We start from the raw sequence: 288,358 nt of genomic DNA, 5'->3' as shown, positions 1-288,358 counted from the left end.
AGCCACAACAGACTGAAAATAAAAATCATGAAGTGATAAATTCCTCAGGATGCTGCTCTAATCAGTGGGGTTTACATAAGCGTGTCCTACCTGCGAACTGCACTCAAACATGGAATTATTTAATCAAAAGGAAATTTAAGTGCTTGAAAGGAAATAAAGGTTTTATTATCTGCAGGCAATTGTTCAGTTGTAGTGTTCTTGTTCATTGTCTGGGGGAACTGAGGGGATGCATTAATATATTCTGCTGTTCCTTCCACTACAGATACAAGCTAACCACTGAAATATCAGAACAATTTTTATTTTGGTCTTGCTTAACTGCAACATCTTCTGTCAATGTAAAACATGAAATGCCCAAGGACAATCAATCAAAAACTAAATTAAAATCAGACATCAAGATTTCCATGTCACATCCTCATTTTCCTCCTGTTAAAGGTGATGGAAGTTCATTGAAGCCCAATAGTAAGGTGAGGAAAATTAGGCCCGGCAAAAACGGTGAACAAAAAAGTTTAAGAAATATGTGGGATTTAGTTGGTGCTGCAGCACAAGCAGCCCAAGAATCAGCTGAATGCATTCTATAACAATAGCCAAAAAACCAACCAATCAACAACAACAAAAAAAGGAAGTCTATTGAAAAATAAATAAAAGGTATTAGTGCAGGATTTAATAGAGGATTATTTTAAACATCATTTGGGCAGAAGTTTGGTGGAGTTTTTCTTAATTTGCTTTTTATTGTAATTGTAAATTCACCTTTGTTGCCAAGCTCTTGCTTCAGAGTGGGAAAGACCATGGTGTACCTGTTGCTCAAGGCTGACAAAATGACAATTTATGATCTTTTGCTGAGCATATCCAATTACAGTACAGAGCAGGAAGAGTAAAGAAATTCTCACATATTCCACATCCTTTAGCTGAAAAAAAAAAAAAAAAGAATAGAACACCATTCTTCAAAGCCTTATCTTATTGAGTTAATATTGACTCAAAGGTAAATTCAATGTACTCCATAATTTACTTCTGTATAGATTATATTTATGCCATACTTTCATCATCCTGATTTTTGTCAAGTCATTGTTTGCTGACATACTTGATTTAGGTGTGATTTTGACTCTCAAATGGTTACATAATCATTGACCTCCTTTCACAGTCCATTATGTTAACCCAAATCTGCAAAAACACAATTATTTCAGTCTTAGTGCAGTTCATAGACATTAAATATTCAAAAGTTTCCCTTTTAGCTGCTGAGTGACTCCTGAATAACCATTAAAAAAAAAAAAAAACCCACCACCATCTAATAGATGCAATTGTAAAAAAATCACTGGCATATGCAGACATTGGGTAATTTCACACTCAGTTGTTACCCTCTTTTGGCAGCAACAAAGTGACAAAATGAAGGGAAAATGAAGCACCTGAACTCTGCTATCATAGCACAGATGTTGGACCCAGTGAACGGTGCAGATCAGGTCAAGTGTACCCTGTCTGTGCTGCCCCCAGAGAGTGCCTGGCAGATCTGCAGCTGCAGGGGCAGAGGTTGCTGTGTGTAGCAGCCTGACCTACATTTAAGGTGCACATACCCTTTTCATTTTCAGTAAACCAGTAACCTGCAATTAACATTTCAAATGCAAAATGTACTGCAGAAGGGCGGTGCTGTTCAACCTACTCTGTCACAAGCAATCATCTTTTCCCAGTCCTTACAGCACCAAGGCACATGCATAAAATATATTTCTTTATCTCTTAGCATCCTCAGATTTCTGGCACCTTGCTATGTCTGGCATCACACTGACAAACTGAGACTCCTTTGACCACATGAGCATAAACAAACATAACAAAAAAAAAAAAAAACAGCTGTATGAACACAAGGGCCTTGTGGAGAGAAAAGAAAATATACAGGTATAAACAACAGAAAATGTACAGAGTGTGCATGGAGAGGCAAGGCTGAATTCTTCAGACCACTGGGAGCACTCCCCTTATTCCACCTGCAGCACTGAAAGAGCAGACCCTGGACAGATAATTGCCCTGTGTTATGTAAGGTAGGGGTTTTGGAGCAGAGCTGGCAGAATTGCTTTACCTAATTCATGGGTCAGCTCCTCAGCTGTGACTTCTGGCACAACCAGAAGAGGAGGAAAATCAGAGACACCTCAAAATAAAGTGAGAAAATAGCCTGTTCTTATCTCCCCCTGGTATCAGAGAGCTTAACCTGCTTGGGCAGCATTCTGTTTATTGGCTATGGATGGAGCAATGGTTACCTGACTGCCTGTAGAACTGAAAAGAGAGAATCAGAGAATCTGACTTCCAGGCAAGGTTTGCCACCTCCTTGTCATACACCTGCTTCCCACTCACTGACTGCTGAGTGCTCCCAGGGACTCAAGCAGTTCCCCAGATATTTGGAGATATGGCAAGTGCCAGCTGCTCCCCCTGTCTCAGGCTGACAGCCTGTGACCAGTCCTGAGACACCTCAGCTAGGAAGGAAACAGGGGTGGCAGCACAAGCTGAAAAGTACTAATGTAACACATAAGGAAAAACAAATACAACCATGAAGACAAACTAATTGAAAAGCGTTAAACCCCTTAAAATGCATTTAAAGAGTTATTTAAAGGAGCCAAAGGTAAAGACAATTTGAAAGCAGTCACCAGGGCTGGCAATATAAGAAAATAATATCACCATTTGTTGTATTGAAGACTTCTGGAAGTAATTTTACTGTGATAGCACCATTGAATGCTCTGTAGAAGTGTGTTAAAACTGGGCTGGTAAATGTTTGGATGTTCACATTTATAGAACATTCTGTGAAGATCCTAAAAAGGCTGAAGAAATTATACACTTTAGAGACAACATGTAAAAAAATTTATATCCATGAAGTTCAGCAGTGGCTTGGCAGCTAAGAACACAAAACAATCACCAAAAAGTAACCAGATAAGTGAAAGTAGGCCTAGCTCAAATATCACCCAGAGGATCTGTGCCATTTTTTAATTTTATTTCTCTGACGCACCACAAGTGACCAGATGCTCCAGAATAAAACAGGACACTGGGTCAGATCCTGATTTTAGTGAGGAACACTGACTGCAGCCCCAAAAGTAAGACACTGAGGTGAAATACTTGGTGTTTCCCACATATTTTAGCTTGGAGAATCAGTGAGTTGCTAACCAGGAGACAGAGATACAGCAGTTTTCAGCCTCCCTAGGATCTTCATCAAGATCCTAGGATCTTGCATCAAAACCAAACATTGACCATCTGTCACATGCAAACACAAAATTTAGAAATCATCATGAAAATTGTAAGCACAGTGTATGATCCAGGAAACCAGGCAGGCATAAAACTAAAATATGGAGAAAAGCTTATTTTATTTTAATGGTCTGCTCACATGCCTAAAATAATATTTTACTGAAACTAGGTCAGAAAGCTCAGAATCTTGCAGGATCAAATGCAGGCAAAAAAAAAAAAAAACCACCAATATTAGGACAAAAGAGAACTGGTGAAAAAATCAGGTCCTGTTTTTGAAGTGTTCACAACATGTTTCCAACATATCCAGTCTCTAGGCTGCTCAACTAATTCTACAGACATCTCACACTTTTTAAAAGAAACTTACATATATGTCGTTTTCTCTTGGGGCATATACATATAATTCCATCAGATTGACCAGGCATGAAGTTCTGGTGTTTGGAAAGCAAAAGCTGAGCTGGAGTTGAGACTTAATTATCAAGAGCAGAGGGAGATTCTACAGCCACACTGGAGGCAAAATATTCACCTCAGAGTTCTCTCCACTCTCAGCTGAAGTTCCTTCCAATCTAAATCATGTTACTACTTTTAATACTGACTATTTTATTAAGTTATATTAGCATTTAGTAACTAAGTAATTTCTATTAGTTGGAAGTTCATAGAAAAAACCAAAAAATTAATTAAATAAAGCAAAAAATATATGCATTACTCAAAAATAAGTTGTGTGAGAATAAAAGTTTAAAATTTGCTTTTTATAAGTGTTCTCTATTTTGTTAAGCTTCATATCTACAAATTTTGCAGTCATTTGTACTCCATGATTACCCTAATGACCAATTCATCCAAAATTAATCTGTACTTTTTGCATGTATTCATGCAATAGTCATTACAAGCCCATTGGACCACTGAGGTCCTTTAGAAACCCATAAAGTGGTGTAAATTTCTACCATATTCCTGATGTTTCAAAGTTTCTGCTCACTCTCCAAGAGGACACAACAAAAGACATTTTGATGTACAGGGTAAAACTTTTGGCCTATTTTAATTTGCGGAAAAAATTCTGTTAGCATCCATGTACCTGGATATTATTGCATATCATTCATTCCAAGTCAGGGGGCAGACAGATACAGAGAGCACCACTCTCCTGCAAAGCAGCCAACTTCAGCTGTGGGGAAAGGTAGGGGGAATATATTCGAAAAAGAAATTAAAATTGTTTGCAATTTTAGTCCCTCACTACAGACTAGTCCTTGTTTGCAAAAGCTGATGATTCTTTGACTGCCATATAAACACTGAGCTAAACTGAGCCAGAAGTTGACTGAACCAAGAGCAGTATGAAACAATCTCACCAGATGGGAACTCTAAACATTACATTTTTGACCCTGATACAATAAACAGTGTGCAAACAGATAGACACCTTATTTAGACACACATTAACACATTTTTCGGAGAAAATGTGTGTTTTCTGACAGTTCTATTCAGCTCTCTTCAAATGAATGATGAATTGTTTGTGCTTTTAAACACAGTGAACTGGGAAGCTAAACGAAATAGAGATGTGTGCCCTCCCATACCTTCTGAAGCATAGTTTTGTGTCATTTAAAAGGAAAACATTGGAAGGAACGCAGCAATATGTAAACAGCATTTTCATTGCTAGAACTGCCTGTTTCCTGCAGGCTCCTCTCTGCTAACAGCAGCCTCATAAGCAGCAAGGTCCTCAGAAAAGAGAAAAAGGGGTTGAAATCCAAAAACACTATTTGAAATTTCAGCAAGATGTAGAAAGGTAGAAAAACCTGAGCTCTGGAGTGAGACAGACCCACACAAACCAGATCAGCTCCGAATTCTCTTGATCCAGCCAAGAGAAAACTGAAATCACACGACAATATCCAGGTAGAAGCAATAAGATCTTGGCCCTCTAGCCCAAGAACTTAAAAGTCTTTGATTGCCACTCACAAGAGAGTGATTTCAACTTCTTCCTATGCTTCCTGCAGCTCTTCAGACAATTATTTCAACATCTATCACCCATGGCAAATCTTCAGGGACTGTAAGATCACAAACACTCCATAACAAAACTGTGTTAAATCTATTGAAACTCCAGTGCACATGTTAATATTTGCCCTTCAAGAGAGTTATGGAAACTTCTGTGCTTGACCCTGATAATAAGCCAATTCACAAATACCACACTTTGTGGGATGGGTTTGCTTTTCCTTGGAAGCAAAATTTCAGGCTATTTACTTCATTTAAATGCATATATTTATTCCTTGAGTCAAAACAGCAGTTCTGGGATCCAAATTTAAGGTACTATTTCCCTGCCAGAAGTATACCAAGTGAAAGTAGAATTATATAAATATTCAATTCCTATGTTACATTATTCTTCATTCTAAGCTCATGGCTTCCTGACACTGAGACCTCTAAGAATAGTCACATTTTTGGAGTCCTCTGGGTCACACAAAAGAAACCTGCACTAAGGAGATGTCAAACATTAAAAAGTTTGGGTTTTCTCTAACATATCTCTCTGCAATCAGGAGTGGAAATTATTTTGCATGACACAATGGCTCAGGCACAAAACCTCAGCCTGGGAATTTGTAGGTAACACCTCAGGATTCCAGGTACCTGAGCCCTCATGCTTCACACATCCCTGTGCTGGGACTTCACACCAGGACAGCAGTGTACATTATGGATTTCCTGAAGAAATCAGGACAAGGAAGGACCATCATTTCATCCAGCTCATGTTCTCCAGAACAATAATGTTTTCTTTTCAGTACTTCTGGTCAATGATGGTGACCCCACAGGGTGGAAAGAATTCAAAAAGCTTAAAAGCAGGAACAGAAACAAAGATGAGACCAAACACTTAACAAGACAAGGACTGAAGGCCTGGAGAGCAGTACAGCAAGGACAGCCACGACAGCAGATTAAACAGAGGCACAAGCCCCAGTTTAATCACAGGTTTCACAGGTTTATATACTATGACTGTCTCTATCCAACCAGTAGAATTTTAATCATCAGTTTCCTGTTTTTCTTCCCTGTTATTTTGATCTCAACATGGTTCCAACCTGTCAGGTATTAGGGATTTAAAGCTTAATTAGTTATGAACCAGAATAAATTTGATTTCACTCTACAGATTTTCACACTTGCTGATTATAATCATAGAAAAATAAAATGGAAATCTAAAGTACAATCCTAGAGTGACAATACTGGAAATTATTCTAATCACTTTTCCAAAGTCTAACTGTAAACTTGTTGGAAACTGTCATTTCCAAACTACTGGTAGTAGTAGGCATCAGACTAAACCCAGGAAACCTGGATTCAATTCCCAATCTCATGTTCATTAAAGAGTCATTTTCCTAAACTGATAAAGAGGGACTGCTTCTCTAACAATTCCTTATTTCCCAGTTTTGCCTGCACAATCCTGCTTTGATTTTTTCTAAGCCTGGGAAAGAGCACAGGCTTGAGAACTCTCCAGCAGCAGGTGTTCGACACTTGAAGAACACAGCAAGCAGCTGCTGTTTCCTCTTTCTCAGCAAGGATTCTACAGTTACCCAGGGCAGCACACAGAAACACTCACTAGAGAGAAGTGGGACAGAAAACCTTACAGAAGTAAAGCATTTGGGAAATACAATTTTTAACACTGATTAAGAAAACTTTACAGGAAATACCAGCTAGGAAAAAACCTTAGATCAAATTAGCTGGGGTGTACTGATTCTGTTCACCTTCTCTTTTTGTTCCTCTCCTGGTAGCCCTTCACATTTCTGTTTCAAATTGTCAAGTTTCTATTGCTTTGCATATACAAAATATCCTTAAAGAATGGAAAGAAAATCCTGCAGTACACTCTCCTTCCCCAAGCTATTTGCTATCCAAATCTCCAGCTAATAAGATGCTCTTCACCAAGAGGCTGCTAAATCACATCTGCCTCCAAAAGTGACATGCAACTGAGTGAGTGCTGCAAGCTCTCAGCTTGAGACAGAAACTGTGGACAGGAGAAGGGTAAGCAGTATATTTAGTTAGCCATTAATCTGGGCTAAGAACACAGACTATCAGGAAAATTGCCTTCCACTACCACTTACTAGAGAGATAAGCACTTACTGCAGTTACAGCTACATTTTATGAATGTAACCATTAGCATGTTTCACTCCAGGCTAAGGGAGATAACCATAACCAGAACACAAACACTGGTGTGTGTAACATTTCAACAGAAAATGCTTTATTTTTAAGGGAAACAAAAGGTGAAATTCATTTGACTAATGCACACTGATGCTGACTCTTCCTTCAGTGAGTTATATGCAGCATCCATCAAAGCCAAGTGTGAGGAAGAAAACGAATTTATGGATGCATGAGCAATGAACATTTCTTATGTTTTATAGATCTGTGGCCACTATGGGAGGAATTTAAGCAGGAGGGAACATGCTAGTTACTGCACAGTAGAGACACAACTTAATGATGGTTTGCAAAGCAGAGGCTTTTCACTTTGTGGAAAAAAAGACTAGTAGTGGATAAAGAGAGAAGACTGTTTTCAAAAAGAGACAAAGGTCTTAAACTATTGTTTGCCTGTGCATAGGGAGGCAAAAACTGGATTTCCAGTACCCTCTCATTCCCAAACTGGCCTTAAGAGTAATTTAAAAGTCCACTAAAAGAATTAAGATCTCCTAAACTGTGTCACTGTCTGCACAGCTGCAGCATCTTAGGGAAATATTTGGCTTCATGCGCACTAAACTCATGTTTAGTTTCCCTGTCATAACTGTTACACTTGCATAGCCGAAGTTTAGACTTCTGTTTCACTGCAATATGTCTGCATGTTATTTTTTGTCTTCAGTTTGTTTAGTACCGAAGGCAAATCTGGGGGAAGATGACAAACCACAGCTGCATTTGCTTGTGCAACAGCCAGGGCTGGCTCACAGAAAATCTCTTGGAGTTTGCAACCCACCATGGAAACTTGGGCTCGGGGACTTTCTCCTGCCAAGTTTCCATAGTCAGGTTTGCAGCTGATATTGCTGAGCCTCCTGTCAATGAACTTCCAGAAAGGGGGAGGACGGAAAGAGGAGTCACAGCTGTAAGGAGCCCTCTCTGCTCAGCCCCAGCCCAAGCCAGAGGTGTCAGTGTGGGTGGAGCAGAGAGCTGACTGCTGCACGCTCGAGTCCACACCGTGGTCACAGCTGCTCCACTGGTGTGGGAGGCAAACTGCAACCTGCCCAAGCTGGCTTCACTGTTACTCATCAGCACCTCTCTGGAGAAACTGGAGTCATCCTTGAAGAATTAGAAACAAGCTGCTACATGCATGATAATGTGCTCATCAGGAGTAAAGGGAATAAATTACTTCATTTTGTTAGCTAGCAAGTTACTGAAACCAGTTCTTATGGTTAAGTCCTACAATTTTTATTACAACTAAATTAATGATAAAATTAATTTATAACTCCCTAAATGCAAAGCTCTGTGCTTGACACAAAGGGATTTCTTCTTCCCAAACAATCTGTACACAGGACTATTGAAATTTCTTTATGTATTCCTTTTTCACTACCCCATCCACCAGCCAGTGTTACACCCGTGGGTGTAAAGAAAAAAAAAAGGCAAAATTTTCCATACTGTGCAACAGCACTGTCAAACAGGCCATGGAGCTCATAGCCAAGAAAAATAGAGCCAAACAGACTAAAGGTATTCACAGAACTGCAAGTTACTTTGCTAGTGAATTTCATAGGTCACTCAGTGTCAGCTAGGAGATAATGATAACTGTGATTTCCACCACAACACACACCTGCTCACTGTGCACAGAATTCCTGGTTTTGATGGACTGATGACTTTAGCAGCTCTATCCAAAGACTAAGTCTGGCCCTACACGTTTAGGACACAGCAATACCAACAGAAGGCACTGCTCTTCACACATTTAGCTGAACAAAAGCAGGCAGCCTGTTCAGCTGCTTCTAATGCTCACACAGGGAAATGTTTATGTCCAGAGCCCTGCCTCCTTTACTGGCAGTGAGAAAAGATGACTGAAAGGGACAGGACAGGAATGATATTTGAAGGCAGCCTTGCAAGGGAGGGACAGGAAGCGCCAATCACATCAATAACAGCAGAACACACTGACAGTGTGGGATATTACATGCAAATAGCCCTAGAAATCCTCATTTCCAGTTCTCTTAATAGAGACTGAAGCTTCCCAAAGTAGAGAAACATTTATGCCTAAGTGCTGAGAGACCTGTTGTGGGCACAAGACAAGCCTGCTTCTGACAGGTGCTCAGAACACAGCAGCCCCTTAGCAGACATGGCTGAGGCAGTGACACAAGTACAGGAGGCTTGTCCCAAAGAGGTGGCACCATCTGACAGCTACCTGGGGTCTCTGGAGTGACCACATGGCGTCAAACCACCTTCTGGAAGAAAAACCCCTATGTGCAATGAGCAATCCCAGTCATCCCCCTTCCCCCATTCTCCCTTGAGTTTCATGATTGCCAAGGTTATAATTAACCCAGGAAGCTGATTAGAACATTGCTATTCCCTGCTACACAGTTGACTATTGTAGTACAGATGGAATTATTTCCTGTGTATAGTAAAACACTTAAATAAACTGTAACCAGCTCAGGTGACAGCTGTGTGTTTGACTGGGTTCAATTTACAATGTCAACAGATAACACACCCCAGTGAGGAAGACAAGCCTAAATTCTGAGGATTATGGATATGGCTCACTTTGAAAAGGTCTCAAAAGTCAAGGTCAGCCACTTTGGGGAAGAAAGATCTAAGCAGCAAACACACAAACTTATCCCACACCTCACCAAAGAATGCCTGTGTTGTCTCATTTAAAGTTTTTATGGAGAATAAGGATGAGTAACTTTTAATAATTACATGAATATCGACATTTCAGTTGATAAGAGTCCTTTTAATGATTGTATATTTAAAATTAACTATATTTAGGTTCTAATAAAAAGTTGCTGCAATTTAAATGTTCTTTTGCCTATATGCTCAGCAGTACAGTCCCATGAAGATCCTGCACACAGTACTACACACAGTGCAGCTCTCTGAGACAGGAAAATTATCTAATACTATGCTGATTTGGATTTGGCTACACAAACAGGACTATTTAGGTTCTGGATACATAGCTATCACTGAAAACAAAGGATGTTTATAAAACGCCTGGACAGCATTTTTAGCCACCAGAGAGGGAAAAAACAAAGTGAAAATAACTTTTTCCTCTTTTTCTGAACAAATTGTATCACACTCTGACAATGAGATGCAGACTATTTAAAGAGGCAAGCAGCTCCATACATTGTATCTATATGTCTAAGCTTTTTTTTATTTTGTCTAACAGGATAGCATGCTATTTATGCTTCCTAAAACAGAAGGAGCAGCATGGCAATATTAACAAAGCCCAACCTTAATCCAAGTATGTTAACAGACATAGTTTTTTAATGTATTCGGTGGATAAAGAGACAAGTTCCTCCTGTTAAGATTCAGATTATACTTTCCTGAAGTAGTGTCTGCCATCATCATCCTCATGCACAGAGGAGTGTAAGGAAACTGGATCCCCTGGTCTAAAACCAGTAAAAAAACCCACATAAAATCTTCTCCTTCCCTGCACCACTCCCTTCCAACTCACCCTACCTATATTTGTTTTCATCCAACATAAAAAATAGTTTGTCTCATGGGTGTGGGGGTATTGTGTGTGCTCCTGCCAGCTCTTTACATACACAGCAAAGTGTAAATACAACATGGTTACCCAGGCTAATCAGCTGCAGGGAGTTATTGGCATAGTCAGTCATGGACAGGGCTTGGAGAGATGTACTGCACCAAGTCCTTCAAGGTTAATGCGAAAAAACAGCAACACAATAAAGGGAAATAATTCTCTTTTTGGATGTACTTATCTCTTTGCAACTTCTGAGAAAATACTTCAGCACTTTTCAGATCAACTGCAATTTTTACCAGGTCAGAAAAGAGGCCAAGCAAAATTCAGAACAATCTCAAGTTCTGAAAGCTAAATTACCTCCACTCTCAAAGAAAATTGTGCAAAATTATGCCTTTAAATTCAGGGAGCAGCAAATATAGAGCTCTTGGTAACCTTAAACACCAGAAGGTATTTATTTATACTTGAGAAGTTCCACACCCTTCTGGAATAAAAAAATTTCCACGCTGGTTCAAGCTGACGTGCTAATTTTGCCTCCAATTATCCTGTACATTGCAGTGAATGGATAAATACCCCAAGCTGTGACAGCCCTGTCAGGCACCTCCAGAGGAGCAGAGCTCTTCCAGACGGTGCAAAGCACTATTCCATGATACCTGGAGGGGTGTGTGCTGCCAACAGATCCTCCAATGGCCTTCAAATACTTCCCATGTCAAGCCCACCTCAGCTGCAGTTACAGTGTGCTGCTATTTGAGGAACACACCAAAGCCCCTGCTAAAATAAATATCTTCTGCAGGTACAGAACTACCACAGCAAAGCAGCTAGATGTTGTTCAGTTGTGTGAAGGTGTTTTGCCACCAGGTAGAATAAATTAGTAGACAGAATAAACTAATCATGCTTTAACAGAAGAGCAGAGACAGGAGAGCTGTATTTTTCATGCATTATTTCAAAATTTTCCAGTTTATACAAGTGCTGACTCCTTTGTCACTTTTTTCTCATCACATGAACAAAATAAATACATTTTTAAAGTGTGGTTTATAGGAAATTTGAAGCCAAGAGAGGAAATAATTCATAAAGTAAACATTTTCTAGACTCCAAAAACATCAAAAAATTTTCAATCTATTAAAAAATAAATTACATACACTTCTGAAAAATGCTAGCTTAATCCCATGACCATAAAACAACTAGGCTCCTCAGAACAAGTGAGGCCTAAATTATACATATATGAATACATGTATTTTAAAGTGAAAAAATATAAAAGGTCAGTGTGCTATAGAGTAAGAAAGAGCCCTAAATCTTAACAAACTAAGTTAAGGTCTCATTTTTGATGAAAAGGTCAATTTTGATTGATTGGTTTCATTTACATTTGAAAATGCATCTTTAAAAAAAATATTTTTCCTACTGCTGCTCTTAGTGTGTCCTCTCCCCTTACACAATTTCTGAAAGCAGTTTCAAGAGAAAAGTGAGTAATTTTCTATCGGCCTCAAGAGAGTAAAAGGGGTTGTGCTAGTTCTCACTAGCATGGAGCAGGGAGGAGGTCTCCCCTAAGTAACTGGAAAACCTGCTGAGTAGGATGATCATCTTTTTAAACTGCATAACGTTCTGGGCATGGGCCAGCTTTTCCAGAGACAGCTAACCATCTGCTTAACTGGAGTGCATTGAAATTCCCTGCTCCCCTATCATCAATTTCCTCGCTCTCACACCTCCATTCTGACCAAACAGCATCACAAAATCAGGTAAAGAAGTAATTGCTTCAAGTGCTTCTTGGTGGTTTGGAAGAGACCTGTACTTTTTCCAAGCAGCAACAAATCAGCCAGGTAATATTATGCCAATAACTAAAAGCAAGCAGAATAGAAAATTTCAGAATTAAAAGTGTTTGAGTGCATTTTAAAAGCAAAGAAAACACTCCCTTCCCTTCTGCAGCTGCTCAGGGAAGCATGTACCATGTCCTTCTCGAAAGCCTCAGAAAAGGAATTTAGCAATAAATCTAACACTCTCCAGAAGTCTCCTTCTCTCCCAGAATTAAGCAGAATCACCAGAAGCACAGAGATTCTTTCTGTGTAAAAGCCTCCATACATTATTTCTACATTTAAGGCTTGGTCACTTCTTTGTTCCTCAGTCTTTTCCATACAGCTGCAGGACCTTAGGAAAGTGCAGACTGACTCAGCCAAAATACTTTGGAGCTGGTTCTCAGTGCCAGCAGAGATACCAGGGGATGTGTGTGTGAGCACATGCCTTAGTTCCAGTTGTTGGGACCGATAATCCTATAATAACCACCAAAGTTTTATCTTATATGTTTCCCTTCTTATTGACACATTTCCCAGAATATTGAAGTTGCTTTTCCTAATTTGGAGAAATCAGAGTACAAGGCCACATATGTTTTTTCTTTTCCTCTGACACATCTAGATGTAGGAGAACTCCTGTGGATGATGACCTTATTATAAATAACTGTACAGTGATGATAACAGGTATCATCTGTAACTAGGATTTGTTAAAATTCACTGAGCATAAATCTTTCAAGGTGGCTGCAGGAGATGCCTGCTGAATACAGGGTTCTTTGTACACTTAAACAGATGTTCATCCTGCTTATTCATTTTAATCTGCTAAAAGTATCTTAGCTAGAAACATCTTAAGAACAATTTTATCAGCTTAACTGTACAGTAAGGAATAGAACCTGGGACATGATTAGAGCACAAAGAATTATAAAAGGCTTGAATATGTGCCACATATAAGTTGGCATTAAGCCGACCCAAAAAAATAACCATTTTTCTTTTCAGAAGGATGCATCTTCATAGAATTGCAACATGTAAGTTAATGGCTCTTATAAATCTTCAGTAAGAACATACAAAACATAATGAAACTTAATGAGACTTAACTATGATGTAAATCTTAATTCATCTAACTCCAACCAGTGATTTTCAGGGATTTTTATGGCAGTATTTTTAAAGCTGTTTTCTAATGAACAAGAGATTTTCTCTCACAGTCTCTTTAGGTTGCCTTATAAAATAAGTTGCCCAGCGGTGAAACACCCCTTGCAGTCTAGAATTCCATATATCCCAAATGGAAGCAGACAGCTGCTTTGATTTACCTCCTTATATTCAGCTATCTTGCCCCCATTTAATGCAGAAACTATTAAGAAGATGAAGTAAATAGATTCGATTTGCTATGTGCCAATCAATATTACAGAGCCAGTGTGTTTTTTGTGCTCATAAACAGAAAACAGCACAAGTTAATTGCAAAACCACATATCACAAATGGCTACAAATCTGCTTTAACTATCTCCATTTTTCTTTATTTCACAATGGCTTTAGCAACCTCAACCCTGAACCATAAACTCTGATTAGGGGCACTAAATAACTGGAATGTTCTTAGGAGCTGATTACATGCAGTTTGCTTATGGCTTATCAAGTCTTATCTATTGATAAGGTCTTCCCCATCTCCCTTCTTCAGAGTACCAGCAGTGGGATTCAGGAAATATTCCACTGGCTTTATCAAAGACATGAATGAATTGAATCCTCACTGCTATAATTCTCTGTGGTCTAAGGAAACAACAGCTCTTTGCCAGTTTATCCACCCTGACACTGTGTTCACAAAGCAGACACTGTAGATTCCACTCATGCATACTTTATTTGGGTTTAAACATGACAGGACATATTTGTTTCATGATCTTTTATAGAAATATTTTTCATGGTTTAAAATAAGTCATTTGGAACTGGATTTTTTCACAGGGGTATCATCACCAAAGCCAACAAACAACCTCCAAACAAAACAAAAGCCCAACAAAGACATCCCTGCCTCCCCAAGACACCCTCCCCCTGCCCAAAAAAAAAAAAAAAAAAAAAAAAAAAAAAAAAAAAAAAAAAAAAAAAAAAAAAAAACCCAGTGAAATTAAACCAAGCCAAAAAAGCACTTGAGTCTTTAAGCTAAACAATTCAACTCTCTGCAGCACAAAGACATAGAAATTAAATAATTGGCAAGAAAGATTGATCCTCCCAGCTGTACATTTTTCCATGAAAAAGCTGTCATAGAGCAACAACTTTTTCCCACAAAGGCAGAGAGAACAGAAAGGGTACAACAGGTGCCCTTTATAGCTGTAAATTTCTTGCACAGCTGATGGAACTGACTCTCCACTGCATCAGTGTTTGGGCAGGAATTCCAAATAGATCAGATCAGAATAAAAGCTGGCAAGGCCTTATTCCTTGTTCTTTGTTTTGGGGATTTCTTATATGAATTCAGTGACAAATGGAAGCAAACCAAGGGTTTCCCAATTCTGTGTCACATTACACTAGGAAAGAGCCTAAAGCTAAGGGTGGGAAAAGATTCTTTACAATGAAATCTGGCCATGCCCAGCTCTAAAAAACAGTTACAGAACTAACTTGCAAAAATGTATGGATGTCTCAAGTATGACATTTGCCCTTCCAGATCCTCTATCTACATCACTTTTGGAAATAATAATATACAGAAATAAAATACTTTTTTTCATATAATTATTTGTAAATAAGATTTCTATATGTAAATTTATTGAGAATTTTTTTAAGAGTTTCTAATAATCACAATGCCTCTCAACACATCAAAATCCAATTTAAATAATCTGGCTTCATTTTGCCCCTGCTAACATAAAGGTTAAGCAGATGATTATTCATGTCTGATTTAAGTAATGATGCTAACAACCACAAACGACCTGGCTCTGCTCATACTATAGGCCAAAGATTTCCTGCATTATATTGACTACTCCCATCACTTGGAGATAAACATTTAAAAGCCTGCATGATTAGAGGTTCAAGGCCTGCTTTGAATACTATAATCCCATGAATGCTATATTTTTCTGAATTAGTTGTATAAACACTGAGAACTGACAAACCAAACCAATCAGAGAATCAATTATTTTGTTGGTGCTTGCATAGTGATTATCAAGTATCTCGTAGCCAGATAATTGAGACCTTTTTTGCTATATGTTATCTATTGCTCCCTCATATAATTTGTCCTGAAATATATTTTGTGTACTTTAATGTAATAAGCGTAATACAGATAGCAAAGCACTTTAGGATTATAGGTACTTAATTCTTAATCATTCCGTATTAGTTAATTCTTCATTACAATTCTAATTTTAAAGAAATTAACCAAATTAAAAGAAAAATAATTACATTTTCCACCTGCACTGTACTTTTGAAACTACAAACCTTTTCTTTGATATTTTCATACAGCTAATTTTTTACCAAGAAAAGTCGCTGGAACAGTATGGCAATGCCAGGAGGGAGGAGGAGAGAGCAGATGGATCAGTATTAGTGTGAAACCCTGGGATATCACAATGACACCTATAGAAAATAGAGGGGTATTGAGAGGAACTCTGTTTACCAAGCTGGCCAAGCACAAAACAAAGCCACTCAGACACACCAGCTCCAGTGAGATGGGTGACTTTGAAGGCTTTTAACAATGTTTTTCAGTAGTCTTCAGCCACAAATGCTCAGGCAGTGAACTGACCTTGAACCATCTTTTTATTAATATAATCTTCCTCTCATCTTTCAATACAGAAACACTTTGGTGTTCTAAAATGACTGTCCAAACACCACAATCAGAACAATTCCTCTCAGGATGAAGGGAGTCTTACTGCATTTCCCTGTGAAATACAGCTTACTGCAGGGTGCTCCCTGGCAGGGAGAATGGATCTGTACTGGAAGCACCAAACCCAGCAAGTCAGAATGGCAGTAAGGGAACCAACAAACTGGTGTTAGCCCTCCTGGGGAAGATATTCCAGCACTGCTTGTGCTAATAGGAGGAAAGGAGAGATAAAATCATTTGTTCTGTGAGCTTTAATTAAATATATTTTAGATTCATTTTTTAGACCTTAAAGAATGAGTCCTAAAGTTATTCTTGGTAGGGCAGTGGCTACAGTCTGGAAAGCAACACAGTCAAAGCCTTGCTTTACGAGTAGAGAAAGATGTCTAGCAGAGAGAAAACTTATCTTCAATTGCCAACTGCTATGAATGTTTACTGTAATTACAACGATGATTTCTGGCCATTCTTTCAACAGCCACAGAAGAATCCCAAGTTTCTGTGGTTCCCCATGATAACAGTCATGCTTCCTTTCACCACTGCCTCCAGAGGCAGCTCAAGCCAGGCTTTTGTGGGTAGGAACTCAGAAAAATGCAGAGGCACACTGTAAGTCAAGATGACAGGAAGATGAAGGGGTGAGAAGAACATAGGATTGAGAGAAATTAAAAAAAAAAAAAAAAAAAAAGAAGTTGAAGCTGAAATTTTTAAAACGTACGCCAAGGAAAGCACAGTAGAAGTGATTTTGGTTTTTTTTAGGCTTATATTGTTTGAATGCTTATGACTTACAGGCCTTCAACAGTGCAGGAGCTCATAAGGCACAAGATTTTCTGGACTTGGATGGGATAAAAATTATTCCAGGATTCTCATAGTAACATTTAGAAGAAGAATTTAAGTTATTGCATCATATGCTACTATAGACTTAAGAAGATTTAAAGTCCGTATATTTTTTAACTGTTTATTGCAGTGTTCATTAACATCTCTGCTAAAAATTCTGCTACTTAGCATTCATGGAACCAGTGTGCATTAAGCAAAATCTGATGAATAAAAATAATATTAATGTTAAGCAATCCCTCCTTTTTCAGCAATTAAATTACAAGCACCTGCATGCTTTGGTATCTAATTACATTTCCCAAAATATCTTTCCTACTGATGTAATTTAGATGTTTCCTAGAACTTTTAAAAGCTGCAGGAATTGTTTAGGTGAACATGCTATTCAACAATGAATGACACATGAATCAGGGAAAGCACTCTGCTTACTTCACACAGATTCCAACATTAGTGATAATTAATAGCTTATATGATTTGTAGCTTGTAAAAATCACACAAATGTATGATTTTCTGAGCACATTGCAATAAGCAGTGTATTCTTGCAGTACATAAGGGAAAGCTTTATCTGAGGTCCCTGTACCTACCAGCAGATTTACTGAAATTCATTTGCATTTATTTGTCCTGGTTTCTGTGGCCACAAGTGAAATATTGATATACTCCTACACAAACATACTCATTGAAAAACCTGGCTTTGTAAGTGTGTTTACATTATTAAGATGGGCATGTTAAAACCTACTGCTTTCTTCCTCACTCCACTCCCACCCATCCCACATCATCCCCACCCATCCCACATCATCCCCACTGGTTAAAGCTGAACTACTTCAATCCTGCCTACCCAACACACATCATTAGGGGCAGCAGCCACACAACCCTCAAGCAGGTCTTGACATATTTTAATTTCTTGCAAACTCCTAAACCGCAACTCTGTGGGACAGGGACAGGTATTCACCACACTTTCCTCAGACCTAGCTGAGGCTTTTTGACACCATGGCAATATTTGACCACAAACTGCATCAATCAGCAGCACAGTCCTCTTGACTCCTCAGTCAAAGCTGGGGATTCCAAGCCTGCAATTAATATGCTTCCAAAAGCAAAAAATGGCACATCTTACACTCCTTCATCTGTTTCCCACATCATCAGCAGCAGTAATGTAGGGCTTATCTTTTGCCTGCTTCTTTTTATTTCCCTTTCCTCAATCCCTTGTAGAATAACAGAAATTAAAATCTAGAATTTCACTTGCTTATGAGATTCTTTATTCTTTTATTTGTCTTGTCAGACTTACTGCATCTATACAATTCCCCTAGTAGATTAAGAAGCCTCAGAGGCTATTGCTCAGATTAAGCACTAGTTCTTACTGTAATCTTCTTATTCTCAATGTTTCCATCTTCTGCTCTATCCACATGATTAAACAATAAGTATATTATATCTTTCAGTACATCTGTCAGTTCAGGTCCCATCACTCAGCCTCTTTCTGACATAGTCCATTGCAATGAAACTTGCTGTCCTTCATAGACAGTGCATTTAGTCCAATTTTCAAGCATTCTAGAAAATTGTCTTATTCAGCTATGCCTAGGTTATTTCATATGCTGCCATTTTCTGCAATCTTTCAGTATAAAAGGTCTTTAATGAGGTACCAGGCAGACCCATTACTTAAATTACAAGTAATGCTATGTGGGTCTAAACAAAATATCCTACCTTAAAAAAAAAGTATCAATCTTCTTCTGAAGTATAATGTGACCATTAATTTTAACCCAATTTGCTACCTTAGGAAATAGGCACGATCCCACTCACAAGCTTTCAATAGTTTCCAAAAAAGGCTGGACTGATGAAACTTTATTACAAATTCTACTGAAAGAGAGTTCAGCACCTTAGATAATGAAGAAAACATAATACTCTAAATGTGATGCATTTCTGTTTTCCCCCTTTCTGGCTGGATCCTCAGCAGATCAGACAGTTAAATACAGAGAAAGAAAAGAGACATACTGAGGAAATATTTTATTATCAAATGTCTCAGTAGGCTAGGAAGAATATTTGTGTTTCTCTTGGAACATATTTATCTAACAAAAAAGATTTCTTTTCTTTTACTAGCAATTAGTTGAGAGTATTTTATATTGTTTGGGTTGATTAAAACATTAAAACAAACATGAGATATTAAGATGGGCCAGAATCTAAAAAGTTGCTGCAACTTAAGTAACATTCTTCTGGGGAAAATGTACCAAGTTCATGCTCGGTCTCCAGAATATAGAAAGTTCTTTTGGCCTGGTAAGCAGAATTAGGTTGCCAATAAATAAAAGCCTGACCTTTTGATGAGGGCAACCAAATATCTTTGTTACAGCAAATAAAGCTCCAGTAAGAAGTATTTGCCTACTGGCTCTGGAAAGGATTCACCATTCCACTGCTGCCAGTGACTGAGTACAGCCAGGAGCTGGGCAGCACTTCCCCAGAGAGGAAATGGAAGGGAGCAGGACAGTGGGAGAAAAACCCAAAACAGGACAAAACCCACAAAATCAGACCTTAATGCTTGGGTTTGATCTGTTGGACGTTATTAGTTAAGCACTTGTGTAAATCAGCTGAATATTACCCAAAGCAGAAACAGAACTTCCGTTATCAAGTGTGGTGCCAGGACAGTCTATAAACATTCCTGTGCAGAAAAGAGCCAGAGCAATGAACCCTAACCAGAAAATACTAGAGCTACAACCAGAGTTCCTGTTTTGGGAAGAGGGGAAGGAAGGTATTATTTACATGTGAAACATTTGGAGGTGAGCAGGAGGGGATGTGGCATCTGTGCTTTTGCTTCATGGTTATTAATACTTATGAAGTAGAATCCTAGGTTATGTTTAGATCTCCTAAACAAATTGTAACAATGAAGCTTCACCTCTTGTCAACTCTACAGGGACTAGAAGATCTAAAAAACAATCTCATTAGAAAAGCCAAGAAAATAAGGCTTAAGCAGCTGTTCATTATCTCACAGAAAACATTAACATTCCAGACTTCCTTGACACAATATACAAAAATAAATAGACAAACAAAAAAAAAATTAAAACACTCTTCTGCAGCACACCAGCCAAACAATACAAGTATTCATGTCAGTCATTCCTTTTATTTTGCATATCAATTTTTTGAGTCACACATTTCTTCCTGTGTCAGATAAGGTATGAAGAAACATCCTTTATTTTCATCTAAACTTATAATTTAAACCAAAGGCCTGAATGTGCTTTTCCTTTCCAGCTCCTCTTCCTGCTTGCTTTTCTAGAAGCAGGGTAGCAGCCACTGCCTGGCTTTTTATCTCAGGCATTTTGAAACAGCATAAAAGTGCAATAAAAGTATTGAATTAATCAGGACAATGCTATTCCAGTATTCCAGACATTTTTTAACTCTGCACATAGTCTTTTCTGAGTCTTGCAGTCTGTGGTACATTCATCTTCCATTCAGCATCTCTTAAAGCTACTGGAGCAGAAGCTGGGCTTCACTTTTCAAGAAAAACCCAGACTAAAGACTGCAGCCAAACACCAACAGTTGGGAAGAACAAACATTAGGAGCCCTGGGAAACCAGTACCTATGGAGATTAGACCAAAGCTGAGTTTCTTTAGTTACAATGGATTGTGAAAAGTGAGGAAATTCTACTGTGACAAATAAAAGCAAGGACAGTGTTTTGGGAAAAGGACATAATGCAAAAATAAAGAGAGGCACAGCCACTTCTGCAGCATTCCCAAACATGAATCCCACACACAAGTCTACAAGCCTACTGTGGGACTGTGTCTCCCAGTTGCTCCAGACACAGGGCTCCTCACAGCACACAGTCTCCCTGTTCCCACTGTCCCTCATCCCATCCCATCCTGTCCCTGGCAGTCCCTGAATCCTGCTCTCAGCCCTGCTCCTGCCAAGCCCAGCACAGCCTGTGCACACAGACCTCTGAAGGCTTGTGGAACCGGGGATGGATGGACCAGGGGAATTGCCCCCACGTTAGAGGAAGCACCCTGACAGCATCCCGTCCCAAAGGCAGCTAAACAAGAGCCTTTCTAGAAATCTGCTGAACAAAGTTATTGGTCTGACTTGCTCCAGGATTTGAACTACAGAAAAGGCAAAAGGACATCCAGCTACAAAAGAGCATTGACCTATATGTAGGAGTGCTAACCTACTAAACTATCTCCAAATATTACCTCTGTGGGAAGGGAGTCATTCCAAGAAGTTACAAACAGCTTTTACAGCCTGAAAGGTTCAGGGTCACTTTCTTCCAGTTACTCACAGTACAGAGATTTTATCTAATTCTAGTGCATTGGCTTCCAGCATTTGTAAGATTAAAGCACAGTCATTTGGCTTCTTGCTGAGGAAAGATGTGTTAGGCTAAGACCTCATGTTAGAGATCATGTCATGTATGCAAATGATGGTGCATATTAATTAATATGCAAATTAGAACACAAAATCAGATTAATCCCAATGCCTAAAATCTCCAGCTCTCATGACCTACAGGCTTGAATTGTGCATGTACAATTGCTTCTTCATCAGTGTGATTTTGGCTTGCTTCATGATTAAATACAAATCAGCCACATAGACCTAATTTTTCCTTGTAACTAGATGCTATCTAGGTTAAAACTGAAATATTTATTGTAAAGGCTTGTGCTTCCAAATACCTTTCAATGACTGCTCAAACATCTTCAGGTTCACGTGTTTATTCCAGCTACTTCAGGCAGATGTTCAGAGCACCAGCTTTCCTTTTTAATCCCTCATTAAATGGAGTGAGTTGCCAATGCAACAAGCCCATTTATTTAGGTTTTGATTGATTTTCTAAGAGTTACACAGCAAAAAACTCTCCCGAGGTCTGGTCAGCTGCATGGGGACAGCAAGTATACAAAAACCTTTGGCAACCAAGTATAAATCAAAAATATCAAAAACTGTCTGAAAATCTTCACCACACTGCACTGGATACTCTTATACAGCTACTGGATAACTGAGTTATGACAGTCGGCATTAATTAAGCAACTTCAAACTCGTGAACTTTTATAGTTAATTCCAGAAACTGCCTTCTACACTGATGAATCCTTTGAAAAAAGGAACACAGAGATAAAGTCACTCTCATCAAAAGCAATCAGTTACACTTTCCTCCAAACTACATCAAACTATCATCTTCATAATTTTAGGGTTAGGCAAAATTAATTTTGTTTTGACTGGATTAACAAAATCTAAATTCTTATATGACAACTGAATACTGCAGAGCACAAATAGTTCAAATAATTTGGATTTACCATACCTGTTTTCAACAGCTACATAAGGCTTGATTGTGCACGATTGAAAGACTCTAATTTAATCATGGATTTATTAGTCCTTTCATAGATGTTGATTTAAGTATGAAGCAGTCACCATGCCATTTATTTTAGTAAGGAGCTTTCTGTGTTCTAAGGTGCCATATATTGCTGACACGTCTGCAAGTAAGGCAACTACATTTATACCCTCTTCAGATCTGTCTTAAATGAACAGCCAGTCATGGAGTAATACTTCACATTCCTTAGATTAAACACTTTAAGAAAATTATCGTCAGAGGTTTGAAAGACAGCATTGCATTCAGAAATTTGTAAATATAAGCCTAGGAAAAAATATAAGCCTGACATTTTTCATCTCTGAAGAATTCTTTGCTTGTTTGAGCTCTGCAATTCAGTTTTTTGCTGTATTTTAGATGCTTAAACATCTGCTGTAGCCAGATATTGGTCACTGGATCATAGACTGGTCATAGTTTCCCCCAACAGGGGCATCACTGGAAAAACTGTAATGGCAAACTAGATATTATTCATTCACAACCTATGAAAATTTGGGAATGAGTTTGATTAAAAATATTGATATTAACTTTTCACACTTATACATGCTTCTTAGCAACTTCTGACAACACATTCACAGTTACAGACAGATACTCTGAAATCTGAGGTAACTACTGAAAACCAAAAATTGGGAGAAAGCTAACACTAACTCAGTATAAAAGCTTTATTTTCCCATTCCTATGTTAGCCCAGAGTAAAGGTCTGAAGAGAAAATACGTTCAAGTATTCCCCCAGAAAGCAACATTCAGTTTAGGTTTTCCGCCTGAATATTTTACATTTCCAGAATGAAATATGTTATATTTTACATTTCCAGAATGAAATATGTTACAGGGGTCTGAAAGGTGGGTGGTGGCACACCACAGACAGACAGGCAAGACTGACACAGGCATAATTATAATGAAGCCAAGGGGCCCATCCTTTCCAATACCACAGAGAATAATCAATAGCCAACACAAGTTACCTTCAAGCATTCTAACAATCCTATTTGTTTGGATGTTTTGCTTGAGGGACTTTGTAAAATTCAATAAGAGAGGATCTGGGCTAAATCCTTCCCTAATATTAATTTATAGAGCTGGATTTTATCTGAAGGGATGCAGACTGCATTAGAGAGCTCTAGATCCAGATGATTGCATCAAAACCCTCTTGCCACAGGGCTGGCTGCCAGATAAGAGACAATTACAGGCTCGTAGTCTAAAAACTGGAGAGTCCAAGCCAACTATTAGACACCCCCAGAACTTTAGAGGTTGTTTGAGAACTATTTTGATAGTATCCTTCTCAAAGTCATTTCCCCTTTTTCAAGAACTATCACATCACACTGTCAATTTCTGCTCCCTCCCTAGATTTCTCCCCACTTAAAAGGCCAAAGCTCTTGACCTCAGCTACAGCAGAACTCCTCTCCTTGCAATAAAACTCCCTGATCTCTAAATATGCCAATACAAGCAGATAAACATGTCAAAACAGCCACAATCTTCCCCATAAAAAGGATGGACAAAAGCCTGCTGGCTGGATGCACACCACAATAATCATCCAGATTTGTCTAGGAACAATACAGGATTGACTTCCTGTAACCTATGGTTTCAGCAGGGCCTTATTAAACATGTTTAGCCCACACCAGTGAATATTTGAAACTGATGCAAGTTGCTGCAGCCCCAACAAAAGAACAGATGGCTGTGAAAGCTGCTGTTCATACACCAGAGATCTCATATGTATGCAAATTTGCATTGCAGTATATACTGAGTCTGTTCCCTCCATCTTCCCCTCCACCTTCTTACTTCAGTGTACAATTAAAACATCAAAAAGTCCTGCTCTCTTCCTCTTGCCAGCAGCAGGAATGAGCACAGAACATGTGACCCTTCCAGTCACCTCATCCCTAACATCCTCTCCAAAAGTGAAACCTAGACCCTAAGCTAGAATTGAAATATGCCTCAAGAGTTTTCCTTTCATTGCACCCCAGCAGGTATTTTAATTAGGCTTTTAATGCAAAAATAAAGAGAAAACAATTTTAAAAAGGAATATGAAAAATAAAATATTCTGGCCATATTTATTAAACTAGAATAGTAAGTTTAGTTCTTGAATTAACACACAGGCATATTTGAATTATTTCTTTTTTTAACTCTTTAAACCCTTGAGACTTCCCTTGCATTAACTATTAAAGTGAAAATAATGTAAGTTCACCTCTAGTTCAGTGTCATGTTACAGAAGAAAGTGAGTAAGGAGGGTATTACCATTTCAACCCAGTGAACACTGCCTTAGTTACTATTGTGCTCCACATAAAGATGGCTTCATAGCATTGACTGACACTGCTTTAAGCTCCCACACAAACATAACCACAACTTGAAGCACAAGCAAATATTGACCTCATCTGCAGCCCAATGGCTGTTCTGGTGATTACTCATGCATTCTGGCAGGGCTTCCAACCACCAATAAAGGCAACAGAAACTTTTACAAGCATGACATAAGTCAACTATTTGTCACATTAGCAACACTAAATATGTTATCATACTTCAGAAATGTTAAAAGATTAAAAAAAAAAATTTGATGCAGAGCCTTAACTTGTCTGGGCTTTCCAAATAATAAAGAAAAATATTGTTCTTATTTTTGTGAGAGAGGGAGGAGAACAGAGAAGACAGAGAAGGCATTTCTGTTATTCTTGGCTCAGGGTCAGACGGGTCTGGTTTATTCTGCTGATTGAATAGAAGAGTGGAAAACTACTTAAAACTGAACAAAATAACATTAACATAGATTTTGACTACTTTTTATCTGGTTCTCTGGCAAAAAAAAATAAAAAGGCACACATTCACATGCCACTATTTTGGTCTCAGGGAAAATATGATGAAAAACAATTGCTTGCATGAAACAGTGTGCAGCCATTTCCTTTTGAAATGAGCCCAGTTGAAAAGAAGTAGCAACTAAAAGGTTAAATTCTTCATTAAAATAAGAAAAGAATGCTAAGAACAGTACAGCCAAAAGCAGATGCTTAAAACTAGACTGCTGAATCCATACTCAGCCACATAAATTAGATCCTAGGGGTTTATGTGATTAGCCATATGAAGAAACATTTCTAATGCTCATCTCAGAGTCACAAGCAAAAGAAACAATGATATGTCAAATAATATTCACATACATTTGTCTGTGATGATTTGGAATTAAGTATTCATGTTTTGTGTAATATATTATTAAGTGTAATATATATCAATACACAAAATGGCAAAATCAGAAATCAAAATGTGCTGGAAGACTTTGCCCTCTGTTAGCCATATGCATAAGTCATCACCTTTTCAAACAAATTTAATAAAGTTCCTAAAACCTCTGGTGAAAATACATTGATCTACTAAAGGTGTATCATGACAAAGACATTATTTCAGACAAAAATCATATACATGATGGCCATGGATAAAATAAACAAGGGCTTAAGAATTTGAAAGCAAGAAGAGGAAATATTTAGGTTTCTAAATTTCCCTCCAGAACTAAATGTTTGGTTTTCTGCATAACTAGACTTCGCATTAGAGAATTAAAAGGGGGGGAGCTCAGCACTCTCTCACTCCCATCACAGAACAGAAAATCCAAATAAAGATTTGTAGCTTTGCATCTTCAGACAAGCAGATATTGTATTCAATCGCTGCTCATCCAGAAAGTCAGAAAGAAGAGCTACCATTCAAAGCTTCTAAGAAACAGCTCCTTTTTATGTCTTCCAAGTGCTCTGCCACAATGTAATTAGTCTCAGTGCAGTATAATCAAACACACTGATGACTTGGTGACCCAGTCATATTGACAGGGCCCAGGTAACGAGGGTAAATACCAATGTAATCTTGTTAAGCAATATGGTTTTTAACTTCAATCCCACCCATACGGTAGGGATTTAAAGAGATTGAAATAAACTTGCTGAGGCCAGCACTTGGAATGAGAAGAGTAGACATGAGGTTTTTTTCACTTCTTTCATACCAAAACTGTTATTTGCTCTCTTTTGTCTCATTCTAATTGACATCATTGCAGTGCTTTATAGGAAGACACAGCACCACAGAACAAACCCTCAAGTACACTGGCTGCCTATGTTACTTGTACCTTTCTTGGAGGTGACAATTCCCATTAATTTCCTTCAAATTTTCCACAGCTGCTGTCAAGGAGGAGTGCTTTTCATCAGCCCTCATCAGGACAGCCCTTACAAGCCTCTAAACCAAGCAAAGACTCAAAAAACCTGTTGCCGTTCTTAGGCACACACCAGAGCATTGCCTGGAGCTGCCCAAGCCAGGGTGATTATTCAGGAGAGGAACAGCAGAGACTCAGCCTCATAACATGGACTTAGCCCTACTCCCAAACAGTGTGTTTAGAACAGTAAAACTAGATCAACTCCAACAGAAAGTCAAACTTCACCAGTCAAAAGTAATCAATTTTGTTATTTTATGTTAAGCATTCTATGGAGCTATTCATGGAAAACAACTGGAAAACAACTGCTGGGGAGGCCAAGTATGCCAAGCAAGAAACACCTACAAGTGTAGTTCTAAGAGCACCTCATCCAGGGGCAGTGCCAATTTGAGTAGTGCCTTTCTGCCTTCTCATTATCCCCTTAACTGTGCCATGCACTAAAGAAATTAACCTGCACGTGTTCACTGTGCTACCACATGAACAAGGCATCATCAAGGGCCATGATGACTCCCCAGTGCCATCAGCACAGAGAGGGGATGCTTAAATCAGCAGTGGCACTGATGGAAAGCCAGGTGAGTCTATGGCATAACTGCCATCAGGTTAATGTACAATTCCATGGGGATATTTAAGGCACTTCCACTCAGACTAGAATGCGGTAGAAGAAAGTGAAGAAACTTCTGAAAGCTCTGTAAAGTAAGATTTGGTTCTTCTGGTTTGATTTTGGGGGGGAAGGGGAATTGCCTATTTGAAGGTTAGTTGATGAAGAGGAGCAGAGTGTTTAGCATTTAACCATCTGAAAAAATAGGAAAAAGCACCAAGCTCTTGGATGCCTCCCTTCAGAAGTTTGGAGAAAACAGGGCTTCAGGACTCCTCTCCTTTAGCAGCAGGGGTAGCTCAGGTCCTTCCTCTCCCCATTCCCCTAGCCTTGAGCTCCTGCCCACCCACGCCCTTGCTGCTGCCTTCCAGTTGTGCCAAATTAACCATTTCTGCAGCTGATCTGTGAAGCAGAACAGTGAATTAATTGCTTGGTGTTTTAAAAAAGACAGCAGAGATTCTGACTTGCATGAATCTGGTTACAATGTGCTACATCAGGGAACACAAGTGGTGGGAAGCAGGAAGAACAAGCACAGGAACTGCTCAAGAGAAAAAGAACTGCCAAGAAAAGGTTCCTCAATATCACTGCCTCCGAGACCATGATTTAACCTAATTAAGTTAATTAACTGGAAAATTTGAGAGAAAGACTAGTTGGCATTTGAGAAAGGGAAGACAAGACCATAGAACAGAGAAGGCTGTTAGCAGGAATGTGGATTAACAGATCATTGGCATCTGCAGAACAGAGAATGGCACTGTAAACAGAGAGATCTGAAAATTTTTCAGGGACTGATTGACAAGCAAATATGTTCACCCAACAGAATTAGACATTAAATATGCAGAAAGCCATAGCTTCTAACTTGTGGTTTCAAGTCATTTCAAATCTGCTGAGCTCCAGAGCGCACAGGCCAAACCTGAGCTTTAAATTCACACATCAACCTCTGCACCAGTCATGTGAAGTTTGAGTATCAGAGTAAATCTAGTATGTACATGTACAATTTTAACTGTTATAAGGGTGATGATCTTAGGGAGGGATAGAGTTTTTTTGAATATTTTTTTCAATGCACAAGTTTTCAGAGTCATTATATCCCAGAGTGCATAAAGACTTTGATAACAATTTTTTTCAATCTCATTTTGTGAAACACAAGTAATACAAGTTTCAGGACAAATAAGTAATTAATAAAATCAGGACCATCTCAGAAAAAGACTTTGAAACTTTATCACCCTAATTACAGTAGAATAACAATTTAATCATCTCCACACCCATATGCAATTGCAATGCTATAATCACAAACCTAGAATCAAAACACATGAAATTAGTCAGAAAATTCCTCAGAGACAGCACATAACACAAAAAAAAAAGCAGGATTAATGCCTTAAGAGCAATGGCAAGCAGTATCAAAGATATCTACCCAATGATGACCTATTCCCCTAGGTTTCATTGCTTGTCACTAGATAAGGCAAGATATTTTAGTAAGCTTTTTCTCACCTCTCTCTCCACCAATGGAGTAGTTTTATATTTTAGGTTAGATGGATTGGAAAAAATAAGTTGGATCATAAAACCTCACAGAGAAAGGCAAAATGGCAAATATAGACATGACCAAGTCCAGTTACAAAGGTTAGGAAAGATGCATCATCCTGAAGCAGGAAAATGGAACTAGTGTGTTTGGGCATGAGCCCAGCTTTTCCTGTAAACAGACCCAAATCCACTACCTTGGGAATGCCACAAGATGAAGAGTTTGAGATCTGTAGATACCTAGGCACTACAGGATTGTGTGTTTCTCCCACCAACCTCAGCAGTGTTATACACACCTGCACTCTGACAGCTGCAATGCAGACATAATACATTAAATACTGAACGTGCCATTCCTTCAGGATCACTTATGAGATATCCTAAGAGAGCAAATTGGGACTTGATATAAAGCAACCAAAATTAACAGGCCCATTCAGGAGATTTTCACAACTTAAAATAGCAGCATTTTTCCTGGATTATTATAAATATTGCAGGAAAGGGTCTATTGTCACTACTGTTTAACAGTGTTTATAGATTCCTTTTGGCCTGAGTTGAGCACATAGAATCTGACTCCTGGAAAAACAAAAAATTCCTTGATTTACTCTCTTATTTCCTTTCAGCCATAGTTTTAAGTCACAACAAATATAGAGACAGGGAAAAAAGGTGGCCAAGTAAAATATGGCCTCAAATATCACTCCATTTAATTTCTCTTTTCTCTACAGAAGCAGTGCTCAGAGGTAGAGTAAAACTGCCTCTGTTTGGGGACAGAACAGGAAAATTCCTCCTCCACTGGGTTTCCAAAACAGTAAGACATGTTCTAAGGGCCATTCCAGTTTGAGCTGTATAAAGCTGGGATTCACACTCACTGAAGATCATTAAAAACACTTTTGATTGCTTTTATAATGTATGGTGACAAGCCTAACTCCATTAACCTACTGAGGCTTAAAATTATTATTGTGCTCACTGTCCTCATCACTAAAGGATAATAAAGATGTCACAGCATATTATTTAAAGAAAGTTACCATTAAATAGACAACGAAAGAAGTAATTGATACTGGTACAAGGTTTCAAATGTACTTTATCTATGCTTATGAAAGCTTTCAAGGGATGCTCGTGTTTTAAAGCAGAAAACTTCATGGATTTGTGCTACACATTTGCAAAGATTAAATAAGAAGTGCAGCCTTAAGCTTTTCTACAGAGAAACATCAGCCACCTGGGGCAGAGCCTGAACACAAGGCAAGCAGAACAGAGAAGCTGCTTGCAGAAAAAGAAAAAAAAATCACAAAACATATAAGGAGTGGATGGGAACCAATTTGCCAGCAGTGGAGAGGGAAACCCCAATATCACCCAGCTTCTCCTACTGCAAAGGCAAGTCAGGACTCTGAGGCGCCCTTAGAGCCTCACAACTTTCTTGCAGGTGGGCATTAAGTCCTGTTATACAGCAGGATATGTGTTGCTGTTGTTATACAGCATCTCCTGTTATACAACTGCTTCATTTTGGTAATTCCCTCTTTTATACTAACACTGAAATCCTTTTGGCATTATTTTCTAATGTCAGCATTGTGCCCTGCTGTCCACTCAGATGAAGGAAAACTAAAACAGCTCCAGCACAGCCTTTTCCTTTCTCTCTACTACATATGACCTTAAAAGACATCTGAAGACTCAGAGAAACATGCAGCACTCAAATCAGACTACAAACAACATATGCACCAGCAAGTACTTCATTTCTACAGAGCTGTTGTTTTGTTTGCTTTTTAGAGTTTTTTTTTTTCTGCAGAGAGTGTGCACAGTAAGAAGGAAAGCCAATTAAAAACAAAACAAAAAAAAAAAAAGGCGGGGGGAGGGGGGAGGAAGCAACCAAAGCCTAAATAAACCAAACAAAAATCAAAACTAAAGTGTTCTTCATGTATTTGTAGATCCCCCAGGAGACAGAGGGGCCCACCTCACTGCCTATCTGAAGGCAAAAAAAAAATTTGTGGACAGGGTGGAAAACAGGTGAACATATATCTCTAATAAAAATAAATAAGCTGCATATTTAAACATGGAGGGCAGCAGGACTGTTAAACTAGCAATAGTTTTGAGCAGTTTAATAAGGAGCATTTTAAATAGCATCTAGACATGCCATATCTGGTATGTGCAATTTTAGCTGAGTGAGTCACTTCTATATGCTTGGATGGGATGAACTTGAATTTGGCCATGCCAATTAAAGCTCAACATTCTAAGCTACTGAACTAAAAATGTATTTTGAAATCTCTCCTTCTAAATATTCTTCATTTCCTGGAGGTGGGGGGAGTATGAGCACCAAATGCAGTCTTTGGAAATCAGCTGAGTCATGAGCTAGAATAAGAAAAAGGATATCTCCAAAAGAATACAGCTACTTATAAAACTCAATTTAACCAAAAGCCAGGAGAAATTAAGAAAAAAATGCAGAAAAAAAAATCAATTCTTTTATCTGTCATTTGCATAGAAAGCAGCAAAGCTACAGATAACTTACTAGGAAAAGAAATTTAAATAATTGTGGAACTTAATTGTGTTATGATGTCCAAGTATAACTTAGTACCTCTAGTTATTAAATCTAAATAATAAGCACGGAATTCTGGTGGACTTTAAACAGAAAGGTCAAACAAATGCCTCCAACAGCAAATCTATGCCAATAATAGAAACCACAGATTTGTATAAAGATATTGCAAAACTGGAGTAATTTGACCAGATCTAGACAGAAAAGCAAAACTTCTGCCCTTTTCCTTTTTTTTTTTTTTCTTTTTAATGGCTAAGCTTCTGCTGCAGCTAGACATAAACAGGAACCAGAAGATTGGCTTTAAAGTGAATCATTGTATTATTCTGAACCATTTCTCTAAATTTTGCCATACACACATTTGTAACAAACACAGAAGCAAAAGAAAGGAAAGCTTATACAAATCATGCCATGTGACCATCATGAATCCTGTCATTTCAAGACCAGAGGAGATAAATAAACATTTTCTTTACAAAAGAAACCAGAGCCAGTGCCTGGCGGCCCAGCACAGCTGCAGTACAGCACAGAACAGCTGGTTTCACAAGCCACAGCCCTGGCCTGTCACATGTGTTCAGCTGAAATTAGAAACAGCAGAGTTCAGAGGTTAAGAGAGAAGTTTACATGACACACCAACTACCCAGAGCATGACTGGAATTTGCTGGTGAACTCTCACTCAGGGGAAGAATTTGTCAGGGAGGTTTCAGCAGAGGAACAGTGAATGGGAGCTCTCAACCCCTCAATTTTTAACGCACTGTCCTGGCAGTAAGCGGGCTGGAGAACAAGAGACAATGTGTAATCAAGCAGAAGTTTCACAGTACATTTCTATGGTTTCTGGTTTTAATTTGATCAGTGCAGCCCACACTAACATAGTCTAAATTGAAATGCAGTGTTGTGTGCTTAACCGCTATGAGAGCGGTGAGACATTCACTATTTCCTTCCTCTACATTTCACGTTCAAGCTTCTCTCAAACTGCTCATCCCACATGGAAAAACAATTTCTACTCTGATTTCTTTTCCCAATCATCTACCTCTTTCTGCAGTCAGGGGCTTTATACTTCCCTCTCAGCAAGCAGGAGACTACAAAAAAGTCTATAATCTCGTGTGGAACACAAGTTACATTTTTAGTTTAAAGTCACTATTTTAATGCAATGGAGCTTCACTAGTTTCTGCAGCCAAAACTTTTGTGCCATTTAGCAGAGCTTTTCTACACATCAGGAGTCTCAACATTGTCACAGCACATGTCACAGCTGACACAGCCATGATACGCAGAGTGTCACTACACAATCTCACAAAGTTTCAACCCATACACAGTAACACCTTACCACTTCAGAAGGCTTCAGGTGTCTGCCCATGCAGAGTAAAATCAGGGCACTTCAGAGGGCTGCAAGCATCTGCCCTTCTTGTTCTCTACCCAGCCTTTTATCCCCTCCTGTCCATGCACTGCACCTGTGTGCCTTCTGTTCCCTTGGGTGGCTGCTCAGTGCCCCTGGGCACTCCATGGCTCATTGCTGTCAGTGTTGCTCACAGCTGTGCCCATGGGGATGAGGCTCCCACAGCTCCACTCCCATTACCACAACCTCTATACTACACATGATCTGCTAATTATTTATTTAATTATTCTAATAATTATTATTAGAATAATTTATTCTTGGAAAGACATTGCACTCCCCTATTTAGTGTTTTATCTATCTGCTCTACCAAAGGACAGTTGCAGGAAGGTAAGTTACTCACTTTAGAGGCGTTACCAGCAATACTAACACTGCAGCCTTTGAAGAGCTCAGGCCAAAACAATTCCTCCAGTCTAGACCCTCTTGGTCACCTGGGGGAGAACAAACTCCTCCCCACTGCTGGGAACTTCCAGCACTGTCCTGCTGCTAAGTGTCAGCGCCAACATCACAGACCAGTGCTTATTCCTGAGAACATCCTCACTGCCAGTACTGTCTCATGTCATTTGTCACAGCACTGAAGTGAATACTCACCATTGATGGATTCCCTCTCCCCACAATGGATACGCTATCTGACCTTCTAATGCTGTCATTTCAAGGATAGAATAAAGGGAATTGAGAGGCACTGTTTAAAAATCAGCCCTATAATGTGGATCTTACTGAAAGTTATTGGAACATCATTCATGCAGTCACATCATCCTCAGAAAAAGAGCCCTGCATTCCAGCCTTCCTCATTCATTGTCATAAATGGGTAATTGGCATCATTAACATTCTTCCCAGCTGGAAAGAATGCCCTTCTACACTGCAGCTAAAATAATATGTTGTTCAGAGATGCCTGTTCTTCTACAGACATTCAATGGCAACTTCAATTTTCTATTTATTCCTTTTATGTAGTAGTATTTTATGACATAAGGTATTCCTTGTAGTCTTTAAGGAAGGTAAAATATATCATTCAAAGAACAAATCCTGAAGCAATTATAAACCAACAATGACTATTTTGGTATTTCAGCTTGACTATATCACATCCATTCCTATGACTGGGAAAACAGAACTATAACTGCTAAAAGAATCTCACTGTATGAAACCAAAACCACAAATCTCTTATACAGAGAGCATACAGTGGAAATTAACACCAAGTGACAGAAACTTAGTTTTTTGTTATGGAAGTTTATGCAGGCTGTGATTTGTATGTCTATTTATATGAAAAGCCAGTTCTCTTTACATAATTAGAACAGCTCTCGAGGCAGGAAGAATATAATAGGCAGTAATGACTTCAGAGGGAGAAAGCCTCTCTGGAGTCAGCACTACATCACAGCCAAAGCACATTGCATAAGGAGAGTTCTCAAAACAAGAGACAAAAGCAATCTGGGGGAGGAGCAGCATTTAGCTGCAGACATTTTTCCTACTCCTTGGCTGTGAACATGAATGGCTGGAAAACTGACAAGTTTTCACAGGCATGACTGAGCGCAGTCTTGACTCAGAATTAACTGGGACATAAGGCTTTGGCTGCCTAAAATTACTAGGATGGACAAAAATTAAAACTAAAATTACCTTCATTATTTGTATCAGTGTAGGAAAAAGAAAAAAAAGCCTAAAAGCAATTGGGAATGGCACTGTTTATTGCTTGGCAGGATCCATCATTACTGTGGGCTAATGAGAACTGAAAAGAAAGAAAATTAACCTGAGTGTTGTTCTAACCTGGACAATAAAAGTAGTAAATTCTTTTTTGCCCAAATTGAAAAAAAAGTTAATTTTTTTTACACCCATGATTGCCATAGATTATGGCTTAATTTTTGCAAGCTAACATGATCACACTTTGGGCATTTCATACTTCATCTGCACTTTTATTTCCAGCTCTTGCAAGTGCCCTTCTGGGGTGCACAGAGACTCTACAAATCTTCACTGGGCTGCTGAATCAATCAGCAGGAGGGGTCCATGGTAAAGCTAAACCAAGTTTCCCTGTTAATGACGCTGCCCCACAGCAATATTGATGTGAGGCAATTATTGATGTGAGTTCTACCTTCAAGACAGTGAAGGCCAGCATCACCAGAGTCCCCACGGCAGTTCTGGCAGCTCCCACTCACAGCCCCAGCAGGCAAGCACTCAAAGCAGGGTGGCAGAGCTAACTAAGCACTACCTGCATGTCCCATCTAGAAATGTGCAGGTCAGAGCTGTTGCCTTCTCACTGAGTGACTTCATATAGCTATGGGTTACAGACTAAACTGAACTTTTCCATTTGCTCATGATAAAAAATAAAAGGCTCTGCAGTACTTTGTACTTCTTAGAAATGAGACTGAGCTGACGGGCTTACTGGCACTCATGACACTTGAAACCATGCTGACTGGACAAAAAAACCTGACGAGCAAGTTCCATGGCAGAGTCTGGCAAGCAGCTTCCAAACATGGTTATCTCTTTACAATCAAACAGAAAAACTGTCCTGTAGCCACACTTAAAAAATACTAGCAGGAAGAAAAATTAAAAATTATGGATGAAGTTCTCAATTTCTCTTAAAAAAACTCTAAAAATCTGTGTCCATTTATATCACTTGGCTTACAAAATTATCCCTTACCGTCCCTATTCCAGCCAATATAAGTGAGTTAATTATTCACCTCAAAAACAACTTCAGCCTACTCAACATTAACTGACACAAAACCAAAAGCTTAAAATATGTGCTGCTATCTTATCTCAAGGTTTCAATCTCACAAAAATTCAAGCGGATGAATAATTCTGCATCCAAGATTATTCCCATTGACTTCAATATATGCAGAGTCAGCTTTAATATCAAATTCCACCTATTTGTAAATTCCATATATCTGAGGAGATTCTACAAACAATGAGTAACAAACACTGGTTTAGAGGGATATAAACTGCACAAAAAACAGACACAGGACAAAAATACTATCTAAATGTGCAGTTCTAAAAGTTATAATGTCTACACAGAACCACAGTCCTAGAACCAGTATGAGGAAAGCATGGTTAGGAAATGGGGAATCATAATTCATTGAAAATCACATGCTAGTAAAACTGTAGAATTATGAGCAACTTCTTGGTTTCATTTGGGCCAATGATGAAAGATGGGAAAGGTTGTGGAAACCTGCAAGTTTAAAACCAAATTGCAGATAAAAACAGGGTTGAATAACAGGGAAGTCATGGTGGAGAGCAAACATGTAAAACCTGACAGTAATACTGATTAGCTTTCATCAAATATCAGCATTCTTTTTCTGAAGACTGCTCATAAGATATATAACTTCTTTTCCCTGTTTGGCTTCATACTCTTAACTAACTTCTTTTCCCTGTTTGGCTTCATACTCTTAACTATACATATGCTGCTGTGCATCAAAAACAACTCACAAAACATTCAAAAAGAAGGTTCAGTACCACTTTGATCTTACCATCTTTGATAGCACCAGGTTTTTGTAAAGCTGTTTAAAAGTTTTAGGTTTATAGAAACAGAAGTGTTACTAGCAGAGCTGCTGTCCTATGAGATCATGGCAGTCATGGCAGGCAGTGGCAAGGCCACTGGAAATGCTTGCTGTTATATAAAAAGTACAGCAGATCATGATGATGTCACAGTACCCTGCGAGGCCATGGCTTGGAGAGGTGATCAGAAGAGTGCTCAAGATGAAAGGAATGTTTCAGCTGTTGCTGGTCCGTGCTTGCACAGCATCAAGGCCTCTTCCATTTGCCATGCTCCCTGCAAGCAAGGAGCCTGGGGGTGCAGGAAAAGCTGGGAGGGGGCACAGCCAGGACAGCTGACCACAGGGATGTTCCATACCATCCTGCACCATGCTCAGCATATGCAGGTGGTAGAAGAAGAGGGTGAAATTTGGCAGTACAGTCCTAGGATTCCCAAACAACCATTACCTATGGTGAAGCTCAGCTTCACTGAAAATGGCTTTCCACAGGAAGCAGAGAAGGAATTCCTTATTTTACTTGGTTTGTGCATTTTGCTTTACCTAATGAACAGCTTTTTTCCAACCTCTGGAGTGTTCTCATGTGTATGACACAGTTCAAACAGTTCTGCAGTCATTGTAGAGCTTCTAGCTCAGGTATCCAATCAGGGAAATCAGAGGTGGATAATGCCAGTGAACTGCTATCACACAGCTCACTTCTGTTCTCAGTGCCAATGTAGGGCATCTTTTTTGATGTAGATGACAGTATCCCTTCCCAGCCCATTTATACTCTTTCTACTGCTCCCATTCCCCTCAGGAATCTCTTGTGCAATAGTCTAATCTCACTGAGCTAAACTGAAATGTAGACTATCCTCCCTTCCTAGGGAATAAGAACAAGGTACAATTTCCTTTTCATTTGGTGCTGGACTCAGACCTCAAGTTGTAACACACAAAATTCAGCAGGATACCTAGCAAAGTACTAAAAGAGCCAGGTGAGCACTAGAGAGAGGTTTGGCTCCAGTCTTGCTTCTCAAGAAGGGCAGCTGAAACAGCACAGAAGTTAAATATCACTGGCATGTAAATCACTATAGCCTGAATCAAGCATAGAAAAGACACTCAGGACTGTTTCTGAGCTAGTGCTTCCTGAATTTTTCCTGAAGTACTTGAAACTTGCTCAATGTTTTCCTCCAACAAAACCAAAAATTATGAAAAATATCCACCCCAGCAAAAAAATACATTTCTTTGCACTACTGAGAAATCAAAGTTATTAGAAACACAAATTAAATTAGCTGTAGTATATAGACACTCAATCATTTTAGGTCCTTGTATGACAAGTCTGTTAGTCTTAACATTTTAAGCTCCCTTCATGAGTTTTAGGTCCAAAATTTCCATCCACCTCCACAGGCTCTTAACCTGAATCCAGGTCTGTGAGATCCTATTAGCTATGCAGCTTCTACATGTCCCTTTATTCTAACCACAAGAAGAATAAAACCATGAAAAATTTTCAGAGACCTTTTCTAGAGGCAATTAAGCATTTCTTAGGACATTTTGGCAAGGTAGCAAATCCATCAGCCTCTATTCACAGGTGAGCCTTTGCCTCTGAGTAACTGGTAAATGCTCTTCGCTTCTGAGCCAGCATATCCAGACTGACACCCTGTGTCCCCTTGCTCTGATAACAGCTGGGTTCATGACAGGGAGGTCAGTGCATGGGGCAAATCCTAATAAATAATAGAGGATAGTTAAATCTCATTGCTTCAACATTATTCTTTACATTTCAGCTCAACACTGAATCCAAGAGAGAATCCCAGTCTTGGATAATGGCTAATGTTATGGCATTTTTGTTTAAGCTTTTTGATTCATAAGAGAAATTTCACTTCCTTCTCCCTCCCTATTAAGAAAACTGAGTTTACATAGATCCAACTGTTTACCCAATAATTTACCCCCTTTCTCAATATTTTCAACAGTATCTTTTACCCGATCAGAGCCAAGGCTTATATCCAGACATACAATCCATTCTCCAATACAGCAAAAGGCCAAAATGACATTTCACAAACAGCAAGTTTTTTTAAGTAGGCATCCATCAAAAATGCATTTCTCCTCAGTACCTTGGCCCTGAAAACACTGCATTTTCCAATTTCCTACACGCTGCTTAATGTATGCAGTGTCAGTCACACCACATTGTGCCATTTTATATAGCAGGTCAGCAGCAGCCACCATGTTCAGAGGTATCTGATATTTTGCCAAATCATTTGGTACATCTCACATTCTCATCAGTTTGAATTACTTGTAGATCATTTCAAAAGAGGGACATAATTATTGGCAATCATTCAGAAAATGGCAGACAGTCTGAGTGCTTTGCTGGACTTTTCCTCCATCTAGAAACTGCAAGATAGACAGATTTCCCTGAAACAATGTAACTGCATGTCAGATTAATACCTGTGCAATTCTTGCTTACGTTTACTGTTTTGGGGAAATGTTTTACAATTCTTCCTTACAGTGAATAGTACTTCACTCTACAGCTTCCCTAAGGCAGCTCATAACCAGTGTTATTAGGAATACTAAATTCTGACCCTGAGGCAGAGATTAAATAATACTGGATTCAAGTATTAATTCACTACCATACACTTTCTAAACTAAGCATATGTCTTTCATTCTTTAAAACTTTTAATTTTTACAGTAAATCTACACCAACTAGGATAATTAAAGCATTCTTTACATCAAACTCGAGGTGATAAACCCCCTTGATACAATTATGCACATCTGGTTTTGTGTCACTTAACACACTGCACATAGGAGCACAAGAGGTAAATAGTGCCACATTGAGAGTTAAATTCTGCTTACACAAACAGGAACATTCTTGAAAAGGCCACAGGTAGTGAGAGGAAAACCAATCTCAGACTGTATGTATCATAACAGTGAGATATTTTTCCACAGATGGCTGCAAAACAGAGCTTCTTTCTGTGTAGAAGAACTTTGCTGTTGGAAACTACAGGAAACTGCACTCCAACCACCACTGACTGCAGGTCAGCATCAAGAGAGCATAGGGGATGAAGCTGGAAAAGCATCCATTTAAAGTGAAACAATGCAAGCTCTTCACCCAGTTGCAAAACAGGCTCCCATACATAGAGAAAAGACTACAGAGCAGCAAATAAACCAAAGGCTAAAGCTCTATAGTAAGTTTGCACTGATGCAAACACAGACCAAGAAGACTGACCAGCAACACAAGTCTCATGGATCTGATGATGTGTTTGGGGATGTGCCAAGAGCCTGCAGCCTCACCCAAGGGCAATCAGTGAGATCCTAGACTGAAATGTCAACACACTAGAGCCCATTTAGGAACTACAAACCCCCAAGCAGAGAGGACTTGACATTTCCATAGGTTCTTTAGCATCCCCACTTTCTCAAGTATAGATTTCTAATTTAAAAGCTTTGATTTTAAAATGGGCATAAAAGTTGATTTATATAGCTAGAAAACCAAATTTACAGAATATACCCCAAATCAAAGCCAAATTCAAAGGCCCCCTGACTTGAATTATAAGAGTATCTGCATCCAGCCGCAGATAAAAAGAAAAATTTGTGGGGTTTGATCATGACAACAAAAGCTGGCCATTGAGTGCGTGTTTGTAGAGATAACAAGGAAGATGGAGACTGTAAGACTCATTCCACCTTGAAAAAGGTGTGGCAAGCGTCTCCTCACAGCCAGAGAATGAGAGCAGCTCAAAACTGAACAAGCAGCTTTCATTGTGATCTGCCAAACAGTGACAATTATTTCAAGTGAGAAAATTTTATCTTGTGCAGGGGATAAAATAATTTTTAATCATTTCAAGGCAGTTAAAGGTTATTCAAAACTATATCTAATTTTCACCTACAGTTTCACTAAACACAGGGATTCCAACATAATGAGTTTGAAAGCTCTGTGACCTCATGGACCCCTGAGAAGGGGTTTTGTTGTCAGATACAGCCATCACCTGTTTAAGAAGGAGTCATCCACAAAGTGGAAGGAAAAGGGAGGAGGAGATCTGAGAATCAGGAGAGAAAAGGAACAGTTGTGTCTAGCAGACATGACACATTATAATACAAACCTTACATGAAACTGGTTTCATTTTTTCTAGTTAAATGAAATCCATTGTCAAAAGAATTTAATTTTGCAAATTCTCAGTACAAAAGGCTTGCTTAAGATGTGATGAAAGTGAGGAGAAATTTTTTTTATATATATTCCATTCTATATTGAACAATAGCACTTGTCTAAAAATGGGCGTAGACTCATATTACTTGTAATTGCATTTTCCTTTCTATCACCTTCTTTTCCCCAGTGAAGTTCCCTCTAAGTGAATGGTCTCTTTTCTCCACTGTCTATAAAAGCAGCTGTGCAGCAAATCTAAATAAGGGTAGGTACAGGAATATACCACCAACATTTCTTTACTAACTTCTCCTGTTCTATAGGCACTTCAGCTAGGCTACTACCATAATATTAGTAATTTGAAGCCTATCCCAAAAAAAAACCAGTACAGTAAGTTTTCTAATCAGAGAGGACACAAAACAGAAGTTTCATCACAGAAGAACATGTGTGCTTTCAAATTTTGCTTCCAGAAATGAATTCATTCTTTTAAAAAATCAAGTGATTGCTTTCAGTCAAGAAAAATACTTTCTTTTCTCCCAAAAAATAATTTTTTTTCTTCTTTCCTAGCATTTAAAGAACAGCAGCAAAATATTTGGACATAAGTAGTCAGCATGAGATACAACCACATACAGTGCTTGTGTCCAGATGTTCATTTGTTCACAAGCTTGAGCATTAAAAGTTCCAAAGAGCAGCAATGTGAAAAGAAGAAGTACACAGTGAGAAAGATAAATCCTTTTAGACCCCATCTAGTACCTACAAACTACATTGGGTAGATAAGGAAATATCAGTATACGTCCTTCTAATTCCCCTGAAATTACTGCAATTTCTGGTTTCATTTAAAAGAAGGTACATATTTCTCTTCATCAAAAACGAATTTCAGTACAGACATAAGTTTTAAAAACAGGGTAGGACAGGGGTTACAGTCTTCCAAAAGACTGTAGGTATTTACTTCAGGGAAACAAGGAGTTATTTACTTCATTTCAAATTGATGCCTTCTTCAACATTATGGTTCAGCTTTAAAAGCCTTAGAATCTGACTTTGACTTATATCTTTCATTATTTATAACAACTCCCACAAACAAATTCATCTGTTTCCTTGTTTTCTACCCAGATTTAGAAAAGTTTTGGAACACAGAGCTCCAGTCAGCCATTAGCACTGTCAGAGCCCATAAGAACCCAGCCAAGGTCTGCTCTGGAACAACAGCGCGCTTTGCAAGGGGCCTTTGGCCCAAGGAGCTTAAACTTCTGAACTAACACTAAAAGCTGTTCTGCACAGCTTGAGCCAGGCTTAACTGCACTGCAAACATAAGTGTCAGGCTTCACAAGTGTAGGATTTTAACAGATAATTATGGAAAAATAAAGGATCAAGCTGAAAATAAGATCACTTAATTATACAGCTGGGTATTATATAAGTACAGTACAGGCTGATGGCACCTGAAGGTACTAATTATCATTACTATTTCAAGAAATATCTTCTAAGCAGATGTAAGCCATCAACTTGTTCATGCATTTTGCCAGTTACAGGTATCTCAGGGGAATTTTTTTTTTCTTTTTTTATTTTGAAATAACAATAAAAGTTTAATTTAGTTATCATTTTTGTTCCATCCTAGTACTTACTTCACTAGCAACACTTTTTGTGCTTGAAATTGGAAACATATTGTAGCACTTTTCAGAACTAAGCAAGAACATATAATCCATAGGCAGTCCTATGAGACAGGGTCCCACAGACACAGGCAGCATCCCTGCAGTTCATTGAAAGAGGCTCAATAAGAATCTCTAGGGAATCTCTAACAATAAATCTCTAACAATAAAGCTCTTCTCAAATAATGGCCACACCGAGGACTTGGCAGCACTATGGCAAAGAAGTCCAGACAAAAAGGTTGTTTCCAAGATGCTGTGAACAGATCCCACATTCTATCAAATGAGCTGCTTGCACAGGACTGATAACACGGTTCTGAACGGGATGCTGTGCTGGGGAGTTAATAAGACAACACTGCAATGCCCCCTGCATGGGGAGAGGCAGATGGACTCAGCATGTTTTCATGCTTGGTCAGGTGTTATTAATCTATGACCAAGAGAGCAGGTGGCTGTCAGAAATTGCAAGAATTTTTCAAAAATCATTTGGCTCAGCAAAGCCCGAATATGCTTTTTAAAAAAGAGAAAGAATGAAAAAAAAGAGGAAGAGATTGTAACCAAGTGTTGTTTCAGTAATTGCTAAGTTTAGAAAATGGTGCATAGTGAACATAGTGTGGCAATTTTTCCCCTCTAAAACTTAGCCTAGAATAGGGCTTACTCAGCAAAAACAAACATTTCCAAATGCTCAGTTTTTTGAAAAAACCTTAAACAACATATCCTCCTGAGAGTACGTTCCTTTGAATAATTACTATGGTATACTGTAACCCAAACCCCAATTGCAAAGTTCCCTGAAAGAACATATACAAAAACTCATGTAGAGACAACACACAGAGGTTAGGTTATTGTCTCATAAGGGCACCTGATACACAGTAAGCAGGACAGTTTTTTTACTGGAATGGTATAGGAAAGAACTTATCGAGTGGGGATTTTATGGACTAGTTTATTATGAAAGTAAAAGCTGGTGACTTTTAAATACAAGCAAAATTGTAAAATATTTTTCCTCTTTTCATAAATTAATGCATCTGGTTACACTTTTACCTTGCTCAGCCTCAACAACAAAAATAATTTTGAATAAGCATAGAAAGTCAATGTTTCATGGGCAAAAGAGTCTCAGAAACCCTCTTATCAATACTGACTACAGTATCCCCATTCAATATAAACATTTACACGTTTTAAAAAACCCGTCAAATTATGTACAGAGTACATAATGAAAAGTTTAGAAAGGACAATTTCATTCAAGCACAATGAAAAACAGATGTCTCCTCAAAAACTTCTAATACTCCCACTCTTCTATTTAACTTGGATCCTGTGAACTAAACAAAACACTGCAATACTGACATCTGAAATAATTCTATAAATATTTTTCTATAATGCACACTATCAATATTTCTTGGAATACTGTTTCTCACTTCCACTGTGTTTGGGGGATTGGATGGTTCAATTAGAAGAACAAATAAAAAAGGAGCTAAATCTATCTTGTATTTCAATCTAGGCAATGTCACTGGACATAATGACTCCATTTCCCATCTGTAGGAAGATAATGCAAAATTATCTACTGCAATACATGCATATTTAAGGAAAAGTATCCTTTCATTGTAGAACCTTTGGACTAACACAACTCCTAGCAAGGAAGTGGCTGTTTTTTGCTCAAAGGAGTTCTTCACCCTTGTGACAAAGCTGACCGCTCAAAAAATGGGAACTGAGAAGGCAGGGCAGAGAATAGAACTGACTACGCCTAAACCACAATTGAAATATAACTCCTGGATGTGTATCTTCAGTGTCAGTGCCCCCAAGACAGAATGTGTTAGAAAATGGACTCTAGATTTGCTGACTAAGTACTGGCTAAAAATCCTTTTCAGAACAGCAGCAAATGCATATTGTCTGCTAATAAACACAAACCAGCAGTGATGTTTGAAAGCAAAGGAGATGCACTATTTCATTTACAATTCAGTTACGATCCGATTAGTATTTCCTTCCTAAAACCAAAGGCACTTTTCTTTGAAGAAGGAAGGGTTTAAAAAAACAAACAGAAGAATAACCTTGCTATGTTTAATGGTAATGATTGTTTCTGTCAGCAGGGTCATTCATTAACTGCAGCACTGTGATAATTGCCACACTTTATTGCAGGGGTTGCCCAAGACTTGATATTCTGTTACAGCATTGTTGCATAGCAGAAATTGAACACAGGTTCAGGAAAACAATGTGGTCATTTATACACCACAAATATGAATTGCTGCCTCTTCCCTACTTGCAATAACTGATTATCTCAGTAGGCATTTTCTATATGGATACTAGTGGCTTTCATTTTACATATAATCATTAAAATCTAATTGGTGTGATCCTTCCTTAGAGCAGACAAGGTATCTAATGTAGTAGTAATTACCGCTTAAAACTTACATTATCCCAGGCTATTTTAAATGCAAAGGAAGGAGTATTGTTATGACAGTCAGAATCTTCAAAGACAGAAAGTTACAAAATATGACCATTGGAGAGAAGCAGAATTCCCCTGAAATACATACTGAATAGTCAGTGCTGAGGCACTGGAGAGGGTTCTTTCTGCAAGGCTTGAGAATATTAACCTCAACATGTGAGGCAGTCATGTAACAATGACATAGTGCTGCCTGCAATCAAATACCCCTGACAGACCCTATCCAGCACCATCCATGACACAGTCAATCTGTAAATAAATGCAAGCTGCCTACCTTCCTTCTCAAACAAGCCAGTCTGGAATACTGCTTGCCAAAGTATTTAAGTCGTACTGATGTATTGAGGCAGATATTTCAAAAAATATGAGTTTCTTCAACTGTTTAACTACAGAAATTAGGTTACACTTTCAAAAAAAAATACATGTCTTTGGAATTGAAGAATTTAACATTAAAAAGCCTACTTAAATATTAAAAGTATTTAAGTTTTTACATTATTATCTAGAAGTGGTGAAGAGTTCATATAAATTCTTTACATAAATGTCTTTAGCAGATGCGAGCCATAAGACAACCACCAACATCAGAACACATCAGAAATAGTTTGAGGGAATATGCATAAATTGCAGAATAAGGCCCCTTTACTAAAAGGCATGATTCTCAGACAGATCACTTTTCCTGGGAATAGCTTAAGTGAGACTCCAGGTGGATGCAAGGATCCAAAATTGCAAGAAGATATGAGTTTCCTATTTCCAAGCATTTAATTCTAAAGAAAAATGAATAGTCTTTCTATAAAAACAGTGGTTGGGAATTTATTTTTCTCTAGCTTTCATTTCTCATTGCTGCTGTAGGCCTAGATTAGTATTTGCAACAATCAAAATCTGTATGCAAAAATATCACACTATTTCTCTTTGCAAATTACTTTGGCTGCCTTGTTCTCTGAATAGTGTCATTTTTAGCATGCTTTTAACACATACTTTTCCTCTTAAAGCTGTTAAAAGGCCTCAGCTCTGTTAATGCAGGCATCCCTTTATCTGACACCAATGATTTTTACCAGGTCACTGGTTTAATGCCTTTAAGCCCTTTATAAATTAATCATCAGTGCGGCCAAATGATTTTGTCAACCTCCTAACAGTATCTGCAGTTCTGAATAACTGGCTTCCAGGGGAAGATCTGCAATGAAAACCACTTAGCAATTTTTAATATCTCCTTCTGTCCACAGGAACTAAGGACTGCAAGGAGCACACTGCCATCATTCCAATGCCACATCCCACCCTTGCTGATGGCAAGGCTTGACAAAGGTGGGAGGGGATGGAATTACACCAGGGCAACCAAGGCATTTTATTTCTTAGGAATTAAATGCCCACCCCTGTCTGGCCCCCTGGAGCAAATCCAGGAAACCATTTCAGCTGGAGATAGTCCTTGCTGATCGAAATTGGCCATGTGCATTTTTAACATTAGACATTGTTGCAATGCTTGGATCAAGCTACAGCACTACTTCCTGGATGAAAATGTAAAGCACAGTACAGAAATCTTTTACACATGTAAATGCACTTATAACTCAACATTATACATCTTTGAAATTCTGTTACGTTATAACAACTCTTTTTTTTTTTTTTGAAGGGGTGTTAAATAGACCATCTCCCAGAAATCACATTCCTTCCTAAAAAAATTAGAACTCTTAATCCTGTACAAAAGTCATTCATGTGGGCCTAAAATCACTGATAAAACAGTGCTTAAAGGAAGAAAATTTATATTATTGACGGTTCTCGTGACCTATGAAGAACTTCTGGGGAGAAGGACAATTCCAATTACTAAACCATTCCGCACTCTCATAGGATCTGCTTTCCTTCTTAGAGTATTATAGGATTTTGGGAGTCAGCCTTAAACAATGTCTGCAAGATGTATCTGTGTGGGAGACACAGTAGAGAACGTACTGATCTGAAAGCACATCTGTGTGGGTCAGGAATCACCACCAAAGAGAGTGGCAGATTTCCAGTCCCTGGCAGTGCTGCCTCTCCCAAGGCGGACAGAGCGTGGGCAGGGCAGCTGAGCGACCTTGATGCACCGAGCAGGTCACAGCCACGCTCCAGGGAAGCTGTGATGTTATCAAAGCAAGACCAGGGGAGAAATATTGCCAGAGGCACTGCTACTGCAATAAGAATTTGTGAGAAGGGGGAAATGAAAGAAACAGAAGTTGTTTGAAATAAGGATCATGACCGGGGATGAGTAAGCAGCAGTCCAAAGAGAAAGAACTGTGTGATTTGTGTATAAATCTACTTCATAAAAATAGCAATCTGTTCTGTATTTTCACAACATTCTTGAATGTCAGGCATGATGCTGTTAAGATACCAAGGAGCTGTGCACAGATAAAAATGTGTTCTGTGTGTTAGAGTTGCACTGAATAAATAATGAATTTACTTTTTCCTCACAGCAACTAGAAATCACTGGAGGTAGAACTGTCTGTAAAACAGATTTTGACCAGAGAGACACTGTATTTATTTCTCAAGATGTAATGTCTGAAGTTATATACAAGTGTCCAAAGCAATTTTTATGATATTCTTTTCTTCACACTCCCTCACTCATTGCTAGTTTTCTATTAGTTTGAAAAACTGGTAGAGTTACAACATGAACTCTCATTTCAAACACCTGAGCATATTTAAAATTGCCGCTTCCCATTCCCATACCAACACAACTCCAAATTAAACAGGAAACTAAAGGCATTCATAATTAGATCAGCAAGTAAATAAGTTTCTATTCTGGACACTTATGCTGAAACCTCAAAATAGGACAGGAGAAAAGGAGAGAGGAAGAGGCAGGGTCAAGTCTCATTGCTTTGACTTGCTTTAAGAGTAGTTGTTGTCCTCATACTTTGCTGGAAACACGAACCCCACGGTACTCAGCAGCAGGCCAAACAGAAAATGTTTGGTTCACAGTGTTGTAACTTCAGCATTAAAATTGCTTGCTGGCAATTTCTAGCAATTTGTAGCTGTTGTTGCCAGCAAGTGCTAACAATCACCAGGAGCCAGATTCCAGCTAACCCTGTCAGCACTTCAGTTTTTGGCAAACATTTCACAGATAATGTTTTGACGCCTCTGTGCTCACTTGCAGTCCAGTCAGATTAGAGATCACAGGTTGAAGTACACTGCACTATTGTACTCTTTACAACAATTATCCTCTGTTAATCTTTGCAATAAAGGAAACCAGCACTGGCTCCTTAACAGAAGTTTCAAAAGTGACATGCACTCTGTCTAACCTTGTAGGTGAATTGCACCCTCCTCCATGATAGCTTCCACAAAACACTCACACACAGGGGTTGAACTAGATGACCTTTGACTTCCATTCCAACTCAAATTGTATTATGATATGCAGGAACATAGGAAAATTTTAATACACCACCTTAAGATTCAGAAAACTTCCGCATCAAAAATGCAACAGCACAAGTGACACCTTTGCATTGTCAGGGCACCTTACAGTTGTATGCTCATACTTAGCTGAAAGTTCAAAATGCCATGAACCTCAGTAGAGACCCAGTGAGGCAGCTGCAGGTATGCACAAGAGAAATCCAAATCAAATTAAAATGGAGATATATCCTAAAAAGGGGTCATCCTAAATTTAGCATCTTACTCTCCCTCCTTACCTCCAGTCTGAGTCTCTCAGCTTCTTGCGGCCTTCCATGTCAGACAGATATTACCTATTGCAAGTCTTTCACATATTTCTTGCCTGACTTCACCTTAGAGGAAAGGCATTAATATATCAAACTCTGGCCCCATAAATGTTCCCTCTGGAACACATTTTGTACAGGAATATGCCCCATTGTGATAGCAGCTGGAAATTTCAGACCAGAAAATGAAACAGATTTTCAAGAAAGTAAAATAATGTGTAATTAACCTTTATAACAGCTTATCAAGGTACGTGGCAGGCTTCCAATACTCACCATGTCTCAAATCAAAAACTGAAGATTAAAGATCAGCAGTCATTTTAGCTAGTGGGCATGATGCTGGAGCTATCTGTGAAATATTCACACATATTATTTAAGGTCAGGCAGTAGGATCCCTCTTAAACATACAGACAAGAATATCAGCCTGTAATAAAAGAGAGAGCTTTTATTACAGCACCATGTCTTTACAGATTTCCACAAGAAAGACTACCATGTGTGTTATGGCTGCTCAGGCCTCTATGATCATTTTCAATAAAGGACAGAGTTTTGCTGCTTCATCAATAGTCTGGACAAATTCTGTCCAAAACTGCCTTAGGAAAAAGCAACAAAAATCCTAGAGTCTAGATAGATTACTGACAAGACACTCACAGGATATAAAGTATGAAAGGCATCTTGTTTGCAAACCAGCAACCACAATCAGAATAGAAGGACAATAAGGCAGATGGAGTTAATACAAAGCAATAAAATTCATTGTCTCATTAGTGATCCCAGCAGTATCATCCAGGTAGGAAATAACTGTCTCTTATTTTACCTAGTTAAACTTGATAGGAGTCCTAACATTTTAGGTCATGCAGTTACATCCAAATAAAATGTCTTAAAGATTTGCCTGGTACAAATAGTAATTTCATATAACCTCATTCAACATATAATATGTTCTGATATTGAAAAGAAACCAGCTAGACAAGCTTACAAATAAAACTCACACTAGAAACATTATAGGGAATAAAACACCCAGATACACTGACGTATTGACACAATATCAGAACAAACTACTGCTGCACTTGAAACTAATAACAAAAGTCATCTTGCCTTTGGCATCACTCCAAAAGGTTCATTTGTATTGTGATAGTATGCAGAAAACTGAATCTTATTAAAGCATTGAAGGGTTAATCTTAAATTAAAGAATTGAAGGGTTAATCTTAAATTATCTACATAATCTAAAATGATGCCTGAAGAGTGTATTACTCTCCAGAGTACTTTTGTTTTCTGACAGCTGCTTAGGCAGCCGAGCTGTGCACTGATGATGAAGCATTTATGAGCTTAAACTGAAGCACCACTTCACCATATACTTGTGGATCACTTTCACTGTGTGCTTTTGGGATGATTTTTTTTTTTTAGAAAGTTCTTCGACAAAAAAGTTAAAGATTGGAAGGAGCAGCCCCCCGAATGAGGTACTTGGGTGGTTTGTGCCTCTCCCCAGGACCCCATGGCTGGGCCTCGGGCCAGCGCGGAGGGGTTCTCAGTGTCTGTGTGCACACTGAGACACAAACCCAAAGCACAACCACAGACAGCTCCGGAGGAGAGCAGGATAAAGCCGCACCAGCAGCGCTCTCAGAGGAGCCAGCCTGTCGCCCTCCTCGGCCCTGGCTGTCACAGGGTGACAAGGAGGCCCTGGAGCAGGAGACATGCCCTCCATCAAAGCTGCCAGCACCTGTCCCCCCGGAGCTGTGCTGCCAGATCGGGCTCTGCTCGCCCTCACAAATGTCACGGGCACCGTGGAATGCACAGACAGTTTCCACAGCAACAGCGCCTCACACAGCCCCCAGGGGAGGGCCGAGCACGGCCCCTCCTGGGGCACGGCTCTGCCGATGAGACAAGTGCGAAAGGGCTGCCAAGAGCCGGCAGGACTCTCGTGTTCATTCTCCTCTCCCTTCCTTCTCCCAGCCATGCCAGCCCTTGGACTGCTGGCTCTGGGTGCCTGTGCTCTCCTGTGATGCTCTCCCCATGCTATCTATCCCTGTGTGCCCAGACCTGGGCTCTCCTGGGCAGGGGAAACACGGCCCCACCACGGCCCGGGGCCTGGCCCAGCCCGCAAGGTGCCACAGCAGGATTCCCAGGAGGAACACACAACAACAAAAACAAAACAAACCCAGAAACACAAATAAGAAGAGAAGGGTCTGAAAAGCGAGGCTTTAACTGCCAGAATGGTCAGTAAGTGCTGACCATCAGCACAGTGCGAGTGATGGTACAGAGAAAACCAGCGGTACCCTTCAGGGACAGGCCAAGCTCTACAAACAGCCACCTTGCTTTAAAAATAACTGTTCCTAGAGGGGACTGACAATCAAATGGATGCATGAACCAAAAGCTTTTACACAAACATATGCTTAACCAAGAATTTACTGCAATATTCATTTCTCCCACTCAGCCAGTGAGTTATCAAATTCTGAGAAGTCAAAATTAGTACTGGAAAACTCATCAGCCATCTCCAGAATCTCACTGCCAGTACTTTTTTTTTTTCTTAATTGGAATGATGTCAAGGAGCATCCCTTGCTGGTACAGAGCCATACCAGTGCAACACAGACATGGAGCTGGGACACGATACCTGGCTCCACAACACATCTATACTAAGAGGTGTGACAGAGGAAAAAGCATGGCAAAAGGGGCTGATCCATTTGGACAAATAAATCATTCTGATAAAATCATGATGCTTCTTCAAAGTTGGTTTATGTTGATGAAAATATGCTGAATTGTTGACTTTTCTTTTCAAGCAAGACAGCTGCTGACTCAACTCTTACTGCAAATTTTAAGTGATGTGTCTTCAGGGTATTTTGCCAAACTAGAAACTATTGAAGTCATTGCACAAATAGCTTGTGAGATTAAGCTGTCACAGGTTAGAAAGAGGGTCAATCATCAAAGTATTTAAATACAGATTTACTCTGTTATACTTTAAGTTAGTTTGATATGCAGGAGGGCCATTTCCTTATTCCCTCCTTCATTTCTGTGTTACCTGAAATAAACCAGAAACTTGGTACCTGATACAAAACAAACAGTCTGAAAAAAAAATGGAGTATTGTGTTCTCCAATAATACATCTCATGGGATTCCTGTAAGCTTTATTAGGCATAGTTCTGAAGAGACGATGGATTAATAGGAAATTGTGAAATATTCTGTAAGATCAATAGGCAAGGCAAAACAGTTCTCTCTTTTTTCATGTTAATAATAAAAATATTTCAGTCAAATTGTCATTCTGAATTTGTTTCTTTTTCTTTTAAAAGTTCTATACTCATATGGCAGTATGGTTTGACCTCAGTCTCATACAATAGTACACAATCCTGGCAAGGAAGAAAATATCTTAACATGGACCAATTTTTCTTCATATTTCGTACTTTAACTTAAAACTAGTTCCACACCCAATGTGTCCATCCAGTTCAACAATCAACATACAGGCAGCACAGTAACCAGCTGAGATCAGCTCTCAGGAAGGAGAATTAGACAGGAAAAGCAAAAAGGAACATTGCCTTTTGGAGTTACTGATCCATGTTCTTCTGCACAGCCCATCAAATGTGCTCGCTGGTAGACCTTTTAAACTGGTGGAATGAGATCAATCTTCTTTAATGTAAAACAGGACTGCATCTATTGTGTATTTTAAATAGTAATTGACTTCGAGATCATTTGAAGAAATGAGCTAAATTTCATTAAACATGATAGTATCTTTAACCAAGAGGCCCCAGAAATGACAGGCTGACGTGGGCAGTAAGTATGCACCCCAGAGATAACAGCTACCCTTGCAGGAGGCAAATTGATTTTCTGCTTCTGTGAAGCCTAACAAATGCTACCAAATGCTTTGTTCCCAAATCACTCTCAAACCAACCACCATGTTTATCAGATTTACTCATTCCCTTAAAAAAAAAAAAACTTCAAATATATTTTAAGTTAGTTATTTATCTTTCAGATCTAGTATCATCTTATTACACCTCTAAAAGCACAGAAGCTGGTAACTGTGCTGGAAGTTTCCCTTCATCCCCATCATAATAGAAGCAGTTTCTAAAGATATTGTCAAGCATAATGAGATGATTAGAAATTATTGACTTGCTTTCTGCCTTCATACAATTCACTTGCTCCTGATTTATTATTTACACAACCTTACACATAGAATAATGGTAGACGGATCCAGTACAGGATTGACAAAAGATCGTTTCTTTCCTATTTGCTGAGCTAGCTTTTTGGTTAGAACTATCCCACTAATATATAGCTGAAGCATGCTGGCATAAGTTCCTGCTTGTGTTTTCATGTGCTGTGTGGGTACTTGCTATATTTAAAGCAGATTACTGTCCATAGGAAAAATAATTCATTTGGATCCAGTAGAAACGCACTGAGGTGTACAGCGCACTTGTCAGAGAGATTAATGTAGACCTCAGTAATAAGATTCACCTCAGCTCTTGGGTTAAGCTCTATCTCAGCCTGCCTGCAGACAGACCAAGAAAGCCACAGCAGCAGAACACACCCACAGCACTTCCCCACACCGAGGCCAGCAAATGCCAAAAGCCACACACAGCCCCAGCAAAACCAGTCAGTCCCTTGGGTGACCGCAGCAGCTGTCTCTGCCAGCTTTTAGGCAACACCTCTGAGTTGCTATCAGAACTGTTCAGCCAGGTAAAACCCAGAAGAAGCCAGTGTCCAACATTCTTTCCTACCCTTGGGCTGAACCTCAAATGAGTGGGAGTGGGGCCCAGGCAGACTCAAGCTGGGAGCTGGGGAGGCCCAGACCAACATGCTTCCAGCACTTTCTGCCAGTTGTTCATTGCTCCAGGGATTCCACCCCAAAATGTTAAATGTGCACACATATGAATCATCTCTCACAACTGGAAAGACAAAAACCTTCCTGGTCTTACCTGCAGCTCCATGTTCCAATTTATCTGATGGATTGTTCTTAAATAACAAACAAGAAGTAGAGCTAGGACATGCCTAAATGGACTCCTTGCAGGCAGCCACCTAGAAGACCTCCTCAGTTAAGCAGGCACAGCTTAAACCTTCTTGATGACAAGAAAAATACCCACCTAAGAGGCATCAGCTACACAGCTGCCACAGTTACAAAGGTGTTAACCCCTCCTCCAGCGCAGCTGATTCTGCAAGCACAAATGACCACTATCCTCCTCTCCCATCAAAACCTGCAGCCCTCAAATAGTTACTGTGTTTGAAACAGCTTTTATGCTTTTATTTCCCAGGTATGAATTCAGTTTCCCACAGCATAATTGCCTCACTTGGGGTAACTCTGAAATGCCCCAAGATGTCTGATTAGGCAGTCCCAAAAGCCACTCTTGAATCAAAAGCCAGTTTCTAGCGAGATGTGCTATAAGTGAATAAGCTAAATGGGGTTATAGCAAATTAAACACAAATACATTTTGTAGGTGTTCCATACCTCTTAAAGAAGTTTGATTCCAGTGAGCACCCAGGAACTGCTGGGCTTTAACAGTAATTGAAGATGAGAACAGAGAATGAACTTTCTTTAGTTCATTACTCCCTGTGACAAGAAGAGATTTTGTTAATGTAAAGTTAAAAAACAGGGAAGCTGCAAATTTCCCCTAATAGGAGCTAATAAAATGAAATAGTCTTTAAAAAGCATCAGTGGATCTCCTGTTGCTTGAAGAATTTAAAACGGCACTAGCCAAAACACCAAAGCTGGTACATAGCAATTTTCTTCAGACAGGAAACTGATCTAGAAGAGGAAGAGAATCTCTTTGGTTACAGTGAATTGATATTTATCCCACTTGGGTTAAAACAATGCAATTTTACTGAAGCAGTAACAAGTGTTTCATTTTGCAAGACTCAAAAGGCACGGTAAAAGACAGAGATGTTCAGGTCATGTGTTGGTTATGTGTGTTGTCATGTGCTGTCACCTGCCGAGCACAAACTGCTGCAGGCCAGGCTGTCCTCAGTTACACCTCTGCAAATCCTGCTGAAAGCTAATAGGTTTGGACAAGTTTATTCAAAGTTGTCTCTTAAGAGAGAAATAAATGGGGGCAAAAAAAAATTTAGTGATGGCCTCATTTAGCCTGTGGTGCTCCTGCAAACAGCAGAGTTGGAAAGGAAGTATCGACCATGGCTTTCAGATTTAGGTGAGGTTTACAAAGCTAACAGGGATCATAGAAAATCTTTTATGTATACAGAGAGGACAGCTGATAAAATTTCATGACAAAAGAAAAAGTCTCCTTGAGTCATTGCCACCAGGTTTGATTTTGGCATGAAAGATTTTTTTTTTTCAAGAGACCTACCTCTAGAAGGCAAAAGTATATTCTCATCCTATCATCCCCTGTCCACAATGGCACACCACATTCTCTTTCTAGAAACTACATTTACTGAGATAATGAATATTAAAAAACTGGCAATTTTTCATTCCACAGAAGTACTAACTACAGGTATCTACATAAAAAGTTTTACAAATAAATTAACCTTAATAATGATGCTACCAAATCCAAAGTAAAGCAATAAGGATAAGACATGACTTGCATGGAGAAACAGCTCAAATGAACAATGAAAAGAATGTAATGAAGATTATTATTATGTCATCTATCATCAAGTAAGCCATGGCATTCCTGAGGGATTACTTTTACTAGGGAGGAACATGACTCTTAGATTAAGGTCAATCAATATAGAGCTAATCAGAAAACCATTGGCTCCTATTGATCTCATGCAGCAGAGCTGAGGTTAAGAACACCCCAGTGCTTGATCTATTGGCACTTGAAGATGAACTGAGTAACATTAACATTTCCATAAGAATAAATTCTTTAAAGCAAACCAGTAGTAAGCCGGCCTCTGCACCACAGTATAGTATCTGTGCCACTGTCCTTCCAGAAAAAGAACAAACTTTCTACAGCTTTTTGGTGGATATTTTCCTTTTGCCTTCCTATTTGATGTAAGAGTCAGCCCTCTCATCTAACCAAGCACTTTTACTGCAACTGGCAAATCAACAAAGACTGTGAATGCCAAAGGGGGTGGTGATGACCAGCTGGAGACAGTAATCTCTGGGATCTGTAAGAAGGATACAAACCACAGTCTCACCCTAACAATTTTGCTTATTGCTCTGAGAGAAAGGGGCTACAGAGCCAGTTTTTCAATCCTGTCCTGGCTTGTGGAGCAGCATTTACTCCACTTTCTGTTTGGAAACATGCCCAGATACAGTGTATGTGAACTGCCTCAGGAGATGAGCAGGTCTTTGCCAAAGTACCTCTAAAGAAAGCCAGGATTTCTGTTCTGTCTCTTATATGTGGAGCTGACAGTACCTCTTACAGTCAGCACATTCAAAGCTTTCCATGATAAAACCTATTTTTAGTTGTTTAGAACTTTGCCAGTGTTGACCATTCTGAGGAATTTCCTGTTGGGTGCTTGCCGCAAGCTGAAAGATTTTGGAAAGTGTCAGCTTAAACAAATGAGCCAATTTCAAGAAAGATGCAAGTGAATAATGATCTACAATTCAAAAAAAAAAAAAGAAAAAAAAGAAAAAACAATTTCATTTTTTGATACCTTCAAGCTTGAGAGTAAGAAATTGAAATGTGGCAGAAGGAAAATATCACTGCAGTATCATGGTGTGAAAATCCTCCCAAATTTGTTTAAAATATAAGCTCCCAAAATTCCAGTTCCCACATGAACAGTTGAGACTTTTGGTACAGCCTGACAGTAAAATGCTTTGAATATGCAATTTCTGGCCTGAGTTAAATAAAGGGGTTTTTTTTTTTTGCAATTGCACAATTGCCGCGGTTAATTTAACACCACACTTGAGAAACAAGAAAAGAGAAACTCCTCCTATGTTTTTGTAGTTTTGGCTCTGAGGACAAGAGTGAGCTGTGTAATTCAGCAGAAAAAAGCTGGGACAATTTGGAAAGAAAAGACGTTAGAAAGATGTGACAGTGACAGGGAGAGAAAAAAAAAGTTTAGTAAGAATGACTGAAGAAAATAGAAATAATACAGTTGAGAATAGAAGGCATGAAAACAAGTGGGAAATGGTGTAGGGACAGGATAGGTACAAACACAGTACCAGGACAGGGCAGGGAAGGTGCTGCCAAGGTCCCTGTGGACACCCCAGGCAGTTGCCCCAGAACAGGTGACATCCCAGACAGATGCTAACACGTGCAAACTTTTGGACCTTTGTTACTTATGTGAGCATCTGTGATGCTTCACATCCTTTTTCCTTTGGCACAGCTTCCAGGATTTGGGTCCAGTCTGGTTTGTCTGAAGTCATCCACTGTGCCCAGTCTCACCTGAAAGGAAGTGATCCGCTGAAGAGATCAATAGTTCATCAGCATCTCCTTTTACCTAACTCACAGTCATAAAAGGTGGAGTATTTTGTGGGCTTTTTAAGGATTTTAAAAGCAAGCAACCCCTTGGCAGGTACTTAGTCCCAGTAAGGGCATTAAATTGCATAACAGCACTCCTCTGTTCTCTTTTTCTCAGCAGGGTACAGTTTCTCCCTTCTCATGCCAATGTAACCCTTTGTTGAGGAATATGGCCATGACCTGCTAGACTTGAGCACAGCTGTTAGTTATTAAATAAAACAACAATACATTCTCTAGTTTGCAGGCTTCAGAAATTGGAAATGGTTGACCCAGGCATATACCTCCTCAGAAGGGCTATTTTCCTCTCCTGTTTTCTGCTAGAATGTGTAGGACTGAAGGCTCTCCAACAGTATTCTGAAACCCTTGATCTTCTAATCAGAAATTAGAGGCATTCCATGAAGGAGATCATTTATTACCTCATGAGTTTTATGTGGAGTGATTATTTTGTATAGGATGATGGAGGAATAGAAGGGTAAAACTTCCAAGCTGCAGCTATCAAGGCAATGCAGACTTCACTAGAACCATAATAAAATTAAGGAGATGTCTCTGATCAAAGAAAGTTGTGCTCTTGCTTTTGAGCTCATTCTGAGGAAAGGCTCAGTCAGCACTTTGCTACTGTAAAACTGAAGCCATAAACCTTTGAAGTTATTAAAGATTTTAGAACATTTTTTACAATGAAAAAGCAAAGTTTAGCTAAATCTCTAAGTACATTATATTTGAAGTAAGCACTTCTTCTAAAATCTTAGCTAAGTGTTTCACTTGCTGTTCTGAAGCATTTTTGTGATGTTACTTCACACAGCTAAGCAATAACTGCATCACATTTTAGCTTTTAGTGGTTTAGTCAACATTGTCCAATTTACATAGAGAAGAACATTTTGGAAGGTACAAATTTACTCCCTCCAGCTGCCTGCAGAATTAGATAATAGGCATGATTATTTTATTTCAGAGACATCCAGTTCTATCCTACCCCTAAGGAAAGGATGTCTGGGATATTAGGTAGGTCATTTCTGCAACAAAGTCTAGACATAACTGCAGTGCAGGCACAAACTGAAATGCTGCCAGCCACTGCTAAAGACAAATATTGTGTTTGTTCTTGTGCCCTAGATAGGAAAGTGGTGCATTAGAGGAGCTGTATCCTCCAGCCTGTGTTGAGTAAGTGACAATGGAGATCATCAAGCTTTAATTACAATTCCATCTCCATAGTCAGATTGGCCCTCCTCAGTTTCCTCATGGATAATGGATACAGAAAGGCAAAGGACATGTGTATTTCTACTGTTTGATTATGGATGAAAATCAGATACATGTCAGATTAAATTACAGATTTGGTGTTTAGATTCTGTGTCAGTAAAACCTTTCCATTTTCACAGGCAAAATGCTTTCAAACTATGGGTAACTTTGCACCACTTTGCCATTCCTCAAGCAGAAAATCCCACAGAGGTTACTGGTACCTTCACGAGGCTCTGGCAACCTCCACAGCTATCTGTGGGCACTCTGAACTGTTTCCTTTCATGTTAATAAAGACTTGGATGCCTGTGTTTCCCCACACCCTGTAATTTTTTAGCCAGTTCTTAACCCAAGCCATTTTTCTGTTCATCACAGAGCTTCCAGCCACTACTCAATGGCTATTCAGCTGCTAAGAAATAAATTATCAAATTTTCAGCAGTATCCTTCAAGATTAATTTATGATTCTGGATGGGAGAAACAGAATGTTTATGTGAGGCTTTAAACCTGTTTTTAATGAACCTGACCAGATAGTTTTTTCTACTGTCAACAATAAAATATCTTGTACACACAGTCAGTGTAAGACTAGGATTGATTGAGTTTTACAGCCAAACAGTCACTGCTTATTTAGTTCCACATTTACTGAATGTGGTCTTCTTTCATTTTCCTTTCCCCAAAGGAAAGAAAAAAGATAAAAGAGAAATGAGTATAAATTAGTTCCACTCCTTACTTTGAGCTCCAAAGACAGGTTTTCTCTAGCAGTGGTGATTTGTCCTCCCTTTCCCAGTCACTCTGCTGTGCTTAGACACAGTTTTTGCTGAGGAATGCTACCAGGTAACATCAGGACTCAGTACAGAACTTGACCTTTTAACTAGCCTTTCAAGCAGACAAGCTGTAGCTTTATGGGCAGCTGGGGGTTTCAGCACTTCCCTGGTGCTGGCTCCTTTTCAGATTATATATTTGGGATAGCAGCAAGGGAGCCTCTGCTTTTTTGATCAGCTTTTTCAGTGAACTGCTGTACTTTCAGTGACATCTCAGAATAATATAATGAGTGTATAACTTCACACCTTCACCATAGGCCTGACATTTTATTAGTGCATCAAGTTTGTGAGCTACATTGCATTAATTATGCTAAATTACTAAGTAGACACAGCTAAATCCAGATACTGGAAAATGAGGCTTCTGCTGTAAAGCAGTTTCTCTTGAGAATAAAGTCATTTCACAAAGTTTAAATACATACCTTTGCTTACTAATAATAGTGTTCTTGATATACAGAATATTTTAATTCTTCAGAGTCTTTCATGTTCCCTGAGTCGTTAATTTGACTAGCATATTCCACGCACTGCCTGGAAGCAAAGATCTTCTTGTTGCATAAGTCCACAATGAAAGATAAAGACAATAGACAATTAGACTGCATCTCAAATTATGGGTTTAAGACAACATCCAAAAGTCTTAGAATATGCCAAAAAAATGCCTATAAAAAAGGGACCTGCATTTTTCTTGGGTAGTTGACAGCTTTTGTTCCTTATTCCACAGTTTTAAACATAAAATTGCTTTTACATTGACTCTCTATTTAACTTTAAATTTTATAGCCAGGAGCCTTTTGGGACTATCTGATAACACACAGAGTTCCCACAAATGGTAGCATTGTATTACAAGCTCTGACTTCACAGATTCCAAATTTTCAGCTCTTGGCTAACAAAGCATTTCTGAAAACCTTCAAATACCACCCCAGAAATATTATAATTTTTGCTTGTTTCTTAATTTAGAATTTCATGATTTAGACTTTTCCCAGGACATTTTCCAAGACAAGTTAAAATTTGAATTTACATATCTTCTAAGCTGCACTTTTTAGATATATTTCCATTACCATCAGCATCATGAGTCAAAACTATTGTAAGGAAAAACAATTTATTCTGCTTCAAGTAGCAAGTTTTCTATTTTCTCGTGGCATTAGCATCTTTTAAATATTTTCTGCAGTCTTTTTCCAAGACCATTTAAAATATTTTTTCTTCTTCTTAAAGCATAATTCAGTTGGGACAATAATTATATTTAACAAAATAGAAGAAATAATTTCTGCTTTGCATTATTTATAAGTCATACTACTTTACATTCATTTATTCCAGAATGATTGCTGACCACTCATAACTGAGACAGGGTCCTGCTCTGACTGAAATTTACATATTGCAGTTACTGATAATCTAAAAATATTCTAGTATGAGACGTTGCTTTCCTTGGTAGCATCTGCAATGGCACCTCAGTATTTTAAGGCCTAAATATCCTTTTTATAATTAAATTGGCATTTATGTAGGAGCCCAGTTATGAAGGTACCCCCAGCATTCAATGCACAGACCTGCTGCGCATTGGATCACACAGGAAAGCATTTGCATTATTTGGGAAAGCCCAGTGTGTTCTTCAGCTGGTCTCTAGGCAGCTAAATATACCCAAAATCTGGCATTGAGACATAACTGACAGTGAGACTCAGTTTATAAACGTCTTTGATTCTTGCCCTGACTCACAAATATTCACCTCCTCTTTGACATGGTAGAAAGAAGCAATCCAGCAGCCTCCATGCAGCACACTCACGGTTCTGTGGGGGATAGGAGACACAGCTTAAATCACTGAAGGACTTTCATTGACTTCAACAGGTTTTGCATCTGCCCACAACTGACAAAAATCTCCTTTGGTTATTTTCAACAATGCCACTTTTCATCTATTTAATTATTCCTCACAAAATGCCTTAAAAGGTTTTATTTTCTATATAACACACATAGCTAAATTATACTGATAAAGCATAACGTGACACCATTGTTTCCCAGAAAAAATGGTCATGGCTTTTGTTTTATTTTCTAGATGTTTCATGCTTAATTATTTTATTTCTTTGAACAGAGAAACCTATGTATATGGTGGTTTCCAGCAAAGATCAAAAAGGAGCTTATTTTCATGGCTTATCGATAAGAAAATCTTTCATTTTCCCAACTAATGTTTTTATTCATGGGTTGGAAACTGAGCTAAACTCCCACAGAAGAATAAAAAGGCATTTACTCTCCTGTGAAGGCTGCACAGTTAGAAGGAAAGCAGTTCCTGCCAGACTGGTAAATCCCTGACTGAATGGAGAGCAGAAAGCAAGGACAGTGTTAGTGCTGCTTCTTTTGCAGCACTGCCCAATCAGCACAGGGGATTCCTCCACCAAGTATAGGGGGAAACAAGGACAAAGTGTGACTTTCTGGCTTGAGACAGCCCTGCTTTTTTTTGCAAATGGCATTGCTGCTGTTCTTCCTTTTGTTCTCCCAAAAGATGAGGAGAAGAATGTTTACCTTATGCAATATGTGAGGATAAAAACACAGAAAGCATTGATATCATAAGCTGCTGAGCAGTTCTCTCAGATAATATGCCATTAGGCCAGCAGCTGACAAGAATCCTAACCTTAAATCTTCAAAGAATTCTGCCATGAATATCAGAACACTAGAGACAATCAGGTATGTTTGATTAGGGTATAGGAACAGTGTGTGATATAATATAAGAATATATATTACCATGTTCTGAACCTGAATTCAGTAACAAATTCACAGCATAATTAATTACTAGCCAAGGTTATGTTTTAACAATAACTATGACTAACAGAACTGCTCTGATTAAACCAATGTCCATCCTAAAAGCAAAGGAGCTATGAGAAATAAGGAACACACAGAATCCCAGGAAGAATGAAGCTCATTCATCTTGTCTGTACTTGCAGAACCATCAGCCTTGAGTAAGAAAATACATATGACTACAGTTTTCTAATAAAAGCCTTTATATGAGAATGAGATTCATTATATTGATAAGGATTTTAAAGTATTCCTTTGGTTACTGGGGAAAAATCAGAAGCAGAATTGTTTAGTATTAATTTTTTAGCGTAAGAGGAAAGTATTGGGATCCTTGACTGGCAACACTGCCAAGGGAGCAAACACTGTTCAATGGAGGTGTGTGCTCAACCCCAAAGCTCTCAGTGAAAGACAGGGGCTGTGCTCACAACTGCACTGCAACTCACAGCTCATCACCCAGACAGCACAGAGCCTCCTGCTGCAAGGACACAAACTTCCAAGAATGTCATTTTGGCTTCAAATCCAATTCCATCCTAGATAAAAAGCCTGAACTGAAAGTACATTTCCTGGGCCTACAGGAGGTGAAATGGCTGTGTTGAGGCCTGCAGCCCTGTGCCATTCCACTACAAGGTTTAGAAGTTTTCCAATAAGGAGCATTAATTCCAAGTTCTCCAAATGACCATGACGAAGTTATGAAAAAATGAAATATATAAATATATATATCTGAACCCACCACAGAGCTTTTTATTGGAAGAAGATGGTTTGGCTGCAGTAGAATCCTGTGCTTAAAATTTAGAAAAGGATTGTGGGTTTTCTTCCCTCTGGGATTTTGTTTTGTTTATTTTACAAGGCTTACATCTCAAAAAGGTGACTTATGTTCCAAAGCCATGTGTAAGTAATTTATGTAATTTGGTATAATTTAGGAAAAAAAAGTAGATCATTGAAACTCTGACCCAGTAAAGTACTGAATATGTGCTTGAATGCCACTATGAATAGTTGGCTTTTCCTAAAACCAAGCTGAGCACTTGAGCAGGCAGTGGCATGAAGAAGTACATGGCATGAAATCCACTCATCATTCAGCAGCCCCACAGTGTGACCCCTGTGCATCCCCTGTGTGCCCCCTGTTGCATCAGCACGTGCCATCAGAGGCAGACAAGTGCAGGATGCTTCAAGACAACCCTTACAGGCAGCACTGCTGATTTTTCTTTCTTGGAAGTGTCCAAGTGTGAAAGAATAGTCAGGAAATGAGAAAAGGAACAGCTACAGAAAACTGGTGCAGTGACCCAGAGGGCAAAGTCGTGGATTAAATTATTAGGTAAGAGATAGACAAAAGTTTCCAGTATGTAATATTTTAACTAAAAGTCTAGAAAAACACCAGAAAAGTTGTGCTGACAACCATTTTCACAAAACGCTTTCCTACATTTCTTATTCTATCCTAATGTGTCAATGTAAAAATATTGCCTATCTTGTCAAGGCTTACAAGGAAAGGCAGAAAAAAAGAAAAAGCTGAAGAGACAACAGGGAAAGAGTAAACATAAGTAAGAGAAATGTGACTTGACAGGAATGTTTCAGGCTTTTTTTTCTCCTTTCTCCTAAATATAACTGCATTTTCCTAGGGTACAGTAGTGTTTAGATTTTGATCCACATCATAGTGTTTATCAGTGTTTATCATGCAGGAGTCAGTGTCATTCAGCCTTCATTCTGATTACCTTAGTCATTACAGCAAGTCCATGTTACAGACTTCTCACCCTTCACTTCAGATTTCTGGTTATTTCTATCAAATCTGGCAGCCTCTCACCACCAGCCAATTCTGATGAACATAAGGGAGCTTAGCAATTAGGAGGAGCTGAAGGCAGGAAGAGCTGAACTTCCCCTGCCCTGCAGAGGCCTCTCACATCACTGTAGCCAAACATGAAGTCTAACAACTTGCTGTGTCTTGTTTTTCAAGATCTCACTTTAGAAAGGCTTACTTTGTTTGCCCAGACTACTTCTCCCTCCAAATGGATGTAACCTGGCCTCTCCTCTTTTCTGCTAGGGAGTCACTACAGTCACAATTTTGGAGGACATTCCCACTTTTACATGAAATAGAAAAAAATAAAAAACAGAAGCCCTAGTACTGCAGCTTGGCTACACAGCTAAATTATACCAGGGAAGAAAATGTGACTACAGCAACTAGAGCAGGACCAGTTCTGCAAAGTGTAAGGTTTATACAAGTCCATTAGTAGTGAGGAAAAAACTCCTCTAGAAATTACCATCTGCCATAAGCATCAGTATTTCACAGTGGTCTAAAGATTTGTGTTAATATCATTTAAAAACCCATGGACATGCAAAGCAAGCCAACTTCCAGCCAGATGCAGCAGTACAATTTTCAGAGGTAAACCATGACCTTATGTGAACACTCCCCCCAACTCCCCTTCTCGTGCTCAGAAAGAGCAACTTTTAAACCAAAGGACACTGGTGATCTTTGCTTTCCCAGCCATTCCTAAATGGCTTCCCCCCCCCCCCCCCCCGCCCCTTTCAATAGAAACAATATTTTTGTGTTTCTGTTTAAAAACACTTTAAACTTAGCTCTGTAATTTCCAATATTACTTGAGCAGAAAACAACAGGGGCTTCTAAAATGATGTCAAAATTTCATTGCAATGATTTTTGCATAAAAACATGTCAGTAATTATTGTCATTTCAGCTTTCAATGTATCCACTGCTCACAGCATTGTTTACAGTCCTTGTCATACATGGTGCTGGAAGTGTTCTCTCACAGTCACTGTCATTGTGCCACATCCTTTGGACCTGAACCTGGATCCATCCAGATGCATTTTCCAAGTTAGCCAAAGCAGCAATTCTGAAATTCAGGCTGCCTTACTCTTTTATGGAACATTACTCTGGCTGCAAAAGACAAATAATACCTGTTCAGCATAAATGAACTGGTACAATGTTAACTTGTCAATAATTTAAAAACTTATCAGAACATGCCCAGGTTTTACACCGAGTCAGCATTTTTGCCATGTGCCCATAGCAATTTTTTCAGTACTAAGAGGAAGTGCTAAATTGGGATTTATTATATCATTAAAACACAGCCCAACTCTGCAAGCTGAGTATCTGGACAGGAATACAGTCTCCTGAGTGGGAAGGCCTTAAGATCCATTGACAAATTTAGGGATTATCATAAAGGGAATGTATAAGGTGATAATGGAGACACTGGAATGGAACAGATTGAAATTTAACACTGTATCTGTCAAGGTTTAGTATGACAAGAATTATAAAAGGCCCAAAATCTCCAATGTATCAAGTGCTCCAAGTTCCATGCTAGGCACTGCAGGGAATTGCAGCAGGCACTGAATCCATGTAGCAACAGAGGGACATTCACAGCTGCAGCTTGGTCAGGCACTGTCCTCCGATACACAAACATCCACATTTCCCTGCACAGCTGGGGGCTGTGTACCTCAACTGCTCACATCCCCAGGCAGACACCAGCACATTCTACCTTCCTTCTGCACATCAAAACCACGTCTGAATCCATGGGAATCCACTGAAGTTACCCACATTTAACACCTCCAGCCTAAAGCCGGCTGCTCCCTTTTAAGATTCGACAAGACTTGGCAGCGTGGCCAAGAGGCATCGACCTCTATGAGCAGCTTTAAATTAAGAGCCTCTAAACTTCATTACATGTGGTACCCTGGAAGGCTCAGCTGAATGAAGAGTTTGCAATAATAGCTCAGCACAATAATTACACCAGCCCCAGATCTGTTGGTTTGAAGCTCATCCATAACCTTCAATTTGGGTTTCACACACACAGTTACCATTGTAGAATTGTCATTTTAGTTCTGGTCTGCATAGATTTTTGTTTAACAGTCTCAGTTTCAGCTACCACTTGTAGTACATCACTTCTTTGTGACAACCTTCTCTCAAGACCTCAGTTCTTGGCAATGCACAGTAGATTAAAATAATTTTTATTAATTTTTTACCATACTGGCTCTTTTCCAGTACAGCTGTGTCATTTCATCTCTTTCTCAGAACTGGTGTGTTTTCCTGAGTTCAAAATCAACCTAAACTGATTATTTTTAAAATTATGTAATTTTTATTGCAGAAGTTTCTATTATGCAGTGTTCTAGTAAAGGCTGTAATGATCAAAGTAGTGTCGTTTCTAGAGTTGTTCTTCTAACATAAAGTTCTTTTATTCCTATTCCAACTAAAACAGGAATTTTTGTTACTTTGAAAAGCCCCTATTTCTGATACCAAATATATACTTAGCATTTTAATGCAACACCTTCTTAGCTGCTAGAGCTGTTTGTCTAGCATTTCAGTATGATTTGCCCTACTGATTTTACACTCTAAGTACTTCAGGCACTTTCTTAAATTTTTTTTTAATCCAGATATATGAGAAATTATTAATCATTTATGGTATACAATACCTTTCATGAAGAAAAATTAAATTTTATGGATTAGTTAGTTGCCTGCAAAGTAATGTTGAATACAGGGACCATTTAATGATAGCAACCTCTGCCAGAAAGCAAATAGTTATTTATCCAGCTGAAGCTGGAAATTCAATAATTTATTGTCAGTGTAGTACCCTAAATCCACACTGGGGCATTGGCTGATATTGGAGTGGAGAATGTCCTGCACATAACCCTTGGGAAGCTCTCCCCTTTAGGCATCCAAAACTGAGCCTGCTGCAGTCTCTGCTCTGTGACAGGTTTGTGCTGCTCTTTGGGGCTGGCTGTCATGGTGATGATGGCTCTGCCACAGTGATGCTGAAAAACAAACTCAGAATCTCAAATGTCATTTTTGTCCAAAAGCCACAGGCATGGATGAGAGCCTTGGCTGTTGCAATGCTAGAATGGGCTTCAGCTGCAGCCTAAATGATTTTGTGATGCCAGTGGCATCTCCATACATTTAAGACAGGATAGAGGCATTTCCTCTGTTGGGGACCCCATATGCTTAGAATGTCATGCATGTTTTTGGTGCACAAAATGACACCTTTCTTCATATGAGTTATTAACTGCTATTGACATTACCTTCTAGAGCGTCTGGTCAGCTTCTACAAGCCTCAAGACAGGGCACATATCCATCTTCAGAATGAAATAGGACAAGACAGCAACTCAGAGGGAATTTCTGTAGCGTGCAAGCGAGCGAGTGACAGGAACACATCCAGTGGGGGTTTCATAGCAAGCAGGAGGGACCTGCAGTTTTCCAAGGTGCAGTTTCTGACCTCAGCCCTGTCAGATCTGCCACCTGCCTTGCTGAGAGGCTCCCTCTGGTCCCCAGAAGCACTGAGGCAGCTGAAAACAGCCAGTGCCCCAAGGCCAGCCCTGCTCTTTAAAAACAAGAAGCTACTTCGACACCCCTACTTTACCTCTGCCTTTCTGATTTGAAATAGCCCATTGTCCGACCAAAGGATGTGCTGGGAGGGATTTGGGTATTGTGTTTTAAAAGTGCTGAAGGACAGCTGTGCCACAGGGACAGGTCATTAGTGTTAATTATTGGCTCTGCACAGTTACTCAGTGATATATTGGTTGATTGCTACTCTACTTGTTTTCTTTCTACACTGGTTGTAGTGTTAATTCATCAGTTTTCTGTGTTTTAATTTGGTTGATTGACATGCCCAGAGAATAGAGTTCTGGTCCTTTTATAAATTCAGAAGAAAAACTAACACAAAATACATTTGCTGTGGGGTTAACCTGCATTCAAAAAAAGTGAACAACTTAGCTGATGCACAGTTTAATTGTGCTTTTCCTCACGCAGGGTAAAATCTTATCCTCAGTGTAAAATCCAGCCCTCAGTGGAAGAAGCCATTCTGGGGACAGGGACAAGTGCCAACCACATGTTCTCAGAGCCCCCCTACCACGGCAGCCCAGCCACTCTGGGCACAGAGCACACGCTGCTGGGTTAGGAATCACTCAAACATTCTCCATCAGAGATAAATTTGAGCTCCCAGCTCACCATCCATGCTCACTCAGGTCAGCTCCCAGAGTGTCCTGTGTCCTACCCCAGCCCCACCCAACCCCTCCTAGTGTTTTTCCCAGCAATGGGAAAAAAAATAGAATGTAAGTGCCAAGTGAACTGGTTCATGGAGCTGATTCAGAAATCCTGGAACTGGAAAGCTTGGTTTTCCTCACGAGCTTTCTGTTCAGCTGCCTGGAGTGGCTGCCCAAACAACTGCAGGCTTGCCAGTGTCCGAGGGAGGACGATGGCAGGACTGCAGAGCTGAGGGTGCCACAGGGGAGAGCTGAACCTGCAGGCTCAGCTGCTTTCTGGAAACTTTCTTTTGTGCTTGGTTGGCTTTTCACAGCTACAAAGGCAGGGAAGGAGCAAAAGGTTCTTCTCCCAGTAGCATATGTGCAGATCAAAGAGGATTCTTTTCCTTACACTTATTTCCTGAACCAGTCTCTTAAATCTTTTCTAAAACATAAACCTGAATTTAATATCAGTAGTATCAGAAGTATTTGAACAGGAATTAAGATCTTTCTCTCTAAAGTCTGATCTCTATCCTACTCATCAACAAATACTGCAACTAGGTTCTGTTTTTCCCTCCCATCTAGTCTAGGCTAACAGCACGTGAATATTTAGTTATTCTAGATTCATATCACAGTATAACTGAAAGCACAATTTTTGTCTCCCTTAACTAACCAAGCAGAGACAAAAAAACCCCAACCTAAACAAATGCTCTCTCCAAGAAAAACAAAATAAAACAAAACTCCATAGCTTCAACCTAACACCATTTACAAAGAACAAGACAAAGCAAAACCTGAAAACTGCAAAATCTAAAATCTCATCTCCCATAACACTGGCAAAGGTTGCCAGGTTTTGCCCCACCCTCTTACTGCTATCAGCTTTCTTCTGCAACCTCTTAAAAATATTTTCCACATTTGGTTGTGCATTGTATAAGTTCAATAGAAAAAGTAACACACATATCTTAAGCCAGCTAATAAGCTTTGATTGTAAAACTTAAGTTGCTCAATAAACTTTCCTGTGCAGTAAAGTCTGCCAACTTCATAGCTTTACAAAGCCCTGAGATCCTGAATTTTTTAACAAGAAAGTAAAAAGTGAAGAAGTTGTTATTATTTTAGATAACTTGGAAAGGTTTCTGAAAGTTAGATACAGTGCCCGAGGCCACTCCACTTGAAATCTTAATCATCGGTGTCTCCAACACTTTGGATATGAAGGCTTTATTAAAACAGAGCTAATAGATATTTTTAAGAGTCTCTAGCCTTTAAAAGTGGTAGGTGCACACATAATGGGCTATCCCCTGAAGAATTATTGGCGCAGATTTGATATGACATACAAAATTAAGCCATGGCTTCACTACTTCAGACTTGAACTCATGAAACCTCTGAATTCATTACATTATTACTCTGTTCTACAGATACAAAATTGAACTTCAAATCAATATATAATCCAATTACTAACCTTGTGAGCAACAGAGAGATCTTTCTCAATATTCTTTCCCCCTACTGTAAATGCATACATGGGCTGAGAGGCTTTTTAATGTTTCATTGTTTATAATTCCTTTCATGATTGCAAAAGGAATGCAATTTTGACCGCTCTCAAGCCAGAAATCTCTCTGATTAGAAAACATTCACCAACCAAAAATGAGCAACATCTAAACAAAACCTCCTGAAAAATCTGAAATGGGGCATCCACAGCAGCACCATTTGAAAATAAAGCTCTGTGTGCATCCTAGAAAGACACATTGCATCAGTTGAAGCCGAGATGGTGAGCACTGCACACGAGCTCTTGGTGGGGAATGATCTGATTCTCTTTGGTTTGCACAGCCTCGAGATTGCCAGGCTGGATTCACCAGCCTGGCCTTCACTGCTGTGCTGTAGATCTCACTTGGGAATTAAGAAGGGCACTTTTTCCTCATTTCTCTTGACAATTCTGCAATCTCCACTGCAGGCATAGCTCACAGTGTGGCTCTAAGCAAAAGCCTCCTGCAGAGGCTCTGCTGGAAATGCCATCAGCACAGCTGATACCAAGGTCACCCTCAAAGCCTCTCAAGAGCAGCTGCACAAGTTCCCACCTTTTTGCTCATCCTTCAGCTCTGAAATTGATTTTATTAACAGATGCACATAATATCTGATTTTACCGAATGAGGTGAAACATTTGTTGCCAAATTATTTAATTGCTTGGGAAGCAGAAGCTCCAGACATCAATGTATCTCCAGCAGAACCATTAATATTCAGCCTCATTTTAAAGTTTGCACAGACACTATATCTTGGTGCCCTGACCTATATAATATTTTGGGCACTTTAGTGAGTTGAAACTGTGACCTTTGTATATTCTCTTACATACTGATAAACTAAAAACTTAAAACAACTCATTACTTCAATTGCTTGCAAGTTTTAGGCAGTTGGCAGTAAATTTCTCTTTATATAAATAAATGTTATCTCATTACCAACAATCTCCATTAGGATCTAGCAGACCATGAAATAGACTTTGCAAGATCAAGCAGTGTGCTAAGGCCCAGAAAACCATTACTTTAGCTCCTAGCTCCAGAAATTATGAGGGAAATGAAGCACTATATTACAGTGTGAAGCACACACACTAAACAAGCCTTTTTAGTCAAGGCATTAGGAAAAGAAGCACAGATTACTCATTACTGTGAAAAGTACAGTTGGGTTATTTGGCACCTGCCTCTTAGCTTAATTTCCTACTGTTATTAACTTCTTACTGAATGTGCTTTTTGCAGAGGAGAGGCTGTAACACTTCCAATACAGGATCATGAAGAACTCATTTTAGACACTAGGGGAGGCAAATCTATTCTAACATACTACCAAAAACTACTTGCCTGTTCAGAGAAAAAAATATTTACAGATCTATGGGGGGAAAAAATCAACGTACCACAACAAAAGCCAAGAATATTGCTCTGAATGCTAACTAAAACATCTGAGCTTCCCTACTGTTTGAATGGAAATAATGTCCAGTTTATAAAACACAATGAGCATTAATCTCCCCAGGAGGATAAAAGGATATATTTTAAGTCAGTTCACTAAAATAACAGAGGATAACATTTGGTTTCCTAGATGCTCCTATCCACACATGGTTGGAGAACAGTGATTTTTATTTTGTAGTGGACCTGTGGCTTCAAAGTTAAATGTACCTCATAAGTTTTCTGGTCAAGTTTGGTTTGTAGCAAAGAGAGACCCAAATTAGTAAATCCTAAGAGGGGAATTAGCAGAATCAAAAACTAAAGATATTTGCCCACCAGCACTATTTGAGAGCCTGCAGCCTTCCCTCCAAACCCCAGCACTGCTCTTCTTGTCCTGTGGTGAGATAGAAAATGGGGGAAGCCAACTTTAGGGTACAACACAGTCCACAGCAAACATGTTTAATTCTCTTAAGACCTTAAGAAACTACTTCTTCCTCTAAGCTAAAAAATATATGATATGGATATATATAAATATATCCATGAATATTTTAAAAAAAAAGGAAAACTAATGTGGCAGGTTGACGGCTGGCCAAACGTCAGTGCATTCATGAGAATCACCTACTCACTCATCTAAGGTAAGATGTTATGATACACAATATGAATGCTTTTGAAATTCTGTATATAGCACTTCTTCCAGCCTTACTCTTCCTGAATCCATATTTGAAACTATCAGAATCAATTTTAAATTTCCATTTAATTTAATATGCTCTTACATGGGCAACAATTGAAACCAAAGTATCACAATAATATTATAATAATCATAATGGCAATACAGTAGCTTCTACAAATGCATTCAAATACAAGTCTACAGAAGCTGTAAAATGTCCATAATTGATAAATTAAATACACTTTTGTGAGAATTTACAGTGCAGTTATCCAGAAATTCCAGCTTTTACTTTTCAAAATATTAACAGGGATCAAAATTCTTTTCAGAATCTGCAGTTATTCTGTGCAATTGTTATAGCTATATCATTATTACAAAATCAGAAGAAAAAAAAAAAGTATTTGTTTGCCCTGATAGTGATACTTACAGTAATAGCAATTCTACAGGTTAAAAGTCAAGGTATTATGAATACTTTATTCTTAAAAAAATAAATGGGGAGACATTTGCAACCAATTTTGCTGTATTCTCTCCTTCAAATGTCTCCAGAATTACAGTCTCATGTGTATTATATTATTTCTCACAGTCACACTCTTGAAATCAGTTGAAAAGCTTCTAAACCAAGAGATCCTGAGAGCTTAAGACTAAGACTGTAATTCCTTTGGGCGATTATAGGTTTTGCAGCTTTAACTGATAAACAATAGAGGCCAGAAGAACCCAGCCACACTTTTACTGAGTCCCTCATGCTCCATTCCTGCAGCTCCTCAGCCGTGTTACACCCTCAGACCTGGCAGCAAAGGAACCCCAGAGCAGCCACTGCTTTTCACTCCTGCCTTGGTCCAGCTGCCAGCTTTGGGGCCATTTGCCACCATTGGTACCACCATGCAGCCAGTAGGAAATGTGAATTATGTGTGGGACCCAGTGGAAGATGACATCCTCCACCACTGATTGCTGGCATATTTCAGGGTGTTTGACATAAGTGCTGAACTGTGCAGCCCCTGGGACCTTGTGTGGAAAACAGAGCACAGTCCCTTGGGGCTGCTGAGGGAATGGGTAATTGTCTATTTCTGTGGAGGGAATTTCAACTGCTACAAACTCAAATCCAGTTGAGAAAAATACTGCAGGCACTAATTTATCTGTCTGTTTTTGAGAGATATGAACTCATTCACTGCAGGGAACTCCAAAGAAACTCAAAATCACGCTGCTGCTCTGAAGGGGATTTAATCCTTCAATGAGTTCAAACACAGCTGAACTGTTCTGTCTGGGTTCCTGTGTAGCACCCATCATCCAAATGCCCAAGTGCCTGAACCAGTGTCTCAGGAGTTAATTTCCATTCAGCCCCTCCTGCCACACCAAGACAGCCTTGGGTAGCTCTTTCCCACAGAGCTTTTCTGAACCTGTCAGAAAATATTTCCCATTTCCCTCAGTATAATTAGGTCCTGTTCGATAAACCCCTCATCATCTGAGCTCATTCATCAGCCCTCCTAACAGGGCAATATCACCCCCAAAATCCAAGAGAATTAAACTAAGCATAAATTGTTGAAATAAACACATTTTCCCTCGTAACAGCCGCCTTTGTGGGTCTGCCCTCCGCGGTTCCAGCCGGATTAATTTAGCATTGCCTTTGGCCAGGCCTGGGTTAACGTTTTACAGCAGCCCATACTGAGCTTTGGGACTGTGACTAAACCAGGCTGGATAATGCACCAGTGTTCCAGCTGCTGCTGAGCACTGCTGCCATCCTGGCAGGGCCTGCTGCAGTCCCCTCCGTGCCCAGGAACAGGGGAGGGCAGGAGGCTGGGAGGGGACAGCTGGGGACACCCCAGAGCCCCAGCCCCACTGTGGCACAGCAAGGAGCTGGGGATGTCCTGCCAAGGCAGCTGCAGCTCCAGGACTGCCTGGTGGGACGTGGTGGGTGAATCCCATTGTGTCACTGAGGTTTTTCCTCTACCTGTTAAAATGCCTTTATGTCAGCCCAGGGATTTTCTTGCTTTTGCTCTCCCTGTTGTCTCCAGCAGCCAGAGCCTATTCATGTGACAAGACTTCACTGCTCAGGTGCCAAAGCCACTGGACATTTAGCACAGATGTTTCTGCATTCAGCTTCCTTCCTCCCTCAGAAATGATTAGCACAATTTATAGAATAAGAGTCATAGGAGCAGAGGGATCCAACTGCTGTTAAATTTCCGCCTCGGAACAATTTGTCTTTGTTCCTTTAAAAATATTTCTGGAAATGCTTCTATGCCCCCAAACCAATGCAGCTTCAGTGCCATGTCATGCAATGACCTACATATGCACAGAGGACACTTGGCAAATAACAAACTCAACAGAAAAGCCACTCTTCCAAAACACTGAAAAAGGTTGGGGATATTCAGGCTAGCACACTTTATGCAGGCATTTTCAAACAAACAGAGAAAATAGATTTCCTCACTGAGTCTCCTCTTTTCTAAACAGTCAGGTTGAAAGATGGACAGTTCCAGATGGCACTTGGGTGAAAACATGCAGCTTCACTGACAATGTTTGCCAAAAATGTTTAAGAAAACCACAAACAAATAAAGACAAAGTTTTACAGCAGCATTGTAAGAAATGGTTTCTTAGCACTTGAAAATTTAACAGAAACAAGGGGAGATTGTATGGAGCTGCTATTTTGAGGACAGATTTTTCTCAGTTTCCTTGGGGGGGAAAAAAATCTGTGTTTACCTGCTAAAAGGCAGAGTGTCTCTGTGGAACAGGCCTGTGGAAACCCCAGTGACCATATATGAATGCTTGGAGAAAATGACAGCTCTGCACAACTCTCATCAAGGATTAGTGTGTTGAATCTGAAATACATTTTGGTTTACTGCAACCACACTTAAAGGTTATGAGCCATATGTAATGGAACTGTGACATTTCAGGAAATATTCATCTTCCAAGTTCAAAATACTGAAGAACCTTTTTCAATTTTAGCCAGCTCTCCTATGCACACACTACCAGAACAATCACTTTTAACTTTTACCTTTTCAATTGCATTTGGGAAATATTAAATGACATTCACGTCCCACATTCATGTGTATCTCTTATGTCAGAGAATCCACAGCATTAAATTTGATATCCATACAGCAGCATTTTTGCTTTGTCTATTCTATTAGCAGAATTTCATGAATATTATTGTTTCATTTTTTAATTTATTTCTTTTTTTAGTTAATATTGAATAATTCATATTTCTAGAAGTAGGTTTTTAATTACTGTCTGAAAGAGCCTCTCCATTATGTATGGAAGGACCAGAGTATAAGAATTTAGGTAAGGGGTGGTATTGAGGTGCACCCTCAATGAAGCCAATATTTTTAAAAATTAATGTAGTTGTGCCAAGCTAAAACAAGTTTTATTTTCACTAAGGTTAAAGTTTTACAATAACTACTCAAAGGACAGTTTCAAAAAATTGAATCAATAAAATTATGTCTCCTTTGTAAACCAAGGAAGAACTGTGCTATACCACCTACTAAGGAGACCTCCTCTCCCTCTGCAAATTTCATAGATACAGGAGCTCTTTGCTGAGAAGGTGCTACAAATATGTGAAAAAGATGATGCATTCTATTTTAAATCAGTCTACTCAATTTTCTGCCCCCTTTCAGTCAAATAGTACTCCAACTGTAAGAGGAAGTTGGAGATCAATCTTTCTTTAAATGGTTCTTTGATTATAGACAAGTTAGCAGAGAAGCCAGTCCAAATGGTACTACCAGCCTCTGGATATTCAACAGCTGAAAATGTAACATACAGACTCTACTACTTACAGAAGATAATCTTCTCACTATTATTAAAGCCTTGTATCTGCATGATTAGCTTGATGTAGTCATAATAATAGTTTCCTAAATATTTTGCTTCTTTTTCATTTTCTATTCTGAACATTAAACCCAAAACCTAATGGACAGCAATAGCAGTGCATGTTAAGGTTACATAAAAACCAGATGTAATCAATTTTCTCTGTTGTCTAATACAGGTTTCCAGAAAGGATGAATATGCTAATGGTCCTCAAATGCATTTTAAACAAACACAAATGTAAACTGCATTCTGTGCAACTTCATTTAAACCTCAATCTAAAATGTCTGTTTAAGCGCTTTGCTGAATCCATTCAGCCCTGTGGTGCAGGGAAGATCACATTGCTCAAATCTTAATCTTTCACAACCAGTTCTAATAGGAGAGAACTCCTCTGATCCTTTCAAGCTGACAGGAAAGCACTGGAGTAAATGGAATTGGGAGCACAAATGTTTATCTTTTTCCCAACACAGAACAAGGAAAAGTTCCTGCTGGAGCTCTTGAGTTACCTTTTTCCACAGAGGTTTGCATTGTGAAACTCTGTACAGGAAAATAGTAATTTATTATGGCACAGCACATAAATGCATTCACAGCATTGTACATCTGGATTTAAAAGCTGAAGAAAAACTATAAAGAAAACTGTGTACACATAACCTGGCAGAAAGGTGGGGAAGAAGCAAAACATTTTCTGAAAATCAGAATCATAGTCCAGATTTTTCGTGTGCTTTACATTTCAGGATTAACCAATTCTTTGCCACCCCTCAGGCTCTCTCCTGCACTTCACCTTTCTTACTGCAATAAACCACAAGCTATTTTCAAGCCCTGTTCTCAGAGGACTCCAGGACTGCTCTGAGCCCACAAATCTGTATTTTCTTTCTGTGAAACCCAGAATGTGCAAAGGAAACCAGATAAGAGATTATCCCTATCCTGCCAGGCTTGGAAACACTTCAGCTTCATTCTTTGAAAATAAAGAAGTATATAAATGTTGTAGCACAAACCTTGACCATTCAGTCCTCTGTGAGAGATTTTCACAGCTGAGCCACACTTTAAAGCCCCGAGTGTGGCACTTTGCTCACCCAAAAGGATTGCTTAGCACCCTTCCACAGCTTCAGCAACTCCCAAGAGTTCCCTTGGGGAAAGACTTGGCCTAGAACAGTCTGCTTAAAATCTCCACGTTGTGCAACAACTGCAGTGGTTTCCTTTGTGTCCCTCACTGCTGGGAGCTCCCCCTTTCCTTGCTGAGTTGGGGTGAGATTCCCTCGTTCCCCACAGCCAGGGTGCCTGTGGCCAGGACAACACAGCAGGAGTTCAGCCAGGGAGCCACAGCAGCAGCTTCCAGAACTCACCAGGTTTGTTTGCTGTCACCTCCTCCCACACCATTTGCTGATCCATCCACGGCCACATCAATACTCAACTCGAGCAGATTCTTTTTTATCTTTTTTCCTTTTTAATTTCTCCGGGCACTGTTTTGTTCCACGTGGTATCAAAGTCCTTTTTTTTACAGAAATCTTACTGCTGTGCATGGGTTAACTGCAATGACAAGATTCTCTATCACACAGTATTGTACAGAGTAGCATAGAGACATTATGCACAGCAAACAGAAGTGAGAGGTTTACCACAGCCTTTTGTACAGTTTAACAAGCAGTTAATGCACATGTTCTTTTATTCTATCTTTTTTCATTAGGAAAACAAGCTGGCAGTTAAGAGACCATGGTCTAGAATTTACACTATCAAAGCAGTTAAATATTACTGGATTTTAGCATATTCAGCAAGTAGGGTAAATGCTACCAGATCCCATTCAGCTTTGAAATGTGATCTGAAAGTATTAAAACATTCCAAACACACCGGTAAGAATACCTGCAGATGCACAACCAGAATGAATATAAAGGGGATCTGTGAACATTTTGACCCCAAAACTGTACTCAACATATAAAATAAATAAATTTGAGAAACGCTGCTTGCCTTTGTAGCCCCTGAATGCATGAAATGCTTTTCTTAAGAGACCAAATTACTTCAAAGCCCTTCTGACACCTCGGACATCTATCCAAATTACAAAAGGCATTGGTGAGCTGTTGTTCTTGTTTTGCCCTGTGGCTTGCTACAGACATCAAGGGCTACTTAGCTGTCTGTAAGTAGGACAACTAGCAAGAATCTAGAGGCCTTGAAGAAGTGTAGAGAAGAATAGCCTTCAATAAATATACCATGAAATAACACAGATATTTGAATTACAAACAAATGCTCTGCATACTCTTAAGTGGTTTGCCTTTAGGGGAATCTGACCATACCTTTCAGCCACTGTGAATGACCTCCCCAATTGGTGGAGAAAAAGTTCCCTGCAAACTGGGCTCTGTCCAGCTACAGGAATTGCAAAAGAACTTTCAAGACACATGGCTATCCCACAGTTAAACACCCTTTTCTTTTGGTACCTGACAAGATGCATTGACAAGCTGCCCCAAAGCTTCCTTTGGTGAGCCACTACTTCTCATCAGCCCAAACTAGGAAATCATTTCCCCCAAGGCCTTTGCAGTCTGGAGGGCTGTGGAGGTTGAAGCCCCTGGCCCTTCCTGCAGAACTGCTCCAAGAGCCACCACCAGCACCCACCAACGCTTGGCCTGAGGCTCCTTTGTCACTAGGAAGGAAAAGCAGAAGTCAAATTTACTCTGGCTCTTGAATGCAAAGCAGAAAACAGCTACCAAAAGGAAATCAATAGAACAAAAAAATCAACATTGATGTGGAACACAGGATGATCATGGGCTGCTGAGCAGATTTCCTTCTGCAGATGTGACAGCTGCCTGGACTGAGGTGCAATTTCAGCAAACATCCTCCCTTCATTGTTTCTGCTTTGGAAGAAAAAACTCTTATCCTGGTTCATGGTCTTCTAATTATACTTCTTTTCTTTTTGCTAAATATTAAGCACAAATAAATCTTAAAAACAGATCCTGACCCCCCCAATACCTGCTTTTCCTGCAATTCATATGCTGATACCATTGTATACCACATGCAAATTACCATGTGGAGCTCATGGGAACAAAAGCTCTTCTCTCTGGATGACTTTCCAATGTGTGGGTTATTGAAACGTGGTTCACTCTGCCTGTATTGCATGGGAAGTGAGAGCTTAACTTCAAACCCATTGCTTTTGTATAGCAGTCATTAATCCACTTTCTCTAACTTCACCAGCTCCTTTCAGTTCACACCAACACACCTCAGACTGTGGCTCATGTATTGGTACCCAAACACCCATAAATAATATGCAAATGAAGCAGCACATTGCTTATTTGTTTGTAGAATAGCTAAGTTCTGGTAATCTACCACTGAAGAGCTGTGCTCCAGGCCAGCAACATACAAACTCCATGTGTAACTGCAATTGTGTCCTTACTACATATCAATTTCAGTGGGCAGCCAACATTCAGTGTACAGAATAAACTGCTAGCCCACATACAGAAAAGAGCACATAGAAATCATAATATAAAAAATCTGGCTACACTTCACAAAAATGTTTGTAATTACTACTTATTTATGGAAATATATCACAGTAAAATTTAAAAATTCTATTTAAAAAGCACTTAAAATGCTAAAAAGTGACTTTTGCAAGATTTTAACATCAAAAAGGCAGCACAATTAGATTCATCTCACAAAATGTAATCAGTTGAACTCCAGAGAAGTATCAAATACTGGGGAAAAAAAAAACCACCTGTAAGAATATATCTTCTCCTTTTCAAAATACTTTTGCCTCAAGGGAGATGGGTTTCTCATGGCTCAAAAATCCAGGCATCAAAAGAAGCAGTCTGCCTCAATTCTACATCTAGCGAACCACAGGAGATGTGGTCCTTGTGGAGCATTTCACAATTCCTACAATGGACTCAGCTGAGGAATTCTGGACATCTAAAAGCCAGAGCTGCAATCCTTTTCTTACAGTAGTAACAAAACATCTGCAAGTCTGAAAGAGCAGTATTCCAAATCAAAACACGTTTGTAACTACCACAACAATCAGAAACCACAGATCCTTTACTACAAAGCACCGAAATGTAAATACAACAGTGCCATGTAAACTCAGTTATTACATTGCAAATCAAAAAATTAAACTTGAAAATAAAGTAAGAACAGGAAGATCCTTAGTTTGTTCCAAATAGCTGGTTACAGATCAGTTTTTAGGTCTATAAGACACCAGATCTGATGAACAAAGTCACTTAGACAAGAAGGCAGGGAAATTAGGCTATCAGACTTTCCACAAGTATGGCAATTGATTAAAGCATCATTAGTTATGAGCCTGAAGTCCAATGTGAATTGTGCAATAGCAGCTTATGCTAAATACACCCATATGTGTAGACTTATATGTACAGAAAAAATTTGAATAAGACATTAGCAAAAACTAATAGATAAATAATACACAAACTTAACTGTAAGGAAGCTCAGTCAAAATGCAGGGTCCTCCTGCTGCCTAGTGAAGAAAACATTCAGCTCTCAGAGTCTGGGTTTACTTTAACCCTGTTCAGGAGGAGTAAAGCAGATCAATATGATTTCCCATAATTTGAGTTTTATTTGATCAGACAAAATAAAAATGCACTACATTTTGAAAAACCCATTCCTTTATTCAGGATATCTATTTGGGAATGTGTTGTTACATCAAGGGCACATTAAATGGATGCACCAAGCCTCCATTAATACCAAAAGATAGAATTTTTAATGAAAGTCAAACTTAAACATAAGGACCATGATCAGAATAGGAAGATGTGTATTATATTGTTTGACTAACACTCCCCCCACCCAAAAAACCTCTTCCTCTCTGGAAAGAAGCTGTTTATGAAACAGCCTGTTTTGCTTTGAAGCATATTCTTTCACTGTGCTGTTCTCAGAACGCTGGAGTTAACTCAAATATAAAATACAGCCTTAGATAGTGTTCCTTTTAAAGTCAGAACTTTCCTGCTGACCTGAACATGCAATGTCCATTACTACTGCCCTTAAAATTTGCCTTGATTTCCAGCTGTACAGAGCAGGTACTTTCTCTTACCTTCAGCAGCACAAGCGGACTCATTTGCTGCCAAAACAGCCCCTGCCCTGTCTGTGCCATCACCTGTCCCTCTGCAGAGACACCCCACAGCCACAGGGCCCTTCTGCATCCAGCCAAGGCTCCTCAGGGCAGGGACAGACGGAGCCAGGCCACCAAAGGCTCTGCCTGCAAGCACTGTGACACCAAGAGTCCTGCCAGACCCTTCATACTCGGGATCAAACTAGAAAGGAGGATGGGAAAAGGTGCCTTTCTGTCACTTCTGATGATGGTGCATTCTGGAACACTACCTAAACTAGTTCCATGTGTATTTTAAAGCATCCTAGACTAAAACAATCCTGAAAGACTTACTGATCTGAAAAGGAATAGCTGAGATGAGGTTCTTAAAGTATTCTTTATTAATATCATTAGAAGTTGCAGAAACAACTTTCTTGTAATATAAAGGCACAGGGAGACAGTTTTGATAAAGTATTCCAAACAAACAGTAACTTACAGTACAAAAGGACAATTTTAATGCACATACAAACCCCAAACATCTCATTCAAAAATATTTCACCATGTTCATCAATAATAATGGGCAATGACTAAAAATATAAATTGTTATTGTACAATAAATATCTGACAGGTGCAAATGGAACAAGATTTATTGCTCTCCACAATGTTTTCCCTGTAGTGTTTTTGTTGTAGTGGGGGGTTCTGGGGTTTATTTTCCTTTCACTTCCAAGTTCCTTTTACAAGTGGCTTTAGTAACTTGTTTCTGGAGGGACTAAACCCCAAACAACATCTAAGAGAACATTCTGACAGTCACAGAACTGACTCAAGTAGTAACCAAAACTGGCAGTGTTTGTTTCTTTCACAACTTGAACAATCACAGTCCACTCTCTCTTTGGGAAATGTGGCAGATGTTTAAAAATCAACTGTAGTGGTAAGTCAAGGCTTTTAAGGTAGGGTGGTAGTGATGCCTTGAGAGGCTACCTAGAACAGAGGCTAGACAGTGTTAAAGGAATAAAGCAGGGATTTATTAAAAGGCCTTCAAAGGATGCACCCTGGGCAGTACAAGTGGCTCCACCCAACATGGACAGCAGGCCAAGAGTTTTCACACTTTTATAAGTTTTGGTCCATTTCCATATTGGGGTTAATTGTCCAATTACAGTTTCAGGTTCTGCAGTCCCATCCTCCCAGACTGCTCTCCTCAGCTCCCTGTTGTTTATACTTTTTGGACCTGAAGCTGCAACAGTGTCCTTGGTTCTTGGGATGGAAAAGGATTGGTTTGTCTAACTAAACTGTGAAGAGAACTTGCAACACTTTATAGGAAATTTAGAGTTATATACTAATGCAGTACAGAATCTGGAAAATATGAAAGCTAAAACTTAAGGCATCAGTAGTACCTAGTCCGGGGGTTAGTCTATTTTCTTCAAATAAGTGGATTTTATGAAGAAAAGTAACATGATTGTTCTCCAACAGCTTGTGCCAGAACAAGCACATAAAACTGTTCAAGTGAGGGGAGAAATTAAAATTAAAAGCTGCACTGGGCATTCTAACTTCAAAACACAAGACAAGGGACTGGGAACAAATTAAGACTACAGAGGCAACGATGACATAAGAGTGAGAATTTCCAATTCCAAAATATCCTTATCATAGAATCTTTTAAAGTTGGAAAAGACCTTTAAGATCAACAAGTCCAACCAGCAACCCAGCACCACCACCATGTTCACCATTAAACCATGTCCTCAAAATACAGTGACCTAAGAAATCAAAGAGCACTCTGCATCTCTGTGTGGCTCCACTCTGAGCTTTGAGAAAAGAGGGGAAGTCACTGAGTTTGCCATTTTCCTCACCTGCAGAACAATTTCCATCCAGGCTCCATGCAGTACAGGAGGCAGAGCAGCTCTGCTCTTGGAAGTAGCACACGATACCTTGCTCAGAATTAAGTTTAACTTGTACAAAATAGTGTTTTATACAGGCATTTAAGAAATATTAGTCTCCTTCATTACTGTTACCAGAAGTAATATGCACACAATTCCTAAGAGCATCTTTGCATGAACAGGAAACAAGATTTCAGGAAAATTAAGCATAGTAGTTAAAAAAAAAAAAAACAAAAAAAAACTGAGGCGGCGCAAGCTTTCAAGTGAGTTCTTGCAGCAGTAACTGAGGCTTTTATAAAAACTGTGATTTATGAGAACAACTCCATATTTACACAAACCTCAACAAGTCAATTTCAACTGTACTGGGAATAGTCAAACTTAGTTCAAGAAAAGGTACCTAGAGTGAGTACAGCTTACTGGTAAACCTGAAGATGAATACTCAGAAAATTCTATTCAACACACTTAGGAAGGATGTAAAACAAACTGCTAACTTGCTTGACATTCTTCAAATTAGGGTTTTCTCTAGCATAAGTACACAGTTTCAGAAGTTCTTCAGAAAGTAACCAAGGACCATCAAAATCTGAATTTTGAAAATTATTAATTTCACTACAGTATAGCATTCTTTGTTTACTGTATGTTCAAAAAACTAGCAAACAAAACCATTTTCTTTGGCTTATACCTAAACTACACCAGATTAGTGATTTTTTATTTTTAGTCAATCTTCTATCCCCAATTTAAATTAACACCGATCTTTTTATTGTAGTGTCTTTCCAATTTTCAAAGATTATCTAAGTTAAGAGTTTGCTCATACCATGATTTCCTGTTAAACAGCCATGTGTATATACTGGCATGAAGGGTAAGTTTTGTACAATAGTTACATTAAGTGATATTTCCAATGGCAGAACCACAGAAGACATTAAATTAATGTTAGTTCAAGTGAGATTTGAGCTTATGATGATCTTAAAAAAACAAACCACAATGTCTAAGCATAGTAAAATACAGTGTAAAACCCCCTAAAATCAGACAGTAAACTCAGGAATTCTGCACTCACAGTAGGAATGTTCTGCACAGCATTAACATGAAAGCCTGTTCAGTTTGAAACAATGCAGACAGCTAGGTTTACCTGGATGTAAATGCCACTTCAAGGTGTTTAAATAAACACAAAAATGAGACAATGATGTCAGGAAAAAGGCCTTTAAAACAGGCCACCAGTCTAACTTGACTTTCCAAGTAAGAACATCAGTTTCACAAAACTGTGACACTAATGCAGTTTTAGGTAAAGTACCCTTTGACACACAAGCTGTCAATTAAGCTATCACAGTCTTTTGTGACCTACTCCCTTTTAAACAGTTAGGGAGGACAGTCAATAGTAGCTCAAGTTTTAATTCAGTAAGTACCTTGTTTGTTTGCAAAGGAACATTATAACACCATAAAATTCTATTTTTACAGTATTTAGAAAACTGATAAACTAGGGTTTTTTATTCTCTCTTTTTAACAGAGGAGTCCAAAACTTTCGTTTTCTACGTGTCTTTGCAATAGTGTTTTAGGCAGCGTTGCCGAAGAACTTCACCGAGGACTACCTCACGTTGTTACTGAGCTGTGCAAGGTATTCCCGCAGCTCCTTGGCAGCCTGGAATCGGCCGTATCTCTTCTTTGGGTTGGCACACTCATCCAGCAGGGCCTCCAGGCGCCCCTCTTTGGCAATCTCAGCTGGGGGGTGGTGCAGGAGCCCCCCCGAGGTGCCCCGCCACGTGGCATGTCTGGACAAAAGGTTCTGACAAATGGCATAATAGTTGTGGTCCACAGTGACCCGAGCACAAAGGATCTCCTTAGAGAAGGACAGACAAGCTTCTTTATCACAGTCGTCAAACTTGCTCTCGTACCACACGTCCCAGTTCTCAGGTTTATCTGTGGAATGCAAGGAGACAGGAAAACCAGTGAGGGAGGGGAGCAAAGAGCATATGTGTGTCTGAATACAATCAGAAGCTCAATGCACAGCAAACTGGTAATATTTAAACTAAAAACCAGTTCTGTTTAGATAAACTCAGAAATGTTGGAGCCTAAGACTGCATCTGACAGTCTGATACATCCTTCTGCTGAAATGGTCCTGGCAAAACAAAACATAAGGGAAAGAAAGAAAGAGGGCAAAATAGATAGCAAAGAGAGGGCAGGAAAAAAAGCAGCACAATAAACAAATGAAATCTACATTCACACATACCCAGGGGAAAAAATGTAGCATGAGCAAGTACAAGAGAACAATCCAGAGCCAAAGCTCAGAGAAAAACAAGCAACATGATTTATTTTAGCAACATAGATGTGGGTTCTCCAGTTGCCCTGGAAACTACTGCTAGCAAGTGGTCTACCAAAGATTAAAACAACATTGCAAAGTAATTGCTATAAACTTCTGAAACTTTATCTTCCATCTTACTTTCGACACAGCAGTAACCAGAAAGAATACAAAAAAGCAGATACATTACTTATAATCTTTGAAAAAAGTAAAATCCACAAGGCAAATGGCATTTATGCACATGTACAAACCTTTCCCCTTCTCACAGCTTTAACTTAAAACCTGATTTACGTAAAATACCTCATGCAGTAATAATACTGAAAAGGTTACTAAGTGTGAGCTCTCCTGAGTTCTTACTACTTTTTGTTAGAAAACTTTCATTTTAAGTTTCCAGACTACTGCCAGCTTTGAGAAGATGTCCTTATCATGGAGTCCCAGAGTTTTGCAGATGTCTCTTAGCAGTGTGAGGTACAAAGAAAAATTAATCTGTGCTTGGCAGTCTCTGAGCTGACTACTGGTCTTCTCATTCACAGCACACTGAGAGATGGTTTAGGAAAAGAAAGAGTACTGAAGGATGACAGCTAAAACTATAAAAACATGATGTAAGATCTGCAGAATTAACAGCAAAGTCAATGTGGAAAAAAAAGCCAGCAAAGGATAATGGGAAAAAAAAAGCTTCAGCAAACTCAAATATGACATCCCACACAGAATACAATTAGGTGTTAATGTACAGTGCAACTGAAATATCTGAACAGGCACATTGATCACTCTGGACAGACCCTGTCTCAGGGAGCCTTCCCAAAGATCCATGAAAACAGTAGTAAATGTCAACCACAACACTTTATACAAAGACTAAGAATTTTTTCATGTCCTCTTTCGTTGTTTGTGTTCTTGATTGTTAGATCACAAATCACACCACAAGCCTGGCTGGGACAACAGATGTGACACCTGCAGCATTCAGGTTCTGCAAGGAGCTACTCACTCCTATTCCACATGCATAGCAACATTTTCAGAGCTCATCTGGACATCCTTCTGCCTGAGCAATTCAGACAGGCTACAAAAATGAAAGTCTACAGTAATATTATTTTAAGAGGGAGGGAGAGGAACAGAAAGAAAGGAAAGGGTTCTACAGTAAATGTACTGGATATTCAATATATTAAAAGGTTTCCTTGGTAGGCTCACACAGTGTTAATCTAAGCTGCTTAAGAGCACATAATAAATCTAATAAAAAAACCCAACCAAACAACCCCAAAACAACACTTCCTTGCAGAAAAGTGTGTGGATAGAAAAACCTAGTCTAAAAGTTAATTCCACAGCACAACATATGAAGCCTATTTGCAAAGCTTAAAATAATCCATTCACCCAAAGCAAACTGGAATAACTTGGCCTGTTGCCATGAATTTCTGCAGAATCCAGAGTTTCATGTTCAATGTCTCCAGCCTTAGGTCTGTAAGTTTTCCTTATAAGCTCAAAAAGAATATAAACCTATGTGATGCCACTTTGCCAAACACCTCTCCTGCAGCCACTGCTTTGAGCTTTTACAGGTGACAGAAAGAAAATTGATTTGGAAAGAGCACTTGAATCACCCATTCCTTTGGTTCCATTATTAGAGAAAACCAACAGGAAGCAAAGTCAGGCTATGGGACTGAGGCAAAGCAGGCACTAATGCTGTTTGTAATTCACAGAGAGTAGAGCTCCAAGGCTTCCATTGTGACACAGGTGCTTGGAAAAGACAAAAAAAGCCTCTCTCTTAGCTAAGGTGGACAAGACAGGCAGGCTGCTTATCTGTCTATCTGTCCATCCATCCATACTCAGCACCAACACCCTCTCTTCCCACCCCTACCCCTTCCTTTATGCACATTTATAGTACTTAGAAGTGTCCAGGTATGCTCAACAGCTCATGAAATTGACAAATTGGTCAAGCTAATTAGTAGTCTAATGGCAGAAGAAAGCTCATTCATTTGTTAATTAGCAGTCTAGTTGTAAAGCAAACAAAATATGCATTTAGCAACACTCATACTTTAAATATTGCAGAGAAAGAAGAGACACACGGGGTGAGGGGAGTGAAAGAAGACACTTACTCTGTCTGATCAACCTTTTGTCTGCCACCAGAACGTTTTCTGCATCTACAATGATAACTTTCCCATCTCTTGGTCCCACTGCAAAGTTGTCAAAACTGACATCAAGGAGGTAGAGTGCAAATTCAAAGTCATTATTTGTCAGCTGCTCAGCTATTTCCATTAACTGCCAGGCCAGATCCACTCGTTTCTCCCACGGTGCATTGAAGTAACTCCACAGCTCTTCTCCCACGTAGTTGACAGCCACCATCCTTCCACATGCTCCCAAGTACTTTGCAAATGGCCAACCCTCATCAGATGGAAAGCTCTGTATATAAAACAATTAAAATTTAAAATTAATACAAAACAACTTAGATTTTAAAAGGCTTTTTAAAAAACTTAGGTGAGAAAGGTGCACATATCCATCAACACGATAATCCATATGTTTCTAAGTTTTGAAGGGAAAGGAAAAACAATACAAAATGTATTTCTGTGATGAAGAGGCCTTGCTGAACCAACACAGGGAAAAGGTTGGATGACCTGAAACAATACAGAGCCCATATCTAGCTTTCCATCTGTACATACACACCATACACACTCACATATTTACACAGACAATTTCACCAACCATCTTCTTCTCTTGGTGTTTTATACACATCTGTTGTAGTAATGCAAGTATATTTCCCATCACAATATATTTACCTTTGATCTTTTAATTAAAACCAGTTCCTTTAACAACCTAAAGAAAAAAAACTCTACAAAGTGGCACCTCCTCCTCTCCACCACCACCCCATCCATTTTCCCAGTGGATGGGATTCCTTTGAGGTTTCTTAATTTTCTAGTATACCTTAAGAGTCTATCTCTTGATTAACTGCTGCATATATACTGTGTGTTTATTACACACAGCCACATAACATTTTTATCAACAATAAAATCTGTCTCCAGCAATACCTTTCTTGGAATTTAACATAAGAGACTGAATAGAAATAACACACTACAAGAAATTACAAAAAAAGCCACAACACACCAGCATGGTTTTCCTAATTCTGTTGTGCTGAATGTGCTCTGGGACTTCAATGTGAACAGACAAGCACTTCAAAGGTACCCCCCAAACTCCAGAGGAATGATGGATAGGAATGCAACAGGAAGAAACCACAAAAACACTGATTTAAGAACTCCCAAATTTAGAGAAATGAGCACTCTAAGAATATGATGTACACCACTTTTAACAGTTAGGAGATACCACCAGGTGCCCATGCTCCTTCCTCCTGCTCTGCCTTGCTATGGGTGTCACCAGACACCACCCATGATCCATTCTGCAGTAATGATGTAGCAAAGGTTTTACCACAGCCCAGGGGACCAGCAGGGTGGAATCCTCAATGGCAGAAAACATTTACTGTCACCTGGGGAAAGAGACTGGAAGGAAACACACCATATAGAACAGGTCTGAACTACAAGACCATGCAGAGAAGAGGTGCCTAACACAACCAACTCGGTATATGAAGAAATTAAAATCATAACTAATATACATAATTGACAAGGTTTGCTATTTTTATGGCAAAAGCCATGAAGCTGCTCTCTAATGTGGCAAACCTTAGAAGACAGTTTCTGGGTAAGTAACCATGTTTACCACTACAGAGAACCCCCTTTTCTGGCTGGGCAAAAGGACATCAGAGCCATATTGATAACAGAATAGGTTCAAAGTTTTTGACATGTCTGCATGTCTGAACTTCAACTATTTTTATCACATGTTCTACTCACAAAAGCAAAACAGGTTGTGATAAATCCTGAGGATAATAGGAACTAATTTGACAGGTTTGAGAGCAGTATGATATGTTCAAACTGTGAAACCACGTAACTCAGCAGAACTAAATCCCTCTCAGTAACTCAATCTACCATGCAATAGAGAAGACATTATCCAGCCTCCAGGCTTATTTGCCTGCAGGATTCAGGGCAATTAATGAAGGTCGAAGTACAGCCAAATAGCCACCAGTTCAGGTCATGTCAAGTGTCACATTCCACAGTTAAGAGAATTTTGGGATTTTTTTTTTCACTTCTTTTGTGGTTAACAAAATAACCTTCCAACAACTGAAGAGTGTGCTAATTCAGTCTTCCTTACTTATTCTGAGCAGACTATATAACAGAAACATGGTTGTGGCATCAGTAAATGCCACCAAAGAGGTATTTCATGTGCATTTATCGTGACTGTATTCAGTCCTGGCCAAAACAAAACAAGAAGCAAACAGCTGATGTCCATCAAATGAAATTATTTGTTTAACCTACATCATACAAACTGCTATTTAAATTGAGGAAAAGTTACCTCATTACATTTCCTGGTAAACACAAACTTCACTAATTTCACCAACTGTGCATGACATTTTCATAATGTTGCATTTTATCGGCACTCAATTCAATGATGCTTAAATATTTTTATTTAAATATTGCTTTGGACCACCCCACTCCATTTCTTTTCCACAGTTCTCCTTTTCTATCTTCCAATCCTGCCCTGCTTATGACTTTGCCTCCCTTTTCAAACACAAATGCAACCACAAACACTTGAACCTGGCAAGGAATGTGCTACCGTTGGAAGCACAGGTGTCCCTCCCTCCCAACCCACCAAGCACACTCATTTCAATCCCCTGCACATCATTAGGAAAGCAAGGCTGGTGCTGGGCCACTTGTGGGCTGGTGCTCCCTTGGATCAGAGCCTGATCCATACCACATCACCACCTCGTGCCAGGATGCACTGCTGAGAGGAAAAGAGAAGGTCTCCCCAGCTGGGTGCAGAAGGGGGAAGGGGCTAAGAGGACGTTTCCTTTCCAGCAGCAGCAGGGATTTATGTAATGGATTAAACTGATTTTCCAAGTACAGCATTAGTCACTGATCTTCCAAACACATCTATTATGCTTCCTGCACTGTGTACACTGAATTTCATTGCAGACAAGAAATTCTAGGAGCAGTCTGGTTTATTCAGAAGTGCACACTTTCGTGTTACCAGTAGAATATCTGCATGCCATGCTGTAACAGATATATTTATAACTCTGTGGCAATAAAAACATCTTTTGACAACAGGAGTGCGGGAATCTTGCCAAGGTCTGCACATGTGCAAACAACATCTCTGCTTTGGCTCCCTTCCAACTGGCATGTAACAGCCACATCTACACTTCATTACCCAAGTCAGTAGCGGAAGAAGGGGATAAAAATATGTACAAGTGCCTCATTCAGTAGTTTCTATATTCACTTGGTGAATTTGACAAGAATATTAATTGAAGTGCAGATCTCTTGTCTTTGCAAGCAGCAGTTTGTAACTTTTTGTACTATTCTATTTTGAAAGCTGTTTTCTAAGAGGAAACTGAAGCTAACTTGACAAGGATTTTTTGGTTCATGTATTAAAATTTTGAAAGCCAGTAAAAAAATGAAAACAAACTTATATGATTAATGAACATGAATTCCATGAAAAAGTTGCATTTAGAAGCAAAAAGCTCCTTACATCACTGTCAAAAATCTTATTTCTGGGGAATAATACGTAACTTTATTTATGCTTTACTTTAGTGGTCTGCATATTTAATTAGATAATTTTGTACTTGAATATGCTATTTTCAGACTTAAAAACCTGCATTTGACAACCAAATCAGAAACTAAGCTCTTGTTCAAATCCAGAAACAGCTGTTTGACAAAAGACTCTGATTCTGATGCACCCCCTCACATTTTATCTGTGAACATACACACAAATGCCAGAGAAACCATAGACAATTAAACTTCATGTGTTTTAAAATAAAGTAATGCATATGAAAATCTAAAAACACGTAGCTTAGTAAGATTCCCCTCATTAATATTGTTATCTTTATGTATTCAGAGAAATATGTTTATTTTCTAACAGAAAGATGGAAAACAGTAAAGATGCCAAAAACTTCTGCTACCGCCATTCCCAGTGACACACCCCCAAAACATATTTTGCTTGCTCTAATTAGTATAGCTCCAAGATATCTCTCTAATGAAGGCTTAGAAACCTAAACAAACTCTGTCAAAGGGACAATGGACATGCTGTTCCTGAAAGAATACTACTGCATTTATACCCTTAAAATATACACTGTAGTCTCAGAGTAAATATTAAGAATTAACAGAGCGAATTTATCACTTCACTGAAGCACAAAACACACTATCAGTGCATTTGTCTTCCTCACTTCCATCTGTCTAAATCTGAGATTATACACAAATGTGCCAGTGCTTTTTGTCAGGGCTGTGAATTAGATCAGGCAGTGAAGACTCACCAGCTTGCAGCTGATAAGGCCTATTGTATTCTGCAGTAACACAAATCCCCCTTGAATTAAACACTTAAAAGAATATTAGCTTATCATAATGAAGCATATAATTCATCCTCATAATCAAGACCAAAAAGCCAAACTTTTTGGTTTGTTTAAATAACAACTGACATTTCTGTTGTTAAAAAATGTGCTTTTCATTTTCAAAACTATTCCAGAAGATGCTCTATTTGTCACCTCCAGTGTTTGCATAAAGTGAGTTCCAGTTCAGAAAAAACACCTCGGACAAAACCTGCCCAAACAAAGAGCTGCATCTTTTATGTGAAGAAATCTTAAAAAACATAGACAGAGCGGGGACTTGTCTCCAAGGACCTTGAGGAACTCCATGACAAAATGACCCGCTCCGTGACACCTTCACTGAATCTTCCTGCTGAACTGCAGGCACCAACAGGCAGGGCAAGGAGAATTCAAATAACACACTCTTCCTCAAAAGGAAAATGAGTTCTCTCGCAGAGAACTGCTGATTCCACAGTGTAAACAAAAGCAGCGCTTGCATTAATCACCAAGGCAAATGAGCAAAGCTCTGGAACCATGAAGAGCTGGAGAGCAGATTTTACCATGATGTTTTTTGGATCAAAGGAGTTACAAAGCACAGTCGAAACACAGATGCCTCCTTTTGTCAGGAGCTGATCTGCATTCTGGAAGATATGTATTCAAATGTTTTTTTGACTGCTAGTGAGTACCATGGAAGCCATGTAATTCCAGCTACACGCCACAGCATTTGATATTTACCCAGAACCCCCACAGGAGGTATACACATATAGCCTATGACACAGCCTGAACAGTGCACACAGCCTATATGTGTATATTTCATTTAATTGAGTGCTGCAGATATGGTGCTCCCACTGAAACCATGTTTTTTTAATTTATTTGACTCTTCTTCAAGTTTGACTACATTTCAACCAGTTACTATATACAGTTCATGCCAACAAGAGGTTCACACCAGGCTTGACACACTATAGGACAAAAAATTGCACAAAATTCTAAATACTCAGTTGTTAAGATGAACACTTCAACTGTAAAAGTTGCATTTCACAACATCAGCAGAGATATGCCTCTTTTCCAAAGAAATTAATGAACAATGATTAAACTTGAGAGCCATAATAAAGCAAATTTAATATCATTATTGGTTGTCACCTGTTCAAATTGGTTTGTAGTTCACAGAACTTTTTTTCAGATTAAATTTGCAACAGATGCAAATAATCACTGTGTATTTACTTCTCATCAGTAATGAGCCTGGAATATGTCACTATCAAGGAGTCCTAGCAGAGATGGCCCTATTTTTAAAGTTACTTTGCAAAATTGGAGTCTAAAACAAAGCTTCAATTATTTAATTCAGAGAAGTAAAACAACTCCCCCTATATATCTGACATACCAGAACAACATTGGTATTGCAAGGTTTCTAATGTGGGGTAACAAACTTTCTTCTGCTACTAAAAACTGCAAGAGTGAGAATTTCTCAAGAAAATTTCTATTTAAGTCTATATAGTGACTTCCCAGCAGCCTTTAAATTCAGACAGCCATTCATCATAATATACACCCCACAATAACTTCAAGAATTTCTAGACAATTTTAAAATATCCCTTATAATTCACCCTACATGCTTTCTACTCTAGGGAACTTTCACTATGAAAGAAGGATGAAAATAGTTTTGATAACTTAGGGAACATAATTAAATATGACAGTTAACATGACAAGTACAAGCCAGTTCTGGTCTAATATGTACAGTCATATGTCACTGTAAAAAAATGATTCTTCAGTTTTCAATAGAACCACATGAGAAGAATATTCTTGTAACATGAGGCCACTAAGTTTTAATTCAACAAAGAACCAATTTTTCGTTCCTTTTAGAAAGGTTCACAATGGAAATTCAGTCTATTAAAATCCTAGCATCTGTAGGAGCCAGGACTTAAATAATACAAGTCCAGCCAAGGACATGTCATAGTGCAGATACCACCTTATATCCACTGCTTGGTTTATGGCATCAGAATTATGGAACAGAAACACCAAATTCAGCAATGAAGATATTTTAAAAGGTACCAAGTATTAAAACTGACTTGCCATTCTACATTCTACCAATTTATTTAGAATAGAACTACAGAAAGTAACTTATGATTAGAAGAGTGTGTATGGAAAAAAATAGGAAAGAGGAATTTGCCCAATTACTTATGTATGGATCAGCAAAAAGATTCTGTGGAACATTTGGCTAAATTGCTACTTTGAGTGAATTCTGTGCAAGAAATTTTTTCAAATTGATCAGTTAAAATTTTAATATATGTTTACCAGATGTCAACTATTGCTCTTCCTGTAACAAAACCAAACAGAAAGCCCAACAATGACATGTAGAGATACCAGAAGAATTTTAGGTTATGTGGTAACAGACTGTTCATGCAGAGTAATTATACCAGGAATAGAGATACAGCTGTTGGGTTTGTTTTGTTTTGCTTTTTCCCCACAAGGAATAAGAATGATCAGAAGTTGTGAGAAAAATGAAGTCATTAAGCTTAAGCATTTAGAAAGCTAAAACCATATCTGAGGGAGGGGCAATGATTTCCACAGTCCATTAAAAATACAGAAATACCACTTTTTGGCACACAGAGACTGCCATTTCTCTTAGAGAAATAAAAGTCCTTGAGACTTGTAATTTACATACAAGACACAAATGTTCACCATCATTCTTTGAAGAATGTTCATTTAAAGAGGTTGTTAAAAGCTACGGCTTGAGATAAAGTTGCATTAATGCACTCCGGATTTAATTGATAGACACCTTCTACAGTTTGAAAAGAATTTCATTACATGCAAGCATTTTATTATAATTGCACAGTATATGTGCAAATTCTGAGTTTACTTTGTGTGCCCATCTAATTTCTTCTACAGCAGCTGGTGTGGGTCTGTGTTTTGGATTTGTGCTGCAAGTGGCATTGGTACCTCAGGGATGTTTCAGTTATTGCTGAGCAGGGATTACACAGAGCCAAGGCGTTTTCTGCTCCACACCCCAGCAGCCAGGGGAATGGGGGAGCACAAGAAGCTGGGAGGGGACACAGCCAGGACAGCTGACCCTAGCTGACCCAAGGGACATTCCATTCCATGTGGCATCATGACCAGCACGTGAGGCTGGGGGAAGGAGAAGAAAGGAGGGGGACACACATGCAGAGGGACAGCATTTGTCTTCCCAAGTCACCATTACATGTGATGGAACCCTGCAATAGCTGAGCACCTGCCTGCCCATGGGGATTGCTGAATGAATCCCTTGTTCAGCTTTGTTCTCCTTACTGAACTGTCTTGGTCACAACCCACAACTTTTCTCACTTCTACTCTCCCCCATCCCAGTGCGAGGGGAGGGAGCTGTGTGGGGCTGAGTTCCCAGCTGGGGTTAAACCACAACAATGAAAACAAAGTAAAGGCAACTGACATTTCCATATGGCATCTGGCAATACTGTAAACCAACAGCACAGCCAACACAAAGGCAAGACTGAAGACTGCAAGACCAGCTCTAGATGCCCTTTTGCCAAAAAAACCTTTAAAATCCTGTATTTCAATTTTGTCAGTACAGATGTAAACTGTCTTTTCAGGTAAGCATAAGATCTTAGGAAAATATAACCACCTTACTGAAAAACAACTTTCTTATCAAGAAACAACTTCTTATTTCAGCAGTTGAGTCCCACTGCACTTTCCCTAACTCCAAGAACAAGAATTTGGGGCACTGTTGTTTTTTTGTGTTGAAGCAGAGAACGTAACACCTCGCCACTGGTGGAAGGTGTGAATCCCAGCATGGCTGCACACCAGGGCTCCCAGCACAGCCACCGTGGCACCACAGCAGCAGCTCAGGAACTGTCATCCAAACTGGCAGGACACTGCCACAGCACCTCCAAAGGGGAAACCTGGAGGCTGACAGGGATCAGTGCAGGAGCTCTATGAAAAATGAGCTAGCACACCTTTCAGGTCTATGAACAGTAAGTTTATGTTCCAACTTGCGAGTGAAGATAAAAATTACCCAAGTTACTTGCAAGCATTTGATGCACACCATCATCATATTCAGTTAGAAATAGGATGTTATGCATAGATCCTATCCTCCAGGTGACTGCCATTTAAAACACTGTTTTTCATTGAATTACTTGAAACAGCAGCAAGTTTTGTTGTTGCTTCTGTCCAAATAAGCTGTTCATGCCTGTATGAAACACTGGTTTAGATGCAGCATTTTGATTACAAATCTGACCTTATTTTACTAAAAAGTATTCATCTTCATCTTTATTGCAGAAAACTATTAAGAGGGGGAGATAAAAAAAACCCAAAACCTATCAGAAATTAAATCTTTAGCATAGAAGTTCTTTGGTTCAAATGGAAATTCAGATGAAAATTATGAGAGGATTTAATTAGTGAGCAGTCTAGCAAGATTCTACAGAAGAAAAATTAGTATTTTAATATCAAAAAAAATATGGAAAGTGTACTTGAACAATACTGCAGCTGTCATTCCATTTGCTTAACAAAATAAAATGGCAAAAGGGGCTGAATTCTTCCCTGAGTACACCTACACAATAAGTAAATGCAAACAAAGAAGGCTAACAAGAAAATAAAAAAAAAATACAAGTAGCAAGTTAGGATTGCAACATGTAATCTGTACTAAATGTGCAGTATTACACTTTTGATACAAATCCCTGAACAGTAATATCATGCTACAGGTTAAAGCCCCACCGGAAAAATTCCCACAGCAGAAGCTGTAAATCAGTTGTGATGATGCAGTTCACGAGCAACACCCCTTCAGGAATAATCCATACTCCCCACAGGCTTCAAGCTAAAATCCCAGTCTCTGATGAAAAACCTCACAATCCACAAATTGCTGGCTCTTGTAGACAACTACAATGAATTTTCTATTTTAAATGAAAGACCAAACTTTGAATTCCTACTAAATTGCCTGTTTACATTTGTCTGTAACAACAGCAACACAGAACTTACATGGACCGTACACCAAGAGTTTAGACATCATCTCCACTGTTATGAACAACAGTGCTCAGCCACTGTGGTGTTCCATGAAAGGCCCGAGGCAAAAACAAGCAGTATTTTCCCTTGTGCCCTCTTGGTGACAGACAGCATGAGTTAAATGCATCAATTTATTGATTGCTTTACTTTAAATTAAAATCTGATTCTTCATACAACATCATGAAGGTTTCTTTTCTTGGAAGCAGGTGATTTTCAAAACAAGCCTACAAGTTTCAGTCCAACAGCACTACTTGCCCTCATCAGTGCTGCAGAAACTACACCATAAAACATCTTACAAATGTTATGTACAAACACAAACCTTCTCAGTAGTCAATTATCAATTCTAGAAAGTAACCACATCTCAGAGTGTCTGGCATGTTGCTGTTGCAAGAACTGCAGAACACAGAATTACCCATCCCATAAATGTTTCTCAGATGGAGACTAAACCTGAAATACTATGGAATGGGAAGAGATCATACAGATTCACATACTTTACATATTTCATTCCTAATTGAGGGAAGGTCTTCAAACCTCGAGTACCCAGTACCAAATTTAATTAACACTCTTCTGGAGAAACCACTAGGAGTGTTTAGGCACACAAAGCTAACCTGAACCTCCCCAAAAACACAGTCTAAGATATGTGAGAACATCAAAATTTACAAGACTCTATGAAACACTTTTGATCTGTTAAAAGGCAACAGACTTGCTTTACTTCTCTCTGAACTGCTAAAGGCTGCCTCACTTCCCACAAATTTGACCTGCTCTGCTCTCAGCTGCACCCTTGTTAAGATAAATGTTGAGCAGAGTGCTCAAGTCCACCCAAGATTTTCTTCTCTTCAACAGATTTGCGCGACAGTCTCAGGACTCATCTACAGTTCATCAAGAAGCTGAGAGGAATCAAGGCTCCTAATCAACCCACTGCCCACCATCCATGATCCAGCCCATTCCAGTAAATGCCACAAGTGTGCCATACCCTTCGCCTGTAAAGAATTATGAAGAAACACAGCTGTTCTCTGGCCATCGAGATCTACACTCAGTATGTTGGAACCACTGTCCAAAACCAAAACAGTAAATTGTATGAAACAGAGCCAAAACAAATCACTTCTCAAAGAATTTCCAAATATACTCAGCACAGCAAAGCAGTTTTGATTTTCTTATTTAAGTGGAGTTTCCTTATTCACTGTGCTCAGGAAGAACTCTACAGCAAATTGGGAAACTTAATGTACCCTCAAGTCTACTGAGGAGCAAACTGGAAACACACTTTGAAAACAAAACTAAAGAGCTGTACATAGAGAGACTGAAGGGCAAAAGGTATACTACTGAAAAATATATTTGTAATTAAGTTCATAAATCTATTTTCTAGAAATTAGTCAGCAGGCAAACTTTCTGGAGGGTAAAGCCTGCAGCACTGCTTTTTGAGCATTTTTTGGCCTCTCACTAGAGAAACAGCAGATGTTAATAGTAATCATGAGGTAATGTTTTCAAAACATATTCGCAAATATTCTTTAATCATACATCGGATAAAGGCAAGGATAGTTCAGTAGTCAGACAAAACATTTCTGATTCCAAACCTACACGCTAAAGGCAGACTTCGGAGTTCCCTTGATAATGTTAAAAACCAAAATGCAAAGCTCCTCCCTCATCTCAACAGATATAGAATAGAAACAACAGAGTGGTGCCACAGAATAGAAGTTTCCTAAGCAATTTTCACCTAAAAATTTATACAACATAGTAAAGCACAAATTTCAGGTGTGTGCACATAACCCATCCCCCTAATTAAAGGCTACAGAATATGTAATCGTTGAAAAAAGAACACTGGCCATTTATCTGTCGGTCTATTTTCAGGCTACAAATACCTATCTCTAATTTCTACCAGCACTAACTATATTTAGTTCACATTAAGAACTGACTAATTTCACATAGCACATGAGTCAGTTTCTGACAAGGAAAGCACAACAGCATCGCAGCACAGTCTCTACGCACACCCTCCTAAACTAGACCCTAAGAAATGAATCACGGGCACGCACTGCTGCCCGGGAATGTGTGAATTGCGGGACACGCTGACACCGAACTGTGCCAAAGGCACAGGTGAGCAGAGAGCATCAGCCTCGGGCACTGACCCGCACGCTCCCGGGGGACCGCGGCTGCCGCTCGGTACAGCGGCACAGCGGGATGGGGATGGAGTTAAAATCCCGAGGAGGACGGCAAATCGGGAAAACACGCAGTCTTCGAGAGGGAGGAAGGAGGAGAGCTGATCAGGCTGAGTGAGCTAAAGAAACGCCGCCTGCCCGGAGGCAGGGACCGGGGACCCTCTGCTCAGCCCGCCCTGCCGGCACCTCCGCAGGAGAGTCAGCCACAGCACAGAGCCAGAGGCGGCCCCCGCGATCCGGCGGGATTTGGGGCCAGCTGCCCGGGAGCTCTCGGCTCCGCTCGCAGACACGGCGAGGGCAGAAAGGGCCATCGCGGCGAGGGTCCCGCCGGGACGGGCAACGCCGGGCGCACCGGCGGGTCCCGCCCGGGCACTGCCGGCCGCGCTTACCTGCAGCACCAGCGGCTCGGGGTTGAAGGCGAGGGTGATGAGCAGCTGCATGCGCTCCGAGTCCTTCAGGTTGCGCAGCAGGAAGCTGCCCGAGTCCTTGGTCTCGGCGTAGCGGCGCACCAGGCGGTCGAGCAGGCGCTGCGAGGGGCAGTGCACCAGGTCGGACCAGCCCTCCACGGCGCCGGGGGTGAGCAGCCGCACGTCGCCGTTCAGGCTGGCGAACTCGGTGGCGGGCAGCGCCTGCAGCAGGTCGCAGCGGCCCCTGCCGGTGGCGCGGCGGCAGATCTTGGTGTCGATGTCGGCGAGCTCCTGCGCCGAGCCCAGGCGCTTCAGCACGACGCGGCGGGAGCCCTCGCGGGGCTCCCCGTACCGCGCGAAGTACACGTTCTTCACGTTGAAGAAGTCCAGCAGGCGCAGGCGGCCCCAGCTCTCCAGCCGCAGCTGCCCGTTGAGGAACTTGCGGCACCAGCTGGTGCCCCAGCAGGCCGGGCACTTATTGAGCTGCAGAAAGCGCCGCTCCGACAGCTCGTTGCGCTGCAGCGAGGCCAGCAGCGAGTGCGTGTTCAGCACCAGCGCCGCCGCCAGGCTGCCCAGCACCGCCAGCTTCACGTAGCGGTACAGCCGCCCCAACTTCAGCGACACCAGCCGCAGCATCGTCCCGGGCCGCGCCGGGCCCCCCGCCCTCCGCCGAGCTCGCTGCCCGCCCCGGCCGCGCCGCGGCTCTGGCTCCAATAAACTCCCCGCCTCGCCGCCCGCCCGATAAAAGGCGGCCAAGTTACTGAGGGGCCGGCGGGGAGGGGGAGGGCAGGGGAGGGGGGGCGGCGCCTGCAGCGCGCGGGCCCGGGCGGACCCGCCCCCGGGGAGGGGCTCGGGCTCCGCCGCCGCCGCCGCTCCCGCCGCCGCCGAGCCCCCCCCGCCCCGGGGGGCTCCTCCCCCGCCCGCCGCTGGACACGCCCTTGAGGGCGGGGCCTAGCGCGAGCGCCGCCGGCCGCCAGCGGTTGGCTGCGCGTGACGCGACGCGGTCGCGTGCGGCCCCGCCCCCTCCCCGCCCCATCTCGGGGGCGGGGCCTCCACGCGCGCGGGGGGCGGGGCGCGGCGCCCTTCCCGCCCCTCAGCCCCCGGCCCTGCCGGACTCTCGAGCTGCCGGGGGAGGGGGCGCGGGGTTGTCGCCGGCTGCCGCCATGTTGCCGGTGTGTGTTCGTGTCCGTCCGCCGTGTCCGCGCCCCGTCCGGGGACAGCAGGGCACCCCGGTGTCCGCGGAAAGTGCCCTGCCCGAGGCCGGCCCGGGACGGCCGCACTGCCCAGCAGTGTCCGCCACCCGCCGGGTCCCTGCCCGCCCCACGCGCCCGCCGCAGCCCCGCAGCGCAGCGGGCGCGCGCCGCCCGCCCTCACGGGTGCCGCCGCGTCCCCGCCTGGCTCGGTGGTGCCGCGGGACAGGGTCTCTGTTCCCCGGAGCTGGCGAGGGGCACTTCGTGCGTCTCGTTTGATCGCTGGAACGCTACACCTGCCCCTCTGAAATGTGTTCAGCCTATCCCCACACCGGGGGGAAGAACCGTTGCTGAGGTCCAGTCCCCGTGGGAGGAATGTTCCGTGCTCTGAGGCTGCCTCCACAGCGTCCCCGGGAGTGCCGACATCGGCACTGCCTCAGTTCTGTAAAACTAACAGACAACAGAGAAACAGTGATAAAGAAAAATGGTGAAAGTCTTAATCTCGTCTGACACTATGCTCTCACAAGTTAAAGACAACCTTCGTATTGTGAGAAGTATGTCACTTTATTACCTGTTCAGTCCCAAAAGTGCAGTAGGGATATGGTCGCTGCAAAAGTGTAGAGGACTGCATAATTTCTTGTTATTTTATATACACTATACACAACTTTGGGTGCTTCGTATCTAGAATATTGGACATAGATTTGTCTTCTCATATTGGCGTGTACTGATATCTCTATGTACTATGTTTTGACACTTCTGTGTCTAGTTTAAAGTATTTCTTTTACTGAGATTTTGTCACTGACCGAATCTGTTTCAATATGCCTTGTTAAATGCTTCTGGTAGGGTCAAAACATTCCATCAGCAAATTCTGATCTGCAAATCAGTGGGTTTCTGACAAATTCAGTATATACATAAATATATATAATTTCCCTTAATTTAAGTCTTCATTAGGGGATGCACTGCTTGATGCCATATTTCAAAAAATCATAATTGATCCTGAAAGATGAGCTGATTTTTTTTCTGCATGGAAACTCCAATCTCACTAGCTAAACATGTTTGGTCTTTACATGTTGATAGTGGTTTTTTTCATCTAACAATATCTAGTCTGTATGTTATTAAATCACTAACAAATCCAAATATAAACAAATGTACTGAATTAATGTTCGTTTTCTGCATTGCTTATTTCTCAAGCTTTCTCATTTGCTCATTTATAGGGAAACAGCTTGATCCTTCTGAATGCAAACAGAATATTTTAATCTTTACTAGATGAAAACATTTTCAAGTACAAAGAATCATTTAAATAGTTTAATACGCTCTTTCAAAACAATAAACTGTTCTTAAAGTATTTGACATTGCAAATCCATAAACAAATAAATCTGCTGTTTCTAAACAGATCAGAAAACTTGTTCTGTAGCTATTTCTGGTTTCACTGGCATTCACTGGAGACCGTGGGGATTGTTTGTGAGGGATAAGGGAAGGTGGAGGCTGCCTTTCAATGTATCTTTAACTTGGTTTCACAGAAAAATTACAAATTTTGGGTAACGAAAAATAGGAGAATGAAGGGAAAATGCAACCATTTGGAAGACTAAAATGTGGGGAAAGAAGAGGTTGAGGCAGAGTTGGAGAGAAAAAGCAAAGGAGGAAGACCAACTGAGTAAAAACTAGTTAATTCTGAAAGAATGGCAGGTATATCTTGTAGTGTTAAAAAGCCTGATTTGTGAATGATCCATTTCAAAGAGCAGGGAAATGCAAAATAAACTAGATAGTGCATTATAATGCATGCATTTCCTGTCTTTCTAGAGTTGCCACCTTCTGACTAGCCTTCAAAATCAACTACAGTGGTTTTCCTGTGAAGACTTCGTTATATATGACAGTGTAAATCACCAAAGCTTGCAGTGACTGGGATGCAAACACAGGCCAGCAGTGGAGTGCCAGTGCCCGACGTTCTCGGAGGTGCAGCAGGTTCTCACAAGGGCTGGCCCGCAGCACAGCAGCAGGGGCTCAGTTTGCTGCGTGGCAGGAAGGGCCGTTCCAACAATTTCCTAATATTGCCGCCTCCATCTGGGGATTTTTTACATCTCCCATAACAGTGGTGGGTTGGAGTTATGCACAGACCTTTTATACAAGTGGACAAAATATATTCCCACTGTTTTCAGAGACATCAAGAGGCCTCATGGTGATCACAGACTCCACAGCTGCGGAGACCTACACAACGTTAAATTATCCAGTATATTGATTTGAAAGAAGACTTGAATAGCTCCAGGCCTCCGTAATGAGAAAGCAAACAACCACTCAGAATTTAAACACTTTAGAAAGAAAAGATAATCCAGCAGCTCTATTGAAAGGTCTGATAACAGACTCTCCCACACTAGGGCACTTCACTCTGAGCTCTTGTTTCAAACTATGAAATAAGCAGCTGTTTGAAATGGCAGCTATCTCAAAATCCTTGCAGATACTGCAAAAGAGTTTGGAGTATCTGTTTTTCTTAATTGCCTAGACACTCATTCCCACACTCAATCACAAAATCCACCTTGCCACTTCCAAAACAGGGATCTTTGTCCCTTTAGCCAGGCAGGTTTGAAAGACGTGCTGGGAAGAACAGTTCCAAGTTCTGCACCTTTACAAGCCAGACTTTCCATATTTATGTTCACATGCATCAGACTGACTGCACACACGTAGTTCAGAAGCCTATGTCCCAAAAAGGGCTGCAGTGGGCATGCCTGAGATTTCTGAATATTTTCCCTTTTTATGTTTGGGGGACAGCCACAGGTTGGGACAAACATTCAATATCCTCAGACATCTTTCAGATTTGATCCTTGAGCAGAAAGTAAAACATATCTGAAGGAATCTGGATATATTGTTGGGCTGTGTAAAGGATCTGTCCAACCAACCATCCATCACACTCAGAGGGACACTGTTAGCAGTTCTCTCAAGATGTGTAGCACAATTTCTGTTCTGCACTCTACCCTTGGCAGTTTGAAAATCTCATCTGTTATGTTGTGCCACTTACTGATGGCAAAATGAAATTAGTATTGTGCTTCTGGAAAAATAACACTTAAAAGGTGGATTAGGTTAGTCTGTTAATCTTACTAGTCGGAGGGTCTTTCTTTAACCAATAAAAAATTGCAGTAAATTGAGGTTTTAATTATCTATGTACAATACTAATTCTTGCTTAGAGTGAAAGCAAAAATGAAAAAAAAAGCAACAATATGACAATTTTATAAATAATCATAAAAAATTTTAATTTTATGATTATTTATATAATCATAATTTTATGATTATTTATATAATGTTGAATTTTATGCACATAACATACTGTATTTGGTGCAGTGTAACAAAAATACTGGTTCTGTAGAATTTTTGCTTTTAGTAATCTGGCATTTTTCCTCAATTTCTACTTCCTTTTAATTGCTGCCTCTTACAGCCTTTGAGCAGCTGAACAACATTACAGATTATTTAGCTGAATAAACATCCTAGCAAATATGCTTTATCATCATGAATCGGACAGTGCCTGGTTACTGCACTGAAATTGAATATCAAAAGCTGCAAAAGTATTTTCAAGTTTTCCTTTCTCTATCCGCACATCTTCAAGAACAGATTAAGGATGATCTTTGTCCTTTAAAGTCAACATCTATTTTTATCCTGATTTCATGCAGTATGTTCTTTATATTGGTGTAAGAACAGGGTGACAGTGCTTATGTCCTTGGGTGAAGTCTAATTATTTTGTTTCTGATGGAAATTTTGAGATTCTCAATAAAATAATTTGTTTTCATTTTTGAACTTCACACAATAATTTTACCATAAACACAAAGTATCTTTAATTTCAATGGAGAATTTTGCTGCTTTTATGTGCAACTCTTTTTGGTCCATTAGCTCTGCATGTATTATATAGCATCTGACATCTGTTCATTTAGAAGTAGCATTGCTTAACATGGATTTTCAGGTTTGTCTGCCGGGAAGGTTTAGGTTGGATTATTTGTTTCTTCCTGTATACCACTCTATGATCAGACTGTTTTATATTATACTAATCAGAATTTTCATGGCATGGAAATTGTGGGCCTCTGAACTTTCTTCTTCTTTTTGTATTATTTTGTATCAGTATGAACCTGGTAAAACTGCACCAAATGTAATATATCATTGTTTGGATATTGGCTTGGACTTCTATGGAGTCATCCTGTGCCTGAAGTAACTGATTCAATTAATAATTTACTTCATCAAGTTCCTTCAGTGGGGACTGTCCATCGATAATGAAGTTATTTTATTGTAAACATCTAAAATCCATAATACAGGAAACCACATGAATGCCATCCGCAACTTTGCATTCTTGTTTACTAAAGGCACTGTTATTATAAATGAGTTTGAAAATGTCTATGGGAATGCATTGCTATGGTAACTGGGATCCACAACAGCAGCTGCTTGCTCTTCATTGCTGTTGCATATATACATTAAAGCTGACAATGCCTCTTCATTCAATTTTAACATGTGTAGCCTGAAAAAAAGACATCAGCATTTCAAAAGCTACACATCTGATGTCAAATGCAGCCAATCTGTGAGTTAGGTTTATTTAGTTTTTTTGTTTCAGTCTTAGAGTTGTTGAAAAATAGATAAACTTTAGCTTTCACATGATTTTGTACCATGAGAAGTTACTCTTCCATCCTGTTTTATCAAATTCAAAACATTAGAAGATATTCCAGTAATTCAGTTTCAGAAAATGCCTTTGCTATCCTTATTTACTGATTGTTATAGCAATTATAGTCAATAGTTATGAAGAAGTTTTTGTCCCTTGCCAGCCTTTCTGGGAGGAATCTATAACTGCGGCTTCTGTTCCATTTTTTAATGTCCCATACTCTAAGAACTAAAATCCAGTTAGTTGGCCTCCAGCTCTGTGCTCTGTTTGGTTTTACATTTCAGAGATGTCTTAAGATCTAAGCTATGCCATTGTGCTGTGCCATTGAGACACCTCCTAAACAGAGTGTCTTTTGGTCCAGTGTGCAGAAGAAATATTAAATATGTTCCTCATGTCAGTAAGAGTAAAATAATCACATTCATCTTCTTAAAAATCTTGTCAGAGAAGTATTTTATGTTATCCTTTCCTTAAAGATGAGGAAAATATAACACAGAGAGATTACAAGTCAGACTGAAATTTCTAGTATTACTTGTAGAAGAACTGAAGGTTGACCAAAAATACAACTTCCTTCCTAGGAGACATGAAGTAAACTAGGACTATTGGGTTTGAGAAAAAGATATCATGGAACGGTATGATAAAGTACTAGATGGAGAGTGTGATGGAAAGGCTGGGTATGTCTCAGAAGTTCTTCAGCTTTTCTACCACCAGAACTACAAGAACCAATAACCCTGCCCCCCCCAAATTAAGCTTGTAGGATCCTGTTTCAGGTAATGAGCTCTGCACTGGGTGACAGAGCTGTGGAACTCCAGGCATTGCAGATGGCCAGAGTTTCTGTTGGTTCCAAGGAAGAATCAAGAGTTCACAAAAGAGAAGCACACTGACGCTAACCAAGTACATGGAAACTGACTTTGGAAGTGCTGAGCTGAAAAGGATTGCTCAGGTGCAAAAAGTCTGCAGAAGGATTAGGTAACAGTACATGTGCACCCTGTTCCTGCTGCTTCCTAGACATCCATTTCCTGGATATGCTTCATGACAGGCTACTGGTCTACAGGGACATCTGCTTTGGCCCAGTAGCTTGTCCCTAAGGGTTCATATCCTGCAAGCAGTATTGCCTTTCAAAGTATAAAACAACCATAAGATATTTAGCTTTACTATATTTGGTTTTCACACATGAAACAAATGCAAATATTTGAACATTGTCAGCAGATCATCTGTTTGACAGTAGGTCCATTATTATTCTGTTTATAAAGCATTGCATCTTCAAACGCTTCAACTTCAGTGTAAACTGAAGGCCTAAAACACTTGCTTTCATGCCCATTTACTGATATATTTTTTTAAACCTAATTGAAAGTTTGCTGCCACTGGGATGAATCTTCTAAAGGATGTAGAAGTTCTCTTAACTGCATTTTGATAACTTCCAAGAATAGGGAACATAATGTGAAATCAGGGAGCTCATTAAAATTAAGTCATACTGGAAGAAACAAAGAAACAGTTGGTGACTCTGAAAGTACTTACCACAGTCATGAAACACAGAACTTGAATTAGAAATAGCTGCCACAAAGGATGCTACTTTTTTAATAGCTGAGGTTTTTTCTATTCCTTTATCACTATCACTTAAGGTACATTCATACCACCCCTGCAGCACACACACACACCACACGAACACCACACAGAAATCGTTGAGAAAATTAAGTATCTGAATATGCTATACTTGCCAAACAATCTTAGAGCTTTACTGAGAACATAAATAGTTACCTAAAGTAAAAGAGAAATTAAATCAATTTTACTGTGGTACAAAGTATGTGCTAGAACAAGTTATGAGAGCTAATGAGAATAATAGTAATGAGAAAGATAAAGCTAAATTTTAAACTACGATAATAGGAGTTAAGTTTTGTAAGGAGGGTTAAATACAAAGAATGAAAACAGAACATACTACATGGTGATAAATATGTTTAAAAATTAACATTTGATGTAGAAAAGATAGCACCCAGGAGCTGGTAGATAAATTCAAGCTTTAGCATTGGGCTGCCAATATAACTGTGTCTTTAGGCTGAGCTTCTGAAAGCTAAAGCTAAAGCTCAGCAAACTATTGATAATAATTATAGTCAAGGGACTGCACCATTTTAAGAATATTTGTTTAGGAAAGGAAGATCTGAAATTAGCTTCTAATTGGAAAATGTTGCAGTCAAGATCAAATTTCCAAAGTAAAGGTTTAAACTGTGAAAGTGTTACCAAGATCCACTAATGGCTTGCATGTCCTTGCTTAACTAAGGCTACTCTTTATTCCCATGAGGACTCTTCCCAAGTTTTCTGCTGTGTAGGTCATAACTGCAGTCACAGACATCTCAGCTGTCAGCACTGCTTCAGTGTTCTGGAGGTACCAGTGCTAATTCCTTCCAGGTTCAAGCGTCACTGATAAATGAACCACTCATTTTAAATACAATTATATCTGATAAGTGAGAGCATCAAGGAAATATGTGTTAAAGCAACAAACAGCAGAGAGTTTTTGAAAAGACGTGGAAGACTGAGTCACTGAAAACAGCACTGCTAAAGGGAATTCAGGTATTTCTGCTTTAATGCTAAATGTTGGATAAAACTCTGATTTCTATGGAATGGAGAAAATCCACAAAAGGTGAAATGAGGTTTTTACATCTTAGAGTAGTGGATAAAACTCAACTAGTTCTGTTACTCTTATATGAAAGAGATCACATAGAGAAGCAACCTGGAGAATTGTAAACCACACCAAGACAGACAGATTTTAAAAAATTGTAAGGGCTACGCTTTCAAAGTCTGACCACATAAGAAATTAGCACACCTCTTCCCCAAAAATACAATTCAAAAATAATTTAAATTTTTTTTCTTAACTGTTAAAAATGTTACTTAGTGCAGAACCGGCACTATTACTATTATAGGAGCTATGAAAAGTTCCACATTGTCTCATGAGAAGAATTAGTTCAGTCTAGGAATAAAATTTTTCCAAAGTGTTTGTCTAATAAAAGAGAAATTTATCTGCAGTGAGGAAATAATTATCTAGAACAATTTTACCTTGGCTTATGCAGGCAGATTTTTCCTTCTTCTTAGTGAAGGTCTAGGAAATATGAAGCTCATGAAAACCCAACTTTATACGTTACAATAGTAGATTTACCGGAAGGAGAAAAATGAATCTGATATATGTAGTCATCTGCTTAACACTCTGCTGAGGCTTTGCTGAGAAATAAATAACAAATTGCTGTCAAGTTGTGTAACTTGAAAGCCAGTTCTAGCTAGTTTTGGCTTCAGCCAACAGTTTCACATATGGAAAAACATATACTGCTTACCCAGCTTTGCAGATGGACATGGTAACAAGGCCTACATGTTTGCAGACCTTGTGAAGGATGACTAGAATAAAGAGATCCTGGTTACTCATGCCTCAGGCTTTCCTGGAAGGGGGTTGCATCCAAACAAGTGGGTTTAGGTAGATCACAACCACAGCAAATTCAGCTCAAAGGTTGGTACCTGCAGGCTATTCCGTGTTACATCACGAGGTATCTTCACACTGAAGTGGTTTATCCAGGGAAGTTGCAGATGAATTACAAAGCAGCCTGATTTTGTGTCTGAAGTTTGACTCAAAGATCACAACATGAAATTACACAATTTCCAGCATGCACTCATGAAAATGAATAGAGCAATACTTTGTAATTTGCAGTCCAAAGAAACTTACTTTTAGGGATCTGAGGTGATAGGATTGAGCAGCAGTATTAAAGAGTGCCATTTTATTAAAATGGCATATCTTTCAAGTTCAAAAATTCACATTTCAGAGCAAGTTCTGCAGCAGTCCTTATCTACTAACTGATACATCTTGTACAAGGGAGAAAAGAAAAAATGAAATGGCCTCACCAAGGAAAAAACATCAAGAGTTTCATCCTCTGATCTGAAAATTCCTACAGAGACAAGGTCAGTTAAATTACATACTTTCTGTACTTTACTCCAGCTGACAATCTGCTGGTTATAATGCAAGAACACAAGGGCTCAAATAGATTTTTCTGCCATGGTGTGCCATCTGGCACAGAGCAGCCTCACAAATGCTGCTTCCCTGCTCTGCTTCTGCAGATCCAGTGACGGCATAATTGTAAGCCCTGTCACTTTTCAGCAGTAAAGTCAGCTTAATGTAATCTATCTGTAGGTATCAAAGTCACTCATGCCAGATGCAAATGTTTCATTGCCCAAACTTAAAGATGTAATTCTATTTCCATGCAGAAAAAAATCTCCAACACTGGAAGTACATTTGAAAGTGCAGGAGGATTAAAACAAAAAGTAGGGGATTATATCTGGGACTGGGTGGTGTGTTGGTGCTTAACAGAATAATGCATTAGACAGCAGATGAGGTATTTCACTGCTATGGTGCCAAATTGTGATCTTGTTTTCCTCTGACACAAGAGACATGTGGATCTGCTTTTATTAAGTGAAGCAGTAACACAATGAACCATCACGCAGTCGCTGCTTAAGTGTTCCCAAGCAGCACTGTCAGTGCCTCTCACTGCTGAGGCAAGGATGTGTGTCCTTGTGACTTGGGTTTCAGAGCATCCAGAATGATGCTGGGATGTGTGGCAGTGCTGGGATGCTGCACAGATGGTGACTGGCATAAAATTACTCTTTCATTTGTGACTCAACTCGGAATCCAACCTTGTGTCTCCAGCAGAGACAGGACAGAAAACCAACTCACTGCAACAGCTTTATCTCTTTCAATTACATTTTTTAAGTATCTGTCCAAATGCTGCTGTTGAAGATGAAAATCTTGCTTCCTAGACATTAATGGTACAAGGAAAAAAGCATTGCAGAGTTTATAGTAAAAGCATCATGTATGAAGACATGCTAAACATCAAGGTCTGCTGTTCTGAAAAACACCTTTAAATACATAGATTCCATGCTAGTTTTTCCCCACACTTATTTATGTATGGCATACATGACTGGTGTCGATTTCATCTTCCTCAGTATATTATTCAGTATTCAAGTGAACAGAAGGTGCTCCTCCAACCCATTTATGATACAATATTGTTCAGTGAAGTTAATATACATTTCACACTTACAGGTACACAAAGAAATTGGGCATGCTCACATTTGACAACCATAATTTTGTACTCCTGCAGGCAAGGTTCCAGCTTTCTGTAATTGTGCAGTTTTAGAAATGCCATTCTCCCATGCAAACCTTTGTACACTGTGGAAGTAACTTAAAAATGGAGGTTTCTGAATTACACTCCATAGTTAAGTGAAGAGAGCAAAGACATCTTAGATTGCTGCAAATGGGACTGAAGCAGAGGGCGGCTGGAGGAAAAGTCCTCTGTACAGCTATTGGCAGCGTTTCTTCAAAATAAAGGGTTGGGCCTGGTGGCATCAAAATATGAAGCCCCTCTATAGCTGGATATGTTACTTTAGAAAAATGTTGAATTTCTTGGCAATTCTTTACACTTCTGAACTCTTGGCCTGTAACTACTCGAGAATCAGAAATATATTATATCCTACAGAAACAGGAAACAGAAATAAATTATATCCTACAAATCATAAATAATAACTACCCTATAGAAAAAAAATGCAGAAGCATCAGGAAAGGAGTTCAGATGTCTCAGCTCTCTCATATCTGGACTTTGGAAGAAGTTGACTTCATTAGTTCTACATTTATTATTAGCAATTTTCACTCTGAATTTGTCTTATCAAAAGCATCAATTTCTGAAAAGAAGTGCCATAGCTCCCAAATAGTCATGCTGGGTTCAAAGCAAAAACAAAACCATTCAGTTATTGGGAAGTGTGGTTTCCTAACACCTGTGTGCTTTTGAGACAGTTTTTCTCCTGGTTTACAGGATCCATATTTTGAGTGATGCTGCCTGCTTCCAGTCCCATCTCAACACTAGTCTCAGTATTGAGGGCTCAGAGTTTTTCCTTGACTCTACATGTTAGCTGAATTTGCCTGTCCTTGCTGTATGAGTTCTTACAAGATGATGTGACTGTCCCACAGAAAATTGTTTCTGCCTCTTCATGAAAGAGATGGAACCAATTCCCACTTTCTTTGTAGATGTACTTCCATTAACTGTAACCTTTGTCCAATGTCTCAAGAAAAGCAAGGTGGAAAAATATGTGGTGATTTCTTGTGAAGGGTAGTTTAATTCCAAAAGCCCTTTTACATTTTCCTTCAAGATTTCATAATCACTGTCTGGTTTTTGTTGTTTGTTGTTTGGTTAGGGTTTTGTAAGAAAATCCATCATGTGAAAAGGAGTAGGAGGAAAAGATCCTATTTATAAAGCCCCAAGTTTTTACTGTTATTTATGAAATGAGTATCTTTTTCCCCACCAACTCACACTGTATTGACTCCTATTTGATTTGCAACAGAAGCTCAAAAAGCAGCTTTTGCTTACAGATATGAATGCTGGAAACAAAATCTATCATTTACAGTACTTTTGAAAATATTACCTCACTTACAGGAAGATGTTTGGACGATTTAAAGTAATTTTACTGCTTCCTTAGGACAAAGAACATACACTATATAACAATGGTATGAGGTATTAAAAAAAAGGGTGGCCTAAAGTGCCTAAATTCAGATGTTAAAATATCAAATGGGATTTATTTTTATAATGAATTCAGGTAGAATGACAGAAGACAAGTAACAAGTAGTGATTGTTTGTTTTCATGGCAATAACACCTCTGTGAACTGCAAAAAAAATGTGTCTGGTTTAGATTTAGATTGCACAGAAAGAAAAAGCCAAGCTGAAAACAACAATAATTTATGGCCGAGCAGATGGCAAATCAAGCTAACTCTAGATTTAGTTCCTGAGCAAAAGTTCTGTTTAAAATACATTGTTTACCTGGCTAGCTGTTCTTATGGTCCCTTCCCATCCACTGCAAATGAGTGATAAATTTGATGATTGTCTCAGGGGGTTCTTGCAATATCAAAAATTGTCTTATTTTCCTTTACAAAATTACAATTTCAATATGAATTCTAAAATTGTTAAGGAAGGACATAAAAATTTGCCAATTGCCATTTGGTATCCAAATATTCCTCTATTTGCCTACCATGACTGCAAATCAATTTAAAAATTACATCTTAACCTACCTTTTAAATGCTGTATATCTGTTGAAATATTACATGAAAACCTGTATGATACGCTTTCTTTTAAAAAAACAATATACTAAGAGGTTTTTCTCAGCATATAATATTTCATTTTGAGGATATGCTGAATGATGTTTTAGTAACTTTAAGTAATATATTAAAACATTTTTGCTAACTTTTTTTCCTGACAAGTCTAGCTTTTATGTGAGAGGGTAATTATTCAATTCCATGGAATTGTTTTCTATGGAGAATTCAGAAGGAGATTTTGAAATCTGAAATTTCATTGGGAAAACGCAACCCATTGTATTATCAGAATACCAAGTTTTTTTCTACTATGGTAACACATGAAAAATAATGTTTTATTGTTATAAAACATTATTATAGCCACATTTCAAGTGTTGTTAGTAATAATACTATATTTTTTAATTCATAATTCCTAGATAGAGGAACAACTGCCATAGCCAGATAATGGTATTTTCAATTTTACTTCTTTTAAAACCCCTAAAATTAAATAAATGTGCAAGATGTAAATGAAACTCAAGGAATTGCTTTCTTTCAAAGGAATTAAGTGACCATTTGCTCACCCATGTTGAAATGGATCTTTCAACAAAAGGCCATATTCAAAACCAGAGAACAGATAAACATAATAGCCTGTGTTTTGCTGGCAGAGTCTTCCAGAGCGACAAAGAGAACCTTTAAGCTTGCACAGGAATGTGGCAAGCTTGCTTTATGATATATCCCATTTAAAACCCCAGAAATACCCTGGTTTTTTGTTTTGTTTTTTTCCTTTGGGAATATTGTGAAATATATGAAGAACCGACTCTTGTAGAAATGTACACACAACATGTGCTGATACAAGGTGTCACTTGAGTTTTTCAGCTGTAATGGCAAGGTTTCTCCACTTCTTGCTTTTCCCTTAGCAAATGAAAATCTCTATGCTGTTCATTCTGGCCGAGCTCTTCCTAAAGAGATCAATGGCACTTATTTCAGGTACTTTTTTTCATCTAGTCATGACTGCTTAAAATGAGCAGATTGTCACACAAAATATGCGTGGTACAAGTCTGTAAGAGGACTTCTTAGGTTTTTAATTTTGCAGCAGCTGTTGAAGTGGACATGTCAGATTTTTTATTCTGGGCATGCTGAAAATTAGACATTTTGTAATCTTGCCTGTAATTTAACCCTTACAGACAGGATCAAGGATAAGAACTGTTCTGAACCAAACTCATAGCAAATTTCCCCATAACTTCATGGAAACAGTGAAGGAGAGAGGAGAAGGGGGAGAAAAATAATGAGTTCCTGAAGAGGCTGCCAGATAAAAGCACAAATGACTACAACAGCCATAGGTGATAATTCAGGTATACCCAAACAAAACAAACATTTGTGGATGGACACATCAAATACAGTGCTTTCCAACCTCAGCTTCTACTTGAATGGGATTCCTGTGACTTTGAAAGTATCTCCAGGATACCTTAAATAGAACAGAAATAGCTCAAGGACAAAGTTGACTTTAAGACATTCTTCAGAGGTCATTCCCATAGTGTCCAAAAAAAATTCAGGGATACTGCCAAGAAATAACATCCTTTGGAAGAACAGCATTATATCTACCTTTTCAGTAGGGATACCTCTTCTGTGAAGTGATGATATCTCCTTAAAAATGTTTACTTTCTTGTCACTATTCCCACAAAGCAACAAAAGGGAAACATTTATCCTAGAAGAAAAAGAAATCGTCTAAGTAAAGATTACATTTTTGTTTCACAGTTCTTCTGTTTAAAAGAATACACATAGGTTCTCACAAGGACTATGATTTATTTGATCTGAGAATTGACTATTTAGTCACAGAGTTTCTATAATATTCAAAAGAAAAAGATTATCATTTAAGTCAGACTTGACTGAAATACAGTCACAGACATCAAAGCTTTGTTCCCAGGTTCAGCTGTTACTGACTGAGTGAAGCCATCCCCTGTTGGCCACAGTGCTGAAAGTGGATTCCTTTTGTTGTTTATGGACAGAGGAGTTTAGGATCAAACTGTGGTCGAAGTTAATGGCAAAACTCCCACTGACTTCAATTAGAACAGAATTTGGCTCACAGTCTCATTACTGAGCATGACAATTAAAAGAAGCTTTTACCAGCTGTATTGCTGTGTAAAAGGGCATGAACCATGTAGCAGATTTCATTGAACCCACAGCCAACAGTCATTGCTATAGCAACTGAGGTTCTAACAAAGGTAGTCACTGTCTCTGTAATCATCAGGTGTCTCTATAGCAACTAGAGTTTCCAGAGAACAAGAGAAAAATATTTGAAAACTGTCAGTTGGAAGAAAAGAGGTTTGTGAATTAGGAGGTTGGAAGCAAGAGCAACGTTAGGGTAAAACATGGCTCGGAGTAAAGAGAAATGATTGTCCCAAACATACACAGGGAATGGCAAAGGAAGAGAGAGCACAGGCCAGGAGCTCAACTGGACATGAGAGAGGGCCTTCCCTTGGGTAAGGAAAGCAATGGGGCACTCCAAAGAGATATTCCCAGGTCTAAATTAGTTATGTTTCAGATATAATCCTTTTAAAGAAAAACTGGTTACTACAAAAGAGTGCAAGACCAAACTTTGCCTGCAATAGGAGTTACATTCCACCAGGATTTTCAAAAGCACCTGCCTGCATTTCTTGTGCCTACATTCCTTTACAAACATAGCCCTGTTTGCCTTCAAAATGGAAGAACACAATCTGTTCTCTTGAAACGTGCCTGCAGATAGCATGGTACAATTATATAGAAGTGACGATAACTGTTCTTAATGTTACTTATTTACAAGTTTTTAAACAGTGTTGAAATGAAAAAAAGGAACAGCTGCTGTTTGGATACCGTTAGGGATGAAAACAGCAGTGTTAATTACAGGTCTATTTCTGTAAAATACGCTTTTAGCCTCTGAGGTAGGTAGCAGGGTTATCTGCACATAAGAAAGGCCAGCATATGTAAACCTAAGTCTCCATAAAAAATAGTTTTATGATATTGGCAGAACGTATGAAATAATAACTTTGGACTAATCTGATTCCTACTGCTCTAATGAAATAAGAGCTGGGCAAGATGTTTCGTTTAATTAGGAATTATTCAAAATGTTCATGTTCACAAACTAAAAGCAATTCAGTGGGATCAGGACGCTTTCTCTGAAAATAAAGTCACAAAAGTAATTATGAATTCCAAATGGGATCCAATCTAGTACACTGATTCACTGCAATGCTTTGTTTAAATAACCAAACCTATCTTTAACCTGGAAAATTGATAAAAGACTGAGTAGTGCTCGAGTCAGATTTCCATTTCACGTGTAACGAGAGCCCTCTAGTGGGATGTGATTTCAGACTGATGCAGAAGAGCAGCCCTTGGCATGCAAGGCAGTTAAATCAGGTGTTTGTTCCTGCATTCCTTACTAGCATTTTGTTACAACACAGTGCAGTGTAATGTAATATAATTTGTATCTGAAACAGAAGTCACCAAATGACACACTGATGAACAATGAACCTGAGTAAAACAAAAATCACTGTACCAAAATATTTTTTCAGGCAGCCTTTGGGGGTTTGGGGGGAGGGGGGGTTGAGTTTGGTGGGGGTTTTGTTGGGGGGTTTTTTAAGCCTTAAATAGAAATGACAGTCAGGATGTTTGCTGCTGTGGTGTGGCCGTCCTGAATTCAGCAGTTTTTCAGTAGTTGCTGTTTACTCAACCCAACTGAGTCAGTGATGTGGTATCACCATCCATATGGAAGCGTGGGGTATTAATATCAGCAGCTCAGGAAAGCTTGATCTCCATGAGAGATGCTTCAAACCACAAGGACCTCCTAACATGCAGAAAGTCAAGCAAACCTGGCAGAAATCCTGGATGAAGGAACACCTGGCTGAGCTCAAACAGAAAAAGGAAGCAGAGAAATAGAAGCAGAAACAGGTAACCCAGGAGGAATACAGAGAGCCTGCCTGAGCACACAGAGAAATGCTGACACAGAGCTGTAAGGCAGCAGGGAAAGAAGGAAAAGGGCAGCAAGAGTGGCTCCTGCAAGTGTACACCCAGGCTCAGTGGGGCAGAGAAACTACTGACAAAGGACACAGAAAAGACAAAGGAATTCAATGACCTTTTTGCCCCAGTTTTTAGCACACACATTCCAGCTTGTAGCATAGTCTGTGACTGATGGATTGACTGCTTTTAGAAGAAACTAAACTTAAACCAGCATATATGCACAGGTCCACAGTTCTGAGTTGAACATGAGTCAGCTCCCCAAAGTAGTCTACCACCAGGAAACTGTAATTTAGACAATTGATAAAATGATACAGACTGTTTTTTAGTTTATTTAAAAATAAAAATAATACCACAGGGCAGCAGATCAAGCTGAAAATGAGCATTAAACTCACAGAAGTAAACTTGGTAATACTTCCTTCATAATCCTGACATTCAATTGTGTGGATTCAATTTAACTGCATAAACAGGTAATATCAGTTTCCCTCAATTTTGTAAGAAGTAATTTAGTTCTGAACCTGTTGGCTGAAACTGTCTAAACTGAAACAGATTAACTCTCTTGTAACTACTCATAGAACCAAAATGCTTCCTGTCTTTTGAAGCTTTTATTTCTTCAGACATGCTGGCATTTGTCTTACTAGTGAGAAAAGCACACATGAGCATTTCAGGTCTGTCTAAACGGAATTTGGTCTCCAAAGGCAGATTCCAGCATGATGTGCTGGTTGTTACATCGCAGAGTACATCAAATTTACTCATGCTCTAAGGGGAGAAAAGATTTTCCTGTGTTGATACAATGCCTCTGGACAGTGACATAGGAGCAAAAGGATCACAAGTCTTGGGAGATTAAAAGTCCAGTTCCACTCAATTCAATATATATTCATCATAATTAGTACAGTATTTTAATAAATCAGTAAAACAGGCTCTGAACCAAGGAGGGAAAAAAAAAAAAACAAACAAGATGTTACCTTCTGGATAGAAGGCTGTATTCCAGAAAGCAGAAATTATTTTAAAAGCTATTTTTCAGCTAAGTGTAATAGCTGTAACATAAAGATACATAGATTATGTGGATTTATTTCTGTCTCTAGAGGCTCCATGACCCATGTAGATTGAATACCAGCAATATCAAATAAGAAAAACCAGAGTCTGACCTCAGAAAAAAAAGAGAGCCCAAGATCACAAGCAACCAGCAAATAAACTGGTTTCATAGGAGGACTATTCTAAGCAGTAGAAGAAGAGCTTTTAAAATGCACAGAGGCCTGGCAGTTATAAATGATGCTTAGCCCACCACTGTGGGCTTAGTGGCCTTAAGTGGCCTTAGCCCACAGGATTTCCTGGGCAGTTGTGCATCAGAGCAGGAGCCAGCAAGGCAGATCTTGGCTGGAATGGATTAGAGAAGGATAACCACTTGTGATCCCACTAATCCTGTTCCAGTCTGTCCAGGGATTTCAGGCAAGCGAGCTGTGACAGAACACTTTTTATCTGTGTACTCACAAAGTGATTGATTTCTCAGTTTCAGAGTTGGTTTGGCTTGGTCTTTTAATTATATATACAGGTGCACTTGTTTTCAATGTTTGCTTTTACTCTTATCTGTATTTTTCCTATGCTGGCAGGATTGCCAGTGGTACTAAAGCACAGTATCTCTGCTTGGAATTCCCACTAACTATAATTTATTACCATTTTTACATTATGCTCTTTTTCTGACTTTATATCTTCCAAGGTGAGAATCCCTCTACTGACTTACAAGACTCCTCTTGCTTTCTATTCCATCTTGATAGTTTCTATTACAGCAGACTTCTGCATCTGCCAAGCTAAGGATTATTGTTCTGTGAAATCCATAAAGTTGAAAAGGTGGACACAGAAAATTAGGCTACTGCCTCTTGTTCATTAAAATTACATGCCAGAGATGAAGCAAATACTATTTGTAGTAAGAACACAGTATCATCATAATTACTTGACATACTGCCTTCCACAAAAATCTTGTCTCTTTCACCTGTTAAGTAATATTGAAAATATCTTCCCCATGAAAACTTTCTTTATTCACCCAGTAGCTTGTTTTAAAGCCAAAATGTTCATTTCTGTTTTATGAAGTTCCCTTCCTTCTTAATTTATCATCTGTTATCAATATTGGAAATATGATGCAGCTGTTGCAACAGACTGTTTTCCTAATTAACCTGCAACCCAACCAGAACTTGGAGAGAAGTTATTCCATTTTTAGGAAAGGAAATTGCTGCAGGGCCTCAAAATCCCTAAAAGTAGGTTTATCTGAAATAATGTGGAAAGACCTGAGCACAAAAAAAAAACATTAACTGGTCACATTGCCAACAGTTTTTCAAATGAGACCTGACTGGAAACCCAGATAAAGGTTTTCTGAGTCCATACTGGTTTTCTGTGTATTTGCCATGGGTAGCTCTCTTTTCTCAATAGAGCTGCTCCTAATCTACTCAGACTCATCATTCTTTACAAAACTGTACAGAGGACGGAACTGATTGATTATCAAGAATAAAATATTTAGATTGATTGAAGGAACTGTGCCTCCTTGGGAACTCTATTATGAGCTACAGCCCCAAAATTACTGAGAGTATGGACAGCTGCATATCCCTGGGTTATTCACCTTTGACACCTATCTGACTTGGAATGTGTTTTGTACAGATTAGTTAGTTCCAAATTGTGTTTCAAAAAAAAAAGTTATGAGAATCTAACATCAAATAAAGAGAAAATTATCTTTTATAATGAGCAGTAGAATTGCTGGTTTTTCTGATGAAGATTAGAGCTGGTTTAAAATTCTCTGTTTATAAATGCATTGCAGCCTTGACCATAGACAGAAAAGTCCAGGAATATTTGCTATACACAGAGGTTTTTTACTGTTTTTCTGGCATAATGGAATAATGAATTTAATAAATCAAAATGTGCAAACAGCAGAAATTATGAAAAGTATATTCCACTGCATTTCATTCAGTTCAATAGGGGGGTTTAAGTACTTCTAATTCCAGGTAATTGGACTCTTGCTTTTAGAGAGATCTGTCTTCTGGTAGGATCAATACAAATGCCTAAATCTTGAAATCCTTATTCATTGATTAGTTTTCTGCTTCTCTCTTTGTACCATAGAAGTGCAACTTTTATGCTATGTCATTTACATTTAAACATGAGGAAGTGGGAAAGAGGAAAGGTGCTTAAACTTCCAAAATGTAGTGAAAGTTTTTATGCCATTTTCCTAACATAATTTTTTCCATCTTAAACTGTGAAGACAAAATAGGACTCTTAGGATTCAGATTGGGCTGTAAACTACAGGAAGAAAACACGATGAACACATGCTGAGTTTTGCAACAGATTTTTAGAAATGGAGATTCTGAGCCTTGGAGGCAATTTGTGCATCCACAGCCAGAGCAAGCGCAGTCCAGCAACACAATCGTACCATTAAAAATGAGACAGGGCAGCTTTAAGAGAGAAACAGGAAGCTGTAACTAGAATCCAGCTGAATTCTGAGCTGGGGCACTTTACCATGAGGCTGCAAATGAAACAGATGTGCTTGCTGTGAATTTCTGTAGTGTCTGGAGTTTTTGTACTAAAGGTGACAAGACTTTCCTTCCTGGGATTTTTTTTCTTTTATTTTTCACAAACTTTCTCTAAAGGGAATGAAATGGAGAAGTTGAAGGAATATGTATCAGTGAAAGATGAAGATCACTTATATCATCAGGGAGCTGTGGAGCTGCTAATCTTTAACTTTCTACTTATTCTTACAATATTAACAATTTGGTTGTTTAAAAACCATCGATTCCGCTTTCTGCATGAAACTGGAGGAGCTATGCTTTATGGTGAGTATAAATTCAAGTGCCAGCATAACACTGGACTAGTTGCATATTTATGATGAGGCACTTGAGATCAAGTGCTGACAAAGCTCAGAAATGTGCTGAATTAAATGTCATCAGCTCCATAAGTGTGGGGTAAAATAATGATGTGACAGCATCTCTCCTAAGTAGCCAGAGGCTGCCTTGGTAGGGGAGCAGCTGTGATGAGCTGGTTATCCCCAGCATGTGCATTCTGCTCCCTGAGCTCAGGCAGCAGAGAGCTGGGGAGTTCACTGTTTACAAAAACAGCCTGCTTGGGTTTGTCCAACATTCAAAGCTGTTAGTCTAGGCAGCCTTGTGGATACAGACATGTTGTCTAATAAAGTTTAAATGATCTTGAGAGCTTTCTTTTGGCTTTGCTCTGTGCCTCTGAAAAGCACACTGAAGAATGTGTCTCAAGTTTGCTCTCAATGCTGTCATTGTAGGGTAACTCTAGCTTGCCTGCCTAGTTCTAATCTTTGATGAACTCTCGCCATGTTGCATTTTGCTCTCACGCAGAACTTTCTGCACTGTCCCCCAAGCACTCTCTGGTTTAGTGGCTCACATGTGTAATGACTTCTCTTGGCACTCTCTTAGTGCTGTTTCACTGAGATTCTACTGCCATAAGATACATACAGGAGAGCAAACTGTCAAAATGGAAGATAGAAATCAGCAGCTCAGTCATTACCTGAGTGTCAGCCTGTTCTGACACATTCTGTGCACACCACATCCTCTAGCAGTGCAACACCCAAAACTGCTTTTGTGAAGATGGCTGGGTGCCTCTAGTGCAGTAGCTTCCTTCTCACTATTGTGCTGTCTGTCATGTACAGCTGATGGCATTTTCTGAAGGTTTAGACAAAAGCAAAAACAGAAATGAAATATGGGAGAATACAGCAAAACAAAAATAAATGAGTATAGAATTAGAGTTTTATTCATCATTTGCTTCTGTTTTGCTGCCTGCCCAGAACAGACTCTACACATCATGAGGATAACCTGCTCATATTCTTTGCATTGGTTAAGAGATGAGTGCTCCAGCAGGACAGAGCTTTTGAATTATTAAAACATTCCTCATGATTGTAAATAAACTATCTCTTTAGTCTTGCATTATTTATGGCAGTCTTCAAACAAGAAAAAAGCTTATCTGTAGGACATAAAAAGCTAATGATGCCCTTCTTATCCTTCAAAATTTTGGATATGGGTGTAGTGATCTTTAACACCATGGAATGGAAATATTGAAAAGAAAGTGAAATTTCAGAGCACATAAGAGAGGTTGTCAGATCAGCTGGCAGTAACATTGGGAGAAAATCTTCATGACACCAAGCACTGACAATGGGACAAGTCCTGCCCTCACTTAATTTCACCTTCACTTTCCCAACAATTCTAATTTCTACCTTTTCTGCACAAGAAGAGGTCCCAGTCCTCCCAATTTGCTTTGCTCCAGCCCATTGAACTATTTATTAGCTATGTGAATAGCAATACAACAAACTGATAAACTGGCTTCCAGTGACAGAACATGGGCACTTACTGCAGAGTGTGTCCAGGGGATGAATGTGGGCCCACATTCCTGACTGTGCCCTCAGGGGAGTAGCAGTGGAGAGGACAGGGAAAGCAAAGTGTGAGGAACACCAGGGGAAAAAAACAAACATAGAAAGACAAAACCAGGAAGTTTTACAGTTACTGCAAAATGCTGAACAGCCACAAACGGAACACAGCCTGATAGAAAGTGCTATTTAAAGTAGAGAACAAATGAGAGGGGGAGTTGGCTTTTTTTTTTTTTAATAGGCTTGGTAGCAAAATTCAGTTTTAGGCTGAATAGATCCACGAAGGAAAAAAAAAAAAAACCAACCATACTATCTATTTAGAAATTTAAATAACTGAGGTCCATTTTTTTTCTACCAAAGCAATGGATCAACAATAACTATAGCTATATTTAATTTTAAAATCTTCCTACAAAGTAAAAAAAAAAATTTTGAATAATGCAGAATTCATTCACAAGAATCAATTCAACATTATTTCACAAAGTGTGTATATATACATATAGCAAGGCATTTAGCTTGAAAGTATTTAAAGATTCAAATTGTCTTGCTTATTTTGAGATCAAACTGAAAAATCACTCACAAGCAACAAGGAAGAATACAGACTTACCTGTGCATTCATTCATTCTTGGTTTTCCTGCATCTCAGTGGCAAACAGAGTGCAAGTATCTAAATTGCTCATTCTCCCCAGGGCTCAGGTGCCAGGCTCACATAGGGTACCACCACAGCTCTGAGTAAGAGGCTAAAACACTCTGGCAAGGAAGCAGCCAGAATTGAACTTCAGCAACAAAAAGCCCAAACCAGCAGCAAGCCAAGCTGTGCCTTTTATATGGGAGATTAATTACCAAATTTAAATGGAAATCGTTCTCAGCTTGAGTAATTGCCACCCCTAGGGAGTGGGTGGTACCCCCTAGGTGACCGTGATTGCAGGTGTGCCAGTCCTCAATGCTGTGCTCCATGGCATAGTTGATGAGACTGGAAGGAAAACACAAAAAGGCTGAATGGCAGAAGAGCCATGGTGGTGCTCACATGCAATGGCTCTGGGTTGCTGTGGTTAGAGATGTTTCACCAGGTTTGGAGGGGACAGTTTTTGACAGGTGCGCAGAGGGAAAGCTGACTCCCAGAAACCCTCTGCAGCCCTTCTGAGGAACCCATTCAGTTTGGAAGTGAGGCACAATCTGTTCTCAATCACAATCAGTTTGGTGGAGGAGTCTAATGATGAACACTGTCATTCTTATACCTTCTAAATCCAGTAAGCCTCTTGGGTGAAATAATTCTGTTTGCCTCCTGATGGTGTGTTCTGAGTATCTCTATACCTCACAGGCAGAAGTGGATGGAACAGCTGCCAGAAAGAGAAATCTCTGAACCTTCATAAAACAGAGTATTTCATTGCCTTCCTGATTACAACATTCACAAGGAAGAAAGGTTGTTGGGACTCAGAAGAGACATAGGAAAATCACAATTAAGGCAGAAATAAAATTTTGTAGTTGTGAGGTGAAGAGGGGAACATCATTCTTGAGACAAAGAAATTTGAAAGAAAACCCTAAATATTTGGAAAAATCAAGTAATTAATAAAACTGCCTCCCTGAGTGTTATTAGTACAGAAAGCATTTAACAGCTGACTAGATGAAATCCTGGGGAAAGAACAGTCCTGTTTAGCTCAGGAGTTTGACACAGTGACTAAAAAATCCCGCCAATGGTCACATCTGTAATTAACCATTTTATCCTGGTTCCACTGAAGAACCTGGAGAACCTACATTGCCTTCCGCTGAAACATGACTGAGCTGTAGTTAGAGTGAGATTTTGCTGCAAGATCCCACTTCAAAGGACAGTTGAGACTTTTTAAAAGAAATCTGTAACACTAGCGACAGCCTTTTCTGTTTCAATGCTGCATTTAAATAAATGTGCTTAAAACACTTTTTGAATGGTCTTTTTCTGCCAGTGTCCTTGCACAGGCCTTGGTGAATGTCTACAAAATATTTCTGTTACCTGAGCAGGTTAAGTAACACCTGGTAATAGAAGCAGTAGTTTAAAACATTGAGTCATAAGGACAAAAATGATAAAGGAAAACCTACACGTTTTCTGCTCCAGAGAATGAAAAATATCAAGTCTATCAAATTAAGCTGAATTTTTTACATATTTGAAATTGAATTTAAAAATTAATTATGTGATTCTTCTGGAGGAAATCTAATAAAAAATAAGCTGAAAACCCTGACAGTTTTAACTAATGAATGGTTTCCTAGTTTCTGACTCATGATTTTGGACATCTGGGCTGAGCACTGTGGAAGTCATATTTCATAGTGGCACAAGCAGTGCTTGCTTCCCTTTACATATACATACCTTCCCCTAACATTTTCAGGAATATTGTCTTTTACTGCAGCTAGATTTATTATCTGATTTATTGCATGAATGCTGTGTAACTTAAGAGAGAGGTCTTGGGATTTTCTGCAGCTTATTGAAATCCTCTATCATTTCCAGAAAGCAACCACACTAAACAATAGATTCTAAACAAACACAAACGCCTGCACACACTGAAACAGACAATACAGCTGTTACTCAGCATCCCTCCAAGAAGCTACAAACCTGACTTAGAGCTATGCCAGGAATCTGCAGTTTCAAGAGTCTCTGTTAGGAGATGTGACAATAACAAGGACTCTCGAGGTCCTTGTGATCAGTTGTATCCTCTTCTGATGATGGGATCAAACTGAAACTGTAACATCATATTTTGCAGATGCTTCTCTGATATTTCATGTAATTTAATTTCTTTCTTGTCTTTTAATAGTAAGTATATCTTTCTAGATGTTCAGGTGTCTTCCATCAATATTTAATCTGTGCATTCTTAACATTTTATGATTGTGTTAATAATTAGTAACTGTAAAGCTGTCCATTCTATACATGGGACTGAAAGCATATATGACATAAAAGAAGTATGGAAATTAAATTTGAAACCAAATCAAAGTCTCTGAGGGTGGAAATAATCTCAGTAATGTTATCTAGCTAAATATTACCTCTCCTAAAGTAAACATGCAGCCTCCCAGTAGAGCCAACAGAAAGAGCCATACTGTCCGGAGGATGGCTGCAGAAATACATTTTCCTTTCTGTTAAATGTAAAGGGAAACAAAATATCTGTAAGAGCCCTAAATTGTAGATAGTCTTATTATTCCTTCCCTTCTTCCTGACTTTATTTTTCTATGTTCATGCAGTCTCAAAAATGCAATCTTCTACAGAAAGCAGAATGTGCCTGAGGATGTGTCAGAGTTTTGTCCCCACAAATGAAGTGTGTAAAATACCCAACAGCACAGCTGATGTTTATATGCTCAGTTCAGCACATGAGTTGTGCAGACATCTCCCTGCTCTAAATAACTATTGAAAATGCAGAGGATGAGAAACTCAGTTAATTATTATGCCAGCAACTGGATCACAAAAATAGGAGTATGACTGTGCATTTGTCAAGCCAACATCTGCATTCTAATGAAATGACCATTTTGGAAGAATATTTTGTGGTCATCCATGAGGTGTTGAGAGAGGTTCTAAAACGTAAAACACTGAGAAGGTATCCTAGTTTTGGCAGAGCTAATTTTTCGCTAAATGTGTGGCATCAAATACTTAAAAGTACTTGAATATCTTTCATTTTTCTTTTTTTTATTTACTCTCCAGGCCTTGTAATGGGATTAATTATACGATATGTGACAAAATCACCAGATGTTGAAAGTGGTACTGTTTATGAATGTGAAAAACTGAAATCTGGGCCATCCACTCTGCTTATTAATATAACTAACCAGGTCTACGAATATCAATACAAAAGAGAGATCAGCCACCACAATGTCAATGGTCACCAGGGCAATACAATGCTTCAAAAGGTAAAAGCTATCTTATTTCTGCTCTAAAGTCTGTAAGATATTTATTTTATTTTCATGCTTGAGAGAGGAAAACAAGCTTCAAGTTAAAATGAGACAGAGAGAGAGTCTGTTCTGAATTTAGGGTGGGGGAAAAGAACAGTAGAGGGAAGGAAGTGTGGTAGAACCCTGACCATCATTTAGCTCCAAGCTGACTGTGCACTCACAGAATGATTGCCTGAGCTGGTTCAAATGACGGTCCCAGCTCCTGCAGACACTGAGTTCATTGCAGACACAGCTGTTAACTTGGATTCATTGCCACTAAACCTTTGCAAACCCCACTGATATCTTTATTTTTCTTCTGTCTTCAAAATGACTTGCTCTGGCAGGATAATGCAAGGGGAGGTTATCTTCTGTGGATAGCACAGGAAACTGCAAACTCTCAACATTTTTCAAAATACAAACTTGTAAATATGTACTTAATGTACACTTAAATTCATCACAGCATTCTCATACATTCTTCCACTCCGGCAGGGGTCCTCAGTAGGGAGACAGCACTGGGGCAATTCAGGCTGGATGCAGAAAGGGAAGTGTAGAAGAAAATCTGCAGTCTTTCACAATGCCATGGCCTTTTCTTTATTCCTGTATATAAAAAAATATTTTACTTTTTTAGTATAGTCTTTTCCTGGCCACATAATATTTGCTTCTTATAATGTTCACATTTTTTTAAATGGCAGCCATTTGAAGAACACATTCTGGAGTGCAGAAGCACTTTTTAAAATCTGGATTTTGTGCTCAAAAACATTGTATATTCACATGAAGCTCCTAAGCCCCTACCAGTGGCTTTCTACAATAGTGCAATGTATTATTTTGCTTTTTTCCAAGTATTACTGTTTGTCCAGCACAATAATGCATGATCCTGTGTATTATACAGTTATCATAGGGAAAACTTTTAAGTTATGCTCAGAATGTACCCTGCAGAGCTCAGCAGAATTAGCATTTAACCATCTGCTCAAATTTCTTGCTGATGCAGCACCATTGTGTGCCTGTCTGCTGTTACTGCCAGACTTGCCCTTCTCAGAAAGAACCAGACTGTCAAGGACCATTAGAGTTGTGGTGGGTGGAGACAGGAAAATACTGTGGCAGTCAGACTCATCAGGTTTTGCTGAATCTCCATTCTTTTTCCTGCTAGTTGGTTGCAGTTGCAGCTTTGTCTTAGCCAAAGCGTGTGTTTCACTTCCAGGGCACGTGTACTAATCCATTACATTTGATCCTGTTCATCTCATCCATTACATTTGATCCTCTTCATCAGACCTGGCTCTGGAGCTCACTTAGGAGAGGAGGAGCAATGACTTGCACAGAAATTCCTCTTGCCCTTGCAGGGAACTGCCCAATCTTGTTTCTATAGCCTCATTTTGCTGGAAGGCTCTTGCAGGTCTCCACTGTGAATTCTAGTTCTTCTAAATTATTGCAGAGACCTCAGTCTGCCTGGATTTTCACTTGTTTTTCCTTTGAAATTACCTGGCAGATGCCCTCTTGAAAAGAAAATAAATAAAAAAGGAAAGGGGGATGAATTCAGCTGTATTTAGGAGACAATAACAATGCCTGGCAGCCTTCCTGACTGGCAAAAGCACTAATGTAGAAAACAGAAAGCATGATCACACCATGCTCTGAGTTTTGTACAACTGTAATTCCCTTTTGACTGCACTAAAAGTGTTTACTTAGTGCCATTTATCAGAGAGAATAGATTGTGCCATGACTTACAAACATGTATTCTTCAGAACATGGTTTTGAATAATAAAACATGCAGTCAGGATTTCTGATGCCCACAGAAAAGATACTTTAACGTATCTGCTGAATTAATTCCAAAATTAACATTTAAGAATGCTAGTTCATAAATGAAGAAAATCCTTTTTTCATCAGGTTTGCAATGATGGTGCCAGCACAGCTAATGTTGCTAGCAGGTTATTTATCTAGATTTTTTAGCTTTATAATTCAAAGTGAGCAGGATGGAAAAAAGTCTCAACTCTCACTTCCTGTTTATTGAATCAAGCTGTCTCTTAGTAAGAAGGACAAAGTAATTTTGTAGGCAGATTTTACTCTTTTGAAGGAAAATAATTTACAATACCACAGCCTTAAAATATCGCTTCATCTGAACAAAGGAGCTGCAAGCCTTTGCACTAATTACCTCCTGTCCCTTAAAAGTATTGGTATAATACAGCCCACTGACAGAACACTAAGCAGTACATAGACTTATTTAAGTTGGTTTTTTGGGGGTTTTTTTCCCTCCAGCAATGCTGTAATTTTAAAGATAATTCTGTTCTATTGTACTGAATTGCAATGGCTGAGCAATGTCCTTGGTCTTTCTCTGTGCCAGAAGTTGAAGGCCAATATGATCAGTGCAATTCCTCATTCTAGCATTACTTTAAAACTTTTAATGGCTATTTTATAAATCATTTCCTTCGAAGGAAATGTTACATTGGTTTTGGCCTTTTATCACCCTTCTGTACACGGGGAATTGAGGCACAACACTGCTGATGTGTGATTCCTGAAAGTGACCAGGAGATCATGTCTGAACCAGGAGTTATGTCATGGGACTGTCAAGTTGGATGTCTGGTAGGGCAGCTGCTGTCACAGGTAATTTTAATGTGTTCCCTGTAATGTTGCACATGACTGTTTTCCTTCTTGAAGGAACACTTTTCAAGTAGTATTCTGCATCTATAAGCTGTAAGGAACTACACATTTATACTTGCAAAAAAACAGCTCAGAATAATCCCACAAACAGTGGAGATGAGCCTGGGATCAGTCCTGATAAGAAGATAAAATTAAAAAACTATCATATCAAATTAAATGCTACTTTATTTGTCTTTACCCTCTCTTTTGTCCTTCCTAGCAGATGACCTTTGATCCTTCCATCTTCTTCAACATTTTGCTGCCACCCATTATATTTCATGCTGGATATAGTTTGAAGAAGGTATGTGTCTTTTCTTTTTGTGACAGAAGGGTCTGAGTGTGGCCGCTGCTCTGTAGACCCAACAGGCCAGTGACAGAGGACAGTCAGCTAACAATTTCATTGCCTGGGAAGGACTTGGCAGGAATGGATTAGAATGAATGATTCATGGCCCTCATTCTGCTCTCTTTCTGTCCCTGTGCAAAGATCTGATTGTGCAGTTTACAGCACTTAGGTCTCCCTGGTTTGAGAAGAGACCACTTTGAGTGCTGTGAACTTCAGGCAGGAACAGCCTGTGTTTCATATCCTGCCTGATCAGGACTTTGTTCAAGAGATGGGGTCATGATACCATTTGTATCAGGTACTTCCAATCTGCCATGATCCTGAAACATTTGGCCAGATACATGAAAAAGAGGGAATTTTGATGGCATTCCACCAAGAGGAAAAATTAAATGCCTCTAAGTTGTAATTTCCAAAATAACTGAGGTAGCCAATATGGCTCCATCTTCTATATGAGAAATGTCTTGTAAGAAATGGCATTTCTAGATGTGTTTCTACTTGGTCTGAATGTTTTTTTTATTTACTATATAACAAAGGTCTTCCCTTCAAACTTTCCTCCCCAGAGACATTTTTTTCGTAACTTGGGATCAATTTTAACCTACGCCTTTTTGGGAACTGCCATCTCCTGCATTGTCATAGGGTAAGTGAGTCTTCAGCTATTATCACATGCTTGGTATTTCTTTCAATTAAAAACTAAACTGTAAAAAGAATTGCAGAGCCTGCATGGTCCATATACTTAGCCACTGGTGTAGCAGATAAAGTAATTTTCCTTCTCAAGGAGTGCTGAGATGGAAAAGGTATAAAGCCCTTACTGGCATTATTATGTGATGGAAGTTTTCCTTTAATGTCATTTTAATAATAGTAAAATACATGAATGACCTATAACTTTGAGTTCAATGATTTTAAAACCATTCTTTTATGGGTATGTCATCATAGCTATCTTGATATCCTAGATTTCTAATCATCAAGCTTAGTAAGCACAGTGCACCAGAGGCATTGTGGTATTAAATGTCCTGTAAGCCATGGTTGCTCCAGGAAAATTTAGACTCTGCAATCAAAGTATGATCACCTTCTGTGCTGTAATACAGAGGAGTGTAAACTCTCAATGTGGCTATCTCCCCTTCATGTAAAGAAAAACCACTGAACATCTTTGGGCTCAGGAAAAAGGATGCCTTCAGTTTCAGACCCAGAGGCATTGTGCCATGTGTCCCATTTATTGGGGAGGAAAAGCTTAATCTCACTTTTCTTTCTGAAATTTTGCTTTCCTCAAGAAATGGCACCTCATCACTTCTTGAAGTTCACAGCTTGGACAGCTACATCACTCATATTTTCCCCCTGCCTTTATTTGCATTATACCTATGACCCTTGTTCTTTTTTCTTTCCATACCCATCTGTGGCAGAGAGCACCCCTAAGACTGAAATCATAAATTCAGTAAAAAATCTACATCCAAACAACACTTTGAGCCAAATGGTAACACATTTCTGAGGTAACAATGGTTCTGGATCTCAGTAGGACTCTTCCTGTGCTTCCACTCTCGTCTCAGCTATTGAACATAAACCAAAGCCAGCAGATCTGTGAGACTGCAGGAAAGTATTAGGGTTGTCCAGCCCAGTAATGCCTTTAAATATGCATTTGGTTTATGACTCTGACATTGCCCCTTGTAAATGGAAAATGCCAGAGCAGCTTTGATAAGTTGAAATAAACATAATATATTGAATTTAGCCTTTATTCCCAATAATTTAATTCCTGTATCCATGCTATTTTATCTAAAACAGAATAAATGCAGATAGAATCTACTACAAAAAGTTCCTACTACGAAAAATTCCTACTAACAATTCAAAGTTCAAGCCCAAAGTCAGGGATAAAGATCCAAAGGAAACCTTAGAGTAGAGAGGGGTAAGCACTGGGCCTTGCACTGTGCTCTTGTACAAACCCACAGCCCCCACTGGAACCGCTGCAGAGAAGGCAGTAATATATTCAGAGCAGGGCTTGTGTGAATGTGAGGCATGTTTGCATAATGTGCATGTCAGGATAAGGAGGAGATAATGACTGCATGAAGAAGATGACATGAAAACTGTACTGAAGGGAATGAAAAGTAAGCCCTAAAAGAAAAAAATATGTCCTAAGAGAGAAAGGGTGAAGAACTAGTTGCTGTTACAAAAAAAGAAGGACAGAACCCTGAGGTACTTCTAGGTTTCATTGCTGTAGACAAATATTTTATGCACAGGTATGATTAAACTTGTGCTTTCTTCTCATTATATGAGCACAGCACAGACATAGGCAGTACCTCGATATCCCCAGGCTCAAGCTCTGCATGTCTGCAGCCTCTCACTGGAGCTGTGCTCGTGCAGCCTGAATTACAGAGCTCTGTGTGAACCCCTCTGGGGCTGCCTGAAGTGGCAGGGCACAGCCTGTAACAAAGAAGGACCAGACCTCTCTTTGTCAACCAGAAACAGCTGGGAAATATCATTAATAAAGAACAGAAACATCATTTGGATTTGCTGCAAACTCTTGGAGTGCTAAAACGTTGCCATGGAACACAAGGATACAATGGTGCCTGTCTGCTCTTTGTGAGTCTTTGCTTTTGTGTGAAAGGCCTCAAGAAAGAGGAGCTGTGTGGAATTTGAGTGAAAAGGCTATAATCAGATATTCCCACTGAGAGTGGGGGAAGGAGGAGTAAGAGAGATTGATTTTTTTTTAGTGAAGATTGTGCCAAAACCTACTTGCTTTCAGCTAAGTACTGCACTAAGGAATGCCTGCCCATATTCACTGTAAGACTGTCCTCAGCCACTTAATACACATGAAACATACAAAGCCTTCCCAGCAAAGTGCACAAATTATGCCCTTCACACCAAATCTCACTAGCAAGGATCCATGCAGAAAGATCCCATGAGGGAAAGGGGAAATTCCCCCTCTCCAAGCCCTATTTTAACTGCAGAATTGCTGAAGTAGTCCCGTTCATGGTGAACAGAGTCTGCTGTCTCTGGGTCTGTGTGACATAAGATCATAGAAGATCCAGTTTTTCAACAGATTTCTTCTCTGTCAGTGGTTCCAGCTTTCCATCTTCTGAAGAGTGGTGTGGAATAACCACTGAGAGAGCTCTTTCTTCCTGAGAAAAACCATCCAGGCCAAGTCTCTCTGAGGTTCAGCCAGACACAGGGCAGGCAGTCTTTTGCTGTAGGAGACTTCTTGAGTTTCATGGACTCAGAGAACAACTTCGGTTGGAAGCAATGTCTGGATGTCTGCAGTCATCCAGAACTCTGAGATATCTGTTCCAGTCTTAACCACCCTCACTACAAAGTGTCTTTAGTTGCAATTCCCCTTGCTTCACCTTGTAGCTTTTGCCTCCCATCCTTTCTCTATGCAGCCTTGAACAGAGCTTCATGTTCTCTGTACCACCTGAAGACAGCACTTAGCTCACTCCCACCGACATGAGGGAGCTCAGCTTCTGTCTCTTCTCACATGCCACAGCCCTCAGATTATCTTGGTGTTTCTGTTCTATCTCTGTCTTCCCTGTGCTGGAGTGCAAACTGGCTCTATTCCACATGTCACCTCCAGGTGCCAACAAAAGGCTTAATGGCTTCTCTTGGTTTGCTCACTGTGCTTCCATGAACACAACGGGGTTTGCAGTCATAGCTGCTCTTGTGAAGTCCCGTTGTGATCTGTGCTCCATTTGATATCCCCCAGGACTCCAGGGGTTTTCTACATGTACTTGTGAAGCCAGCCCTGCTTCTGTGGGGCTGCTGCATGGGTTTGCTCTGCTTTTCCATAGGTACCTCACTATTAGCTGTGTATTATAGCCATGGTAAGCTGAAGCACCACTGAGCTGATGCTACCCAGTCAGGGCATGAACACTGGACTGCTGGAGTATTAAATGAACACCTGGCCCCCTCTTGCCTTTTATTTACTTTTTACATCTTTGGAAGAAGCAGGGAGAAGGACCTAATGCTAACTTCTGCAAGGAATAGTGTTCTCTTCTCTTAGATTCTATTTTTAATAAACTGTGCTGGGGTGCATTTTCCAGAATTGATGTCTGTCATAGATATTTTCTATTTTGATAATGGAAGAGTGCTTAAGTATTTGGAAAAATCTTGACACTGTGATAACAACCTATCAGAGCAACATATTGAGTGGCAGAGGGTGTAGAACCATTTGCATTTTTTCCCCTCTTGAAATCCTTTTGACTTCTTTCTTCAGCATTCTCAGTGGCAGCCAGGGCCAAGATGCCTATGCATGTGAGCACTGAGATCATCAAATTGGTCTTATCTGTGATTTTTTACTTGGTTTCACTTGGCTTCTCTCGAATTGCAATGCCAAAACCCCATTTTCAATATTCAGAATGCAGCATGTTTGCAGTCACTCACTCATATTTTTCCAGCCTGTCTACTACGTTTGGCAAGGCCTGATTTTTCTGGAATTTAAAGCTCTCTGAGTGTGCAACTCAAATGTATTTACAGAAAGCACAGGCTAAGTTTGATCTATCTTTGTGGCTGCAGTGAGAATTTTGCTTGAATAAAGCAAAGAGAGATAAGATAAAATTGAGGTTTGGATCAGAAAAAGTAGAGTAATTGTGGTTTTGAGTGAAGTTACAAAATGGAAATAACTGATAATAGTGGTGTTAGGAAAAATCATTCCAGGATGATCCCTGTTTTAGGAGGAAGGATGCTGGTGTTTTTATTAGCTGCTCAGTTTGCACGACCTTCTCTGGCTGGGGAGACAGGACTTCTTATTTCAGCAGGCACCACAGGTGGTTAGTTTGGCTTCATTCATTCCAGTACGTCTGTAAACACATTTACAGTAACCATGTCAGATCACTTCATGGCAATCAGTGCTCAAAATTCAAGTTCTAATTAAAAAACCCTCATAGAATCAAAGTATTTCTTTTGTATATCTGTGTTTAACTGCAGTGACTAACAGTTTGGACAAAGTCTCTTCTGACATTTAAATTCAAATGTGAGGAATAAGTCATCATACTTGATTCTCACAGGCAATCAAGAATTCTTTCCTTTGCCATTCTTCACCATTTTACAAATGAATATTCAAATGCTGTCCACATATGGTTACTAAATGCTGAGACTATAATAATACAAAATAATATAATTAACATAATAAATATAATACAATTAACATATACTTTCTAAATTCTCTCTTTTAAAATATGAATCTTAGATGGTTTTTACTTGAAAACCAGAGCAATTTTTTTTGTCTCTGTACATAGGCATATACATATATAAGTAAAAATTATTAAAAGAGAGAAGAAAGGAGTATCAAGAATATCAAATATCAATACAGATATTTTTGTTGATCGTGATTAGATTTTCCATCATGACTTCCTATGAAAGTAGACATTTTCCATTGAAATGTCAGTGATATAAAGATTCCCCCCATCACATGAAATTTTTTTTTTCAACACTCTTAACTGTACTGTTACAGCAGTCCCTCTTTGTGCCTTCTAAAGAAGGATGGCTTGGGCTAAATTAACACCATTGTTGCTCAAATGCAGCACTAAAAAGAAATGCTGAACTTTCCACAGTTTCCCTGGGTGCATCCTGACATAACTGTCCAGTCAGAGATTCACTCCTGTCGCTGTTTTACCTGCCCAAACATTATTCTAAAGGTGAGGAGACACGTACCCAAAAGCTCCAGCAGGCAGTAGTTGTGGTTACTGAGCTCTGCAAGACTGGGGATATTTTTTTAATTCCATAAGTACTTTGGGCTAGAGGGGAGTTTAGGGAGGTTATGGGTGTGTTTATTACTTTCTGCTGGAAGCTTAATGGAATATACAAATGGGGTCTGCTGATAGGGAGCAGTACTGGCCCTATAATCTGGCTGTTCTTTCTCACTGGAGGGCTATGGATAGACTTTACAGCTTGGAAATGAAACACTTGTACCTATGTGCTCCAGCAGAGCAAAGCCAAATGCTGTTTGGCTTGAATTTACTGTGTGGTGCTGTGGGATTCTTCTGGATTTTGGAACTGTTTCTGCAAGGAAAAATGGGGCCAAGTTAAGGGTAACAAAAAACAAAATCTCTGTTACAGAGCTCTACATAAACTAAGCAAATACATGTACAAGGATTATCTGCTGCACCAACTAAGCTCTTGCCTCCCAGGTGATAACTTTTGTATTAATTTAGAATTAATTCATGTACAAGTAATTTTTTTTTCCTAATTAAAATACTGTTTTGTACTGCATGTCATCAAATGATACAAAAAACCCCCAGGTCCATCTTTCCTCCACACACCACTTGTAAATAGGAAATGCTTAACCTCCCCACAAGCAAGAATAAAATCTTTCTTTTTGGTACAAACAGAAACTGCTGAGGGAAAGTGTTTAAGTATCTTAATGTTGTAGAAATTAACTGAAGGAGAAAGAGGGAAAAATTATATATAGACCACTTTCCTTCCTCATTGCTAAAAGCCCCTGAACATCAGATGTCTGACTTCAATACTGTCTAACAATATTTTGAGGCCAGATATTCAGCCTATGAGTGGAAATAAAGACAAAACTAGTAAGGAAACATTAATTGAATGTAGTATAATTGTTGTGAGAGTGCAGTGCCTGTGCTGGTACCCCTTTTGGAGGTTATGGCTGCTTCCATGCCCCACCTTGGAGTGAATGCAGGCATTTCCTTTCACTCATGAGACAGTATTGCCCCAGTTTGCATTGACTTGAGGAAACTCAACAGAGATTATTCAGCTGAAAAATCAAGCTAAGTCTCTCCAGATTTCTCCAAAGGCAGATGAACATGTTGCATGCATGCTGCACATGTTAATGTGCAGCTCAGTTGCCCAGAGCAGTAGCTTTGATTCTTTGGTCAGTCCAAATCTGAGGTAATTCAATTGCACTCTGGGGAATTGCCACCTGCAACTCAGAGCTGCAGTTACAAGGGGTAGTTGCTGCTTCTCACTTTTGTTCAAAGGTGTGTGGTAAATCCAAAATGGGTTTGTAAAGTGTAAATTTAGAGAAGCTTGAAAATACACATCCACTGTGGTACTTGGGTTGGGGAATTCTGCACAGGGAGTAGAGAGGGAAGAGGCTTCCTCATAGCCATAACTCAGAGAGTTCTAAAAGTTATAAAGTATTTTACAAAGCACCTCCTATTTGCATGACATGTGAAATTATGGATAAGAAGCTGGATTAAATCAAGACTCTGATATAAAATAGTGTTTCCCAGACCACTGACACCCACACAGAGTGGAAAGTTCTTCCAAGAGTACTTTGATGCCTTCAAGCATGTGTTGCTGCAAGTTCAGCCAGAATTTGTCGCTATTTTGCAATAAGCATCTGACATTGTTTACTGCAGCAAAGCTGATCATGCAAAAACCAGTTTTTCTTCTCATAAACAGATGTGCCAAGCAGCAGGATGTAATTATTTGTATCACCCAGAAGAACCCCTCAGCATACAAAGGAAATAAATGTACGATAGGGAACACCAAAGGTGTGGGGCTGCAGAGACAAACAGAACCTGGAAGAGCAGGAGATTAATCTAAAATTAAAAGTATGTTTAATTTGGTATTTGATAGCCAGCAGGTTCTCCAGGAATCCATCAAAGAATTTAAATCATGTGCTCTTCTGAAAAACATGCAAATTACATTTGTTGCAAAACAGGCTAGACACTCAAGTCCAGATATTTCCCAAGAAACCCTATCCTGGAAGGAAAAGTTTGTTTGTGTGGTTTTTGTTTGGTGTTTTGGAGTTTTTTTTACAAAGTGTCTTCCCAATTGCCTTGCATGTTTGAACTGCAGGAATGAATACTCTTGAATAGAGCTCCTCATGTCTTCTTCCCTGATGTTCATGCATCCTCTAAGAATTAACATGCAGTGTGGTTTCCAAAGATTTCCTGTTTCTCTGGCAGTAGATCATCCATACACCTATGCAGAAAAAGCTTCCTTGGCTGAAGCATCATTTGCAGTCTCGAGTTTGCAAATCTGCTCTTGCAGTCTCCACAATGACTTTCAGGGAAAACATCTTTACAGAGCTGGTGAAATGGAAAATATGCATCCCTTATGGCCCCTTATCCTGAAAGCCACTGCCTTTCTCAGTACATCCTTTCTTTGCAGACCAATTCCAGGCTACAGAGGAGATGAAAGCAGAGGGAGCTGCAATGACTCCGATGTATTAGTTCATTTTCACCTCTTACAGCTATTTTTCCATAGTGCATGAGAAACCTGCACACCAAGCCTGTAACTGGGGAAGGCATCTCCAGCCCAGGCTGTGCACTGCTCCAGGCCATATATACCTGTATGGCTTTGCTAGGTAGTGAGCCAGGCCACGTTTCCTTCTGAGTCAAAACAGGCAACTGCATGCCCTCCATCAGGAGCACATGGACTTGTGAGTTGGTTGCCAAGTGCTTTGAGCTGCCTCATGGTGAAAGGTGCAACAGAAATTTAAAACAGAGGAGGAAAAACCTATTCCACTACAGTAGCATGGAGCTACCTACAACCTGCAGTCTCTTCAAACTGAGAGGTTTGCTTTTTGATCAAATGCTGAGCAACACTGGGAAGTGTACAGGCAGCAAGTAGCTCATTGGAGCAGGCAGAGAGGGGGTGACTGAGATCTCCTGCCTGCTACCTTGAAAAATTCATAATACACCAGCTCAAAGGATGCTTTGTTCTCCCACCCACCACCATTTTACATACCCCCCTTCTGAGCCAGCTGATCAAATGGTGCTTTTGTATCTGACAAGTCTTTTACTGAGCACAACTGGTTCTGGTCTGAAATGTTCTGTAAACACAGCAGTTTTCATGATGGCCCTGGGACAGATGCTGCATTCACTGGAGACAGAACCTACAAAAGCTGTCTGGTCAGGTAGCCAGATCCTACACAGTGAGAGGCAGATGACATTTAAATAGTACACAGAGCTTTTCTTCTGATTATTAAGGTGACAATAAATCATATAAGGTGTGTCCCTAGCCTTGGCTCTCCTTAAAATATTGATTTGCTAAGAACTCCATTACATTTGACTCCAGATTCCATACATTTGACAATGATGATGACTTGCAGCAAGTTCATTGGATGGCCACCAAGATGGACAGGGGCAGGGACATGTGCCCCATAAAGAAGAAACTGAAGAAACTCAGCTAATTTAGCCTAAGTAAGAGGGGCTTTGAGGGGAGATTACCAAGAAAGAAGAGCCAGGTTCTTCACAGGAGTACAAGATGAGAAGGCCAAATTGACAGACATAAACTGTATTTTAAACATGTTTGACTTTATATAAGCTTTTTCTTCATGAGGACACAAGCATCGGAACAGGTTGTCCAGAGATGCTGGATATGTAATCCCCATCTTTGGAGGTTTTCACAACCTAAGTGGCTAAAGCTCCAATTACTCTGGTTTGAGCTCATAGCTGAACCTTGCTTTGAGTAGGAATTTTAACTAGAGACATCCTCTGGTCCCTTCTAACATAAGTTAGTCTAAATTCTATATTGCTGCAAATAACAAACCTTACAGCAGAACATATGCTGCCCCTAGTCCATCTCTTTCAGACTTTTCTGCTTTAAATTTTCTGCCAGTTTTTCTGATTCAATTATCTTGGTCTCCATCCCCCCATACTCAACACTTAGCTTGCAGGATATTCTTCTTTCTCCTCACCTTTTGTGGAGATATGGAATCTGCAATAAAAAGGTCTTTCTGAAGAAAAGTTAGGATTATTTCACTTCCTTCTGAAGCAAGTACTTTATGCATTAAGATGGCTCTTAAAATGCTAATTAACCTTAATTCTTAGTTAGCTCCATACCTTTAAAAAAAATCCCTTTCCTTTCTGTAATACACTGATTGGGCACTTCCTTGCTCTTTGCAACACCGCCTCTCCCCAGCTAACCACTCTCCAGCTGAAGCTTAGCAGCAACCAAAATTGAAATGTGAAAGGACCATAATTGCCTTTTTGACCTCTCCATTATTGAGAGCATGGGTGCTTTTATTTCTGATATGGTTTTTATGTGCACACTGAAAATTTTGAGCAGGATGATGTCACTGGTAAAAAAAAAGAAACAAATAAACACTTGATCTACAAAAAGACAATGACTAACAGCAAAACCTCTGCAACAAGAATTTAAGGTCACATACAGGCACAGCGACTGCACCAGCAATGCCTTTTCATTGCCTTATTGATATATGAAAGGGTTGTTATTCTTCAGACTTCAAATGAAAAAAACTTTTTTTTTTTTAATTGTTCATGATCCTTTCTTCCATCCTTACTACCCACTCATTGAAGAAAACAAGGAAAGAGCTGATTTTCCAATGAATCGGAATAATTTTTGGAGTTCTGTTTGCCTAGTTTATTTAACCCAAGTGGGACTGCAGATGAAAACATTAGGTGTGTTCTCTGTGAATGATCTCCTTTTATTTGACTTTGGGAGGGTTTATGCAACCTCAATGAAAAATAAGTATCATAAAATGAAAGTAAGAAATAAGGGAATGTATCTGAAGTTGTTCTCTCTAGCAGATCATGTCATGTGGTTTCAGCTGGTTTCAATTTCTTGCCCTGTGAATAACATTCAGAGTGAGATTGCTCTTCAACACTCTTTTGTCACACTCAACAAATAATTTAGGATGGAATTTACCTTAGGTCCAATCCCCTGATAAAAACAAGGCTTACTTCAAAAGCTGGAGCAGGTTATGTGGAGCAGGTTATGTGGAGCAGGTTTTGTGTCCATCTCAGAGGAGCAGCATTAGTATCCAAGTGCAGCTGGCTTTCCAACCATGGTCATTACCTTCTGAGCCCGGCAGGAGGGAGGCTGTGCCACCTTCCAAGTCCTCCCGAGGTGGGTGACTTAATCAGCTTTCAGTAATCTTCCTATGAAAGTTGTCTGGCCCGTACAGAAATCCATGGCTTGCGCTAAAGCATAACACAATAGCTGTCTAACCTGCCTGCTACTCATTCAAAGATGTTAAAATACCTTTTAAGCTGGGCTTGATTTCTAGGAAGGAGAATACTGATCTCACTCTCGATGTGGCACAACGCACTGGCTGGCAGGTTACAGGGTGTGACTGATCAGCTGGGAAACAGCTCAGCCCCCTGCCCTGCCCTGCCCGGGCTGTGCTGCAGCCTGTCTGAAAAGCGCCTTTTGCCGTCACATTCACATAGGTACACAATTCGGGTATCGCGGAGGGAGAGCAGCCTCAGAGAGGCTGGCACCGGCCAGCAGCACCAGAGCCAGAAGCCTTATCGCCGTAGGATAAGGCTACGGGCTACTCAGGATCCGCCTTCCTGCCCTAATCCCACTTCGGCATCTTTCCAAAACAGCCGCTGTTGCGGCCAAAGGCTGTTTGTGTCAGGTTCCCCACCAGACCGCTACGAGAGCCTCACTTCTGCCGTCGTTCAGACTCGGAGCGCTCCCGTTCCGCTGCCGGTCGCAGTTTAACGCGCAGCACGCGTGGCTGGGGCTGCACAGTTTGAACTCCTTCCGCCGTCAGACCCGAGCCGTCGGCTTTGCTTCCCACGCGCCAGAGAGGGGAGAAAAAAACTCATCCCGACTACTTTGAAAACACAAACAAACGGCGAGAGCAGGACAGGCCGAGCGCGGCCGAGCGGTGCCGCAGCGCTCGCGGCTGAGCACCGCTGCCGGGGGCCCGCAGTGCCCGCAGCCGCCACTGGGCGGCGCCCGCGCTCCGCCCTCGTGCGGCCGCCCGCAGCCAGGGAGCGGCCGGACCGGGGCGGGTTCGGCCGGACCGGGGCGGGTTCGGCTGGGCCGGGCCGGGGCACTGCGGAACCGCGCTGGGGGAGCGCCCCGAGCTCGTCGCCAGCAAACTGCGTTCCTTTGTTTTGAACGCCGAACTGCCCGGGGCTCCTCTTCGCGGCTTCCCTAGGCTGGTCCTGGGGACACCAGGCCACACGGTGGCCTAGTCTGGGACATCCGGATCCAGCATGCGCTCCGTTACGGATCAGCAGGAGCCAGCGCCAGCTCTCTTGTTTATCTTGTGACAGAGCAGCTTCCAAAAGTCTGCAGCAGCATCACTTGCAGCTCTCACTTCACTTTTCTGGGACTTCGAGCACGGGTTGTACTGGGTGTACTACAAGTTACTAAACAAGCGTCATCCTTTACTTGTCAGTTTTCCAACACTGATCTGCGCAGGGTTCTGGATAATTCAATAAATGAAACAATGCTGATGAACAGTTATTAGAAAACTAAGGATGTCTTGGGGCTACAACAGAGTTTCTTAGCTAAAATTGTTGTTCAGTCTTCAAAATTATCAGAATGTTAATAATCTGTCTGTTTTTCAAAAGTTTTCATGTAGTTTTCTAAGTAGGGGCTTAGTTGCCGAAGTTGTGACACAGCGATTTAAGGACATCACTAACAAAGTTACACAGTTTGTGGGAACACTTGGAAGACTGGAAGTGACTCAGAAGCCTGCAGGAGTTGTTACAATGCCCTCCTGGCAAAAGGAATAGACTGCAAAAGCCATTACAGTTGCAACCTCTCACTGGCAAATTGCAGCCTCATTAGTAATGTTGGCAAGATGACGGGGGTTTTACATTACTGATCCTCTTGTTAGCCCCTCAAGTGTGCCACTGAAGCGCTCTTTCGGGAGCAGTTTGTGGAAGGGAATGTTGTAAATATATTGCCTTTATAGGCAAACAGACACTCTCTGTCTATGGGGCCATCAAACTGGCACATTCACAAACTCACAACTCGCTTAAAAATAAATAGGAAGAGAAGGTAGTAGTTAAACCCGCCAAAAATTAGGATCTAATGATAATTGTAAGCACATAAATTTTGTAGTATTTTCCCAGTGAGCCAGGACACATGCAGTAATGTAAAGTAGCTTCCTTTCCCCACAAAACTCTCTCATTAGATGTTCTAGATAATGTAGAACTCTTCTATATGCAAGGATGAGATACATACGTATATATATATATATACACACATATATACATGTGTGTATATACATGAGATACATACATATATATATGTATACACACTTTTTTTTTTAAATTGAAAAACAGAATTATCTATCAACGACACAGTGCCTGATTTAAATGCACTAACATTACTGTAGGGCAATAGCAGTTGTTCTCAGGAAGGCAGTAGGGGGTCCTGTTCAGGTACTCCACTAAGACAGAAATTTATATCATTAGGAATCCATCTGTCACTGCTGTCCCCAAGCACTCCCTCAGTGTCCCTCACAGCAGTCTGGCTGACAGCATGTGGTGATGCATGTAGTCAAGGAACATCATTATGTCTCCACTGCGCCTCAGTTTTTCTTGTAGATACTTTAAACCTGGCTGTTCTTCCATTAAACTGACCTGGGAGCTGCAGAGCATCCAAAGTCTCCTTCCACTTCAGTAGAGCACTGGTAGCAGTTCAACACATGTCCCAAAAATTGCCCACAAATGCTCCATGAAGGACAAACAGTTCTACAAAGCTTCTCAGATAATATTCTCCCTGATTACAGTCTCAGGAGGGCTTTTATGCCGAGGATAAGAAAATGCCACCCCTTGAGGTTAGCTCCTCCTGAGCCATAAACAAAGGTGTCTGTAGCCACAGTTCAAAACTTTTTCTCCTCTGTGTTCTTTCTCTTCTCATTACTGGCCCTTGTGTGTCTTCTGTTTCGAAAGAATTAATTATTCACACTGCCTACATGTCTTTTTTCAACAACAGCTAGCCCCATTGTGTTACAAGGACAAAAACCTTTGGTAACAGCCAGGACAGATGGCTGAAGCCCGGCAACACATTTCAGAGGAGTGCCACACCTCTGTGTTATCAACCTGGCTTTATTTGCAAACCTCCTTATCTTTGATATTTTAATTATAGTGCTACCCTTGAGGATATTCTTGTTGCACAAAAACACTATATTGAATTATTTTTTAGTGCCTCATGAAGACAAAAAACTGGGAAACATGATCCAGGTGCAAACTAAAAGCTGAACAATCCAAAGAATAAAAGCTATGTAATTTAATAAAAATCTTGTTTAAGCACTTAATATTTATCTTTTGCCGAATTTTTAACATGTCCGGGATGGAAACACTGCAGTATTATTCAGCAAATATCCCTGCTGGAATACTTTTTTCTTGCCATAGTGATACTATGTAAGCTGTGCTATCTCAAGGGAATGTGTAACAGTGCAGTGCCAAGATGCTGTGCTGAGATATCTGTGCCTTCATACTTCCTTTCCTGCAGGGTTTTCTGCCTCTAAAAAGATGTCTGAGTTGCTTTCTCACACTTCTTTGATCTGTTTGATCATTATATACTAACCCATTATTAATTTCCTCTTGCTGGCCCGTTTTGAAAGCCTCATGTATGATTTCCAGTTGATAAAATTGCCGTTGGGATGCCCTTGCTCTCCCTTTAGCATTGACCATCACTCACGAACAGATGCTGGGGAGGCAGATGATCTTTCAAATGTATCGAGGAAGACTGGGAGGAGAACGCCTGGAGGCAGATTCCAGCACTTAGAGGGGTGTAGTCACACACAGCGGTGTTAGCTTGCTTCAGGGAGGGAGGGCAGCAAGAGCTGAACATCAAAGTGCAATGGAAATGTAAAATCCTTAGTTCTGTGATTCCTCCTTTCATCTGTGCTTTTTCTCCTGGCAAGGTGTTGCAGGCAGTTCTGCTTTCTGTGCCACCAAATAGACTCAAGCTTCAGTGAATGTAAATGGAGCCCCTGGACCAGTTTTTTTATCCTTCAGAAGTTCTAACACTCTCTGAAATTAATTTCAGATTGGATATTTTCAATCAGCAAAAGCAGGCACAAACAGTCTTTTTAGAGAAAACAAGGCACAGGTATTCTTCGGACTCGTTGCAGCAAGATGGGGAAGAGCAGGAAAATTGGGAATGATCCATCCTAGGGGATGCCTTAGGCCAGTTCAATACTCTGCATGGTGGTGCCAGACTGGCATCTGGCACCAGCTTTGGTGCAGGATCCTGCCTTCCCATGGACGCTGTGTCTCACCCCAGGCAAATCCAGGCTCGGTGTGCTGGGGCTCCCCAGCCAGGGTTCCATGGCCAGGCCAGGATCCCACAGGCACTGCCCATCCCGGGGCTCCTCAGCCTGCCAGTGGGATCCAGATGTGTCCCCTGACCTCTGGCTGCTGGTGCTACTGCCTGCCTGCAGCCAGCTCTGCTGTGCTCACTCAGGTACAGAGCATTGCCATCGTTGTCCCCTTGCTCAGCCCAAGGGAGTAGTGCCCCCAGTTTGGGGGTGTGAGTAAATCTGTAACATCTCTGTCAGCTCCCACAGACCAGTGATTTTGTACACGAGAGACCACCATGAAAAAAAAGATGCTGCATGTATAAAAAACACCTGAAACCTAATATGAAACATATCGTATAAAGTTAGCAAAGAACTCCAAACTGAAGGAAGTGGACATCTTAAGACCAGCTTTCAAAATTTTGTCAAGAAAATCAGAAATAATTACTAACTTAATTACCTGGAGCTTTACCAATAGGCAAAATAAAACAATGCTTACTGATTTCTGAAGCACTCTTAAGTTTTGTGAGTAGTCCCAAATTCTTTCCATGTGTGAAGGCCTGGCCTGATTTAAGGAGGACATCTCTAATGCGACATGAGCAGTATCTGATGAACTGAGGTTCAACCTATAGAAAAGCTGCTACTGGCAAGCATTTTGTGTAATCAGTTGTTCATTTGAGATTAAAGGAGAAAAAATATTTCTGCAATTTACAGCTTACAGTGAGTTCTAACTAGACCCTCTGTTAAACTGTTCTTGTGCTGGGCTGACCCTGCTGACCCACCAAAGCTGCTCTGTCCCTGCCCTCCTCAGCTGGACAGGGCAGAGAAAATACAATGACAAGCTCTTGGGTCAAGATAAGGGTAGGGAGAGATCACTCACCGGTTACTCACAGCAAAAGACACAACTTGAGGAAATTAGTTTAACTTATTGCAAATCAAATTAGAGTAGGATAATGAGAAAAAAAAAAGTCTTTAAAAAACCCTTCTCTTTTTCCCCAGCTTTAATGGGTCCCACGTTCACTCCCTTCTCCCCATGGCTGCACAGGGAGACAGGGAATGGGGGTGGTGATCACTTCATCACACTGTTCCACCTTGTCTCTGCTGCTCCTTCCCCCTCATGGGGAGGATTCCTCACATTCTTCCCCTGCTCCAGCTTCCCATGGGCTCGCAGCCTCCTACAAGCACATCTACCTGCTCTGCCATGGGTCCTGCAGGAGCTACAGGTGGATCTCTGCTCCTCCATGGACCTCCAGGGGCTGCAGGGGCACAGCTGCCTCTCCATGAGCTTCAGGAAGAAACTCAGCTCCAGTGCCTGAAGCACCTCCTGCCCCTTCCTTGACCCTGCTGTCTGCAGGGCTGTTTCTCTCCATCCCTCACTCCTGTCTTCATCTGTGCAGGTTTTGTGCCCCTTCTGAAACACCTGATCACAGCGGTGCTGCCACCATTGCCAGTGGGCTCAGCCTTGGGCAGCTCTGTCCTGGAGCCTACTGCCATTTGCTCCAGCAGACTCAGGAGAAGCTTCCAGCAGCTTCTCACAGCAACCACCCCTTTTAACCATCCCCTTTAGAACCCCTCACCACCAAAATCCCCCCACAAAATGCCAATACAGTGTTAGACCAATTTGGCTGCAGCTGCTGTGTAAAATCAGTCCCAGAAGTTACTGTAGTTCATGGTGAGCCATGCTCAGTGATGTAGTATCAGTTAATTTGTCTCGGTGTCCTCCCAATGAGGGAATGTACTTCAGTCTTGTTCATTTAAGAATATAATCTTTCTCTGATCTTTGAAGTGATGAAATGAAGGAGTAGATCACGGAGGCATAGAAATTAGACCAGTAAAAGAGCTATTAGACTGTAGAGCTCATTATTCCACCCCTAAAAGGCTACTTTGCAGTTCATTCTTGGCTGCTTTGTCCAGTATACCTAAAACCCTGGGAGAATGAAGGAGCAATTCTAGTGTGCAGAAATGTCAATCCTTTTCTGTCTGCTTTGATCCAACTATAGGATGAAGCAAAGCAGTAACTGCTGCCATTATAGAGAACAAATCTATTTGCATTTCTACAGTGCTTCGGCTCTAGCTGTGAATGCCTAATCAGTCCTATTGCTGGAAAAATATTTTCCAGCCTCTTGTCAAATCTCTGTCTGATTGCAGTGCATTACTGCAAAGCCACTTCACCCGTGCCCTGGCGCACATCACCAGAGGGCTGGGGGAGAATTTTTGGAGGCAGTGCTGGTGTGTAGGAAACAATACAGCAGTGTCTGTCAGTGCTTCAGCAACTGGAGCTCTAACAGAATCCTGCCCAGTGTAACATGCAAAGGTGTTTGTGTTTCTAGAACGGTAAAACCCTAAATAATGGGTGTGGAAAGATCCCCTTACACATCTTTGCAGGAATAGTAAATTTTACCCCAGCATCCATGCTAGCCTTAGCCTTAATAATCACATTGCATTTTCCTCACCCAGACTTGCCCAGCAGGTTTGGCTGTAGGTTGTTTCTCATACCCTGTTCTGCATGCTTTTTATCAGAGTGATAAGCACTATCGAGCCACTGCTACATCCTGATGCTGCACAGTGTGACACATATTTGTAGATTTACCCTGAATCCCAATGAGTTGCACCTGCTTTTCTACTAATCAGTAGTTTTGTTCTGCCTTCACAAACCCTGGAAATTTAAGGACAGTTTAAGCTTAGTATGCAGTTCTCAGGACTGATATAGCTGCTTGGTTTCAATCATCGAGCACAGAAGTGTGCTGTGTAATCTGGCCAAAGCCTATATATTTGTCTTACTCACATTTCTATTTAATTTGATATGTAATGTACATCATTCAGACAAAAATCATTTGTCCCATGATGTTTTTACATACATATTTAAGAATTTTTTCTCCTGTAATCCACTGTCACTCTTAGCCCTGTTCCAAAGTCAAAATCATTTAAACAAATATCTCTATCTTTTCTCATCAAAACAATCCATTTTTCATGTATTTACAAAGTAAATTTTTCCATGAGAAAGCAGCCAGTGCATCACAACTGCATTTCCATTTAATGAATTTAATTATCATTCTGTCGCCTCACCCAGGAAGCATTTAAGGCAATTTTCCATTTAATCATTTCCACTAAAAGCTACAGCAGTAGCTTGGGATTTTAAAGATTATCAAACCTCATCCTGTAGAATGGGAAACTTTGCTCGTTAAATGAGACACAACAATCATGACAGATCCTGTAATGGGAACAGTGTGTCCTGTAACTGGGCATGGGCATTCCTTAGAGAAGCAAACTCCATGAGATGCACCAAATCAATCTGTCCTTCAGATGTTACTGCCACAAACTGTTCAGGAATGCTGTGGTAAAAACTTCCTTTTATACATCCAGCTTGTGCCTGTGTAAGTCTCCTTATCACATCCCAGTGCTAGAAAACTAAAATACTTTTATTTAGAAGGTTGTTCTGCCTTCAGGGGAAAGGAAATGAAAACCTGGACAGGGAGTGAAGTAGATGTTGACACATCTGTAGATTTATGCTAGAGGTTCAATCATATATCCTACAGGATCCTATAGGTTTTTATCCTAAATCTCAGAAGGAATAAGAAATACCTTTCACCTACTGCCTTCTGCTAGCAATAACTAACCAAATGTTTTGGCAATTCCTAAGCTTAAATGGGGTCTGTCCTTGGCTGTTGTCAGTGAGCATGGATACAGGATAGAGCCACAGAGCATACACTTACTGCTGTGTGGGTGGGCTTTGTGCAGTGTCAGCTATTGTAAAAGAGGGGAAAAAAGAACTCTACAAAGAGCTTTTTATGTGGTTAAAGCCTGTGAGGATCCCCCTGGTATGTCCAGGTCTGACAGAAAGCACCTTGCACTCTGAATATCTAGAACCTTCTTGGTAGTGGGAACAGGATGTTTTCATTGGCATTTTCATTTACTACCTTGAGCTTGTCCAGCTGTTCACAGCACTCTTAAAAGCAGAGGATTAGGGAATGACTTCTGTCATCCCACCCCTCACACTCTCCACAAACAGCAATGCCTGACGTTCCACGTGTTTGGTTATTATGAGTCTCTGCCCCAAGGGATTTACCATGAATCTGCTGCACCTCTTGAGGCTGAAGTAACCAATGTGGCAGAGATTTTTGGGACCTTTTAGGCCAGTCACTGGCATAAACCCTGAGGCTGCCTGATGAGCAGGCACTAGAATGGTCAGGGAACTTAGAAATTAACTTGTCTTCCTTTCTTCTTGTTACCCAAATTCACTCTTCCCCCATTCCCAGAGCTGCCCAGGTCTTTGCCATAAACATTTTGAGGCATCAGATGAAAATGTCAAATCATCTGTACATCATTCTCATTATCATAATTAGCCATAATTAAAGAACAGATACATATTTGATGCACTTTGATATAAAAATAACAAAACTATAATGAAGAAACACTGTGTGCTATGGAGAAAAACCAACACCACTGTGTGAAGGATCTGACTGAAATGTTTGTGTTCTACTGGCACTGAATGCATGTGATCCAGGATCCCAGTCTGGTGGGGAAGAGGCAGCTCCCAGAAGACAGCAGACTCCTCTGTAGGGCACTGATGCTTGTCAAACTCATTATTACAGCTTCAGAAGCCACAAACCTATTAGTAAAAGTGTTTAAAATAAAAATACAATAGCACAATAGTAGGCTTCCTGGGGACCCTGCTGCCACACTTGCTGTATTAAAAACCATTTCTATCTAGCACACGGGTTAAGGATAACTGTATAAGCAGGAGATAACCTGCTTGCCACAGGGTAAATGTTTTGAAGCTCATGCTGATTCATTCTGAATCAGATCACCACAAATACTTCCACCCTGAGAAGTTATTTATTGGCTTGGAAGGTTTCTGTTCCTGAAAGTTCATCACAGAATTTCATGGCACTTTAGGCCAACCTGCAAGCCGGCCCATCAGTTAATTTTTCTTTCCCAACCAGAAAAGCCTGTTTGCTCTTGAGCAATGACCATCATTGCACATCAAGACTCTTATATCCCTAGAAACAGGAGCTAGCCTGGGTACAAGAAATTTTATCATTCACCTCCATCTTTGTTCATTAGAGCAAGGATTCTGTTTAAAAATAAACCCAAACTTGAAATGTTTGTTAAAAGTTGGATGTGTTTCTTTTCCTGTCTGTACAGTTACAGAATTTGTCACACTTTCAGAGGTCACAATTTTAGATTTCAATTACTAAGGCACAAGATTCAAATCCCAAGATGTAACCACACCCTAATTTAGAAATGTAGAACTTCAGTGTTTTAAAGTTGGTTGATATTCCAAAGTGTCCCTATTTCTAAGGGAGACAGAACCAAGCCCAGGTAGGCACCTGGAACCTCTCAAGCCTTGGCAATATCCCTTTCTGTCCTAAATACATTGAACTTTTTCATCAAACAATAAATTTTACATTTGAAATCTGCACTAACTTAAATGCCTGTCAAGGGTACCTGGCAATCTTCATTTATAATGCAGGTATGAATTCCTCTTTTCTTTGTTCTTGAGCTACTTGTACCACTATTTGACTGAGCTAATCCAATATAAATCCTAAAACTGTTTCAAACATTTTTCTTTATAGTTCATTTCACGCCCTATTTTACAGCAGGCTATTCTCTAATCTAATTTACATTATTCTGAAATCACAAACTGATCCTCATTACCTTTTAATGATAATACAAGCTAATTTAAAGGAAACATCAGGTGCTGCAGTGAAAACCTATTGTAGAAATTCCTTGCAAATGAGATCATGGGGTTTATGTATTTTGATATGAAATATTAAATGAAAATATTTTCTTGTTTTATGTGTAAAATTCAATACTTATACTGTAGTTTCAAATGCGGGGCAAAAGTGTTGCTGTTTCAGAATCTTTGTAGGAGGTCATTCTGAAATGTAGAGACTAGCTGAATTATTCAATAATTAGTTCAGCATGAATAATAACCAGAAGCAGGAGTTTTCCTTTAACACAGATTGATAGCAGGTTAGGATGCAGCAATGTTTATACTCTTAGAGGGGGAGTTCAAAACATTATTGGCTCTCACTTTCTTGACTCAAAAGAGTTTTCTTGTGAATTTCTGCTGGATCAGACGTGGTTTTTTTCCTTTAATCACTCAGATCTGAAAGGTTTGAGGACTTTCCATAGACAGGTCTTTATATTAGCCTTCTTGACTGTCCTGAAAACTATTTCTGAAAGTAGGATTTTTCTGTCATGTGGAGTTCTGAAGAAAGCTAGATAGAGTTTTCTTCACACACAGTATTCCTGAGATTGAAAAGACAAAATTATCCTCATATATCCCTCTGTCAATATAATAATAAGGTGATACACAGTGATATTATATGTTGGCACATTTGAAGCTTCAAAGGTGAAGAAAACAGATACAAAGTTTTGTTCTGGGTCCCCAGCTAATCTGAGGCACTTAGTGCTATCAGATGTGGTTAAAGCCATGGATTTAGCAGAGTCTTTAATATTAAAGTCAGACATTTATATTGATAATGGGATGGGATTAGGGGTCTTAGCATTTCAGAATACAAAGCACCCCCTCAGCTGAGAACTAGAGAAACTTCTCATATTGGAGGCAATTTTATGAGCTGCAACAAGTTTTCTTGAACTTGTAAAACCCCTGAATATTTAGACCAGACTAAATTCTTCAGAATGTTGACTTCTTGTAGGCCAAGAAAAACCTTGCGTGTTGTGATTGCTAGAATTATGGTAATCATTGGAGTATGTCATTGGTGAAGGGAATTCATTGCTGACTGAATGAGCCAATTAACCAGTGAATTTACCTGGCCCTGAGTGACTTTGTGTGTTAGCTCAGGATGTGACAACAGTTGTGTGATCTGAGAACTCTGAGTTATTGACATTTAATTACATTTAACTCCTGTAGATAATACAATCACTGGCTTTTTTTCTCTCTGTAAACTGGGTATTTTCAGTCCTTCTTTTTCCCTAATGAAAGTCTCTTCATGTCACTAATATTTTTTTAGAATGCCACCACCTTCTGTAAAACAGTGAATTAGGAATTTCTAAAATAATTGACATTAATTGTATCTGGAAAATCTTGTCTGCTTTTTCTAGATTTAATTTTTGTCATGAGGATATCTGTCTCAAAGTATGTATTTAAGGCTGTCAGTAATTCATCCCCTTTTCAAAGGTTCTCTCAATTTATAACACTGAGTAAAGTAAATCTTGAGGTAATGTTTAAATTTGTGTAGTGCAATAAAATATTAAGTGGCACTATGATTGGGACACAGTACAGCTGACAGTGTTTCATGGCTCATTTACCCAAGTAATTATTACATTTTACTCAGCACTCTGAGATCAAGTGCAGGTTTTTCATTGCAGAGGTTCAGGTTGTTCTGCATATAATGCATAATGGCTCTAATTTAAGTGGAGCTCAGGAACACCGGATCCTGAAGCTGTGTTATACTCATTAGAGAAATATTAAAAATACATTAAATTATAGTGTGCAGTCGTGAGTGGTGGTGAATTGGTTTCGATGTCTGTGATGCAGACTGCTGTAAACCTCTAATACAGTAAGGGCTATTTGAAAGTCAGCTGAAACAAGAGATAAAAAATTTTTTAAAAAACTAAACCATGAAATACCACTTATTGACAGTTTCCAGTGAAGATTGGTGACCTCAACTAACTTTCATCTCATGCGTGTTCATGCCTTATCCCCTTTTTTTCACTCCTTACTTCTGCTACACTGTTAGCATTTACCAGCAAAATCTACAATTATATCTTGAAATTTTGAACCTGGGCAAAATGGTTTTTTCCATTTTAAAGGATGCTTCTTTATATTTCAATAATTCAACCCATGGTTGAATGTACTACAGAAGACTAGCCAAAATAAAATTCATACTGACATGTAGCTATTCTTTACTTTCATGAGGACAAATCCTTAGGAGGATATTTTTAGTTAAGCAAAGGCTCAGACACTGAGGCTTTCTGAGCACTCAGGCCTTCTCCATAGTCTTGTTCAAGCCAGTCCTAAAGCCTTGAACACAAATATGGTTGGTCATCCCTGAAGTGAAACAACAGGGCGTGACAGCCCTGCCATTTTGAAGCCTCTTTCGGATCTCTTCACGTTTTCTATTACCAGTGACCCCCAAATTGACTGATACAGAAACCTGGGCTGGATTTTTTTTATTTACATTACAACCTGTTTGCTTGATTGAGTAACTCTGAACAGCCTCACTTTCCCAAAGCTCCAGTAGCACAGGACTGTCTGAGGAGCTTCCTGTGCACCCAAGGTTCCTGGAACACAGCGTTTCTTTCCCTGTCTCTGAGATGTAAAGAGTGTTTCTCTCCATTTAGCCTTCCCATCCCAACTCCTGAGGTAAGAAGCACACAGAAGATGATCTGTGACTGCTTCCAAAATCTCTGTGATAGATCTTTGGCAGTGCCCATTGGGAAAAGCCGAGCCAAGGCTCCCCGAGCACAGCAGGGCTCCCTGGAGCGGTGTCAGCTCTGCTGGTGCTGAAGCTCTGGGAGAGCTGCGGCTCTGTAGTTCTAATGCTCAGCTGTTGGACAGTCACTGTGCCCCAGGTAACTGGGGATGCAGTGATTTGTAACATCAGGCTCTTTTCTGATCTCTGTTATTTCTATAGCCAGAGGGGTTTTCTTCTTGTGTGATTTATACAGAATAACTTTAGGTAATGTTACTATTGCTTTATTGTTACCTGACACACTTCAGTGAGGTTTTCTCCTGCTTTGATTAGTGAGAAAATGATTTTTTGGAGAAAAGCCCATGATACTACCCTTTCTAGTGACAAAACTGATTTAAAAGAGAACTAAAAGAAGGAAGTAGTAGCACATAGAGCAATTTGAAATAGCGGATCACTGCGGCCAGAGCATTTATGTGAAGAATTCTATTATGAAAAAGCTATAGAAATATATTGGTATGTTAGAAACAGAAAGAGCAAAATAAAGAAGCAAGTTTTTAATTTTCATCTCTACTATTTGTGTTTTTCAGCATATATTTTAAATTCTGAAAAATTACTTTTTATTTCTACTACGGTATCAGTAAATCACTATGTTAATTCAGATACAAGTGAGAATAAAATCATCCCCTTTTCCTATTGTTGGTTTATTAATATCACTACTCCTTGTGAAAAAAAAGAATTGTGAAGGAAGAAATATTTTTTCATCTTTTACTTGCATGATTACAATCTGTAGCTATGTTCAACTGGCTTCAAGCTACAAGATAATCATGTCTAGATAGGGCAAGATTCTTTAGGGAGTTAGACTATGAGATAAAAAATTCTCTGCAGGCTAGAAAACATATTTGGCAAGAAAGATGTAAATTACAAGTCTCTTCCATGCTACACAGCATAACTGCACAAACACTTTAAATCTGGAATTATGATTTTAAAACCTTTAACACAATAAAGAGCCATAGTGAGATTCAGCAGTGATAATGCACTGAATAACAAAGCTGAAGAAAATACAACTGCTGATAAAATCATCAGGCAGATGGGGCTATCTGTATTGAGGATACAGGGCATGTGTGTGTGCTGTATATCTTCACTTAGCAGGTTCTGTTACATTCTATTATGTCCCCTAGAGCTTTAAATTAGAAGTAGATTCTTTTAGAACTGGTAGGTTTGCCCATTTTAGTTTGCATGAGAGGATGCTGTTAGTTTTCAAAGAAACAGTAGCCTATAAACTAGCCTGCCAATATGTATTTATTGCCATAATTTTTTCAGTTTGTTCTGTTGCAGAGGAATAGGTGCTGTGATGCCAGGTCCTGCAAGCTGAAGGTGTGGCTGGGATTTTTAGGAGGCACAGCTCAGCACAGATTTCTTGCCTGACTACACCAGTGAGGCATATTCATACCACAAGGGATTTAAAGGATTTTTCTCAATTTGCATCTGTCTCGTCTCACATGTACCTAAGGAACCTTATGCACTGTCATCTTGTCCCCTTTGTGCACTGTTCATAGCTGCTCTCAGCAGTTCTGTTGGACACCCCTGCAGTCTCCCATTGCCAGGAGTGCTGCTCCCAGGCTGGTTTCCCCAGCTGCCTTGGGAGCAGCACAGCCTCTGCTGTCTGACTGCCTCTTGGGTGTGCTGTGCTCACTGCCTGTTACTCTCATGGCCTTTCTTAGCCACCCAGAGGACCAAAACTCTTGCCAGGCTTTCAGCCTCCCTGTCTTGAAGACTCTGGTATCTTTTCCCTTCCCAGTGTGCTCTGATCCTGCTTGTGACTACTTGTAATGCTTCTGTCCTTTGCATCTTTCCTGCAGCCTCCCCATTCTCCCATTCTCCATCAGACATACCCCGCTTCCTCTGCTCCAAAACTACCAATTATCTCTCTTCCACTGGCAGTTTGCTGAAGAGAGGTTTTGCTATAGAGAGCTTTCTGACAAGAGCTTCCCAAAAACCCCAAAGCAATTTTGCTCTCTTTTCAGATCCCTTAAAACCAGATGCTACTAAAGGAAACTCTTGCAAAAAAAAAAAAAAAAAAAACAAAAAAAACCAAAAAAAACAACAACAACAACAACAACCAAAAAAAGGTTCTGTTGAGCTGCATCTAAAGCTCTTCCTGAGCATTTAGAAAGTTTTGTGTGTAGTAATTACTCTTTAAAGGCCTTTGGAGATGGCTCTCTTTTTTCCCCTCTTCATGTAAACTGCAGCTAGTCCAGGGATGTCCCAGTCCCAGAGAAGCCTTCCTGGAGAGCAGCTTTATAAACAAACTCACTGGAACCTTCCAGCAGTAAACAGACAGCCAGTTTGCTTTCCAAACTCCTTTCCTCAGTGCATAGCAGAACTGTGCTAGTAAAAAAAATGAACCCTGCACAAATGGAGATTATTCACCCCCACTTTTTTACACTAACAAGCTTCAAAATTCAGTCTGGCTTCAAAAATCTAAGGACAACCCAATGCTCAGAATAATTAAAGCCTTGAAGAGCTTTTGTTCTAGTTCTTCTGTGTCTGTTATTTACTTCTACTTTTGTTAGTTTTGTCAGTTTAAAGGGGTTTTTTGTGTTGTTGGGCTGAGATTTTGTGTGGTTTGTGTGGTTTACTTGCTGGTTCATACTGGAAATTGTGGTAGTTAAAGTTCAGTTTCCCAGAAGATTCTTACTTCAGCAAGTCAAATATTTATATGTTGTCTTCTCTACTGTGTAATGACAGCATTCTATGTAGCATTCTTTAGTGATGAGGCACTTTGTAAGTGCCAGACTTGTGTAATCTGGAAAGCTCTGAATTCTCATGTGTTTCATTACATTACATTACTGTTTTTCTCTTTTCCTGCTGAAGTGGTAAAATACTTGCTCTTACTTGATGGGCTCCTCCCCAGACTTTAAAAATATGTCTGGGTGGAGAAAATGTCAGAGCCCCTGCAGCAAAGCTAATCTGCATTTTATTCTTCTGTTTCCTTACTTTATGACAGTTCCAAGTCTATGACAAATCAGTTATTCACAAACATTTTCTGAAGAACCAAACCATCACGAAGTCCAACTGAGAAGCTTTCAGCAACTTTTAATTACTGATCAATTTAGCTGCAATTTGTTTCTAAAGTATAATGTTTCTGATCATCTACTTTCTGATCACAAAAATACATTGCTGAATTTGAAGATTTATCCATGACAAAAAGAAGTGATAAGGAGGTAGGACAATTCCAAATCAACTCCCTGCTCTGTATTGAGTCCATGTAGCTTCTACAACAGACATATATACCTAGATGCAAAAAAACAATTGCATTGTTTGGCTTTGTCACCTAGCAGAATTTGAGACACTTGCACAAAGCTAGAGGGACAGAGGGAAAAGAATTTGACTTCAAAGTGTAGGCTTAAGGTCAGACTTCCACCAGCCAGGATAGGACCATGGCACCTGGTACCACATCCCACTGTCACATCCATGCACATTCCAGCTGCCTAATTTAATGAATAATGGCTCCTTGTGAGCAAGGTGGAGCAGCTTGTAGGAGCTGGGAAAAATAAAGGACAGTGGGATGAAGCAAGGTTTAGCTCTGAGGCTCACATGTCCTGCTCTATCAGAGAAGAATGAAAGGGACTGCAAAGTGGATCCAGCTCTTTTTCCTGCAGCTCTGGGCTCTGTGAGAGTCAGGATGTCCCTGCAGTTCTCACTGGCAGACAGGCCATTCATCAGTTTGTGAATCCCAGAGGATCCCTAGACAAGCAGGACGTGCTGGACAACCCCCCCAGAAAACCTCCTGGGAGTTAAGAGGCTTTGTGGATCAAAGTGCAGCAGGGACCTGAGGCAGCAGCTCTGAGGACTCAGATTTTCGACAGAAGTCTCCTCTCCTAAGTCCTTGCCCAGCTCTGTGCCTCATTCTTTTTGTTCCACAGAATCATCCTCACTGCTTCATTTGGGGAGAATGAAGGGACACTATCTCCTGTGGTAGAATGCTCTAAATGATGCACAGTTCACAGTATTAATGCAAAATCCAAGCTTATACAGAAAGTAGCTCTAACTCTATAAAATTATCAGATGAGGATCATTTAGAACACAGATAAAAAGATCCCACATTTTAAGAGGCAACAATTTTACCAAGGGATTTGCAATATAGATTTTAAAAAATGTTTTCAGAAAGTGTATAAAATAAAATTATTTTGCAGTATTATTTTAAAATTAAGATTTTCAAAGCCACATTGAAAATCAGGGTTACACTGATTTGCCACTCAAGTTCTGTTTCCTTTACACTGCCCTGAAGATCTCATTCTGAAATTCTAAAACAATGAAAAATGAAGCTTAGCATCCTCTATCAGTAAAAAAGATGATTTCACAGACGGGAATTGGAAATAGAAGTGCTATCCTACTCAACAGATTCAAAGCTTTTTATCTTAACTCCATTGGTGTCAATAGCCTGCTCTGTGTCAGCAGTGAGCACTGGGTGGGAACATGTTCCCATGGGACAGGAACATTCCACAGGAAATTCAGAGTCACTGATGCTTTGATTTATTTACAGCTTACTAATAAACATTTATTAAATTTTTGGACATAAATTGATATTTGATTAAAAAAGCAATCCGGTTTACTGAAATTTGGTGTAAACTTGCTAAAAATATACTAAATGAATCATATTAAGTGACAGCAGCTCAAAAAATCAATAAGACTATTTTTTTCCAATTCTACTTTATAATAGCAGTAGTACCATCAGTGCAGAACATTTCCTTGGGATTAATGTCCTTCTGTCTTTGGGGTGGCTTTCCTTCTTGGGTTTCCAGCAAGAACAGCTGTGTTGAGTACTACTGGATGATGTGTAATATCACTACCACTGGGAGATCAGGTATCCACTGGGATCCATCTTTTCAATATGTAGAATTATCAGTATTAAATTTGCCAAATAGTTAGAACTTATTTTTATTTACTATTTTAAAATATTTTTAAATGAGGGAGAAGAGTATCTCTGGTCAAACCTGCAAGTAGGTTTAGGCAATTATTTCCAAAAGACCTGGCTGTGCTCACTTCCATTACTGTGGCTTTGGATACAATTGAAAATTAGGAGAGCAGCACCACAGTCAGGTTTTGAAGGACTCATTCCTTAAAGCTGACAAATTTTTCTGGGGATAAGAAGACTAAGTTCACTGCAAGGTCTTGAATCATTATTCTTTGGGAAGGGAGAGAAAGTGAGCTCATCAATCAAGGAGACCCAGGGCTGCATACAGTGGTGTAGGGTGATTGCTGGTGAGCTGTTTGCTAGAGAACTTCTGTAAATATCTACACAAATACTCAGGGCCACTGGGGAAGGCTGTGGTGACCTCTCTGCTTCTCTCCTTGTGCAGCACAGCGAGCTTGGTGAAGTATCTGAAAGCGATTTGTAATTAACTCTCAGGCTGTTTGTTAATTGCACTTTATCTGTCCCTCGGGTCGGTGTTCCTGTGGCTTCAGGAGCTCCTTAGGAGAAAAGCTGAAGGCAAAACCTAGCTCAGGATGAGCATGCATGGGACTTGTCTAAATGATTGGTTTAGAGCCTGAAGTTAGAAGAGCACAGTTGTCAATGTGTGTGTTTATGGAACAGGCATTGAATGAAATGGGGTAATTAAACTAGACTGAACATAAATAACATTGTAAAAATCTGCAACAGGTTCTAACAACAAGTCAATCTCTTTTTTTCTGAGTTATTTCAAGATTCTAATTGGAATGCTCATCTCAGAGAGCACTGTCTAGTTACATAAACCAGAGATAACATTTCCTGTGAAACTAGTGAGGCTGTAGCAGTGCATTTTGAAATGTGACTTTGTTGGCCCACTGTCACTGTGAGTTGTTAAATATGCTCACTTAGAGACCTTATGTGGAACTTTGAGTGCTGCTAACATATAAAAGCTGATAGAATAACACAATTCATTTAGAAATACAGAGCAAGCCACAGAGCTGATAGTAGAACTGCCTTTGTTTAAATGTTCTACATTAGACAAATTTATCTTAATAATGTCTTCTTAAGCTTACCTTATCTTTCCTTTTGAAAAATAAACAGCCCAAACCATTGTTCTCTGCTAGCAGCAGATGAAAATTACCCAGAAAACCTTTGATTTAGAATTGTCTCTGACATTTCAATACAATATTTGACAGTTGAACGGGAAATAGAATTTTTATATGATACCAGTTTATGTTCAGTATTCATGTGATACATTAATTGAAAAGAAGCTAAAGAGAATAAGAACCTATTTAATACTGTAAATTAAACACAAATATGACATACTCTGTCTGAATACCAGTCTTATCCTTGCCCTGACAGGTTGATAATGTATGGCTTTGTGAAAGCCATGGTACACATGGGCCAGTTAAAGCAATGGGAATTCCACTTCACTGACTGCTTATTTTTTGGATCGCTGATGTCTGCCACAGATCCAGGTAACCATTTCAAACAAATTACTTTTTCAAAAGTCAGAAGAGTAAATAAGAACTGTATATGCCATAGAAATGTTTTAAGTCTCTGTTCTTGGGGTTTTTTTCCTTCCCTTAGCTGTTAAATACCTGATATTCTGATAATCATAAGTCAATCAAAGTCCCGGTCAGCTCCCGAGATCCCTTGTGGCTTTTTAGTAGCTGGTTTTCCTAGGTTGAGATCACAAACTTTATAATTAAGGTTGCTGAAAAGATTGGGAAAATGTTCTCTGATCTTCAGGACACCACCTGTTGCTTGCTGATATGAGAATTGCTGGAGCCTCACAGATAATAATCACAACCTCACATCCATGTGTGACCTAACCCCCTTTAAAGATATGGGGAATGGAGTGTTCCAATTTGGCCATATAAATATTGTTTATGTGATACCAATGGGGTGTTCATGATAAATACAACTCCAAAAAACCAGATACCAAAAAATTGACTTGGATTTGCAGATGTAAGATTTAAAGCCCAAAGTTACAGTAAATAGCAAAGTCTGGGAAGCAGACTCAGTCAATTTTGGAATCAAAGAATTACAGAATCATTTCGATTTGGAGGGATGTCTGGAAGTCTTCTAGTCCTGCCTTCTAATTAAAACAGTCTAATCTCAAAGCTAGCCTAGCTTCCATAGATTTGTCCAGGTTTTGTTATGTTGAAAATGTCAATAAGAGTACTCCAATATTAAAAGTATTGCTATTGCAGCTGTGGGAACACAGTAAGGGAGAAACTGAACAGATTTTTTTTAGAGATTATCTGCTAAGACAAAATACAAAATCTGCAAGGGTGTAATGTATTTTTGCAAAATTTTCAGCTGAGCTGTTAAAGGAGACAGAACAGAAAACATTTTGTGATGCGTGTGAAATTCTGCGTTAGAGTTAAAAAACTACCCTTGAGAAGCTTCTCTGAGAGACTTAGGAATAAAGCTTTCAAATTCCTGGCTTTTAAAAGAAATGAGAAAAAGCAATATTGTTCTACACATTTTTTTCAGTCTTTAAATGAAGTCTCAATATTTAACAAAATATTTTGGGCTTGTGATTTATCATTCTGACAGCTTAAAAGTACAGTATAAAACAATTTGTTTCCACAAAACCAGTTGTTGCAAGTTACTGTAAAAGCTGCATGAAATTGCTATTCTCAAATTAATCCACACATCCAATATGCTGCCACTTCTTCAATCACCCAGCTATATTAATAAGATTCAGGACATGATTGAAGCCTAGCCTCAGAGCAAGAGAAAAACACAGAAGTTGGAAGCACAAGGAAAACCTAGGAAAATAAACTGCTTATGGAATAAAAGCATCCTTACAATTTCCAAGTATATTTCTTGATAGTGCTATGAATAGGGTTTTGCAGCTGGCTTAGTTTCTTTTCCCATTTCCCAGTCCAAGACTATTTAGTTTCACAAATGTTGACTTATGATGAGTAATGTATAAGACAAATGCGCTGATTTTGATTATAAGAGTATTAAATCACCACTGATTAATCTAGAACAATCAAGAGGGAAAAAAATCAACAAAACAGAAGCTCCTCTTGCACTGTAAGGAATAAGTTACAAGGATTACTTTTCCCAGAGTTTAAAACAGGCTTAAAAAGCTAAAGTTGCAGTTGAGAAAACTATTTTTAGTGTGACAAACTATCATTGATTAATATTGTTTCTAATTAGTTCTCTGCTTATATAGTCTGTGCACATCCAAGAGTTTTTTAATGTTCAGTCTTGCTCCCTCTGCTATCAATTCACAATATTATAAGTTGTTTCATGTGTTCACTAATCTTATCCATAAATTTCAACCCCTCAAAGACTTAAGAGAATTTTGAATTAAGTTTTTCATTAATTAACTGGTTGACACTGCTGAAAATATTTCATTGTGTTTTAGGATTTGCTAGTGAATCATAATCCCAAGTGTGTAAAGAATTCACTGGCATTCCAAAATCAGTTCAAATATGGTTCCCTGGAGGACTGATACATATTAGGGCATAAAATAATCAGTATAAAGATTTTATCTGTGATAACTAGGGTTCATTTTGGGTTCTTTAAAGAAAACTTTACTAAAATGTTGTTAGTGTTATCAACAATAAATTGGTCTTAAGATGAAATAATAAAATTCCTGTCAGATTTGCTACATGATTTTTCATTTAATTCTTCACTGTGTAGGATTATGAACTCATTTCAAAAAGAGGTTTAATTTCCCTTGGCTATGGAAAGCAATTAAGTCTCAAAAGATGCTAAAAACTGATTTGTTGACTTGACAGAAGTTGGTTGGATTGAGCTCCTTATTCGTGATAGTAAAGATGACTGGTTGGTGTTTACATGTTAAACAAAGATTTTAAACAAAGATTCAAGGTAGTAAACAAACATATGCCAGGTAAAATTTTCTACTATTGTTAAGAAGAAGGAAATAATGTCACAGCACACTGCAGGTTTTAGTTCTGAAGTTTATCTGAAGATTTTAAATCTAGATATTTTGGCATAAAAATAATTCAGGAGAATTGCTCTTATGTGCTGTGTGTTCTCTTACATAGAAAACTAGCACTTGAACTAAGATTAATAAATTAATTTAGGACTGGATATACTTGGAACTGTGTTTTCCATTATAGACTGTGACCCTTAAATATCAACAATACTTTGTGATGCCTCAAAAAACTTTCATGTCTCTAGAAAGGACAGTTAGAAACTTCAGGGACAAAACAAGGTCACTCTCGACAAAATAATTCATCTTACAGAGAACATCTCCTTCCAAGAATTTATCATTTTCAGTAGAGAAAGTTTCTCACTTTAAGACTTCAGGTGAGAGGTTAGATTTTAAGAAATACAATTTCTAAATTCCCAAATTATCCCTTTATTATTCTTGATTTAAAACATGACACCAGTATTTACATTTTTCTTTCTTCTGATCAATAGGCATAATTCATCACATTGTCAAGGAAATCATGTCTTATTGTTTCATCTGCATAAACCAGCACAGATTTCCCTGTTTCACTGTCGAAAGGGTTTCCTTATGTTAGCACTGGGACTTGGTTTCTGGTGTGCCCTGACCCTGGGAGTGTTTCTGGGCTCCCTTCAGAGGTGGCAGGGCAGTTCCTCGCTGAGCTCTGCGCTCACACAGGTGCCCCTGCTCTGGAGCAGCAGAGGGAGTGGGGAAGGTGCTGCTGTGGAGCCCCAGCTCTGGGTGCCTGCCCACCAGGGACCTGCACAGTGACACTGCCCACAGGGCTTGGGGGCCCAGCTGTCCCTATGGCTCTAAGGGAACAGCACAGACCTGGCCCAGGGGGGTAAGGATGGCACCTCTGCCCCAGCACCAAAAATACACACACAGCGCAACTCGGGCAGCCTCCAGGGCTGCTGCTAGTAACACCTTCTGGGCAGCCACCTTCCTATCCACATACCTTTAGCCTTTCCTTTTGTTTTCTTTTCCAATTTTTGAGGTTTCAAGTATAGAAAACTGATTTACCTTCACAGGTTTTCCTGAAGCACAGCTATTTCTGAGCTATATGAACTCGCTTACCTTTGGTCACATTGACAATCACAAGGCTCTTCCCTTTTTGAAGTTACTATGGTTACAGCTGAACTGGAGCTGTGGGTTGCACTGCTCTTGTTATTGATAAAATTGGATATTTATCAGAAAGAGCAGTTTCTGTTTCTCATAAAATTGAAGGATTTTGCATTAAGAAACATAATGTATAAATACAACAAGGTATTGCATTTCAAACACTCTTTATGTAAGACAGTTTATAAATGTGTTTTAAATTAAAATATATGTCTTCTTTCTTCTTATTCACCACTGAACCAGTCTGTGAATGCTGTGACTTATTAATAGGGAAAGGAGTCTATAATTCAAATTGGAATATTTATTTTTAGACAAAGTCAATAGGAAATAAAAGATTTCTCTAATCATATTTTCTTCTCATTTGATACTGCACTCCTAAAAGAATTTAGGCCCATGAGCTATGAAAGATATTAATAGCTCTAGTCACATAATACCAGTACTTTATATAATGGTGTAATTTATTTTTTTGTTTCCTTATTCTTTTAAAAGTAACTGCAAAGTAGCACTGGATACAGTTAGCATAGGGATTGTTGTAGTTTGGTGATATTTCAGTTATATGTTGTAGTAGTCCCACAATATCTGCTTTTTACAGGCATCTATAACAAGCCAATTGGTTTCTACATTTGTCCAAAGATACCTTTCACAAAGCAGCTTCACAGACACTTCTTATGACTGGGGTACAACCGAAATCATGTTGGGCTTAGCATGTGACAGATGTTACCTCAGCCCATGAAGTCAGGGAAGAAGTGAATCAGACTTTTGTCGGCATAAATAAAATCTGTGAAAATCTTAGATGCCTCACTATTTCCTGCTTCCCATCACTGAATTTTTAACTGAAGTTCACAACCCTTTCTGAGTCAGCAGCTCTGGCACATGTTATTTCTGTTGGTGTCAGTTTTCTACTGCCACAAAAGGTGTCGGTGCTCCCCCATGACCTGTCCTTCCAGCCAGTTCCTTACCCACCTCTTTTTCTGTCCTCATTTGCTTACACTGAACAAGAGATGCTGAGTACTTTAAAGAAAAGTAGTTTGGTATCTTTGTAATACATGTTGTATCTAATGAATTATTAGAGTCTTTAAGTAGTTACCACACAGAACCAAGCCCTACTCACTGTTGCTCAGCAGTGCCTTCAGAAAGCCAGGGGCCAAGCTGACTGCAGTGCAGCATCTACACCCTTGACTTAGATATCAAAGTTCTCACAGACTGGACGTGTTACTGATAATTTTTAATTTATTTCACTTGAGTTTTAAAGTCATCTGTTTGACAAAACATGATGTGACTTCCTTGGACATGATGACTATTCCTAGAGCATTATTTTGTCCAGAGGTAACTTAAATTGACTTTCTTCCTTGGCAGAGTAGCACATCCCCTTTGATGCGGCCATTCTGACCTATGCCCAGAGATTCTCATAATTTATGAAGGCAAATGTGGTCATGGGGAAGTGCCTAGACAGTGGAGGTCAAAACAAGGTGAAAAAGTTTCCTGGAGCTCTTAAAAGGGTGGATGTGCTGAAGATCCTGCAGATCTCTGTTTTTGTGCAGACACTATTTATAGTTTTCATTAATGAGTTGGCTAATGCAACAGAGGGTGTTTCTTTATGGTACAATATTCTGCTGAAAGGAGATTGCAAACACTTTGAAAGGCATGGTTAGAATTCAGTATGATTCCTGTAATGATTTAAAATAGACAAGGATAAATGCTACACTTGAAAAAAAGCATCTCCATAGACAGCAGATAAGAAGTGAGCATTCACTTCTGAAAATGATTTCAAGTTTACAACCTATGAAAATGAGTTGTGAGTACCAATACACAGGAAAAAAAAAGGAAAACAGGATTTATTAACATGTTCTACAGCATTTTTTCATTCTATTTCTTGACAGCAAGTGTCAACTACATTACTGGGATGTGGTTTTAGGTATTTCAGGAAAGATATGAGCTGATTAGAGGGCAAGAAAACATTTCTAAAGATGAAGTGAGTCATTTTAGGGAGGAGATGTCTGAAATGAGTCTTTGAATAGACAAATTCTACTGAAAGAAAATCAGAATAAATATGACAAATTTTTGTCTCTCATTAGGCTAGGAATGGAAATTGCAGACTTGAAAAGCAGGAGGGGAGATTTGGGTTAGACATGATTCAGGAATAATTGCATTTATAAATTGTATGAATACTGAAGAGCAAGTTAGACTCCCTTGAGTTTCATGGAACAAGCATCATTTCAGTTCTTTGAAAACAAATCAGATAAATATCTGTCAGCAGAGGTGGGGCTGAGGTTTGCTCTGCTTTGGGCCAGACAAGCAGAGGGACAGAGCAGAGACCAGGACCCTTCAGTCAGGGACAGGTAAAGAAGATCCAATAACCTCCCCTGGAAATGGAAAAACATTTGAAATGGAAGATACTTTCTGGGAACTGGGTAAGCCGGGGAGTTTCTCCCAAAAGAGGCAATTTATGCATTAGTGCGCTGCTTGCTTTATTATTTTGATTTCATTTGAAAGGTTTAAAGTAACATTTTTGGGGTAGAGTTGGGAGAGAAAGCAAGAAAAGAAAGTTGTTTATTTAGGAGGCAGGAGGAAGGAGAGGAATGTGTAGGCATCTGTCTAATTGGCTTGGCCTGCTCCACACACACCCCAGCAGTACACTGACTTTGATTACTGTTTTCTTTTCCTTCTATCATTATCACAGGGACTATTAACGAGAGCTCAAACTAATTAGCTAATAAGCAAAAGCTGAAAGTGGCAAATAGTTTTAGAAAACAAGTCTGTTTTTATGCCAATGACATTAGAGAGCAGGAGACTAAACTGAGTCCACATTTAGTACATTAAGTCAGCATTGCTAATCAGGCAAAAACCTGAATATAGATGTTGGTGAACCAAGAAAATATCTTTTGTCAATAAAGCTTCTGCCTACACCTTTGAGCTATTCTGGGGAAAGAACTCTTTTCCTAGTTTAAATTATAACTGCAGTGGGAGTAGATGGGTGAGGTTACCAGGATGGTTAAATATAACTAGCTAATTTAAATATAGCTATATCAGCAAATGTTCAGCTACACACATCTCCTAAATTGTCTTCTGTAGAATAACACTTCCAAAATGCTTCAGAGATAACACATCAACAGAGATCACTTTAACATAAAATCTCACAGGAGAACTGAGAATCTATTTTGGATTTATAAACTGATTTTGAGATTACATAGATATTTAAGTGCCATTTAGAAAATCTTAGCAGCAATGCTTTTAAAGTTCCAAGAAATGTCATTAAGACAAAGCTGGTCTTGCTCTTGTATGAATTATCAGCAGTCATGTGAATGTAAAAGTATATTATTTTTATTTCTAAAATGTCAGATGTGAACATGGCATCCCAGAGGCACTCCTAATCTTTAGGATTCCTGGGCTATAAGGACTGAGTCAACTGCACAATTATGTACTAGAATGAGCACCAGTGAAGCAGTGAGTTACCATGCAATTTTTAACCAGACAAGTAATTACATTAAATTCTGTTTGAAATGAGAAAGTCCTGCTTTGTCCATGCAAAGAGAAAATTGTAAGAATAATAAGAATTCAAATAAGACATACACAGAACACAGACAGCCTTCTTCAGCTGGAGGTTATGAAGGGCAAAATAGACCATAGGAAGGACTGTGATCCCCTGTCTGCAGGGAAGAGGGAAAAACAGAGAAGGCCTAAGTTAATATCTACAGGATTTAATTGCCTGAATAGGAACCAAATGTCTAAATACTCCTGATGATGTGTGTCCAAATCATTTGCTCACCTTCAATTTAAATTCACCACACTCTATTTTTTTCTATTGCACTGGTGAACTGAAAATCAAATATAGGGTATAACTCGGGGAGAAAGAAGGAACTTTAATTACTGGTATGCTGAAGGAGCCTTAGAATGGGTTGTAGGTGTCAAATATCCTGGTCTGGGTCAGAGGCTTCCTGGCTACCATGAGCCACATCCTTGCTGTGTGAGGCAGGACAGGGTGGGCACTCTGCACATCCCTTAGTGAACATGTGTAACAGATGGATAAGTGTTATTATATCCTTCTTAAACAGGCAGACCCCTGCTCATCACACACAAAATCCACAGCAAACCCAACTCTTTTCAGCACACTTATTCCTCCGTGGTCACAAGATCACAGTGCTTCATGCACATGCTGTGACATTTTCATTTCTGTAGGATTCTCTGTGTGAGAGGGAAAGCTTCTTCCTAACTCAGCTGCAGCAGCAAAACTCATAGACTTTATGAATTTAAGGATCTTATGTTTTCCAGTTGATCCTTCTTAACTCATTGTTATCCACTCAGGCAATGTATAGGACTGATCTTCTCAAACCTGTATTCTAACATAGCTTTATTTCTTGAACTGCCAGAGGAATATGAAAATACCAACTCACTTTGCTTTCTTTCCATACAGTGACAGTCCTTGCTATTTTCCATGAGCTGAATGTGGATACAGATTTGTACACACTCCTGTTTGGAGAGAGTGTCCTAAATGATGCTGTGGCTATCGTGCTGACACAGTAAGTTACACCCACCTCCATACTTTACTTGGTGAGATCATTAAAGATTTTCTCACTGGTGCCATTCTCACTGATATAGTTTGTTCAAGTACACCTATACCATTTGAAGGTTTTGTTACAAAGATGCAGTTTTAGAATTTTTCTTGGTTTGTTAACACTAGAATTCCAGTTCATAGCAACTGTATATCCAGAATGCAATTTTAGTTCACATTCTTTAACCCAAAAAGCAGTATATTCTGTAAAATGGTGGACTTAATTTATTATGATTTCTTTCCTCATCTAAATCAGGTACCTTGAAAAAAAAATGCTAAATGAGCATCTAGGACATAGAGCAACTATAAAATTCAAGACAGGTTCTTTTTATTTTTTGCAATTATTATTTTCTAAGATTAAAACCACAAAGTGGTTCACAGTATCTGTTTATCTACATCTGTCTATGGAAGCTGGCAGAGCTTCAGCTGATAATATTATCTTAAATTTATATGTAGCTTTTTTATTCTCAGGAATCCTCGAACAGATCGCAAATGATGGGCCAAAATCACACAAGTATGTGCTGTCCTAAAAACATAGATACTAAGTACATGATTAACAGGATCTCGAGTTTACTCCACTCTACATGTATTATATGCTTCCCAGAGCTTTGCCAGAAATACAAATAATCCTCTCAGATAATCTTAAAAGTAACACAACTGCAAAGTCAAATTCACTTCTCCACGACATCTGAAGGTGCTTCACAGTAAGCCTCAGTTCAGTGCCAACTTTCTCCTTATAACATGGTTCCTTGAACAAGGATTTATCCTATCTTTTAGAATTAAAGACTTTAAAAGATGAGCTTAATATTTTGTCTGAGAACCCATGGAGCTTCAACTTAAAATATCTGCTGCAAAAAAACCCCAAACTTGTTTCACAGTACAAAGAAGAAATAGCATTCCTATTTAATTTATCACTCTCCAGTTATCAGTCTAGTAACCTTCATCTACACTGAACTCCTCCCAGAGTTTTCAGAGCAAGAGCAATGTTTTAAATGCTGTCAAGTGTCTGAGCCCAGCAGCCCAGGGTTAGATACAGCGTGGCTGTCACATCCCGGGACTGGGGCTGGAATGTGTCACCTGGGAGAGCTCTGGTACACCAGATGATAAAAGGCACAAAAGCAAAAGTAAGCAAAGACCAGGCAACTCTGTAGAGAGAGCCACAGAAAAGCACTGAGGCAGCTATTAGAATTGGGAGGAAGGTGTAGGTGGCAATGTCTGAGATTTTGATCTCCCTCTCTTGGCGTGGTTTAATAACAGCCAAGACATTTTCAGCTCATTTAGACTCCTCATCTGTTAGTGCAAGGTTCCCACAGAGGAACAGTAAGGCTCCAAGCAGCTCAAGGGAACCCAGAGTGTTTTAAATCTCTCTAGTGTTCAGTCACCCTGATGCCAAAGCACACAGGTCTCCCAAAGGAGCAACTCAACTGCAGAACAAATCTAAAAGGAAAAGTCCCATCAGATTCCAGTTCCATCAGTATTCCAGTACATGATTCATGAGTTTCTAAGCTCTGCTCTTCCCAGTACTAGTCTAGGTTATGCACCTCAGCCCATCTACTTCTCATGTTTTCTTTGCTGTGACATGGGAGATTACAAATCTTTAGTTTAGAATCTCTTGTCACTGGAAAATTGTTGTGTTTTTTTTAATATATTCACTGTGACCAATTCTTTGATTTCTATAATCATTTATAGGGACTGAAGAGAATACATGGCATCATCAGTTTCACATTTCATTACTCCCTGGCTTAAATAATCAGCTTCTGCACAAATACAATACTTCTGCAACCCAATATAATCTTCCTGTAGCCTTTTAAATAAAGATATACTGTTAATAGTGCCAGCTTCAGGTCATTAAAACCCTACTAAACCAACCCGAGTTTAAATGAAGAAAATTGTTTTTGTGTCACTGCAAAAGAACAGCTATTTTTTTTCCTGTAACCCATACCATTCTTGTGTGCAAACACAACATGTTCTTAATTACAGCAATAGATGTCTATTTTAAAAGGTGTGAGAATAATGTTTACAAATCTGGAAAAGCAAGAGTAAGTAATTTAGTACCCTACATAATGCTAACCAGAAAAATAGAATATGAAAATACACACTGTCTTTCATTATCTAACAGAATAAGTAAGATAATGTCTGCAGGAGTGACTCACTGCAGGAGAGGCAGGAAGAGAAAAGAGGGGAGGCCCTTATGGCAGGAGGTGGCAATTTGGCAAGGTGAAGGCAGCATGGCTGTCTGCCAACAAGGGCTTAGATTGATCTCTCTCCTTTCTTTGAGCTTCTCCCTCCAGTCTCTATTTTTCCTGTCCTGTTTATCATTTAGTCTAAGAAGGACAGCAGCAGGACCAGCCACCCCTGCATTTTTCTAGGGATTTAGCAGATCACACGAGCTGTGTTGCTGCAAGTGTGTGCACACAGTGACAATACCAACCAGGGACACCAGTTCTCTGGGCCAGTTTAACAACTCTCCTCTGGCCATCCTGCCCCTCCAAACACCTGGGTGTTTGTGGGAGCTGCAAGGTTTCATTTATAGTGTGCTATTTTAAGATAATCCGTGCAGGAGGGATCACTGTGACTCAAATTGACAGCGCTGGCTGCAGGAAGGCTGACAAGCTGTTGTGCATCTGGGAGAGCTCACACACACAAGGGCCTCTCTAAGCAAGGGCATGGGAGATGCAACAAGGATTTCCTCATATCAAAATCATTTCCAGAGTTTCTAACAACTTTTTGTTATTGGGATAAAATTCTCCTTTTAATAAAAACTTGTGAGAATTCTCACAGAAAATAAACATCAAGAATTCCAAGTATTTAAGAAAACTGATAGCAGACCCTTACAAGACAGTACTTATTAGATTATCAAACATGTCTGCTTTTACCCAGAGAAACCCATTTGACTAATTATGCCACAATTACTTCCTATGTACTTTGTTTTCCAGAATACTGACTGAGGAAAATACTGATAAAAGTAGTTTTTTGGTTCCTCTTAAATATTTCTAGGATGAATGTATACCAACTCAGTCCATTGTACCTCTTCTTTGCTCAAAAAATACCTTCATTCTGCTCTAGACATATCTTATACAAGTTAATGTCATGCTCAAACCCCTCTTTCTTGGCAGAAGCTTGTACAGGGCTTTCTAAAATAACATGGCTAAGGTAACTGATTTATTGAAAGGGTAACAAATTTATTGAAAAAACAGTATCAGTTTTCAGAGGAAATAACTCAGAAGCCAGTTCCAGAGGAAATAACTCAGAAGCCAGCCCAAACTGAGTTCAGCTCAGTTTGGGCTGAGCACCCTCTAAGGTTGCCTTTTCTCAGACAGTGATTCCTATACTTATCTTGGACAAGAGAATCCCTTCTGACACACTGGTGATTCTTACACACTGGTAGGCACAGCCATTGTATTACTAGTTTTAGTACAGTTTAGATATTTTCAAAATGTAAGAAACTCTTGCGATATAACGGACCTCAAATAGAAAATTAATAAGAATCTTTAAACCTTTCTAGTTCTAGGTACTTGTTTACCTGTATTGTTATTATTTCAGTGGGTTTAAATCTGTTATTATGTCACTGAACTTGAATGCAGTATACACAAGAGAGAAATATAATCAGAGACAGAGAAACAGACACTGGACAAACATCAAATGCAGTTACAAGGATTCAGTCTGTATTTCATGTGGTTATTGGCCCAGGGATGTAACTGTCCATTATCTGCAAGTGTTTCTTCCCTACTTTTCACAATTTCTAATTGTTGTTCCTCGAGTATTATACATTAAAATCAGCTGTTCTGCAAAGGACAAGAACAGATATTGTAACCGTGCTGCTGAATAATTGGGTTGGGAGCTGGGAGTTGCAGGAATAATACTGTCTTTGAAAGTTATGATGGGTGTCTGCTTGATGCATATCTCAGTAGATGTGAAGCTCCCTTTATGATTATTTTTTCTTTTTTTCTTTTGTCATGGACTATCTCTAATTTGGATCCTTTGCCCTTCCATTTTTGAAGCATTATTCTGTATAGTTTTTGCCACACTTTGATCCCTGAGCACATTGAATAACAAATTTTACAGAGGAAAGACATCTGAATGTTCTCACATCATATTTTTCCCACAAACTGCAGCTATATTCAGAAAGTGCCCTTTGAAAGCAACGTTGTGCATTTCCATATGTACTGTGTCAAAATCTTTTGTTTCATGTGTATCAATTAAGAAACAAAGACTTTTCTCTTAGCTAATCCTTTGTTTCAGCTTCCTCCCCACCTGTAGGTAAGTGGGAGTTTGTTCAGTCTAAGAACACAGGGAATTCTGTCAGCCTGAATCCCCTTCCTCATGCTGAGATTTGTTAGGCATTATTAGCAAATGGCAAATAGTATTGGGTCATCACAAAAGAAAAGAAAAAGGATGTTGGTTTCTCTATAGCCCTTATATTTTTAGCCACTTTTTAAACCCTGTATGTATTCATGCAATTCCTTAGTGTCTCTTACAATACTATCTCAGCCACTGAAGTGAAAATGAAACTAATTTAAGTTCTATTTATTCTCAACATGTATCTGAGTGCTAAGATGTTATTCACACATCCCAGACATATCAGTACAGAGAAACAGTGTAAAAAACCACTTCTATCCATAAGTGGGCCCTTATGTACACACAGGTAATAGCTTTACTGTACCCACACATAGAACTCTTCAGCCTAGGAATTCTTTCTCAAAAAGATAAAAGCCTCACTCCTTGCCAACTAATGCACAAAGTGTGCACAGAACCTTTCCAGGAAGGAAAGAGGGAAATAAAAGCACCTGTGCCCTCAGACAGCTGACAGGTAAAAAGTATCAACACATGCAACATTTTCCTGTTTAAAGAAAATAGATTTCTAAGGTGGGAAGTGATGGTGAAATGAAGACATAAGAAAATGAGCTGATGAAAGCAACAAATGGACATTTATTGTGAAGGCATGGCTAGGAAAAAGAAGCAAGAAACAAAGATAAGGCTCATTGTGTAACTACTGATCATGACAGTGATATATAAACCTGTAGCTAGAACTCTTTAGAGGGAAGAAAAGCTTATTTATTCATAAGGATGCATAGGAAAACCTGATTATCTTTCTCTGATGCAATTTTGTGGTTTAATATTGTTTTGTTATGAATATCTATGTTGAAAGCCTTAAGTAGTACATCAAAATCTACTCCTGAAATGTAGCAAACTGGCAACAGAATAGGAATTCGGACAGCCAGCTCTAAAGAGTGATATGCTGCAATCAGGCAGTGAATCTGAATTCAGAACAGGAATGAGATTCTGCCAGAAATACAGGGGGTTGCTCCCAGACCCTTTCTTTGTAGCTGTCTTTACATGGACTGGTTGGGCAGCCCTGAGGGACTGAGGTCTGTGTGAGCTCAGTTTGAGCAAGAGGCAGGTGTAGATGAGGGGCTGCCTTTGCAAAGCCTGACCTAGAAATCACAGCTCCAAGTGAGACCAGCACTGGAACCCAACAGGCATAGGGAGAGCTGCTCCACGGTACTGACCTGCGTGACTTGGAATCCTTGACAGATATTTAGGGATTTCAATGTCTGGGGAGCCACAGTTCTGGACTAATGACTAACTGCATCTCTGGATTCAGCCCTTGCCTCAATCCAGATAAATGCTATTTGTGATTTTATTCCCACAAAGATTCCTTAGGAGGGATGTCTGTAACATTGTGGAGGAGAATAAAATAGAATCCCCTGAAAGCAAACAAAATGCTGGATGGAAGCTCAGCCCAATCATTTCATTTACTGGTTCCCCTTAGACAAGATGGATTTGGCTGCTATTCCAAATATTGTTGGAAAGGTTTATATAACAAGCAGCCATTCAAACAGTCAAATAACAAAGTAATTTATATATTAATAGAGCAAGGAGTTAATTGTGTGTCACGTCAGTGAGTGATTTTGAAAGGTAGATGAGGAGTCCTTTTCTCTATTATTTCTCTAATAATGAAATTTTAGTTGTCCATCTGCTCTTTTTACCTTTGAGGAAGGGTTTAGTCCCAGCTTATTTTGTTGATGATAATTAGAGTTTCACGTCACTGACCATCTGGAACAGGAGATGTGAGCACTGGGAAGCTAACCAAACTTGCTATTAGCAAGAACTTTAAAAGAGCTTCTCTCCCAGAATAGAGGAAATCCCACATAAAATGTTTGTGTCCTTGCTTAACAAAACTTCCTTTCTTTTCTCCTCCATGAGCTTCACTGTACAGACCAGTGTTATACTTAAACCAGAGGAAAAAACATTGTTGAATTTCTATAATGCTTCTTAAAGACAAAATTTTAGTATGAAAATGGGCACTCGGAAGAAAATATTTTCAGGAAGTAGTTCTCACTCCTCAATTTTTTTCACTTCAGTCTTTCATATCCCTTTTTCCAATATTAGTGACATCTTAAAATTTTACTTAGGATCTAGTTAATATATGCTAAAGGTCTTACTCTCTGTGCTGCTGGCTGTGTGTGAGCTGGAGCTCCTTTCCCCAGCAGCCCTCCCAGAGTTGTGCTTTGCCCTGCTGAGAGCCCAGCAGTGTCTTGGTGCAGCTGAGCAGTGCTGGCCCTGCAGCAGCTCTGTCTCTCCAGCATCCCAGTGGTAGGAGGTGGACAAAGACTTGGGAGAGGACACAGGCAGGACAGCTGACCCCAACTGACCAAAGGGATATTCTGTACCATACAATGTGCTCAGCAATAAAAGCTAAGAGAAAGGGGGAATGGGCAGATAAATGTTACTGCATTTATATTCCAGAGCAACTGCTCCACATACATGGCTGGGCATCACCCTCCAATGGGAAGCAGAGAATAAAACTTTTGCTTTTCTTTGCTTTCACACACAGCTTTTGCTTTATTAATGTGCCTTTATCTTCACTCCTGAGCTTTTTCCATCTTATTTTCTTGCCCCCACCTATCCTGCAGAGGAGGGAGCGATGGAGTGGCTGGGTGGGCACCTGTCACCCAGCCAGGGTCAGCCCTCCACAGTGCTCTAACTGGCACTGCTTTGTCTGTGAAGTTCATTTGAACAGGCAGCCTCAGTTGCAGAGTGCTAAGCTAGAGTAGATTTCAGTGAGCAACGTTATGGAGATTGCCCTGAGGGATGTATGAAGATAGAGCTTAGCTCAAATCAGCTGGGAATGTCTGTACTTGTCAGACCCAATCAAACCAGAGGAGCTGCAGGTATCTCCATCCACTTACACACAAACAGACAGATAAGTTTTAAGTTCAGAATTAAGAGTGCTGCTTGCAGACCTTGCAAATCACACCTAAGTGGCAATTATTTAGCTACACCTTCCCTGCAAATGACCAAACTGGCATCAAAGCTGCTTCATTTCAAAGATTTCTATTGGGAAGTCTTCAGAACTGGAGTACATTGTGGTACCAGTCAGCCTGGTTTTTGAGCTCTTCAGATGTTTTTTCTTGTCCAAATAACCTTTTCCTAGTGAATAAGACAGATTTTTCCTGAGAGCAAGATAATTACATATAGAGTCTAATTCTACTTACAGAGACAACTCTCTTTTATTTTAAAATGATAGTATTGATATTAGTTCCCTTGAAGTGTTCCAAAAGAAAGCTGATTTCATCCTCTCTGGATGAAATACTGTATGTAAGAGTCTGTCTGGGTCTTGCAATAAATTAACATACATATCATGTCTCCTGGCAGAGAAGATAGAGGAGAAGTGTGTGTCAGAAAGGTGAGGGAGTCCTTTCTGCCATTTCATTTGCAAGGTAGCCACCAGTTCCTATTCACTGCCCAAATCCTTCCCAGAAATACAGTGTTGGAGAGCACAGCTATCTCAGAGAGACAGAGAGTTTGTCACAACAGGATACTCCATAAAAATGCTGTTATTCCTTGGAGATCAGGTTATGATTACATGAACAAAGAACCCATTCCTATTGTGGGAGAATGGACTATTTCCAGTGGCTACCCAGGCACACAAGGAAAGACTGATATCTCTTGTGATCCCTCTGTGAACTACTCCAGAACCTCTGTGCTACAGTTCAATTTGAATTTCATCATTCTGACCTGCTCTAAGCATATTTTTTCTTATCAACAATATCAGGTAAATTGCTTCCTCCCACAAGCCTTGATCTTTTAGGGCTCAAAGCCTTAAACTACTGAGGCTGTTAAAACTGATACAAGTCTTCATAAAATTCTTTTGCATGTGCATATGTGCATATATATATATATATATATATATATATGCATGAGGAACTGTCCATAAAGCACATCAAAATAATGCAAATGTTATCAGACACTCACTAGTTACATAATGCCCAAAAATTTTCATATCTTACAAAGGAGGAACTGAGAGGTACCTTTTGTAAACATTTTAATTAAATGTAATTTTTAGGTTTATTTTTTCATACATGGAAACCCCCCTGTCTCCATAGCCAGGACATCATTTCAGTGTGCATGTTTCACCTTTTGGAGTAGGAACTTTAATGGTTTCAGGATATACTTCTGTCACTTGAGCAAAGAGAATAATTGATAACAGTAGCATCAGCTGCCTTTCTTCAGTGCCAGGCACAGCAGGAGTGACTGCAAACCTCAGGGTACTGCACTTCACAGCTGCTTCAATGATGAGACTCAGCAAATTTCTATTCTTGGGATTTATTCCAATGGTAACAAAACTCCATTCTCTCCTTGTTTCCACTTGCTTTCGTATTGGTCTCAGTCTTTTCTCTCCCTTGTCTTTCCAAAAGACAATGGTCACCATCTCCATCTCCCTCTACCCTTTGCCCTGAAATGCATGACCAGCTCCACCACTTCTGTGGCACTCACCAGTCCCCAGGTCTCCCACTTAAGATAACAAGAAATTATTTCTAGAGATAATCTAGGACTGTAAACTCCAACATCCTTCATACCCTAAAGTTGAGAGAGACCCTGACTTCATTCCTGGTGCAAGCACCTCTTCACTATCCTTCTTATTATGTCGTGACAAACAGAGGAGGTAATGAGGACAAGAGGGGTGATGTGGCAGTCACAGCACTGGGGACAGCAGCTGGCTGAGTCTGGGGATCAGCAGTTGCAGGGGGAGAAGCCACATATTTAAGTTTTAGATGGTATGTGCCTAAATAAATGAGATCTTGGAAGATTTTTAGTTGATGAAGTTTATCAGAACTCGCTCGAGATTTGTCAACTAAACATTTTGGAAACCTTTAAAAATTTGCATAATTTTGTCACATTTTCACAAGGGTGAAGGATATGTAGGAAACGGATAATTTCCTCTTTCCTGCCCTTGGAAATGACAAGTCTGAATTTCAAAGTGGTACAGTGAGAAAGCTTTGTAATTATGTGGTTGTGAGGTTTCTGTCCAAGATAAGCACAGAGGTAGTCTCTATAAAGGCTCTGCAGAATGCCAATTTAAAGAGGGGGTGAAAAACAAAGAGAGAGAGAGAAAAAAATCTTAATGGAAATTGCAACTACAGCATGGCAATGTAGTCTCAATGGTGACATTTTGGCAAAGTCACAAGCTGTGACAGAGACAGAGAACACTCAGGGCAGCAGTTGTGCAAGTGGCCCTGAGAGAGCTCAGTGTGACAGAGCTGGTTCATTTCTGCTGTGTTCAGGGCAATGGGACTCAGGAACATTCCCTGTGAAGACCACGGTACCAAGGAAAGACATCCACTCTTTTCATCAGTTTGCTCTTAATGCATTTGGAACATTGATCTTCCCTAACTAATTGCTAATTGTAATGATCTACATATTCTGAATGTAATGTGCATATGTGTGTTATTGGGATCCCTAATGACATTTCAGCACGTTTCTGGGGAGACATAGTGATGCTAGAATTTGGATTTTGAAAAGGGAGGTTTAAATGCAATTAAAACTTTAAACAAAGTAATATCCCAACAATACATTGAATAAACTGATACTCAGATTTTTCCCTTAGTAATTTCTCCATTGCAAAATCTCACAAAAGTAATATAGTTTTTAGACTTTAAAGCATTTTAATTTTGTATCCCCATTCACTGAAAGTTTACTTTATTTTCACTTAAAAGAAATTAACCTGTTTGTCTTTCCACATTGTTCTACTGATCTGTAGCGAGCACAGCCAGAAGCAATAGAGAGAAATGAGAATAATGGAGTACCTAGCAGGCTGCTGTTCCTGCCTCAGACACACTGGGAGAAGGTTACAGCTAGATGAAAATATTCCTGAAGAAATATATCAGCCTCCTGAACCATTTAGCAGTGTACATCTTCTTTATTACAGTGTTTTTATTCCTAGAGAGTAAGGTGTAAGGTATTTCTAAACTCTCATTATAGGATGTTCACAGTTTTACATTTTATTTCTAGCATTAGGAGGACTTAGTCCATAGCTTGGAGAGTGTTTTCACTGAGCATTGTTAGAGTGAAGTGAATGCAAAAGTTTCTGAGGCAAGACTCCTACATTCTAGTAATTATGAGGGTAATGAAGCTAGGCAGAATAATTTTCCTCTTATTAATAGCTGTTTAAGCCTCATAGAACTTCCTGTCTAGGGAAAGTATTTATTTTTAAACTAAGTGGTGGAAATTAATGTGCTATACTACATGTTTATCCGTAAATCAATGGAGTCTTTACAAAGCCAGAAAGAAAAATTATCTGTTTGGCTGCCTATAATTTCTGTGAGGATTTTCCCAGTGCACTGGATAGTCCAATAGCATATACCTTCGTGCTAACAAAGGAAGATGTTCCTTAACTCTTTCAGTCTCAGCACTGAGGAATAACTCACAATCAGCTGGCAGCTGTGTGTCCAGAAGCCTTAGCATGTGTACTTACAAATAATTTGTTCTTTTCAAAGCAAAACCTCTCAGCCAATATGTTTGCTATTAGATCACTTTGATCAAGTGATTTATATTGAGGAAATTAGGATGGGTAGGATTTTATTATCCAGATTATTTTCAAGATTCCCATTAACTTTTAGATTTCCTTCAAGTAGCATATGTTTAAGTAGCAAGGCTTAAAGGCTTATCATTCAAAATTCCTGTAGAAAGGATAGAAATACAGACTTCGAATTTTTTTGAGTAAAATATCCCCAAGGATGAAGTCAGAGAAACAGAATGAGTGTTTGAGTGTATATTTTTGTGTGTTTTCTTGTTTTCTCTTCTTGCTGTAATCCTTAAGGATTGAAAGAAGGTTTTACAATTTTGATTGCCTTAGAATTTGGGACTGAAATTCTATCCACATCAACCTCCCTGCCTAAGTGGTGATTCCCTCTCTCTGTTTAATTTTACCATGAGTGAAGTTCAGCAATCCTCCAGATTGCCAGGAGCAATTGGCAGGTGCCGTAATCAGCACTGACTTCACGCTTGAGCGAACCAATTTCCACAAGGTTGAGCAGCCCTGTCTCTGCTCTCGGCAGCCCCAAGCTGCTGAAATGAACCCCCCAGGCTGTGGAGAGCCAGCTACAGTTTCCAAGGGCTCCAGGCAGATCAGCCTGTGCAGTTCCAAGGCAAGGAGAAAAGGTACAAGGTGGATGTGAAGCCACCTCTCAGCCCGTGTGCCGCCCTGCACAGGTCCTGCTCCCTGTCACACTGCACAGGCTGCCCTCAACACCTCTGCTCCTGATGGGAGCTGCTGCTCTTCAGTCAGCACTTACCAGAGGTAAACTTCCCTTTCAAATAAGTCTGGACCTATTCTTCTATCATCTTCTCAGAAATTCTGTCTTTAAATATTTTTTCCCCAAAAGAGACTTACATGGACTATTTACCTGCCCAGCACAGTGGGTTTTTCCAGTGGATGACTATTAGTGCATGTACTGACACTTGTAGGATTGTAGAGCACTGTCCAGTGATTTTGTTTGAATGTTCTAACATTAAAGGTACAACAGGTTAACAAACTCCAGGCTATAGAGTGATAAGGTATTAAACAATAGGTAATAATGCAATTTTAGGATTTCTACCATGGCTGGGATCTTTCTTTTTATAAACTGTAAAAAATAAAATGTTAGCATATTAGCAGAAAGGTAGAGGAGAGCTTGAGGCCCAACTTTCTCCTACAGGAATATTACTGCCATTCTCTATGCAAGGCTGACCAGCTTTTCTAGCAAGTGAAGTGCCTTTCCCTAAGGTGAAATTTCATTCTTTTTATTTGCTATATTTGGATAAGAAGCAGAGACTTTCTATTCAGAATATCCCTAAATCCCCATCCTCAACTCCAGTATATCAAGGAAAAAAAACATGTAACATGTTTCTGACGTTATTACTGCCAACACTAGATCATACAATTCACATCTGGATTTATTTTAGACTTTCTCATAACAACAGCTGCATTTCTTGTCTTCAGTTGGATACATTTTTAAAAATTAAAATTGCCATGGCAACAGCTGCAACCATTTATTATAAAGCAATAGAAGTGGAACTAATATTTGTGAGAGAAGCTGTGCTATCATGCAGGATAGAATTTCATTCAGACAATGCCTGAATCATTTTTCCCTCGCTATTCCATTTTTTAAAAGAAAAATATAGAAAATATTTTCAATAATGAAATGTAGGTGGGATTTAACAACTCAGGAGATTAAAAAGATTTTCTTCTTTAGATTACTGACTCATCTCAAATCCAGATTAGCAAGAGGCAAAAATTATCAGCTGTGTGGTGGGCACGTGGAAAAATCGATAGGGCTATGGAGCTCTGAAAATCCCATTCCCACAGCAGCTAGGTTCTCAACTGCAGCACAGGAACTGACAACCAAGAGCACAGGGTGTGTCTTCACTGGGGGAAAAAAATGGTGTGAGCCATCCTTGAGGAGTGCTAGTGATGAATGCAAAGGAAAACTCCACAGGCAGCTTGCAGTGCTAACACAGAGCAGCTCCAAGGGAGCTGTCCTGCCCTTCTCATCCCCTGCACTGTGTCACCTGGCAGAAGGGAGCTGCTTTCCTGAGGAAAACGTGGCTAAACAGGGATGTTTGGCACAACCTCAAGGCTGGGTTGTTCCAAGTCAGGACTGGGGAGGGGTCATCTAATGCGAGGTCTGGGCACATTAGAAATCATGTGGGCCATTTTGTTTACATCTATTGACAATATTTCTTGAAGCATAAATTTGTTTTTTTTAATCTCTCTAAGAATCTGGGTAGGAGATAGACAAATTGTACTCCAAATATTAAAAAGCTACATGAACTGCAGATTTTTCTCATTTCACCCCTTTCTGGCTATGAAAGAATCTGTTTTGCATGCACTGGCTAGACAAGGATGATATACCACATAGCAAAGACCACATTTCTTCCTATTTATTACACACTAGAGAGTCTTAGGCAGAGTGAGGGAGAACACTGAAATAGAAAAAAACTTTATACACACTTCTCCTTCCACCCTAATTTTCGTGGGATTCTGTGTACCTTATATTTATCAACTACATTCAGCATCAGGCTGCACAGTGTCCTGCTCTGTTCAGAAGTTCCTAAAGATGCTGAAGTTCAGTGATGATGGCAGACCAGGGGCTTCTTTCTAAATCTCTGACAAAAAGCATTCTGCAAGTGAAAAAGCCCAAGGCTGTTGATAGGCCAGAAATTTGGCACAGCCAAATACTATGGCACCCTATAGTGCTGGCAGTGGATTATCCAGCTGCTCCAGGGAATACCTGCATCCTCTAGCAGCACACCTAGCTGTGTCTAGGATGTAATGATTTAAACACAAACAGGAGCATAAAATTCTCTTAAAAGACAAATAGCATCCATACTTACTAAGCTCTAGGTTTGTTGCAAACATAATTATTATATAGTTTGCCTTCATTAGATTACTTTTGGGCCACAGACAGTTGCTTTTAGGGAAATAACAGGAAAAACAGAAGAAAAAACAAAATTACACCTTGTGCCTGAGAAAAATCTATGAAAGCATATAATTAGTACATTATATTTCAATAATGAGATCTGGTAGAATATATGGCTGGTAGAATATAAAACTGGCATCTGGTAGAAATCACAAAGATAGTTTTCTTTCTCCTGCTCTCTCACTTAACCTTTCAATTCTTTGTAGCATATTCCCAGCAGTGTGCTCCCAATTCTTTCCCTCCTCTTTAACATTCCTAGGTAAGGTTTACACCCCCTGTTACACTTCAAGCAGCGACATAGGGCAGCTGAGGCTTGGCAGAGCAGGGGTGAGAATGGGGTCCTTTGCTGTCCCACTGACAAGAGGAGAAGCAGGGAGAGGACAGCCTGCTTTCCTCGAGGTGAGCAGGACTGGGCACTTAGAGCCTCTTCTCCCTGTCTCTGGGAGTATTGAGCTGAGCACAAACAGGAATCTGGAATGTTCTCTGTGAAAAGACATGGGGTGCACCATCCTTGAACACATCAGATTTTCATAAGCAGAGGTCACAGAAGAAGAAAGTCCTTTGAGTATTAAACAAGAACCTGCTGTATATGTTCTTCCATTGATCAGCTAAGCAATGTCATATTGCCCCTCACTCCTTTGTCCACATTCATTCAAGGGGATTGCAGAGATCACAGTGTATTGTAATACTGTTTAACCAGCTCAATCTCAGGGACAAGTTGGTTTAAAGCCTGGAGGAGGGTGACGTGGGTAGGACTATGCATTTGTGAAGGATAAGAAGCAGCTGTTACTGCAGAGGAAATGCTGCTTTCATCCCTGGGTATCTCACAGTGCTCACAGGTCTAGTGGGTGCTCCTGCAGTGTTATGAGGATGAGTCAAAGCCTAAATGAAGGGAATACTGTCTGGCATAAACTATACATCATTTTCTATTGTTTCAGATTTAAACTGCTTCTGAACAAAATCATGGGCTGTTTGATTACAAGAAAATTACTATTTCATAAAGATTTAGTGGAAACTCTTTCCATTTAATCTCTGCTAGTTGCCCATAACAGAAAGGATCTTTCATGGCTAACCAAGCTGCTTAAAACCTTCCTTGAAGCGTTTGGGTCATATCCTGCTTTTTCTGTAAGACCAATGCACATCTATACCAACTGCACTGAATCAATGGAGTGACTTCAGGCACTCATCACTGTAAGGGTAATTTGAGGCAGTTTCTCCTCTAGAGCAGGGTGACAGTAAATCACAGTGATTTCTGGTAATCTGCTGCAGCGTTCCAACGCTCTGCTCCATGCAGGCAGCCAGCAGCCCACAGCATTTTGTCAACAGGCAGGGGGAGTTCAATTGACATAGATAAATGTAACATTTGTTTGTGGGAACAAAGTCACTGTGAAAGACCAGTGTAGTTGGAAGGCTTTGTTACCTCATCCTTGAGTCATCCCAAAAATTTTAGTAGAAAAAGGGGGGGTTTAATTAAGACTACCCATTCTCCCAATAATCACCTTCCCTACCCCTCATGGACACGTCAGTCAGTGTCTTGTGAACATGCTCTGCTGTTTTATTCTTTGCACTCTGCTTGTAGAGTAAATGAAGTCCCACAGTATCGCATTCTGCCACTTTTGTACAAATAAACCTGAGGTGTGGATCGAATTAGGCCTCCAGGAGCACATTAAACTCTTGCTTATGCTCACAGAACACTTGCAATTGCACATTAATTCAATTTTTGGCTTTCAAGAGTGATACATCATTTTCACAGAAAATCCTTATTCCAGGGTCTCATCACCCTGCACTAATGGGAAAAACTGTCACATAAGGGGAAGGCTGTGTAAATGTTTCTGATAAATATTTTTCAGCTCTTTAAGTAACTTTGGAGATGAGTGGCTCAAGTAAAAAATTTAAAGATAACACAAAGGTGAATAATGAAGAAGAATGTCAATTTAGTAGTGCAAGAGCTGGGAGTGGACAATAGCTCCCAACTCAGGTGTCAGAGGGAGGGAGGCAAAAAGATTGCTCAGGCTCATGAAGCTACACTAGCAAGAGTCTTAACACCTACAGCACATCTAATTCCCTTTATGGCACAATTAGCATCATGCAGCAGATTTGGTTCAAATAACATAGAAAACTATTTCATTTTTCCTTCTAGATACTGACTGAAGAATTTTTAACTTTTTCATTATTTCTTGTTAACTCAGAGGGTTGATGGGTTGTAACTTTTACAGTCATGTTTTCTTTGCAGAAAAAATGCCTATTTTTTGCAGTACTGTTCTACCTTGTTCTATTTTGCATAAACATAAGTGATTACAGAGAGATGCCAGGCAGGGGAGAAGTCCAGCTCTTTGTATTAGTACAATAAATATATTTATCTCTTCCTTGGTGTTGATTCTTTGTTTCTACTTTCTTAGCACTTCTTTAGCACTATGTGCATCTTCCCAGTTGCTGAAGCCACTGAAAGCTCCCTAACTGGGGGATAGACTTCAAGCTGCTCTAGACAGACACAGGCCTTTCCTCTCCATTCAAGGTTTGAAAAGAATCGAAATTAAACAGTGAGTTTGATTACAGTTCTGATATCCAATTGAGAAGGGATCATATTTGCAGGCACAGAAGTGTGTAAATTATGTGCCTTTGGATATGATCAGCTCATAAATAAGGACAGTCAGAGGGATAACACAGAATGCAGCACATGTTGTCACAGACAGCCCACTATCAGCCATCTGTTTTCTGCTGATGTGCTTCATTCCTCTCAAAGATATGGGACAGGAAAGAGTTGTCACTGTGACTGATATTTCCAAATAGATTTATGAAAATTAGGCATTTAGAAGCAATAGCAGTCATTTGAGAATGAAATATTCCTATGCCAAGCCTCAGAGCTATGTGAACAAGTATTACTGTTAAAGCCTTAATTTTCTTTTGCATAGATTTTAAGCCCATGTTGCTGTTCATCAGGATTTCTCTCTGTCAAAGATAAAACCAGGTTAGAACAAAGTAATGAGAAGCTAAGATACTTGTACAGACGATGGTGCACACCATTTCTCAGGTGCACTGGGGCAGAGAAGCTCCACACCAGATCAGAGATGATGTTAGACTTGAAATTGCTCTGCCTGCAGGCCCATTAGGTCCTTAACCATTGTCAAAACTCTCATCTCACATCTCCTTTCTGCGAGCCAAAGTGCCTGCAGCCCTGCAGTGAGCAAGCTCTGAGCAGGCTCAGAAGGATGCAGGGTGTCCAGCCCCTGGGGCAGCAGGGACTGGCAGAGTCGTCCCTGGGCACCAGGGAAGCTGAGCTCAGCCCCATCCAGGGGGGTGAGACACCGGGCCCTTTTGTGGCCCAGGAGTGGAATTTGAGGGCAAGAATGGGATCGCCAGGATAGATGGCTTCCAAGGCTCCCATGGGAGGTAGAGCACACCTCCTGAGGATGATGGGTTGGGAGACAGAGAAGAAGGAGGGAGGATGAGAGATTTTCTGCAGTCCCTAATATTTGGGGGTAGATGACAACTAAGATCTGCATTAGGGAAAGTCTACCTGGAACAACACAATTTGTTTTCTCTGACAAGCTGCTGCCGCTGTGTGTCAGCTCAGGCTTGGACATAGAAGAAAACTGAAAATAATTACCTGTGTAAAAGCAATAAAAGCTCATATACAACAACAGTAAGTGTTAGCTTGGTTTAAAGTAATCAAGATAAAATGTCCTCTAGTATTTTAAAAATTCTGGAAAAACCAACAAAGGAACAAAGTAAGGTCAGAAAACAGAGGAAGAAAATAAGCCATGGCACAGAGAAAAAGAAATGGAGTGCAAGCCCAGATAGAAAATACTTTCTATGAACAACTGCCAGACCTTTTTCTAGAATTAAAAACAATAATAGTAGTACTAATACTAGCAGTGAAACTAGAAACCAGGCCATAAGTGGAATAAAAATCTGCTGTATTGCCAAGGAGAATAAAATTTTGGGTATCCATAATGAAGTTTCAAACAGTGGCCATTTGGGCAGTAATTCAACTACCAGAACCTTTCTTTTTTCATTCCTTTTATTTTTTATCTGTTATATAAAGCTGTATATAAATAGAAAGCTTAGTATCTATATTTCTGTGAAGTTTCTCCTTCAGGAATCTTAAAAATCTAAAAATCTGCAAATATTGTCAGGAATAAATTCCATGGAGACAGATTGATTTATACAGAGAGACGTACAAAAGCCTCCTCCATGTTCTTTCAATGCACTGATCACTGTTTTAACACATCTGAAAAATCCATTTGTTTGTTGTTTGAAATTTTTATCTTGAAGATCTCTGCATATTTGTTTCAAAACTGTTAAAACTGGCTGCCTCTGCTAGTCCTTAAGCCTTCCTGCTCTGGTGTGTCTTTGCTTTGCCTCAGCTGCCTGCAAACCTCTGCTTCATACGTGCAGTTATTGGCTTGGCACAGTCACATCCCAAACTTCCCCAGTTGTTTTTACCTTTATAGTTCATCTGCTTTTTCCTCCTGTTGGAGGAGATATTTTGTGAGGAAGCCTGAGCAGGCTCTACCAACTTGCCAAGAGAAGTGTGGGTGTCTGGTGCCATGCATGGACTTTCACTTCTAGTTCAAACACATATTGGGGGTAAATTACAGCTCTGATGCTTTGGCTTCCTTCCAACACTTTTAGGAAACGTATATAGCCAAAAAGTTGTGTGGGAGCAGAAACTGTTTGATTCCATCCACTTCTCTGAAAGATGCAAGTTTTCCAACATGCTGTAGTGACCTAGCTTTTTCTGCATAATTATAATTTCAGGGAAAATAACCTTCTTTCCCTCTTAAAAGCAACCTTGAACTCTAGAATACTTTTTTTCTGGCCTGCTTTATTTTTCTTAATTAGCAGCTGATGAAATCACCATGTATTCTATAATTGTTTATCACCTGAGGGAGATCCCACTTTATTCAATGAAGGTATTTTAGGGAACATCTGACCTTCCTGTATTTTCAGGTATTTTTTTTCTTCTCTCACATTGTTCCTGATTCTCTCCTGTGCAGTGTTACATGGCACGTGATGAAGGGCAAGGAGGAGGAAGGGCACTTGGCTAAAGGAAGCCCTGTGGCTTAGCAAGGGGAAAGAAATGTTCCTCTCCAATTATTATTTTCATGTTGGTCAAAAAGACAGGAATAAACCAGTCTGTTTAATGGTTATTTCTAATAACTGACTCTACATAATTCTATGAGAAATTTTCTGCTGTTCACACACATTTTCCTTCTGATGCTTGAGTGTATTTTCTCCAGCATAATGCATTTTTCTAAAATTCATCAGATACAGGTGTTGCTTCACTTTGTCTTGTATCAAAATAAAGAATCTTTATGCTGTTCTGCTAGTTAAGGCTGATTAGCATCTCTTTATTTGATGCTGCCACACTAGCCCTCTGCACATCAGGTTTGGACAGAAACAAAAGTAGGACACAAGATTTAACCTCAACAACAGATTTTTCCTCAAAAAACTTGCATGAATTACTGGAAAATCTTTGCTGCAATGCTAAGTGCTTTGTATTTTATTTCTTTTTTCCAAGGAAAATACATCATGCTGTACTCACAGGCTGGGAAAACTAACAGGAAGCAAAAGATCTTTTGAATAAATGAAGATGTAAAAAGTAATCAATTAAGATGTAACAGGAAATGTGACTGGACTGGGTGCTTTCTGTTGCAAAAGCCCATCTGTAATGCAGACTTTTGGTATTAAATCCCTATAAAGTGTGTAGAATGAAAGTGTTTGTCATGCTGAGCTTTCATCCTAAAGTGATCTCAGCAGATGAGGGGAGGGAAGTGGAAAGCTTAGCGTGGTACAACTGACACAAACTGTTAATCCTTCTATCTGCTTCAAGAAAAAACTACCACCCCAACTTGCAATATATTGCATAAATAAATATTGCCTGCATTTCCCTTTTTGAAAGCTGTGAAAGCACTTGAGCCTGTCCAATGTTGTTGGCTCAAGGAAACACAGAAAAACTGGAAATAAAACGAGATCTCTTAAATAGCTGTCTAATATAGAAAGTGCTGACTAATCCTTCTGAACCCAGCCAGGAGGTGAAGTATTATTCCAACCAGAAGGAGAGGCAGAGGTTACCCAGCTCACACACACACAGGTAGTAGGGACTGGGACAGGTGAGATACATATATTGTATGTACTCTTTCTCACTCTGGATGGCAGATAAAGCAGGCCTTTGCCATTAAGTCTGATCATTTATCAGTCTCTGAAAACATTTCTCTGCTGCATTTGCTTTGAGGACTCCCTTAATCCACCTCTGATTTACAGAAATAAAGCCTTTTTTTTTTCTTAAACTCATTCAGTGGTTAGAAGGCCTCTAAAAACAGTTTGAAATTTAGTATCAAACCCACACTGCTTATTAATGAACTGCAATCATCTCTTTGTACAGAGAGCAGATAGCAGAGAGGGCAAGTCATCCCAGCAGGCCTCCTGAATTGCTCTCCAAGGAAAAGGAAGAAGAGTAGAGGCACTATAATTTTAATTATGGTTCTCTCCAGTGTTAACCTTTGCAATTTTGTTTTTAGGTCAAATAATTGGTTTGGCAGGAAGTAGTGGAATAAACAGAATAAAATCCTGTTCTGTTAATTTGCATCTTATATAGAAAACCTCAGGTAAATCACTGTGTATTTTGGATGCTTGAAAGGATTAAAAGTTAGTGCTAAAAAGAAACATATCCAGAAAAATAAATAGCTCTAGTAGAGAATAATGTGAAATGAAGAATAGAAGTAGATATTCTTTGAGCTGCAGGGAAACAGGAGTTCTGGAAAGATTTAGATCAGAAACCACAGTAGTATAATGAGCATATGTCATGTTATGGTGCTTTTAAAAAATCATGGGGGGCACACTGAGTAAAAAAACTTTTCTGTGAGAATGAGTCACTTCGTACTTGTTCCTGAAATAACTACATTAAGAATAGGATGCTTTCTTCAAGTTTTCTGCATCCCTGAAATCTGCTGGTAGACTGGAGGGCAAACTGTAACCCTAACCAGTCTTAATAAAGCCAACTTTTCTTGCCCTAAGATTAACATACTTTTTAAAAGAACCACTTATTGCATATGGCTTACATTTGACTAATAAATTCTCACTCCTTGTCAAGACCTGTTTTGTTACTGAGCATCCCTACCATGGTCAGAGCCTATCATTCTAACAGAAACATTTTCCTTGATTTTAGGACCTCTCTGTATTCACCACTCAATGCAGGCCAGAACACCAGTGGCACAAAAGATCATTTCCTGATTTATAATTCACTAAGCAAAACAGAGCAGCAGCTGCAGTCTTTGTACTTGGCTGGGACAAACATCAAAGAGCCAAGTGGCTGATTTGCTGTCAAGACACACCTACAAGTTTCTAGGCAAGAGAAACAAAGAATTATAACTGATCTCCTGGTCTAAGAAAGCCCCAGTTGAAAAAGGACAGAAAATTTAGATAGCAACATGCTACTGATCACCAGTTCCCCTGTTTTGTGTCCTTGTATCAACAGCACCTTCCACTAGAAACCATCTCACTGATTTGGTGGTGGTGCTAATCAGCATTACTGGAGATCACAAATTTTAGTGCTTAGTTATTCTGTTGTAGCACATGAGCACTCCCCCCTCATATTTGTGGTGCTCCACCATACGCCCTGAGAATCCTTGTGCCATTTCTGCAGACTGAAAGCATGAGAACTGCTCTCACATCTTCATGTTATTTCAATGCAGCTGTTTAGAAAATCCTTTATACAGAACTTCAGCCCTAAGCCTTATTTCCAAATGAAAATCATTAGACTGCGAGGATTGCATTCTTAATATCCAAAAGCTTAAAATATTCACAACTTTTCAAAAATTCTAACATTTTAATTCTTAAAATACCAGTCATTTTCTCTCTATCCAAGGCACATGCTGGAATCCAAAGCCAAGCTCAGCACATTTTCTTTGACAAGGATCATAAAAGTACTCACAACAGTCCTCAAAGCAACAGAACACAAAGACGTAAAATGTTTCTTAATTAGTTTGTGAGGCTTTGAGCTATTTTGTGTCTGTTCAACATAACATTTCAACAAGAAAAAAGACAGACATACATGGAGTTACTGCTGTTCTGGGTAGTAACTGACTGCTGGCTAATAACTACTCTGAGACACTAAAATTACTTAGTGCACAGCCCCTTTGCTTTGGTGGCATCCTTTCCCATCCCAAAATACTTGTGGTGGCTGCACTCAGGGCTGGGAAACAGGAGATGACCTTGCACAACTGCAGCAGTTTCTTTCTGTGGGACAAGTTTCACTCTGTCCACAAGTTTCCTACTGCTGAACTCTTGCCACAGCTCCAGCCCTGGTTGTGAAGGGTTACACCAAGAAGGAAAGTGCTCAGTGGTTTGTGAAAAAATTGCTGCTGCATGTTTGGTACCTGCTGTGATTTGTGTCACCCATTTGAACCTCAGCCACAAAGCTGCACTTTTTATCAAGGATATTTGTGAATATGTAACTGCTCTGAGGACATATGGCCAATAAATAATTCAAAGTTATCTATCTTCCCTGCAGTTTTCTTATCCACCTACCACCTTTTAATGTTTTGTTGGCCTGGAAACAATATTGTTTATGGCACTTCTAGTATAAAAGTGTTGCTGACTGGCAGTAGACTATTTCCAGTGTGATACCTTGAAAACAAATTGGTTCTCCCCGGTCTCCATCTGCTTTGCTCTCATCTGCTATTAGCCCAGAGAAGTCTTGTTTTGCATTTTGAGTGTCTAAAACTATTCATTTGCAATATTGATTCTAAAATTGTTATAATGTGATTGAATTTGTTATTCCTTTTTCTCTCCCTCTCCCCCACCCCTTTGTTTTTTCAGCTCTATATCCATTTACAGTCCTAAGGAGAATCCTAATGCTTTTGATGCTGCAGCTTTCTTCCAATCAGTGGGAAATTTTCTGGGGATCTTTGCTGGATCATTTGCCATGGGATCTTCTTATGCTGTTGTCACAGCTTTAATATCCTTTATGGTTTGTTTTCAGGGAGCAAATCTATATATGTTGGAAAAAAAATGCAATATCTGAGAGTGACCATCTTTAGTTTGAGCCTGAAGCTTTTCACTCCAGGCTCAAGTGTTTGTAAACAAACAGATAAACCATAAATTGACAGGAAATGTCATTTGTCAGAATCTACAAATTTTTTTTTTTACATTTATCATTAGGCAGGACTCTGGCCTTTATCACCCTATTTGCAAATAATTGTATTTTAAGGAAAGTGTTTTGAAGTATATTGAGGCTCAAACATTAATTTATTAAGAACAGCAACTTATTTATGAACTCTAGGCTAGCAGCAATTATACAAAACTACAAGGGAAACAGTACACCATGTCAGTGTTACCAACAAGTCCATCAGTTTAACTAAGCTGGAAATTAAAGGTCTTTCTGTTGCCCTGCATTTTTTCTAGTGTTTTGCAGTTCATATAAAATGCTACTGTAGAAAGGTCAGTGATTTTGATCTTTCCTGCATTCACACAAAGGTAAACAAATGCCAGTTTGTTTATAAAACTGGACAAAATTACTTTCTTTTCCTTTTTTCTAGGAAAAAGAATATCAAATGCAACCAATTAGGTATTAATTCAAACTCCATAAAAGTACTTAAAATAGCTGACTTTAAAATCTGTTCTGTATTTTCCTCCTTGAGATAAGGTAGAAGCTGTTCAGTTCTTCCCAAATTCAATATGTGTAGATGAGTATGGTGGGGCAGCTTGCTTGCTTTCTTTCATCCTTTCTCAGATTGGGGGTAATTTTAGCTTACAAAACAGTTGGGTTTTTATTTTTCCTTAGTAATCTTTTAGCACTTGACAAAATTCACAAAGCTGTGTGAGTTTCCTATGTTGGAGACAGGTCTGTTTTTCCTCCTATCCTGGAGTGCCTTCTTATCTGCAGAAGCTGCTGGGCTTACAGGTAAGTATTGCATTTAATGAAATAAAAGCAATTTTATAATATGCCTCTAGTGTGGGTAAAATTCATGGCTTATTTTAGGCATGACATCAAACATAAAGCTCCTAAAAGCCTGTTGCTATATTGGTGATTGTTTCATCTTTAAGAACAATTCTGTGGTGGCAGTGAATAATTCTTCCAGACAAAGACATAACAGATCAGGCTCAAGTCCTCAGACTTTCTTCCCTGCATTATCCCATCCCTATTAATGTCTCTCTATTAATCCCCCTATTTTCTGGCCAGCTATGGGACCAAAGATAACAGTAAGTGCAAGGAAGGAAGGAGGCAGTGCCTTGTGATTACCAGCCTGTGCTCCTCTGCACACACTTCATATCCTGGGCCCTTCTCGTTTTTCTCAATCATCAATAATTGAGACCAATTATCAATAGTAAACCAAGAACAAGGCCAGTGGGTTGCATCCACCTTTATACTTACAAAAAAAATGAGTCCTCTTGTTCAGTGCACCTACATTTACATTTTGGCACAGCCGTATCCCAGTGACAGGTAGAAAGATGTGTGATCCAACTGGGTTTTTGTTATTGCCAGGAAAGAAATTGTACAATCACACAATTATGTACCCAGGGCCTCCCTTAAAGGCCACACAGAACTTTAAGCAAAATTTGTAAATGGATATAGTTTACCTCCACAGCAATCTATTGTATAGTGTGATTTAAAAGAACAAAGTTTCTATGACCTTGATTGTTTTAATGCTCTTGAGATTGTCACCTCTGAAATCCAGCACTCTAATTAATGTCAGAGAAAATCAGGAGAAGAAAAATGGTAATGCAGCCCATGCTGCTTTGTTTGCAAAATCATTCAAAGCCTTTTGAAGGCAACAGTTATATTTTTACTGAGTTCTCTGGAGCCAGCATGTTACTTTTTTAATATCAGCCACACAATCAAACCATTTCTGAATGCGTATTAATATCTGCATCCTTGTCTTACTAATTATACAACTTTGCATCCTGTTTACTGCCAAATTCTTCAGGCCAATGAATAAAAACAGTGGTACATGAACTGAACAAAAGGGTGGTATTTCATTTCATCAATAAAATCAGATATCAGATGGAATGAAAGTCCATTTTGTCCCTTAGCAGCTCTGTACTGGTTTGGGCAAGGGTGGCATTCGCTTTCTTTACAGTAGCTAATGTGGTGCTGGAAACACCCCTGGTAATTCAGGGATATTTCAGGTATCCCTGAGAAGCACTTACACAGAGCCAAGGGATTTTCTGCTCCTCAGCCCACCAGCAAAGGGGCTGAGGGTGCCAGGACAGCTGACCCCAGAGCTGTCAGAGAAGCTGGAGGAAGAAGGTTTCTCACTCTTACCCTCGCCTCATTCTCTCCCCCATCCCACCAAAGGGAGGGAGAGGGGGAGTGAGCAGCTGTGAGAGTCTGAGCTGCTGCCTGGGGTTAGACTCAACAAGCTCTTAAAAATGTGGCATGAATACTGCAGGAAAATGCAAGCAGAAGAGGAGGAGTGTTGATCACTTGCCTGCTACTGGAGGTACAGATTTCCTAATCCAGTGACTTCCAAGTAAGGGCTTTAAAATGCATTCCTCACAGAGCACAAGGATGCTATGTTTCAGCAACTGAACAATTGATTGTACATTACACACAAAAAGTAGATTTGTAAAGGAAACACTCATATCTTTCAGAGCCTCAGGTGCTGCACCAAAGGTAATTTCCATTTTTCAGGCATAGGAACAGACTGTATGTCCAGACAAAAATAATTGGCATATGTCTTTTCTGCATGCTGCAAATGTGATGATGGACAGCAGAGTCTCTCCTGATAGTTACCCTGAAGAGTGTTTCATTACTCTTTTCTGCTGTAATATATAAAATATCTGAAATAAAAGACTTAATTATTGAACACCACAGATGGTGGTGGTAGCCATGGTAAGGAATTTTAAATGGACAGAGGCAGGGAAGGAAGAAGAGAGTGGAACCAAAGTAAAGTTTCAATTTAAGGGAAAAATAGACAATTGTTGGGAAATTTAACTAATTCTTAACAAAATAGGAACTGATGGAGGAAAGATAATTAATTCACCAACATAGATATTCCAATAAAAAGTATCAAGCATTTTTAGTTCTGTCACTAGCATTTTTTCATGTGTCTTTTTTCATGGGTTCTGAGTTTCACGTGGAAATTGTTTAATTACACTGTTGTGAGAAGGCAAAGTTTAATCTTGAAACTGTCATCAGTTAAATCTTTGTCACTTAATTTCTGTAAAAGGCTTTTGTCAGAAGCTGTTATTACAGAAAAAAATCATGGAGCCTTTCTTGTGACTTCAGAAGTTCAGAGCTGTGGTTTATAACTACATTTACTTTATTAGTACTGTGCTGACATTGCCCTTTAGTTGCCTGGCTTAACCAGTTTTGATGTTGCTTTTGTCTTTCAGTTTCCTCTGAAATAGCTCTAACTCTCCTCCTTTCCAAATACCATTTTAAACTCCAAGCTCAGCAGCAGAAATAGTCTGTTGGTTGAGAAATTTTCCCCAGACTTTGGTTCAGCACTGATTTCTCATGCCCATGCTAAGGAATGCAGCTGTGTGCAGTGCCCGCTCGGGTGGGTACGCACAAAGCGCCTGCCGCAGGAGGCAGCGGGAGCCCCGCAAAGAGGCACTCGTGCTTCAGGACACACTCAGCTCTTAATCCACACTCTAGTGCCAGTCTTTCCCAGCTTTCTTGCTTTGCCCTTTGTCTCAGTGCACACAGGTTCTGGTTTTACAGACCTGGGCCTGTCCTTAGAAGCAGCTGTGAGAGTGCAGAGAGCCTCACCCCAGCAATGGCACAGCTGCACCCCTGCATTCAAGGCACCACGCCGCTAGTGTCAATGTGCTTCAAAAATTAACTGGTTCCATTAGACATTTATGCCTGCATCATTTTCATTCTCCTTGGACATTGTGTTTTCTCTGTTCATTCCTTCTAAATGAACTTCAAAGGATTAACACTACACTAGTTCTTCCCTGTAGCTATTAAGTAACGTAATTGCAAAATAATTTTATTCTTATAATGCTTTCCACAGCAGTCCTTCCATCATTCTGAGCTTTTTGAAGTGTAATATTGAAGTATTTAATAATTTAGAAATAATGGGCTATACTGTTTTTTTAGTGGGTAAAGTAGGTGGTAGGGCTCACTTGTTTAGCTTGCAGATTTCTAAAATAAAATTTAAATGGAACGTTGTACAGGTCAATATTTTAGAAAATATTTCATTCCTCTGCCTCAAGATATCCCATGATATATAACACACAATATATGGGCCTGACCCTGGTTGATAAATGGATGTGATCGAACCAGCAAATCAAAATAAAAATCTGGGATGACTACACAATTATTGTTATACTGGGAACTGGAAATTATAAATTAATGTTATGGTTATTAATCTTATAGCTATATCATCAAGCTGTGACACTTGCATGATAAATTGATTCTTATACAGTAGAATCTAATTTGTGCATTTTCTCATTTGCCCTGGAGTATATCATTCCTGACTGCTGAGCAAAGCTGTAAAAGCAGAATACTAGAGTAAGGTCAGTGTTAATAGAGATGTTTTCATTTGCAAAGTTCATTACAGAGTATTTACTAGTAGGCTATGAAAAAAAAATCATAAATAATTTAAATTAAGCACTTGTTGAAGTAAATTAAGAAAGTACATCTTGCATTTATTAATTGCTTGTCATCTTGTTTTATAATTAACATTTTCTGAATTTTGAATGATCACTCAGTCTGAGAAAGGTTCACATGGGCATTAAATGGTCATCTCACTTGGACCTTCTCTATCTGCAGCTGTTTGAAGTGACCAGATCCTCAAATAGAGATTCATTTACTGCAGAAATGCACTCAAGAATATGTATGGGAATTGACTTGGATGTATGTGTTCATTTGATGCATGCTTCAAAGTCACACAGTGACTCAGTGTAAAGGCATCAAAATTGCAGCCAAGCTCCTCTGATTTTTACACAGTAAAGACCTGCATTATGAAGACAAAAAAGACAATAGACCTTGAAGGAAAAAATTGTTGGAGAGTGGAATTTTTGTTCCTTTGCTGGTTTTCAGAGCCCTTTGATTTCAGATCATTATCAAGCAAAAAAGCTTGTGATAATAAATTACTGCTGCTTCCTCACCTTCAGCAATTCTTGTCTGGACATTTTGTGATGTTTCTGTCTTTGTGACACCTGCCTTCTTATTCAGGGGCTCACAGGACAGCAGAGTCAATCTACCAGGAAAGATTTTCCTCCTTTTCCTCCAAAAATAAATGAGCAGCATATTATGAATGAGGTACCCAGGATGAGTCCAAAGATCTGGTCTCTCTCTGGGGCAATTTTGTGCTACTTTTCTATTTAGGACATAGCAAGCATGAATGTCACCAACTTCATTTTCTTTAATACTGCTGACAAAGTGCATTTATCCTCATGCTGTTCACTTCTCCAATCTGTTTGCTGTGATTTGTCTAGAATCTGTCACCCACCTCATTGCTTTTTTAAAATGCTGTGAGCAGGTCTTGTGGACACTCTCAGAAGGGATCTACCAAAACATTTCTGTCTGCAGTTCTGAGCACTGTGAGCCCAAGGCACTTTGGGCTTTAGTTCACTGAGCTGACATTATTCTGCACAAGGAAGATATTCTGGGCTTTCAATTCTCAGCTGTGTGGCTTTCTGTTCTTTATTCAATGTGCCATGCTGTGTCATGCAGAGTAGGCAGCTCCTGCCAGTGAGGAGGGAGAAAAGATACTTCCAGGTCAAAAGGAAAGAGACCACAACTCTTGTAAGCTCTAGTTCTGCCACTCCCAGGAGCACAGGATGAAATCTAAGCCTAATTAGGAAAACAATAGATAAGAAAATGGCATTTGCTCTGCTGTGCAGAGACAGATGACAAATGAGCTGGTCTGCTGCCAATCCCTTACTGGAGTCAGGGCTTGGGTCTGCCTAATTTAGGGGCTGCTGTAGGCACAGTCTTCTAAGGCAGTAAGAAAAAAAGAGAAATGTGCATGTTTTAGAGGAAAACACATATTCTAGCAAGGCATTAGTGTGAGACCAAAGATCAGTTGCATAAAATGTGGATAGTGGAGTCTTATTGCTAGTGCAGAGGTTCAGGATAAACAGGGTAAGCACTCTTAGCATGGCCAGAGTAAAAGCTGTTATATGTCACCATAGGAGTTCCAGTGTAAATTGAATTCAGCAATTCATTTGGGGTTACACAAGTACAACACTGAAGCCCAGGTCTCACTTGAAGCAGCCAGGTACAATACCAATGAGCAGTCCTCAGATAAGGGCCTAAAAAATCCCCTCAGCTCCATCTTTTGTTGCTTTCTGTCACTTGAAAATAAAATCAGCCTCAGACAACTCCAGAGATAAAAGCCTCATGAACCAAGCATGAGCTTTGATTCTGCATTGGTGCAGGTCTGGTGTAAGAAGCCTTCAATCTTTTCTTTAGTATCAAGAAAATTATTAATCACGCTTGATACCCTCAAACAGCCTGGACAGGGAGACAGTTGCCACTGGGTGTATGGCCCTGTTACTGCAGCAATTGGAGGCAGACAGAGTCTCATTTCCTGCCACTCACACATCCAGCTGCATCCCAAGAGATGCCATGGAGATTCTGACATAAATATGACTCCAAAGTAAATGTTATCTGATTTAAATAATTTCTCTTTTACCCAATCCTCATTGTTCCTTTTTCCCTACATTTCCCCACCTCTGATGAAAGACCAGTTCCTGCTGCTTTACTGAGGGATTTCAGGATGTTACTCATCTTTAGAGAGGCATCCCAGAAGTTCTGGAAAGCTTTTAAATTGGTATGAAAACTGGTTTGCTTACAGATCTTTTGAAATGAAGCTACACTTTTTACCTATTCCTTTGCTCCCCCAGAAGCAGTTTGGGGATTTTCTTTTTCTAAATTCCCTTTTTTACCACCAAAAGACCTGACAGCTGGAGAAAAATGTCTGTTTTAATCTCTCAAATTAGCAAATTCTCAGGTTTTGATTGTGGCCACTCACTTCCAGGTTTGCATTAAAAGAAAATTCCACATGCTGGTCTTCTCTGACATTCCTTTTTGCATGTTTGTGAAATGATGTAAAAGATTTTGTCTATTAGTGAGAAATAATATGGGAGCTATTTTCAGATTAGCACTTGTAAATTAATTCCCACACTATAATTTTAAGGTTCACACTATCAGGAAAATACTATTAAATGTACAAGTTCCTGTATAGTTGCTATATTTTTTATATTACCAGCTTTTGACTCAACAACCATTTCAACTACATATATTTGTAAAAACGAATGTAAGAATAAGTTCTCTAGCTGTATTAACAGCTAACAAGCTGTCTCAATTTCTCTGTTACAAAAAAATACAATGGTAAGGCTTTTATTTCTAAAAAAAAGGAGGTTGAAAGCTGAAAGTTTACTAGTGTTACACGCATTTTTCTGTGAAGTGTCTCATCTTTTATATTAAGAGAAAAATGTCAGTAATCTGTTAATAAACATGAGCTGTATTGTACTTAACAATTTACCACCTGTTTCAACTCAAAACATTCCCTGCTTACTTTAAGTTAGCATTTTGTTCTGCAATTTCAGTACTGTGTCAGTAATTGCTGATTTTTCCACTTAAACAAGTAAAGAGTGACTGAGCTGTCTCCAACAGCCTGAAATGGAGGACAAGTAAAAGATCCTCCTTGCTTTTTCTGCCTCCTGCATCTAATGGATATTTTCTGGTTTCAACTCCAGTATTGCCATATCTGCTCTGACCTGCTTCTCTGTGAAAGCAAGACCACAAAAACAACCTCGCTCTGTCCATACAGTATTTTGATACCCAGCTAACTTCAAAATCCAGCTTTAATTGTGCTACAAAGAAATCCAGATTGCCTTTTCCTTGTAACCAAAGAGTTCTGTGTTTGCCTCTTTAGGTACTTCTCTTTCCTTTTCAGTTAACATGTAATTGATCATTACTCTTAAGGAATCATTTCTATGGATATTCATTACAAACAATTTTCTCCAAGCCTTTTAATGAACTGTTCATTGTGAGAGTCATAGCTAGTACATATTAAGCTTTCATTTGTAGCAATTGAAATATTCCACTGCATTCCCCCAGTCCTCCCTGGAAACAGAGTATATCTGGTTTCTACACTTGCATAATTGCATGGTTCAGTTCATTTATTCTTATTGCAAAATCAGATTTAAGCCATTTTATTCTTCATGACACTCTCTCGGTTTTCTCACTACCCATAATTAACAGTTTCTTAGCAGTCAAAACCAGTTTATAATCACAGTTGAATTTAATAGTCAATTTTTAAAATGCAAGACTTGACATCCTGATGATTAATAGAGAAGAAACTGCATCAGAAACTCTTATCTCCATTTCAGTTACTGAGCCTGGAGCTAGTGATACTTAGCAACATTACTGTTTGCCTGTATTTTTAACTGAAATGTCATTGTTTGAGCATCCCAGTGCATATTATTAATGCCTTGAGAATTTTTAAACTCCCCAGATCAGTTCTGCACAATCAAATACAGTTACTGAGAAAAAAGAATTAGACACATTTATGAGAGCAATTAGACCTCACAAAAATATAAACTTCCTGGAATGTATTTCAGCAGTGACAATCTCACCACACCCCAAAATATTTACCATGAAGAAAAGTCTTAGTGTAGCTAGAAAAAAAAAAAAAATCAAAACAGACTTAAGAAAAATGTAAGAAACAAAGACACACTAAAAGTTCAGTGGAATGTTCTTGGCTAAAAGTTCTTGGCTAAAGAGTCAGTGTTCTGTAGAAGCAGTACAGGTAAATTTAAAATATAAAGAGAACCCAGGAGCAAACAAAATTTCTGCAGTGGTTTGTGGGGAAAAACATGTATTTTTTTTCCTTGTTTTCTTTCTGATGACAGTTGTTCCTTGTGCCAAATCAAATCAGAAGTATTTACTCCATACTTTTTTCTTCCATCAAAAGCATATTAATGCCAGGCCTCAGTTCTTCCCAGAAAAGAAAGAGAGGTGCTTGCAAGAAAATTGGACATTTTTTGCCAATATTTTCTTGGTTAGCAATATGAGGAGAGTCTAAAGAAAAACATGGTCAGGTAATGATTGATTTAACTGGTATGAGAATTCTCAGATCCCACACACACAGTCTCCCTCAAATGAAATCGTTTCAGCACTGTCTAAATTATTACTTTGATTTGTTTCCTTTTCTGTGCTGTGGTTCAGGGCAGGAGGATATTTTATCTACCTCAAGGGCCCTCTTGCTGCTAAAATTCAAACATTTAGAGATTTGGATAAGCCTGTTAAAGAACCTGTCAAGGCACCAGTGCTTGAGGCAACTGACACTTGTCCAGGCTGTTCCCATCCACTTTTCCTGGGACTCTGGAGCCTGGCTGCCCCAGGTGATGCTTTGGAAGCAGCAGATTGTTTGTGTTGGGTTTGCTGTGCTAAAGGTGCAGGGCTGCAGACTGCCCCCCTTACTGAGCCGCCTCTTGCTGGCCCTGTAAAGTCAGGAGAAGATGGAGGGAGCTTTACCCAGTTTCCAGCCCAGGACTGGGGGAACACACAGAGATTCTTTTCACCATTTCACTTCATGCTCTGTGCTTCCAGTGGAACTGGTTTATGTGTTTCAGTTCATGCTTGTTTAACCCCATAAATGCCTAGAAATCTGTAGCACAATCACATCACAAGGATGAATAGTGCCTAAACCTGGACAGGCATCTTTCTGCTTGCTTTGTTGTCTCAGACTCATCAGTTTAATGTCAGTACATGTGAGCTGAAAATTATCTAGCAGTGTGCAGAGCAGCCCATGAGGAAGCAGAGCTAAAAGGCTGATTAGGGCACGCTGCAGCTCCGGCACAGGAGGCATGAGGAGCAGGGCTGAAGGGCACAGGGGCTGAAGCACTGTGGGTGTGGGTGACAGTTGTGTGTGTGAGCAGGCACAGTGCTGCACACACAGGCATGGCAGGCACACACTGATCCCACTGCTGCCTCTGTGCTCAGCCCGCCCCACGGCCTGGGGCAGGGTGTGTGCAGGGAACCATGATCAGAGTGGACACGAGAAAGCCCTGAGCTGTTGTGTAAATAATTATCTATGTAACATGCCCTAAGTTTAAGAAAAAGACAGAGCTTTCTTCCTCCATGGCCATTTACATATGGCTACTGTGGACACTATTTTTGGTTTTCTGTTTTCTCCCTTTGTGTCTTCCTCCTGCATTATCTGTGTCCAGACCTCACAATCTTATCAGCTTCTTAAATTACAACACTGCATTACAGTGATGTTACTCTGTGATTCCAGTGAGCTACAACCAGGGCCAAGGCAGTATTGATAAATATCCCTATAAAACAAATGTGTTATTATTCCTGACAATCCTGCTTCCCTGCCCCTCCAGACCTTCCACAAGCTGGGACTATAGCTGTGTCCACAGTCACTGACCTGCTTGTTCTGGGCAGCACAGCTTGCACCTGCCAGAGCACCCCTTTTAAGGAATGTATTGCTGTTCACCTTGACATTGTTACACACTGCTTGTGATAAGCTGCAATCAGGCACAGACTGAATGATTTTACCTTGTTGGAGTCATTCCCTACCAAGTCATCTCAAACCATTTAAATGTAACAACATTTTTTTTCCTTTCCTATTCAGTCTCTGCCAAATTCTTTCAAATAGTCCAAATTCCTACGTGTTACAATTATGTTAATCCTACACTTACAATTACTGTCAGAATATGGTTGGATCATACCATGTATTAATTGAAAAAAATTTTCTACAGCCCTTCAATTTCCAAATACACTACAGTGGAAATGCTCTGAAAGCATGATTGTCCTTAGAACATAGATCTCAAATTTCTTTTCTTATGAAAAGCTATTAACAGACTAATTTGGTTTTTATGCAGCCTTTTGCAAGCCTAAGTAAGAAAACAGAAGCAGCTAACTCTTCTTTTCTTTTTAAAATCCAGGTATTGTTGCTGTCCTTTTCTGTGGAGTCACACAGGCCCATTACACCTACAACAATCTGTCAGCAGATTCCAAAATGAGAACTAAACAGGTAGGACATGGAAATAACTGACCTCGTGTCTATCACTGGTGTAAGGAATAACAGCCACTGCAATACAACTGGATGGGATTTCATCAATGCACAGCAAGAGGCTTCTGTCTGCATCAGGGGAGACTGGAGATTTTGCCAGGGAAACAGTAACAATTATCAAGATTAGCAAAAGCAATATAAGAATATAAGAATCTGTTCTTCCCAAGAGACCTGAAATGCCAGACAGGTATGGAGATAACAGCTTACACCGACTTCCATACAAAAATGCTTCAAAATTAAGGGAATCAAAGAGCTCCAGTAAGTAAAACAGAAGTGGTCTGAAAGATTGGATCCCTGTTGATTTTTGCAAAGGGATTATATAAACTGCAGTCTGGCCCACAGATTTAAGCAATGACATTGTTTAATTTCTGTCTCATTAAAAATTGCCATAATTAGAAAGATAGAGATTTTTTTCTTTCCATGTGTTATTTAGAGTTTAGAAATGTGAAAATCGATCATCTGGTTTTTGTTTGAAGAAGTGACTAGTACAATTGTAATTATTTTTAAAACATGAGGCTCTTCTCAGATCTATGGCATTGCAGTGTTCAAAATACTTTTCAGCATGAGTAATTTTAGTCAGTCCTGCCACTACCTAGGGCCTGGTAGGAGTCATTTAAATGCAGTTTTCTTCCCTTTTAACGTTGACTCATATGTCCCAAAACCCCCAGGTTGTAGGAAATCTATCTCCTGGAATAAAAAGGAAACTTATGGCCCAATACTATAATTTTCATGATGCAATCTTGTACCTTTTTCAGCAATTCCTTTCTTTTAAGCATTGGAAATTTGACGCAGAAAAATTCATCGCTTCTTGCACATCTCAATTTAATCAAAAATCCAATTTTCTATCAAAAACAGCTTGATAGAAAAAAATACTGGCCAGAGTATCAGTTCAACTGTTAGAGTCTCACAGATTTTAGATCACAAAAAAGTTTCTGGTCACTACTCCCATAATAATGTAGTAGCTATTGAACAGTATAAGTCTTTTCAATTGTATTTCTTCATAGCAGTAGAGTCTGATGCTTTCAGAAAGTATTCCAGCAGAGAACCAACAATTGTCTGATAACTGCATTGAAAGGGAACAACATTGAAATCTACTACAGAATTGTTTCTCTTCTGCAGAAAGACTGCATTACATATGCCATTACTCCCCTTGCACATAACTTACAATTTGAATAGAAGGTTTTTCCAGGGATTCATCTGCATGTTTTAATGATGCATAGCCTCAGAGAGAGACAGAAAAAGCCAAGGTTGTGGTATTTTTGATTATCTATGAAGCTTTCCAGCAGCAGAATCAACTAATATTTTGTTTAAAAGCATCCTGATTTTGTTCATGTTTACTCTGTTATTCCCTTCTATTCAACAAGTGCAAAACAAAATAGTGAAAATAAACCAAATTTACCCTTGAACACACAGAAAAGGGATTATGTGTTTCTCTATGGAGCTATGAGTTCTATGCACATTTTCCTATTCTGTTTTTCTCTTCCCCATAAGCCCTTAATCCTCAGCCTCCTTTATGATATGGTTCAAACATTGTTGTTGAATTCCTTTGAATTCTTCTAATTTATTTTCTAATCCAAATATTGCCCTTTCATATGCAGCAGTTTCAGTGAGACCTGCACTGCCTCTTTCTTGTTCTTCTCCCAATTCTTCTCTTGAAGCAAATTTAATAAGCCACAATTGGCATTCTCATAATCATATATAACTTCAGTGCATCTTCAATGAATATTGTTGCTCAGACAGTTGGCTTTGCTCCCAATCTAAGTAATTTTTATTACTCATTACTGGCCAAAATCAAGGGCTTTTCAGTTCTTTTATAGAATTATTCCAAAGCAGTCTCTCTCTTTTGTTCCAATATGACAGGTCTTTCAGAAAGGAGTGCTGAACTGTAATGCACACTGACAAAACACTGAGTTAAGGCTGAAGTTGAAGCTAACAAAAACTATGGAAATTAGATTTAAAACTATAAATCAGATTGCAAAATTGTGTTAGCTGTTTTTAAACAAACACTTTTTTTTTACTGCTTTGCATAATTTTCTTTACATTTTCTACTTGCTTTTAAAATTTTACGGCTTGATGGTAAAATCTGGTATAGAGTGATAGAGAAAGTATTTCTGACCCTGGTGTCAAGTTCTGCATTTCCCATAATACATCATCCTTTGCTCTAAAAAAAGTAAAGTTTCTCTTCAGTCACTGATTTAAAATGAGACCTTATCTACAATTCTTAAATGAATGTCTATTAAAAAGGCCTGTTACAAGATGCCATGTAATTATTAGTCCCCATGTATCCTTTATTATTCTGTCAATCACTGTTTAAGATTTCATGAAAGAGAAGTATTTGATTTCAAGCATCTGAGACTTACAGAATCGGAAACTATAAAACAACACTAATCTTTTCACAAAAAAATGAATTATTTTAACACTCTCATAAGAAAAGTAGATTTTAAAAAATTAGTGAAAATGAAGGCTTTAGATAGTTTTCATTCAATTCAATTATCCCAATTTTCATTAGGTATTTATAAACATTCTGTGTGTTTTTACTGTCATTTTTTTAACATGGTTGATGTTTTATGGAAGTCATTTTAAGTCATCATCATTGATCTGACAACAGCCATCATGATTTCAACAGTGAGATTGACCCTGCCCTCCATGGCAGCAGGGTTAGCTCTAACATGAGCACTCCTGAATTTCAGGCACTTAAAGTTTAATTTATCCAATGTATCTTTAGTGAAGGAGAAGATGAAACTGCTGGGATCTGACTGAATGCTATTTGATTCTGAGCAGCTTTCTCCAGAATTATTTACAGCTGCTATCTCCCCTCACGTTGTGCTGCAGCCAGACAGTTGCTTCTAAATCTTGGGACTCTACAGCTCCAATTTTACACTGGGCTTCAGATGTACAGCTGGGCTGGGCTGATTTGATCTGCTACAAGTAAGTCAGAGGCTGGGCAGGGTTTTGTGAGATAAACAGAAATCTTTGGTTTGTTAAAAGCAGGCAGAGCGTAAATCCCTACAGGTCACCTCTAGAAAAGGACTCCTGGATAAGATTGTGTTTTCTGCAGGAAGATAAGACATTCCTTGCTCTGTTTTTCTCTCTGCCCTCTATCACTTTCACTCAAATGCCAAGCTCAGGCCAGCACATTTTCCTAGTGGTGGAGTACTGACTAATGGCCACAAATATACTTATGAGTTGTATCTTTTCTGGTTATGTTCCTTTAACTCTGGGGAGCAGCTGCAACAATGACAGTGGGGCAGGGCAATACCTCTCCTAGGTTAAGAGTATGAAGTGCAAGGGTATGAAGAATTCTCTTTGCAGACAAAATAGTGTCAGCAAGTTACAAATTCTGGAAAGGGAACTCTGAAATGCATCACCTGTGGAAGAAGAGCCAGGGAATTGCAAGAAGACAGAGGAAACCATGTCCAGCCAACAAGGGAGCAGGTCACACACTGCCCTGCCTGTCTCCATTCATTCCCCAAGCTAAGCCTTGCTCCCATGGTCACCTCTGAAACAGATGTGTCTAACTTTTGGTGAAGGTTGCTTTCTCAAATTAGGTGCAGTAGCCTTTCTAATCACATGAGGAGTTAAACAGTTACCCACCTGTGGTGTTGTTTCTGATAGCAAGCCCATTAAGGGAACAAGCTGCCTTAGAGACAAGAGCTCCTGGCCTGATTGTTCAGCTGCACTGGGCGTGCTGTGTGCACAAGATTCCAAGTTAAGATTTCAGTGGCCCTTCACCTCCAAGGTTTACCACAGGCAGGAGAATGAGATAAACATCACTGCTGCTTAACTTGGAAGTAACTTTACCAAGATGCAGTCTCACTCAGGGGCTTGAGCAGATCAGTTTGCACTGCAGGGCTCAAAGTTCAGACTGCTCTTGGGCTTTGTTCATGGATGGACATAGTACTGATTGCTTCAAATTTTAATCTCTATCTCACTATAAAGCAGACTGATTAATAAAAGTCATTACTTTGCAGGCGAGCAGCTAATATTTCCTGGAAATCCCTGAAAAATACATGAAGCTTTCAAAAGGTTCCTAGCTTGTTGATGATGCAGCTTCCTTCCAACAAGGACACTGGCTAGGGATCAATCAGCTGATTTCTGGATCAGAAATTAAGCTGCATTTCAAAGACACTTTGGTGTAAAAGGATTTTGGTTTTAAGCATGTTAATTTAATTCTAATTAATCACATTAATCAAAACACGTTGAAAAAACAGCCATAAAACTTACTGTAGTTTCTCAAAAGCTGCATATCAGATCTTTATAGTCTCTTGACCCTAATATATTACAGTATAATCTTATACAGACTTCAGACTTAACAGAATCATTGGGGTAGGAAAAGATCTTCAAGATCATCAAGTCCAATCATCAACCAAATACTACCATGCCACATCTACTCATTCTTTGAACACTTCCAGGGATGGCATTCCACCACTTCCCTGGGGAGCTGCAGCTACTGTTGTTTCCTTTCTGTGAAAGGAGGAGAGCAGCTGGGGAGAGATGACTGCACTACCAACACCCAAACTGCATTTGTTTTGTGAGGGTCCCACTCCAGATATCCAGCACCCATGCTTGGAAGAAGCAGACCTCTAATTTCATAGGGAGCTGCAGCACAAAATGAAATGGTTTGGTGCCTTTATCTTAAACCCTTCACAGTCACATTGGACATGTGTGTGCCCTGGAGCTTTGGTTCTGCTATTTGTGCGAGTGTTTAAGAGACCAAACAAAGAGAGCTGGGCTTGTTTCTACATTACACAGCCTATATTAATTTATCTCTGGCTAATGCCTACTATTTTCTGTTATCAAACATTGAACTGTTTATAGATAATGAGTTTATACTTCTGGGAAGAAAGGTACATGCACAAATGTCAGGTTATAATGGCTCTTATAATTCAAACTCTTAATTTATAAAAAAATTGAGATTATTTCCAGGCAGAAGAAAACCCTACTTAGAATAAAATGCCCTCGATTATTAGCAAGGCAGAACTATCACAACACAAGGATACGCAAGGATAATTCTCATCCTTTTGAAATGAGCAGCCTAATTGACAGCTGTTGTGATTTGTTCCCTCTTCTTAGGGACAAATGACCTTTAAGGCACTGCAAGAGGTCAGGTATTTCCACACAAATGATTGGCAGAGAGAAAGACTGAGAGAAAAGTTATCTCTCAGAAAGGTTAGCACCAGTACCAGATTCTAATCTGCCTTTGCATCTGTGCTGTGCAGGAGGAATCTGTTTTCCCAGCACGCCTCAATCACAGTGCCTAAAATTTCATACCAGAATGGGGGGTTTATTATCTTCCAAGGTGTATAGCTGGCTGTCTGATAGTCCTCTGAGAGCAAACTGGAAATTCTTTTTGGCTAATGCATTCAGGTCACTCTTCAGTAATACACATGAGGTCTTTGCCTAAAGAATCCAGTGAAGTCCAAACTCTTGGTGACATTAAATAGGCTGCATGCATGAAGCACATTTGTCCATTTCAGTGGAGACTGAGCATAAAAGTTAGCTCTGATGGGCACTGTCTAATGGTTCCTTTTCTGCAGCTGAACAAAAGAAAGTTCTCTGATTTCCAACCTCCTTGAACTCCTGCAAGTTCAGACTCAAAAGTGATAAAGACTGAGGCTTCAGGCAGTGCTGCCCAGGAAACAGCACAGGTGACCAACTAACAGGGCTCAATAGAAAGGTCTGGAGAAGATACTCCTTTTGATAACAAGAGTCTGAAAATAAAATAGCATTTGGGAAGATTTTGTTGTACTGGAATAACATTAGTATAGTTTTGCCCATGTTGTAGCCAGTTTTGCTTAAATATTTCAGAAATTAGTAATATTAAGGAAAAACCTTGATCTTGTCTTCTGGTATTTCACCCAGATTTTTTTTCTTTTTTTTGAGACAAGACCTATAGCATAAATCTTAATTTTTCAGCTGTTGAAAACAAATAAATGCCCTTAGGATTTTTTTTTTTCTTTTTGAAAGAAGAAAATGACCCATACATGGGATTTTGGGTTGTAACCACAGTTTAAAAAAGAATGGTTTATGCAGCATTTATCTTATGGGCATTAGGATCAGATACCTGAAACTGTAGGTAAAAACTATTTCTAATTTTGAGGTAACTAACCTATATTGGAAACAACTTAAGCCAGAGTCTTCTACCCTTCTAAAAGTCCAAAAGCTGAGGTCTCTAGACATTAGCTATCATTACAGCTCCAGCCTCCTACCCTGAGGAGCAGCAGCCCCTCATTCTTGTCCTGTGCTTTCCCTTCTAAGCTCCAGCTTTCCCTCCCTCCTGAGCTCGAGCCGTGTCAGATGTGCTGGCTGAGCCCTGTGCTCCTGACTGCAGAGCCAGAGCATCTCTGCAGAGCCCCTGGCTCTGTCACAAACAGCCTGCCCTCCTTCAGCAACTGCCTTCTTCTCTCTAATTGAATATGCACCACATGCAGAGTGCTTGTAATAATTGTTACCTTTAAAATGGATTGCAATTGACAGGAAGTGTACAATGAATTCCAGTCCTCTGCACAGCTATTTTCTGTGTTTAGCAGAAAAAGATGAATGTTGGACACATGCCAGGTGCATTGTTTGACCAGATGTACCATAAGATCTTATGGAACCCTGTAGAACAGTGTAATGCTATAAAGAAATCTAAAGCTGCTTGCTGTATGGGTTTAACAAGAAGAATCATAAAAACACAAGAAAATCTTGATTTCTGCAGAAGAAATTATACTACCACGTCTTTCAATCTGAATTTCTTAACAAAATCCCTCATTATCTGACTGATGTTCCTGATTACTTCACCATGCTAGAAGAATGTTAATCTGCAGTCTCTTTACATGTGACTCCCCTTAAATTTATGTGAAAATGCTGTAATTGTTTCCTCTCTTTCAGCTGTGAGCTACATGATGGATGGTAATCAGCTAGAAAGCATTGCTATGAGTAACCAATAACAGCAGACTTTATAACTGGTGCATCAGTAATTACCTGCATCATTTATGGTTTATATAATAAATTAGCTACTTTCCTACCCATAATACTGGAAATATTTGGTGTCCATAAACAGAATCTTGTTAGAATATTCACTTCTATACTTCATTCTGTGGTTTCCATTTTCCCTCTTTTTGTACACCGGCATTAGTGATTCCTTAACTGAGAATATGCAGTTGTGCTCTGCCCTCATTAGCTCCCATAAGGCATGTGCCCCTTTTTCATCAGCACTTTATGAAGAATATCATATTCTAGTGCCTTAAACACATACACAGAGAATAAAGAAAAGTACTTTGAACCAATGAGGAAGAGAAATTCTCTTGAAAAACAAAGAAATAAATATTTTCCTTAATTTTGCTTAAGCACAGAAACTGAAAAATAACACACTGAAATGTAATTCATACCCTGAAGTAATCCAGAACAGTAATGAAGCAGTATTTCTACAGAAAAGCTCATCTTGTTGAAAAATGATGTCATTTTTGATGCTGGTAGGCTAAGGAACATAATACCATATGCAAACTAGTTTCCAAATGGTTTCATTAAAGTTTTTACAATCTGTTTAAACATTAAAGATTTTCTTTAAATATTAATAAAGATCTTAGATTGTCAAGGTTGTAGTTTACTCTTCCAGCACAGTATCTGATGCTAGCAGTTAGCTAACATATACCAATTGGAATTATAACAGATAGGCCAAAATCACATTGGCACATGGAGAAATGTGTAAGGAACTTCCAAAGTGAGACTTGTGCCATAGCTGCTCTGGAACTGCCCTGAATCACAAATGAGGCTCTCATGTGTGCTGCTCTGTGCAGTGGAGTCAGACTGCTTGGGGCTGTGAGAGCTGCTGCAGAACCACACACAGCTTTGTAGAACTCTGCAGATGCTGCTGTGCTCCATCAACCTCACCAGAGCTTTGAAGAGCGACCTCTAAGAAACTTCTCCCTACTTTTGGTAGTTAGCACTTATCCCTTGTTTTTAAGTCTGCAGATATGCAAAAATCCAGCCTTGTGCCCCCCTTGTGTAAAGCACACCTAGTTTTGTGAAGAGAATTCTCTCTATGTAGCCTGTGAAATCAAGCCCATCCTAATTATCCCCACCCTGATAACAGCAACAGTGGAATGCATAAAGAGAAAAAGCAAAAAGCAAACCAGAATCAATCTAGTCCTGGGTTAGGAACATATTCTCCCATCATCAATATGTACTGCTGAAACAGAGCAGGGTGCAGTTTTACATCCCATACTTAGAACAAATATGGTTAACTTTAGTTTGAAGTACAACTTGTACAATCTCATGTTTTGTAAAAGCTGATAATTACAACAATTCCCTCAAATGTACTTGGTCAGAACTCTCTCATCTGAGAATTTGTGACAAGGATAAAAAATAGAGTTAGGATTCTTCTTTTAAGTCTTCCTTAATTTTTCATACAGGAAAACTAATTTAGTAGAATTTTATATAATGAACCAAATCCTTTGATTTCAATGACATTTGGCTTATGCTATAAATGAGCAAGTTCTAAATTTATCTAATGACAACAGAGATAAAAACACTCAGTCTCTTACTTAAAATATAGTTATGCCCCAATGGTAATGATTTTCTCTAGCTTAGAAACACTGACACTTCATGTTACTGTGTTAGATTATTTTAATACAGGATTTATCACTAAATTCTTCAGTTATGGAATAAATCTCTAGAAAAAAACTGTTTTGTATTTCTGTGCATAGTACATTATACTGCTAACCTGGAATGCAGTAAAATTGTTCAGCACATAGGTCAAAATAGGTTTTAATGTTGAGGGTATTCATAGTAGGTACCTTAATTAGAACCCTGTGTTGCCTTACACTTGCAGGAGTATGTGTCACCAGGTTCATAATTGGTCTTCCTGTGAAGCTGTGTTTGGAAACACAATTAAGATGCTATTTCTGGCCTGGCTGGGGAAGCTACACTGGGATCTCTGCAGAGCATCCAGAGTTCTGCTGCAGATGGGACTAACCTCACCCAAAGCAGTCTGCAGGCTTTGGGAGCTTTCCTACTTTTTGACTTTATTTTGTTTTAAACAGCAACGCTTTTGCCTGCTCAGAGAGCCTTGGGGCAATGGGAGCCCTTAAGGAATCTGAGCTGTTGTGTGATTCCTAGCACCAAACTGCTGCTGACAAAGATCTATTCTTGCAGCCTGATGTTTCTCCTTTTTAACTTACATGATTTTTGCATGAATGCTGATTCCTCACAATTCTCCTTGAGGGTTATTATCTGCAAAGTTGCCTATCAGCTATCAGAACTTCACAAAGGCTTTGGTCAAAACTCTTAGAAGTATGTTGGTAATAATAGAATTCTCACACAATAAGCTGCAAGAAGAAAATAAATACATGTAAATAAGGCATTATAATAGTCTAAAGCCCTTGCCAGCATCCTGTCTTTTTAGTGACTGCACAGCTGTGTTTCCATTGCACAATTAATGGATTTCCTACCTTCCAAAGAGACATTTGTACCAAATGGTAGCACAGTGCAAGACATACTAAACAGCTCACAATAGCTCATCTCTTCCTCATGGCACCGGCTGTGCACATAATTAAGGGCTAAAATGTCCTTTGTCAAAAGTTTTCAGACCAAATGTCTAAATCATGACTAGGATTCAAATAAGTGCCCCACCTTTGCACATATTTTGGTACCTATATACGTTCATTAACCTACAATAATGAACTGGGGTACAACTTTGAGGATCTTTTTCAAGCTTTTGACTTTTAATTCAGTTTCAGTCGCACAAATTAAAGGAGGTATTGACCACTCTATGCCTCCAGAGAACCTGAGAAGAGTTAGGAGTGTTTGAAAATTCCAAACAGACAATCAGCACCCTCAGAAGAGCACACTCATGTATTAATTAATATTTTTCTTGTAAAAGCATTTTTCTGAGGTGCCCAGTGATATGTCTTTAGTGCACCCACCTTCTGCTTTCCCATAGAATCTTACAGAAGGTATTTTAATCATTCCACTACACTCTTAATTTTATGTAAAATAGCCACCTGAGCTCTCATACTTAAGTACTGTTGAAGATGTATCTTAGTGTGGCATTTTTAATTTCTGCTTGTTTTAGTCTTTTTTTTCCCTTTGGTGATGTCAGTATAACATCACCAGTAAGACCATAAGTAACTTAGGAGACCTGAAAACACTGGGAATCTTTGTAATACTTTTTCCAACAGTTTGGCATCTTCTATTCTGTTTCAGCTGAAGTCAAATTATGTTTCATTTATCACATCTCCATGGAGCACTCTAGATTACAGCTTTAAGTGTAAAGGACTGTTAGATGAGAAAAGCCACGTACTCTGATACTTAGGGGAAAAGTGTGACACACAGAGCTTAGCTGCTATTTCTGCTATTCACATTTCTCAGACTACTTGTCCAAATGCATCTCAATTCTTGAACAGCAGCCTACATCAGGAGGCAGAGAAGCTGTATAATTCTGCCCAATGTAACTCCAGGGTGGCATTCTGCCAGGGTAATGTAGTTAAAAGTTGACTCATCAATAACAGGTCTTAAATAAAAGTAAAAGGAGGATATCATACTGTTAATATCACGAGGATCTCATACTGTTCAACACTGTTCAGATCAAGAGCAATTCTCAGCATGAGGATGCTCTGCCTGGATTAGAAACTGGTAATGCCTTGTGTCCTTTCCCCTCCAGCCTCTATAAACAAAGCAGTGTAAACACGGGAAACCCTGAACAAGCAAATGTTGCACAGAAACTAGACAAGTTACTTAGTAAAAACTCTTTTCTCTTAGATTAGGCCTTGAATAAAGAAACAACAACATGGAACCAGAAAAATGCATGTGAATACTGGTACTGCTGTCTGGTTTAGGTGAAATAGATTAATTCCTTTTTTATAGCTCTACAGCTTCATTTTTCCACAGAATTAGTTTTATAAACTTTGAAGGGAAAGATTACAATTGGTAGGTAGGAGCTGCAATATCATGTCTATAGAACAGATGCAAAGAGGGCAAGTATTTGTTTTGTAGTATCAGATCAGCAGTGAAATCTCATAGTCATGAAGAAAAGACCCCACAGACTTCATAAGAACCTTTTGGTTTTAGTCCTGAAAGGTTAAAGGCCTCCATCTAAGTCGCTAATTCCTAATATGTCAAAGACTAACTGAATTTCTTTCCAACATCCAAAACTTGGGAAGGAAGGAAACTGTTTCTAAGAACACATTTCAATAATTAGTGTTAGAGTATATTTCCTCTCAGCAAATTGAAATAGAATAAATTACATTTGCTCTTGTAAGAAGTTGAATTGCTTGCAAGAGGTTAGGACTGTGGTGGCAGATCACAGAAAAAATAAAAACATACTTCAGAGGAATGAAAGGGAAAGATGAGATTGATTTTGCATTTTAATTTTGAAATATCAGCAGCAGTTCCTCTAATTCTAATAAAAATGCAGAGATGCAAAGGATCTATTAGCTCATTGCCATCTTAAAGATAACTATATTACATTGACAACATTCCTATTTTTCTTTGATCAGAAGAACAGTCAGGTCTTAAAGTAGCTAAGTCTCCTTTGTTACTGGAAGTTTGCTTTCTCAAAGCCACCATTTGTTTCTTTCTTTTGCTTATTTTTTTAACCATTATTCCACATAGCTCTTAACTCTCAGTTTATGTCCCCACTTCCACATGATTATTGATTTGCCATCCCAGAAAGAACGTTCCAAGAAAGTATCATTCAACTTGTTCAGAATGTGTCCTTAAGCTTTATTTTCAGTGATGTCATTATTATTTGGCATTTTTTATTCTTTTTCTTCTACACAGAGTCAATTTCATCTTCATAAGAATACTTGTCTAGTCCTGGACAGCACAGGCTGTTAACACCCTCTTCATTTTCCATTACCATCATTACCTCTATCAGGGAATGGAAGAGGCATCAGCATTCACAAAAATGTCCAAATTCAGCCTGAACACAGTTATTCCAGTACTACCACTATTTTCTGGCCAGTGAAAAGTTCTTTATATCCCTTCAAACAATATTCCAGCTGCACTCTATTATGCCCCATCTGGAGCAGAACCCTTCCTTAATCCTTGCACAGAAACCAGTCCTGCTAAAATAAACTCAGCGAGTTTGAACTTCAGGAATCCCTGAGCACATAATCTTGAGACAACAGAGCACTGGGGTACTCCTTCCTTTGTGCCTGCAACATCTCAGTTCAGGAATTTAAGATAAATAAGCACTTTGGAAATGGTTTTTTCTAGTTTGTGAACCAAAGAAGAACGTGGCTGACAAGCTGTAGGAACAATGGCACCATCACCTCTCTTTTGGTGGCAGCCTCCATCCAGAGGTCATTCTGGGGTTGTTTTTAGGTACCATTTAAGGTGCTGGAGTAGCAAAAGTTGGTTATGCTGCATGAAAAGGAAATACTGATGTAAAAACGTTCCCTCTCTCACAAACTAAGCCACATTTGAAAAAAAAAACTTTGCAGAAATCCCCTTTTCTAAGCAACTTAACAAGACTAATGATCCAGAGCTAGATCGAAATTTGATTGAAGGCAACATTTAATTTAAATGGCAAATTCTTATTGGCTGCCTAATTTTCAACATTTTTGCTTTAAACTTCTTTTTTTAAGCAAAGACATTCGAGAGCTATGATAATTTTAATAGTAGGATTTGCCTTTATATCTGAGACCAACAATTTTGCTTTGCTGTTGGTGGTCAGAAGCATATTCTGTGCCAGTAGATTGTCCAGCTTCTCCCAAGCTGAACTTTGGTGGTGGAGAGGAGATTATGCCAGAAAGAGTAAGCCATACTATGGAAATGAAAAATATTGCTGGCCCTTCTTTCCCCTTGGTGCTGCTGTTTTCTTTTAGATCTTCTCCCTTTCCTAGTTCTTCCTCAGGCCTTATGAATCCTTTAAACCTCCCAATTCTAGAGGGAAATAGAAAGTTATTGTGTGTCTTCCATAAATCAGTTGGGGTGAAATTCATTTAATTCAGTACCAAAGCCTACTGATAAAAAAGACCACAATTTTTCCCCAGGACATTAAAGATCCTGTAAGAATTTCTCCCTGCTAGTGTGTTTGCAAGTTGAGAGTCAGATAGGCTTGCATTTCAAAATAAACACCATGAACAAGTTTATATTCTATCATGAATTTGAGTTACTTTTGCTGATTCTTTCATCTAAGCATATTCAGAAATTAGCATTATATCATTATGCTGTGAACATTCATTATAGCTGTATAAGATTTCAAGAAAAAGGTTCAAATCCACATCTTTTCCCAATTTTGAAACTTCTAATCAGAAGAGAAATAAAATAAAGCAATTAGGCTATAATAAAGGTTTCTATGATCTCAGGAAAATTATAGTAGCTTGAATTCTCACTGCATTTTAATTCAAAAGAGTTAAGGAAAAGTAATTTTCATCAATTATTAATTTATCAATATCCTTGACTTCATGGAGTATTTTGAAATCTGTGATCTAATTAAATAGCATTATTCAAAGATAATAAATTTTATAACCATTGCTTAACACTGAATTCTTGGGGTTTTAGTAGCTCTGCCACCTTTAGATCTCTCTTAAAACTATAATCAATTTTACTTCCTAGCTTCCTAGCTGCTGCTGCAGTATGGAAACTCTCCCTGTTTTGATGCAGGAATATTTCCCTGTAGGGTGCATCCCCCAGAGAGGTGGCATTTCCCATGTTCTTAGCTAAATCACTGCAACTACAGAAGGCCTGCAGGTGCCTGCAAGAGGTGGATGACATTCCTTCAGCAGATATTAAATCAAGTGAACGAATGCAATATTGCCATCAATGATTAAAATTCAGTCAATTTTGCTGGAAGGAATTTGAGGATGTAATTCAGCTTCTCCCCAATACCTCTGTACTAATGTTATTCCCTCAAGAGGAAAGAATACTGTTTGCCATTCTGCTTTTACCCAGTCCTGTCATACTAACTTTATTCCCTTGAGATGAGAAGTGTTCCTTAAAATATCAGTATTTGAAAAATCTCACATTTTCCATCTCCCCAGCCACAAGGGGACTGTGGCATAGATTATGTTCATTTTCTCCTTTTGATGCTCCTTTAAGGAATTCTATTTTCATTGCAGGTAAGATTGGTACTTAGTGTGTTCCATCTTCCAGGTGCACTAATTACTTACCTAGAAAATCTCTCTAACACTCAGTGAAAATATAAGTAGTTCTAGAAAATAAATCAAGTTGCAAAAGCCATTCTAACATAGATTATTGCTCTAATTGGCTGGAACTTAACTGTGGGGGAGGAGGAAATGATGGAGAGGAAAAAAGATCATGCTTTCCTTATCTCACTGAAAAGATAAAACTAATGCAGTTTTTATATGATATAAATTTTTTCACTTGAGTTAAAATAAAACATTTATCTAAGATAAACTCAGTGGTCACAGCAAGGCTTAACATGCAGATTGATTCCTTCCTCTGACAGTGAGAACTGAACTGCAAGGGGCATTTTCCAGAACAAGGTCCCAGCTTAAAAAAGAATTTTTTTAATTTTTAATCCCTCTTAGTATTTGCAACAGCTGAGAGTAATAGAAAAGAGAAGCATATTTTATGAATGATGTGTTTTCAAATACATAAATATTATGTCAATTTTACTACAAATCTTTAGTAATAACCACTACTTACAGAGGAAATTACCAAAGCAATGCAAATACCATTTTCAGTAATTCACTGAGCTGAACACCTAAACCAAGTGCCTGGATTAGTTCTGAACTGGTGTTCTTGTAATTAATACTCTACTCTGCAATGTGCTGACATTGGTGATTTATTGCAGCTCTTACATTAAAAGTATAACCAGATTTATAGACTTCGTGGAGAGTTAGAAATGCCACATTACAAATGAGGGGGTTTAGTTTTATTAAAAAAGAAATGTCTTATTGCTACTTGTATATTAAAATGGTTTTCTGGTCGCCCTGGGAAAACTAATAGTGGTGTATAAGCACTTTATACCAATTTTAGAGTAGAAAGAGGGTGGTTGTCTGTGTGGGTGACAAGGGAAGGGAATTTATGGTTATAGGAAGAATACTTCTTAACACTCGGAATCCAGGACTTTATTCCTAACTTTTTCTTCCCACAAAAGTAATCCCACTTGCAAGTACATATATTCGAAATATTAAGAATTTTTGAGTGGCAGTTAAGCAGCCCATGGGCCACAGCATGGCCCTGGCCCACGGCCCCTCAGACAGGAGAGGATGTCACCCACAGGCTCCTGCATATGGTGCAGCTCCTTGGGTCACCCAGGAATTTTTAAATTTCAGCTGAAAGCCTATTGCTCCTATTTTTCTGCTTCTCATCAAAAGGTCTTGACATCTCCTCTTTAAAATAACTCCAGAAACATCTGACTGAAAGGCCTGAAAATTTGGGGAAAAGCTCCTATGGAAGCTGTTTCTTAATGTGGTTTTCAGAAGATCTCTTTAGAACAAATTGTTTTGCTCTGAAGGGATTTGTGCTGCACAGCACTGACAGTTAAGTGCTAAATGGAATCTCTCCATGGGCTCTGTATTACTGTTGAACAAAACACAGTAGCTGAGCACTAAATAAAACACTACTCTTAAATACACAAATAAAAGTAAAGTCAAGAGAACAGTAGGTCATTTTTATGCTATATCAGCAAGTGCCATGTTCCAGGAAAAAGCATTCAGTTATCACTCCTTTTATGACAATAACTAGTTCTGAAGCGTTTTTTTAATTTAATTTTTTCTAACTCATGGTGAGAAATTTGAATAAGTTGCAGTCAGTGAATAAATGTGTCATATGAGTGAGTGATAGACTTTTAAAAAAAGAGAGCAAACTATGTGGGGAACACAGAAGATTCTAAATGAAGCTAACAAGCTACTTTTACCTTTTTAAGGAGCTGAAGCTTTGATAATAGACTGTATCATGGCAGTGCCTGGAATAGGAAGGAGTGGAGCCTGATCTAATTTAGCTATTGAAATAACACCTGGATTTTTGCTACACAAAGGAAGAAAAGTCGTCTGGATTTAATCTTCTAGCAAGCAAGCAGTCATAGTGAAAGATCAAAATACAGAGAAACTAGAGATCATAGGAAAAAAACCAGCACAGTTCAGCAAAGATACATATTTAAAAAAAAAAAAAAAACACTCAGAGAAACAAAAAAAATTTTTGCATTGTATTTGCTCAGGGCGTAGAAAAATAATTGATGTCCAGCGATTCAATTCCAACATTGGAGGCATCTGACACAGATGCTGTGGCTGTAAATGTTACACCCACTGTGAACAGGGGCCAAGGAACCAGCAGGGCTGTGATGTGGGACATGACACATTCGCCCAGAGAGCAAAGGAAAAATGTGCTGTTCATGTTGAGTGCAAACACCCAGACAAGGATGAGGGATTTTTTTTTCTCTTTAACAATCATTTACTGAAATCAGCCTGGAAGTTTGAAGTAGGAAGAAGCAGGAGGCATGTAGTGAGTAAAAGGAGGTAAAGTTATGGGGAAATGAAAAAGCTGCACTAAACTGGATTTGGAAGAAATCCATAAAGATTGTATCTTGATGGGATTGCTGGGAGACAAGGGGTGAGAAGCTGAAAATCAGCTATGCCAAGAAAGCACTCCAGGCAAGAGTAAAAGCTTGAATTTAGTAAGATTGCTGAGAAAAAGTATAGAGCAAAGGCAATGATATAGAAAAAATCTCCTCCAAAAAATGTATATTAACAGAAGTTTTGAAAATACAAGAAAGGATATTTAGTTTAAGAATTTCTGTTTCTAAATGTGCCAGTAGTACATCTACTTTAATTTTTTTTTGAGTCTTGAATGAGATTTTCTAAATGAAAAGTGAAACATCATTCAGCTTTAAAACCTGTGGAGTACTGTATCTGATCCCAATAATTAAAGTATGCAGTTGGGGCTCCTCATAGCAGCATCCCTCCCTCAAAAGATTTTCATATATACACAGATATCTATTTTATAGAGAAGTAGATCCTGTCATGGCACTCCTGATACATTTTTCTGTTGTTTCAAACCATGCATCAGATGATATTCCCACAAAGACATGGAATCATGTTTGCTCCCAAGTGGAAATGCAAGAACTTATCATAATTTCTATGAGTCACAAGATCCCATACTTAGAAGTTTTTGACAATTGGTTCCTCTCATCTAAATTTAATTCAAATAATGTAAGGCTGCTAACCTGGAAATGTTTTTTGTGTTTGTTTTAATGTTGTTCAGTATTGCAGCACAAAATGAGGGCTATGGAATGTGTGCTTGGGATAATTGATGGTGCTGCCATAGGGTCCAAAATATCCTCCCATATACTAATGGGTTTTATGCCATTTTGCCTCTGAAATTTGTTTTAATGATTTTGACAGCTCTCATTTTTCCTTTGTTAAATCTTAGTGACTGTTACTGGATATTTATTTTTAGAAGCACAAACATATTACAAAAAATACATAAGCCCACTGAGGACGAATAAAACATCTCCATAGTAACATTCTGGATAGTGATGTATGGCTGGTTGCAGACTGACAAACTTCAGTCCTAACTCTGCATCAGGATTTGTTAGTATAGAATCCTGAGCTTAAAAGTGACTTCAGAAATGAAATGCCCTTTTTTACTCTCCGTGGTTATTTGGCAGCAATGATTGATTTTTTCCAGATGTGGTTAAATAGGAAAATTTATTTTATTAGCTTTAATATAATCAGTTGCAAATATAATCAAAAACATCCCCTCAAGGCAAACGAATATTTTGGCTTTGCTTGATTTTTCCCACAAGAAATTCTACCCTAGTCATGTATTTTAAGCTTATTTTATAATACCTTTAAATTACATTTTAAATAGTTTGGTTTGAAATGAGTATTGATATTGATGTCCATACAGTGCAATACAAATTTCTATCTGCAAGATAATATTCATAGTAATAATAAAGACTGTGCTATATTTTAAAGGGACAGGTCCTTAAAAGTCCATTTAGGATTTTTTTTCTCTCTAGGCCTTAGTGTACCCATACCCAGGACTGCATTATGCACAGCCACTTGGGTAACCAGGAGCCATTTCCCAGGCTCCCCCTGTAAACATGAGTGAAGCTAATTTCCCTCAGCTTCCCTGCAGTTTGCATTGGAGCTCATATAACTTATTTGCTGTTTATGTATTTTACCAGTTGTCTATGTCAAGCTTTCATATACAAATCAGAGAAAAACCTGCAAGCAGCTATGATTTTTAAAGCTAAAAGACACCTTATATCTAATTTGTCAGCAAATTAGGTGGGCTTAAAATCCACCCTTGAAACAGCAGCAATTTCTGTTCCTTTCATCTAAACAGTTCTGTATTCCACGGGAACCTGGGATAATCAGTAGTTTGCTGTAGACACGAGTCATAATTATGTTCTTTCTCTCTCATTTAAGTTGTTCGAGTTCATGAATTTTTTGGCTGAGAATGTCATCTTCTGTTACATGGGACTCGCACTATTTACATTTCAAAATCACATCTTCAATCCTCTTTTCATATTTGGTGCTCTTGTATCCTTTGCTTTAAAGAAGTATCTCTGTATGTGTGTGTGTGTATATATATAAAAAGAATGCATGTTCCAGGTGAAAAAAGAAGTCAACAAGCAAACCAATCAGTTCCTTGAGTAGTAAAGATCAGTAGACTGTCAATTCCAAGTGCAATCATCTATTACCTATATCCTAATAACTGCCCCAATGCATGTAAGCACATGTTCTGTGGACAGTTGCTGTTTTGTTCCTCTGCTACAGGCAAATAGCTTTAAACCAGCTGGGGAACTTTTGCCAGTGGTTTACAAGTGGGGTGGGAAACTGGGATAAGTATTGGGACACATCTGTGGGGACAGGTGCAACACAAAACCTTTTTTCCTGTCTGGAGCCAGTACAGATCCACAAACTGGAGAGCTGCCTCCAGACAGATGGGTGCCATAAGCAGGAATTCCCCAAAACTACTTAAATGATATGAAGTCCTTAAAAATCACACAGTTCTTTGCTCAAATCTTTCCTTCTTTCTACTTGATATCTGTAGCATACATGGAATTATTTACACCATCATGTGCCTAAGAGGTAAGGAAAGCTCTGTGTGGGCCATGGTTTCTCAATAAATCTTACTCATGCAGCAGTATAGATTCTTCTCAGACTGACAATTTATCCAATGATTTTTTTTTTTTTGGCTCAGAGCAGCAGCCCTCTGCTTATCACTTTTAAATGAACTCTAATAGCTTTGAAAGTTGGGAGCATACTGTTGATGTGCAGTAATTGTTATATCTAATTTCTAAATGAATAATCAGGACTGCACCAGAGCTGCAGGCAGCTCTTGGAGCAGCTGCTGGGACTCAGACATCACCTCTCAAACTCTTCACCTGCTCTCCAGTCCAGGCTGCTCAGACTGGGAGGGCCATAATTGAGCCACAAGACAAGGGGAGGACAAAAAATGTGCAAAATGTGCAAAAAGCATATATAGGGAGCTCAGACTGCCTTTCTTTAAACCTGATAATGGCCTCATGGTTCTAATTAGGGCAACTTTTGGGATAGTTCCACAGAGGAGTAATAAAGAATTTCATCAGAAGAATCTCCGCAGAGAAGGGGAAGAAAAAGCAAAAAGTGCTGGATATAGACAATGTGAATGGCCAGGAAATAAGGAAGTAATAATCAGGTCCAAAAGTACATTTATTCTCTGAAAATTGCTGCTCAAGGAGATAATGCTCTCTCTGCAATTGATGACGGGCATTTTCCTGAAGAGCTGAAGATGAAGTCACATGTGACACAAATGTGATGAGTACAAGTAAAGTGCTGGAAGTGAGATATATTATGATGAATATAAAGCCAGGATGTCTGGGAAAGGCAGATCTCTGCCACTGCACAGGGAGCATTAGAACATGGCATGTAAATCATAAAAAGATAATATATTTGTTAAATTACACCTTAAAAACAATTTTAGAGAAATATTTGGGTTAATTCTGGTTTTGTCAGTAGTTTGTCCACTATTTTCCTCAACATCTTACATTTTAGGTGGCAGTTTTTGTAGCAAGAGCTTCCAACATATACCCACTTTCTTTCCTTTTGAATTTGGGTCGAAAACAAAAGATTCCCAGGACCTTTCAGCACATGATGATGTTTTCAGGTAAGAGCTATTTTGGCATTTTTGGTATTTTTCCTGTCCACGTTTAATGACTGACAAAAATACTCATCTATCACTAGAAAAAGCCACATCTATCACAAAGAATTTGTTATCTTAAAAATCAAAGTCATCTCTCCAAAGCTACTGAAGCAAATGGATGCCTTCTGATCAACCTCACTGTGCCCTGTTTTAATTAACATTTTGGAAACTCACTGCCCAGGAAGCCATTGTCTTTCAATCCATTGTCCCCCACCTGTCTACACTTCCATGACAATTTGGGAATACCATGTCTTTAAGTTGTGCTGTTTTAGAGGCACCTGTAGTATACCTGAGAGTATTTTACATAGCAGCAAATAAATAGACAACTTGGACAGTGTTAGTGCTGACACTCAGATCAAACGCGGTCTTTAGCAATTCCTTAAACTTCTGGAACAGTTTTACCTTTAAACCTGATAATTTCAATTCCACAGACCTTTTCATATGTATTCCAGCTTCATATTTAATTTTGTTGATTTTGTTAACCTTGTAGAATAATAAAAAAAAAAAAAATTAAAATCCAGAAGAGGGAGCCATGTTCTAATCTGATTTTCACATCAACCCCAGAACTGTAAAGACTCATCTGGATTACGTATTTTTTTACTTGTACAAGCTAGAAATAATTCCACTTGACTTTCTAATGCTAGTTAGGAAAAACTCACTTATAAGCCAAGAATATCTGCTCAGTAAAAGACAGAAATGCAGATACCCCTACGCTATTGATGATATAATTTTCTAAAATTAGAAACTCAGCACATTTTTTGCTTCATTTTCCTGCTTTTTATGCAAAAATTTATTCCGCATTTGTATGGATAAAAGTTCTTGATTGACAGCCTTGATGTACAGAGATCCATTTAGCCAGATAACGAGTGAAATACAATGTGCTGCATTTCAAGCTCCCTCATCAGGAGTACTCCACATCAGGGGGCCTCATTTGTGCCTATGTAATTCCAACTCTCTAGAGAGCAACACAGCAGTTCATTTCTATACCCATTCAATCCTTCTGCTAAAAGCTGCCACTGAAAATGTCAGCTAATTCCGGCGGGAGCGGGGTGAGGGATGATGACGCATCCAGCAGGAGCTGCCTTTCAGCCCAACTGCTCCCCTGCCATTGTTCCATGGGTAACCTGGAGCTGGAGATCCCTCTGGTAAGCCTAGCAGGTGGCCAGCTAGACAACAGCATGAAAAATAGATTCATATCATTTGGTATCTAGTACCTGGGCTCCATTTTGGCTTTTGGTTTGCATCAGCTAAAGTATAGGATGGAAAACCTTCTGAAATCTCTCTTGTTCTTTAACTTTTCTGGCCTCATTTTCTGCAGTCAAATTTCATTCTCCACGGAACAGGAGCAGTCTGCAGCCAGCAGCTGAACGTGAGAACTCACACACATTAGCTTTCCAGGACAATCTGGCAGCTGAGAACTGAAACAGTAGTATTGCAGGCTTCTATAATGTAAATGTTAAAATTCTCAGAAAAGTAATTTTTATCTATTTTCAAAGATAAAAAACCCTCTCTTTTGTAGAGAAAAATGTGTTTACTCTATAATAAAGTAATGGCATAATCTGCAACTATAATAATAAAGACTGTCTCTCATGCTGCCAGCAGCTGCACACTTCACAGAATACACAGATTTTCTGTGTAATTCTATTTTTTAAGATGCACCAAGATTTGTGCTTTGTTACCAATAACGTTCATAGTGCTATAAACTGATAAAACTGCATGTAGTGATAAACAGCGAGGACAGTGGCTGCCAGGAGAGAGACACATTTCTGAGGAGTAAACAAGACATTGAATTGGAGTTTGAAGGAAACTATCTACAAAGATCTGCAGCAAGAGCCATAGAATAATTTGGGCTGGAGGGGACCTTTAAAGGTTATCTGGTCCAACCCCCTGCAGAGGTATCTTCAACTAGATCAGGTTGCTCAGAGCCCCATCCAGCCTGACCTTAAGTGCTTCCAGGGATGGGGCATCCACCATCTCATTGTGGGTTTCACCATCTTCATTGTTCTGGCATAGCATCAGGTTCTTGTTGATCACAGGGGAAAATGGCCTTCATTCACCACAGCATCACACATTCAGATGTAGAAAACAATGAATTTGGGGTTGGTTTTGTTTTCTATCTTATTACCAAATCCACCAAACATTTACTGCTTGTTTTACTGCCACAATCACCAAAGTGATTGCTGAGAAAAATTGCTGAGAAAAGCAATTAAGGTCAGGCAAGTACACTGCTGATTAACCTTTGATTATGCCTTCCTCTGCAAAGAACTCTCCTGAAGTCACTAAGTTCTGCTTTTTGATGCATATCAATACAGTGGAGTAAAGATGGAAGAGTAGGCTTGGAGGTGGATTATGGAGCATTTTGATTTATCAAATTCTTTATCTACTTCTACCACTCCTCTAAAAGTACATTACAGAGGTTGGATTCACTTCTACAACTGTTTTTAATCATGATTCCTGATAACATTCCATTGGAAATGAAAACTTGATTAGCCCTGTGTACAAGGACTAATTAAGCCCAGGCTTCTCAAATTAAGTTGAACATCAGCTAAAGTGAGCAGTCCAACAGTCTCTGCTCATGTGAAAAAGAAACATTTTAAAGTCTTAAGATTTTATAGCCCTTTCCACTCTTCTCCCAACATCTTTATTTACTTTTTACTCTGTTTTCCTCTTCTCTACAACACATAAATAGGCAACAGAGAGGCTTGTGGGACACAGTGCTACAGGGGTGGTTGCTGTTAATATAAGGCATTACAGCATCAGTGGAGCCTGAAAGGATGAACGCAAATGCAGAATTAAGCCAAAAGATGCCCATGTACAGACAGCTGTTGTGCAGGCATTTACATCTACACACTCATCCAGAGAGAGAGGTGGGAAGTGGCAATGTGGAGAAATCAGCTAAATAGAAAACAAAACAAGGAAGAAAAGAGCAGAAAACCACAGCTGAAACCAAATCACCAGGGCTGCCCACAGAAAGTCTCCTTTCCTGGCAGATCCTTTTCCCACCAATAGCAATCACTCCAGCCCTCATGGGCTCTTTAGAGTGCTGGTTTGGAGAGGTGTTTGTGGGGGTGTGGGCAAAGGGTGGCTAACAGCCCTACAGGGCACACAGGTTCTGTTCTGGGGACTCTGGAGCTTAACCCTGGGCTGCTCTGCTTTGAAGGCTCTGACACATTGAAGGGTATTGCTTAAAGATGAATCCCTAATGGCTGGCACTTAACTTCAGACTATTGCAGTAGCTCAACATTTTCTGAGGTTGTTAAAATTCCCTTCCTCCACTTGTATTATTACCTGGAAAGTATTTTGAGAGATATATACATATATGTATATATACATATAGCAGTGTTCCTTGCTTCTCATTGAGTCTTTACATTTTAGGTGTATTCATCTGCTTCCCACTGCTTTAGTAGCTTAGTTTGATTATATATTTTACTTTAGACATTTCTTTGGGTGAAACTGAATTATCTCTTGTAGACCATGTTGAGCCTTTTATAAATGAAAAATGCAGAGAAGTCACTCACTATTTTTCTACACTGAAGAAACAGCCAGTCCACTGCTCAAGAAGACATCCTAATTAACTTTTATATGTATATATATATGTGTGTGTATATATATCCCCTCTTACAAAAAGAGGTGTTCTAGATTTAAAATTAAAGGTGTGATGCAATTGTGGGAAGCAGCATTGTTTTCCAGTGAAATGTAGCTGTGCTAATCATCCAGATTACCGCTATAACCACCGAAATAAAGGCCATTTCAATAGTTGTTCATTCACTCCTCAGCTTTAAATGAGATTGTATTGTTTCCCTGGTAGAAAATAGTAAAGCACTGCATCCTTTTACACAAAAGCAAAGCCAAGGACAAGCCCAGTGTCTGCCTGCAGGGTTTAGAACCTGCTGCCACTGACTATTTTCAGGCAGTGCAACCCCAATCTGCTTCTATCTTGCAGAAATGGCTTTGTGCTGTTTCTTGGATAAACTTCTATACCAAATAGTTGGAAGCCCAGCTTCTATACGAAATAATTCACATTCTAGCTATGTAATCTTAAAGAGCTTTGGAGTTCTAGGCCAAAAATAGCTTCATTTAGCAGTTAATTAAATGATTCTGCATATGTCATCAGTGCCTTACAAGAGGTTTGATTGCTAGATTTAATCTCTCAATACTTTGCAAGTACTTTTTGGACTCAGCATGTATTGTATACACGTAATGACTTTGCTCTCTAGAATTATTTTGTGAAAGTTTTCTTGAAAACTATAAAGTACACTTAAATAGATAAATGAAAGGCATTGGAAAATATGGTGTATTATTTGTATTATGCATCCTGAGGGGTGCAGGCACTAGCAGGCTTTTTCCCCCTCAATTTTTAAACATGGCATTTTGTCAAGACCTATTTAGTCCCTTTATTACTACCTATGGGGCTTTTTTTTTTTAAACTCATTTAGCTGTTTTCACCACCTTTGTAATTTCTTGTTTATTCAGTCTCTGTGGGTGTATAATTCTACAACTCTTATAATGTTTCAAGTACATTAATTTATTCTGCTTCCCCTTTTAGATATTTAAAATCATCTTTGAAAAACTATTCACTGTTTTTAAGTCATGCTTTTCTGACTAGTCTTAGAATATTAAATGATTTTAAAGGAATATATTCTATATTTTCAAGGAAGAAATGAGTAGCATATTTAGGTACTGATTTTAATGTCAATCCTCTTTTTCACTTGCTCCTGACTTCATGAGTAATCCCACTTAGCGCAGAATATAGATTTCTTTTTCAACCTGCAATAAGTTCAGATCACTACTTAATCTGCAATTATTCAAGACAAAGAATTCAGTGGACGTAAAGCAAAAGTGTGATTATTATGTGAATATGGAAGTTCTTTCATTGGCCACTTTTGCCAATTTTCTGCATTAAATCCCACCCTTTCAGTTAGCACGATTCAGAAGTTCATAAGCAGGATTATCATCTGAAAATTTCCTCTGCCCTTGGAACTGGGTTTGGACTGAAAAGATCAAAATTCTGTTTCTCTGTCTCATGAAGTCCATCCCCCTTGTCTCGTTTCAGGCTTGCGGGGCGCGATCGCGTTTGCGCTGGCCATTCGGGACACGGACTCGCAGCCCAAGCAGATGATGTTCACCACAGCCCTGCTGGTGGTGTTCTTCACAGTCTGGGTGTGTGGAGGGGGCACCACACCAATGCTCACCTGGCTGCAGATCAGGTCAGTACTGTCTGTGCAGTACCAGCGGAATGGGATCCCTACAGATCCACTGCTACATCCTTACAACTTCCTAATGCTCACAGGTGTGCTTTGTATGAGCTTTAGCACAAAGGGAGGGTTTATGCACCTGGTAGAGGCTCCAGACAATGAGGAACGGGTTCTTCCTAAGTTTATTATGGGCTTAGACATGAGACACATCCTTGTTTCCTGAGAGTTTGTTTCACTACTGCTCCTTTTAAACATCATGAATACAACTTCATAGTGTCCTCCTTGCTGCTGAGGAAAGAACTTTACAGGCAGATTTTGCCCTCATCTAAAAATCTGTAGTTATTACACAAACATGCAATAAATCGTGTATTTCTGATTATAATGAGAATATGCTGGGAAAATCTTCCTCCACTGCTGCCTCAGGCATTAATTTATTATGCATTGATTTATATATTTTTCTTCACTATATATTTTTTTTAATTACTTCATAGTTACTTGTATTCACAAAAAGCAATGAATGGCGGGGAGATTAAATTACAAGAGAGAGGGACATAGAAAACTGGAGGAAAAAGGATCTAATTTAAATGCAGCATCCTTCCAAGTGTGCTTTTTTGAAACCCAACTTTTAATAATGAGTGTACTCAAGCTGCTTATTGATTCTGGTTACTTCACAATTCATTCAGAACTCTCTGCTGTGATTTGCAAGATCACCACAGAAATCCTCAGTATCGAGATAGGCCTGCAATTCACAATTCCTTATCATTTATTCTATATATAGCATATGTTTTCGTTGTTTACAAAATGATGTCTGATTACAAGCCTTCATGTCAGACTCTTGCTATAAAATAGCAGCTGCAGATAACCAAATTGGGGCTTTTACAAAGAGCATAGATAAAATTGCAGACAAAATAAGGACTAGTGTACAAGTGTACTGGATAAACATGGATGCAGGCATCCACAGGGTGGAGGTTTTCTATTTCTGTAACAGTTTGATTCTTCTTCATGACACGTCTCATGTCCCATAATGTCAATCAAGGCCATTACAGTTTGGATACACTCTGGCATTATCAGTCATCTTCCTGAGATTTGCCCCTTTTGCACTGTCAGTAAGAGTTTTTCTGTGTGGCAACGGAAACGTGGGTGAGGAAGAGCTTTCTCATTAGATCTTGGGGAGCAAGTCAGTCTGGGTTTCTATGATAGGAGATAAGGAATAATGCTGAGAATACAGTAAGGGGGAAAGACTGTGAGCAATAGTCAATGTGCAGTCTGAGAGCTTGGGTCCCTAGGTGCCCCTCGTGGTTTAGCTCTCTAGGGATTTTTTAAATTAAGATTGTGAAGTGCTTTCACTAACAAGAAAATGAATTGGATGCAAGGGCATTTCTTCTGCCCCTTAGTGCTACCCAGAGGTGCAAAGCCCCCCAAGAGCACAAGTGAGGGGCTGACTCTCATAGGAACTGTTCACACTGTTCAATGCACATGCTTCTTTCTCTAGACTTGTATGATAGATTTCACCAAAGACACTGAAAGTAGACAATCATTACTGATTTGAAATGCTCATCTCTGAGGATTTCCTCTGAATCCCATCAGATCTGCCAGACATTTTTATCAATAAAATAAATTGAGTTTGTAATCAGGATATCGATTTTCTTACTATAAAGCTATTAGGTTCATAATATACACTTAATTTCTTGACATTGGAACATACATCTTCATAAATTATGAGATCAAACTGAGATAAAATTTTTAATAGACATCTTTAATTACAAATTTATCTTGAGGCTCTGATTTCTCCTTCTAGTGAAGATATTTAATTGTATTTATAATTTATTACACCTCAATGTGGACTTTTGTCCTTAGCTACCAGCATTTATCTTTTTAGTCTTAATTAATTTTGCTAAGTAATTGTATTCAAAGGTGGTGGTAATTCATGACAATTGACACTTGTATGGGTTCTGGCAGATGAGTTTGCTGAGGAAAGTTATGGAGCTGTGGCAAATGACACCAGCTTGCTTGGTGTAATCCCCCAGCATGCTGGCACCTGTGCCTGAACAGCAACTCTGAGCTGCATCTTTTCCCAATGGTTCTTTAGAAGAAAAAGATAGTATTTTTCAAGCCAGTTTGGAGGGTTCAGCTCACAAAGCCAAGGAAACTGCATTACAAGTACAAAAATTATATGACTGTCTCTGAAGAGATTTATTGGAAGGGGTTTGTGTGTCATCAATTACAGAAAAGTAAGGGGCTGAAGCCAGGGAAATGCTGCAAGCACAGAAGAGGGGGACTGGTCTCACAGCAGCCCTTTGTGATCAGCTGATACAAACAAAGCTCAGGCACCTTCCCAAAGCAGCTTGAAACTCCTCTCTGTGATTCCCCAGTGCTCCAGGGAACCACATCTACCACTGTCAGTCAAATCCAAAGCACAGTGCCAGCTCAGTTAATCTAAACAACTAAAGGCATTCATCTTATCAAAAGAGTGCTTATGGCAAATTAAAAATACATGAATGGTCCCAGTGACTACACTGGCTTTCCCTACTGAAACTACGAGTTACTGTATAGGTAAACCTTCTCAGGAGAGAATGGTCAAAAACAGCACAGTCAAGCAAATAACAGTGCCAAGCTGAGTGTGCTTTTTTGGCCAATTTTTCATCATAAAATGATTATCCAGCAGATAATGTATTTAATTGAACTGGAGGCCTTCAGAGACTAATAGAGAAGAGCGTGTGATTTCTGATCTGTTTGGATGGATTGAATCTCATTCACATGCACTGTTTTGTGGCCCCTCTCCCTCTGTGAAATAGGGTCCAGTTCCTATCAATAGTTCAGGAAATGCAACTCTAAACTCCTCAAGGTCAATCAGCTCAGTCTTATCCTAGAGATAAATGCTTGAGATTATAAGGTACAGACCAACTTACCCACAGCTTGGATTTAAAACATAAATCAATCTCTCATCCATTCAGTTCAAGATACGTAAAAATAATATAAATCAGAAAGAGCTCACACCCATGTATTTGCCATTTGCTCTGCCATAATGCATTACAGTGTTAGGGCAGAAGAGAGTACTCAGATCTCTACAGCCTTCTAGCTGTATATTATTGCCCACATATTATACCATGTTTCAATTATTTATTGCTCTCTCCATAATTTACATTGGGAAGTTCTCATAACAGTGACCAGGACACTTGGGGTATAAGGGAATGATAATTCCCTTATATCTTAACTCCCTTACAATGAAAATTTTAAAATAAGAGTAGGAATGAAACTTCTTCTGAAAAAATCAGTCTTTGTCTCCATAATAACTAGAAGTCCCATAATTTTCCCCCTCTCCTTACAGAAATAGCATCAGATCTGCGCTTTTCTTTTTCAGTTAAAATTTAACATAATGTAAATATAATCTGTCACTCTATTTTTAGAGAAAAGATTAGGATGTGTCCTCAGAGATAACTACCAGTTGATTTATTCCAGGAATATATATGGCTCATACAACACTTACAAATTGTTGCTAAAATATATAGTAAGATACACTATCAAAATTAACCATGTGCTACCCAAAAAGGCTCAACCTCCCTCTCCCATGTAATGCAGCAACACCAATCAGCTGTGTCACAAGAAACCAGCTGGGAGCTTTTGTTAAAAAAAAGCTCAAATGCATCCCAGGAATCAACTAAATTTATTAATAATAATTCTTGTTTCCTTTATTTAACAAATTAATTATATTAAAACATATATTCCTACTTAAACTCTATCTTGAATCTAAGAAAAGTTCTTAAAGCCTTGGCAAAATGACCTGCTAATAACAAAATTTTTGTCTAAATGTGTCTATATGTCTAAACACAGTTTTAAAAGAAATCCATACCAATAATTCTCATTTTACTACTGCATTTACTCATACACAGCATCCTTCAAAATTAGTCTTAAAATTCTTAGCAAAGACAGAATATTTCTTTACTTTGTTCTAAAAGAACGAAACCTATGCTTTTGGAAATGTCCTATTTATTTTAGCTGTCTCCTTTCTAAACACTAAAAACTCTGAGTTTCAGGTAGGGTTGGGTGTTCCCTTTCTGAAAATGAGGTTGTATTTGGAAGTTCCCAGTTGCCTGGTGCAGTAACAGCACTTCCCAGCACAGAGGTGGTGCAGGTGTTTACAGCACTATCAGCTGCCACACTGAGAGCAGACTGGCTGCACCACCTCCCTAAGTAATACATTGTCTTTTGACTTATCTTAAAGTTGTAACAGGAAAAAAGATTGCTTTTATTCCCCATGTGAAAGGACTACAATATTCAGTTCTTGGCAGACAATGAATAAACCTGGATCAGCATGTGAGAATAATTCCATAATATTTCAACACCAAAACAGAGAGAGCCATTTAAGTTCCCAGTCAAATTGAACTGTTCAATAAATGTGCCTTCAGAGACATTGAGCATTACTTGCTAATGCTTTTGGATATATGATTCCCTTCATTCCCCATACTCTGATTAAAAATAGAGAGCTACATTTTACAGTAAATCTGCACTGAGAGGTTTGAGGATAAAGGATTCTCCTGACAGGCAGAGCAAAAATTCAAAGCTGTTAATAAAACATGTCCTATAAAAGCATTGTGCTAGGTATTAGGTCTTGTTTGTTTATCATCACCTTCTGTGTAAATGTTTGTCAAGAGATTTCCAGATTCTTTGTGCATCTCTTTGCAGCTGTTCTTCAGTTAATAGGAAGAATTTTATTCCATAATCTAAATAAATACTGAGCAGCTTTGAATAGCAGCTTTTACTACTCTGCCTATCTGGCCATTGCTGTTGATAAATGTGTTTTAGAAAAGAGCTGCGTGCCTGGCTGCCCTTAAAATCACAGCATTTCTACTACACCTAAAACTTCAGTTCCAAACATCCAACCTTCTCTAATTACTGAGGCCTGGCATACCCCATTTTGGGGGGATGACCAAGGCTGACCAAACTCACATTCTCAGCAAAAGCATCTCGCTCTACAGAAGGAGCCAACGTTTTGGATCCTTCAGTATCCAATAATTTCAACATCAAAGGCTAAGGCAGTGCATATGTTTAGCAGGATGGCTCATTAGGGAAGTAGATGGGCAGTGGGGTGAAATGCTGTGCCATGACTGTGTATGACTATGGCTGTCTACCACAAAACAACAAAAACTTGGTTAGTAGAATATGATTCTGTGTTTATCTCAGCCCTTTAACAGCTAGTTATAGACTCCTGAAAGGCAGAACTTTATGACAGAGCAACCACAGTAACAACCTGATCTTGCCCAGGATTATAGCACTACTGCTTCAGTAACAAAAATATTCTTTTCATTATTCCCAAACTCTGTGGCAGCATTCCCTGTGTCCAGCTGTGTTCAAGGGGATGCTGCAGAAAGGCACTGGACAGAATGGCCTCCTGACAGGTGATCTGGGCTGCAGTCAGCTGAGGAAAGGAGGAATGATCCTGCTGCCTGGTTAAGAGAAGCCTGATCACAATATTGTGCTGCATCACTGAGTGCTGCTCTGCTCATGGAGAAGGGCATGAGACAGTACATATCCTTACAGCCTTTCCTTATGGACCAGAGGCAAGCTGGAGTTTGATCTCTAGTGCCTCACATTTATTCCTGAATTAAGGACACACATCTTGGCTTTCCTTTCTCCCTCACATGGCCACACGAGGATTATCCTTCCTGAAACATGGCTGGTCCATGAGACACTCTGAATGTACCAGCCAAGAGTGTGTGTACACATCCTCAGATGATCCATAATTCAATACTTAGAAACTATTATGAACCTTGTTAATTGTTTTGCTTGTTACTTTGAACATTTTCCTGTCCTCATTTGACAATAAGTAGGAAAGTCAGTTTAGAAAAGAAGGTTTAGCTAAATGTTTTTTCCTGGCCTTGGCAGGTTCTGTTCTCTATAACCATATTCTTTTGGGTCATATTTCCTCTAGAGTCCTGGAAAACAGTTTAGTTGAAGTGAAGCATCAGTTATTTACTGTTGGAAACAGAATCTTCAACTGTAATTTGCAAGTGACCACAGCATAGAGATGAACAGTGCAATTAAAGGCAGGATATTTTCAAGCACGGTTCTATTTCTGTGCACTTTGTACTGGTTATTATTTTGTTTTGTGTTTAGAACATAATAAGCCTAACTAGTGTTCCCTCTCAGTAACGAATATAGCTCCAATAAACAAAGTTTGATCTGGTTCGCAGGGTCATATTGCTCTTTAGCCATGGTACAGTATGTATTTAAATCACACTGCATTAAACACTCCTGTTGAGAGGCCAGTTTCAGCAAGGTCTCTTCAGCCCACTGAGAATTTTTTCACCCAGACACACTTTCAAGAAAGATCACACTGTCTTTGCTTGGAAAAACATTTAATCCTAAAAAAAACCCTCTGAAATCCAGAAAGAGCTGTAATTTAATGTAACAAGTCTAACCATAAATGCTGCGACTATTTTTAATATACTGTCCTTAGCTGGCCAACTATCTGTTCCTGTGAACATCTACAGCACAACCTTTGCCTGGCACCTTTTATACTGATGATAGTTTGAATATTCCTGCATTATCACTCATGGCATATACATGAGAAAACATATTGCTGACCACAGGCTCTCCTCAGCTTAGGATGTTACTGATCAATGTGCAGACTCTCAGGTCACAAAATCTACATCGCTGTTTTAGAAGTAATTTTCACTATTGTGAAGAACACCTTGAAAATTATTCAAGTAAAATTAAACTAACAAGGAAGCTTTCATGTGTTCATGGACAGCCCACAATAAAGGCTCAGAGGAAATGCTGTCCCAGAGTTATTGAAGGAGCATTATCTTCCAGACACACTGTTTTGCTGATGAGCTCCATCATTGTTTGCACACAATATTCTGGGTACAACAGAAAAATAAGAATTTGTGATTCACTTAGGAAACTGCTTGGCTGCCAGTCACTCTCTGTGCACCCAGTAACTCACCTACCCAGCTGGGTGGGGAAGCAACTGGTCCAGGAAGACAGTGCAAAAGGCAGAAAGGTTTAGCCAAGAGATCATTGTCATTCAGCATTTGAATAATTTGCATGGTAATGTATTGATTACTTGTGGCATGGATCACAGAGAGCAGAAGATCAGATGCTGGTTTATCACTTTGCTCCCCTTGATCCCCTGTAGTAGCACAGGCTAAAATACTGGGTTAGAACTGAGTCAAGGATCTTTTTTTAGTACAAATATATTGCTAGATTTGCTACTTTTTCTTTGGTTGGTGGTTTTTGCCGCCAGTTCTGGATTTGTGGGTATGTAAGCACTTCATGTGTATGTAGCAATTACAAGAAATAGCAAATGATCTGGGGTTCCTGACTGAAGCCATATTAGAAAGGCATTCTGCTTCAAACACAGAGGAGCTCAACATCACACATGAAATTACCTTTGAGCAAAGGAAAGATTTCTTGGGGGACGGCCACACTGAAAGGGTTAAGATGGTAACTGCTTTTGCAGTGGTAGCTAGAGCATGATGAGCCTGGGAAATGCTATAAATCAAGAAGCACTACAAAATTGGACATTAAATGTATTGGATGTTATTATAAGAAAAAGAAATTGGATAATTTCCTTTCATTTCTATCTGAAAATGAGAAATCATCCAGGTAATGAATCTCAGTGATCTCCTGAAATGCCTGTCATTTATTTGCAAGGTACTTCTCTGCAAAGATAAGGTGTGCATTTGATCTCTCACAGTTATTCACCACAGCATTTTGCCTGAATGGCACTAAACAAGATTTATAAACATTTGTGCTTGATAACAAAATAAAAGAGTAAAATTCAGAGGACTTGGCTTTCTGACTGCAACTGTGAAGGCAGTCCAGGGCAGATGTTGAATAGGAGATTTTGGATTGCAATTGTGACTGGTGCATGACTTGTACATGACTCCAGCTATGAACTCGGTCGGTCTTTATTGGCCAGAGGGGTCTAATTTTAAGCACAGTCTCCTAACAGGGCAGACAGTTAAATCCCACCTCACACAGCTTGTATTTCTAGCTACACATGGCTATTGAAAACAGAAAATGAAAGATATGAAAGATACACTTTTATTGCTAGACCGTTTTGTACAGGAGAGAAGGAAAATTACACAACAATAAAAGATTCATGCCTTTCAGTTTACTAGCAGCAAATGATAAGATTAACTTTCCACAGGCCAAAACCCCTGAATAGCTCCAGAAAACTATAAATAAATCTATAATTTGGAATAGAAACCATCCAGCTGGATTTGTGTCAATTAAACTATTTAGTTTATCCTATCTTAAAGTACTACTGCTTTGATATGTCTGAGTATGGTATAAAAGTTTTCTTCCATCTAATGCAGTAACTTTATTCTCCTATTAAAACTTTTCTCCTTGTCATACAAAAGATAACTTCTATGCAGCAGTCAATATAATGAAGTTATTCAAGTTACAAAGAACCAAATAAACCTATCTGGAAATAGTGCTAGGGAACAACTTAATTGTTTGGAACTTTGGAATGAGACTGATGATTTATTGCTTTCTACCAAAATAGTCCAAATTAATCTGGAGCTCTAACTACTCTGTCAGAATTAAATTGGAGGAAGCATAAACTCAGCTTATTTCAAGAATATGTCAAATCATTTGAAGGTAAGCAAAAGGTACCGAAAAATAATTTGAGCCTTTAAAAGTTTGAAATAAATATGTGGAATATCAAACTGGACTCTAGAAAAAATAAGGATCATATTTACTAAGATGAATCTTATATTCCTGGTCTGTAAGCATTCAACAAGACACTGCTTAATTTTTTCTATTATTGGTCAGAAAATGATGCTTTCTGCAAAATAAGTGGTCTCAAAGCTCACTGAACTTTGATATTTGAAGAACTGTGTGATGCTGTCAGCTGGACTAAAAAATAGAGCATGGAATTAATGGTTTTCACATTTGTTAGTCTGCATAATTTCCAAAGTGTGCATGCTCATCCTCCTCCTATTTTGCTCAACCAAGAATACTAGAATTGCTTCATCAGGAACATATGAAATGAATGCTTCATTTAGAGGGGATAAAAGTTTTCAGCATGACCTAAAATATCATTTCAATATGAAAAAAAATCAAAAGTTTTCAAACTTTCTCAGGTTTTTTAAGCTTTCCTGTGGTTTTCCTTTCTGTTATCAAATATTCCACAAAGTGCAAAAAACATTTCATTCCAATTTTAAACTCCACATAAAAAAAAAAAAAAAAAAAAAAAAAAAACAACAAAAAAACCAGATCTTTTGTCTTCCAACAAGAATAAAGGTATAGAATAACTGGGAAGATTTGGGGTCTTACAGTCACTAAGGGTCTTGTGCAACATATGGACTATGACTAACAAAACAATAGTGAACCTAAAAAATAAAAACATTAGTGGGTACATCAGGGTTTGCAGAGGAACTTTGTGGCAGGAGAGAACTGTGACTTCAACTTTCATGAAACATTCCTCTGGAAATTCTGAACTTTGTGTTCTTTTTTAAAATGTAGAGTAGAAGGACAGGTCTGGCACGCTTGATAAGCCTATCAAATTGTTCCAGAATTAGTTGAATGTGAAAAGTTAATTAAAGCAGATATTAAGTAATCGAGGCTCTGTATGGCAGTCTGGGCTTTCAGCTTTTAATAAACAGATAATTACAATGTAATAGAGACTTTTGTATAGTGAGTTATCAGAAACAGCCCAACAGTGACTGGCTGGTCAGTACATTGATGAGCTTAAAATGAGAAAATCTCCTCCTATCTCAGCAAGAAGTACTTGGTTTCAATGCCCTTAAAATTATATTCTGCTTCTGTATTTTTTACTTCTTCAAATAGATACACCATTTTGTTATAGAGAAAAATAATATATAAAAGGATATTGAAAACATACATAAAATTATGGTTATATAAATCTAAAATATTTTCTATGCAAATAAATACACAGAAAATATGTTTGCACAAAAGTTTATGTCTAAGTGCTGTTTATGTAAAATACCCAAACAGCAATCCTAAAAAGTGACTCCTTGCTGCTCTTATTGCACAAGTAGACAAGGGGTTGTATAGGGTGACCTTGGAACTACCCAGCTGCCTTTGCTATTCACTTATTCACGAGCACTAAGCCTGGTCAGGAATTACAGAGTGGGTTCAGGGAGTCTGCCTGCATCTTGATCTGAGCCTTAATCAGTCCCTGAGCTTTTCTAATCTCCACTCCAAAGAATCCCTGCAAATGCCATGGCAGCCTGTTTCCCACCTGGACACAGCAGCCACAGCGCTGCTCTCCCTCCCTGGGTTTGATGGTTTGCTTCCTCTGCCTCATTCATTTCTCCCACCCTTCTGGAAGAATTCTAGCCCAAACCTCATCAGTTCTTCATCTGGCTGCATAAGCATCATGAGGTGAGAAAAACAGGGAAGTTGGAAAATAATTTTAATTCACCAGAAAATGAAATTAAATTATTGTGTAGACTGACTGGTGGCTAATGTGTTCACTAAGGAGGTGTCAGCTTCTGTCCAAGCAAGTATTTCTGTTCCATTCAAAATGAGTTATCAACTAAAATGCATTCATCTTTGGCAGAGTAAAGTCCAGAATCCAGGTCTTCCAGTACCCTATTCATTAGTCTACAGAAGAATGACTGCTCACATGCTTTCTGATCTAGTAACCCTTACATATACTTTAATTTGAATTCTATTCTCTCAATTCCAAAAGACACTCTGCAGCCAATGTACTTTCTTATTTATGCTCAATGCAATACTGGGAAAAGAGATATTGAATTCTCCATCAGAGCATTTCTTTGCATCGCCTTGTAACTTTGAAATCTAAGTCATAATGGATGTGTGCCACTTTCCTATCACTTACATTGAAAAGCAGAATTGTAAATAAGAGACAAGCTCCCCAAGTTAGATTAAGCACATGTTGATACAATTTATTACAAGCATCTCAGCTTACATGTCCCAGGAAGGAGTACTGATTCACTTTAAAAAGTAAAATTAATTATTCTTTTCTTTGTTTCACAAAAGAAGGGAAGAAGTCTCTTGCCTTGCCAGATGTAGATGTGACCCAGGCTTTAGTTGTGGACTTGGCAGTACTGGGCTAATGGTTCAGCTCTACAATCTTAAAGGTCTTTTTCAGCCTAAATGATTATGTGAATCTATGGGGAGTTTGTTTTAGGCATTAGACTTGCCCTTCAGCTCTGAAGTTTACTGCCCTGCTCAGTAAGGCAGGAACCTGAAGCCGATACCAAACCATCACATATTTATGAATACACTGACAGAAATATCACATTGCCTGAAGTCACTGGCCGCAGAGAAGTACTTAGAGCCCCAGGGAAGCTGAGTGGCAGTGGAGAAATGGGGACAGATCCTTAGCTGGCACAGGATGTCATAATGACATTCATTTATTTTCTTGGCCTGTAGGCAGAAGTATACTCTGCTTTCAGAATCCCTGATCAAGGCAATTTCTCACTCCACTTTCTCACTTTGTCTCTTCTTAATCTCATACAAGCTATTGCCTTCCTTGTCATCACAGCTAGAATTCAGATAGCTCATAGTTACTACATACAGCAGTTTATTCTTATTTTTACAAGAAAGCAATGGAAATGGAGTCCTTTTCTTAACTATGATGCAGCAAACACCTCCAAACACACTACAGAGCAACACAAGAAGCTTAAATAAAACTATGAAACTTTATAGCACACTCCCTATCTCATCCTTCCAGAAATCCTTTTCCTCTGCACTTATTTTAAACTTCAACTGGATGCTTCAGGATTATTGCTCAAGCTGTAAATGGCTACAGAGAGAAGACAAAATAAAATTTAAATTTAAAAACTCAAACACTAGAAACTTTGAGTGTCTTCAAATACACTTGTGAGAAAAGAGACTTTATTTAATTAAAATGAAATTGTTTTCCCAGTGTTTCCCAATTAATAAGTACTGTTCAACAAAGGGGTGGTTAACCCTCCTCTTGGATGTTCATGACAAGTTCGCAAAGACTGGTGCAAGCAGTATAAATAAAATCTCAAAACACATCTTTACAAGCTAGTCCCCAGAAAATAAGGCAAAAATGCCAATTTGGTTCACTACCAAAAGAAAATTAGGAAATTCTTGACTTGACATCAACAGAATGAGCAGAATCGAGAGGTTTGCAGCCACAGTTGAGTTGCTGACAAAAAAGGAAAAAGCCAACATTGACATCTGAAACCTTTGCTTTGCCAGAATAAGAAAGCTCAAATGCAGAACCAATGCCTGATAGTTCTGCCATTCTCTTGAATACAACGTAACACAATACAAATGCATGTACGCAAGTTTAATTTCATCTCTGTTAGGGCACCAGACCCAAGCTTCTGGATCATTTACATTCCATTAAAGCTCTTATTCTCTCCAAATAAATGATTTTTTCCCAATTCATGCATATTTAGAAATGTGAGTAAAAACAATTCAAGAAAAATGTGAGTAAAAACAATTCAGAACAATCCCAAGTCTAGCATTTGTATTTAGTGTACTTTTTGAACTCTAGGAAGGGCCTTTGCACACTGGGAAATAAGGTCATTTCCCAGAGTTCTTACAAGGGTCTATCTTCATTGGTGTTGCTGTACAAGTGAAAGTCAGCTGCAAAGTGAGAAGGAAACAAACCCCCCTTGGACAGCACGGTCCCAAAGCCACATCTGCTGCTCCGTGGGCCCTGTGCCACTGGCAGGTCTCACAGTTTTGGATGACTTCTGGTCCAAATTTGCCCACTGCACCAGAAAATATCTTTTCTCTCTGAAACCTCTGCAGCTCAAGGGTTTGGAGGGTGTCTGTGAGCATGCACACACACATTTATGTCAGTAACAGCTTTGCATTGCCTCACATTACAAACACTGCAAATACATACATCATAAATAGATCCATATCTATTTTAGATACAGTAAGCTTTTGTGTGAATGGCCTAAATTTTATTTTAAACAGTCACAGAAGATCTAAATGTATTGCTTGAAACTGGTATACCGCCAAGTTTCTTAAGGATTATATTGCAAAAACAAATTTAAAATCAACAGAAATCTGCACTGTCTAAACTAAACAGTGCAATTATCAACCAACTCATGAAATGAAAACAACATTGAACAGCATGAACACTAGATAAAGGGAAGCACACTTTTCCAGCAATTCTATAGTCACTCTGTCAAAAAGACCATTATGCATTAATTGATACTTGCTATATCAAGAGGATATAATCTATATAGGTTTGGGGTTTAAAATATATATATAGTATAGTAAAAAATTAAATTAAATGGGTGTCTTTGAGTCATTATTTCATTCCATGTTGCTGAGCAGCAAAGTGGTAGAAAAGAAATGAAAAGTTAAATTTTCCATTAAGCAGTGTCTTAGATCATTGCCTTCAGAAAAGACACTACTGTTCATCCTGCTGTATTTAAAGTGGCTTTAAAGTGTGTTTTGACATAAACGTGCACAGGTGTCATTCTGCCATTTAAACAAAAGAATAATAATTATTAGCACTGTGTACATAAGACAATGAAAATTTAGGCAAAACTGTTCTGTGTAAGTACCTAACATTTTCCTGAGTCTGAGCCCTTTTTCCTACATAAGGAAACATGGAAAGATCCTATCAGTGCTTACTCAGATTATGCTCTGCAGCATCTCTGCCTATGAACAGTGACCTCAGCTCTACACACCCTTGTGCTGCATGGTGTTGAGAATTCAGAAATGACATTTTGATTTTAAAAAAATAATACAGCCTTTCTTATATGGTATACAGGAGAATATACCTTCAACCTGCTTTGTACAGCCTTGGGTCAATCAATCCATACAAGTCCTTACTATGATTCCCTGCTGTTCTGAGCATTTCAGACAGATCTTAGGTGAACATATTTCAAAGCAGGAATTAAATATGATCCTAAACAATGCAGCTGATTTACAAGCTTCATGTGAAAGGAGTAGCCTAAATGGGCAGAAGGGTGATAGCTTTCATGGCAGCAGATCCCAGCAGCAGAGGCAGAGGCATTTATTTACTCAGCATGTTTTGGTTGTAACACGCACCAAGCTTGACCAGCATTACTCTGCCCTTACAATAGCTCTGTGCACAATTGCTCCCAGTACCAGCTTCATATGATAAATTTCAAATGTCAATGCAAGAGATGAAGTGCAGGATATATTTTTCCCCATGCCATGAGCCCAGGGAACTTAGAGTTGTCCATCTCATTATTTAGACTAATGCCTCAGGAGGATTTAATGTTTTACTTTGGGTTAATCACATTAGCAATAATATAATGCATCTACTATGGCCTGGGCTTCTTTCCAACACTGTGCTGCTTATGTTCAAGGAAAATAAAGGAACAGACACCTAAAGTAATTCAAAGAACAAACATTTTACTGCTCTAAAAATCATTGACATAATTCACTGGAGGGAACTGTTATTTCTGAGCCAGAAATTGACTAATCTGATCTATGGGATTTTGTCAAAATACATCTGCACACAGTTTCTTTTCCTCATACAGATCTTCTGTAAAACCAGTTCTCATTTTTCCTAGCTGACAAAGTTTATTAGTAACCTGAGTAAGACACCAACAAAACAGCCTAATTCCTTAATTTTTTTTGAAAGCTCTAATCATGTCCATGGAGTTCATAAAAGTAGCAGTTAGGATCTTTACTATGTGCAGAAATGATACTTTTTGTAATGCAGTGGTGTTTCTTTCTGCATTAACTGAAAATTTATTTTTAATAATATGCCAGGGATTTTTTTACTAATACATTTCCAATACTGTGTACAGAGCATTTCATCTGTAGACTTCCTCACAGCAGGGGGAGAGGCATGGTAATAATAATGAAATTCTTAAAGCACATGGAGGCTGATCAATATTGTGCTTTCTTTACTGCCTCTTATTGAAAAGATGATACACAGATGTAAATGTGTGTCTAAATCTCTTCATTTGCGACACCTTAAAGCAAAAAAAAGCCCCTGCCATCACCAGTAGCTCCTTAAGACATGTACCTTGGTGTTATTGAAATTACATCTTTGACTTAAAGTAATGGAAATCAAAATGTATCTGGCCCCCTTTTTTTTCCCCTCAAAACAATAAAGATTTTGGATGGGAGGCATCACAGTCACCTCATGACAACCTTCCCACACTGTGCTGTGATTCAGTAGCTCAAAGGCTCACCTTTGTCAGGATTAACTGGGTTGGCACTCAAAAGAAGTAACATCATTACTGCCAAAAGAGGAACTCAATCCCATCCTTCCCTAAAAGTCAATACTGCATCAACACTATAATATGATATCTAGGGATTCTCTTATTCTCTGAGTCCCAGTTCTCATCTGAGATATAAAACTCAGGTGAAAACTGAATTGCAAAATGACACCTTGCTGAGAAAGTGATAATTGCCCTGTATACCTCAGCTACTACCATGCACGCTCCTCGTATCTGAACTTCTCCTGCAGCTTTATAAAATTATTCAAGTCACATTATTTTTCATGCATTATTATTTTTTAGTTTCTTTGATTGGAACAGTGTTCCTGAGTGATGTGACCCTTGTAACCACATTTTTCTCCAGAGATGTCTCCTTCTCAAGTGTTTGAACAGATTTTTTCCAATCTAAACAAAGAAAATTTTTAATAACTTTATAACATTTTGATATCAAATAATCTACTGTTAGCACGAGTTTCATTTTAGGAGACTTCTGGTAGCAGTTATCCTGAGTTTTAGATTTATTGAGGGTTTGAGGTCTGGCTTTTTTCTGCAGCTATGATTAAAAATAAAAATTCAGGAGGATCACAGTCCTTTCAAGCTTTCCCACGCTTTGCCCATAAATCTGTGTCTGATTGCCTACAAGTGATGACCTCCCTGCTCAGTAAGTGCAGTGTTGCTGTGAGGGGCAGTGCCCATTAACTGACTGTGGCTGAGCCTCCTCATAGCCCTGTTCTGAATTCCTGCCCTTCCTGCACTTCAAAACTAGAGGGGGATTATAGACAGAATCGAAATGCTTGAAAAGCAGGCAGCAAAGTGCTTACCTCGTTCCACAGATCTCAGGTTTTACATAAATGAGCTGCATAAAACAATCTCTTTCTTTCAGTGAGTAAATGACAGCAATGGCAGTGAGTGCCAGCCTCCAGGTAACGTTAATGAAACCAGGCTGATGAGTGATGCCAGTACAATTATAAGTGGAGAGTTAAAATGACCACCACACCCCAGTATAACTCAGAAATGCTGAAAAGCTGGCAAAAGTATCAGGGAGACATTCTTAGGAAAGACACAGCCCAGGTGTAACTGTGTTCCCTGTGAAGTCAATGACACCAGTGACACGGCTTGACTGGGAGCTGAGAGAGCTGTGCCCAGCCCTGGGGAAACCTCCCTCACACACTGCAACCAGAGCCTGCTCAAAAACCAGTGGGGGCACTTCAGGATAAGAACAGATTTTTTAAAACCTGCTCTTTTGGTGCAGGGAGAGTGGAACAGCTCACATACAAGCACATGGCACACATGCCAGTCCTTACTGAGGAGGGGGGAACAGAACAAGGATCTGCCAAACTGTCAGAGGGATCTGAACATTGCCAGGTTCCTGAACATTCCTAGAAAAACAATTGCATCTGAGATAGGTTTTACAAATAAGAATATAAAAAAAGAGGGGAAAATGGTGGTGTTTTCCACATAGTTTAGAATAGAAAGTTTATTAATCTTAATGTGGATTACTAAAAATATCATTTATGACAGATTTTTCTTCTCCCTAAGGCTGAATTAAAAAAAGAAAACATGCAAGTTGTTACTCAGCAAAGCAAGCTACATGCACCAAAGTAGAAGGTGAGAGCTGGATCACCTACCACAGTGCAATGAAATGCTCAGAAACAACATATCATATAAGCACATGTAAATAGGAAAACCAAAATCAAAAGGGGGGCAGGAGGAAGGCAGGGGGAAGCAAAACAAGCAAAATAGTGCTGATCAGCTGATGTCCCAAGGGGATATTTAACATTACTGCCAAGGGTCTATGGGTTTCACCAGTTGTCTGTGAACCACACACTGAATACATTTAATTGTACAATTCTTGTGAAATACAACAGTTCTAGAGAAAGCACAGAAATCAAATTTCCCACACATTCACTTTGCATCAGAGGCAGGAAACAACTGTGAGTTTGGGTCCCTAAAGGGACATATGGACACAAGGATGTAAAACTTGTAAAGCCCTGCATTTTTCAGCATCATACTTGAAAACAGGAACCCCCTGCAGCCACTGCCTGAAGATGAAGAGGTGCTGAGCTGACCTGCAGCCTTGTGCTGAGAGTTAAACCTCCTCAGCTCACTGTGAGTAGCATGGTGCTGGAGCAGAGTGGGTTTGGCACAGTCAGTAGCTGCTATTTTTCCAATTTGACATGAAATTTGGTGTAATCTCTGTAATTATTGTGTCTGTGGACCTAAATGTACAACTTGCACTTCCCATCCACCTAGATTTGATGATCTTTGATGTAACAAGCCTGTGTCATAATTAACAATAACATCTTTTATTCTATCATAGAATCTATTACAATAATTTTTCCTTAAATCTGAAAACTCATCCCAGTTCTGACATTGTCACCAGAAGTTTAGGTTATTTTGGTTGCTGCCAACTTTCATGTTGATTTTTTTCCAATTCTATTCACGTGCATTGATACTACTACAAATGATGATTTCTAAAAACTCTACAGAAGTTAAATTATGTTAATTTGACCCAACTTAGGTTCATATTTTTAAGCAAGAGGCCTGATTCCTCTGCAGGGATATTCCTCTGCAGCACAATAACACTGATAATCTACCATGTGTGCCAGAAGCACACGTGCTGTAGGGATGTAAATCACTGCTGCTCAGGATGCTGCACTGGAGTGCCCTGCTCCCATGACTGCAGGACATCTGACCTTGCATTCTGCCATGCAGATGTACCCTGTCACTCCAGACTGCCCATACCATTTTAGTGCCCCTGCCCCAATGTTAGGATAAAATAGGATTATCAGAAAGGAGAATCAGATACCAGACATCTAAAGATGCCGTTCATCATTCTGGCTGCTCTGCAAGTAAGTTCATAATGTAAATGCAAGCCATCACCTGTTTTTAAACTTTAGCATTTTCTTCACACAGCTGCACAGCTATGAGAAAGTGGTAACATTTTATGCAGTGACATTACTCGCAGTTTCACAATCTTTTTGATTAAGGTCACATCTAGAAACTATAGATTGTGGTTCTCTTATAGAACTCTACAGTTCTTTCTTCAGCCTTATCTTCTGTTTGCATTTACCCATTATCTTCTTGCATTTTACCCCACTTTTATTTGGACACCATTTACACAGGTGTATTAATTTAGCTGTTGATTCTGCAACCAAGTAGCTCTCCACTTGTCCACCCAAAATGGTGCATAGACTTTGACCACAGAACAAATGTTTCACATTTTTAAAAAATTATCTTACAATTTTTATGAAATTCCAAGTTCAAAAGTCAAATTATATCACTTTTACCTCTTACATGATTCAACAAGTTTTAAATTACACTTTTCATTCCATTCAACATGTTGCATATAGAAAGCATTAGCTGCATGACAAACAGCTGTCATAAACCATTTAGAAAGCATCATTTACCTGCTAATTTCTTTTAACCTTCCTCAGCATGGAATTAAACTGATTTGTTCTTTCTGCTGTGAGATGCAAGTGATTACTCTTGCCTTAATCTTAAACTGAAGTGTTTTAATTTATTAAGAAAATCAGCTAACTTTGAAGATCTATATTTATGCCATAATTCCTCATGGGTTTGTCAATGAAACACTGTGCTATAAAAAAGCAGATGTTTTTGACACCATCAATCAAGAAAAAGCAGCATGTAGCACCAATAGAGCAATCTAGAAGCAAAAGCAGATTTTAGGTATCAGTTTGTTACGAATACACATCACACTTATTGCCACATGGACAAGAATAATGTCCTGAGAAATCACTATTTATCCTGAAGGTTTTTTAATTTCATTTACAATGATTTATTAGAGATCATGAAACAACCTTTTTTTGGATTTTGCTCATGTTTCTATTCTTTACAGTTAATAATTCTGTACTGAATGCAATCTGCTGATGATGGATAACTACAAGCTTGAGATTTATTCATGCAAAAATATTCAGGACTCCTGTTGCAAATGCTGTTTAATAGCTATCTTAGAAAACTGGGTTCTAAATCACTTACTTAAAAAACCCTTCCTGGGATGTGTAGCTTTTGAGATGTAAGCTGAGACTTAAGGACTGGTTTAGTTACAGTGAGACAGCCAGTGGAAGGCTGAGGCCATTGCACTGACAAAGTGATTTCTTCCAGTGAAACCTTTGACAAGCAAAGAAGCCAAAATTGTTATTAATTTACAGCAGCACTCTTGGAGCTCTAAACAAAAACACAGCTGTGCTAGATTTTGTACAAACATAATAAAGGGTGTGCACTTACAAGCTAAATAAACAAAACAGACAAGCAATAGGGTGAAGGAAGTGTTGTTATCCCCATTTCATAGTATGAGGCCAGAAATGGATAAAGATGCCAGACTTTTCACACCTCTTGCAGTGCCTTTGTTTCCCCACTGATGTAGAAAAGGATACAGAGGACACATGGCTGATCCTGACCCTCATGTGACAGCTCAGTGATGTCCTGTTCCACCATCATACACTTTGAGCAGGAGAAGATTGCTACTTGCATTAGGAGAGATTTCTCTTTCCCAGGCTTGATCTTTTGTTCATTAAATCATTAGCTGCATTAAATAATACCGATATAAACATTTTTTTCTAGGAGCTTCAACTAGATAGAATTAATTACATGCTCTCAGGACAAGGTTTTAAATAAAAGTGGTCCTGGCTGCCTCAGCTGGGGCACACCTAACCCGTGTGAGTCCCTGGCAGTTGCAAACCAGACTAGGTAGCACTGCAAGCAAGATTTAACTTGCATGAACCAGGCCCTGCTGTGCCAGTACAGAAAGCCCATGCAGGCCCAGAAGGACAATTTCAGTAATTAGAATTCTGATTTCAGAGAAATGTCTCTATTTGCAGGTTTCCCAGCACTTAAAGTGAGGGAGGGCTGAGAATCGCACTTGTAAGTACAGACACCAACAGTTCTGCTCTGAGTGCCTAGATCTGCATGAAGATGTGAGTCTATGTAGGGTTTTATGTGACTCCACTGTAGAAAGCAGAGATTTTATCCTACACTGTTGGGTTTTTTTTGGTGATGTGAGGGAATTAAAAGTTTACAATGCCTGGATAGTGATTTTCTACTCAGTATTCCTAGGGATTGGGTGTGTATTTCTTGCTACTGATTCCCCTGGCAATTTGGGATTTATCTTTTGATCCATTTTCTTTTCAAGCCACATAAGGTAAAGATGTTATCAACTGCTTTGTATTCAGTGACAAATTCCTTCTCTTATTACCAAGCACATTCTGACTCTTGCTAAAAAAACGATGCACTTGATAGCACACAGGGATTTAAATCCCATCCACTGCAAGGGGTACTTGTGCAGATTAATGCACAGTTCCCAGCAATTCTTAGGCCTAATTGCTAGAGGCTGGCTGAAGTCAAAAGCTTCCCTTCCACATTTTGAGCAGAGCAACTGGAAGCATTCTCTGAACCCAGGTTTTAATCCAGTCCTTATTTAAAAACAAAAAAACCCACCATGCCACATGCCCTACCACACCCCAATCCCCCACCCAAAAATCCTGAAAAGGACAATACAGAGAAGCTGTCAGGGATTTGATTTCCTCCCTATCTAGGGCATTTGGATCTGAGGTATTACCAAAGCCTATCTAAATACATTAAGTAAACTTGACTGCAGTGTAGAACTGATTAAGAAGTCTTTGAATTTGTCTTCATGGAAGAGAAATCATCCTAATGTTTAATGTATAGAATAAGATGCAGAAATAGGCAGAAATAAAAGCATACAATATTTAGAAGACAAACAAGGAACAGAGAGCAGCCAGGGAAAGTGGGACAGAAAGGCAGAAGAGAGGCAGCTGGGACTAAAAGATAACAGGAGAATAGAGACAAAAGTTGATAGAAAGAAAAGAGAAAAAATACTAATAAAATATTTTTCTGAGCATCCATTAGATTTTCTCACAGGAATGGAAACCTGAGACTGTTAAGAGGGGAAAGATGTTTGTACAAATATTATCAGAATATTTCTTAGAGGCAGTCACAATAATTTGTACATATTTTAAGCTAGCAAATTCTACTGGCAATAACATCAGCTCTAGCAGGCCTTTTGAAGAATTCAAGGTTGTAAACTCGATGTGCATATCTATGATTAATTTCAGTCATCTTGACTGTCTCATATCATTTGGTATAGTTTGTTTTTTCAATATTTAATATTTAGAAATATTAAACTCTACTTCACGTCAAGTGTATCAGAGCTAATTCTAGAAGACCATGACTCTAAATCCTAGGGGCATGATATTAGGCTCCCAAGCCTATGGTTGGATATGAAATAATTAGCCACAATTTCAGAACTGATTAGACTGAGTTTACATAGTTCATTCTTCATTAAATTACAGAAACATATTGCTATTTTAATGCTTTAAAGAAATCTTCCATATAATGCAAAGAATAATTTGGTTCTTCTCCCACAGGACTTTAAATCACCAGGTAATATTGTGGTATCCAGACTAACTCCCAGTAGTGAGATACTATTCCACAAGAAAAACAGCAATTACATCTGACCATGTATTTTACATGAGGGCAAAGAACAGACCCAAAAAATTGTCAGCTCAGGCTCTGTGAATTCATGTGGCATAGAAGCCTTCTTTTCATTTTCATACATGAAAAACCTAAGGTTGAATTCCTTATTTATTGTTCCTTTTTTTCTAGCTTTAAATGTAATACTCCTATTAGGATGTCATGTGAGAATCTTCATTTGTGCTGCATTATAATTATCTGTTTTCTGCAAAATAAACAAAGCAAAATGTCTAGCTGTCTCTGTAGCTATAAGGATGAGAAATTATAGATGCAGGGAAGCTTCAGCACACCACAAATTCTGCAGAACTCGGGAAAAAAAAATTTGGATTTAAAACACCAGTTAATTCCTGCTGTCAGTGGAATTAGCTATTAGTTATATCCCTGCTACTGAATCAATATCACAGCCAGAAACTCTGGTTCTTCCATCCCCATGGCCTCCCTCTTTTTCCATTTGCTATTACAGTCCTTTGAGTCCTGGGTGAAATGTTTTCTGTTGTCTAAGCTCAGTCTCTAATAACATATCACAACTCCAACACACACTGTCAGTCAGGAGTGGTGGTTTCTCAGCTCCAGTGAGGTGAGAACTGCACGAAGGCTAAATTACTTTTGTCCCAGAAGTGACCTTTTTTGAGATCAAGTTAAGCTCATTAAGAAGAGTGTTGGGAAGTCAAGTGCAGCTGAAAGGCAGCACAATCACATGTAAATAGGTTGGACTTTTTTACTTGCAGAGCTCTGCAGTCTCCAGCTGACGTGCTGCTGGTGAGTTTATCTTGTCCAGGTGCTGGTGCACACATCTAAATGAATCAGCACAGTCTAATGAACAGTGCCTGTGCTCTGGAAATGGACTGGCTTTCTGATTCTGACCTGAGTTATGAGTCTGGGACCACGGCACCCACCTTTGTGCCACTGCTGCAGCCTTCACTGCAGGCACTGTCCTTACCCTGCAGCCTCGGCAGGGCAGGGCTGTCTCTCACTGCTGTTTTACAGGGCCAAGCACAGATAAGGCCCTGGACACTTCTGTTCTGCACATGGCAATGACAAACCCACTGTCAGATAGATGGTTAAACCTCTGGGTAATGATTCTTTTCCTTTTCATATGTAAATGTTTCCATTTTAATGAAATGGAAATACCTTTCTTGCTTTATTCCAAACTAATGAATAGGGTTAGTGTCATCAGAAGCTTCTCCTTGCAATTTAAGGGCCAAGAGGACAAAAAAAGAAAATAAAAGAACGAGAATCTGCTATTCATTCTGTCTCTTTGTTGAGTCACCACCAGGATGGTTATTTTTAATAAAAAGATAGAAATATTTATGCCTGAAGGACTCAGGTTTGTGGAAGCTCTAGAGCTATGATAGAAAGAAATGTCTTTCTTTTTTTTTGTCCACTCAGTATTTACATATAAAAAGCATCTACTTTGCATATAGTTCCTGTCATTGTCTCCAGTTCAATAAGAGTGCAGGCATAACATTCACAGGAAAGAATGTTGAGGTATGCAATTATTAATATTAAATATTATTTTAAAATATAATGTGATGTGTTATTACCAAAAGAAAAACTACACTCAAAAATTAAGACTATCAGAAAACCAGTATAGTGGCCTTAAATTAATTTCTAGTGAAAGACTACATTTTCTTTGCATCAGTAAATTCTGGTTTATCTTGGTGGACCTGCTACTTATGTCGGAGACTGCAAGGTGTGTGGGGGTTGTTGGTCACCTTCACTGTGGACTTCAGATTTGGGTGATAATGAGGTGTATTACTGATCATCCCTCACTGCTTTCCATGCTTTCTGATGTCTTTCACTAGCACAAGCCTCTGTTGTTCAACTTAAAACATTTTTCAATTACATTTCTCCTCAGCTCTGAGTATCAGCCATAATCAAAATATGCAATTCTTCCTTTAAACCGCACCCCTTTAAAGAGCCAATTTGATTTTTTTCCCATCCATATGAGATAGGAAAGTGCCCCCCAGGTTCTCACCATCTTGTACATCACTCACTGCAGTCTCCTCTCCCTTCTGGGTTGCTTCCCTGTGCCTGGTGTGCCAAGTGAAGCCTTTTCCAAGTGCCTCAAGTGATCCATAATGCAGCACAGTCAAGACACACTGGAGTTCTGCAATCCCATCCTCCACTTCCAACTGCAGTATCTCAGCCCTGCTCTTCTGACAGCAATTAAGCATTTCCTAGCACAGGGTAACAGCTTGATTGTCTCTCCCCAGAGATGGATCAGAGCCAGGATAAAGATCTAGTCTCAGGTGTTAGGAGTGGCAGTTACATGGAAACTTAAGCTTTCTAAAAACTTCAGAACTTCCTTAATTTAAAAAGTGATCCTAATGCTTTCCCAGCTCTTCTCATTTCTCACCTAGTAGGAAATGAGTGACACAAGAAGCATTTTCACACTCAAAGCTGTCTAATATACACCAGATCATTACCATATGTCCTCAGGTTTGGATTTTTGGGTTTTTTTTACAGAGTTGGCGTAGATCCAGATGAAGATCTGAAAGCTAGAGCTGCGAGCCAGGTATGTCAGGCTTTTGGACATGCATGCTGAATTTAAAAATGTTCAATGTTTGTCAGATCATGGCTGCACCTGTGGAAATGAGACATCCCAGAACAACCTTTAATCCCTCAGAATTAAATAGGAGAATGTGTAATGCTCAACTCTAGTAGGTCAGGTGTATGAAAATATTTTTCAGTTATTTTTCACATGGAAGTCTGAGTGCATTGTGAACTTGAAACCTCAAAAGGGGGCTCCTGAACAAGCTGCAGCTGTTCATCTGTGCCCTTCCATTTCTTTTCTCATATATATATATATATATATATATATATATATATATATATATATATATATATATGGTGCATTTTCAAGTGCAGCACTGCCTGCAGCAGCAGGAGGAATCTGTAGAGTCAATGCACAGAGATATGACCTGTGGCTCAGCACAGTGGGTGGAACAGCAGGGGCACTGAGGAGAAACCACAGTACAGCTGACAAGGTGCCAAAGCAAAAAGCCAACAAGTGCCTGATGCTGGTGATACCATCCCAAGCACCCTTTCAGACAACACAACTGGAACTGAAATTTAAATCATCCTACAATAACAAAAATGTGGAAAATAAGCTGAGGAAGATATAAGATACTTTATTCATTTCAAAATACATTAGAGATACCATTAGGCAAAACTTTAATATCTCTTTTCTGCTGAGTATTCCTAACATTTACACATTTGCCTGTTTTTGAAGGCGCATAAGATGAATCTCAGTTTTCATGGTAACAAGTAGAATTCAGGTGCCTAATTATCCTAATGTTTATTTTAAAAGAAGGAAAACCAATATTGCTTATACTGACCACATCTTTGATTCTACAATCCAGTCACTATCCATCAAGGTTTAGCATAACCCTTCATTGCACCATAGCAAGGCACTGTTTCATTCTGAGTCTGAGGGGCCTCATGCTCAATTCACTTTCCTAAGCATCTTGGTAAGAATTCCTGCAATGCCTCTGCCCTAATTCTGAACAAGAGCGGGACACAGAACCATAGCCTATTCTTGATTGGGGTACAGAGATACAGAATTGCAGAAATTTTCTGCTTTTCAGCACTCATGAATTATCAAAGATCAGGAAATGCAGAATGCAGCATAAAATTGACTGAATGCATGTTTTGCAAAAACCTGTTTTTTTCAGAGGCTGCTAGGCATCTAATTTTCTCATTCTTTTACTGAAAATGAAAATAATAATGTTTATTTACAACAGTCACACATCCAGTGTCCCAGCTGTGCTCTGTGAATTAACACCTATCCCTTCTGACAAAACTGAGCAGTACAACACAGAAGGTGTAAATAAATATAACGCTTTTCATGCCCTGTCATGTCCAGTTCAGCATTCCTTATAGTAGTATATTATACCTTGGAAAATAGTTTTGCTGTTCTGATTATTCTTCCCTCCTCCCATGGTATTTTAATTTCTTTTGTCTTTTTTATGTGACATCTCCATGTTTTAGTAATTCAGACCTTTGCTGCATTCTCTGTAGCACTTACTGTTTTAACTCAGTACCTATCATAGTTATTCAAGTCAGATTGTTTCTTCTAATTTTCTCTGTCTCATTCCTCTTCCTCCCCTGTGTTTCTTTTCTGTCCTTTTATTTCCAAAACAATGTTTTTGTTTAGTTTATCTTTCATTACTTCTTCCTTTTTTACTCTGTTTTCACAGTGGAAGCAGTTGATTTTCCTACACATCTATTCCTGCACAAACACTGGGTCAGGTGCCAGTCCCTCCCACTGCCAGTTAAAGCTCTTGCCCAGGTGAACTTTAAACCACGTGCCCACCTCAGTGCTGCTAACTGAAGCTTCAGGGGAGATTGTAGCAGAAACAAGAAAATATCTTCAAGAAGAAGATGTTTAAAAGAGAGCAAAAATTAATGGAAAAGAAACCTCTAGGCCTCTCCCTGCTCAGAGTACTCAGCCAGAATGGGAAAGCTACAAGGTCTGCTACTGAGATTTGAATTTAGCTCCTCTGTGACCAGTCTAACTACCAGGACGTGGGTACCTTGCTGTGGGAGCCTCTCAATCCATGTCTGTAACCATGCCTAGATTTTGTTTTTAGGGGCAGAAGAAGCCTTAAAGGCCTTCCACCTCATGTATACTATTTCAGACACAATACCAGTTATATGAGTGCAAAACCCTTTTCCTTCCTTACCTCCTCATTTTTTCTCCCTTCTTTCCTTCCTTTGCCTCCCAAAAATTCCATTTTCTGTGAAGAGCTTTGATTTCTTTAATAATTCTAAGTACACAGTTATTTCTAAACTTCTGATTATGTTCTGTTTTGGGATACCTGAACCAATAATTTTGGTAGTCAGCTGGCAGCAAATTCCAGTTCAAACTGTAAGATCTGGAACCCCGAGCTCCTTCCCTAGGAAATGTGTAGAGCCTCTTCATGTATAATTAACATCTGCACTACACCATACCATGATCCATCAAAAGCATATCTCAGTTTCAATTCTGTCTTGCCACTCTTAAATTTATCATTAAATCCTTATCACAGCATGAGCATAAACAAAAGAAAGTAGCCTCATATTCGTACCCATTTACTTATTGATGGACTGTCATAACTTAGTTCTGAAAGAAGTTACAAAATACATACTAAAATAATATCTATTATTGTATAGAAAACTGTATGTAAAAACAAACCACTTTGCTGCATATCATGTACATTCAATGTATAAATACCAAAAGCTAACTCTGAAAAACACAATGCAGGGACACAATCACTGAGCATAGTTACAAAGTTGGTCTATTTAAAAAAAACAAAAGCTTTATGGAAGTGAGCTATTTAACTAAATTTCCATTTAAAAAGACAGTCGATAGGATATTTCATTCAGATGGCTTATGTATCTCAAATTCTGCCACGTTAACTTCAGTTGAGAGAGGGTAAGAATATATTTTCTACAAGCACTTGAGAAAAAAATGTTGTAGATATGCTATTGATCTCAGGAAAAAACTAAATAGCATGCAGAATGCTTATCAATATAATCTCTGTCAAACTAATCTGCATAGTTTATTTAACTTTCCCTACATCTTTGTAAGTATAATAAGGAATTTAGTTGCACTGTTCTCATCAGTTTCATCTGCCAGCTGGTTGGTGAATTTATTGCAAGGACTAATGAGAGTAATCTCCATATGGGCAATTCCCATATGGAAGAAGAGATGTGAAAAACTTTGGCATTTTCCCTTCCCAGAGAGAACTACTTTTACCTCTCTGAACTGCAGGGAAAGTGAAAAGTTACTCTCTAAAAACATGGGATCCAAAGTAGGATCCATGGATCTGCAAAAGCCCTGAAACATTCACACCAACATCTCCTGTCATCCCTTGCACTGTTTCTGCAGGAGCTGCACTCCAGATAACCACCCAGATTTCCACTATAGCAAGAGCTGATAACACAACACAGATTTCATAGACAGAAGGAGGAAGGTGCAACCTGTGTCAAACTAGAAATAAAAGAAGGCCCAGGTCAGGACCAGAAAACCCCTGGGGAGGTTATACTCTTGTGTAGATTTCTTTGTCCACTGCTTTCAACAATTCATTTTTCTGAATGAGGAAACCTTCTTCCTTAAGAGGAAGCTAGAGGTACAGAGAGTTTGGAAAGAGGAATTAACCAACAACAACATTACAATTCAAACAAAGGACACAGGCCTTTTACAGAGCTCACTGTGCTTTTAACAAGCTGTCCTCTGCACCACACATGAGTAGCCCAGTCCACATGTTTATTTCCATTTCTGTCCTTCTCTTCCTCATCTCTACCCCTGTGAGCTCAAGTCCTTCTCTCTCCTTTATTCACTGTTCTTGTTTTTCTGGCCTAAGACAGATTTTGCCTACAATCACTTACAATCAATTCCTGCTTAAATGTTTCAACCCTTTTCCCAGTCTTTATCTTGCCAAAATGCACTTTTAGATAATTAGAGCTTAGAAGAGCGTTCTGCTGCTTGGTTAGGGATCAGCATCATCTTCACCCTCCCCTCCATCTTCCCCAGTTACTGGGAAGGGTTGCTAAAATACTCAATTCAGTCAACAAGGAAACAGATCCCAAGAATAATATTTGTTCTATTTGGTGCATTTGCATGTTCAGTATGACCACATTCCCAAAGTCATAACAGCTACAGCACGGATTCTGTCTAACCTTAGTCAAAACTCCATTACATCAATGTTCCCATTGTTCCAAAGCTCCCACAAACAGGTTGCCTGGGAACCTACACCTTACACTTTTGAGGGTCAAACCACTGCCATTATCATCACCAATTTACCTGTATATTAGTCTATTATAAGGTATTCTAATATATTAGATTAAAACATGAAAATTAACAGATCCATTGGTCTAAAACTGCATAAAGAAAAATATTCTCATTTAAACTAACCTAACATGCCACAAAACAAAACCAAGACAACAGTTGTGTACCCTTAGAGAACTGGCCATCCCATTCTTAATTTCATGCTTATAGTAATTCTTCCACTAGTACTGATGTGATTCCTAGAGTATGACCAAACTGCCTGTCTTTGTGCTGATAACTGTTCCTAATTTATTATTCCAAATTAGGACCATGAGGAAAAGGATAGTCCACCTCTCTACCTGTGCAGCATGTTACAGAATTAGCTTGTAGAATGGAAAGGGTATTTTGAGCCTTTTCAATGCAACTCATGTTCCCCTCCCCTTGGAAAGAAGTAGAAAGGACTTTCCTAGTTATTAGAACATCTCAATCCCTTTGGGAAAGACATTTTGTTAGACATACACAAACAGCCTCTGATCTTGTAGGAGTAAACTGAAGTAATTCCACAACGGCAATTAAATCAAAATATCATTCTATTGATCTCAGAGTACAGCACTTCTCAACTGCTTAAAAAAATTGGAATAATTCATAAGAATAAATGCTACATTCTTGCAATGAGTGCAACAATGAGAAATGCGCTGTATGAGCCAATTTTCTCCTGAACTGATTAGCAGGGATGACATTTGTGCAACAACAAAGCTTTTTTAAATTTAAAAAAATGTACATTTAACTGTAATTTGGTCTGACATGTATTCTTAATATTGGAACTCCATCTTTTATTTATTTTATAAAAATGCTTCTCACTTCATTCGTTTACTTTGCAGAGTGCACCTAACTTGGATACAAATACAACCAAAGCTGAGAGTGCATGGCTGTTCAGAATATGGTATGGCTTTGACCACAAGTATCCTTTTCTGTTATAAACCATGAATGAGAGTTGCACTACAATTCACCTACAAAATATTTAAGAACCAAAAATTATTATACTTTTATAAACCAAAACAGAAGTGTAATCTATTTTAATGTGTTACTAAGGAGAAGAAATCTTGCAAGTCCAAGGCAGCAGGTCCAGTCATGACTGAGGCTATGGGGAGAGGGAATAAGTTAAGGAGCTTTGAGCTACAGTAGCATATAGACAATACATTTAAATTAATCAATCTTCTACAATTCCTGGATAAAACCAATCCTAACATTCTTTAGATAGGGTGTAGATCCTGTGTTTGGGGAACCAGGAGGCTGGAGCCAGAAGCAGCCAAATGCCTGCTGCCTGACCATATACTCAGAAAGCAGTAGCTACCTAAGAAAAAAAGAAGACAACACTGGTTTACCTACACCTCTAATAAAACAGAGAAAGAGACATCCATTATGAAAAGCTCCCAGAACTTTCCTGAAGCTCAGTCTGCTTCCTAACGCCTGGATTCCTGAGCCTTTGTGCTTTTATTCACATTTCTTCTGTGCAGTACAGGCCTTGAATGTGGGTGTCTGATGCTTTACTCCAGGAAGTCTGGTTTCCATGTCTTTTGCATTTCAAGAAAATATTTTAAGTGATAAAAGAACATCCTTCCTAAGCCAAGGCAGAACATACAGTCTGACAATAATGCCTGTGCAACACCTGTAAACACTACCATTCTGATTTATTGCCATTCTAAACTGAGTCTGCACAGGCTGCGCACAGCTGCCAGCGAGATGCCTCAGTAACAATTCCCTCCCTAAGCCTTTAGCAGACACACAGTCAATATAAGAGAAGCCCACCTGGTGATTTCTGTGCATCCTGGCTCAGGAGCTGAGCAGGCAAAGCCCTGCCAATGCTGTCTCCATTATCCAGCAGTACATCTATTGGTCAGTCACCCTGCACCACTGAGCAGAAATTAATGTTCAGGCTGCATAAGTGTTTTTTCTGATACCAGCTGCAGCAAACTAGAATGAAATATTTCAACTGATAAAATGTAATTCTTTGGGAATACAACTTCCTTGGAGAGTTCAACTGAAGTTATCCTTCAAAGAGACTTTTGATGGAAAAACATCTTTTTTGTTAGAAATAAATGGTTTTCCTTTAATTCATCTACTCGAGCAGTTTTAAAGGCCAGAAAGCACTTAGCATTAAAATTTTTCCCTTGGATAATTCTTCAAGAATACATAGAAATAGTAGATAAATGTTATATGAAGTGAGAAAATATGTTTAAATGTTAATGTTGAGTACCAATATGACTGGCCTTAACCACCCCTTTTTCAGAAGAAATAGCCTGTGGTGGTGGTATATCCTAGAAACTATAAGTCAGAAGGAACAGATGAACAGGGTGAGGGGAAGAGGGAATTTTTCCTCTGAAGATTAAAAAAAAAATAAAAAAGAGCAAGCAAAAAATATGGAAGGCCAGAGCAGGACAGAAGCATGAATTAAAGACATGAAAGAGAACAAGGGCAGCGACAGAAAACAAGGGACAGAGGCAGAAGAGGGAAAGCAAAATCAATGTGAAAAATTCAGACAGCAGTACATGCAAAATGAAAAGCCTTTGGAAGGCACCAGAGGCACCACTTCTCAGAGATGATCTGCATGGTAGAGGTCTTGAATATGGGTGCCTAATGCTTTATTCTATAAATTCTGGTTTCTATGTCCTTTGCATTTCAAGAAAATATTTTAAGTACTTTTAAAAATAGAATTTTTTAAAGAATACATTTATTCATGTGTCTCACTACCAGTCAAGCCATAATCTTTCTTTAGAATTCAGATGTTCAGAGATTATAGCTGTGCCATTACCCTAAATATATATAGGGTAATATATATTTATTTCAAATAATATAAATAAAAAATATTTTTTTATTTCAAATAATACATCTACATTTCACTAACCCTGAAAGTGTATGCCCATATTCCTGCATGGAATGATAGTTCAACCCACTAATGCTGTGACTCACAGTTCTAAGCTTTTCTTTGGTGAGACTATTTCTGAAAGACATTCTTTTCAAGGAAAGAAAATTATCCACCCAAACTTTCTTTTGCCTTTCCCTGCCTAATATTATAAAGCCATGTTTCTAGATTTAGAAGAAATTGCCATGTAGCATAGTACTTGTCCCCAGTACAAGACTGAAGAGAGGATTATGATAAAGTTTTCAAAGAAAAGGTACAGCAAACTAATAACCTGTGTCACAGCTGAGACAGCCACGATACACAGAGTATTATCACACAATTCCAGAAGGCTTTAAGCATTCTCCCATACACAGTAACACCTTACCTCATCAGAAGGCTTCAGGCATCTGCCCACACAGAGTAACACCACACCACTTCAGAGGGCTACAAACTCTGCCCTTCTTGTTCTTTCCCCAGCCTTTTATCCCCTCCTGTCCATGCCCTGCCCCTGCGTGCCCTCTGCTCCCTTTGGTGTTGCTCAGTGTCCCTGGGCACTCCCTGGCTCATTGCTGTCAGTGCTGCTCACCTGCTGCTCACAGCTCTGCCCATGGGGATGAGGCTCAGCCCAGCCCCATCCCCATCATCACAAACTGTGCACCTACATATCTTTTCATATTCTTTGAAAGCATACAAGACTGTGACATTTCTATAGTTTGACATTTGCTCTTAGGCATTAACACAAATCTACCCACTCTTCTGGCAATGACATCTCTTCTACATATATTTATTTCACAGGAGGAAAGCAAGAAGGAGGAAATATCACTAAGGAAATCAAAAAGTTGTGCTGTTCTTTGCTGTCATTATGAATGTTTTCCAATTAGTTCAGTGATCTTGGGCAATGGCAACATGCCATGCTAGGGTAGAACTGTGCAAAAAATCCCTGCAATTCTGTTTGGGAATGACATTTTATTTTTATTCTGAAAGAAACATCAGGAGCCTGATCCAGAGCCAAATGGGTTCAATGAAGATTGCATTTTTACAGCAAAAGTTTCTTTGAGTCAAGTATTGACATCTAGGAAAAATATATTGTTCTCTAAAATCTAGGCTAAGAAATTATAATATTGAAATAATAAAAATGAAGACTAGATCATTTTAGTAGGTAGAGTTATCCTCTTGGATTTCCATCTCGATAACTTAAACAAGAAAAATGTGAAATAAAATAGTTGCATCTGACAGGGGGCAACTTCCAGTGAGTCAAGTTTTGTTTTTACAGCCTGCAGTGCATTACACCATCTGAAGCCATAATATCTGACTGAACGCTAGTGGGAAAGCAATGGAATCATCAAAGGTTTTTCAAGAATTTATCAGGAAAAAGAAACACCACAGATTTACAATCCAGCATTATATATACATCTTTAAAGTGTTGTGCTTTTCCAAAGCAGATGTAGGCTAGTTTAGCTAACAAACGAGTAGGTGAGAATTTCATCCTGCAAGGGCAAGAGGCTGTGTATATATGGGCAGAGCTCAGAAAAAGGGTGAGCAAAATTTTCCCATTCCACAGCATCCCCAAAAATGTTCAGCTTTGCTCTCTGCTAAGAGCAATTTGTTTTTAATTCTGCTCAGTCCCAGCCTCTCTACTTGCTTACTCTAGGCAAATATCCTCCTTTTGCCTGCAAAGTCCTAAGATATCGTGTACCTGACTAGAGCAGGAATTCCTCCTCTACATAGGCCTGGAATTCCAATTACAATTCCAAAAATTAAGGGAAATTAGTGCAATAAAAGCATCTTGCAAGCAACCTTCACCTCGTTTTCCAGCTGCTCTAAAGTCTGCAATCATTTCTGGCTTAATACCGTTTTATACAAAGCTCTTCATCCACTAAGGATTCATTCTCTCCCAGAATCCATCTAATTCTTCCTTCCTCATGTGGGGGCATTCTTGCTCTTGCTGGCATCCATCAGGAAGATAACTACAATTTTCACCTGGCTTGGCATGCTCTATAGTGAGAGGTAAGGACTTGGGATTGCTACACAAAACCACAAAAATAATGCAAAAATAATGGAAATTGAAGATGAGAAAAAGAGAGTGCAATGCATGTACTAAGATATTTCTGGATAGAAATGTTCAGCATCTTCATAAGAAGCAGCCCACATTGTGTTGTGGGACAGGTACTTTGATAGTACCTGAAACTTGCATAGAGAACAAAATAGGTACTACATAAAAGGAAAATTTATGCAAGATTAAATAGAAGAAAGCCAGAAGGGAAGGAAGAGGGACAAAGACATCAAATGCACAGTAGGTTTCTTTAAATACTTTGTATGAAATTGCAAGATGGGTTTTGGTCCCACTGGCAGCAAAGTGTAATGCTGTTTTTGTGGCAAAGGGATGAGGATGGCGCTGCACACGGTGTGGCCTTCCAAGAGTAACACGAGCAGAGCACCAAGGCTGCCTGCCTTTGGCATAAGTGAGGGGCCAGGGGAGGCAGGAGCGGGACCATGATTGTTGTCAGCTGGCTGGGGTGGCTTCCAGGAGCTTTGCAATGACAGGCCTACTGCACCCCTGTACTGCTCCAAGCTACCAAAGAGCAATGCAGCTGTCTAACTTTGCACAAAACTCTGCTTTTTGAGTGGTTCACACACACCCATACCTGGAAAGCAGAGGGAGGAGAGCTTTCTCCTTCTATACAGATTTATTTTCAATCTGAGGAAGTAACACTAAGTTACACTGAATAGAAGCAGGTGTCTGAGACAGAGTGAGGCAATTGTCCATAAAGTAACTCCTTAAAGTGTTTCTGCTTAAACTGTAGTTGTCCACCATTGAAATTCATGCCCTTCAGTTTGGTTAAAAAAAAAAAACAAAAACAAAAACAAAAAACCACCAAAACACCAAGTTGTTTATGTCCTTTGCACCTGCCTGAAATCCATCTGCCAAAAGGAATTGCATTCTTTGTAGACTTCAAAAGTTTATCCTCCTTATCAGGGCACCTATCATTTTATTTCTCCTGTGCTTTGTACGTGGATAAAACAGACATAATGTCTGACTATTGAGCAAGATAAGTACTATTCTGTGCCTGGGAGAAAATGGAAAACCTACTTAAAAGCAAAAGTGCATTCTGGGGTGAACTGACAATCAGAGACAAACTCAGCATTTTGTGGTCCTTTCAGCTGAATTTTCTTTCTGGGCTGGCTTGTCACTTACATATCAGACATCTTTGGAAGGAAAAGGCAAGGAAGAGCCTGAAAGCATGCACATGTATGCTGTTTTCTTTTACTTGCTGGAGAACTAAGAGTTTCTTAATTACCAATATTCTGATTTATTCTTCTTTTAGCACTTCAGTGAAAACAACAAAATTGCACATAGGTACCTAGTTTTGCCCCAGAAACTCATTCTGCTACACAGTTTTCAAACAGAAAAGAATCTTATCTGAGAGACAATTGAGTCCAATCATGAACCAAAGCAGCATTAGATAACAGCTCAAGCCAAGCCAGGTACCACAGAAGCACTGCTGCAGAAAGGGCTGGCAGGAGAGGTAGCCAGCATAGCACAGAAATGCTAAGACAGCCCAAGAATCAGATTTTCAGCTGTTAAAAGCAGATCATAAAAGCTGAGAGGAAAGCACAAACCACAGTAAATGAGTTAGAGTGGATCTCAGAACATGAGCTCAACAAAAGCAGCTGCCTGTATCATAAGGCTCCCTCAAACAGTGCAAACTTAAAGAGCACTGGGAGGGTCCCCAGAAGGGATTTTATCATTAGAAACAATTGCCTGGACTTGGTTCAAAGCTCATTCCCAAAATACATTTTCAAGAACATGATCTAGAAAAGCTCATTGTTTTTTCTGCAGCACAGATAATCAGTATAGCTGATTTGGTGCTATTTCCTGACCCTTTCAAGGACATGGGATTGTTGAAACACTGCAAATTAATCTAATAAATAAACATGGCTAATAATTAACGAGAATAATAAGTGACCTCAGTTTGTCCTCCATTCACAGAAAGAAACCTAGATAAATAATTCTGAAACAATTCCACACTGAATAAGCAAGTAAAATCGTTTTCATTTGTAAAGTTTCACTCACGTAAATTCTTTGAAAGTCTCATTCATGTCCAGATATTTTTTTACAGTGAAAAATTACTGAGCATGACTTAAATAACAAGTATGAATGCAAAATTAAATGAAAAATCTTTGGGTTTTTACAATATTTGACATATGATCCTTTTCAGTTACATTGCATGGAGACACACATACTTATTCATTATAATTTCTCGATATTTTTATCAAAAAATGCAAACTTTTAAGCCCACCCTTTCATCACCCCAACCCTGGAATAAGGGAGCATCAGGTATTTTGTTTCCACAAAACATAATCAAAAGGAAATAGAGCTTGAATTTTTACTATTTAAATCTTTCATCCTGACACTAAGATTCAGTACATTGCAGAAAGGCCTGTTTGCATGTTTAAAACAAAAACCTAAATTAGGGAGAAAAGGAACAGACAAGGGGAAACTATAGAAAAATTGGATCCTTTTTCATAGTCTAATCTTAACTCTTAAAGTTACATAAGATAATACAAACACTAAGTCATTCTGGAATAGGACTTTTTCTTGCCAAAGGTGTTACTTTACTGGTAACAAAGCCATTATATCAAACTTCTTGATTTCTTTAAAGCCTTCAAAATACTATGCATTGCTTTTGCCTTTAAAGGAAGAAACAGTCACATGGGAGAAGTGTTATGGGATTAAAAAAAAAAAAATCTATGTTCAAAGTAATGGTTAAGCAATGCAGGGATGGGACAAGTAGAGGAGAACATGTCATTATTGTTGCAGTCTGAGGAGCAGGGAATGCTTTTCTGGAAGCTGTTACCAAATCCTTGTTGTCATCTATCAGAGATGCTGGACCCGGCTTTCTGTTCTTTGCATCAAATGCTCATTGATTTTTATAAAAGCTTTCCACAGCATCAAAGGCAGAACCTGACCTAGAGCTTATTGTGGACAATTGCTTAGAACTACCAGCTTTTCTATTTAACATCCTGGCTCACATGACATGTTATACCTTTTGTGTGTGCTGTTCTCTAATATTTCTGATAAGGACCTCAGCTGAATACAGAGACTTCTCACAGATGCTATGTGACCCAATATAAGTACTTGGCTCTTTATGCAACTATATAACTTTCTTTCATGTAATATATTAAAATTATTAGAACCTGCAATAGATAGAAATCATAAGCATCAATCCTACATGGGGTTTTATAATTTAAAAATAAAATCGTTTGTAGAGGAAATACACTTTAGTCTTTCCAGTACAAAACCACTCCAAAAAACAAAACAAAAACAAACAAAAAAAACCAAAAAACAGAAAACCCCAAACCAAACAAAAACCACCTTCCAGTTCTGCAGCTTACTTCTACCTGCATAGCTGCCTGTTACAGTACCTGTCAAATGAAAATACAGAACTTGAAGGAGTTGATCTAAAGCTTAGTAAAGTAAATGGAGTCACAGTTTATTGACCTGAACAAATTATAGCTTAAACCATCATAGTATCAGATTTTACTGATAAGTATTATTCTGTGTGACAATTCTTTATTTCCCTCCCTTTCTCACTTTATTATTACAGCAAACTGAAGGCTGGCTGTACAAAGAAGCAGAAGCCTAGTCTGTATTAGTCCACTCAAGCATGAAATTATAGTTTGTTGACTGACAATACTTAATAGCACCCAAGACACCCAAGTATGATATCAGAGTACCAGAAGCTTATAGCACAGATTTAATCAAGTATAACTTAAAATTCTCTTTCAAGTCTCTTATTATTTCATTTACACCTCTGTATATGCAAAAAGTTACTTTGCAGTACATCTAAAGTGTTTTTAAGTGTTCTTCTGCATGTGTGTCTTCCACTGTTGTGTTTCCAGACATTTAATGTATATTGGAATGCCTGGATGTGCACACAGCACGTCTGCATCTGTAATACCATCTATAAATGGCACTTCTTTCACAGCAGCAATTGTCACAGCAAGATACTGCTAATTATAACCTCACCTAGGCAAGAAATTGGTAACACTTCCTAGTAAGGGGCTGTTATTAATGTTAAATTGCAGTGGGATTCCGGTAAAAGCTGGGGGACTAAAGGAATCAGGATGATTAACTTTATCAAGCAGGAATGGCAAAGAGCACATTAATGATCTTCCATCAGAAAACAGTGTTGAATTGAACTCTTTGACAGGAAGTTAATATCTGGATGCAAATTCCTTATAAAGTCAATGATATGTTCCAGGGCCTTCAAGTAGGTGTGAACAAGACCCTCCACACAATTCATATTTGGAAGATTGGTCTGTAGTATTGGCATCCTCCCCATTTTAGGTGGTTGCTCTAGAAAAAGAACCATTGATCCCCTTAGTTTGTGTTGGCTATGATAGCTTCAAGTTTAGTTAAACTACTTTAGCACCCTAACACCGCAGCACCAATAAGGCTGAGGCAAATGTGCAAATGTGAGAGGAAAAAACTTTTTTTGCCTCTAATTTTAAGAACACTCTGGCAATCAGCAATTCAAAATGAAGCGATTTCTGGCATCAGAGAAACTCAAGAGCCATTTTCTATTTCTGATATTGAAATAGGCACATGATTCACTGGAACAGGAACATCATCCTGCATTCAGACAGACTGTGAATCAACCAATCTTAGTACCAGTTCTTAATTCAGCTCTTCTCAAGGGGATGCCAAGGAAAGGTGGAAAGGACAGATCAGAGGAATGAATAAACTGGTACAGGGCTGACTACAAGTTTGCATGAGATATTGCAGCAGATCTTCACATCTGACTAGCTCACTTTAACTTCTGTCAGAGGATGTAAAAGTCCCAAGACAAAGGCTGTCTTACATCTTACACTATAAGACAGGCTTCTTGAAATGCATGCTTAAATGCATGAAGGAATGGAACAAGTATTTTGATCTGATTATTTTCTTCAAAAATTTTAACTTGTGCTAATATTCCCAAAGAAAAAAGTTTTAATCTCTTAAATACTTACTTTAAAATATTGCAAAGGATGTCTTATTTTGGCAGGCAGACCTACAGATTATTTTATTTTGTTCTTCCATGTAATTATGTACTGAACACAGTTGTGCTTTGAATAGTAAAATCTCATTCAAATTTTAAAAAATTCCAAGTGCTGATGGACTTGGAGTGCTCTGCTATTTGTTCATTAGGAGCTTATAAGAAATGTTTTATTCAATTTGCTAAGAGCAAGCTGGTGCTTTTCTGAGCTGATTCCGTAAATTGTTATTTATTATATCCTTAGTAGGCAAATTTCTGCTCAGTGCTATCTATTTTAAACAGTAGAAAGCCCCAGCTTTGCAACATCTCTTAAATAGCTCAAGGGGAATTCCCTTCTTGTTTCATTTTGCTGCTTGTTCCACTAAGGACCTGTGGCCTCAACTCAGCTGCTGTCCCAGCACCAGAGCACCCGTGGCACAGCCCTGCAGGCTGGGCTCACACAGCGCAGGAGAGCTGCCAGTGCACACTGCAGGCCCTTCACTGTGCATCTTTGGCTTCAGTGTCCTCAGCCTTAGAGACTCCAGGTAAAAAACATCCCTACTCACATCCACCATTTCCCCACACTGTGGGAAATTCCCTTCATTCTGCCTTGGTTTAAGTTGGGCTCCTTGAGGTGAAGTGTGAGGAAAGTGGATTTTTCCTGAGCTATTGCACTGTCCTGCACAGCCTTGGCCATGCTGTTCCCTTCTCTGGTGGGAAGGGGGCACAGCCCTCAAGTGCAGAAACATGATTTACTCTTCTAGTGTTGATAGAACATCTAAAATGAGTTTGAGGAATTTTGAGCAGTAGCAATAACCCCTAATATTTCTGATATCATTAAGATAAGAAGTGATAGACTGTTCTTTAACAGGGAAGCACAGAAATGGTTTTTACTCATAAAAAGGCCAGTATAATTTGTTCAAAGGTTGAGTCCTCATTAAAGATACAGAATAGTGCATGTCACAAATGGTTAAGGCTTTGAAATTCTTTGTGGATTATTCACCAAAATTTGCATTGCTACACAGCATGAACTATTTTTGGATTCTGCATAAATAGAATATCTAATACAGAGTTACATTATAATGAAATATGCAATAATGCAAGTACCCATAGAGTGCTTTTCATGTACTGCAGGCATCCAAAAGTTTCAAATGCATAAAAGATGGTTACACTTGCTGCACAAATGACTGCATATGAGGTTCATTCCCATTTAGTTAAAACTCAGTAGTAAAAAATACATTCGGGCTGCTATGACACAGTTAAATTGCTATTGATATTTTGTATCGTGGCAAGTATCAACTGGAACAGGAGTGAATTAAGATTTTGATTGGTCACTACGACTTGGCCTTCCCAGCTAGACTGCAGACTTAAAATTTGTGTGATGCAGAAAATTCTGTTTGTTAATGATCCATGAAAATGCAGATAAAACCACTCTGGACCAGATTGTTCCATAAGTTGCCACACAGATTTAAAGAGGCAATATAAAAACAGTATTATGTTTAGTAATCTTTGATTGTCAATTCAATATCTTAGGTTTTAAAATATTAGGAAAGAATAGTATTAAAATATAACACATTTACATCCATATGCAATCCACATTGAATATAATAATCTTTTAGTTTAATTTCCCCAACTTTCATTCTCACTCACACAACAGTACAACCTCAGCAGCAGGATTGAAGAGAGAAAGCATAGCCTCAACACAGGCTGATCTCTATTCATGCCTGCTAGGATATTTTTAGGAAACAGAAACAGTGGTTTCAAACCCTCCTGGGCCAAGAGGAAGCAAAAATCCTGATCCTTCCCTTCACAGATCAGTGCTTTAACACCTAGGCTATTATGTAAAAAAAATGGCCAGTAACTCACCTGGCAGCATGAGGGGTTTTTTGGTTGAATTCACTGCTGTCTCAATGAGTTAGGGATGGTACAAGGACAACTAACTTAGCATGTCACTTTAGGAAATAAGGCAGAATTGAAATATCTTCAGAACCCTTTCCAAGTTACAGGGACACTAAGGCATCCACCGCTTTGATACGTCTCTTCCCAGCCCAGGGATTTGATTAGGAACCTAAGGAGATTAGTGGCTAATAATGCAGGTGACTTGTGGTTTATTCTTAACAGGGTAAAATGCCAACTGTGCTCCTTTTATGCACGTTCACCAATTTTTCCAAGTACACAAAATACAGCTGAAATTTACATTTTTTCTTTCACTTCTTACATAGCAATAAATACACCTACTTCTCTATGTTTTTGCTTTAGGCTCTGTTGCTACAGTTTTAACAAAACAGCCATGTATTTATGATGATTGTTTTACTTTTGCACATAGAAAAGCTAGATCTATTTTTTAAGCATAAGTACATGGATGCTTCCATTATGGGACAACTGCAAAATGAGCATTATGTCTTGGATTGCTTTTTCTCAGTCCTCCTCTATTAACATATCTATCATCTGTACAGCACAGAATTGTAATCTGCTACCTATTTCAGTAATGACACACTTAAAATATTTTCCTAATGTTAGACAGGTCTGATGACAATAGACACCTCCTGGACCAAAGCTCACCACACTGAGCCTGGGCACACAGCAGTTGTGAGAGTGCACACAGTGGGTGTCCAGGGACAGCCCTACTGAGCTGCTCAGATAAACCTGACACTTTGCATGAAGTAAGTTTGGAGTGTGATTCCATGCACACAGAGGCAGGCCCACTCCACACAAATGAGCCCAAAAGCTCCCAAGCCAGCTCTGCTTCCCTGTGCCAGGGAATTGGCACCTGAAGTGCCCTGAGAGCTGTGCCAGGCTGGAGCTGCTGCCTCCTGCATGCACGCTCAGGAGCAGGTCAGGGAGTTCAGCTATGAAACACTGAGCAAAGTAACAGTCTGAATTCAGCTATGAAATAGTAAGCAAAAAGCTGGGGATCTGATCAGCCTGGAAGCTCAAGGCAAATGCATCACAAGGGCTTTCTCAGGAGTTCCTCAGAAGATACACTGGGGACCCTCTCCCATCCCCTTCCCTGAAAGGTGTGCTGCTCTCTGGGGTGGGGAGGGAGTTCCTGCAGCAGAGGCTTCAGCAAGACCTTGCCTCCCTCTCCATGGCTCGTCACTACAGATAGATATTTTCTACTCAAAATTTCTGCAGAGCAGCTGATCAGCTGCAAAGCAAATAGCTATGACTCAGTTTATCACAACAACAGAATGGGAATTAATGTTAACAAGCTAATGCTTCATCTGATTGTGAGGAGCTTTTTTAATCTTGTTTCTAATTAATTTTGACAGATTGAATTAAAATGCTTATTTGCTTTGCATTTGATGCATGAGGATCTTCCTGACTTCCTCTAGTAAGACATGCTGTCAGCACCAGCCTTTGTGAGTCCTGTTTTTTCTAGGCACTGGACAAGAGGATGAAGTCCTTACTTCCACTTGTTAAGAGGCCTCTATTTTTCAGCAAGGTTTTCCTTCTTTTTATTTTGTTTTTAATTTTTTAGATGTAGAAGTTTTATTTTATTTTGGATAAGAATACATAAGCTCCCATTTTGACTATGGAGCCCCCTCACTATACTCATTTTTAAAAGCCTTCCTGTGTTAGTTCCAGCTGAAGTATCAGAGGAATAGATCTCTTATCTTTTTCTGTACTTTCTGTCAAAACACTTGGAAGAAACCTTTTTGAGCCACTTCAGCTGGAATTAACAAGAGAAGACTGATTTCCTAAGGTATGTGTTCCTTCTCCTGACAGTCAAGGAGACAGGCTGCTTCAGGAGAGAAATGACTTTTCTTGCATTCTCTTCCCCTTCTGATGCATGAACAATTCTCATTACCATTCATTTGAATTCTTGTTGCTTGCAGGGGTGGGTGTAAATTCCTCAGCAATGAGCATTTTTTAGAGCTACTGTGTGCAAAACTGTAACTATCAAACAATGCTCAAGACTAATTCTCATGAGCTACAATCTATCACAGTCAGGAGATTATTGGATTCCTGTGATTCTGTACCCTGTGCCTTAATACCTGCAGTTTTGGTGACTGCTGCTAGAGTGCACAAATTTCAGGCAAGGTGAAACAAAAGAGGTGAATAAAGTCTTCCAGGAAAAAAAGAAAAAAAAAATCACAGTAAATGATAAAGGGCTTGGAAGGTCAGAAGGTTTAATGATTCTGCAAAGAATTTCAACTAGTCCCCTTAGACTGTACATCTAGCACACTTGTAAAAGGCATGGCATTAGAGCACACAGGTGAAGTTTTTGATCTGTTTAAAAAAAATTACAGTTACACAAATTGTTCTAAAAACAGCATAAAGGAAAAGTATATAGCTGAATTACATGCAAAAATAGCACACATTCATTGCCATCTTGTATTAGCATCAATAAAATAACAAATGGCCCAACAAAAAAGTAAATCCAAAATAAGCCCTTTGGAATGAATGGAATTGATATGACTCCTGACATAACTTAGCTCTTACTCCAAGTGCTGAACCCAGCACAGATGCAGTCAGTTACTCTGCCTTGGAATTGCTGTAACTGAGGGCAGATTTTTCCTTGGTGACTCCTTCCAGTTCTTTCATTGGGGGGGTAAGAGTGATGTAAAATCTTCACAAAAAAAAAAAAAAAAAAAAAAAATCAGTGAGATCCTGTGCTTTTGATCCTACATGGTTTTATTGGAGCAATCTAAACTATGGCATGTCATCCATTATTTAATAACACCATCTGCATAGAAGAAACAAGACTTTGATCAGCCCCAATGTGTAAGTTAAAAGATCTCCATAAATCAACAGGTATTCTTTTCATAGATTCATTACCTTTATTGCAGTCATCCATTTTCTCAGTATTATCACAGCATTCTCAGATTTTAATGTTGCCTCATGACTGGTTTGAAGTGCTACGTGCAGATTTTATTGTACATATGCACATAGTACATTTGTTTTAAGTTTCATAGATGTTAAATGGCATGAATTAGATATATGTGAAAACTTAGAACAACCCTTTTCATAAATATTAGTTAAGCCACATACAATACAATTCCAAAATGAGCCATTCAAAACCTCTCCATTTACTGTGGAGGGCAGCTTTCATAATTACACACAAAGCCTCCCACCAGTGTCATTATCTCCACTCTTCCTCACTAGGACAAATCACAGTACTTTGATCTATAAGGGGAGAAATACAGGATCACATATTTAAACATAGCTCTCCTCCTCCAGCCTAAAAATTACAAGCCAGCAAACTTGCAATTCAGCAAAGCTCACTGAGGTATTTTCTCTAGTACCTGGAAAAGTCTCCAAGGCAGAGAATTCTCTGCAAAGGATGCAGGAAGAAATAGTTCTGCCCACTACTCCATTAACAAAATTGTGTCTTGGTAATCTATGAAACTCTGAAGTAGCTGAATTTCTTCCCTACCCCAATCCCCAAGAGCAGTGAGTTGTCCTTCATTTGAAAATCAGCACTTTGCTCCTACAACACATTTTAGCTTATATTTCACTTAGAGACTTTTTTAAAATGTTCCTTACAATTCAAGTGCACATCTCCCAAGGTTTCTCATTCTTCAGTTAAATATACCCCAGCATGGCCACTGCTTAGCAAACTGTAAGCTCTAACACCAACAAGCTGTGACTAACAGCCAGTGGAGAAGGCAAATTGTTAACCTCGTGTGAATGGAAGCTTATTTTATGATGCTCACAAGCACTTGATAATGCCCCGTTAATGAAACTTCAGTTGCTCTTTATCCCTGACAGACGAGAGCAAGTTCTGTATCCTCCTGGATGTAATGGCTATGACAAGCCTTGCCTGTCTGCTCCCAGCAGTGCAGTGCTGTCCTGACAGCTGGGTCAGCTCCCAGGGATCATCCCCTGTGAGCTCTGCTGCTGTGGCAGCAGGAGCAGCCTGGGGAAGCTGCACCCAGGACATCACTGCAGCTGGAGGATAAGGGACAAACCAGAAGAATGAACTTTGGCATAAGAAAAACCAAATAATGTCCTGCCTCATGGAGCTGACAGACCCTCAGACACTGAGGTAAGCTTTGTCTCCAGACTTGGGAGGCAAGGATAGGCAAAAGATTGTGTGATTTTTTTATTTATTTTTTTAAATAAGCTGCACAGCAATACCTACCCTTCAGTGCTGAGGGCACAGGGGAACATCTGGGGAAGAGTAGAACTCTGGCTCACCCAGTCCCTTTTCCATGCTCTCCCAGCAAGGCACAGACAGCCACTGAACCCCAGCAGCCTTGCCCAGGGCTGTGTGTCCCAGAGGCACCATCACCCTCTCCCCAGGCAGCGCTTTAGGGAACCCCAGTTACTCCAGTTGCTATCAAACAGCTGGGCACTCACACCACACCACTCCCATGGTGACTGTCTGCAGTGATTCTTCAACACCACTGCGTGAGCCTAGAGTGGGCAAGTGGCATCCTTTTTCCTTTTTGAGAAAATTAAAATATGGATACATCGATTTTTTTTTCTTCCTTTCAGCAATTTCTTGTTCTTCTTTCCACCAATGTTCCCCTAAAAACAACTGTCCCTTTTCTGCGCTTTTTATTTCTATGGAAGTCCTATTTTGAATGCTGAAATCTCTCCCAAATACTTCAAATATTGGTCATGACTGGTTCCCGCAGCATTGATTCTATGCCATGTGGCACCAGTAGATATCATCCACCCCTGAGCATGAATCACTTTCTGTAATGATTGGCATTTTCACCAATTAGCAATCCTTCCATGAGATGCACATGTCAAAACACTATGCAAGTTTGTTTTCATGCTGCTGCTATATGTCTTAATTTGTTAATACTGCTTGGACATAAAAAGCAAGAATATTGCCCAACTTCTATGATTTTTTTTCTCCCCTTTAAAAATGGCTCAAATTTTAAGAGCCAAATTTCACAAAATACACTAAATATTTGAGAACTGCTGAATTAGAAATACCCCGAACTTTGGAGAAGAATCTTAAGGAAATTTCTACTTACTACAAATTTTAGCATATGACAGAGATTTGCAAGGTAAAGGACTTTGGACTTCTGTGCCCAGAATCTAAGCAGTTTCACTGTGTAACTCGCCAAAGTTGCATGGGACATGATCAGCACCAGTGAAGTCAAGGGAAGCTTTATCTCTCAATACACACAGATTTGGGCCTCTTTGGGCCAAATTTTCAAACCAAAGGTCTTTAATGCATGTGTAAGAAAAGTCTGTCAGCACAAGTCTCAAATCACCCTACAATATTTATTTTTTCAAAAGCATGCATGAGATAAATATTTCTGTTCCCTTTTTGCAGCTGAATAAACCACAGTACAGAGCCTTTAAGTACCAGATATTCATTTCTACAGATGCAGTAACAGTAAATTGCACCTGCAACTTTCAAAGATGATTCACACTTTTTATAAGGATTTTTTCCTCTCCACAAGTAGTAGTTATAAAAGTACTTGCCAATAGAAAGGAAAAGTGTTCATGGTATGGAAGACAGTCTGGAGGAAAAAAAATACCTAGAATGTTTTTAACTGTTGGAAAGAAAGGAAACATTAACTTCATAGGTCTCTATTTTGCTATTGTTCCAGCTCTTATCAAAACTTTCTCATCAGATTTGCTGTCATGAGAGACACAAAACTGGCCAGTGAGCATTTCTTATGCTATCAAGTGTGTGCTGCCTGCAGGCAGCAAAAATAAATAGGTTGATATTTAGAAGAAATAACAGAATGAGAAGCAAGTTTGTGAATTCTGCTTTTGTGCACATGTTAAACAATTGAAGAGAAGCAAAAGTAATACCATTTTTTTCATAAAGAGGGGAGTGATGAAGAATGCCAGTTACACAATCTGCCACTCCATAAATGCAGAACTGAATGCTACTATATCTACAAACACATATGCTGCTCCATTGAAAAAAAATGGGGTTTTTTTGTAATCCAGAGGAAAAAAACAGAAGGGGATAAAATGTAATGAAAGGATTTGACGTAATAAAGTAGGTGGAAGAACATATTAGCGTTATCAGAATAGGTGGAAATATTTCCACTGACATCACTAAAGTCAGGATTCCAACTGCACCTCTACACTGGATTGAAAGCTTTTCTCTTTGAATACTGACTCATTGTGACAGTGAAGTATATTTTTAGTGACAACAAAAGGCAATTTTCTAGCAGAAAGGATTCTAAATAAAGGTCAAGTAAAACTGTACATAAGCTTGAGGTCAGGTTAATATGGCCTTTTGGACATAAAAATGAGGAACAGTTTCCTGTTTGCAGCTAAAAAGTAAAAATTTTGGAAGAAGTCTTTCTTGACCTACTTATGTGTGGAAGCCTGATGACTTCAGAGTACTTCCTGCTGGGAAAAAAAATGTATTAGCAGCTGTCCTTTCCAAACTGCACACACTTGCCAACATTAAAAGATGTGTATTCTTATTTTCCTGCTCACCACAAACACAAAGTACATTTTAATATTCTACAAACCCCTTACAATAACTAAAAATATATAATTTCCCAAAAGTTAATATGATTACATTTGCTATTTGAAAATTCATGCTAGACTTTTCCCCTTTCCATTGATTACTGTACATTTTTCTTCTCACTTGTCTTTCCAAGTAAGGGAAGAAAAATGATGCATATGTTTTTTAAGGGAACAATTCACTGTTAGCTATAGGGGTTTTTCTGTATGTATTTGCTTTCTTACTGACTCCAACAGCCTCTTTTCTTAGTATCCAGCTTCAAACACAAGAAGGATAGGTCTATCTGGATACTAAGAAGAAAAAAGTAGTTAACACCTTGGCAAAGGGACCACTTTATTACAAAATACCATGCCCCACACACCTGCCTTCTTCAGTACAGGAAATCCTTAGCGTGACTTGACAATAATCTTCTGGATGAGCATCTAAGCCTGCAGAAATCAGTGCACTCAGCACTGGACCATGCTGAATTTGAAAGCAGAGAAGACCAAACCAAAGTTTAAGAATAACTGTCATTTTTACACAGTAAATAGTCTTCTTGGCTAACTAATGTAAATAAAATTCCATAAAATAGTCTTCCATTTTGCAGGCAGATATCCTAAACAGATTTCCTAATTCTAATAATACTTAGATTTATTATGCTATTTCTCATTTTTCTATTTCCTCTTTAGTCTGTCACCCAAGGGCATCAATTACTTCTTGTTTTTTAGTATATACTGACTTGTTTTGCATAGACATCTCGCATGACATATTTCTTATATTATTGTGCTTCTCTGTGTAAATAATTCTCTAAAATGGTTGCAGTGCTGAGCTAAAATAATATTTATATAGATTATGCTCCTGATATATTTAGGGCTGTAAGCTTGTTTCAGAGAGCTATAGCATAATTCATAGGATAAACCCAAAGGAACAAAACTTGGATTCAAGAACACACTTTCAGTGTACCCAAGTAAAATTATACAAGGGCATGAGAAGCAGTAAACCAGAGTTCTATAATTTCCAGGAAATGTGTCCAAAATAAGTTAGAAGCTTCCCAGCCTTTACAAATGGTAATGCTTATCAATCTAAATGGCAGACATGCTACTCTTTCTTTGTGAATTGTTTCCAGAAGCACCTGCATTCTGTGCTGGTAAATTCCTGGCCCAGATGTCTTTATTGCTACCAGCAGGCAAAGCCTTCAACCCAGCTCCAAGCGCTGCCACCCTGGAGCATGCCTGAAGGCTGGCATCCCCTGCCTCTGCTGCCAGTCAGCTGCTGCTCTGTAGGTGTGCTCACAAGAGGACAAGACCCTTTGAGGGTAGCTTTTCTCCATCCCAACAAAGCTCACTGGCTAGTAAAGGTATAAAGAGCCATACATTTGCATCAGAGAATGAATCTCAATTTTTAGAAAACCCCTTCAGGTACAGAGTTCTCTTGGTTTCTCACAACAGGACAACTTTACCTTGTCTAAATGGTTAAATAGTCCCTGAAGCAGAGAGATGAATGCACTGAAGCCTGTCTTACATCTAAATAGGTAAATAGTACTATCACTACCACTACTATCACAGATGGGACCTGCAGAGGCTATCACAGAACGCCATGGAGCCCTCACTGTGGTTCACCTTGCAACTGATGAGGCAAAGTAAATGTGAAACAAGGCTTTGGAATGTGCCCTGTTCCCCTGGGCCATGAGGTGTCTGGAGTTCTGGGAGGCAGCAGTGCTTTCCACAGAGAATAACACAAGACTAGTACAAAACCCAAGGCAGGTCCACCGATGTGAGTGCCCCCCAGAGCAGAGAGCTAAACAGGGAGAGGAACTTTTGCATCTCAACCTCTCTCAGCAGCTCATTTTGATGCAGCTTCAGGGAATTTTCACTCATCAGGACTCCAAACTCTCTTTATGACTTAGCCTTGTTACAATAGAATTCAAAGCTGTCCCACAGGCAGTTTGAGGTCAGGCAGTTAGGTGATGCAGTGCTGACTGTGGCAACACCCAAATACCCCAAAGAATCAGTTTCACAAACATATTTCATAAAGACCTTATAGAACCTCAGCAGATGGAGTTCCATAACTCCTGTGCACACTACATAGTACCTACACAAATGAAAAGATCAGTGGCTTGCTGAGAAAATGGTTTATCAACAAGGGCCATAGAACTGCACCCCCTGACCTAGTAAAACAAAACAACATCATAACTACATGTGAGTGTTTATTACCTTTTCTATATTATTATGTAACTACCACCACACTTGGTTCACTGCTGATTGCAAAAATTAGTTACTTCCTTCTCTGTTTTGAAAAGAGGTGTCTGCAGCCCAGGCAGTGGCACAGGGTATTCCTGTTTCAGAACAAAGTCCTGCCCAGTCACACTGGCTAGACAGAATAAGGGGAAAGGGAAGCAATCCATCTTTGCAGGACTGTGTTGCATGGGGTTGCTATTTTCATCTGGCAGTTTGGTTTATGTGACTGCTGGTCTGTAATGTGACTTGTAAAATGTCTCTCTTCCCCCGTTCTCAGCACTACCCCATTAAGCAGGTGGAGAACTTCCACCCAATCTTTATTCAAAGTCACACTGGCTCCATAGAGATATTTTAAAACTGACTTAAAGTCAGGCAAAACCTTCAGTGGACACCTTTAGTGCACTAGACACTGAATGTACCTAATTTATGATTGAATTACCTGATTTAAGTTTCAGTGGTGCAGCCCTGAATATAAATGTGCCCAAAGCTAACAAATTAGATAGCAAAACACAGCAAAAAGTCTGAGCATTCTAGCAGTTCTTTGGAGATATGCCAAAGTTTAATAGCACAAACAGAATAAATAAACTCTATGAACAAATCAATTTTTCAAAGGTAACATCTGTTCTGCACTGGCTCCTGGTGTGAATAGATTCATCTGTGCACACATACAAGTGGGCTAATGGGATTCAGTGTGCTCCAATACCCATCAACATGCTTTGTCTTCATCAAAAACTCTAATCTGGATGGGACTCCAAGAGTTTTTCTGAAACAAGCCAAACAACTTATACCTGCATTGCAAACTGTTTCATATGAATCATTACATTAATCCCATAGAATCAAAACCTGAAGATATTTACTCAGAACTGTAAACAGATAAAGGAGTCTGAAAATCTGTCTGAGAGAAACCATTTCCCCCAGTTCCAATTTTTGAATCTTGTGCATTTGCTAGATTCGTAAGACTTCCTAAACACCAAAACTGTGCTGTGCTAGGAGTCATGTGTCTTCTTTGGCTTATGCTATGCTTCACCAATTTAAACCAAATTTTCCATAGAGAATGTGACACAACTTAGTTGTATCAAATATAAAAGAGAAGGTGCATGAAACAAGCTGCAAAAAGGATCTTTTATCTTTGTTTTATAACTTCTCTGAAGGAGCAGAAATCAGTGCTTTAGCTGGGTAGAAATTAAACTTAATATTATACTATGCATAAACAGTGTTTAAATCTTAAAACTATTAAAATTAATCATTTATTTGCACAACTCCATCATAAAGATTATAGAGGAAATGGTGGGTTTAGAATGTTGAGTTCTTCCTCAATACTTCAAAATTACATGTTGGCTTAGTTTCTTTTCTATAACTTTATTTCCCACTACAACTTTATAAACACCCTTTAATGCTTTCTTTTGGTTTTTTCCCCGGCATTACTTTCATCAAATTTTGCTCACAATGTAAAGCTATAGTGTCCTTGTAAACGCAATCCTTGCTAGCAAATTAATTATTAATTATTGAGTTGTTAGTTTGAGGACAGATATCTGGACATTATGTTATTCTAACATCTGCTGGGAGCTGTGCAGTAGAGGGGAAGGAAGCTGGATCCTGCAAAACCTAGGGAAAGAAGCTGGGTAGATTGGGTCAGAATCTTCCCTCATGTGTGATAGGGCAGCTTTACCTTCCAGCAGCTGCTGCACCAACAGCGTTGCTGCAGTGCAAGAGGAAAGCTGAAGAACTTGGCTGGTTCCTGCTCTCAGCTAACACCTCCCTCCTGCCACTGCATCCCTCACTTCTCGCAGGTGAAATGCACAGATCCAACCCAAGGCTTGGCAGAGGCTGTACCCACTGCAGCTGTCACAGAATAGGGCATGCAGAGGGCAAGGAGGGAGGGAACAACACCATTTGGCCATGGTGAGAAAACACCTAAGCTCTGACACCACACTATTAAGGAATTTTCAATCTCAACCCCAATAAGACTCAGATAAGCAGCTGTGATTGACAGCAACATTAATTCAACTGTAGCCAGCTTCAGGATCAGATAATATTCAGCAGCAGAAAGAAAATTGGCACATTAATGCCTAAAAGTCAAAGAGAAACTCATTTTGAGGAAATCACTCCTGCACTGCATAAAAGGGTACTGAAAGAAAATAGAATGAAAACAAACAAACAAAAAGAACCCAAATTGTTAGTTATTTCTCAGGGTTTGGATTTTTACTTTTTCTAGTTTTAATTTTGATCTTTAATGGTGAGTAGACACCATTTTAATTGTAAATCTCTTTTTATACTTAACATTTGGGGTGAGGTATGACAGTGAATGTGTGTATAAACATGATAGAAAACTCCTGCAGCTATTAATGAAAAATCATCAGTTTATTTTATTTATTATTACTACTATACTCTTTGTTCTCAAAACAACCAATAACAAGCTATAGGGTCTGCTGTGCTCAACACTGCACAAAAACCAAAGTTTTCCCATGCCCTACAGGAAAGCAACCTAAAAGACATAGTACCATACAGAGATACAGATCATTTCTTTCTATACCTCTCTCTATCATATAGTATATTTTTAATATAATATTATAATACTTTAGGGAACTCAAACTAGTTAAAGCTTTTCTGAAGTATTTAAGAAGGCTCAGAGGAAGTGAGAGGGACAACACAAAGAACATGCTGTCTGGAAAATGTAATGTGTAGATAACTTGTGCTGAGATGATGACAAACAGAGGTAGAAGGACAATTCTTAATCTGAGTAAGAGAGGAACGATGGGATGGGATTATCTGTGAAAATTATTTCAAGCAGAAAACTCAGGGGAAAAGACAAGCAAGACTGAAAAGGAAAGAAAAAAAGAGAGGACATACTGTGTACATGAACCCCCTGGGATTAAGAATAACAAATCATCACCAAGTCTCGAATCTCGGTCATAAGTCAACAACCCCTTAGCAGGATCTAGTAACTCTTAGTAACAGCAGCACACCTAAAGGCTTTGCTCTTCTTTTAAAGCTGCAGTGTTTCAGCTCCAAAAGTTAGGAAATATCTGTACTATTTTCATTCGGCATGCAGTGTACACAATGGTACAAAACAACGCTTATCCACGAAGGCTATTTTTTCCTTTAAAACTATTTTGCTCAGGTTTGAGTGATCAGTGCACATGCTACTACATTTTCTATCCACCTGCCCACTCAGGGCTTTGCTCAGCTGCCAACTCTCCAGCCAAACATCAGGAGTAGTACAATGTGACAAGCTGATGAGCCTCCTCTCCTAACCCCTTCATCTAGCTTGCTTGACAGAGGGTCAGAATCTTCCAGTTGCAAAATTCATCCAATTATGCTGTTCCTTGTCCCTTGTTATCACCTCCCAAATCCTCCAAGTTTACACTAATTTTCAAGGTATAAGCACGAATGCACATGTGCTATAGTTTATCTTGGCATCTAAAAGACAAAGATCATTAGGACAGGTTTAGAACCGGAGAAGGGAGGAAAGCGAATCACAAGTGTGTTCGAAAACAAACATCCCTTAAAAACCTTACCAAAAAAACATTCAAAATAGAAATGTTTATGAGTTCAAATAGCTTTTAGCTATTTGAACTCATATAAAGCATTACACTGCCAATAAGAAAATCAAACTAATATTAGTACTGATATTGTGCATTTGAATTTTCCGCCCTTTGCTAGGCTGCCCTATAATGTTATCACCCACACACAATCATGCCTTAACTGAAAGTCAAACCCTGCAGGTACAGACCATGCAATATTGAGTAAACCAGAATGAGTTGATACAGCAGAGGCACAGATACTACCTGGGATCTGGGACCTGCCAGTCTCAATTCCTGAAGGAAACTGCAGAGTATTTTCTGTACATTGCTGAAGTGAGGAACAGAATGTGATGTGGATGTAGCTCAGCAGGTTATGGCCAAAGATTGAATGAGTTCTCTCAGGTTCCTCAGTGACAGAACTGAGATGCAGGCCAATAAAACAACCTGACACACAGAATCTCAAAATGATGATAGGTCTGTTCTAAGTTCCATCTCATCTTTACACAAGCACAGAAGGCTGATTTAACCATTCAGACAATGTTACTGCAGCCATAAAAGATAATCTGCTGTCATCTTTTCTTTCAGGTTAAAAAGTCTTCTGCTTGCCTCCCGATATGATGTTTTAAGAGTTTCTTTGTCAAAACTGTGAGGTCAAAAGAGTGCTCTGCTATCAACCCTTCTGCATCTTAAGTTTCTTCCACTTCATGTGTCACAGGCTCCTTTCAGTTTGCTCACCTGAGAAGGTTCACAGGAAAATGCCTCAGTGCCCCAGAGTGACAGGAGAGGAAACCTGCATGTCTCAGGCACTTCTCATGTGTCAGAGTGCTTTACTGCAAGTGACAATCAGCATGATACTGAGAAAAACAACTAGAAATAAGAAAATCAAGGAGGGAATGATACAGAGAGGGCATAACATATTTTATAGTAACTGATATTCACAAACAGAGCAAAGGACAGCCATGCAACACCACCAGATTCAAAGCCTTCTATTGCCAAGACTGGGGCCTGAGGCACACCCCTCAGGCTCTCTCTTCTCTTTCTAAATGCCCTTTCTAAGATGACCCAAGCTGGCTAAACAGGAAATTAATTTCTTATCTGTCTTCAAATGCATACTATTCCCTTTTGTCTCTCTCAAATAATAGTATCCCGTGAGGTAGCATACCTTATGTGCCTTACTTAAAACTGCATATATAGATTTGACTTGCTACTTCTACCTTGCCCAGCCAAACAGTTCTTATCAAAGACAGATACCGGTCTAATCTGACACAATTGGCTTTTGTTAAAAACACATTGCATTTTATCCAATTTTCCATGTAACTCCATGTCCTTGAACTACCCTTTTCCTTCAAAAGTGGTTCAAAGACTTTGTTTAGTACTGAGGTCAGACATACATAGCCATCCTCAATCCAAAATATTTACAAATCTCTGTCCTTGACTACTATCATAAGTCAGACAAAGCTGTATTAACTGTGTTGGTCAAATTTTTTTCAACTGAAAAATCAGCTTTCAACTGAATGAAAAAGCCCTTGGAAAAATTTTGACTTTTCATTGAACTGCCTGGCATCTAAACCCAGAATTATTTCCTACTGAGCAAAGATATTTCTTTTATAAATTAATGTCTTGCAGAAATTTAGTTCAAATCCCTCACTAAACACTGACCTGAGAGTGGACCAAGAACTACCATGAAAGAATCTGGAACCAAAAAAAGTTACTAGAGTGAAATCTGAGTGGCAAACTCAAAGTTTTGGTATCCACTCTGGATTAGGAGTTAGCACAGGACTTGTCAAAGATGGGAAAGAAAAACAGTGATCTCAATAAACATTTCTTAACCAAATCATGTTCATAGAATAGCTACACATGCTCATGCATGATATTGCTGGCTTTTTTATTATAAGCAGCTCATGACTGAAACCCTAACAAGTTACCTCTCCCTCTGAAATAAAACACAGCATGAGAAAATCTCATGCTCATTCCTGCTGTACTGTACGTTTCCCCATCTCTATCACAGCCAGTATTTGTGTCAGGGGCAGCACCAGTGTGTGTGTGTGTGCAGTGTACTGGCAATCAACACAAGGGACTGATGCCAACCACAGAAGTCACTTTTCACACTTGCAAAAATCTGTCTTGTTCCCACCCACGTCCTGCCCCACATTTCTCCAGCTTTGCCCATCACATCTCAGTGTCCCCACTCACAGTGTGCCAGCATTCACAGGCTCATAGGAAAGCCTCAGGCCCCCTCAAGACAATTGTTGTGCTCTAGACTAGTGCAGGGACAGGAGCAGGGAGATGAGCCATCCTGGCTGGAGATTTGGCTTTTCCTATTTCTGATTTATATTTGATCACTGCTGATCAAAAGGCAGTTTGATCTCTTAATATGTATCCTCTGTTCTGTTATTTTAATCTGGCACTGTTCATAAAGTATTCTGGTTTATCTATTCACAATTTTAAACTAACATTAGAATTAGTACCTGATATTTCTTTCCATGATCACTAATCTATTTTATTCTTAGATATGTGCCATAATTAATTATCCTCATTTTTTCTTTGCACTAGAATTTCCATATCTCTTAGGGAACGTTATGTTGTGAGGGCTTTCTAGCAGGTCTTTCTCTGTATTAAAATATCCTTACAACAGCAAAGATCTGGCTTGCCAGAAGGCTGCTTTCTTTGGATCACAGCAAAACCTATTCCTGAGCAATGTGTCTTCACATCTTCAACACTGAGCCCTCCCCTTCTTAATGTGCTTTCTTTACAAACCTATTAGAGAGTTCCAACTTCATCCAACTAGCTCATTGTGCCTACAACATGAGTTACACATGGGAAAAAGCTGCTGGAGAATCTGAACACAGTCCTTGGACCAATCAGGAGTAGAGATATTCAGAGGATGTATTAAACTAAACAGACTTTGTACTAGCAGGACTTCACAAAGGTTGTTCTGCTCTCAGCAGCTCAGCTCAGCACAGGGAGTTGTAAGGATTGCTTATTTTTTAAGCCAGCCCCAGCACTTCTTATGCATTACCAATCTGCCCAGAGGTACAGCAGGCAACTGAGTAAAATACACTTCTGCAAAATGCTAAACCATGTCCTGATCTTGCCCCACAGCTTCTGAATCTACTTCCATATCTGGAATGAGCATGGTTTCTCACAATCACACAAAAAGCAATGCTACATTTCCCTGACTACACTGTAAGTTATGCAGGTGCTGTCAGCTCGCTCAAGGGCTTCACTCAGCCCGGCTCATGTTGGGATCCTGCTTTTACATTCCACAGGGACACACACAGCCCTGATTACAAGTTCTGTCTGTACACTCATAGGGCTAACAGAGTAGCACTACAGTCTATCCTCACCACTGGAACAAACAGTTTCCAAAAAGCTTTCTCAGAATTTTCATTTTCCTTGGATCTACTGTTCCCCTCGGACATGACACCAACCTCATGTTTTATTCTTTATACCAGTCTTCTGACAAAGAGAGATTCTATTATCTTTATACAGATTTCTTTTCTAAAATATATAGTGAACCATCACTTTTGGGTTTTTTTTTTTTTTTTAGAATCTTTACAAAAAAGATTCTAAAGCAAGCATCAGAATAAAAGAGATATTGTTCCTCCAAGCTTTCTTCCATGTTTGTTGCTTGTCCTTCTACTAAATCCTGCAAGAAGAGAAGTTCTTTACAGGATTTTTCTCATAAGGGATTGTATTTTCCTTTCAAGTTGTAGCTTTAAAACTCTGAGAGCATTCTTTGACTCATGGCAATGCAGAAGCTGGAGATTTCTCAAGAACCCTCTCCACAGATCTGTGAATTATTTTAGCTATTATAATGCTGCTTTATCTAATGTATTTGATTAAATATCTCATCTGACTTCCTGAAAAAATGTCAAATAATTCTTTTTCTATTTGAACATAATTTTGGTGCATTGGCTTTAGCTCTCCATCACCAGAGGCCCATAGCAAGACTATTAGTCCAGCTGTTACTCATAAAGTTCTCACAGCCATTTCCTTGCCTTGATTTCACTGCAGTATTTTAGTTTGAGCAGAATGCTGCCCATTGGTTTGGAAACTCTTGCTCACATTATCATCTTGTTACCTTCTACTTCCATCATCCTCCTGCTCCCAAGGTTTTCCTTTTACAGGGTAGAGACACTACAACCACTGCTATCCTCAGGAGCTGTCTTGCTGCAGATTCATTTTACCTGACATAATTTATTGATGAAAGGTTTCTGAAAGCTTTCACTTTATTTGAATCCGACCTTCTCTGTTCTCCTCTGTGACACTGAAGTAATTTATTTGATCAAAACCAAGTTGTACTTATACTTCACTGCATTTAATTTTTAAGGTTTATTCTCCCTGCACTCTGCAAATGATTAGATTTGTGGTGCCACTGGTATTAAACTGTCATTAGCACGGGGTGTAACCACTGCCTGGCCACATTCTTCACACATCTGCTCTCTGGAATACTTCTCTGCCAGATGGTGACGCCAAGGACAATCTCATGAAACAATCTTCCACAGAGAGTGCTGAAACCCCTGCTAACTTGCCTGTGCTTCTAAATTAGTTCCCTCTGCCAGCACCAAGGTTCAAGTGTTTTATACAAAAGCTGCACTTCAAGTGAAGAGCTTCAAAGTGATCTCACCTGAGGCAGCTGGCACCAGAGACTTTCTAAGGCTTTAAGGGCCTGTGCACAGCCAGGTCACAACAGAGTTCATCCTTTCTAATGCAAGAATTTATCTTACTCATACCGATGGTATCTCCAGTTCTGTAATCATGTTAAATGTACCATATGCAGATGGTCCTCTTCTGCAGGAAAATAAACCCTATTGCCAAGCTACAGACAGAGCAGTCTTGGAACGTCCTGAAAAATTTCTATGCCTTAAAACATGCCAAGAAATCCTTTTAGGTTTTCCGAGGTCAAATTTCTTTTTATGAATCCCATGTTCACTCAGGTTCTCACTAGCTAAACATTTAAGTTTTTGCTGGGTTTGGTGCCATACTTATTACACAGCTTTTTATCTTTTTCTTCTAGATGTATTTAATGTGGTGCTTTCTAATTATGAAAATGGATGCCTTTTATACACTCCTAGGTTCCTTGGTATGGAGGACATCGTGTTTGATTTCTTATATTCTGCCTTAGGAATTCTATATTTTCATGTTCTGAAGTGAGATTCATTTCATCGAGTTTTACATAACTAATTACTAGGCATCTACATCTAATTGAATTGTTTAGACTGTTTTACAGCCAAGAAAGGGAAAGAAACTCATCCTAACCTCAATTCATTCCAATTATGACTGACTCCTTCAGGACTGAAGTTAACAGGCTCAGATTGGGCCATTTCTCTTTGCTGATGAAAAAGTGAGACTGGCAGGTTAGGTGCCTGCCTGATATCCTGCTGAAAGGTGTCTGAAAATAGGGGATACCAATGATGCCAACTTAAAATCACACACATTATTCAGAAAAGTCCCATGCATGTCCTCAACACTGGTGTGATTCATGCAGCAGCCTTACCTATTCACTATGTGTAGCTGACTTATGCATCACTGGTGGTGCTGTGTAGTTGGTTGTAAGTTTTTTGGTATTTTTCATTTGTTTGGGGTTTTGTTTTGGTGAAGGGGGTGGTAGTGCTTGTTGTTTGGGGAGGGTTGGGAGGCTATTTTGAGGGGCAGTTGCTAGTTTTTTGTCAGAAGAAGACAAAAAAAAAACCAAGTAATATTTTCTTGTTACTATAAAATTGATGGCAGGGAAAGTTTTTATTCTATTCTGTATATGCCTCGCATAGTCTGCATTTTCCAAACTTCTTTCTAATGTTAATTTGTCTCTTCATATATTCTTTTTTAATCCTATATGAGTATTCTTCCATCCTTTGCATGCTCTATCCTTCCATTTTCAAGAGTAGCTGCATTAGCACTCATCAGTTATATAAGCAGGTTTCCATTTAGGTCTCTGGTTTTTACTTACGTGGAGGCGTTATATTCAGGATATAATAGACTTCAAATAACTTGAGTAAGATGTCTCTGTTTTCTGCTCTGCCTCAGGGAGCTATCAACTAAGACTGTGGTCTGCAAATACCCCAGACATTTTACTCAGCACACATAAGAGAACAAGCCACTTCTCAGTCTGCAGCTACTTATAGATAAAAAGATGTGACTAAGATCAGTTCCACCAACTTCCTCCATTTTGCACACATCTCTGCAATGCTTCCAGTTTCAAAGTTGAAAGCAGCAAATTTTTAGCCCTATTCTGCATAAAACCCAGAGTTAATTCTTAGGGTCTGACAATACATCTGGATCTGGAATTTAAGGCAGACAGACTTTCCCATAAATACACATTGAACCAGATCTTACTAATACTGATTTTCATTACTCTCCCTTTTTTCAGGCATGAGAAAGACAAAGACAGAAATCCCCAGCAAGTTATTTCTCTCTTACTATAATATTTTTCATAGCAGAGCTAGGATTAGGACTGGGCTAGGATTCTGCTCCTCCAACGAAAGAAAAGTGAACTCTGAAGTCCAAGTCTAAATAGACACAACATTTCTGGCAGAATATCTTTCTCTATTTGAACATGCTAATCCTATTTTATCAAAAAGATAGTGATTTTCACCAACATTCTCAAAATTTGACAGAATATGTCAATTAAACAAAGTGTGGTCACAGAAATTTTTAGGTTCTGATTGCTCATCCTAATATTAAGTCACAACTTTTCTTTACATCTTCAGTTTTTCTGTATGATGGAAAAGCTAAACATTCTGCAATATGGCTGATGGCAGTAGCATTTCTCCTCAGATTTACCTGTGACTTCTCACTTAAAAATGTTCTTTTAGGTTACCTGTATCTTTGTGAAGCAGGAGCTACACAGGAGGAAGATTTCAATAATAGATATTTGTTTCAGACAATGTTAAAAAAAAAAAAAATCACAATTCCATGGTTTGATGGCTGATAAATCTTCATGAGATTATTTTTAAATACATTTCACTTAGAGAAAAGAGGACATCAGATCAGTCAAACTCAGACTAGACAGAAGCTGAACCAGGACTGAGGAAACAGATTTAGATATTGAGCCTGGTTTCAGTGAGACAGAAAGGGAGAACTGTGCCTGACAAAACTGAAACTGCCTGGGCAGCTTCAGACAGCAATGAGGCAAACCAGAGTAAACATTTCTGGGTATGTGAACTGAGAGTGGAAGCTGGGAGATCAATGGGAAAATGGGTATTTGATTATAAAAGCAGGGCATAGTAACATTCCTGCATTACATGTGGATTAAAATCCTCTGCACGTGCCTACACTGGCACCCTTAATCCAGTTTCACCCCTCAGCAGTCGCCACCTTTCCAATATTGATGTCCTTCTTTAAGACAGGCAGCTGTGTGACACAGCCATGGGGTGGGCTGTGTGCCCAGGGACGGCTGGAGTGCAAAGCAGCTCTGCCCTGCTCTCTTCTCCCCATCCCTGAACAGGGCAGGCACGAATTTGGTCTGACTGAAATTTCCTAGTTATGCCAAGAGGTTTGCACTTCGTTTTTCCAAATTTTTAAAGCAGCCCTAGTGCAACATCTACCTTTTTCTATTACACTATTTAAATTACATCTCCCTGGAGATGCAACCAGAGCAGCTGGAGTGTGATAAGGCTTCTTGCCAGCCTTAAAATGCTGTAGGACCCACATCTGATATGCTTTTGAAATGCCAACACTGCACACAGATTTTTGTTCCTCTTTTATGCTGCCCTAAACGATGTGATTATGTCTGTAATACTATAAAGCAACTGTGTCAACTATAAAGAGGAAACATTTATGGCATAGGTTATTAAAACAATGAAAAATAGGCCAGTGCAATTTAAGTTCCTTGAGTGGGCTGAATAATAACTAGTTAAATAAGGAACAAAGATAAATAATTTATTACAGAATCAACACAACAAGCACAAGAAAATTGCATTCACTTTAAACTGCATCTCAAGAGGCTTCAGAGCAGAAGCCCGGACAGCACACAATGAATGTGTCAGAGCAAATGCAAAATGAAGGGGATTTAGAGAACCTGTTGCAAAATGGAATGATCACTCAACTTCAGAATATCCACATACATAAATGCCAGCCAGTGAAACACACCAGACAAAAGTTTATGTAAAAGTAGTAGGGGCTCAAGGGACTGAAGATTCCTGTGGTGGCTGGGTAGATTGTCTGCTTCAGCACACAGCCCCTCTTACTCTGTGTGGTCACAGCTCTGTGCTAAGCATGGGCAAAAACAGGTCTCATTTTTACACAGTGGGATAAATGCTCTTTAGGAAATTATAAGGCTGCTTACAAGTAAGGCCTAGCTCAGACATCATCAGATTAAGAAAGGTAGAGTAATACTCATCTTCAATTACTTATTCTGGAAAAGAATGAAAGGACAGAGCAGACAGAACTCAGTATAATCAAATGCAACTTCCTTTACAAGCCTGTACTTTTTATGCTCAGTCTGACAACACAGTTCAAACAATTCAAGTTGTTTGTAATAACAAAGCAAATATTTCCAAAGATTAAAAACCTAGAATGAGGCTTGTATTTCCGTTTTTGGCCTTTTAATTAGGTTTTTCTGAAGTGCTGAAAACAGAGCAACTCTAATTAATGGCTTTCATACTTTGCTTTTTAATAATAGCTCTTAACAGCCTGGCAGTTTGAAGGTTTCTGATAAAATTGGGAATGGATCAGAAAAGATTGTTTGGCTTGATTTTACTCTAATAGAAGTGAGACAAATCTAAACTTTCCCTACACAATTGGATCTCATGAGATTCTCACCTTGATCATGGTTCTGATAAGAATTTATAAAAAGATCTCATCATCTTTTCTGAAGTAGACTCAATTTTTCACACAAACTTGGTATATGACCTTGGGTGAAGAAATCACCCAATCTTCTGACTTAAAAATAAATAGAAACAGCTTGACTTTTAAAAATAAATACAAAACATGCACATAAAAACACCACTATTAAACAATTTCCATGTCTGTAGTATGGAAGCATAGTATGTCAGAAGCGTATTTTACATCTCTTCAGGATAAAGAATTAGTGCTTTATGTGTTAAGCAGTGATACCATAAACAGCCAACAATGAAAGAAAAGGAGGCGCTGGTGTGGATAGGCCCAAGGCTCACTGTTCCTTCCTCAGTATTTCTACAATATTGCTGCAGAACCTGAATCACTATTATTACATTTGTTCCTTTCCTGTTTAAGGAGGGAGGAGAAAGATTGGGGAAGATGGCACAAGCAAGAGAGAGCAGGGGAGATAAAGTGGGACGACAAATCAATAAAGTAAATTTTCCCTAGCAGCAAAAATAGCTGACAGATCTGCTTCCCAAAGAACACTGAAAATTACTTTGTGAGTAAAAGTGGCAGAGAAGATAAGGCAACGTGAAGGACTCATGGGAGAGCTGCCATTGACAGACATGCAGATGATGTAATTGCTCAAGATGAGCAGGTTTTTCTTTTATCTCAATAAAGCACTTCTGGAAAAAAGATTGGAACGGCAGGTATGAGACAATAGCATAAAGCCTGTTCCTAACTTACATAATTTTATGAAGAGAAGAGTTGATGTATGAAGTGGAAAAGAAATGCATTGAATGCTGAAGATTAGGTATTACAGAGAACAATTTACTTATACTCCCAGTGATAAAGGAGTTTAATATTTGATGAAATATGCTTTGTCTGTTGAAGAAATATATTGATTTTACAAAAGGCTAAAGATATGTGTTTAAGAAAACATTTGCTAGTGTTCTTATATAAATTAGCTGTTAGAACAGCATCTTAAATTTTCTTGTTTACTCTTCTGTGCCTTGCTCCAAGAGTGATTTTTTTTTAATGCAATTTGATCAGGAGACAATCTAGTATACACTTCCTGTGTTTCAGCTCCTGCTGCATTACGTATGCCATGACATTCCCTTCAGCCATTCTGATACCCTTTCAAGGCAGGGTTTGAGCATTAAATGGTTTGGGTTTTGGGGGAGTTTTCAGGTTGTTTTTTTCCTGTTACTGAAAAACATTCAACAAGACTGACGACAGGTGAATGTATGCAGTCATGGGGGAGGTGGGAGGATAAAGAGATAGTCTTTTATATATTTCTGTTTAGTTAGATGATTTTTTTGTGCTTTAAAATTAAATTTCTTAGTGCAACGGAGCAGCATGTTGCCACCAGTATGTCTATTGCAAATATCCTTTAACAAACCTCACAGATATCTAAAGCCTCTCCTAACTCACGCTGGGCCACCTCTCACATCAACGTTGCCTGAATGGTGCAACCCTCTTGCCAGGCTTCTGACCAGCCCCAGGGCATATGGGGTAAGTACCCAGCTTGGTTCATTGTCTTCAAGGTGTTAATCAAAACCTCCCACTTTAGATTGAACACTTCAGTACAGTCCCTTTTCTAAAACTTTTTACTTTTAATGCTAAGCACTATACAATTTCTTCAGTTGTGAAGACAACAAGGTACATTTTCATGAATGGCCACTAAATACTGTGAGCTTCAAATGTGAGTGATATATTCTAAATAATTCATCCAGATGCTGAAACTATGGGCTACCCATCAGCAATATTTAAGCACTGAAATTATCTAAAACATCTGAAGGGTAGGTTATGTTTCTCAACACTGCTTGAGAGCAGGACATGGTAAGCAACTATTGGCTTTAATCAACAAGATGGTAAATGAACACCTGAGAAAATAAGCAAGTAATGAAACACAATGAAAGTGAAATCGCAGAGTTCTTGTTCATTTAAGCTTTAACAAAAATCTCCCCAAGAGCCTCTCTTCCACAGATTTTTTTCTTTGTTTGAATACAGGACCAGCTGAAGGATGGAGACACAGTTTATATCATCAATAATGATGAATTGACTGAAAACTATGAATCGACTGCTCACATAGCAGTACCAGCACAGGACAGTACAGCCTCCAGCCAGGCTACAGGCAAGGAAGATATTCAGGAAGGAGACCTAGGATTAGGAGGATACAAACTCCAGCTTCAGCACACTGCAGGTCAATCCCAGAAGAATTCATTGGCATGAGCAGTGTAATGCTAATCACAAGAAAGAAGATGAAAACAATGAAACAAAAGATCCTGTTATGTAAACAAGAGGTCAGAAAAAAATTTACTAAGCACAAAAATCAAAGAAAATTTAGATTTCAGCAACTTAATCCCTGCTCCTCCCAGAAAAGAGGTTTGCTATCATATCCATATAACTACAACCATATGCAGGTTTATGACTGTATCAGTTTTTAGGATAAAGGCATAGGGCAGTACCAGCCCACTGTAAATCCACTGCAGTAATGTTTTGTCTCAGCACTTGGCTGTACTCTGCCACTCACATGTACACAGGCCTTTGAATATTGCTTAGAGTCCTCAGTAAGCTGAAATGGAGAGAAAGAACTTCCTAACATTCATGCTTACATGATGACAGCTCTTTTCTACAGCTGATCCTGACAAGATCCACACAAAACTACTCAGTAGCTATTACATTTATAAGGAAAAAGCAGAAGATTCCTTGTCCAAGGAGTGTGTGATGTGAAAATGCTTAAAACATGCTTTGCAGCACCTCAGTCTTCATAGATAAAGCCTCATGCCCACGGTATAGACTCCTCCTGACATCCAGCCAAATATTTTCTTTCTAAATGCACCTTATAGCCTGGTCCACAGGGGGTTTCTCTAGGCTGCCACAAACAGAACACTGATAGTAGGAGACATGGAGGTTTATGAAATCAGCAACAAACACCCTTCATGGCTGCACTGAATGGGCACAACCACTTTTAAAACCAGTAGTTATTCCAAAAGTCATTTGTCCTTACAGCTTGGCAACACACAAAGCTTAAATGCGGGAAAAGGGTTTTTTGTTTAGAAAGATAATTCTAAACATATACTTTGATTTAAGAACTCAAATGTTTCCCCTTTTTTGTTACTGTTTAAGAAGAGTTGTTTCTAATCAAATATTTCTGCAAAGCAATTATATCTTAAGACTGTCTCCTCCAAAGATAAATTTGTCTGTCTCTCTTCTTATGCTGGGCACTCAGTGTTATGCTAGAAATGAGGACTGTGGTGGTTAGAAACAAGGGTGGGGGGAGAAGCCACACACCACACAAGAGAGGTACCAAAGTGCTGCACAGAGACAGTAAATGGATGGCTAACTGCTCAGCCATACATACAGCTGGCTGTCAAATACGATGAGGCATTAGTACAGATAGCTGTGGCACACACAGCAGAGCTAAGCAGTGCAAAACCAGGGACAGAGCCAGGCTTCTGTTCTTAGAGCATGTGCCTTTTGTCACAGCAGAAGTTTCAACTAAGTATGCATTATGATGTTCCTATAAGAAAGTGAAAACATCAGGACTTTTTAAGGAAGATCATCCTTAGTATACAATGATAACGGGCAAGAAGAAATTTGTTATCTAGAAGAATAAAAAATCAAACTGTCTCTATTGATAGTCCTAAAGATGAATAGATCTTAATTTTGCCATAAATAAAAGCTAAAATACAAAT

At 39.2% G+C, this 288,358-nt stretch overlaps 2 protein-coding genes across 2 annotated transcripts; one reads left to right on the top strand and one right to left on the bottom strand.

Moving 5' to 3' along the window:
• Positions 1 to 82,767: 82,767 nt before the first annotated feature.
• On the bottom strand, positions 82,768 to 98,068 carry DIPK2A (divergent protein kinase domain 2A; the record flags this gene model as incomplete). The annotated part of the gene is made up of 3 exons (XM_084212413.1): positions 82,768 to 83,140; positions 85,601 to 85,904; positions 97,415 to 98,068. 3 exons carry the CDS (start codon positions 98,066 to 98,068, stop codon positions 82,809 to 82,811), a joined length of 1,290 nt encoding a protein of 429 aa, XP_084068539.1. The 3' UTR covers positions 82,768 to 82,808.
• Positions 98,069 to 117,854: 19,786 nt separating this feature from the next.
• On the top strand, positions 117,855 to 286,892 carry SLC9A9 (solute carrier family 9 member A9; the record flags this gene model as incomplete). The annotated part of the gene is made up of 16 exons (XM_084212186.1): positions 117,855 to 118,129; positions 123,334 to 123,536; positions 126,409 to 126,486; positions 127,086 to 127,162; positions 156,134 to 156,249; positions 164,242 to 164,347; positions 186,948 to 187,083; positions 187,923 to 188,031; positions 197,994 to 198,082; positions 216,451 to 216,564; positions 218,062 to 218,173; positions 223,263 to 223,416; positions 247,530 to 247,578; positions 252,696 to 252,775; positions 286,067 to 286,172; positions 286,671 to 286,892. The coding sequence occupies exons 1-16, from the start codon at positions 117,955 to 117,957 to the stop codon at positions 286,890 to 286,892; spliced, it is 1,926 nt and encodes a 641-aa protein (XP_084068312.1). The 5' UTR covers positions 117,855 to 117,954.
• Between the last annotated feature and the right edge of the window lie 1,466 nt (positions 286,893 to 288,358).

Source organism: Fringilla coelebs (genome assembly GCF_963513975.1).
Source record: "Fringilla coelebs genome assembly, chromosome: 10".
Classification (NCBI taxonomy): domain Eukaryota; kingdom Metazoa; phylum Chordata; class Aves; order Passeriformes; family Fringillidae; genus Fringilla; species Fringilla coelebs.
Note: the sequence above shows the minus strand (reverse complement) of the source record. Positions and strands in the feature narration are given on the sequence as shown.